Here is a 288,358-nt window from a genome sequence, read left to right on the forward strand (position 1 = left end):
GCCTTTTTGTTTGGCTTTGGCCTTTTGATGGCTCTGATGGACTCACTTTAACATTTCTTGTAGGGCAGGTTACTAGCAATAAATCCCGTAAATTTTTGTTTATCTGAGGATGTCTTCTTAATTTTGAAGGATAGTTTTTCTGGATATAGAATTCTTGGTTGACAGTTTTCCCCCCTTCTTATCAGTACTTTATTTTAGCTATTTATTTTTTAGTAAGTGTAACTTTAAAAATATGGAATGCTTCATGAGTTTGCATGTCATCCTTGTGCAGGGCCATGCTAATCTTCTCTGTATCATTCCAATTTCCATATATCTGTTGCTGAAGCAAGCTCCCTATCAGTACTTTATTTTTTTAAAGATTTTATTTATTTATTCATGAGAGACACACACACACACACAGAGGCAGAGACACAAGCAGAGGGAGAAGCAGGCTCCATGTAGGGAGCCCGAGCTCGATCCTGGGTCTCCAGGATCACACCCTGGACTGAAGGCAGCGCTAAGCCACTGAGCTACCAGGGCTGCCCCCTATCAGTACTTTATATCATCTACTTGTTTCTGACCTTCATGGTGTCTGATGAAAAATTAGCTACTAATATTAGGGTATTATTTGTCATCCTTATGGTAACCACTAAGAAAACAAGTAGGAAATATACAGAAAAGGAAATCAAAATGGTACACTAGAAAAAAAATTAAACACAAGAGTAGTCAGTATTGGGAGGATTGAGGAACAAAAAAGATGACATCTAGAACACTATTGCAGGGCAGCCCCGGTGGCTCAGCGGTTTAGTGCTGCAGCGGTTTAGCGCTGCCTTCAGTCCAGGGCGTGATCCCGGGGACCTGGGATCGAGTGCCACATTGGGCTCTCTGTGTGGAGCCTGTTTCTCCCTCTGCCTATGTCTCTGCCTCTCTCTCTCTCTGTGTCTCTATGAATAAATAAATAAAATCTTTTAAAAATTAAAAGAAATAGAACACTATTGCAAAAGTAAATCCTTTAATATCAGTAATCACTTTGTTATGATTATGATTTTTTTAAAGATTTTATTTATTTATTCATGAGAGACACAGAGAGAGGCAGAGACACAGGCAGAGGGAGAAGCAGGCTCCATACAGGAAGCCCAACGTGGGACTTGATCCTGGGACTCTGGGATCATGCCCTGAGCCAAAGGCAGACGCCCAACTGCCTGCTGAGCCACCCAGGCGTCCCTGGAATATTATTATTCATCCTTAAAAAAGAGTGAAATTTTGACACATCTACAACATGTCTGAACCTCGAAGACATTATGCAAAGTAAAAAAAAAAACAGTTATAAAGGACAGCTTATGATTTCACTTATGAAATATGTAGTACTTTACATACACTAGTAATAAAGTCATAGAGACAGAAAGTAGAATGGTGGTTGCCAGGCCCTGGTGGGGTAGGGGTAAGTGGAGAATTATTATTTAATGGGTATGGAGTTTCAGTTTGGAGAGATGAAAAGGTTCTGGAGATGGATGGTGGTGATAGTTGCACAATAATGTACTTATTGCCATTGAACTGTACACTTTAAAATGGTCAAAAATATTCTTTAAAAATCCAAGTATATACTGCTTATAAGAGACTTGTTTTAGACCCGAAGACACAAATAAGCTGACAGCTTTGAAAGGATGGAAAAACATATTCCATGCAAAGAGTAAGCAAAAACAGCCAAGGTGGCTCTACTAATACTAGACAGAATAGATTTTATATTATTTTGTTTTGTTTATTTTTAAAGATTTTTTTTTAATTTTTTTTTAATTTATTTATTTATGATAGTCACGCAGAGAGAGAGAGAGAGAGAGAGGCAGAGACACAGGCAGAGGGAGAAGCAGGCTCCATGCACCGGGAGCCCGATATGGGATTCGATCCCAGGTCTCCAGGATCGCGCCCTGAGCCAAAGGCAGGCGCCAAACGGCTGCGCCACCCAGGGATCCCTAAAGATTTTTTTTTAAAGATTTTATTTAATTATTCATGATAGTCACACAGAGAGAGACAGAGAGGCAGGGTCACAGGCAGAGGGAGAAGCAGGCTCCATGCACCGGTAGCCTGACGTGGGATTCGATCCTGGGACTCCAGGATCGCGCCCTGGGCCAAAGGCAGGCACCAAACCGCTGCGCCATCCCTATTTTTAAAGATTTTTAAAAAAGATTTTATTTATTTATTCATGACACACACACACACACACAGAGGCAGAGACACAGGCAGAGGGAGAAGCAGGCTCCATGCAGGGAGAAGCAGGCTCCATGCAGGGAGCCCGACATGGGACTCGATCCTGGGTCTCCAGGATCACACCCCGGGCCAAAGGCAGCGCTAAACCACTGGGCCACCGGGGCTGCCCTATTTTTTTTTTTTTTTTATAATTTTTTTTTAATTTTTTTAATTTTTTTTATTTTTACGATAGTCATACAGAGAGAGAGAGAGGCAGAGACACAGGCAGAGGGAGAAGCAGGCTCCATGCACAGGGAGCCTGACGTGGGATTCGATCCCGGGTCTCCAGGATCGCGCCCTGGGCCAAAGGCAGGCGCCAAACCGCTGCGCCACCCAGGGATCCCGGCTGCCCTATTTTTAAAGATTTTATTTATGAGAGAGAGAGAGAGAGAGAGACAGAGAGAGAGAGAGACAGAGAGCACGAGCATGAGCGGGGGGAGAGGCAGAGGGAGAGGGAGAATCAGGGAGTCTGACTCAGGGCTCCATCCCAGGACCCCAGGACCTGAGCCAAAGGCAGTCGCTCAAAGACTGAGCCACGCTGGCACCCCTATTTGTGTAATCTCTACCCCAAATATGGGGCTTGAATTCACAACCCCCAGATCAAGTCTCATGCTCTACTGACTGGGCAAGCCAGGCACCCCTAGACAAAATAGATGTTGAATCAAAAACTGTTGCAGAGGGCAGCCCCAGTGGCTCAGCGGTTTAGCGCCACCTTCAGGCCTGGGTGTGATCCTGGAGACCCTGGATAGAGTCTCACGTCGGGCTCCCTGCATGGGGCCTGCTTCTCCCTCTGCCTGTGTCTCTGCCTCTCTCTCTCTGTGTGTCTCTCATGAATAAATAAAATCTTAAAAAAAAAAAAAACTGTTACAAGAGACAAAGGAGGACATTATATACTGATAAAAGGGTCAGTCATGAAGGAGCTGTATGACGCAAACAACAGAAATGAAAGGAAAAATAGACAAATCTACAAGAAGAGCTGGAGATATCAGTACCCTACCTTCAATAATGGACTAAATATCCTATACAGAAGGTCAATAAGGAAATAGAGTATGTAAAAAACACTAGAAACCAACTAGACCTAAAAGACATACAGAACACTCCCAACGACAGAAATATGCTCTTCTCAAGTATTCATAAAACATTCTCCAGGACAGACCGTGTTAGGCCACAAAAAAAATCTTTTTTTTTCTTTTTTAAGATTTTTTTATTTATTCATGAGAGACAGAGAGACAGAGACACAGGCAGAGGGAGAAGCAGGCTCCATGTAGGGCGCCCGACATGGGACTCGATCCTGGGTCTCCAGGATCACGCCCTGGGCTGAAGGCAGCACTAAACCGCTGAGCCACCTGGGCTGCCTTTTTTTTTTTTTTTTTTTTAGATTTTATTTATTTATTCATGAAAGACACACAGAGAGAGGCAAAGGCACAGGAAGAGGGAAGGAGAAGCAGGCTCCATGCAGAGAGCCCGATGCGGAACTCGATCCTGGTACTCTATCCCGGGACTTTGGAATCACGCCCTGAGCCAAAGGCAGATGCTCAACCCTCAACCACTAAACCACCCAGGTGTCCCCACAAAACAATAAATTAAAACATCTCCTAACAAAGAAAAGTCCAGGACCAGATGGCTTTACTGGTAAAGTCTACCAAACATCGAAAGGAGATTTAACACCAATCTTTCTCAAACTCTTCCCCAAAACAGAAGAGGAGCAGAACACTTTCTAACACATTCTATGAGGCCACCATTCTTTACCAAAGCCAGAGAAAGCTCTGTAAGAAAACTCTAGACCAATATTCCTTATGAAAAAAATGAATATAGATATATTCATTCTCATATATTCTTATGAATATAGATATAAAATTCTCAGCAAAATACTAGTAAGTCACATCCAATGGCCCACTAAAAATGATTATACATCGTAACCACGTGGGATATTTCTTGGTTATGCAAGATATTTATCTTGGGAATGCAAGGGTGAATTCCTAGGAAAATAAACGTTGGCACATTTATAGGGCAAAGGAAAACAACCACGTGATCATTCCAATAGACGCAGAAAAGCATCTGATAAAAACTCAACGTCCTTTCATGATAAAAATACTAAACAAACTAAGAATAGGACAGCCTTCTCAGCAAATGATGCTGGAACAATTGGATATCTGTGCAAAAATTATCAACTTGAATCTATACTTTGCAACACATACACAGTTTGTGGTGTGTGATTATACTTCTATAAAACTAGCAAATGCAAACTAATCTGTAATGACAGAAAGCGATTTATGTTTGATTGGGTATTAGAGGACTGATGGTCAGGAGAGTGGGATCAGAAAGGCACAAAGAAACTTTTGGGGGTGATTGACAGGTCCATTGACTCCGTTGTGATTGTTTTATATGAACACATATGTCGAGACTTATCCAAGTATACACCTTAAATATGTGTGATTTATTGTATGTTAATTATACTTCAATAAAACTAAAAAATATGTGAGTAAATAATGCCTCAAAAATAATGGCATGCCCAGTGGGTTATCAGTGCACATTTATTTTATAAATGAGTTAATGGAGTTAATGATGTCACTCAATGGACCAATGGCCAAGGATTGGGAAGGGGGAGACACAAAAAGAAAGAGGAACCGAGACTGTAGCAGAAGCTTATCAGCCACAGTCGTGTTGCTCAGGCTCAGGGCCAGGCTGGGTCAAATTTCCCTGATCCCACCACTGCTCACTACTGTTTTGTGCCTTCAAGTCAGTCATTCACCGCCATGGAATTTCATGGAGTCCCTACCTCCAAAATGTAACTAATAATAATCACTTCACAAATAAGATTATTGTTGATTGAAAGAAATAACATAGAAGGACTAAATATTAGGTAAATAATAAGATGCTGCATAAATGTAAGGGACTATTTCCTTTTTTTTTTAATAAATTAATTTTTATTGGTGTTCAATTTACCAACATACAGAATAACACCCAGTGCTCATCCCGTCAAGTGTCCCCCTCCGTGCGCGTCACCCATTCACCCCCACCCCCCGCCCTCCTCCCCTTCCACCACCCCTAGTTCGTTTCCCAGAGTTAGAAGTCTTTATGTTCTGTCTCCCTTTCTGATATCTCCCACACATTTCTTCTCCCTTCCCTTATATTCCCTTTCACTATTATTTATATTCCCCAAATGAATGAGAACATACACTGTTTGTCCTTCTCCGATTGACTTACTTCACTCAGCATAATACCCTCCAGTTCCATCCACGTTGAAGCAAATGGTGGGTATTTGTCGTTTCTAATGGCTGAGGAATATTCCATTGTATACATAGACCACAGCTTCTTTATCCATTCATCTTTCGATGGGCACTGAGGCTCCTTCCACAGTTTGGCTATTGTGGACATGGCTGCTATAAACATCGGGGTGCAGGTGTTCTGGCGTTTCACTGCATCTGTATCTTTGGGGTATATCCCTAACAGTGCAATTGCTGGGTCGTAGAGCAGGTCTATTTTTAATTCTTTGAGGAACCTCCACACAGTTTTCCAGAGTGGCTGCACCAGTTCACATTCCCACCAACAGTGTAAGAGGGTTCCCTTTTCTCCGCATCCTCTCCAACATTTGTGGTTTCCTGCCTTGTTAATTTTCCCCATTCTCACTGGTGTGAGGTGGGATCTCATTGTGGTTTTGATTTGTATTTCCCTGATGGCAAGTGATGCGGAGCATTTTCTCATGTGCATGTTGGCCATGTCTATGTCTTCCTCTGTGAGATTTCTCTTCATGTCTCTGCCCATTTCATGATTGGATTGTTTGTTTCTTTGGTGTTGAGTTTAATAAGTTCTTTATAGATTTTGGAAACTAGCCCTTTATCTGATACGTCATTTGCAAATATCTTCTCCCATTCTGTAGGTTGTCTTTGAGTTTTGTTGACTGTATCCTTTGCTGTGCAAAAGCTTCTTATCTTGATGAAGAAGGGACTATTTCCTTTCCTTTTTTTTTATAATGACACCGTTTTGTTTTGTTTTAAAGATTTTATTTATTCATGAGACACACACACAGAGAGAAGCAGAGACACAGGCAGAGGGAGAAGCAGGCTCTCCGTAGGGAGCCTGATGCAGGACTCGATCCCAGGACCCCGGGATCACGCCTGCGCCAAAGGCAGGCGCTCAACCACTGAGCCACCCAGGCGTCCTGACCCCGTATTTTTTTTAAAGACTTAATTATTTATTTGAGACAGCGTGTGCATGTGAACATGGGAAGGGGCAGAGAGAGAGGACGGGGAATCCCAGACTCCCTGCTGAGTGTGGGACCCAACTCGGGGCTCATCCTGATCCCACGACCCCTAGATCATGACCTGAGCTGAAACCTAGAGTCAGACTCTCAACCCGCGGAGCCACCGAGGCACCCCATTTCCTTCCTGATTTTTTTTCCTGATTGCAAAAAAAAAAGTTACTCTCAAGAGTTGGAGAATATACGACAACAAAAAAGGAAGTAAAATTACCCCTAATCCCAGCTTCAGAGGGTGCTTCCTTCTAGGCTTTTACTCACATGGGCTCACTTGGTGTTCCGCCTGCAGCTCCTGTGCGTTCCCAGCTCCACGCCTTTTTTAAGTAGTTCTTTTATCTTTTCTTTTTTTAAAGATTCATCTATTTATTCGACACCGGGCGAAAGAGGGCGTGGGGGCGCCAGTGGGCAGGGCGGCGGGCAGGGGGAGAGGGAGAAGCGGGCTCCACGCTGAGCCGGGCCCGGTGCGGGGCGCGACCCCGGGCCCTGAGCCGAAGGCAGGTCTGAGCCACCCAGGCGCCCCCCACTTTTTTTTTTTTTTTTTTTAAGATTTTATTCATTTGAGAGCGCGAGCGAGCGAGTGAGCATGAGGAGGGGAGGGGCCGCCGGGCGGCCCGACGCGGGCGGGGTCCCAGGACGCGAGCTCCGCGCGAGCTGAACCCCGAGCCGCCCCCCCACGCTGTGCTGCGCGGCCCGGCGCTCGGCCCGGGGGGCGGGGGAGCCGGGGCGGGGCGGGGGAGCCGGGGCGGCCCTCGGCCGGTAGAGCGGCCCGGGCCGCCCGCTCTGGGTAGAGGCCAGTGGGCCTGGGGGCTCGTGCCGCGCGGTAAGGCGCGGGGCCTCAGAGCAGGGCGGGCTCCTGCCCCGCTGGGGCTCCCCCGCCTCGCAGGTGCCGCCGGAAGCTCCGGCCGCAGAGCGCGCCAAAGGCAGCCGCACCCGAGCGCCGGCACCGACCGAGGCCCGCGCCGGGCCGGCCCCCCGAGGCGCACGCGCGCGGCCGGGGGCGGGGCGCGGCCGGGGGCGGGGCGCGGCCGGGGCCCGTCCGTCCGCCCGCAGCGCGCAGGCGCGGCTGGCCAGGTCCCTGCTCCCTCCGGCTGGCCCCTCCCCCGGGCTCCTGGCCCGGGCCCCCCAGGGCCCCAGGCACCGGCTCCCTCAGCGACGACGTGGAGCCCGAAGAGCCCACGCCTCGGGCTCGGCGGGGAGGCGGCCCAGGGGTGGTTGGAACTGGTGGGGGAGCGCTTCGGAAGCGGCTCGGACGGTACCTGTCTCAGGTCGAGCTCCCCACCGGGTAAAATTACCCTTGACGCCACCCCTCGATCTGCAAATCCCCACCATGCCCTGCCCTTCTCGGGCCTTAATTCCAGCGTGGCTCCCCTTGCTGGTCTCAGACACAGGCCCCAGCGGAGGCACCAGCCTTCTGGTAGGTCCTGCCCCGGGGCCGGAAGGTTCCCAGGGTCCTGAGCTCAGACATAAGGGGAATAGCAGGAATGGGGGGAAGTTCCCTCTCTGTGAGGAGGCACCTTCCCCTTTCCCCTCCTCTAACCCACAAACTCAAGGGTGCGGAAGAGGCCTCGGTGGGTGCTGTGCCGCTAGAACATCACCCTTATCCCAAGGGAAGAGACTGCTATGGCGCTCCTCCTCTCCCGGCCCCAAACTCCCCCTCCCGAGATCCCGGAGGGCAGGCGGCCGGACTCCTTCCCCGTCGGGGTGTGTGTGGCTGCTATAGCTGTCCCGAGTACAGGGTGACATTAGGGATGCATTTCCTTGTGTTGTGGACATTCCCAAAACATCATTTGGCTCTTTGCTTCCTCCAACCTACATTTCTTAGGTACCTGCTCCGAACCACTCAGCTGGATACCAAGAACAGAGAGATAGTCGCCCTGCCCTAGAGGGTGCCTTCAGGGTCAGGGCGTGTACAGGATTTCCACAACTCCGCCTAGGGGAGAGGATCTCAGAGATCTTTCCCAAAGGAGGGCACCTGTGAGCTGTGAAGCAGTGCAATGGTGTATGATGCATTTGGAGAACCGCAGCAGTTCAATGAGATCTGAGGAGAAGCAGCGCAAGATTGGTGGCAGAAAAAGGGTCTGTGAAGGTGGGCAGGGGCCAAATCACAAAAGATATTGGGTGCTCATCTAAGGAGTTGGAACTCTACTCTGAAAGCTATGGGTAGGAGAATCAGAAGTGTTGCTGGGCACACCAGTGGGAGAAGGGAGGGGCCGGTGACGTCAGATGAGAAGAAAAGTGGCCTTTGGACTTGTCAGTGTGACAGTCACTGACCATTGATGGGTGGTACTGGAGGCTCAGTGGAGGGGAGACATGAGCCCATGGTACATGGTTTTCCCTGGGCAGGCATAGCTCTTGCATGGTGGTGGGTAGGAATGAATGGATTAATTCAGGGATGCAGTTCTACAGGGAGGCTGTAGAACAGGAGGACAAGGAGGATGGGAGTAGATGATGGTGGATGAGTAAGTAACGAAGTGATGAGCAGGGGTTAGACTGCCACTGGCTGGACAGTGATTTGTGGCCAGAGCAGGATAACCATTTTTTAAAAAAGATATTTTCAGGGGCCCCTGGCTGACTCAGTAAAGCATGTGACTTTTGACCTCGGGGTTATGAGTTCAAACCCTGTGTTGCGTGTAGAGATCACTTAAAAATAAAATGGGCCACCTAGGTGGAGCAGTCAGTTAAGAGGCCAATGCTTGACTTGACTTGGGTCATGGTCTCAGGGCTCTGGGCTGGAGCCCCAGGTAGGGCTCAGCACTCGCCATGGAGTCTGTTTCAGGATTCTCTCTCTCCTTCGGCCTCTGCCCCTCCCCCTGCTCGCTTGCATTTGCTCTCTCTCAAATAAATACATAAATCTTTAAATAAAATCTTTTTTAAAAAAGATATCATCATGTCAACAAAGACAAGAGGAACAGGACATGGCCAGGGAGGTATATTCTCTGCTCAGAGTTCCAGACTAGAACACTGGTGAAAAAAGAGGAAAGGCCTTTCTCACTGTGCCTATTTCCCAATCTGTAAAACGAGAGGCCTGGACAGATGATCTCAAAAATCCTCCCTAGCCCTACATGGGATGATTCATTGCTGTTGCCTTAGTTTTATCCTCTTCACACCTGCCCAGTGTCATGACCACCTCTACACCCTCAATGGATGTTGAGTTCCTTTTTTTTTTTTTAAGAGCTTATTTATTCATGAGAGACAGAGAGAGAGGCAGAGATAGAGGCAGAGGGAGAAGCAGGCTCCCTGCAGGGAGCCCAATGTGGGACTTGATCCTGGGACCCCGGGATCTTGACCTGAGCCAAAGGCTCAACCGCTGAGCCACCTAGGTGCCCAACGTTAAGTTCCTGATGGCATCTCTCACATGGACACCTGGCAGGGTCTTGGCACACCATCAGTGCCCAACCTATTGACTGAGTGACGCTGGTATCATGAGACACTCTCCCTCTGCCTCCCCAGTGATCCTTCACGGGGTACCTGTGGACCAGACACAAATCCAGCCTTCATTCACCTACCTTCAGTGTCTGCTTGCACTGGGCCACCTTACACTCTGAAGTGACCAGGACAGAGTACTACTGAGTGGGTGAGAGGACAGGCTCTGGCACCAGGCTCCTTAGGTTCCACTACAGGCAGTTTCTCCATTTATTACCTGCGTAACCTCAGATATATTACTTCTATATTCTATTCTAAAAGTTTTAGGACTTGGGGCACCTGGGGGGCTCAGTGGGGTAAGCATCTGCCTTTGGCTCAGTTCATGATCCTGGGGTCCTGGGATGGAGCCCTTTGTCAGGCTTTCTGCTCAGCGGGGAGTCTGCTTCTCCCCCTCCCTCTGCCTCCCCCATTCATGCAAGTGGGTTCCCTTGCTCTCTCTCAAAAATCAATCAATCAATTTTTTAAAAGTTCTAGGACTCATTTTCCACATTTGTGAACTTATTTTTACATATGTTGTAAGAAGCTAATTTTATTTTTTTCCATTTGGCTAGGCAGTTGTTCTTTTTTTTTTTAAATTTTTTAAAAATTTATTTATGATAGTCACACACACACACACACACACACAGAGAGAGAGAGAGAGAGAGAGAGAGAGAGAGAGAGGCAGAGACACAGGCAGAGGGAGAAGCAGGCTCCATGCACCGGGAGCCTGACGTGGGACTCGATCCCGGGTCTCCAGGATCACGCCCTGGGCCAAAGGCAGGCGCCAAACCGCTGCGCCACCCAGGGATCCCTAGGCAGTTGTTCTAACACCATGTACCGAAGAACCCGGTCTTTCCCCACTCCGCTGCATAGCTCCTTTGGCTTTTATTGTATTCCCTCATGTGCATGGCTTCTTGTTCCCCTGTTCTGTTTTCTCTTTTATTTCTCTATCAAATCATTTTAGTTGCTATGACTCTATATGAAGTCTTTTTTTTTTATGGCACCTGATTTCTTTCTTTCTTTCTTTCTTTTTTTTTTTAGGTTTATTTAACTTAAGTAATCTCTGCACCCAACATGGAGCTCGAACTCACAACCCTGAGATCAAGAGTCGCATGCTCTTCAGACGGAGCCAGTCAGGCTCCCCCAATCTTGTCTCAGTGTTGATAGAACATAGGCCTTCCCTTGTAGTCCTCCTGTATTTTCCCTTGTAGTTTTTTTTCTTTTCTTTTCTTTTTTTTTAAAGATTTTATTTATTCATGAGAGACACACACACAGAGAGAGAGGCAGAGACACAGGCAGAGGGAGAAGCAGGCTCCATGCAGGGAGCCTGACATGGGACTCGATCCCGGGACTCCAGGATCATGCCCTGGGCCGAAGGCGGCGCTAAACCACTGAGCCACCAGGGCTGCCCTCTTGTAGTTTTTCAACATTATCTTTAGACATCCTTGGTACTTTACCCTATGATTTTTTTTTTTAAGATTTTATTCATTTGAAAGAGAGTGAGAGAGAGCATGAGTAGGAGGTGAGGGGCAGAGGGAGAGGGTGAAGCAGGTCTCCGCTGAGCAAGGAGCCCGACATGGGACCTGATCCCAGGACCCTGGGTTCATGACCTGAGCCGAAGGCAGATGCTCAATCTACGGTGCCCTACCCTATGATTTTTTCAAATTAGTTTGTTCAATTCCCTCCAAAAGTAGTCTACTTCCCTAAGGCTCTGTTCTGGTTATCAGACAATGGTAATGATCACAGGTCCTATGCACCGTGGGGATGCAGAGACTAAACGTAAAGCCGTGGACATGCTGCTTGGTGCTAAGGTCTGGAGCACGAAGGCCACTCGGTACACAGTAGCATCATCTTCCTCAACTGTCCAACCCAATGCAGTCACTGCTCTGTTTTAAAACCTTTGTTGGCTTCCCAGTCATGCGGAGTAAAGTTCAAACAGCCTGCAAAGCCACCTGACCCCGGCTGACCTTTCCTGTGGCATCTCCTGCCTTTCTCATCCCCGCCCACTCTTGGTGTCATGTTCTAGGCCCACTTGCTGTCCCCTTCATCCCTCTGCATCCCTTATGATGATGGCTCCTCTGGGAAGGAGACAGTCCCTCCCTCAGCCTCCTTTTGATCATACTTGTCATCTGCATGGTGATTATTTGTTATCTGCTGTGACTTCGTGAACTCAGCACAGCCCTTGGCCTTCTCCAAGCAGGTGTCTGCTCACAGCTACCACTGAGTGATCGATCCCACGGCAACTTTGACGTCACACACATTCCTCCACTTATTTGACGCTCACAACAAGCATGAAAAGTAGACTTCTCCCCACTGAGTAGGAGGGAACAGGGATGGTGACTTGTCCAGGATCCCAGAGCTGGCAAGAAGCTGAGCCAAGGTCTAACTGTGATGCTCACACCTGCTATTCCAGCAGGCGGCCTTTCGACCTTTCACCTTTCGACGTAGGACAGTCCTTCCTCCCTTACTCTTTCCCACACTCCTATGGTCCCCCTCTTGAGCTCTCCCCAGCATCCCCTCTCAAACCCGCCCCTAGTGTTTTTACCTCCCTAGGCTGTCGTTTCTATTTCATGCCATCTGTCACCTAAGCAGGTGCCTCTGTGAGGACTGCATGTCCTGGGTTTAGTACATTGCTGGTATTCAGGACATAGAACATGGAGCCACATGACAGCATCCTCAGATGCGGAGATGTTAGCTGGGTGTCACAAGACGTAGGAGATAAGATACACCCCTTTCACACTCCAAATGTTGTCTGAGATCAGAAAGCGAACAAGGCCATGGTTTATAATGCCAGGCTTTCTTGGGCACAACTACCAGGTCTCTAGAGAGGATGGTGGAACCAGCCTGACTGAGGGATGAGCAAGAATTGTGTCAGCTTAGTCTGGCTTGGATGCGCAGAGCTGCCACTCTGCCTAACAAAGGGCAGAGGAATTGCAATGCATGTTGTGGCACACTGTTCGTGGTGCTGGTTCCAGCAGTGTCAGAGCTGCACTGGTGTCCTTTGAGCTAATTTCCTCTGCTCACCCATACTCAAACTTTTGGGGACCTCTCAGTAGCCACAAGTCCTATAGGCTATTGGAAGACTGGGCTGCAGCAAGATAATACTAAAGTTTGCATTTACCCTCTGATTTCAATGCAGAGCGATCAACATGTAGTAAATGTGATGGTGATGGGACACCTGCACAATGGCCCATCATAATTGGACATGGGCGAGTGGAGAGTTCCGGGAACCCCAGATCCCAATTAGAGATTGCCATCTGGTAGTTTCCTAAGTATAGCACATCACTTGTGTCAGCGTTTATAAGCTCATGGCCTCATTATGCACACTAAATCTGGCAAAAGAAAGAATCCTTTGATAAAGGAGGGGTAATCATCACAGGATGGACAAAGGAGGCCTACAGAATCAGAATTTAGGGAGAAAGGGCACCCTGACCAGCTGGTAGGGCATCTGCCCTGTGGTGGAATGAAATCATCGGGTTACTATTGTTCAGCAACCAACTTCCTATTTTTGGCTACTCATATATATAGCCAGTGTGCACTAGCCAGGTTAACTTGGTTTGACATTCATCATCATACAAAAGAGCCAACTGCCGTCCAGGAACATCCATCTCAGTCTTTTTATGAGCTCGGTTCATGAGAGTCTCATTCTGGTAGTGACCCTTTGGGTACACGGACCATACCAGGCTCGCTGGCTTACCAAAACTTGGCCGGTGCTGATGCCGCCCGATTCCCAGGGAGGCCAGCCTGCCTCAGTGGATGGACAGGCTTACGTGATTGTGGTACGCTGTTTACTCCTGCTTCTCTATCCCTCTCTTCGTTCCCGGGTTCATTCACCCCCAGCCCAAATCACCTCATGTATGGGATATCATGCTTCCAAACCACTTCTCTCCAACCTTTCCTGCTGCCTCCTCCTCAAACATGGTTGTTATTACAGGACTATTTTTATCTTGTTCAAGAATGCTTCACGTGTATGAAGCCAAATTCCCTGGCCTGGCTTTTGCTGTCTTCCATAATTTAGCCTCATCATGCTTTCTTTTTCATGACAGCTCAAAATGCTCCTCGTCTGTCTCCAGGTCACTCAGTGTCGCTCTCTCACCGATGGTACCATGCCTGTTCTCTGCCTGCAAGTCCTATCACTACACATCTTCAAAACACGGTCCCCGCCCATCAGCATTCCCCACCAGTCATTGGAAAGGATGGGAGACAAGGTTCTTGAAATAAAGGTTTCCTGACCCTACCACCTCTTGCTCCCTCCCACCTCTTGCTCCCACACAGGAAAGCGACACCCTGCTGTGCTCTTGTATTGTCTTGTATGTGGCTCACATACATATGTCCCTTTCATGTCCCTTTGGGCTCTTAGGAAAGCCTCGCTGGCTTAGGGGGAGAGGCCCTCTCAGCGCTGGGCACTGGCAGTCCACCCAAGAAATCTCCCCGGGCACCTTCAGCAGTGCTGGCAAGCGGAGACAAAACGTGGAGTTTCACTGCCTGCCATGGGCTTCTCCAATTCACTTCTCACTTGAAGTCCCCAAACAGCACATCTTCCACAGGCACCTCTGACTTCCAGGGCAACTCTCAAGACCTCGGCAGAAAGTGTGTGTGTGTGTGTGTGGGCGGGTGGGGGTGGGGGTGGGTGGGGTGTAAAATCAAAACCAGACTGATGTGAAAGGCTCAAGGAAAACCTCAGGAAAGAAGAGACACTAAGCAAGGTTGTGTGTGAAATACTGGTTTTTATTGGTTGGCACAAGATTACAACCTACAATTCCAATGCCCTTCCCTCCCACACAGTTCAAATGGAAGGAAACTGATGAACACATAGAAAGGAACAGCACGCTCACAGGATGAAGCATTTGTTTTTACAAAAAGGAGTGGGATATGGGAATGGTGGAACCTTAGGGAAAATACCAAAGCTCTATCCAGACTACAGAGGGGTCTGTCTGTCCTCTGTTGCTGGCACCACAGAAGCAGACACCTTAGTACAGGAGAATTGCTACATACGACTGGCCTGCTATGGAGGGGAAAGTGGACTCCCATCAGCTGTGCTCCTGGCTGGACTGTTTCCTTTTCTTTTCAGCCCTTCCTCCACAGCCCTGATTGTCCCCACAGGAAAGCGAGGCATGAAGGAAGCCTAAAAACACCCGCCTTGAGAAGAGGAAACAAGAAAATTCAGTTTTGGCTGCCTTCTCTGGACCAAATTCCACTGCCCTTAACTCAAAATGGCACTATGCGGGTCTTCCTACGAGAAGATACTGGGGAAGAGGCCAGGCCTGGGCAGGTGGCCCCAAGTGGGCGGGAAGGAAAACTGGAACTTTCCATGCAATACCAAGCAAGGCTGTTTTGGAAACAAAAAAATGGAAAATAAGTCCCTACAGCCATGGGTTGGAGGCTTCAAAGTCCTGGAGTGCATTTGGATTGGGCTAAGGGTGATATTATTCCAAACCCCAGTTTCAAGCTGCAGCATCAGGTCCCAAGAGGTAAAAGGACCATAACCAACTCCTTCCATACAAGTGCTGTCCCTCAGTTTCCTCAGTTTTGTTGAGCTCACGGGGGTTATTTCTGCCAACCTTGCCAAGGATATGAATACTCAGCCCATTGGGTGTTACACTTTCTACCCTTTCTAACAAACAGGAGGCACACCGCCTACGCAGGTGATACCCATACACTCACTCCGTAGAATGGTCACCAAAGGACTCCGGTGACCTAATGACGGGAAGGGTAAGTCGTCTGCTTTTCTAGGCAGCCCTGATGGAAGGGGACAACAGCAGACTACTGGTAGGATCAAAACAGTCTGGTTAGAGCATGTGGGTTCCCCCAGGGGACTGGTCCCTTGGGGGCATGGGCCCCCAGCTCTTATCTCACTTCTGGAGATATTATCAGACTTGATGTTTTAAGACTCAGCTAAAATGTATGAGCACTAGGGGGAAGGGACAAAGACTATGTTTAACTTTTTGAAAAAAGTCAAAACATTTTAGCTACATGCCTCAATTTAGGGGGTTCTCTGGAAATACCAGTTGAACTCGGCCAAAGGGAGACTGCATCTGGACAATACACTTGCAAAAGGAGAGGAAGCACATCTAGTTCATCGGTTTCAGAACTGGAATGGTCCCAGGGATTTTCACCTTTCGGATGCTGATGGTAGATGAGTGACATGGAGGGAATCACAGTGAGGAAATCCCTTAAAAAAAAAAAAAAAAAAACCCTCAGACCGTTTAGAGGCCATGTCCTACAGCCCAGCAAATGGAGCTGGGGCCTCAGTGCCTCCTCAGAGATCATCTACCAATGTCATTGTAGAGGAGGGGAGGTAAGATCCTTGAAATGAAGGTGGGGTTGGCCAGAGCAAATTTAAACATGCTATGAACCGGCTTCCATACTCTCTCTGATACACTTGGGTAGGCTAGAGCCACTTGCTTTATTTTTACAACAGCTCCCAACATCCTCAAATGCTCCTGACTTCCTTAAGCACATGGCAAACTGGCAGCTATCTTTCCTTCTTAGGAACTAAATTTTACTTATTCTAACCATCTGCCTTTTCTTGGATAAACTAGTTTGAAAGTTTTCAGACCACAAAATAATAAAAACAGACCTGATGTGAAAAAACTGCACCACATACTGTTATAGAGTGGACCAAGTGTTTTACTAACCACTAAACACAACAGTGTGCTGCTGGGCCCTGGACTCACTCGTGCATGTGTCCCAAGCAACACATCTATGTCCATTTGTAGGTGGGAGTGACAGGGGGAGGTTCTCAGGGGCTAAACAAAACACCTGAAGCAAATGAGATTTTGGAGAGGACGGTCCCCTTGGATTCTGAGCAAAAAATGCATAAGCTATGTGAGAAGCAGCAAAAGGGAAGGTCTGTCTGCATGCTGCGGCTTCAATGGCTGCCATTCCCTTTGGAGCTTCACGTTCTTGGGAGGGATACAAGCCGCCCACTTGCCTGAGCAAAGGCCCTTGAAGTCCTCCCTTCATTTCAATGCCTTGGAAGTTCTCCAAAACCTAACTTCAGATCTGTTCCCTGTGGAGGCTGTATGTGGGACAGACCCTTCTGGTTTGTGGGTGTCTTGATTATCAGCCTCTACCTTCCTAGGCACAAGTCATTATCTGTTACGCCGCTGGATCTTTAGATAATTTGTTAGTGATACATTTTCCCCAACAAAGAGGTTAGAGGCCAAGGTTTAACCCTGAAAAGCTTTTTTTCTCTCCCCCCCACAACGGGACAATAAAGAGCATGACAGAGGCTACCATTTTCAAGTTGGGATTTATAGGCAATCTCACTGGAAAAGTGGTTTCCTGAAGGTGCCACTTCACCCCATACTGGGGATGGGGGCGGGGACATACAGTCTCAAGGCTGAGCACTGGGATTTAGCCATCATGCTATTTCCCTAAAGAGGCCCAAAGACTTCCAATTTTGATCTAAATGCCTGATTGGGCCCTCAAGCCCACAACAATTTTACTAATTGTTGAAATGTTCTCTGAAAGGTATACCCCAAAGATAACTTCCACAGGCAGTAGGCAATTTAGCAGGTAATTGTTCCAGAAACAGAATTTATGTTCCTTAAATCCATGAATACAGTCTTCACATCTGGCCTGGGTGCAAAGTGTGTGGAAGGATGGGCAGCACATCAAAATGGTGAACTTGGAAAGTTACAATGCTACCGATTTTGTATCTTTTAAAGCCAACCTCCAGGGTTTTAGACACTTTTGGTGTTCTAGGGACCTCTTTGTGGGATTAAGAACTGAGACTGTAAACCAAAGGAAACCTAGAATTAATTATTAAACAACTGATTGGTGGAGGAACAGAAGCAATGCCTGTCTACCTTTTAGATATTAATCTTGCTTTTTTGTCGAAAGGCACTTTCTTCTCCAGCAGAATCCCTCCTGGTGTGAATTCTGAGTTAATGTAGCATCCCTCTGAGCTCCCCTTCAAGTGGACCGTCTCATTTTTTCAGACAACTAAAGCTCCATAAATCTTCACTATAAACAAAGCTTCAGGGGAGAGACATGCCTTTTCCACTTAGAAAGCTTCATATTGCAGACTCATAATCATGTGACTGTAGCCTCAGCTCAAGGAGCATGTCCAAATCCAACCAAATGGCATTCTTTCTTTCTTTGTTAATTTTTTAAGGGGACTAAGAGGACAAACTATTTGATGAATCTGAAGGTGAGAGGTATCATTTTCTCAAATGTTCTGATTAGGCTTCTCACATCCCCGAAAGGTCATCAGCTATGGCCAAAATGTGCAGCTGCCTTTGTAGGGACAGAAGTAGAAGGCTTCTGGCCTTTAAAGGAGAGCCTAAAATCTTCAGGTTGCCAGGGACTGTGGTGATCTCAAGCCACCTAATCAACAGACAACAGTAGCTTTTATGGACTGCAGCCAATGCTTCCCAATTTACCACCTGAACATCTCAAGTGTCTCACTGCTTTAGGTGACATCTAAAGTGATATGGAAAAAACAGCTCTTCCAGGATGGCGAGGTCTCTGTTGCAAGGCTCACCCCCAAGAGGACAGAGGCTGGCCCTGGGCTGCTTTCCGGCCTATTCCAAGTGAAATGGGTGCCCGGATGGACCAGGGATGAGGTCACTAACATGGATAACTGCACAGCCTGGAAGCCCCCCTACCCCCAGCCCCCACCCCCCGGCCTTGAGGAAATGGGTTCCTCTCCAGCAGGGCTGAGAAGGAAAGACTGTCGCCTCAACTGGGCAGTATGACCCATGTAGCTTCAGGTCTGACCTCTTAGAGTTTCAAGAATAAGAACCACAGGGGCTGTTGCATTATTTCATCACCATTAGATAATCTCACCCCAGAGCCTCTTGAGCAAACATGCCTCCTATTTGTTATAAACCTGTGTGGTATTTTCTGAAATGCAGATGGAACCAGGACGAGGCTTGATCATCAGTTAACAGCTAATCTCCATTTCCCTTAAAGCAAAAATTCGGCCCTTTGTGACTTTTCCAGGTAGTTCTTCTTATTCTAAATTTTCTCTCAACTAGTCTGGACTTCGAGAATAATTCAGGAATACTCAGATTCACACAATTGTGGCAAAGATCCCGTTGTGATTATTAAATCCTTTTTGGGAACCAAAAGAAATGTAGCTCGGGCTATGCTGTTTTAGAAAAAGATCAGGTGGGGAGACCAGCAGAGGCATTACTCCAGCACTAGGTGGAAATGACAAGCACATCCAGCACGACGTGTGAGCTGCACATCCAGATCTAGCAGAAGACACATTACTCCTTGGAAGAGAGGTTTGGAGTTGGGGGGCTGCTCCAATGAGCACTGCATGTGGGCAAGAGAAAGGGGAAGGAAGAGGAAGAATGGTTCTGTGTGGACATTTTTTTCTTCTTTTCAAAACAAAAGGTGATTTTTTTTTTTCTAAGCTAGTCAAGGGACCTTATGTGGACTGACTCCTAACATCAAAACAGAAAATATGTGTCACGAAGGAACTTGACTGTATAGCAACGTGTTTACAAAACTGTTGCAGGACTCCCAGAGGGCAGTAGCCTGCTCTCCTCCCCAGAGCCTGCGAGAGGCAAGGCCTAGAGCTAGAGTGCACTGCATCCGGCCACGCAGAGGGTGGAAATCCTGCAGTGAAGCCACCTTCCAGGCCTTCTGTGGCCTCACAGGGGGTGTTACTCCTATACTGTTTGATCCCTCCAGATGGCCTCAGCTCAGACTCAGCAGTGCGGGAGCCTTTTCTATGCAGGGCAGATGGGGCAGCAGACACTTGTAAAAACAAAACAAAACTGTCAATTCGTTAACTTTTCCATCCTGCTAGTTTAGTTACAAGAAAGATCAAGATTCTTATTTCATGGGCTACACCATTCTGGAAGGCTACAAAAAGTCGAATGGAGCTGACTCCTGGTAGTCCTTTCTCTTTCTTCTCTCTCTCTCTCTCTCTCTCTCTCTCTCTCTCTCTCTCACACACACACACACACACACACACACACACACACACACACACAGTCCTGGTCCCAAAAGATGGCATGACCTCACTGATGCATTCCCAGTGGCTGCAAATTGATAAACTAAAAACAAGGTTTCATTTAAAAATATCCAATGCTATCTTTCTCTATTCTGAGCATGTTGGACTGTGATGGACACCCTAGAAATAAACAGAATCCAGGACAGGCAAATTCACTGTGAGAAAGAAACTTTATAGGCAGCCCCGGTGGCGCAGTGGTTTGGCGCCGCCTGCAGCCTGGGGTGTGATCCTGGGGACACGGGATTGAGTCCCACGTCGGGCTCCCTGCGTGGAGCCTGCTTCTCCCTCTGCCTGTGTCTCTGTCTCTCTCTGTGTTGCACATGGATAAATAAAAAAAAAAAAAAAAAAAAAAAGAAACTTTATATCTGCCCTGTACCCCAGAAGCTGTTTGTGTCCAGCCTGAATAAGGTGAGTACTTGCAGAATTCATGGTAAATCGGTGTCAAAGAAATACTCCGCAAGTGGGATCATTTTTGTGCTTTCTTCCGTTTCTCCTTGCTTTCTTTGGGGAAGCATATAATGGCTACCGCAACCGTGGTCTAAGTAATCCATCACAAAAGGGCGATGACTACACATCAGTGAAGATAGCCATGGTGTTATGGTGCCAGGGAGGGAAAAACACCAATCCCCACTCATCAGGATCCCAGTGCAACAGAAAATAGCACCAGTTTCAACAATTCTGGCATTGGACAAAGCCTCTTTTTGTCAGTTAAGAAAGCATCCGCACAATCTCCCCAGTTAACTGCATTAATAGGATCCATTCATGTCACTGAAAAATACTTCTTGGCACAGTTCACTTTCCTGACCCAAGACGCCAACATCAATCCAAACTGGACTCGTTGGGGAATGTGTTGTGACACCAGCCCAGTAAAAACATCTTTAGATCATGAAAAAAATGCACGAATTACTATTAACGCTGCACTTCTCTTTTTAGGAGCACTGCCTGTTTTCCTGCAAAGTACTTTTGAAACAGATCGTAAAGGTAGAATTGAGCTGGAAGGATGTGTTTTTTGGATACTTAGTGCTTGGTTGAATTTATTACATTTTCTCCTTTACTCATATGGACAGAAACTCCAAATGCTCTCAACTGGGCAACAAGCAGCAGGATGTTTGTTTCTGAGCAGGACATGCGAACAGTGGGCTGGTATTTAGACTCCAGTCCCATGGTGCTGTTCCTGTCCACTGAGACCCTACTTGGGACAGAATTCCTTTCCCAGAGGTAGGACAGTAACCTAAGGAAGCTGTGGGCACTACTTGTTGGTTCTGTGTCTCAAGACTGGGAGAGAAGATGAAACACAGCAGATAGCAAGATTTAAAGTTCACCGCAAGACTTCCCCAAAATGTTAAACACTAAATGACACAGGCCTATGTCATATCTACATATGTATATATACACATACATCTTCTAGTGGGAGGGAAGAGCAAAAGCTTTTCAAAATTTGAGTATTTATTAGAATTTTTAAATAAAGAGAACCACAATCTTAATTTCACATCTTGGCTATGTTTTGACAAAGGAGATGCCACTCAGGGTACAGCAACAAACTCCTGCCCTAGCCAGGGACTGATCAGTGTCAAATCAACTGGCCCCAGCCCTCCATCTCAAGACCCTTTCCTGTTTACTTCCCAACTAAACAACAGGACTGGCACATGAAGCCAGCATGAAGCCTGTATCAAAAACCAACACGACAGTTGCTAGTGACCAATGCTTATGTCGCTACTCTAGTAAACGACTGAGCATTTTCCCATACCACTTCTCAGCAGACATCGAAACCTTCTGCATCCCAGCAGGAGACAAACTAAGTATTTCTGAGCATGCTCCATGGTGCAATTCCAAGTGCTGTAGCATTACAAAGATAAGCAAACACCTGAATTTTCCTCCTGTGTACTTTTCAGGAACTTAACATGGTTACCCAGGATGGGGAAAGGACCGTACACACACACTTGCCAAGTACAAGCTGGATGCTTCAGCACAAGGACAATATCCAGTTCAGCACGGTGTAAGGCATGTATGCACAAGGAGAGGCCATTGTCGGTGACAAGGAGTATTATGGAAAAAATTCCCACCAGCAGGACAGAAACAGTGCTTGATGCTCCAGTTTTTTAGATAGTAATCCCAAGAATCCAGTTCAAATCCCTACTGTCAACACGTAGGGAAGGAATTCAATTTCTACCACTGTTTCTCCAGGTCTGAGCTGAGGCCATTTGCTCCTGGCTTGGTAATAAAAAGGGAAATAGGTTTCTTCCTGTTTCTTTCTTGGCATGGAAACACAGCTTTCAGAAGAGAGGGCCATGAGTCCTGGGACTGCTACGAAGGTAGCTACACTCTTTCCGTACCCTATGTAACTACAGTCAGTGACTGGGAAAAGGGAGGACAGGAAAGCTTACCTAAACACTAGCATCAAAAACAAAAAGGGAAGTTAACTGTGAGGCTCTCCATTTTAGAAACACCCGAATTTAAAAAACAAAACCTTGAAAAATTAAACAGTTAAATTCCTCTTCTAAAAGTCATTTATTTACATATTATATGCCCAGTATATAATGTGTAGATAAATGTATCCTATGGTGGAAGTGACCAACCTACAGGACTCAATAGAGCATTACAGGACAAATTCTTGAAAGGTTTCATCTCATATTGGTATCTTTTAATAAAAAAAATTAAAAATCAAAGAAAAAATGTCTGGCCAGGGCTGGGGTGAGACAAACAGGAACGCTTCAGAATCCAAGGCAGAGGGAAGGCTGTTTGTCTCTTTAGACAATTGTAGGGGTGTGAAAAGGAAGGGAGCAATCATGCACAAAAGTACTTACAAATTACATACCCACCCCCCACCCCCTCCATAAAAAGAGAAGAAAAAGCCCACTTAACACCAAACAGCAACACCATCAAGAACCCCTTTCTCTGCTGCCCATCATGCCTTATTTGGAGAGGAGGCCTGTGAGGAGAGGTGAAAAGAGCAAGGGAGGGAAGATCTGCACTCCAGTCTAGTTTCCAATTTCCATTCCTCTTACGCGAAGTCTTCAGTCATCTGATGCCTGGCATGGAGCTCTGGGAAGAAACCGAGTACGTGGTGGCCACGACCGGGGTGCCATTGTTGGCTGAGTAGCCTTGCCTCAATGTTTCAAAATACGACGCCTGCACTGGTTTGTGATACTGCAGCACTTTTATGGCATCTTCTATTTTAAACCATTCCCTCTTCCTTCCTGTGGGGGCAGAGAGAAAAAGAAATGAGGGCAAAAGGGAAGCAGTGGCATGTTTCTGATCTTACAACTTGGGAGAAAGTGTCGAGTGTCGATGAAAACAAGAAGGCAACATCATCAAGACTTTAAAACCGTGCATTATAAAGGTATTTTTCCTCACAAGAGTATATGTTTCAAATACCATACAGCTGCCAATGCCCAAGAAAGGAAGACATCTGAGAAGTGAACCGTGTGAAACCTGCCCTCCAGGGAGAACCACTGCTCCTGGTTTCCTCTTGAGTTCCTGCGCCTCTGAGCCTTGCCCGGCTTGTATGGCAACACCTGAAGCCCAGCCAGCAACCCCCATCTTCTGCATAAATCAACACAAGTGTCAGCTTCTAGAATTACTAGGATGGCTGCTTTATAATCAGTTACCTATTTTATTTTATTTTAATTTTTAAAGATTTTATTTATTTATTCATGAGAGACATAGAGAGACTCAGAGACACAGGCAGAGGGAGAAGCAAGCTCCATGTGGGGAGTCAGACTCGGGACTCGATCCCTGGACCTGGTGATCATGCCCTGAGCCGAAGGCAGATGCTCAAACACTGAGCCACCCAAGTGCCCTTTCAGTCTGTTTTCTTTCCTTTTCGTGTTTAAGATCCTTTATTTTTTTCTCTTATAATAAAAGATCATTGCTTAATACTGGGAAAATGGAAGTGTAAAGAATATGATTAACACAACATTAGAAACCAAAAATGACTACTCTCAATAGCTTTGTGCCTTTGTTTTTCTTTCATCACATTTGAAAAAAACACTGCACTGAACAGCTATAACTGGGATCATGCTCAGATGCTTTAAATCCCGAGAAGCTCTAATAAGAGTGTTGTGGTTAGAATCCTGGACGCTGGAGCTAATATCCTGGGCTCCAATCATATTACTGGCTCTTATGAATGGTCAGTTTGGGGCAAGTTACTGAACTAGGTACTGAGCTGTGCCCCACCTTCCTCATCTATACAGATAATAAATAGTATCTATCTCACAAGTCTGTTGTGAGGATTAATTAATATGTAAGACATTTGAACCATATGTGGCCCATAGTACATGCTATGAGTCTGCTTATTATTATTATTCCTTCTTTCTTTTTATTTCACACTGTTTCTTAAGTGCTCTTCTAAGTTATAAAAAATATGAGGGGCGCCTGGATGGATCAGTCAGTTGAGCATCTGAATCTTGATTTTGGCTCAGGTCCTGATCTCAGGATTGTGAGATGGGGCTCTGCACTGGGCAGATGGGGCCTGCTTAGGATTCTCTCTCCCCCTCTCCCTCCCCCACCCCCCCACTCCCCCAGCATACACACTCTCTCTTAAAAAAAATAAAATAAAAAAGCTTTATGGTTTTTTCTTTCTTTTCTTTTTTTCTAAAGATTTTATTTATTTATTCATGAGACACTAGAAAGAGGCAGAGACATAGGCAGAGGGAAGAGAAGCAGGCTCCATGCAGGAGCCCAATGCAGGACTTGAACCTAGAACTCCAGGATCATGTCCTGAGTCGAAGGCAGACTCTCAACTGCTGAGCCATCAAGGCGTCCCTGTTTTTTCTTTCTTTTAACCTCCCAGAAGATGCCTAGAACTGAGGTATTAGGAATAAAACACTGAACTCGGAAGGCCTCGTTTTATATAATGCCAAACTGCTTTCCAGAGAGGCCATCCCAATGCACAGTCCTGCTTGTGTGTGCTGGAATGTCATTTTTACCACACCTGTCAGCACTGCTACCTTTTCTTTTGTCATTGCCAATTCTTTAGGTGAAACCGAGTACTTTTTAAAATTTCATTTCAAATTTCTTATTTTCATATAGCTTTAATTAGTGTGTATATATACGTGTGTGTGTGTGTGTGTGTGTGTACATATATATATATCTGTACCCTTTCTTCATTCACCAACACTGACTCATAAGCACTTTGCCATGGTAGATCAGTTTTCGTAAGTACGTGTTTAACAGTTGTGTAACAGTCCATCAGATGAATGTACTCCAGAACACTTATCCTTCACTGAGGCATCAAATGTTTGAGACCCAATTTCTACCTGAAAAAGGCTCATCTGCAGGAAGGCTCATAGGCTTATTCTCCATATTTTAGATTATTTCAATATTTCAATTCCTGGAAGTAGTATAAGGTGAAAGGCTTGCTGGATATTAATAGAGCAATGGTACCTTGAAAATTCATATCACAAGTGTGTGACTCCCGCCTGACAGAGTGCTCTGAGGACAGGGCCATGCCACATTCATCTCTGTCTCCTTTTTAAGTTTTAGCACTAGCTGTCAAGGAGTCTATTTTTAATAAACCCCTACTGAATTTATTTACTTAAGCATATTGCATTCTTACCAGATACAAAGCTGTTAAAAGCTGAAGGGCCACAAAATGCCCAGATCAGCAGTGTGAGGGGCATGATGGCAAAGCACATACACACAATAAAGGAAAAGGTTTTAGCAAATGGATTTTATTCCATTTGCCAATTCATAACCAGTTTTTAAATTATTAAACTTTTCTAGAATATACTTTCCTACAGAGGTAAAAGATTAAACATTAAATCATTGAGATTTTTAGTTCTAAAGACACACACTCCATAGTAATCTGAGAGAGCAAAGAGAGTGGCTCCTTAGGAGAAAGGGAGGGGCACCCGAAGGGGAACACGGCTGAACTGGAAACTGCTCCTACTACTCTGTATCTACGAAAGGGCTCTGGAGGGAACAGCTCACCCCACCAGGTCAGCAGCTTTCTCCAACAGTATGAATAAACACCACAAGGAACAACAAAGATTCTGCTCTCAGCTGGGGTTTCGTGGCCAGCAGCAGCCCTAGCATGGTGGAAGACAGACAGTATCTGCTGAGGAGGGTCCAATTTGACTTGGGAAACAACTGTTTTTATTTTTACACGACACGTTTCTATTTGTTGACCATGTACCCACCTTCAGCTTCCTTTAGGACACTGCAAAACACTAATTTTCATTAAGTTCAAAATGGACATGCTTCTTTCATTAAACATGTCCTTCTATGACTTCTTTTATCTGGCTCATTTCTGGTTCTGGGTCATGACCTATTGTGTGGCAACGGCCCTGTGGTGAGGAGCATTGTGGAGGCTATCTGGGGACAACTTACCAATGTTAACTGAATCTTCCCAGTCTTCCAGCACTTCTGTGACAATGAGCACATAGACATACGTTCTGTGCTTCCTCTCCTGGTTCTGAAGGGCAAAGAGAGGACAGAGGAAGAGCTTTCCCTTAGAGAGCTGAGATTACTTAAGTGAAACACACTTTTAGCCATATGTCCAGAGAGCTCAGACACAGGCATTCCATTTACTCTGAGTCGTCCTATAGACACACAGGGAAGAGCACCAGATGACCTATCAAACATGCTGCACTTGCATTTCAGGTTGCGCTCTTTGGCTGGCCTTCTAAAGCCCAAGCTTTAATCTCTTTTTTCTTTCCCCTCACAGGAAGGCCGTGAGAAGGAAGTTTGCGACCACTCAAGAAAAAGGCACCCAGTAAATGTAACTCGCTAAAACACAAGAAAGAGAGGAGGCTGTGGGTGGGTGGGGGTTCCAGTAATGCAAGCAAGCTCATTATCTCATGCATCTCCCCTTCTACTAACCTTGCTCATCTTTATTTCCCCATTTCTCACTACCTTCCACTTTCCTCCAAACTTCTATCCCAGCCTACTTCACTTCGTTGTTTCTTCCGCCTTTCAAGATAGTTACTTGATCTCTTTTTTTTCCTTCAATCTTCTCTACACTTCATCTCCCCTCCTCAAATCTTGGGAGAAGAGGAAGAGAGGTGGGGATGGGATAAACCATCCAGGGTTATCTTGTTTGTGCTTCATAGCCACCGCCCTTGCTGTAAATTAAAGGTCAGTGGCAGTGCTGTGTCAAGCAAATCTACTGGTGCAATCTTCTCAACAGCATTTGTTTACTTCGTGTCTGTCATTTTGATAATTCTCACAGTATTTCAAACTTTGTCATTATTATATTTGTTACGGTGATCTGTGATCAATCATTTTTGATGTTACTAATATAACTGCTTCCCAGTGCCACAAAGGACACCTATATAAGACAGTGAAATTAATAAATAAATTCCACTGACCCATCTCTCCCTGTCATTCTCCCTATTCACTGAGAGACAACAAAATTAAGATTAGGTCAATTAGGGGTGCCTGAGTGGCCCAGTCAGCTAAGCATCTGCCTTTGGCTCAGGGCATGGTCTCAGGGTCCTAGGATGGAGCCCTGCCCTGAGCATGGGGCTCCCTGCTAAGTGGGAAGTGTGCTTCTCCAGCTCTCTCTACCTCTCCCCTGCTTGTGCACTCTCAAATAAATAAATTTTTTTTTAAAGATTTTATTTATTTATTCATGAGAGGCACGGGGGGCGGGGCAGAAACATAGGCAGAGGGAGAAGCAGGCTCCCTTAGGGAGCCTGATGTAGGACTCGATCCTAGGACCCCAGGATCACGACCTGAGCCAAAGGTAGGTGCTCAACTACTGAGCCACCCAGGTGTCCTAAATAAATAAAATCTTTAAAAAATTATTAAAAAAGGATTAGACCAATTAATAACCCTACAGTGGCCTCTAAATGTTCAAGTCTCCTACTCTTACTTTAAATCAAAAGCTAGCAATGATTAAGCTTAGCGAGGAAAGCATGCTGAAAGCCAAGATAGGCTGAAAGCTAGGCTGCTTGTGCCAGTTAGCCAAGATGAAAATGCAAAGGAAGAGTTCTTGAAGGAAATTAAAAGTTCTACTCCAGTGAACACATGCATGACAAGAAAGCGAAACAGGCTCACTGCTGATATAGAGATAGTTTGAGTGGTCTGGATAGAAGATCAAACCAGCCACAACATTCCCCTAAGGCAAAGCCTGGTCCAGAGCAAGGCCCTCACTCTCATCAATTCTGTGAAGGCTGCAAGAGGTGAGGACGCTGCAAGAGAAAAGTCTGAAGCTAACAAGAGGTTGGCTCATGAGGTTTAAGGAAAGAAGCCACCTCTGTAACACAAAAAAGTTCAAGGGGAAGTGGCAAGTGCTGGTGGAGAAGCTGTAGCTTCCAGAAGATTCAGCTCAAATAATCCATGAAGTGGCTACATTAAACACAGATTTTCAGTGTAGACAAAAGAACCTTATATTGGAAAAAAGTGCCACCTAAGACTTTCACAGAATGGTCAGTGCCTGGCTTCAAAGCTTCAAAGGACAGTGACTCTCTGGTTAGAGGCAGCTGGTGATTTAAAGTTGAAGCCAATGCTCAATGAAAGTCCTAGCGTCCTCAAGAATTATGCTAAATTGCTCTCTGCTTGTGCTTTATAAATGGAACAAAGTCTGGATAATAGCACATCTGTTTCCAACATGGTTTACTGAATATTTAAAGCCTACTTTTGAGACCTCCTGCTCAGAAAAAGATTTCTTTCAAAATATTACTGCTCATTGACAGTCTACCTGGTCACCTAGGAGCTCTGATGAAGAGGGACAATGAAATTCATATTTTCATGCTTGCTAACACAACATCCATTTCACAGACTATGGATCATGGAGTCATTTCAACTTGCAAGTCTGATTATTTAAGAAATACATTTCATAAGACTACAGCTACCATAGATTGTGATTCCTCTGATGGATCTGGGCAAAGCAAACTGGAAACCTTCTGGAAAGGATTCACCACTCTAAATGCCATTAAAAACAGTGGTGATTCATGGAAAAAAGTAAAAAATATCAATACAAACAGGAGTTTGGAAGAAGTTGACCCAACTCTCATGAGGGACTTTGAGGGATTCAAGACTTGATTCATGTCACTATCTCAGTGTCATGAGGTTGAGCCCCCATCCAGCTCTGTGCTTAGCACTGAGTCTGCTTAAAATTCTCTCCATCTGCCCCCCTGCTCACTATCTTGCTCTCAAAAAAAAAAAAAAAAAAAAGAAATTAAGAAAGAAAAGAAAGAAAAGAAAGAAAGAGAAGTCTAGCCTGAAGATGGGACTGAACTGCTGCTGCAATCTCATGATCAAACCTGAAGAGATGAGGATCTGCTTCTTATGGATGAACGTAGAAAGTAGTTTCTTGAGATGGAATCTACCCCGGTGAAGATGCTATGATGATTGTTGAAGTGACAACAGAAGATTTAGAATATTCCACAAATGTAATTGATAAAGCAGCAGCTGGGTTTGAGAACGGAGTCCCAATTTTTTTTGTTGTTGTTGTTTTTAAAAGATTTCATTTATTTATTCATGAGAGACACACAGAGAGAAGCAGAGACACAGGCAGAGCAAGAAGCAGGCTCCATGCAGGGAGCCCGACGCAGGACCTGATCCTGGGACTGGGATCTTGTCTTGAGCCAAAGGCAGATGCTCAACTACTGAGCCACCCAGGTGGTCCCAGAGTCCCAATTTTAAAAGACGTTTGACTGTGCGTAAAATGCTACCCAACAGCTTCATCTACTACAGAAGAATTGTTCATGAAACGGAGTCAATTGATGCAGCAAACTTCTTATTTTAAGAAATTGCCACAGCCACCCTAATTCTCAGTAGCCATGACCCTGATCAGTCAAGTAGCCATTAACATGGAGGCAATATCCTCCACCAGCAAAAAAATAACATGCTGAAAGCTCATGACAGTTAAACATTTTTTAGCAATAAAGTACTTTTAAATTATGGCATATAATTAATACAGACACTTAAGTGTATGTATACACTTCACAGACTACAATATAATATAAATATGCTTCACAAGCACTGACAAAAATCAAAGAAACATTTGATTTGCTTTTTTTATTCTTTTTTTTTTTTAAGATTTTATTTATTTGTGAGAGAAACAGAGAGAGACAGAAAGAGAGAGAGGGGCAGAGAGACAGGCAGAGGGAGAAGCAGGCTCCACACAGGGAGTCTGACGTGGGACTCAATCTTGGGTCTCTACCTGGGCTGAAGGCGGTGCTAAACCCCTGAGCCACCCGGCTGCCCGGGACTATGGGATTTTAAAAAAGAAAGTAAGCTATCCTCTGCTGGTGCTGCTTTGTTTGGAAACCTTAGTGAAACAAAGATGGTGTCTATCCTAGATTAGGACTGCAGTAGACTGAATGTTTATGCTCCCCACAATGCAGATGTTGAAATCCTAATTCCTAATGGGACAGTATTAAGAGACGGGGCCTCTGGCAGGTGATTAGGTGATAAGGGCTGATTCTCATGAACAGGACAGGACTGGTGACCTGATAAAAGAGACCCCAGTGAGCAACCATCCCCCTTTTGCCCTGTGAGAACACAGAAAGAAACAGCTACAGGTATCCCCTGCTTTTCCAAAGTTCTAGGTAAGCCACTTCACTTTAACGAAAGATCTACATTAGTACCTGTTTTTGGTAACTGAAAGAAATCCTAAAAGGATTTTGCTTTTATAAAAAAAAGGTGGGGGCAGCCCTGGTGGCTCAGCGGTTTAGCACCGCCTGCAGCCTGAGGCGTGATCCTGGAGACCCGGGAACAAGTCCCACGTCGGGCTCCCTGCATGGAGCCTGCCTCTCTCTCTCTCTCTCTCTCTGAATGAATAAATAAATTAAAAAAAAAATCTCAAAAAAAAAAAAAAAAGGTGGAAGACTAAACCAGCATTCAGCATTTATGCTGCAGTAAGCCATTAAAGAGGCAGTGCACACCTGGAGCAGCAAGAGTGGCAGGACTGAACTCCTTCCCTGGGAACTACACTCAGCACTTCCTCATCAAGCAGCCAAAGCTCTGAACTGTGGCTGTGAACATCTGTGCTTTACCTTGATTTATTTTATGATTTATTTTATGCATCTGTTAACAAGATGTATCCTGAGGTACCAGAAAAACCTGAGAGAGGTTATTTTTTGGTTTATGGAAATGCTAAAAAACATTTTCCATATAAGTTAATTGCTTTTTCACTTTCTCCCATTTCAACTTAAAAAGGTTTCATACGAACACTCTACTTTTGGACAGCAGGAGAAACCTTTAACTATGAACCAGGAAGTGGGTCCTCATCAGACACTGAAACTGCTGGTGCCTTGATCTTGGACTTCTTAGCCTCTAGAACTAGAAATCCATTTCTATTGTTTCTAAGCCACTCAGTTTTGTTATAGCAGCCAAATGGACTGAGACAAAGATATACATGTATACATAACATGGTGACTTATATGATACCAAAGGCACCAAAGATTTTAAGACTTACCTCAAAAATTCCAACTAATCTTCCCAATGTCCCTTTTACTCCAGCCTGAAAAGTAAAGAAGAAAAATCAACACATTAATATTGTTTACATTGCTGGTCTCATTCTGAATCAAAGTCCAAGAGGAACACCTTGGGTGGAATCCAGGTCTCTGGAGGTCACACCAGTATTTCTCGAGTATCACAGACCAGTGACAGCAGGTGTGCTCTGAGGAGGAAGGATTCCTCTCATCTCCTCTCCGTCTCTCTCCCCACTGCAAAGCTGCCCAAACATAACAGATAATCAAGGCCATGAAGCCACAAAGAAGATATTCTGAGGTGTTAACTACATTCTTTCATTCATTCATTCAATAAATATACCGACTGCCTGATAAATGTCAGAGGTATAGTGATGAATAGGCTAGAATACAAGATCCACAAGAGCAAGATCATCTGACTTGTTCTTGGCTGTCTGTATACAGTATGCCCACAACAGAGCTCAGCATCTTGTAGAAGCAGCTCAGGAAGGCTTAAGTCAGCAAGTAAATAAACCAGGTGATTCTGCTAGTGACAGAGGTGCACAAATGATGCGATGGACAGAGAGAGGGGGGTGGGATCATACAATGCTTAGGCCTTTGTGCATATACTCTGTATCTCCCATCGGCCCTTTGGGGCCCTTTTTTTGGATCTTTCTGATGCATCATGCGAATTTCTCAGTTTATTCCAATTGATTTTCTTTTCAGCTGTATGAAAACTAAGGTTATTCCACCTCTAGTCATTTGATATTTGATTATTTTTCATTTCTACCTGTTCTTTAGATATCCCATTTCCATTATGTAGGCATTTGTTTCCATGATTTTTACAATCTTTTATTTACTTTAAAAAGATTTGATTTCTTTATTTGAGAGAAAGAACAAGTATGAGTGAACAGGCAGAGGGAGAAGCGGCTCCTGCTTAACAGGGAGCCCAATGCAGGGCTCAATTTCAGGACCCCGGGATCATGACCTGAGCCGAAGGCAGATGCTTAACCAACTGAGCCACCCAGTTGCCTTTGTTTTTTAAATTAAAAAGTTATTCCTTGGGATCCCTGGGTGGCGCAGCGGTTTGGCGCCTGCCTTTGGCCCAGGGCGCGATCCTGGAGACCCGGGATCGAATCCCACATCGGGCTCCTGGTGCATGGAGCCTGCTTCTCTCTCTGCCTGTGTCTCTGCCTCTCTCTCTCTCTCTCTCTCTCTCTCTCTCTGTGTGTGTGACTATCATAAATAAATGAAAAATTAAAAAAAATAAAAAAATAAATAAAAAAGGAAAATTAAAAAAAAAAAAAGTTATTCCTTAATTTACTTTTGAATATCCTAAACATATTTAAGTTCTTTGTCAGACCATGCTATAAAATTCGCTTCATCTGAAAAGTAAACTCATGTTCCAATTGGTAAAGGGCTTACTTGTGAGGCTTCTTCACCAAGCTCTCCAAAGCCTGCTCTTAAAGTGACTATTTAGGACTCCTGCTCCAAGGTGATGCAGCGAATATTGCAGGCAGAGCCATGGTATGGTTTGGCTCCATCTTTTACTGCACACCGCATCTGTGTCCTCTCCCTACCTAGGCCCATATCTTTCTAAAAGTCTCAGCTCCTGGTGTCCTTTCCACCGGGAACCTGGTCTCCCCCTACTCCAAGGGGTCTGAACACTAGCCACTCAAGGCTGGGCAGGTTGCAGGTTTCCAATGACATTCAGCAGTTCTAACCTGTTTCTGATCTATGGAGATGGTACCCACCTTGCTTTTGAACTAAGCTATGTCTTTTTAGCTTTTTATATTTTGTATCTGTCTCTGCTAAAAGTGGGGAGAGGTAAGGGAAGGATGAATCCCTGGAAATGCCTGGGAAATGCTGTAACTTGTTTTCTATTACCACTGCCATGTTATTTGTATAATAAACTAAAAATTAAGGCAAAAATACTTTCTAAAGACAGTAGGTACTCATTAAGTTTGTACAGAATGGGGGCACCTGGGTGGCTTAGTAGTCGGTTAAGTGTCTGCCTTCAGTTCAGCTCATGATCCCAAGGTCCTGGGATCCAGACCTGCATCAGGGTCCCTGCTCAGTAGAGAGTCTGTCTCTCCCCCAGCTCATGCTCTCTCACTTCCTCTCTAATAAATAAAATCTTAAAAAAAAAAAAAAAAAGTTTGTACAGAATGAGCAAAATAAAAAAAAAAAAGTACTCTAAAAGCTCTTTAGAGATATTTAGATTTTTTAAAAATTTATTCATGATAGACATAGGGAGAGAGAGAGAGAGAGAGAGAGAGAGAGGCAGAGACACAGGCAGAGGGAGAAGCAGGCTCCATGCCGGGAGCCCGACGCAGAACTCGATCCCGGGACTCCAGGATCGCGCCCTGGGCCAAAGGCAGACGCCAAACCGCTGAGCCACCCAGGGATCCCCTCTTTAGAGATACTTAAAATAAGAGCAAATTTATAGGCCTAGACTCCTAGGTGAGCTATATTTTGAAAAAAATTTTTTTTAATAATCATCTATCAAAGAATTCTTTTCCTTTCTCTTGCCAACATGCCTGTTCATTTCCCATCCATTCTTTCCCCATGTGGCTTTTGGGTCTACTCAAATGGAAATGTTGACCTTTCCTTAAAACAATTCTCTACATTAAATAATTTTTTTGAATTTTTTAAAAGTTATCTCTTTACACCCAATGTGGGGCAAAAACTCTTGACCCCAAGAACAAGAACCACTTGCTCCACTGACTGAGCCAGCCAGGTGCCCTAAACTGATTCTCTACATTTTTAGAGATAATTGCACTCCATGGCTAGCTAAGACTAGTTAGATTGTACTTCGTGAATTAACCAATGTAGCTGCCTGAACAAGTGGGAGCTGGCAGGCCAGCTTGGACTAGAAAACCAATTTTTTTTTATTTTTTTTTTAAATTTTATTTTTATTTTATGATAGTCACAGAGAGAGAGAGAGAGAGAGAGAGAGAGAGAGAGAGAGAGAGAGAGGCAGAGACACAGGCAGAGGGAGAAGCAGGCTCCATGCACCGGGAGCCCGATGTGGGATTCGATCCTAGGTCTCCAGGATCGCGCCCTGGGCCAAAGGCAGGCGCCAAACTGCTGCGCCACCCAGGGATCCCTAGAAAACCAATTTTGTACCCCAATCATAGGCAGCCTGAACACTCAGATCAACTCCTTTGAGATGTGGTATCTGTGCTCCTGCCTGTGGTCCCCACTGACAGGGCCTATGAGCAGGGCTGTCAGATTGGTTGTGGGGGGAGGGAAGTAAGGAGATTCATAGAGGCCATCATTCATATTTTACTTCTGCAAAGTAAAGAAAGAGTTCTCTTTTGCAGTTCTAACTGTTCAATTTTTTTCTTAAAGAACCCAAAAGTTTAGAAAAGAAAATGATCTCCAGCTTTTTTTAAAAAATATTTTATTTGAGAGAGAGTGTGCACACACAGGGCAGTAGAGGGGTGAGTGGAGGAGCAGAGAGAGAGGGACAAAGGACAAGCAGACTACAAGCTGAATTCAGAGCCTGATGCGGGGCTCGATCTCATGACCCTGAGGATCATGACTGGAGCCCAAGTCGAGTTGGACACTTAACGACCTGAGCCACCCAGGCACCTCAATCTCCAATTTTTAAGGGTGCAATTAACATAATATCATGACAGCTCAATATAATTTTATTTTATTATTATTTTTAAGATTTTATTTATTTATTCACGACACACACACACACACACAGAGAGAGAGAGAGAGAGAGAGAGAGAGAGAGAGAGAGAGAGGCAGAGACACAGGCAGAGGGAGAAGCAGGCTCCATGCAGGAAGCCTGACGTGGGACTTGATCCCGGGACTCCAGGATCACGCCCTGGACCGAAGGCAGGCACCAAACCGCTGAGCCACCCAGGGATCCCCCTCAATATAATTTTATTAAACTTTTGTTTAATAATGGTGTTTTCTGCATTCAACACCAACATATATCTATGATTTACTGTAACAAAGGCAGTTGGAAGAAAGCATAAAATCATTTTCTTTATACAACAGATACATTCTTATAAAGTCTAGTGTAAATTACATAACATTGCCATCTGTACAAAGAATTTCAGTAGCATACATTTTCACTTCTAATTAATCTTCAATAGAAAAAAAAGTTGTAGAAATTAATAGCTTTGTCTCAAAGTTTCAATTTTTTTTAAAAGATTTTATTTATTTATTCATGAGAGATACAGGGAGAGAGAGGCAGAAACACAGGCAGAGGGAGAAGCAGGCTCCCTGCAGGGAGCCTGATGCAGAATTTGATCCCAGGACCCCGGGATCACAACCTAAGGCACTGGCAGACGCTTAACCACTGAACCACCCAGGCATCCTTCAACATTTCAAGTTTTATATCAATATTTATGGGATCTACTTTGCAGAATTCTATCTAAGGTGATCCTGCCAATGATTCTATTGTGAAAAGCAAAGAAATATTCTTATATTTACCAGTTGCTAAATTGAGATTTAGCAGTTTTCTTAGGAGGAGGTGCCTCTTTAGGAAGCAAGAGGATTTCAGTTCTTTAAAGGCATAGTGGTGATCAAGAGGAAGAATCCTCAGAGGTAAAGGTCCTCTAAGACAGAGTTCACTGCAACCATTTTACACTTTCATGCTTCCCCACAGTCCAATTAGCTTTGAGCTAGCTCCCTCTCAACTGCTGCCACAAGCAACAGGAGAGAGTTATTTTTATCTCTCACATGATTCTTGCATGTGGGTCGAGGTAGGTGTCAGGGTCACATCAGACAGCTGGCTCAGTTTGGGGATAAGATTTGATTCAGGGTATATGTAAGTTTGGTCTAGTCAGGGTGCTGGTATGATCTGTTCTCCAAATCACATAAAAGCAGTTACAATTTCAATCTATATGTTCAAAACCCCTAATCTGGTGGAGTCTTAATTTAAAAGCTCATCTTAGGTAGTGGTAAGAATTCTAAATAGAGGATCTAATGCACTTCATTATTCAACAATATGCAGGTGAGTGCTTCCTTGAACTTCAAGGTGTAATATACACCAATTCTAGCATGTGTGGACTAGTTAACAAACATAATTTGAGCAACTGTCTACTTTTCAAAGAAAAATCTCTCCACAAAGAGAGATTTTTTTTTTCCTTTGGGGTGTTTTGCTGAGATTGGAAGTAGCAGTCACTGAGACTCCAGTGATCCCATCCTTCCCTCTTGTAAAAAGCTCTCACACTATGTACACGAGACTTGGGCAAAGGCACTAATATGGATGGGTCTTTGAGAATGCCCCTAAAATGATCTGCTGTCACAAAGAACCCTGGCTTTGTTTTAGTTTGGATGGGTACAAAATGGGTCATCACCTTCTAAAACTTATTTTTTACTCTAAGGTAGACATTTTGGTAGACACGATGGATGCCTAGCCCACAGGTATTCCTCCTTCCACTTTGCTACCAGGAAGATCTGGATTCTGTTCAGGTAAGAGCTATGGCACACCAGGAATGGCACTGGGAATTCTGTTCCCCTCTGCAGTGACAGATTCGGGTGTGCTGTGACCCAGTTCTGGATCAATGGCTTCTGAGATGGTGTCTCTTGTGGGCTTATGGGAAAGATTTCCCACCATGATAAAAAGAAATCCTACACCTTGCTTGTCAAGTGGGGACCTGAAACTTGGAGCTGCTACAGTCACCTTGTGATCATAAGGGGAAGGGCAAGAGAATCACTGAGAAGCTGAATGGAAGTCCTGGTGGCTGAGCTGTTGAAGCAATGTGGTAATGTCCAACCTCTAGACTTTTTTTTTTTAAGATTTTATTTATTTATTCATGATAGAGAGAGAAAGAGAGAGAGAGAGAGAGAGAGAGAGGCGCAGAGACACAGGCAGAGGGAGAAGCAGGCTCCATGCAGGGATCCCGACATGGGACTCGATCCCGGGTCCCCAGGATCATGCTCCAAAGGCAGGGGCTAAACCGCTGAGCCACTCAGGGATCCCCAAACCTCTGGAATTCTTACGTGAAAAAAATAACTGGTACGGTTGAAGCCCCTTTTAGTCAGGTATTCTGGTACTGTATCAGAATACTTCCTGCTACTTCCTTTGATTTAAATGGTAGCTCTCAAAAAATAAAAAATAAAAAAAAATAAATGGTAGCTCTCATAGGAAGACAAATATCCCAAAACAAAAATTCTGAACATCCAAGGGAACTGTAGTATTAAAGCTTGCTCTATTAAAGCAATAAGCCCAGACCCCAAAGGAGCTCAGGGGAGCAACTCTCATGCAAGTATCTTATGAGGAAAGCCAGGAATAAAAATATATGGTCTTCAATTCACATACCTTTCTGGTACTGGACAAACTTAAGTAACAGCAGGAAAGAGTCACAGTGAAGACAGATGAAAGGAGATTTGGGAAGTAATTGTAGTTAAGTCCAGTGAAATCCCATCGCAGAGTTTTTTTTTTTTTTTTTTTTTAAAGATTTTATTTATTTATTAGAGACACAGAAAGAGAGAGAGAGAGGGATCCCTGGGTGGCGCAGCGGTTTGGCGCCTGCCTTTGACCCGGCGCGATCCTGGAGACCCGGGATCGAGTCCCATGTCGGGCTCCCGGTGCATGGAGCCTGCTTCTCCCTCTGCCTGTGTCTCTGCCTCTCTCTCTCTCTCTCTCTGTGACTATCATAAATAAATAAAAATTAAAAAAAAAAAAAAAAGAAAGAGAGAGAGAGAAGAGAGGCAGAGACACACGCAGGAGCAGCAGGCTCCATGCCAGGAGCCCCACATGGGACTCGATCCCAGGTCTCCAGGATCATGCCTGGGCTGAAGGCAGCGCTAAACTGCTAAGCCACCGGGGCTGCCCAGTTTTTTGTTTTTTAAATGAAATCTTTCAAATATCAAAAAAGTAAAGAAAATAAACATTCAAGTAGTAACCAGCCAGCTCTGTCAAATAGTAATGTACCATTTTGTATATTTTTTTATTATTTATTTTTTAAAAATATTTTATTTATTTACTTAAGAAAGAAAGAGAGCAAGTGAGCACAAGGGGAGAGGACAGGGCAGAGGGAGAAGCGGGCTCCTCACTGAGCAGGGAGCCCGAAATGGGGCTCAATCCCAGGACTCAAGTCATGACCCGAGCAGAAGAGATGCTTAACCAACTGAGTCATCCAGGCAACCCCTGTGTATTTTTTTTAAAAATATGTTTAATTTTTATTTTAATTAATTAGCTAATCAATTAATTAAAGACCATGCATTTTTAAAAAAAGAAATAAAACTACTCATACTACTGAAGACCTTGTGTATTCCCCAGCTCTGCCAGAACTAACTACTCAACCAAATTTGGTGTTTATCATTCTCTTGCATGGCTTTATACCTGTACTACTTAGTTATCTACCCACTATTCATGGTAAATAGTATTTTCTAAATGTTTCTCTATTTGATTAAAAAAAAGGATTATACCTTCTGAAACCCTGTCCTCTCAATATCATGATTCTAAATTTTAGATATATTGCAACATGTAGTTCAAATTAATTCATTTTATTTGTTGAACAGAATTCTACTTTAGGAATTTATTTATTATTATTTTTTTAAATTTTATTTATTTATTCATGAGAGACAGAGAGAGAAAGACAGGCAGAGATACAGGCAGACGGAGAAGCAGGCTCCATGCAGGGAGTCCGATGCAGGACTCAGTGCCGGGTTCCCAGGATCAGAACCTGAGCTGAAGGCAGGCGCTAAACCGCTGAGCCACCCGGGCCGTCCTACTTTAGGAATTTATTTACCACAATTAATCCATTTACTTGTTGGTAGACATATAGTTCTGCTATTATTAAAAAACACTGCCAAAAACAAAAACAAAACCCAAAACTTCTCTTGCAGATATCCTTCTTACAACCTACAGTGTGTACAAGTTTAAGATTAAATTTCTGAATCACAGGATAAAAGCTTCAATTTTCCCACATATTATCAAGTTCTTCTATGCATACATCAAAGGCAGAAATGACTACAGTTCTCTACCTCTTCCTGTATCCATGTCTTTTGAAATGTGATTTTATAGCTCTTCCTATCAAGACATCTATTTACCCACTTCTTTACGAGGCTGGCCTAGTGACTTACTTTGGCCAACAGAATGCAGAAGGATGGTATACCTTTCCAAGACTAGGTAGGCCTCAAGAGGCCTTGTACTTTCTCTTATTCATGAGAGACACAAGAGAAGCAGAGACACAGGCAGAGGGAGAAGCAGGCTCCATGCAGGGAGCCTGATGTGGGACTTGGGACTTGATCCTGGCACCCCAGGATCATGCCCTGAGCTGAAGGCAGACGCTCAACCACTGAGCCACCCAGGCATCCCTGAATGGTCTAGATCTTAAAAGGTTATGTATTTTCTAATCCATTACTGCTTTTAAAGAAACTGCTGGTTTCTGCATCTTTTTTAAAAACCATTTTATTTATTTGAGAGCACAAGTGGGGACAGAGGCAGAGGGAGAGGGAGAAGCAGACTTCCCATTGATTAGGGAGTCCAACATGGGGCTCAATCCTGGAACCCCAAGATCATGATCTAAGCTGAAGTCAGACGCTTAACCGACTGAGCCACCCAGGCGCCCCATGGTTTCTGCATATTAATCTTATGTTTGCAACCTTTCTAAGTGCTTTTACTAGTTCTACCAGTTTCTGTTGTGTTCCTTTTTTTAAAAAATTCTTATTTATTTATGATAGTCACACACACACACACACACACACACAGAGAGAGAGAGAGAGAGAGAGAGAGAGAGAGAGAGAGAGAGAGAGAGAGAGAGGCAGAGACACAGGCAGAGGGAGAAGCAGGCTCCATGCACCGGGAGCCCGACGTGGGATTCGATCCCGGGTCTTCAGGATTGCGCCCGGGGCCAAAGGCAGGCGCTAAACCGCTGCACCACCCAGGGATCCCCTCCTTTGGTTTTTTTAAGTTAGTAATTGAATCATCTGCAAATAATGACGATTTTGTTTCTTCCTTTTGAATATTTATAATTTGTAGTTATTTTTGTCTTATTGCAGTGGCTAGGACCCCAGTTTATTTGTTTGTCTGTTTAGGACCCCCAGTTTATTTATTTTTTTAGGACCCCCCAGCTTAATATTAAATGGTAGCATGATAGCAAACATAACTGCCTTTTTCCTGTTAGGAATACCTATAAGATTTAAAAAATATGATGCTCACTGTAAGTTTTACCAGATACACTATCAGGTTAAGGAATTTTTATTTTTAGCTTCCTAATAACTTTCAAGATGAACAGATACTGAATTTTATTTTCTTTTTAAAGATATTTATCTATCTATCATCTTTTTTTAAGATTTAATTTTTTTTTTTAAGATTTAAAAATTTTAAGTACAATATACCTCCAACATGGGGGCTCAAACTCACAACCCATGAATCACATCATGATCAAGAGATTCATGCTCTACCCTGGATACTGAACTTTAATAAATAATTTTTCCTTATTTACTGAAATGATAATTTTAATCTCTTAATGAAGTAAATTATGTAAACATTTTCTAAGACTTGTATTCTTGGGATAATTTAGTGTATTTGCTCTTATTTTACTTGGGATTTTTATATCTGTGTTCATAAGAGAATTTATTGTTCCTTTCTACTTTTAATTATCAGGGTCAAAAAACCCAAGGGCCAAATCTGTCTTGCCATCAATTTTTATAAATAAACTTGCACTGGACCATAGCCATGCTCATTCAATGAAGTACTCTGTATGGGTTTATTAATGTTATGACAGCAGAACTGAGTATCTGTGACAGATACCATATGGCTTCTAAAGTCTAAGTATTTATTATCTGGCCCTTTACAGGAAAGTTTGCTGATCACCGATCTGAGATTACACCAGCCTTACCAGGTGTAGTTATTCTTTTCTGAAATAGTTCTTTTTTTAAGATTTTATTTATTTATTCATGAGAGACACACAGAGAGAGGCAGAGACACAGGCAGAGGGAGAGGCAGGCTCCATGCAGCGAGCCCAATGTGGGACTCAATCCTGGGACTCCAGGATCACACCCTGAGCCAAAGGCAGGAGCTCAACTGCTCAGCCACCCAGGTGTCCCTGAAATAGTTCTTTAAGGTAAAAAATATATTTTTGGAAATTTTGGCAAAGTTCAATTAGTCTGAGTAAATTTGTCAGCAAGTGATTAACAATTTTGACAAGGGTTAATAATCTGTACATAGGTTTTCTAATTTTTTAAAATTTCATTCATTCATTTATTCAGAGAGTGAGCATGTGTGAGTAGGGGGAGGGGCAGAGGGAGAGAAAGAATCTCAAGTAGACTCCATGCTGATCGTGGAGCTGGATGAGAGGCTGAATCTCAACTCTGAGATCATAACCAGAGCCGAAATCAGGAGTTGGATGCTTAACTGACTGAGCCACCCAGGTGCCCCAGGGTTTTTCAATTTGTATGTAAATTTGTGTAGCTTTATCTAGAAAGTTTTTTTTTTTATTTTTTATTTGTTTATGATAGTTACAGAGAGAGAGAGAGAGAGAGAGAGAGAGGCAGAGACATAGGCAGAGGGAGAAGCAGGCTCCATACACCGGGAGCCCGACGTGGGATTCGATCCCGGGTCTCCAGGATCGCACCCCGGGCCAAAGGCAGGCGCCGAACCGCTGCGCCACCCAGGGATCCCTAGAAAGTTTTTTTAATCAAAGTTTTCTAATTTTTGTGTTTATAGCTCTACATAGCAGCATTCTTGTAATTTAAAAGATTGTATTATATTCTGTGGTTATCTCTTATTTTATTTATTTGTTGCCTTTTCTCATTTTCTTTATCAGTACTGCAAGAGGCTTATTTTATTAGAAAAATAAAAGTAACCCACTTTGGGTTTTATTGATCACTTCTATTTTCCTCTATTAATTTCTGCCCCTCAGCCCCGGTGGCGCAGCGGTTTGGCGCCGCCTGCAGCCCGGGGTGTGATCCTGGAGACCTGGGATCGAGTCCCACATCGGGCTCCATGTGTGGAGCCTGCTTCTCCCTCTGCCTGTGTCTCTGCCTCTCTCTCTGTGTCTATGGATAAATAAATAAAATCTTTAAAAAAAAAATTTCTGCCCCTTTCCTTGTTATTTCCATCTTTTTTTTTAAAGATTTTATTTATTTATTCAGAGAGAGAGAGAGAGAGAGAGAGAGAGAGAGAGGCAGAGGGAGAAGCAGGTTCCATGCAGGGAGCCCGACGTGGGACTCGATCCTGGGTCTCTGGGATCATTCCCTGGGCTGCAGGCGGCGCTAAACCGCTGCGCCACCGGGGCTGCCCTGTTATTTCCATCCTTTTATGTTCAGTGTGTCTTGTTTTTACTAGTCTCTTGGATGGATCACTTAGTTTCTTTAATGTCTATTTTGCTTTCTAATAAAAGCCTCTAAGTCTCAAAAACCTGAAGGAGCTGTACCCATGAATCATGATATGAAGTGCTTTCAATTACTCAGTTCTATATGTTTACTAATTTTTATTGTGATTTGTACTTTAACTCAAGAATTATTTAGTACATTTTTTTAAAAAAGATTTTACTTATTTATTCATGAGAGACACACAGAGAGAGGCAGAGACATAGGCAGAGGAGAAGCAGGCTTCTTGCAGGGAGCCTAGTGCAGGACTCAATCCCGGGACCCCGGGATCATAACCTGAGCCAAAGGTAGAAGCTCAACCACTGAGCCACCCAGGTGCCCCTAGTACACTTTTTTTTTTTTTTTTTAAGATTTTATTTCTTACTCATGAGAAAGAGAGAGAGAGAGGCAGAGACACAGGCAGAGGGAGAAGCAGGCTCTATGCAGGGATCCCGACGTGGGACTCGATCCAGGGTCTCCAGGATCAGGCTCTGAGCCAAGGCGGCGGTAAACCCGAGCCACCCCCTAGTACACTTTTTTGTTTCTAAATATATATTTCTCTGTCAAGCTGGCTTTTTTTTTTTTTAAAGATTTTATTTATTTATTCATGAGAGACACAGAGACACAGGCACACAGGCAGGCACACAGGCAGAGAGAGACGCAGGCTCCAAGCAAGGAGCCCGAGGCAGGACTCAAACCTGGGAATCCGGTATCACGCCCTGAGCCAAAGGTAGACACTGGACTGCTCGCTGAGCCACCCAGGCGTCCCTCAAACTGGCTTTATTGTTGATTTCTAATTTTACTGCATATGTCAAAAGTATATACACAGATGATCCCTGACTTATGATTTTTTTTGACTTTATGATGGTACAAAAGCAATATGCATTCTGTAGAACCTGTACTTTAAATTTTCATCTTTTCTGGTCTAGTGAAATGTGATAGGATACTCTTTTGTGATGCTGGACAGTGGTCATGACTATAGTTGGCTATTTGGTAACAAGGGCAAATGACAATCACACTATTCTGTACCTGTTCAACAATTCTGTTTTTCACTTTCAATATCGTATTCAGTAAATTACGAGATATTCAACATTTTAAGTGCATTTTCGATTTATGAGAGTTTATCAGGATATAACCCCATGGTAGGCTGAGGAAGATCTGTAGTTTGTGTTACTGATGCTCTGGAATTTCTAATACTTTATGGCTTAATATATGGTTAATTTTTATAATACTCCCATGTATGCTTGAAAAAATTACATCTTCTTGGTTGAATACAACCAATATATGATCAATATAGCTATCTGATCAACCTTGCTATGGTATCATTCAATCTATTTTTTTCCTCCCGTCTGCCACTTTTTCTATCAGTTTCTTAATGAGCTGTTTTAAAGTCTCCAATGTGGCCACAGATTGGTCAACTTTCCCCCCAACTCTATCAATTTTGCTTTATATAGAAGTTTGCTAGGTATATATAAGTTCATGACCGCTGTATGTCTTGGTAGACTGTCCCTTTTAAATGTCCCTCATTTACTTTCTACTTTGTTTAATATTGTAATTATTATCCAAGTATCTTTTGGTTAGTATTTGCTTGATATACCTTTTCCCATCCTTTCATTTTTAGTCATTCAGTACTACTTACTGTGTTTGAAAACATATGCCAAGTTTTACTTTCTTTTTAATACAAGTTTGTATCTATTAGTAAGTTTAAAGTGTAACCAAGTTACATTTACTGTGACATTTAACCTGGAAACATAGCTTTTTCTGAGCCACATGGTGTCCCTTCAAGGTGAATTAGAATCAGAGTCCTTAAATTTACTTCCTGTGTAACAAGCTCTATGATAGGCAGTTAGCACTTTTAAGTTCACTGAATTAAGAGGAAGCTGGTTAAGTGCCACCTTAGCCAGGTCAGTTAGATCTACCTGGGTCCAGTGGTTGTTGGGTGGTTTAAGGATTATAGAGTCTCCAGAAGCAAAAGTTGCATTTAATATTTGCTGAAGCCAGGGTGAATTGTATCGGAGTCAATGGAAAGTACACTGTAGATGTACTTCCCAATGACCAAAAATTCTTTCCTGGAATGTGGAGCTGGATAGGAAAGCAAGTACAACTGGTTTGGAAGAGTCATCTGGACTCAATTCATTTAGCAGAAGGCTATTGGCTCCTATCCCAGCAATTCAGCTTCTATTCAGGGTTCCAACACAAACCAGCTCAAATACAGTACTATACTCTGTAACAGGGCAGATTCTAATCTCTACACTAAACCACTGAATTAGCTATTCATCAATGGGTAGCATTCAATTATATCTCATAATATAAACAGATAAATTAAAGAGATTTCTCTTATTCTAGTTTTTAAAAGTGGTTGAAAATAATTCAGTAATTATTTGCAGGTAAAAGAGCTAACTTTACTTTTAGGTTCTCCTAGTGAGTTTAAAATAAATAATAAATAAAATTTCAGTTGTGACTAAAGAATGGGGTCTTTTAAAAAGCTGCTAGTGTTTAAGGTAAATTATACATAAAGATGGCTCAATTTACAAAATCATGACCTACTTGGAATTTTTTTATCCACTGAAAGTAAGAAATCCATCTTTAGTATCTTAGAGAAACAAAAATATTTAGGGGCGCCTGGCTAGTCAGAAGAACGTGACTCTTGATCTTAGGGTTGTGAGTTTGAGCCCACTCCTGGCAGAGAGATTACTTAAGAAAAAAATATAACATTACTTAAGAGTGAAAGAAAAAAAGACCTAATTCTAAAAAGTAAAAAAAAAAAAAAAATTTAACTAAAAAAACTTAGTAGTAGACTAAGCATTATCTCCTCTTCCTGAGACCCCCATCAAAATGAAAGTAAAAATAGAAAGGGGCTATCAGAAGAAAAGGAGACCTCAAAAAAAAAATTCCAGGAAGATGCAAAGTGATAAATGAGGGTTGAAAGACAAAGAAAAGCAAAAAAAGTCAGCTCAACTTCCAGACTCTGGAGAGGTTCCAGGATAGCATATGGCAGGAACATGGAGTAGAAGTGAGAAGGGGTCCAGAAAGTTGAATGTCTACATACCAAATAGCTATCCTCATACATGGAGAATGGCCTGGAGCCAAGCATATATCTAGACAACTCTGAGGGCTCTAATCCCAAACAGAAAAATAGAAACACTGGGAAGAACTACTGTAGTGTATATAAGTACTCCCCCCCCCGCCCCCCGCCCCAGTAAAGTCCACCTATTGTGGCATTCTTTTAGCTGGTTCCTGGAAAAACAGCCCCACTTCCCTCCACATCACTCTTTACCCCACCCACTTAACATAGGGCTCCCATTCAGTGCTTCTACTGCCTCAGTCTAACTGGGACAGAATGACAGTGGGATCACCTGACATCCAAAGGGCATCACCAAAAGGACGGAAAGATCAAAACAAACAAATGAAAACTAGCTCTGATTAAAAAAAATAATAATAAGGAACAGAAGAAAACTTAAGGAAGATTAGTTATTACCCTTAAGGAAATTTGAGAGGCTATGGCACCCTAAAAAAAGAACAAAATGTATGTAAACGCAACCAAGAATGAAAATAGAATTGTAGAACTTAGAAATGTGACTGCTGATATAACACATTCATTAGACACTTCCTGTGTGACAAGCTCTATGATAGGCAGTTGGCACTTTTAAGTTCACTGAATTACGAGGAAACTGGTTAAGTGCCACCTTAGCCGGGTCAGTTAGATCTACCTGGGTCCAGTGGTTGTTGGGTGGTTTAAGGATTATAGAATCTCCAGAAGCAAAAATTGCATTTAATATTTGCTGAAGGCTATTGGCTCCTATCCCAGCAATTCAGCTTCTATTCAGGGTTCCAACACAAACCAGCTCAAATACAGTACTATACTCTGTAACAGGGCAGATTCTGGAGAATGAGATAATGAAAGTGTAAGGCAAGAAATAAGACATTACTTATTGTGTGGTTTTTCTTAGGGAATTACTTAAGGAATGTTTCTTTTCTAAGTCTTCTAGTCCTTTTTATTTTTAAACCATGGACCACACAAAAATATTATCTTGATACAGTTTTAGAACTCAGGGGAAAAGGTTATCTTAAAAAAGAAACATTCTTAGATGGACAGGTCTATGCCCATATATTTGACTCACTGTCTTAAATTCCTTCCATAACAACCAACACACATAGAACTTCAAATCTTGGCAGATGACTGGGCCAATAAGAATGGAATGAAGAGAAAAGCATCAAGAACACGGGAAACCTATGAAGAAAGTAAAGGAATCTTTTACCTTAGGCTCTGATACTCCCTGCAATTGCCCCTGACTCACACACACAAAAGAGTTCTACTAAACTGCATGCACGGAGCAGGGACTGAATAGTTAGGAGAACTCTAATTCTGTGGTGTATGGGAATGAAGGCCCTGCAAGACTGATCAGTTTATAAGGAGTAAGGTTGGCAAGCTAGTGGAGTAGGGATGAGCGCTGAGGCAGATGAGCTGTGGAAAAACAGAGAGGTGTAAAGAAAAGACTGACGGGGCAGCCTGGGTGGCTCAGCGGTTTAGCGCCACCCTCAGCATAATCCTGGAGACCTGGGATAGAGTCCCACATAGGGCTCCCTGCAAGGAGCCTACTTCTCCCTCTGCCTGTGTGTCTCTGCCTCTCTCTCTGTGTCTCTCATGAATAAATAAATAAAATCTTAAAAAAAAAAAAGACTGTCCCTGAAGAAAAGATTAATCACTAGAAGTGTTTATTTTAGTTGCAATTACTAAGCAAACTCAGACTTCAGTCTAAGAATGAGCACTCAGAGGAAGTCAAATACATGAAAAGATACACTTCAAAACAAGGGAACCAATCTGATAATTCAAGCAACAGTCATTACAAGAAAAACTGAATTGTTATTTAGTAAGACCAAAGAAGACGTTACAGTTCTAAAATAGCGGCAGGCTGTCACAAATACGGAGCAATGTGAAAACAGAAAAGAATTCCTAAATAGCATTACCATTTATTATTATTATTATTATTATTATTATTATTATTATTATTACTACTACTACTACTACTACTACTACTACAAACCAGTAACTCCAGAGAAGGCAAATGAACAGCTAATTGAATATGGCAGAAGAGTAGAGATTTTATTTTTTTATATATTTTTTATTTTTATTTTTTTTTAAAAGTATAGATTTTAGAGGCCAAAACTTGAAGAATTCTCCGAGCACACAAAGTAAAAATGTGGAGATCAAAATTATAAGGATTAAGAAATACAATATAACGTCAAAGTTTCAGCAGAAGAAAATAAAACTGACGAAGGTGGGAAAATTGAAGAAAGAAAGAAGGAAAGTTTCTGAAGCTAAACTATGGGCCTTCCTATCAGAAGAGCTCACCAAGCATGAGGCAGACTCCAGTGATTCCTGAGTTTTAACACAGATAAAAATTTTCATGCATTTACACAAGGGAAAAATAATTTGATACCAGACTTTTCCTCAATAACACAAAATGCTTGAAGTCAACAGTTCTAAGGACAAAGATTACTATTCAAGAAGTCTATAATCAGCCAAACCAGTTGTGTGTGAAACATTTTTTCAAAACATGTAATAACACATACTTTACTTAAAAGTAATTACCCAGTATAGTCAACCAGTAATAAATGACGAAAAACAGAAGAAAGGGAATACATGAAAGGGGAAAAATTCACTGTCTTAAAATTTAAATAATTATTTTTTAAAGCAGTATTTTTTCTTTTTTTTCTGCTTTTCTTTTAAAAAGATTTTACTTATTTATTTGAGAGAGGTTGAGAGAGAGAGAGAGAAAGCAGGCACACACATACATAAGCAGGGGAAAGGGCAGAGGGAGAGGGAGCAGCAGATTCCCTGTTGAATCCCTGTTACAGGGAGCCTGATGTGGGTGGGATTTGATTCCAGGATCCCAGACAATGACCTGAGCTGAAGGTAGATGCTTAACTACTGAGCCACCCAGGCGCCCTGATACTGTTTTCAGTATCATACATGGTAACTTTTTGTATTTTGAAGAATGGTATCTTAATAATAATGACAATCTATACCTACATAGTTACAAATTTAAACACAGTGAGAGTTGTGCAATAGGGGATACTGTTTTTATTTTTTACACTGTGTGCATGTAGACTATTTTGTTTGCTTGGACAAATAAATACCTGTTCAAATATGCTATTTATTTTTTTAAAAATATTTTATTTATTTATTCATGAGAGACACACACAGAAAGAGAGGCCAAGACACAGGCAGAGGGAGAAGCAGGCCCCATGCAGGGAGCCTGACGTGGGACTCGATCCTGGGTCTCCAGATCAGGCCCTGGGCCAAAGGTGGCGCTAAACCGCTGAGCCACCAGGGCTGCCCCAAATATGCTATTTAAAAGGGACTTCTAGTTTCTGGTCTAGTATATAGGGAGCTTAGAAGTTGCTACTCTGTCTTAACAGCAACAAAGAATCTGAACCGAAAAATTAACAACTCTTCTCAGATTTTCTTAAAAAAAAAAAGAATTTATTTATTTATTTATTTATAGGGAGACAAATATTTATTTTATTTTTTAAAAGATTTTGTTTATTTATTCATAGAGACACAGAGAGAGAGGCAGAGACACAGGCAGAGGGAGAAGCAGGCTCCCTACAGGAAGCCTGAGTGGGACTCGATCCTGGGTCTCCAGGATCACACCCCAGACTGAAGGCGGTGCCAAATTGCTGAGCCACCAGGGCTGCCCTGAATTAATTAATTAATTAATTAATTAATCAATCTATCTATCTATTTATGAGACAGAGTGCACATGCAATGAGCAGGGGGAGGGGAAGAAGGAGCGGGAGAGAAAGAGTGAGAGTCCCAAGCAGAGTGTGTGGAGTGTGGAGCCTGACACAGGGCTCGATCTCATCATGATCTGAGCTGAAATCAAGAGTTGGATGCTTAAATGACTGGGTGAGCCCTCCAGATGCTCCTCTTCTTAGATTTTGGGCAAAAGTGAATAGGGCAAACCACTGCCTCCAAAATTGGAGAGACAGGCAAATACAGAAAGTCACAACTTAATGGAGCAGAAATCATCAAGGGAACCAGTGGAGGTGGGAGGGAATGGGGTAAGAAAACCTAAACAGTCTTGCTAGAGGCTTAGTGGACAAGTCTAAGAATCAAAACTTTGGTGGGGTGGTGGACACACCACATTTCTCTGTTTTTACCTCCAGGTACCTCCCCTGTCCTGCTTCTGGGGAAAGGATAAAAAGAGCCATTATCAAATACTCTAGAGCATTCTGCTCTAACAAAGCTTGCCTTCAAGAGAAAGTTTTTTGTTTTTTGTTTTTTTAAGATTTTATTTATTTATGAGAGGCACACAGAGAGAGACAGAGACACAGGCAGAGGGAGAAGTTGGCTCCATGCAGGGAGCCTGACCTGGGACTCCATCCCGGGTCTCCAGGATCACGCCCTGAGCTGAAGGTGGTGCTAAACCGCTGGGCCACCAGGCCTGCCCCAAGAGAAAGTATTTTACGAGAGCCTAACCTACTGGGGTTTTGTCAGAGCCTAGCCAATGGGGAGGAAGGGTAATAACCAATTCTAGCACTTTCCAGCCATCCTCTTCCACCTAAGGTAAGGGTGGAGAGGAGATGTGAAGAAGAGCTGGAATGACAGAAAAGCCACTTGTGAAGTTTACAGCCCAGAGGCACAGATGACTAAAAGACACAGACCAAATCATAGGACTATACGCTGCTTCCCTTCTTTGCACACCTAATCACTGTATTACTAAAGTCCTGTGTATCAGACTTCCTTTCATCTAGTACATCAATGTTCAGTTTTCAACAAAAAATTTCAAGGCATAACTAAAAGGAAAAGACAAAACAAGCATTAGAACCAGTCTGAAATATGGCAGGAATGCTGGAATTAATAAGCCATGAATATAAAACAACTATGATTAGTATGTTAAGGGTTCTAATGGAAAAGGAACCAATGGATACTGTGAAGAGAAACATGGAAATTCTAAGAATGAATCAAAAAGTAATGCTAGAGCCTGGGTGGCTCAGTGGTTAAGTGTCTGCCTTTGGCTCAGGGCAAGATTCTGGAGTCTCGGGACCAAGTCCCACATTGGGCTCCCTGCATGGAGCCTGCTTCTAACCTCTGCCTCCCTAGCTCTCTGAGTCTCTCATGAATAAATACATAAAAATCTAAAAAAAAAAAAAAAGCTACAGTTAACAGAAATGAAGAATGCCTTTGGTAGGCTCATTCCTCAACTGAGGAGAGTCCTTGAACTTGAGGATACATCAACAGAATCTTCCAAAACTGAAAAGAAATTAAAAAATAACCTGAAAAAAACAAAAACAAAATATCCAACAACTGTGACAACTATAAAAGGTGTAACATTGCATAATGGCAATACTGGAAAGAAAGACAAAGAAATAGAAGCAATATCTAAAGCAGTAACAACTAAGATTTTCCTCCAAATTAATGTCAGATACAAAGCTTAGATCCAGGAAGCTTAAACAACACCAAGCAGGATAAATACACAAAAAAACTACATGCAGACATGTCATATTCAAAGTGTAGAAAATTAAAGATAAGGAAACAATGTGTTGAGAAGAAAAACAATCAACCTAGATTTCTGCAGCCTGCAAAATTATCCTTTTTTTTTTTTAAGATTTTATTTATTTATTCATATGAGAGAGAGAGAGAGAGAGAGAGAGAGAGAGAGGGGCAGAGGGACAGGCAGAGGGAGAAGCGGGCTCCATGTAGGGAGCCTGACGCGGGACTTGATCCGGGTCTCCAGGATCAGGCCCTGGGCTGAAGGTAGCACTAAACTGCTGAGCCCCTGGGCTGCCCCAAGTTTATCTTTTAAAAGTGAAGAAGAGGGGATCCCTGGGTGGCGCAGCGGTTTGGCGCCTGCCTTTGGCCCAGGGCGCGATCCTGGAGACCCGGGATCGAGTCCCACATCGGGCTCCCGGTGCATGGAGCCTGCTTCTCCCTCTGCCTGTGTCTCTGCCTCTCTCTCTCTCTCTCTCTCTCTGTGACTATCATAAATAAATAAATAAAAATTAAAAAAAAAATAAAAGTGAAGAAGACTTTCTTTAAAAAAAAAAAATTGATGGAATTTGTTGCCAGTAGACTTGGCTTGAAAAAAAATGTTAAAATAAGTTCTTTAGGGAAAAGGAAAATGATAATAGGTCAGAAAGACAGGTTTATGTAAAAAAGAGTGCTAGAGAAAGAATAAGGAAAAATAAAAATATTCTTCTTAATTGATCTAACAGATAATAGTTTAAAAAATAATAGCAATTCTATATTCAACTTATATGTACATAAACTTACACATAAATGAAATGAATGATAGAAATGATAGAAGGGATGGAGGAATAAGGACTATTTTGTTATTAAAAGGTACTTATATTAGTTGTACATATATATATTGCAATCTTACAAAAAAATCACTTCCAAAAACAAAAAAAAAGCAAAAACTGATGTGTTAGGAAAGGAGAGAAATGGAATCATATAAAGTACTCAACTAAAAGCACAAAAGGGAGAAAAAAGAGTGGAAGACAAAAATACGAACAAAGAACAAGAGCACACCAAAATAGAAAATGGTATCAAACATGGAAGTGATTTTTTAAAAAAAGATTTTATCTATTTATTATTCACAAGAGACAGAGAGAGAGAGGAAGACACAGGCAGAGGGAGAAGCTGGCTCCATGCAGGGAGCCCAATGTGTGTAGGACTTGATCCCGGAACTCCAGAATCTTGCCCTGAGCTGAAGGCAGACGCTCAACCGCTGAGCCACCCAGGCATCCCACCATGGTAGCTATTAATTCAAGTATATCAATAATCACTTTGAGGGACGCCTGGGTGGCTCAGTGATTGAGCGTCTGCCCTCGGCTCAGGGCGTGATCCTGGAGTCCCGGGATGGAGTCCCACATCGGGCTCCCTGCGAGGAGCCTGCTTCTCCCTCTGTCTCTGCCTCTCTGTGTCTCTCATGAATGAATAAATAAAATCTTAAAAAAAATCACTTTGAACATCAATGATCTACATATACCAAATAAAAGACTGTCAGAGTGGATCAGAAAATGAGAGGCAACTAATACGTTGTCTCCAAGGAAACTCACTACTTTAAATATAAAAACACATACAGACGGAAAAGAAAGGGATGGATAAAGACATTCCATGCCAACACAAACCAAAAGAAAGCATAAATAGCTATATTAACTTCAGAATAAACAGATTTCAGAGCAAATAAAATTATCCGAGAGAAAGGATATTACATAGTGCTACATCAGAGCATTAAATAATGATAAAATGATCAGTTCTCCAAGAAGACATAATAATCTTTGTATGCACCAAACAAAAATGTATCCAAATTGTATCCAAATATGTGAGGCAAAATCTGATAGGACTACAAGAAGCAAATAAATCCATTACTGTTGAAGACTTCAACAACTTTTATTGGAAATGGACAGTTCCAGCAGGCAGAAAAGAAATCAGATCTAAATGATATCTATAGGTTACTTTATCCAACAACAGAATACACATTCTTCTCAAACTCACATAGTACATTCAGACTACATTCTGCACCATAAAACACACCTATTTAAAAATATAGAAAAAATATAGAAATCATATAACATATGTTCTCAGATCACAATGAAACAAAACTAGAAATCAATCAGGAAAAGATAGAAAATCCAACATACTTGGGAGATTAAACAACATACTTGTAAATAACACATAGGTCAAAAAAGAAATCTCAAGAGAAATTTAAAAATACCCTGAACTAAATAAACATAAAAACACTACTTACCAAAATTTGTGAAATGCAGTGAGAATAGTGCTTCAACAGAAATTTATAACACTGAATACAAATAATAGGTAAGAAGAAAGATCTAAAATCAATCGTCTAAGCTTCCAACCTAGGAAACTAGAAAAAGAGAGCAAATTAAATCCAAAGAAATTAGAAGAAAAGAAATAATAAAACTAGGACAGAAATCAGGGGTGCCTGGATGGCTCAGTCAGTTAAGTATCTGCCTTCAGCTCAGGTCATGATCTCAGGGTCAGTGGGATGGAGCCTGCATTGGGCTCTCTGCTCAGTAGGCAGGCAGTCTGCTTCCCCTTCTCCCTCCCCTCACCCCTGCTCATGTTTGCTTTCTCTCTCTCAAATAAATAAATAAAATCTTTTAAAAACTCCACAAAAATCAATGAATTTCAATTTTTTTTTTTTTTATTTATGATAGTCACACACAGGGGGAGAGAGAGAGAGGCAGAGACACAGGCAGAGGGAGAAGCAGGCTCCATGCACCGGAAGCCTGATGTGGGATTCGATCCCGGGTCTCCAGGATCGCGCCCTGGGCCAAAGGCAGGCGCCAAACCGCTGCGCCACCCAGGGATCCCTCAATGAATTTCAAAACAGAAAAATCAACAAAACTAAAAGATGGTTCTTTGAAAAGATAAATAAAATGTTTCTTCCAGGTTAAGGAAAAAATGCAGACACAAATTACTAATATCAGAAATGAAAGAGAGGCCATCACTACAGATCCCACGAACATCAAAAGGATAATAAAAGAACACTATGAATCAATGATTACTATGTTTACCAATTCAATAACCTAGATGAAATGGACCAATTCCTTGAAAAACACAATCTGCTAAAACTCAAAAATACACAATCTAAAGAGGACTATGTCTATTACAGAAATTGAATCAATAATTAATAATCTTCCAAAACAGAAAGCACCAGGTCCAAATGTGTTAACTGGTGAATTCTACCAAACATTTAAGAAGAAATCATACCAATTCTCTACAGTTCCTTCCAGAAGACAGAAGCAGAGGCAACTATTCTTATTCTATGAGGTCAGCATTACCCCAATACCAAAACCAGACAGACTTACAAGAAAGCTACAGATAACATCTCTCATGAACACAGATGCAAAAACCTCAACAGAATATTAGCAAACCAAATCCAACAATATGTAAAAAAAGAATTGTAAATCAGGACAAAATGTGATTTTCTCAGATATGCAAAACTAGTTCATCATATGAAAATCCATTAATGTAATCTACCACATCAACAGGCTAAAAACAAAAAAATCAAGATTCTATCAATAGATGCATAAAAAGCATTTGACCAGATCTGAGACACTTATTGATGAAACAATGCTCAGTAAAATCATAATAGAGGGGAACTTCCTCAAACTTGATAAAGAATATCTATAAAAATCCTACAGCCAACTTCATACTTAATGATGAGAAACTTTCAAGTTTTCCCACTAAGGTCAAGTACAAGGCAAGTGCCTCTTACCACTTCTTTTAAACATCATACTGGAAGTTCTAGCAAATGCAGTAAGACAAGAAAAGGAAATAAAAGGTATACAGATTGAAGGAAGAAATAAAACCCTTTGTTTGCAGATGACATCAGTGTAGAAATTTTGAAAGAAATGGCAAAAAAAAAAAGTACTTGTGGAATTAGTAAGTGATTATAGATAGCAACAATACAGGATACAAGGTACAAAAGCCAACTGTTTCCCTAGGTATCAGCAATGAAAATTTGAAATAAAAAACACTATTTATATTAGCACTCCCAAAAATGAAATACTTATGCATAAATCTAACAAAATATAATATCTAAAAGAAAACTATAAAGCTCTATGAAAGAACTCAAAGAACTAAATAAATGGGGAAACAGATACTCAATATTCATGAGTAGGAAAACTCAATGTTGTCAAGATGTCAGTTCTTCCCAATTTGATCTGTAGATTCAATGCAATCCCAATCAAAATCCCACAAGCTTTTGTGGATATCAACAAATGGATTCCAAAGTTCATACTGAGAGGCAAAAGATTCAGAATAGCCAAACTGTATACTGAAGTCAAATAACAAAAGGCTGTCACTACCTAACCTTAAAACTTATGATAAAACTACAGTGAACAAGATGGTGTGGTTTTGACAAAAGAAGAGACAAATATATTAAAGGAACAGAATACAGAGCCCAGAAATAGACCTCCATAAATATGGTCATCTATTTTTGACAATGACCAAGGCAATACAATGGTAAGAAGAGTATTTTCAACAAATTGCAAAGGCATAATCCATAAAATAAAGAACTGATAAGCTGGACTGGGAAAGACAGTGTTAAGAGAATCAGAACACAAGCCATAGACTGAGAAACACATATCTGATAAAAGACCATTATCCAAACAACAAAGAACTCTCAAGACTCAACAATGAGAATATGAATACCCTGATTTAAAAAATGGGTAAAAGATCTGAACCAACACCTCACCGATGAAGATATACAGAAGGCCAATTAGCATATAAAAAGATGATCAACCTCATGTGTTATTATGGAATTTCAAATTAAAACAAGGAAATATTATTATACCCCTATTAAATAGTGAAAATGCAGAACACTGACAACATCAAATGCTGAGGAGGAGGTGGAACAAGAGGACTTCTCATTCACTGTTGATAGACACTTTGGAAGATATTTTGGGAGTTTCTTACAAAGCTAAACATACTCTACCATACAATCCATCAATCACACTCCTTTGTATTTACCCAAAGGAGTTTAAAACTAATGTCCACACAAAACCTGCATACAACATTTATAGCAGCTTTACTCATAATTACCCAAACTAGAAGCAAGTAAGGTGTCCTTCAATAGGTGAATGGATAAATTATGGTACATCTAGACAATAGATCATTCAGTGCTAAAAAGAAATGAGTTATCAAGCCTTGAAAAGACATGAGGGAATCTGAAACACATACTACTAAGTGAAAGAAGCCAATCTGAAAAAGCCACATACTGTATGGTTCCAACTATGTGACATTCTGGAAAAGGCAAAACGATGGAGACAGGAAAAAGATCAGTGGTTGCCAGAGGATTAGGGGAGAAGAAAGGATGAACAGGCACCACACAAAGGATTTTTAGTAGAGTGAAACCATTTTGTATGATATTGTAATAGTAGACACGTCATTATACATTTGTTGAAATCCACAGAATATACAAGAGTGAATCCTGATATGATCTATGGATTTGGGGTGATAATGATGTGTCAGTATATGACCAGCAATTTAACACATGAACCATTCAGGTGTAGGGTGCTGATGGTTGGGGATATCGCACGTGTTGTGCAGAGATATGGGTTATATGGGAACTCTGTACTTTCTACTCAATTTTGCTGTGAACCTAAAACTGCTCTACAAAAATTAAATCTCGGGATCCCTAGGTGGCTGGTGGTTTGGCACCTGCCTTCGGCCCAGGGCGTGGTCCTGGGGTCCTGGGATTGAGTCCCACATCGGGGTCCCTGCATGGAGCCTGCTTTTCCTTCTGCCTGTGTCTCTGCCCCTCATGAATAAATAAATAAAATCTGAAAAAAAATTAAATCTTAGGGGCACCTGGATGGCACAGCCAGTTAAGCATCTGACTCTTGGTTTTGGCTCAGGTCGTGATCTGAAGCTCATGAGATCGAGCCCTGCGTTGGCCTCCTGAATGGAGTATGCTTGACATTCTCTCTCTCCTCCCTCTTGACCACCTGTCTCCTCGGTTCTCTCTCAAACAAAGAGATGAATAAATAAAGGGGAAAAATTAAATCTATTTTAAAAAGAAAGTAACCACTGCATTAAAGAGACAGTATATGTAATTTCCATGTCGCTAGAGAAAATAAAGGAAGAACAATCAATACAGTAAAATGTAGACTAGTCATAAGAAAAGCAGATAAGAATAACACAGCATAAAAGAGGACAGGAATACACTTTTTAAAAATTATCATAATTAGGGATGCCTGGCTGGTTCAGTCGGTATAGCATGCCACTCCTGACCTCGGCCCTATGTTGGGTGTACAGATTACTTAAAAATAGAATCTTAAGTAATACCAGCAAAATGGTTACCCACATCACCACTTAAAAAGCAGAAAAGGCTAAAATTCAGAGTAAAAAGAATAAACGGGACAAAGAAGGTAATTTTATGATGATATGGTATGATCCATTATGGAAATAAAACTATCATCATTCTTTTTTTAAAAGATTTTATTTGAGAGATAGAGCAAGTGAGAGAGAGAGAGAGAGTATGAGCATAGGCAGAGGGAGAGGGAGAAGCAGACTCCCTGCTGAGCAGGAAGCCCGACTTGGGGCTCGATTCCAGGACCCTGAGATTACGACCCAAGTTGAAGGCAGAAGCTTAACTGTTCAGGCGACCGAACAATCATTCTTTATATGCTGAATTACATAAACAGATAAAGAAAAATACAAAGCAAAATATAAGGAGAAACAAACAAAAATCACAATTACAATATAACATCTCAGAATTTCAAAACTTAAACCTATAGAACAAAGAGTCTGTATGTATGAACAAAGACTATATATAATCTTTGTGTATAAAATGAAACATTTATACAAACTTAAATACACTTGGCAAAAAAGATTTTCTTAATGAATTTCCTGAGAGAATCTTACAGGCCACTTCTTCCATCACTTTCATCATAATTAATCATCTGAGACTGCAGTTTTGATTTCTTTTGGATTCAGGAGTTATTTCAAGGCGTTTATTTTTTATTTTTTAAAGATTTTATTTATTTATTCATAGAGACACAGAGAGAGAATGAGAGGCAGAGACACAGGCAGAGGGAGAAGCAGGCTCCATGCAGAGAGCCCGACGTGGGACTCAATCCAGGGTCTCCAGGATCACGCCCTGGGCTGCATGTAGCACTAAACCGCTGCGCCTCTGGGGCTGCCCTATTTCAAGGTGTTTAATGTTTCCCAAATTAAATTTGGAAATCAGCAGAATAAGATACAATTTTCATCTCTCAAAGTGGTTATGATAAAAAACAAAAATACCTTGCAAATATGTAGAAGAAATTTGCATTTTCATGGTGCTGGGCTGTAGACAGGTACTCTTCCTAGAGAGCAACTGGTAATTAAAAACAAAACTTAAACATATTACCAACAATTCTGCAAGAAATTGATCCTTAAGGAATAACTGGGCACTGCTCACTTCGGAAGCACATATACTAAGAAATAACTGGGCAAATACCAAAAAATAAAAAACAACAGAGATATCCTTCTCAATGTTGCCTGGAATAATGAAAAATTAGCATCGAACTAAATCTTCAACAAAAAATAGTCACAATGGCATCCCAGGTGGCTCAGCGGTTTAGCACCACCTTCAGCCCAGGGTGCGATCCTAAAGACCTGGGATGGAGTCCCACGTCGGGCTCCCTGCACGGAGCCTGCTTCTCCCTCTGCCTGTGTCTCTGCCTCTCTCTCTCTCTGTGACTCTCTCATGAATAAATAAAATCTTAAAAAAAAAGTCACAAGTATGGCGTATTTATACCTGGACTCGAGGTCTTTCAAAATAATCACTCACATACATGCCTATAAAAGACATCACAAAAGGATGTCTTTCCGCAATATAATAAGCCAATGAAATGGCTAAATTCCTATATTTTATTTTATTTTATTTTAATTTAATTTACGATAGTCATACAGAGAGAGAAAGAGAGGCAGAGACACAGGCAGAGGGAGAAGCAGGCTCCATGCACCGGGAGCCCGATGTGGGATTCGATCCCGGGTCACCAGGATCGCGCCCTGGGCCAAAGGCAGGCGCCAAACCGCTGCACCACCCAGGGATCCCTCCTATATTATTTTAAATATATATATACACACACACACATATAAGGATGTGTAAACAGGCATGAAATTACCAAAATGTTAACAAAGGTTATCTTTAGGTGATGGCAATATAAATGAATTTTGTTGCTGAGTATTGGTTATTTCTTAAGGTTTCAGTACCAGATACAGATCCTGTGATAACACAAATATAGAAAAGTGCTAATGGCAGAATGTAGGTGGCAGGCGTATGTGGGGTATTTACAATATAATTCTGTTAATAAGTTAGAGTTTGAAAATTTTTATAATGTGGGAAAAAATTTCAATCCTGAAAATTTGCAGAAAAAAAATTATTTTAGAATCTAAAAATGAGGGACTCCTGAGTGGCTCAGTAGTTGAGCATCTGCCTTTGGCTCAGGTTGTGATCCAGGGGTCTTGGATGGAGTCCCACATCAGGCTCACTGCAGGGAACCTCTTCTCTCTTTGCCTGTGCTTCTCTCTATGTGTTTCTCATGAATAAATAAAATCTTTAAAAAAAAAAATCTAAAAATAAGGTACTCTCATTTCCATATCAATTTTTCTGAGCTTCACAAAATTTGCTACAGAATACACTGCAAGATGGGAGGAGTAGCATTTTTTAATTATGTGAGCATTTTTTTAAAAAAGCAACAAAAAATTAAATGGACCCAGTGCCAAAAATATAAATCTAGTTTCTTTCCTGTGTAAATAAATAAATAAATACAGTGAGACTGTCCATTGACAGATGAACAAAATGTGGTATATCCAAAAAAAAAAAAAAAAAGGTAACCTAAAAGGCTCATACAGTTCATTAACCTGACTAGCATCCTCTGGATGAAGATAATAGGATGGAGTAGGAGTGGAGAGATATAAGAGCCGAGGGCTTTTGGAAACAGTGTTGTGTGGTCAGGTCATGATCTACTGTGTGATTTCAGGGAAAATTACTCCTCTTTTCTAATAACAACAACAACAACAACAACAACAATAATGGCTAGTATTTGAGCTCTTACTAAAATGTCTACCTACAAAGCAAGTATTATCATGGTTCTTATGTTCCAGATATCTTATCTGGAACATCTGGAACCAATGCTTAGAGATGATAAATAATTTGCCAATACCATGCTGTTCTGTTAAGCAACAGCACTAGGATCTGAATGTAGGTGACTAATTCTAAAGCCAGCACACGTACCAAATGTATTAATGCCCTCCTCATCTCTGCTGCTGAGAAAATAAATTAAGACACCTTCTGGAGGGCAGGCAAGCTTATATAAACGGAACCTTCAATTGTTTTTTGAATTTATAATTACTGAAGGGGTATTACATAAATCTGCATTCTAGACTAAAAATTCTGGAAAATAAGCGTGAAGGACCAGCTTTAAAAAGGTTTTCTTAACAATAATCTAACCTTCATTTTATTTTTTTTATTTTTATTTTTTTTAAGATTTATTTATTTATTCAGAGAGAGAGAGAGGCAGAGACACAGGCAGAGGGAGAAGCAGGCTCCATGCAGGGAGCCCGACGTGGGACTCGATCCTGGGTCTCCAGGATCACACCCCAGGCTGCAGGCGGCGCCAAACCACTGCGCCACCAGGGCTGCCCTCTAACCTTCATTTTAAAGGCAGAATTGGCAATTTCATTTTGAGATGACAAAAAAATTCAATATTGTTAAATATCACCATAAAGGCAATCTTGCTCTGAGTATTTACTATTTCATGTTCTCAAGTGGCCTAGCAGATATAAACAGTTTATTTGAAAGCACCGAGCAACTACAATTACATTTCTGACCCTCAATCTGCTGCTAACTGGTACCATGCAGTTTTTTTTTAAAGCTTTGTTCTTTCTCTCTTTTTTTAATTTTTATTTATTTATGATAGTCACACAGAGAGAGATAGAGAGAGGCAGAGACAACATAGGCAGAGGGAGAAGCAGGCTCCATGCACCGGGAGCCCGACGTGGGATTCGATCCCGGGTCTCCAGGATCGCGCCCTGGGCCAAAGGCAGGAACTAAACTGCTGCACCACCCAGGGATCCCTACCATGCAGTTTTTATTTTAGCTATACTGATAGGTATATGCAGTGGTTATCTCATTGTTGGATGGCATTAAAAGTAAGTTTCATTTTTTTTATTTTTTTTTAATTTATTTATGATAGTCAGAGAGAGAGAGAGAGAGAGAGAGAGAGAGAGGGAGGCAGAGACACAGGCAGAGGGAGAAGCAGGCTCCATGCACCGGGAGCCCGACGTGGGATTCGATCCCGGGTCTCCAGGATCGTGCCCTGGGCCAAAGGCAGGTGCCAAACCGCTGCGCCACCCAGGGATCCCTAAAAGTAAGTTTTAAAAACTAGACATTAAGAAATTACTCACTTAAATAATATAAAAGTTAGTAGCTTTTATAAATATATATTCAAAAGAAAGAGAAAAACCCAATGGCTTGAATGGTATAGATGTTTAGCTCTGCTTGACCAAAAGTGCAGGTTTATTTATTTATTTTTAAATTTTCCCTTTTTTTTTTTTTTAAATTTTACTTATTTATTCACGAGAGACACACAGAGAGAGGCAGAGACAGACACAAGGAGAAGCAGGTTCTCCGCAGGGAGGCCGATGTGGGACTTGATCCCTGACCTGGAATCACGCCATGAACTGAAGGCAGACACTCAACCGCTGAGCCACCCAGGTGTCCCAAAAGTGCAGGATTAAACCAGATAACTTCCTGATGTCCTTTTCAACAACGTGATTGTCTGGGCCTATAAAAATAATTTCTACCTCACATCATAGTCCCCATATAGACAGGCACACTCCCTCGGGTTTCTCAAGCCTGTGCATCTTCTTGGAGATGTCATTCAGTTTTGCACCCAGACCTCTGCAGCTCACACAGCCATAAATAGCTGATTGTCTTTCCTTTGGCTCTCATAAATCTCAGTGAAAGCATGTCACAGAGGAACTCTTGGTTGAAAACGATACTCTTCCCTACTTTAAGTGCCTCACTCTCCATACTAAAAAGCCCTTTTGTGTGTTTTTATGGCATACTGTGAAACCAAAACCGTATCTGTTCTGAGGCCTGACATGGAGCCCCATCAGCTCTCTCAATGGACTGGACAGGCTGTTCAGATGGCATTCTAGACTGCCCATGGAGGCCCTTAAGTCACTCCTCAACCCACCGGCAGGATAGGACTGTTCAGTGTGGCAAGATCTAGATGAGCAAGAACAGCAGGTAGATGGATGAAAAACAGCATTTCGTTCGGCATAGATGTAAATGCATGGGCCTTCTACTTACAGTATAGATTACATCTGTTTTTTTGAAACTGTTAATTTCCCATCCTCAATACCATTTCCCTCTTCCCTCCCCAAAGGTAATCACTCTAATCAGTTTAGTGGTTTTCTTTCCAGCCTCCATTCTAAGTATTTGTATATATATGCACATACATAAATATGTTTTAGGACATTTTATTTTACACAAATCAATCATACTTGCTATTTCATTTCACTAAATGCTTCTGACAGCTCTATGTGTTAGGATATATACATTTCCCTTATTATTTTTAAACTGCTGGATAATATGTAATATGAATATTTCACAACTGAAGTAATCATTCTCCTACTGAGGGGCACTCGGATTATTTCCAGTTTTTGCTACTACACATTGAAGCTGGCACGAACCTCTTGTACATGGTTCTTTCTGCCTGTGAATAAGCATTTCTCTACAGATACTCAGAAGTGAAAATGCTGGCCTCAAACATGAACCAAAAAGCACAAAAAGTCACAAGATTTGGTCAAGGTCTCCAAGCCTACGGTAAGAGAGAGGGGAGGAGAGGTAGGAAAACAGAAAATGAGAGCAAAGATTAAAGTCAGAAAACCCCTGCTTCCTTTTTATTTTATATTTGTTATGAGTTCCCAGTGCTCTTTTATGTCCCATGTATGAGGTTACCATTGAGAAACTTACAGTCAAGTTGGATGATGGCTGATGGGCAAAAACACACGGAAATTGAAATACAAAAAAATGTTCCTAGTGGGGAGTATGAGAAATTTAAATTTGTCCCTTTTGGGACTCCTGGGTGGCTCAGTGGTTGAGCATCTACCTTCAGCTCAGAGCGTGATCCCAAGATCTCAGGGATCGTGTCCCATGTCGGGTTCCCACAGGGAGCCTGCTTCTCCCTCTGTCTGTCTCTCTCTCATGAATAAATAACAATTACAATGGGATGGTGGGGGGAGAACCTATGTATCAGCCTTGAAAGTCATGAAAGCTTCCATAAAACGAAATGACTGCACTGAAAACTCAAAGAAGTGTGCTAGGTGGCAAGGGAACAGGGCAAGCTTTCTAGTTGGAGGGAATCACATGATGTCACGTGTGTGGTATGTCCTGAAATGGAGAGCACTTGCAATGACTGGTGTACAGTGTCCAAAAGCAGTTTAGACATTTAAGTGATCATGGTGAGACAGCAGTAAATAACTCGTCCGTCCGTCCTTCCTTCCTTCCTTCCTTTTTCTTTCTTTCCTTTCTATATAACAGTTTCTAAAGTCATAATTGTCTGCATAACCAACAAAAAGAGTTCACATAAATATATCCAACAGCAATATTCTTAGTTCTCAGGCTGATGAACAAAACTGATGTTTTTTTCATGGATCACTTCTACTCATACTCCATTAAAGATTAATCTAGTCATCTGGAAACAGCAAACTCCATGTGAATCATCCCTTTCTCAACTATCTTATCTTCAGTAATCATTTAATTCAAATCTAGAAGAAAAAAAAAAGCAAAGAATAGCATAGCAAGATCAGGTTGCAAAGCTAAAAATAAGCTTGCATCAAAGACTAAAACAAAAACCTAACTGAAGCTTTGCTGACTACCACCAGAGAGGGCACTTTCTTGCAGAAGACAATACAGTACAGAATTTCAGCAAGTCTAGTTTTAACCTTTCTGAGCTTAAATATATTGCCTTTAGAATTCCGTGGAGGATTCTGGCTATACTGTTAAACATTTTAAGTACTGACTTTTACAACTGCTTGATGGCTTCACATTTCTACCCAGATTCTGGAAAAAGTGATGGAGTTATAACCCACCCACCCCCATTTAGATAAAGCAAGATTTCCCATGTTGTCATGATGACTGGAGGGCACAACTAGTACTTAGTAAGATAGGACCAGAAATGCTGGACAAACTGCCATAAGAAAGATGGTCTCACTCAAGAACTATCCTGTGTGAATTTTCAAACTCCTACCATACATTTATGTCGGGTGGGAATCCCGCTTTTAACTCTCTGAGCCTAGAATCCAAATGACAACGTTGAGAACTACTCCAATCTAAACAATCATTTGCAAATGTAGGAGGTCAGGTAGAGAATGGTACAAGTGTAGGCCCTACACCATGCCTATAACCTCATCAATACACACAATGAAGGACATCTACAGACCAAAAATCTACTACACAAAAGCAATACAAACCCTCCTACTCAGTTCTTAGGTTATATTTCGTAACCTATCTTACTATTTCTATGCCTGAAAGTGGCCCCCGATAGGGTAAAGAAGGATTATATTAGGTATACTGTTCCTAAGTAAAGGAAACTATAACCCAGGTTTACAAAGAAAAGTGATTACCTCCTTGCTGATGCCAATTACTTCCTCTTTAAATAAATATCGTCTTGTCGTTTACTACCAATTCAAAACAACCCAGATCCAATCCCTAAATAATCCAAATTAGCACCAAGGGCTAATTCTACCCCTTAGAGTACTCCTCCCTAAAATCAACAGGTTCACACTAACCAGCTTGGAACACATTGTCAGGCTCCTCAAAGCATTAACAATGAAAGTACCATTGATGTGAAAGTATCAATGATGCAAATTCATTCATACTATCTTATAATATGAAAAAGCAAATAACATTATTAGAAACTAATAACAGTATCAGAATATTATTAAAAACCAGTATCTTAAGAGTAAAAGAGATACAAATAAAAGGAAAAAAAAACCTTGTAATGTTAAATTTGAAGTGGAAATATTAACATGAAATCATTTTTCTTTTTTAAAAAGATTTTATTTATTTATTCATGAGAGACACAGAAGGAGACAGAGACAAGAGAGAGAGGCGCAGAGACTTAGGCAGAGGGAGAAGCAGTCTCTATGCATAACTTTACCGCATTACAGGGCAAGGAAGGACTCAAAAGTATACAGAAGGCTGCTTGAAAGGGTACACGCTGACCAAATCTGAGATAATTAAAGAGAATAACGACTGTAACTGACTATAACACAATGAAAAAAAATTAAGATCTATGAACCCAGGAGGTTATTTAAAATAAGAAGAAAAGAGGCACCTGGGTGGCTCAGTGGGTTAAGTGTCCAACTCTTGATCTCAGCTCAGGTCTTGATCTCAGGGTGGTGAGTTTAAGCCCCATGCTGGGCTCTGCACTGGGCATGGAGCTTACTTTAAAAACAAAATAAGAAAAACATGGGAAGGCAAGGAGCATGAAAGAGGAACAAGGAACAGAGCTTTCTCTTACAGAAGAATTTCAGCTAATTAAAAAAAAATCAGAAAATCATTGTATTTCAGTCTCTACTGTAAGGATCTATTTGGTAAGGATCATCAGAAGATGCTAATACTGGTTGAAAGATTTCTGGGAGACAGGATATTCATACAGTGTAGAAGCATTACTCAATAGATTATTTAGGTATTCTGCTGCATAGGCAGACATGCACTGCTACAATGGAGAGATCAGTCAGTAACAACATGATCAAACATTTTATCAATAATGGCTAGGCAACCTGACATTATGCATCTCCTAATGTTAAATATTAGGAAGCATGCAGCATCACTGATGCAGCAATCTATCAAATATGTCTATCCTAAATCTAATCAAGCCTCTAGCCCTGTGCTATTTATTTAATATGATGGCCATTATCCACAAGCAGCTAAAGAGCACTTAAAATGCAGCTATCATAACTGAGGAAATGAATTTAAAATTTTGATCTTAATTAACTTAAAGAGCCACAGATAGCTAGTGGCTACTACACTGGACAGTGCATATATATAACTTCCGAAAAGTTCTATTGGACAGCACTGCTCTAAAAGAAGTTGTTTAGAAATACAGGATAAGGAAACAAGTTAAAGGACACAAAGAAGAAATAATCAAAGAAAACCAGAATGTGAGATATTCTATTAGAAAATGATCCTGGACTTTTTAGGTGGGGATAAGAGATTATAGAATTATGAATTTTCTTAGGTGTGACAATGGCATGTGGTAATGTAGGGAACTGGCTTTATTCTAAAAAGATGCATGCTAAAGGACAGAATTTTTTTTTAAGATTTTATTTATTTATTCATGAGAGGCACAGAAGAGAGAGAGAGAGAGACAGAGACAGGCAGAGGGAGAAGCAGCTCCATGCAGGGAGCCTGACGTCGGACTCAATCCCGGGTCTCCAGGATCACACCCGAGCTGAAGGTGGCGCTAAACCGCTGAGCCACCGGGGCTGCCATAAAGGACAGAATTTAGAGGTGATATGTCATAATATGTATGACTTCTTTTCAAATGGCTTGGCAAAAAAAAAAAAAAAAGTATGTATAGAGATAGAGCAAAAAGCCAACAGATATGTCTAGAAGAATATAGTGTTTGTTTCACTATTAAAAATTTTTTTCTGGGATCCCTGGGTGGCGCAGCGGTTTAGCACCTGCCTTTGGCCCAGGGCGCGATCCTGGAGACCCGGGATCGAATCCCACATCGGGCTCCCGGTGCATGGAGCCTGCTTCTCCCTCTGCCTGTGTCTCTGCCTCTCTCTCTCTCTGTGACTATCATAAATAAATAAAAATTAAAAAAAAATTTTTTCTTATATGTTTGAAATGATTAAAACACTGAGGAAAATAGAGCCAGCCATGGAATTATGGTAATATACTGTCTTCTTTGTGCTTTCTGGATTTTCATTCTGCTAGGAACATAAATTTTTTTAAATAATTTTTTTAAAAAAAGATTTTATTTTGATAAAATAATAAAAAAAGATTTTATTTCTCTATGATAGAGAGAGAGAGAGAGAGAGAGAGAGAGAGAGAGAGAGAGAGAGAGAGAGAAAGAGAAAGGCAGAGACATAGCAGAGGTAGAAGCAGGCTCCATGCAGGAAGTCTGATGTAGGACTTGATCCCAGGACTCTGGGACCACACCCCGAGCCAAAGGTAGATGCTCAACCGCTGAACCACCCAGGCATCCCATAAATTATTTTTATAATCAGGAAAAATGGTGAGCTATAGTAGTCACCGGTTTAATCAAGTAATCAAACTGCTCTGCTAACAACATCAGTAAGTGCTGCAAGGAGCACACAAAAGCCCTCAGATTAAGAGTACTGTTCAGTAATACTTACACTCAACATGGGGCTCTAACTCACAGCCTCAAGATCAAGGGCCACATGTTCCACAGACTAGGCTAGCCAGGTGCCCCCTGGGCACTGCTCAGATTATACTGTTTCCATTTTTAAATTTAAAAATCTTACAAACCACTCATGGAGATTTATAGTCTAAAGTACCTATATATTTAAACTAAAATGCTAACACAAATACGCAGTAACATAACATTTTGAATATGTCAAATTCACAAAGCTGAGAGTATTTACTCAGTAATTTTGCAAAAGTCAAAATGATAGTCCTACAAATTGCCAATCATTTTAAGGTGGACTCCAGAAGTAACCATGGAAGTAATCCAGGAGTAGCCATCTCCCATTTCGTAACAGAGGAGAGGTGCCTTCCTCTGAAAGGAAAGAGAGGCCTCCTTGCTCTAGGGCCAGAGTTGAATTACACTCTTGGCCACGTGAGTGTAGAGCAAAAGCTGAGCACGAGGATTAGCACATACGCCTCAGCCAGGCCCTTCACTGGAGGTGGTGTCTATGCCAAGGTCTCCTTTCATCCCTGAACTGTAACTGGGAGGAAAGGCCCTTTGCAAGTTCTCAGCTGCCAGAAACAGGAGATTCAAAACGGATTTACTTACGGGCCTCTGCCCGCGATCTGCAGGACTCATTCCGCCCACTAACAGAAAACAGCCTCACACACGTTTCCACACTAAAACGTGGTATGCTTTCTCTGTTCATCTTACAGATTTGAAGTTATTTGTTTCTAAGGAAAAAGCTCTTCTCTTGCTATGTCTTCTTTTCTCTTGATATTTTTGCACGTAAGCTTTCTTAGGAGGTCAGAATAAAGACGTTTCCACACGCAAAAATATGTCCATATTAGGTAAAAAAAAATTCCTGATATTTTTTCATCACTGAACCACATTTCCTACTAAGTTCTTTAAAGGGAGATGGGGTGGCATCTGGGTGGCTTAGTTGATTAAGCATCCAACTCTTGATTCCAGCTCAGGCCATCATCTCAGGGTCATGAGATAGCAGCCTGCATCAGGCTCCTGTGCTGAGTGTGGAGCCTGCTTAGGATTCTCTGTCTCCCTCTCCCTCGCCTCTGACTCTAAAACAAATTCTTTAAAAGGAATTAACTATCAGAATAAGATATTTTAAGAGACATGATGCTTCTTGCATTCTATAATGCTGTGACCAAATGAGCTAAAAATACCTCCTTCCCCAAGTAAAAATAAGGACTCGGTAGTACTTAACAAAACACAATCTGTCTTAAGGAAAGTAGAATCCAGCATATCATTTTACTTCATAGTTTCCTCCTCAAGATCTGAATATAGCTGGTGCATAATAAGCATTTACGGTTATTTTCTGACCAACTTTTTATTTTGAAAAGGTTCAAATATACAGAAAAATTCTTTGCCTATTTTTGTCCCTATTTTTAAGATAAATCTGTAGGTGCACATAGCCATGCATATACCTTATTATTAATAACTCAAATTCATGTAATTTAGTTTCTTAAAAATTAAATCCTGGAAATTCAGAGAATAGTCTTTAAATGAAAACTGCTTTTCAACATCTTAGGTTGATTTATGGTCTCTCTTGATTTACAATAATTTACATATGGATATATTTTCTCATATTAACATTTCCATTAAACAGTGAAATGCTGCCAATATTAAAAACCTTTATTTGCTTTCACTTATTTAGGAGACTGAAAAATAAAAAATTGTCTTCTTCAAAGAGGCTGGAGCTCATCACTTTACAGCTAAAAATAAAGTAAAAATCTGAAACACAGCTCATCGACCTCACTAAGAACACATTTTGGTTGTTTTTGTTTTGTTTTGTTTTTTACTTTTAAAAAAAGATTTATTTATTTTAGAGAGAGGGAGAGGGAGACAATCTCCAGCAGACTCCCTGCTGAGCACAGAGCCCAATGTGGGGCTCAATTCCACGACCCTTAGATCATGACCTGAGCCAAAACCAAGAGTCAGACTCAATCAACTGAGCCACCCAGGCACCCCTGGTTGTTTTTCATATGGACCTTTTAGTATTACTATTGTTGTTTAAACCCATATGCATGTATTATTTTAACATTTTTGAAAAAATTTTTTGAAAAAAAAAACATTTTAAAAATTAGTTACCTAGAGGTACCTAGGTGGCTCAGGTCATGATCTCAGGGTTGTGAGACTGAGCCCCACTTCAGGCTCCACACTGGATCTGGAGCCTGCTTAAGATTCTCTTGCTCTCCCTCCACCCCTCCCCCACCTCCCAACCTTGTGTGCCTCTTTTTCTCTAAAAAATATTAGCTGCCTATATTAAAAGACCAGATCTCACATGAGACTCTAGCTTTCAAGATTCTCTTGAAACATCAGAACCATATCGGGTCTTCATTGCCACATGACAACTAACGGCTAGGCCTGAGTAGGAATTGCCTTGTGACCAGGGCAGGCTCTCCCCATATGGTTAGAACTACATCCACTATCAACTGCTTGTCCACTTCCCTACATACAAGCTTATAAGCTGGAGGACCCCTGGCCATGACATTACTTCCCACCTTTTCCCAATCATATTAATCTGATTAAAAATATTTGTAATATATTCTGATACATATTCTGTGACTAAACTTTGGGATTTTAAAAGAATCATGTTATTTCTCTAACAAATTCTGTGATTCCCTATCCCCACCTTTTGGACACAACTGTTCAGGCTGAGGCCAAAAAATAAAGATGAAAATACAATGTAGTCACACAGAGCCCTTACGTTTTTCTCCACTTCAAATAGAGTCAAATACTTATGACCTAAAAAGAAAGGGTGACAAAGTAGTATCTTAAATTATTCCCAAATAGTTACAGGCTTTTTAAATGTTCTACTTGTGTATAACAAGAGCTGTGCAAGACTGCTTCTTTGTTATAGACAGTTCTGAGATTCCATATGGAGCTTTCTAGTCGCTAGGACATATATATTAGAGTACAACTATTTTTTTTCTTTTTTTGGCAGAGACAGGGAACACAGAGTACAAGAATTCGATAAGAAGATATAGATTTTTTTAAAAAGGTTTTATTTATTTATTTGATAGAGAGAGGGAGAGAAAGAGCAAGGAGGGAGACAGAGGGAGCGGGAGAAACAGACTCCCTGACCAGGGAGCCCAATTTGGAGCTCAATCTCAGGACCCCGAGATCATGACCTGAGCTGAAGTCAGAGGTTTAACTAACTGAACCACCCGGGGGCCCCAGATAAAAATGGGGCCTCTGGGTGGCTCAGTCAGTTAAGAGTCAGACTCTCAATTTCAGCTCAGGTCAGGATCTCAGGGTTGTGAGACTGAGCCCTGCACTGGGCTCCCTGCTGCGTGTGGAGCCTGCTTATGATTCTCTTCTTCCGCCCTCCCCACACCCCTGCCCCCTGGCTCATGCATATGCTTTCTCAAAAAAAAGACGATGATGATGATGATGATACAGATTTTGAAAATAAAGTCCAGTATAGTATCTTGCACGCTATTATCTGAAAATGAGATCAAGAAGGGTTATAATAGATTCCTGATGGGATGATGTAAGATTAGGAAAGCTAGAGATAACAACAAAGCACCTCTCCACTCCTAAGGCAACTGTGACCCTTGATATTATACTAAGGCACCTAGACGCTCAAAAAACTCCTAAATGAAGGTGAATTAAATCAAACATTCTGTGACACTTTTACGTTTTGTATAGTGTATTAAAAACTTGAGATTTTTCCCTGTACAAGAAGTACAGGGAAGTATAAGAAGACCTCATTAAAGAAATTTCTAAGATCGTGAGTTTATATGGCAAAGCAACAGGTGGTTAAGAGTCAGAGGAGTAGCAGAAAAATGTGGTATCATGAGACAAGTGAGGAAGTCAGAGAACAAGCTACACCTTTTTTTTATAAGCTGTACCTATGTCATAGATTAATGATCAAGCTGCCTACAAATACTTCATAGTTGGGTATGCTGGAAATGGCTCCATGGACATAGGCCTTGTCCAGACATGAGGCAGCAGACAAAAGGAACTGGCATTTGGCCACATATTTTCAATTGTCACCACAGACTACACTTCTAAAAAAGCAGAAGGCACCCATCTTTAACATCCTTTTTTTAAAAATTTATTTATTTTTATTTTTATTTATTTATGAGAGTCACACACAGAAAGAGAGAGGCAGAGACATAGGCAGAGGGAGAAGCAGGCTCCATGCACCGGGAGCCAGACGTGGGACTCGATCCCGGGTCTCCAGGATCGCGCCCTGGGCCAAAGGCAGGCGCCAAACCACTGCGCCACCCAGGGATCCCCATCTTTAACATCCTTGAAGAGGTCACAGTTGAAGGTATGCACGTATCTTTCTCCCAATTCTGTTTTCAGATGTTTTTTATTTTTGTGATAACGCTCTTGGTTCGCTCAAGGGGAGAAGAGAGATGAAACATCAACAGAAGACACAACAGTTTCAGATCCAGTTTCTCTTTTTTTCTCTGTTAGCCAACAGTTTTACCTTTCCTATTGAATTAGCAAGAAAGAATAGCTCTGAAAACTACACAAAGAGGTGCTTTTCTTTTTGATTACAGAGAGTGTCTCATGGTTGGCTCACACGAGCCTTTGCTGCCCTGAGCTGGAGATGCACTGTTACCAAAGCCCCTGGGGGGCCTGGGGAGAGAGCCCCAGCCCTCTCACTCAATGGGGGTCACTTTGATAGGATTCTGACCATAAGCAGCTAAAAAACGGAGGCCAGTTTCCAAAAGGGAGTATTTTAGCCCTTGAAATGTGACTGCTAATGTTTCAAGTGCTACAGATTTATTGGTTTCTGAAATTCAGCCAACATGCTGAAATTTTTAAGCTGGGTTAAACAAAGCTTCTGAATAGATTCAGTTGTCCTTTTCTTTTTTAAAAAAGATCTTATGTATGTATGTATGTATGCATGTATTTATGAGAGAGAGAGAGAGAGAGAGAGAGAGAGAGAGAGAGAGAGAGAGAGAGAGAAAGAGAGAGCATGCATGAGCGCGACCGCACACAAGCACGCACAAACAGGAGGAGCAGCAGGCAGGGGGAGAGGGAGAAACAGACTCCCAGCTGAGCAGGGAGCTCAATTCCAAGTTCAATCCCAGGACTCTAAGATTATAACCTGAGCTGAAGGTAGACACTTACCTAACTGAGCCACCCAGGCACCCCAAACAGACTGAGTTTAATGGTATCTTGGCCCAACAACAGGCCATAACAGCTACTTAGTAATTCTATTCCATTCATGTTTATACAGAATATTTTTCTAGTAATAAATATATGTTCAATGCAGAAGATGATAATCTCTGAGCTAATCCAAAGATAACCTGCATGAACATCTTGGCAGACATTCTTTCAATGAGCACAGCATAGAAGCATGTGGGTGCTGAGACTAGATGTTCTGGATTGAAATCTTACCTTGAGCACACTTGGTTGGGCACAATTTGTTTGGACAAATTACTTAATCTTGTGTGTCTGGCTGGCTCAAACCTGTTTTTTTCTCACCCGCAGAATGTAGACTGTGACAGTTCCACTATCTCATAGGGTCTGGAGAGGATTTAATGAGGCAATTATTTGCAAAATGCTTAGAACAGAGCTTGACACATAGTAGATGTGCAAGCAATGTTATTTTTTCCGCACAAATAGACACACACATTTCTTTTCCACTAAATGGTTTTACATCATAAATACTGTTTCATAGTCTGCTTTGACCACTTAGGAATGTGCTGCAAACATGTTCCTGTGTTAGTAAATATTTTTTTTCCCCACATACACAGGATCCTCCCAGTAAAGCTGCTGCAGATGTTCTGAAGCATGAGCGGCCATACTTTTATAGTACATGATATCTTGACACTCTGAACACAGCAAGAGAAATAAGAAATCAGCAATCAAGGCAAAGTTAAGGCAAATATCTTCAAAATGTCGAGGAGTTGATAATGTCACCTGGCAGCTGCACCCACGGGTCAGGTCATCTCTGCTGGGAAAGCTGAATGTGAGATGCAGGTGAGCAGAAACCAGGAGGCTGAGAAGAGATTAGAGAAGCAGCTCATCTACAGAAGACAGAAGCTGAATCACCAGCACAGCGACTAGGTTCCAGGAGCCATACTGCATTCCCACTGCAGTTCCAGCCACTGTGAGCGAGGCCTGTCTGCACTCTGTGACCCAAGTTTCCAGTCCTGCGTGCCTGGCTGGACAGCTACTGTGACATTGAACTATTCTTCTTTGTTTAACTGAGAGACCTGCCAGTATGTTTACTCCTGACAACCCAAAAGGGCCTACCTTGTATTTATGGGGCTGCTCTAAGTAGTCCTGTCAATAACTGAAACACTTGTTTTGTTAAGTACTTGCTGTGAGTTAAGTACCTGCTGTGTGTTAAGCACTGGGGACTATATAGTGAGCAAAAAGGAATGGTGCCCAAATACACAGAGACAGACAATTAAACAAAGATGACAGATACCATGATGCTAGAAGTATAGACTGCAAGGGAAACACACAGAAAGAGCAGTGAGTCTACAGGGAGGCATCACAAAGACTTAATGGAGGAAGGAACCTTCAGGTTGAAGGACAAAGTTAGCCAGGCATGCCAGATACTGCAGTGTTCACTCAGTACACATTCCTGCCCAGTGTAGAATCTACAACCATTAGCCTTCTGAAGTTAGATTCTTGATAGAGCAAAAGTAGACTAGATCAGCATTTCCAACCAGGCCACCTAAGAGTCTTGGCCTCACTTAACAGGGAGGGCTTGGTTTCTTTGGTGGGTGGGTGTCTTTCAATCCTGGAAATATTGAGAATGAAATACAGAAATATTTAAGAGAATCAAAATTGTAATATATTTCTATGTTAAGAAGGAGACCAGAGATATTTTATAATTTTGTAATGTGTAAAAGAATTTGGCCTAGGGCGCCTGGCTGGCTCAGTCGGCAGAGTATGTGACTCTTGATCTCAAGGTCATGAGTTTGCGCTCCATGTTGGGCACAGAGATTACTTAAAAAAAAAAAAAAAAAAAAAAAAAAACTTGGCCTATTAGAGTATAACCTTGGTTTTCAAAATGCAACTGAATAATTTCTGATTTGTCTTTTTAAGTTGAAAATCTCAGTTTACATATGTTATGGGAATATTTTAAGAAACTAAGATTCTAAGACTCACCTCATTTGTAAAAAAATTTTTTTAAGATTTATTTACTTAAGTAATCTCTACACCCAATGTAGTGCTCAAAACTCAAGACCCTGAGATCAAGAGTCGCATGTTCCACTGGCTGAGCCAGTCAGGCGCACGATGTTTAATACATGAGATTCACAGGACTTTTTTGTTGAAGAACTTCATAAGGTTTTTATTTTTTAAGTCAGACTGAAGTTCTTTAGAAAGTACTTCTATTTAGCTCTATAAATCCAATTTGAAACCTCTGAATTAACTGGTCTAAGTACTATCCAAAAGTGACCAGTAAAATCTCCTACGTTTATATAGAGAACAATCAGAGCTGTAAGCATTATGAAAAAAATTAAGTTTTGAATGTGTACTTTACAAAAGTCGTACCATTTTGTTTTTTGTTTTTTTTTTAAGATTTTATTTATTCATGAGAGACACAGGAAGAGACAGAGAGAGAGAGAGAGAGAGAGAGAGAGAGAGGCAGAGACACAGGCAGAGGGAGAAGCAGGCTCCACGCGGGAAGCCCAACGTGGGACTCGATCCTGGGTCTCCAGGATCACACCCTGGGCCGAGGGCAGATACTCAACCGCTGAGCCACCCGGGTTGCCCAAGTTGTATCATTTTGAAACCTAAACAAACCCCTGAATAGTGATTTCTGCTCACAAAAGCTACCCTTCAAAAAAAAAAATCTTTCTATATCCTCTCTGATTCCAAGTCTTATGCTCTGTTGATGGATGTGGAATTGGAAGAACCATCCCCTCTATTTTATTTTGACAGAAGTACTGGAATGTTTGTTTTCACAATGACATTTCACCAATTTTTATTGTTTGTGCAAACATTTGATTTATTCTGTATTGTATTATAGAGTTCACAGACATTTATCCTCTCAATAATGCTAGAACAAAGTACAGGGTGTGGTATGACTCTCCTCTGACTTGCTCAGAGTCAGGCAGGGTTTAATTTCAAGCTCAGGACCCTGTGCAGACAGGAGGGAGTGCAGATCCTGAATATCTGTGGACAGGATCCAAGCACTCTGCCCCATCCCCACTCATTCTCACTACCTGTGGAATGGCATTTCCAGGAAACAAAAGAGTGAGCAGGGCACCCTACACCCCTACTTGCCCCTCACTACATTTCTACTCATCACCTAGTTCTCTCCATCTTCACTGCATGTGTATAACCCACAGATGACTCAACTATAACACTCAGAATCCAACAACAGTAATGGCAACTGATATATGCTCTCCTGAGACAGATGCCAAATCTAAACATGCTCCACAAAGGTATAGTGGTCAGATGTGCCCCCACAACTCCTAAAACCAAGTTGCAAGTTTTGCACAAAGTCTCTGAACTTTTTCCCTTTCTCTGTATTCTAAAACCATCACTCCATTTCAGGTTTACCAACCACATTTCTGAATCTACAACTGCCACAGAAGCTCTGTCAAACATCACTTTTGCTTTAGGTACTGTGGAACCTACAGCAGTCAAAAGGCAAAAAGATTCTGGTGCCCTCAGGCCTAGAAAGGCAGAGTAGAGAATCACATCTGCCCGTCCAGGCCACCCTACCCCTATGCATTCCCCATTATCCCAGGTCTGATAAGAACGGGGGACACCAATTCTTACTACTGTGAGAAGGCCTTCTCACATCCTCTCGGACAGTATCTATCACTCCCCTACACTCTGATCATTTCCATTTGGGGTAACCCTTCAGGACTTTTACTGTTGCATCCCTTGCTCCACCTGTCACAGAAGCATGTATTCATTTATTTCTGTTCACCAGGCAGCCCAGGTGGCTCAGTGGTTTAGCGCCTGCCTTCGGCCCAGGGCATGATCCTGGAGACCTGGGATCAAGTCCCACATCAGGCTCCCTGCATGGAGTCTGCTTTTCCCTCTGCCTGTGTCCCTGCCCCCCTGCCCCCCGTCTCTGTCTCATGAGTAAATAAATAAAATCTTAAAAAAAAAAATTTCTGTTCACCTAGTTGTGTACTGGGCACATGCAAGGAGGATTTAAACCACAAAATATACTTTATGCTCTCAGAGATTATAGTCTAGTTATGGACTCCAGATAAATGATAAAATGACAGTTGCAAGTCAACACAAGCCTGTAGGAGTTCAGAGCAAGGAAAGAATTCCTAACATATTCCATGGGTAAGATTAGTCTCAGGGCACTTCAGCAAGGGCTGAACCCAAAAGAAATACAGGAGACTTGTTCTTAGTGCTATTTTAGATGTCCTTAGCATCAGTTTTCAGTTCCCTCTGGAACAAAGAAATGGATCTAAAAAGCACTAGCCATATGGCCAGGGCAAGTTAATGGGTGTGATAAAACTTACATCACCAAGTTAGGAGTCTTAAGTGAAATAACATAAGCAAAGCAAGGAACAGCATGGCATCACCACTGCAGGCTATGGAGGAATGTTAGTTCCTTCCTCCTGGCTTCGAACTGCAATCTGTATCTCAGTTTGCCCAAACTGTAAGCTCTAGAAGTAAGGGAACTAAGGTACTTCTTTTGACTACTTACTCTAGATTATCTAGTAAAATATACTGGGTGTGGTCCAGGAATTCAGGACATATATGCTGAATAACTTGTGACTAAATAACAAAGAACAAACTATTATCTTTTTTTTTTTCTATTATCTCTTTAATGGCATTATTAGTAACACTTTCTGGCTAACAGAATTGCTGCTTTAGCCACTGTTGTATAGCCAGGATCCAGGAAGCAGAGAACAACAGTCTCTTCCTCCATCTCATTAATGAGAACAAGCCATATATCAATACTGCCTGTCCCTCTTATTTCTTAGAGCTGATGAACTACTTGTTCTTGATCTTCTGCCACAGGTAAGAGAGGCAATGCTCAAAGAGCTCCATGGGGAAATCACAAAAGACTATCTGGTATGGTTAGATATGATCATTACCAGAGCCCTCGCCCTACACAGGGTGCCCAACAAACATGATCAGGTCACAACCTGACCATCCCTTTAATCAAGGAAGCACAAGGTAACTGGTAAACTCCTTCCTTCTGTGATCACGAGTATGCTTACTCAGTGAGTGGTGATAAGGAACTACACAGACATGACAGACTCACGATTACGAGGTACAGCCATGCCTTTCCTCCTCAGTGCGTACCTCCTCACAGACTTCACGGACTGCTGCCACGCTTGGCTCCTCCTCAGGCTCCATGCCTCCCCCAGGAACAATCCATCGGTCTGGATGGCGACTACTGCTCACAAGCAGCACCTGAAAGTCACAGGGGTCACGTGGGTAGTTAAAAATAAAAGACACTATTTGTACAAACTCAGACTCGTTAAACAAGGACCTGAGACCCATTTTTTGTTTATACCTCTCCAGGTCACTTCTTGTAGAGTAGCTTTTGCTTCTATTGGAAAAAGTAAGACAGTCTACCTGATAAAAGCAGAAGGGCATCTGACCTAGTGTCCAGTACCTCTCCCTTCCCTCAGGCTCTCAGTCACTTGTCCCATCTATCCTCTCCTTTGTTCCTTTCTCTAAAGCCCTTTGAACACAGAGTTGACAAGGACTGGGGGGAAAAAAAGCCCATGAGTGCTGTGAGGGCTGGCCAGAAGGAAAGAAGTCCTTAGCCCTAATTGGTACCATCGTCCCAATACCTTCTCTCCCAGATCCTCACTCCTGGTCCATCAGATGGCCACAGGCCAAAACCACACACTACCCCTAAGTTCTAAGTGTGCACTGAGAACCCAACTCCCTCATCTACATGAAGTCAAAATCTTCATCATGCTTTCAGCTGAGATAAAACTAGAATTCTTCTTACTAGGGAATTTTATTAAGAAAGGAGAGAAGACCAACCAAACACACATATAAAATCTTGATAGACTATGGTTTACTAATGCAAAATTAACCAGCATCCTAGTTATGGATGAAATAAAATCCTGGTAGGTCTCAGTTCCTTTTCCTTACCCCTCTCTAGGACAGATGCTAAACAGTTAGCTAGACTTCTCCTTTGGAGGTAGAATTGGGTGGGCATTACTTCCAAAACAAAAGGAATCCTCTATAGTTCCCTACACCATCCCTTTCTGACAAAGTCTTTTGACCCTCCATCCCTATTCCACCTGTGCACTTCACTTCTACTCCGCAGTCATCCTTGTTGCCTGAAAGAAAATGCTATGTATTCTGTAGTGCTTGTAGATTCCATTACTGACTTCTGGTGACCTTCCTTCTGGTCATCTTCCATCTATCCCTTGAGGCTTCTGCAACTACATGAGCCCTTAGAAATTCTACCTTTTTCTCATCCTTAATCCCTTTTCTTCATGTCATGATAGATTCTCTTGATGTTCCTCTATAAAGCCTGTGATCTGCTGACTCAGGGGACCATGGAGGAAGGAAATCTGTGAATCCACATACAGTCACCAATATATAGTCTATACCTGGCTGGCTCAGTCGGTAGAGCATGTGACTCTTGATCTTGGGGTCATGAGTTTGAGCTCACTCTGGGGGTAGAGTTTACTTTAAAAAATAATTTAAAAAACAAAAATAAATAAAACAGCAATAAATCCTTATTACCCTGAATTTGGTAAGACATGCTGAATTCTTAGACATGACACCAAAACCATGAACAACAAAAATTAGATAAGTTGGACTTCATTAAAATTAGAATCTTCTGAGCATTAAGAATATGAAAAAATGACTTACAGAATGGTAGGAAATATTTGCAAATCATCTGACAAGGGCCTGCTGTCCAAAATATGAATACATAAAAATACGTACAATGACAACAAAAAGACAAGCAACATTTCTCCAAAGAAGATCTACAAATAGCCAAGGAGCACATGAAAAGATGCTCAACCTCATTAGTCACTAGGAAAGTACAAAGTAAAACCAGCATGAGATGTGACTTTACACCCACAAGAATGGCTATATTTTTAAAAATAACAAGAACTGGCAAGGATGTAGAAAAATTGGAACCCTTAAACACAAGACAAGAATGTCAAATAGTTCAGGCATTATGGAAAGTTTGTGGTTCCTTAAGAACTAAATAAAAACTACCATAAGGGGTGCCTGGGTGTCAGTCAGCTAAGCATTCAACCCTTGATGTTGGCTCAGGTCATAATCTCGGGGTTGTGAGAATGAGTCCTGTGTTAGGCTCTATGCTCAGTGGGGAGTCTGCTTGAGATTCTCTCCCTCTCACTCTGCACCCCCATCCCTGCTCTCAAAAAAACAAACAAACAAACAAACAAACAAAAACCATATGACTTAGCAATCCCACTCCTAGGTATATGCCCAAAAAAACTGAAAAGAGGTGCTTAAATACTTACACACAAATGTACATTATTCACTGTAGCCAAAGTGTAGAAACAAATGTCTATCAGTGAATGAAAGGATAACAAAAAGTGGCATACACATGCACAGGAAGAGTATTTAGTCATAAAAACAATGAAGCCCTGATACACACCACACAGCTGATGAACTTTGAAAACATTATGTTAAGTGAAAGCCAGACTCAAAAAATCACATATTGTAAGATCCCAATTATATTCAATAGGCAGAATGGGTCAATGCACAGAGAGAGAAAGCAAACTGGTTGCCAGGGGTTGGGGTGAAGGGAAGAACAGAGAGTAACTGCTTAATGAGTATAGGATTTTGTTTGGGAGTGATCCAAGTGTTCTAAAACTACCTAAAGGTTGCTAAATGCCACTGAATTAGTGGAACTAAATGCCACTGACTTGTTCACTTTTAAATGGTTAATGTCATGTTATGTGTACATCCTTCCAATAAAATAAAACTGGTTTTAAAATTATACTAAATTTTTAAAAGCTAAATTTAGGAGTCAGTGCTATTACTTTCTATCTCAGAGCTTACACTACAAGGGAGTGGCCTTCCCAAAAGTTATCCTTAGTTTCATATAATATTAAATCATAAAGCTGAAATAATATACTATTTCCATAAAAGAAGAGGGAGATCATTGCCATACTCCTCCCATCTTATAATTGTGGCTAATCTTACATTTTAAAAAATTCCTTATCAAGTACACTTATTGTGATGAACACTGGGTGTTATATGTGTGATGAATCACTAAGTTCTATTCCTGAAACCAATGTTATACTATATGCTAACTAGAATTTATTAAGGACTTTTTAAAAGTTTTTTTTTTTAGATTTTATTTATTTATTCATGAGAGACACAGAAGAGAGAGAGACTGAGACACAGGCAGAGGGAGAAGCAGAAAAACTTTCTTATCAAAATAAAAACAGGGGCACCTGCCCCTCCCCCTGTTTATGCTCTCTCGCTCACTCCCCCAAATAAATAAAATCTTAATAAATATACAAATAAAATCCAAACATAATCATGTTTGTTAATTTACGTTAAACAGCTTTATTTATTTTTAAATATTTTATTTATTTATTCATGAGAGACACAGAGAGAGGCAGAGACACAGGAGAGGGAGGAGAAGCAAGCTCCATGCAAGAAGCCCGATGCAGGACTCGATCCTGGGAATCCAGGATCACGCCTTGAGCCAAAGGCAGACGTTCGACCACTGAGCTACCCAGGTGTCTCAGTTAAACAGCTTTAAAAAAAAAAAAAAAGACTTATTTATTTGACAGAGAGAGAGAAAGAGAGCACACACAAATAGGCAGAGCGGCAGGCAGTGGGAGAGGGGAGAGAGAGAAGCAGGCTCCCCGATGAGCAGAGGGCTGGATGCAGAACTCCAGGATTCCGGGATGATGACCTGAGAGAAAGGCAGACACTTAATGAATGAGCCACCGAAGTGCCCCTAAGCAGCTTTTTAAAAAAAGTCCTCCAAAGACTTTCTAGATAATGGCATTTAAGTCCTATCAATCCAATCTGCAAAGAAAACTCAAGAAGAAAGAGTAGAAAAATGGGTTAATCTTTCGTTGATTTGTTATATAAACAACACATAGTCTTTCTTCCTAGAGTTTTCCCACTTGGCAGAGTGTTACACAGCCATTCTAAACCTAAGGGTTTGCTTGAAAGGCTGACTAGGGCCATCCAATTAGGTTATAGTCCAAATGAAAGGGACAATTCCAAGCCAAAGCAAAGAAAACCTCTAACATAAAGTATAATTTAATTTCTAAATTTCAATCAGTGTGAAATATTAATTAGTAAATCTAGAAAGTGTTATTACCTTGCACATTCAAAGCATGGCTATGTGAGGTAATACTACATATAATAGTGACACTGGGAAAAACAAGCCTCATTACTTTGTAGTCACTCTTCAAAGCAAACACCATTACCAGTAAAAAGTTCTCCTGGCTTAGTTTCCTTGACAACCCACTGAAAATTTACTGCAAAAAAAACAAACATTCTTTACTTTAGCTACAGGTTTTACTCCTTCCTATCTTAGAAAACACTAAATGGTGTTTCTGGTCAGTAAATTCTGATTCTGAAGCTTGATTTTTAAGTACAGAATTATCTGAAAAGAAATTAAATGAAAAAATTAAATGACAAAAATTAAACCTAAAAATGACATACTAAGGAAAAAAAAAACAATTTGTTATTTATTCAACAAACATTCATTAAGCATCATTATAAACCAGGAATGGCAGTTGCAGCTTAAAACCTCTGCAATTTTAAGGCAGTTCAAAGTAAGGGACTGGACAACCAGGTATCAGACCTTTCATGAAACTATTATCACCAAGACAGGTGATTATCAGTGCACAGATGGATAAATGTACCTAGAGAACACACCATATCCAACTCCTGGATTTATGGTACAGGTGGTCCTATAAAGCAGGGAGAGATCAACAGGTAGGGCTGGGGGATAGGTTGTTATCCACATGGACACAAAGGAAAATCCTTATATTGATTAGGGACACAAATATGCAATGAAAGACTAAAGAAATCTATGGGAATGATAAACCTAATGGGGGAAGAGTTACATAAAGGGCTTACTTAAGCTTGGAATAGTAATGTTTTATTTCTTAAGGTTTTTAAAATTGCTTTAAAAATGCTTAATACAAATTTTCCTTTTTCTTTTTTTAAAGATTTTATTTATTTATTCATAAGAGACACACAGAGAGAGAGAGGGCAGAGGGAGAGACAGAGGCAGAGGGAGAAGCAGGCTCTATGCAAGGAGCCCGATGTGGGACTGGATCCTGGATCCTGGGATCACACCCTGGGCCGAAGGCAGATGCTGAGCTGCTGAGCCACCCAGCCGTCCCCAAATTTTCAAAAGAATATAAAAGAGGGTGCCTGGGTGGCTCAGTTAAGCCTCTGGCTCTTGGTTTTGGTTCAGGTCATGATCTCAGGGTCCTGGGATTGAGCCCCACATCAGGCTCCAGGGTCTGCACAGAGTCAGCTTGTCCCTCTCCCTCTGCTCCTCCTCATGCATGCTCTCTCTCTATCTCTCCCAAATTAATAAATAAAATCTTAAAATATATATACATAAAAGAAAGCCATAGCCCCTGCCCCAAAGGAAATGAGTATCTAGTGGAGAGAGGAAGGAAAAAAAAGTAATAATACAGGGTGAGGAATGCTTTGGTTGAGGTAGGCACGGGATACTACAGAGACTGAAAAGAGACACCTAACCCAGGCTTCGGGCAAGGAGAGGGGAAGGCAGTAGAGGGATAAGACGTTTCTTAAAGGGAGTGACTTGAGGTAAATCCAAGCTCAAGAACGACATTTATTCAACAAAAATCAGAAGCTTACTGTGTGCCCATGTGCTTATTAGGACACAAAAGCAAGGTAGATACAATCTCAGTTCTCAAGAAATTTAAAGTCCAGTGGATAAGACAGACAAGAAGTCAGGAACTGTTTCTATTTCAGTAACTGTGGCAGAGATCATAATGTTCATCAGATATTTTATGTGCTTGTTTATGGTATTTGAAGCCCCTCTGCTATTAGGTGGGGCCACCTGACTGTTTCTGACTAAGGAAATGTGAACAGAAGGGACACACACTTCACTTCTGGGCTAAGGCAGGTGAGAAACCCACCCAGCCTCTTTTCTCTTCCTCTGTCACAGTGCCCAAGGACATAGTGAGTTCCAGTTGGTGTAGCTGTAAGATGGGGCCTCTGATTGGAAGAGACCCTGTGTACAGCACAGCCTCTGAAAAGTGACTTGTAACAAGCAATACAACTGTGTTGTGTTAAAACAATGAGATTTGGGGGTTAATCTGTCATTACAGCATAACCTAGTTTATCCTGATTAACAGTGTGAGAGGTCAGTGAAATGTCTAAGGATCTCTTCTGTTGACTGCCTCATACCCAAACCTTAAGCACAGAGCTTGACCCATTACTAGTGGCCAATAAAAGTTTAATGAGCAAATCAAAGAATGGTCCAATGACTGAATGAACAAACAAGTGCTTTAAAAAAGGAGTGCAGAAAGCATATAGAAGGGGTTACTCAGGGAGGCTGAACAAAAGGCAGGGGTCTAATTTTATCAAGAGTTTGGATTGAAACCTGAAGGCAATGGGTAAATCAAGCAAGTTGTTTAAGCAAAGAAATAACATAACCCAATTTGTTTTTGTTTTTAATTTTAAGAGTTTATTTAAACAAAAACTAAAGCCTTCTGGGCAGCACCAAACTAGAAGTGGCTAGGAGCACTCTTCCCAATTTGGGTTTTAGAAAGGTCACTTTGACTTGAGCTGGACGTGGGCAAGCTTGGTAAGCAGAATAGGTTCACACATTTAATTTGGCTTGAGAACGGAGGAGGACAGAAGTGGGAGTGGGAGGGAAATTACAAGTTCTCAGATAAACAGAAAGAAGCTTCCATAGGACCAAATGATTGACAGATTATGGGCTAGGTCAATGGTGGAGCTGCCCTCCAAGGAAAATGTGAAAGGTCAGTGGAGGAGCAAACCACAAGGAGGATATCCTCTGAACATATGAATTGAAAATATAATGAGATGTCTAGTGAATATTTCTTTTAAAGATTTATTTATTTATTCATTCATGAGAGAGAGAGAGAGAGAGAGAGAGAGAGAGAGAGGCAGAGACACAGGCAGGGGGAGAAGCAGGCTCCATGCAGGGAGCCCGATGTGGGACTTGATCCCAGGACCTGGGATCATGACCTGAGCCAAAGGCAGACGCTCAACCACTGAGCCACCCAGGCGTCCCTCTAGTGAATATTTTCTAGTGGACAAACATATAAATGTGGGACTGGAGGTAAGAGAGAAGAGATTTGGGGAAAAAAATGGTCTTAGATTCTTTGAGCCAGGATGAGACTTGCACAAGAGAGAATTTACATATTTGCAAAGCTCTACCTATTGTTCACCCTTCTTGGTGTCAGAAAAGTTTCTATTCCCATCACCAAGACCATAGTGGGGGTAAATATATTCCACATATCCTAGGTTAAAGTTCTGGAAATGTTTTTTTTTTCTTTTTTTAAAGGGATGCCTTGGTTGCTCAGCGGTTGGGCATCTGCCTTCAGTTAGGGGTGTAATCCTGGAGACAAGGGATTGAGTCCCGCATCGGGCTCCCTGCATGGAGTCTGCTTCTCTCTCTGCCTGTGTCTCTGCCTCTCTGTCTCTCATAAATAAATGAATCTTTAAAAAAAAAAAAAGATTATCTATGCTGATAATCTACATCACAGGAAATCCTGATTAACAAGCTATAGATCTTAGATATATTACTAATTTCCAGAAAACTACATTCAGTAATTCACCCAACATGATCTCATTTCCAACAATGCAATGCCCCTGACATTTGACAGCCCCTCAGCACAGCCATTACTGCCAGAGAACTTTGCTGGTATCCTAGATGACACAAGGGCTGCACCCTACCAAATCTGTGATATGCTCTGCAAACTACTTTACAGAGTAGTTTCTAATCATTTCTTTCTAATCATTTCTGTGCTCCTTCTTGTAATAAGACCAAAATAATAGTGAATAATTATCTGCACTTGCTTGGATTCCAGATAAACAGAAATGTTACTATTTTTTACAGAATGTATTATGTATGTGTGTAAATATTTGAGATTTTTAAAAAGTAGGCTCCACACCCAGTGTGGAGTTCGACATAGGGCTTGAACTCACCACCCTGAGACCAAGATCTGAGCTGAGATGAAAAGTTGGGACACTTAACCGATTGAGCCACCCAGGTGCCCTATAACACAATATTTTAGAGAACAGCTGCTACAAGTTTTTGTGTAGAAGGACCCTATAAAAATATCAAAAAGATGAGTTAAGCTCTCAGCAAGAAGTCAAATAACTTGTTCAAGTTAAATTAATAATCACAGGGCCAAGTATTAGTAGTATCAGTTCCTAGAGTTTTGAAACCATTTTACCCTCTATTTTTTTCCAACACAGGAGCTCAAAATAGTGCTCAAGGGGACATAAACAGTCAGTTTACAAAATGCCTTATAAACATCTCTTCTCTTTATCTAGCTAATCAGACTGCTTATTTAATGAAAGGAAATTCTCTGTCTAGTACAAAGAAACATCATACTATGCTGTGAACAGATATTTTGACAGTTTTACCTTGGAAACAAAGAGGTATTTTAAGAATATGAAAAGGTAGTCAGAGACACAAACTCTCCTGCATGGCATTCTTAAGTATTGAGTCCCAGGGTACAGAGCGTACTCTGGTCTTCTAAGTGAGAGAGTGGTCTGCACGATCTTCCTCAGTTACTGTTGATGTTCAAATACCAAAGCTTTATATTGCCTGGTAGTCAACGACTTTATTTTAAAAAAGAAGACTAAAGAAACCAATAAGCTTGGCTGTATTGGCAGGTTATATGAAAAAACAGAGACTAAACATTGTTGGATTACAATGTTTCAAAATAATCGGGGTATTTCTGTAAATCTCACCCACTCCCACAGGCCTTGTCTATGCTGAACGAAAACAGACTAATCCTGGGGGGAAATAAATAATAACAACAGCAGGTAGTATTTATTCAGTGCCAATTTTGTGCCAGGTGCTGGCATTTTACATATTCTATTTTTAATATACTCTTCCTAAATTTCAAACAACCATATAAACTGGGTATTCTTCAGTACCTGCCATTATAGCAATGAGGAAGCCAAGACTTAGATGATTTGGTGATGTGGCAAAGGGCACAGAAAAAAAAGGTCAGTGCTGAGCCAGGATTCAAAACACAGTCTACATGTCTGACTCTGACCACCAGGCCACTTAGAGCCTGTTATCCCCACGATAGAGCTAGCTAGCCCTGTAAGAAAAACCCTCTGAAAACTGCCATCAGATAAAAGGAAAGGATGAAGAAGGCATCCTGATCTAATCTTGAATTCAAAACAAGGATTTGGGGCAGCCCAGGTGGTGCAGCAGTTTAGTGCCTGTCTTCAGCCCAGGGCGTGATCCTGGAGACCCGGGATCGAGTCCCATGTCAGGCTCCCTGCATGGAACCTGCTTCTCCCTCTGCCTGTGGCTCTGCCTCTCTCTTTCTCTCTCTATCTCTCATGAATAAATAAATAAAATCTAAAAAAACAACAACCTACAAAACAAAACAAGGATTTGGACCAGTTTTATGAGCAGAGACTATTTGCTTGTTTATTATATCTTTTCTGGAAACCAGAGCTGTCTTCTACATAGAGGAGACCTGTGAATTCCTCTAATTAAGCAACTTCTGTACACTTCCTTTTCTGAAAATGTTTATTAATAAATAAAAAAAATGGCTACTAATTCACAATATGATGCTCTATAATTTTTCACATGTTTAGATACCACCATAATCCAAGTAATTCCTCACTGAAGCATTTATTTTATAAACAACTGTTGTGCAGCACATATACTATATAAACAACTTTGTCCAGTGGCGCCTGGGTGGCTCAGTCGGTTAAGCGTCTGCCTTCGGCTCAGGTCATGATCTCAGGGTCCTGCAATCAAGCTCTGCATCCCCTCAGGCTCCCTGCTCAGCATGGAGTCTGCTTCTCCCTATCTTTCTGCCCTCCCTCTGCCCCGCTCATGCTCTATCAAATAAATAAAACCTTAAAACAAAAACAAAAACAAACTATTGTCCAGTTATCACTTGCTTATAAAGGAAGTGAGGCACAGAGAAAGGGGGGGGTGAGTGGGAGGCAGAGATGTATAAAAATATAGAAAGCCTACCCCTGAACAGCCCACTCTCATGCAAGGATTGGCAAACTGTGGCCCATGGACCAAATCCAGCCTACTGATGGTTTTTGTATGGCCCATGACCTATGAATGGTCTTTACCTAAAAATGGTTTTCAAATGTTTGAAAAAGTCTAAAGAAGAATATTTGGGAACATGTGCATTTATACGAAATTCAAACCACAGTGTCCTTAAATAAAGTTTATTGGAGCATAGCCATGCTCATTCATTTACCTACAGTCTATGGCTGCTTTCAGGCTACAAGGGAAAAGTTGAGTAGTCCCGGTAAAAATCAGGTGTGCACAAAGCACAGATATTTTCTATCTGGTCCTTTACAGAAAAAGCCTTGATCTAATGAAGGGCCCAAGAGCTACAACATCATGTTGATAAGGCTTATGAGAGAGGAGAGAAGACTCTGAGAGGGTCCCAGAACACTTCTCCAAAAGGAACCTGTGAACTGGGCCAAGAGGGCTTTCCTGAGCCCAGGAAGGAGAGGTGCTCCAGAAAGGGGACTGCAACTGCCAAGGCACAGTTGTGGAAACAGTGTGTTATATCCCAGGAATGCTGAGAAATCCGAGTAGTTTGATAATGGTATAGGGTGCATGATGGGAAAGAAAAAGAGAGGAATGGAGGAGACTGATAAATTAGACTGGAACCATATAAAAAACTCCATTTTTGCATTACCAAAGAGTTACAGCAACTGAAGGCAACTGGGAATCCTCCTTGGTTTTTGAAGAGGAAAATGGCAATTTCATTTGTTTGAGAAGCCTAATGAATCTGAAAGGTAATGAGTGATGGGCTATTTGAAACAGAGAGGTCTGGTAATCAGCATCCTTGAAGACGGGGAGCAAGTGGCTAAGTCATATTTAGGGGTGAGCGACGGCAGAGGCTGTTAACTAATCAGAAATATGGGTGCTGTGAAAGGGATGTGGAGGCTAAGGCTTTTTACTGGAGTCAACAGGCAGACAGAGATACCCATTTTCAAGAGACAAACACAGGAGGGGAGCAGATGGGAAAAGAAAAAAATTTTGAGGCACTAGGAGAAGTTTCCTGTACTCCATGTGATGAGAACTTCACAACCTCAATTTAAATTTCCATTTGAGGGATGCCTGGGTGGCTCAGTGATTAAGTGTCTGTCTTCGGCTCAGGGCATGATCCCGGAGTCCCGGGATCAAGTCCCACATTGGGCTCCCTGCATGGAGCCTGCTTCTCTCTCTGCCTATGTTTCTGCCTCTCTCATGAATAAATGAATAAAATCTTTAAAAAAATTAAAAAATTTTTCCATTTGAAAGCATTCACCCCAGAAACAATGAATGCCTCTGTATAGTACAATTGGTGGCACTAAGGAGGAGAAGGCATTTTCTTTAAAGGCATTTCTTTAAAATCTCATGTACAGCTTGAATATTTTAGAACAAGCATTTAAGATTTTTATAATTGGCCAAGAAGAATGCCAAGCATTATTCCCTAGGAAATTTCTGAAAACCAAATAAGAGTGAATGAAATATTTAGAACGTTCAAGTTTCCTGAGGTCATTAAAACAAACAAAGCCACAGCAACAACATTCCTGACATCCATAAGCTGCATTATTTTCCCACACACGATCTTAGAACTGTAGGAATACACTGTAAAATCACTGTTTATCAATACACTGATTTTGCTGAGCCATACACAAATGAAGTCTTCCAAAATGCAGGTTCATGAAAAACGATGCTCCTGCAGATTCAAAGGCAGGTATGTATCTTGTCCCCAGAGTAGCAGGAAATGTATCAATCACATTTCAATCTAACTTGAGATGGCAAAGTTTAAAACCATACTTGTATGCTGTCTACTTTATAGAGGAGGGCAGTCAGAGACTTGGCTTATAAATCGGCCTCACACCAATTCGCCACACGACTGAAAAAAAAAAAAAAACCCATAGACTTCAACTTTCTCAGTTTTAAAATGAGGTTGTTCAAATAATCTCAAAATCCTCACCAGCACTGACATTCCATTGTTCTAAATTTACACAGGTGTGTGTGCCTGGAAGAGTGGTTCCTAATTCTTTTTATTTTTTATAATCTATTTTTTTTAGTGGTACACACTACACTTGTTAAAAAAGTACAAAAGGACATTCCGTGAAAAGTAAGCCTTCTTTCCTACATCTGACCCCAGAGGCATTTCTTATGAAGACTTCTTGAGATATCTTAGCATATATGAGTATAAATAGATACATATTATTTTTTTCTTTGTTATCTCAAATAGTAAGCCATCACATACACTGTCCTTAGTTTTTCACTTTAATCGCAGAAATCATCTTATCATTACATACCAAAGAAACTCCTTTTTTTTTTTTTAATTTAGTTATGAGAGACACACAGAAAGAGGCAGAGACATAGGCAGAGGGAGAAGCAGACTCCCCACAGGGAGTCCCAAGACCCCAGGATCATGACCTGAGCCAAAGGCAGCCGCTCAACCACTAAGCCACCTAGGTACCCCTCCTGTTTTTTTTCTCTTAATGACCATGCAGTAATTTTAAAAACTGATTTTAGAAAATTCCAAATATACACAAAAGTAGAGGAAAAATATAATGAATCTCCACATATTCATTACCCAGCTTTAATAATTATTAACATTTTGCCTATCATGTTTTATCTGCCTAAACCCCATTCCCAGAGTAGCTTAAAGCAAATCCCAGACATCAATATATTTCACTAAATACTTCAGTTACATTATCACTAACGGATAAAGACTTTTAAAAAATATGATCATGGGGCGCCTGGATGGCTCAGTTGGTTAAGCATCCAACTCATGATATCATGGTGGGGAGATCAAGCCCCGCATCACGCACCCTATCTCCTGAGGTCAGCAAAGAGTCTGCTTGAGATTTTCTCCTCTTCCCTGTCCCTTCCCGACTCTTGCATGTGTGCATTCTGTTCTCTTTCTCTCTCTCAAATAAATCTTTAAAAAAATATATAACCACAATGTCATTATTATACCTAGCAAATAATTGTTTATAATCATCTAATAAACAGGCCATATTCAAATTTTTCCAATCGTTTAAAAAATGTTATTTTACAACTGATTTTTTTTAAAGATTAGTTTACTCATAGAGACACACACACACACACAGAGAGTGAGGGAGAGAGAGAGAGAGAGAGAGGCAGAGAGAGAGAAGCAGGCACCATGCAGAGAGCCTAACATGGGACTCGATCCAGGGTCTCCAGGATCACACCCTAGGCTGCAGACAGCGCTAAACCGCTGCGCACTGGAGCTGCCCTCAACTGATTTATTTAGATAAAGATCCCAATGAAGTCCAATCATTGCATTTGGCTGATATGACTCATTAGCCTTAGTCTAAAGCAGTTCGCCCTCCTGGCCCATGGTTTTCAAACCATTTATTTGTTGTAGAAAACATTTATCTTGTAGGATTTCCCACCTTCCTGCTTTTTCTACTGCCTTCCCTCTATGGTAATATTCAACTTGGTGATCTCTCTCCCACAGTTCCTGTACTCAGGTGGGAAGATCTTGAAGCCTAATCAAGTTTGGATTTATTTTGGCAAGAAAACTTCACTGCCAGTGCCACATACTTGCCATAGCACTGCACTGTCAGACAATAAGATCTGACATCAGTTTTAATGATGAGATGAAACTGGTGTCAAAAGCTCCCATGTGATCTATCCATGACAGAGCTCACCGTCAGCCTTTCTGTGACTAGTTGTAGCATCTATTAATGATACCCATTCTATATCCATAACTGCATTAGGGAATACAAATGATAATTTTCTAATTCTATCATCCCTTTTATATTAACTGAAATTTCCACAAAGAAGAAACTTCTTCACTGACTGATTATCCTAACACAGGAAAGGTAAGATAAATGCTTTTTTCCTCCTCCTAATTTACTAATTTTTAGAAAAATGAGTGTCCAAGCTACCTCCAAATATTTTGTTGTTACTCTTGTTACTGTGTTAATACTTCCTATGTTTCAATCGATTGTAGTCATTAGTTTTTTTTTTAAAGATTTTATTTATTTATTCATGACAGACACAGAGAGAGAGAGAGAGAGAGAGAGAGGCAGACACAGGGAGAGGGAGAAGCAGGCTCCACGCAGGAAGCCCAGATGCGGACTCAAATCTTGGGTCTCCAGGATCCAGCGCTGGGCTGAAGGAGGCGCTAAACTGCTGAGCCACCGGGGCTGCCCTGCAGTCATTAGTTTTTTGGTTCTCCCACCTTTTAACCAGCAAGAGCTAGTTCTAGCTAGTCTAGCAAGAGCTGCTTCAGGTTGGATTCCGTCTTTTTCAACTAGCACTTAATTATAACAATTTTCAAATATACAGTTAAGTTGAAAGAACCATATGGGGGGCAGCCCCGGTGGCGCAGCGGTTTAGCGCCGCCTGCAGCCCAGGGTATGATCCTGGAGACCCAGGATTGAGTCCCACATCAGGCTCCCTGCATGGTGGTGCCTGCTTCTCCCTCCGCCTGTGTCTCTGCCTCTCTCTCTCTAGCTGTGTCTTATGAATAAATAAAATCTTTAAAAAAAAAAAAAAAAAAGAACCATATGGTAACCACCCACAGGCTTACCACATATATCCTAACAGTAATGTTTTACAAATCTTGTTTATCTCACATATTTTTGACATAAGTCTTTAATCTTGTATAGCTGTCTTGCTTTTTTGTCACTGTCACATCTCAGGGTCATTGTAAGCACTGCCTGCCCCAAATCTGAATTTAGCTGGTTCTTAGTGGGAAATGATATTTAGAGGCCTCAATTTAGGTACTGGCACTGTTGTGTTGTCATTGTTTCTAAAGCCTTTCATTTTCAATGGCAGATAGGAAATATGTATTATTAGAACGAAAACAACAGGGGCACCTGGGTGGCTCAGTCGGTTAAGTGTCTGCCTTTAGCTCAGGTCATAATCCCAGGGTCTTGGGGTCGAGCCCCATGTTGGGCTCCCCACTCAGCCAGGAGTCTACTTCTCTCTCTCTCCCTCTGCCTCTCCCCCTTGGCTCAGGTGCCTTCACTCTTTTTCTTCTCAAATAATACTTTTTACAAAAAAAATGAAAATAGGATAATTGAAGAGAAAAATGAATTATGGGTTATGCTGATATTTCCATTTCAGATTTAGAGTTACTGAGCTTTTGGGGCATCTAGCTGGCTCAGATGATGGAGCATGCAACTCTTGATCAGAGGGTTGAGTTTGAGCCCGTGGTGGGTGTAGAGATTACTTAAAATCTTTTAAAAAGTTTACTGAGCTTTTAACTAATTGGATTTTATGCTTACATATATTTTTTATCCTAAAAGATAACATTAATATAATATAATTATCTGAGTTGTCCTGTAATATAATAGTTTCAAATTAATAGCACTATTAGCTATAAAACCACTAATTACAGTTCAAGGTTCTTTGTAGTTCTTCTTAGCCTAAGGATAGATCCCACTAGAGATGTTCAATCAAAACACTGTTTTAAAGTCACATGAAAGATTTACCTTCTGTACAATTATGCCAGTAACTTGATACACAAATTCGTTTTTTCATTTATAGGAAATACATTTTGTTGTAACTGAATTATTATTCACACTCACTGTAATTTATAGACTGTCAGGGCACAGTTCAATGAGTCTGACTAATGCATGCACCTGATCCCATATACATTCCTATAAGGATACATGTTTCCATCTTCCCAGAAAGTTCCCTGTGACTCTTTCCTGTCAATGCCCCCAACCCAGAAACAATCGCCATTGTGATTTATACCATCATAGATTAGTTTTGCCTGTTCTGGGTCTTCATATAAATGAAATCATACATATCTCCACTGGGGACTTTATGATATGGTTGTACCACAATTTATTTAATCACACGTCTTGATGGACATTTTGGGTATTTCCAATTTCTGCTATTAAAACAATGCTACAATAAACAGCCCTATACACAAATCACTTTCCAAATGTGAATATACTGGTAGAATTCATAAATTCATTCCCTCATTAAACTAACAGCCATTGAATATCTACTCAGGGCCAATCACTGTCTAAGCACTGTGGAGACAGCAATAAGCATAACAAAAGCCCTGTTCTTTTGGAATGTACAATCTAATGGAAGACGACAGACAAAAAACTAAAATAAAGTCAGGTGATCAGAAGTACTAATAAGAAAAAAAAGACCAGGGACACCTGGGTGGCTCAGCAGTTTAGTGCCTGCCTTTGGCCCAGGGGGTGATCCTGGAGTCCCAGGATCAAGTCCCATATCAGCCTCCCTCCATGGAGCCTGCTTCTTCCTCTGCCTGTGTCTCTGCATCTCTCCCTGTGTCCCTCATGAATAAATAAATAAAATCTAAAAAAAAAAAAAAAAACAAAAAAGGAAGCAGAAATTAACAGAGTACTCTTTTAGACAGAGAGGTCAGGGAAAGTCTCTCCTAAAAGGGGATGTTTGAGCACAGATCTGACTGAAGTGAAGAAAACAAGCCTTTGGCTCTCTAGGGAAAGGTACCCTCAGAAACAAAGTTCCTGCCCTGAGGCCACAAGGTCCAGGTAAGAAAGCCAGCATGGCTAGAGCAGAATAAGCAAGGGAAAAAGTAGGAGGAGGGGAACAGGTCATAGAGGGAATCACAGAACAAGTTAAGGAGGTAAGGACTTGGGATCTTATCCCAAGTGAAGAAGAATGCCCCTGAGGGGTTCTAAGCAAACATCTGGAACAGTTACTGGAGAATAGACTGCAAGGTTGAACAAGGGTGGGATAAAACAGGAGGATGGATCTATGCTAGTCCAAGGAGAGAAGTGAAGATGGTTTCAGACTAAAGGGATAACAGGGAGAAAGAAGTGGTAACATTTTGACTCTTCTTCTAAAGGTAGAGCCAAGAGAAGTCTTGATAATGGGCTATGAGAAAAAGAAGGAAGTCAAAGATGACGTCAGTTCCTGGACCTGAGCCAATGGACAAAATGGGAAAACAATGGGAGGAGCAGGTCTGGCAGGTAATACCGGGAGTTCAGCTTTGTGCATGTTGAGTCTGAGCTGCCTATCAAACACACAGATGGAGCTGCTGAGAAGGCAGTTGGAGAGATGAGTCTGCTGTTCAACAAAGAGGTCAGAGACAGAGATTAACATCTAGCAGTGTGCAGAATTTGGGGCTGGACGAGATTATTTAGAGAGAAAATCTGGGGCTCTCCTAGCCTCTGCCGTGGGGCTCTTCAATGTTTTGGAGGATTCAACAAAGGAGTCCAAGAAGGAACAAATAGTGAGTGCGAAAGAAAATCAAGCAAAGAGGGATGCAAGAAACCAAGAAAAGGGGATCCCTGGGTGGCGCAGCGGTTTGGCGCCTGCCTTTAGCCCAGGGCGTGATCCTGGAGACCCAGGATCGAATCCCACATCGGGCTCCCGGTGCATGGAGCCTGCTTCTCCCTCTGCCTATGTCTCTGCCTCTCTCTCTCTCTCTCTCTCTGTGACTATCATAAATAAATAAAAATTAAAAAAAAATTAAAAAAAAAAAAGAAACCAAGAAAAGTGTTTGAAAGAGGAAGGAACGACCAACTGGGTTAAATGCCACTAAGAGGTCAAGAAAGATGAAGACTAATAAGAATGGAGCATTTGATTTGATAACATAGAGGTCATTTGGATCAAGATAAAGGTATTTTCTTTATACAATCTAAGAACTGCTATAAAGATAAGACACATTTGTAATTTTAATAAATGCTGACACTTTGCCTCCCACAGAAGTTTTACCGGTTTATATATGTCTGCCAGTAGTGTATGAGGCTCACTATTCCCTCACGTTCTTATCACATATGGTATTATCCTATTTTTTTGACACTGGCCGATCTCACAGGTAAAACATGGCCATCTCCTTTTAGTTTCAATTTGCATTTCTCTTATTACAAGAGAGGTGCTGCATCTTTCACATATTTGAGAGTCACTTGTATTTCCTTTTCATACCCTCTGCCAATTTTTCTATTGGGTTATTGGTCTTTTCCTCACTGATTTGGAGAAGCTCTTCATATAATATTAAGTAAATTAGCCGGGTGATTGTCAATTTGACTTTATGGTGACTTTGCCATGGAGAAGCTTTCTATTTTTCTGTAATTGTATAATTTTTTTTTTTTTTGCCAGTCAGATGTGTTCCCCCTCCCAGCTTTAATGAGGTATTGTTTGTTTACTATTTATTAAAAAATAAAACTATAAATTTACAGGTGTGACATAATGACTTGATACTCATGCTGTAAAAGGATTACTGCAATAAAGTTAGTTAATACATCCATTACTTCATATAGTTACCATTTTGTGTGCTTGGTGAGAATATCCAACAATTTTTTTTTATTTTTTTTAGAATATCCAATTTCAAGTATGCAACACTGTATTTACTAACTACAGTCACCACTGTATACATTTGCTCTCCAGAACTACATTTTATAACTTCAAGTTTGGGTACCTGGCTGGCTCAGTCAGTAGGGCATGGGACTCTTGCTCTCTGGGTTTGTGAATTTTGAACCCCAAGTTGGCTCAAAAAAAAAAAAAATTGAAGTTTATACCCTTAGATCAACATCTCCTCATTTTCCCCATCCCCCAGACTCTGGTAACCACCATTCTACCCTGTTTCTGAGTTCAACTCTTAGATTCTACGTATAAGTGAGATCATTAGAGCATCTGTCTTCCTATGTTGGACTTACTTCACTTAGCGTTATGCCCTCAAGATTTACCCATAGTTGTTACAAATGGTAGGATTTTGGGCAGCCCGGGTGGCTCTGCAGTTTAGCACCACCTTCAGCCCTAGGGCCTGGCCTGATCCTGGAGACCCGGGATCAAGTCCCACGTCAGACTCCTTGCATGGAGCCTGGTTCTCCCTCTGCCTGTGTCTCTCTCTCTGTTTGTGTCTCTCATTAATAAATAAATAAAATCTTAAAAAGGTAGGATTTCCTTCTTTTTATAGCTGAATAATATCTATGTGTGAGTGCAGATGCACCACATTTTCCTTATGCATCATCCATCAACAGACACTAAGGTTGTTTCCATGTCTTGACTACTGTGAATTAATGCCACAAGGAACAAAGGGGTGCAGTTATCTGAGATACTCACTTCATTTCCTTCAGAGGCACTCAGAAATAGGACTGCTGGATCATAGGGTGGTTCAATCTTTGGAGGAACCTCCAAACTGGTCTCCATAATGGCTGTACCAATTTACTTACATTCTCTTTGGTAAGAGCATTTAATAGTAGTTTAGTTAGTATGTTGGTTAATAGTTCAACAGTATGTCATTGTGGGGGGTTTTGCATTTCTTTGATTACTAATGAGGCTGAGTACTTTAAAAAATATTCTCAGGCCATCTGGGTTTCCACTTTTATCACGGGCTTGATCAAGTTTAGGGTCCATTTTTCTACTGTGTTCTTTTCTGGTTGGTAGGAGTTCTTTACAGATTTTGTTATACATTCAAATATTTTCTCCCATTCTTGAGGACTCTCTTCATTCTTTCGTATCTTTTGATGAACACAAGTTATTAACTTTGATGAATACATTTTTTTCCCCCTTTATGGTTAGTATTTTCTGTTTCTTGGCTAAGAAATCCGCCCCTTCTTTGAGATCATAAAGCTCTTCTACATCAGGGGTTGGCAAACTTTTTCAATAAAAGGCCAGGTAGTAAATATTTTCAGCTCTGTGGGCTGTATATTCTTTCTTTTCTTTTCTTTTTTTTTTTTTTTTTTTTTGTGGGCTGTATATTCTGTTGCAACTATCAGCTCTACCACTGCAGCACAGACGCTGTGAGAGACAATACATAAATGAATGTGGCTATGATTCTTGAAAACTTTATTTACAGTGGTGCCTGGGTGGCTCAAACATCCAACTCTCGATTTTGGCTCAGATCATGATCTCAGAGTCATGGAACTGAGTTCCATGCTGGGCTCACGAATGGGACAGGGAGCCTGCTTAAGATCCTCTCCCTCCCAGACAAAATCAGAGAGGGAGACAAACCGTAAGAGACCCTTAACTCTAGGAAACAAATGGAGGGCTGTTGGCTAAAACAGGGCTAAACCGCTGAGCCACCTGGGCTGCCCTTGATGCTCTTTTAAATGATATTCTTAAAATTTCAATTTCTGTTAATTGCTAGTATACACAAAATACTGATTTCTGCATACTGATCTTATCCTTTTTCCACACTAAAATCACTTAATAGTTCTGGTAACTGGGACGCCTGGGTGGCTCAGCGATTGAGCATCTGCCTTCAGCTCAGGGCGTGATCCCAGAGTCCCAGGATCAAGTCCCACATCGGGATCCCTGCAAAGAGCCTGCTTCTCCCTCTGCCTATGTCTCCGCCTCTCTCTCTCTCTCTCTCTCTCTCTCTCTCTAGGTCTCTCATGAATAAATAAAATCTTTAAAAAAAATAGTTCTGGTAACTTTTTGATAGATTCCTTAGGATTTTCTACATGGATGATCAAGTAAGCTGCAAAAAAAAAAAAAAAAAGACAGTTTTACTTCTTCTTCTCATATCATTCATTTATTTTTGCCTTACTGTACTAGACAGGACTTTCAGAACAATGATTAACAGAAGTGGTAAGAACAGACATCCTTGTCTGGTTCACCATCTTACGGAGAATGTATGTATTTTTTTCAATACTAAAGTATACAGCGCCTGGGCAGCTCAGTTGGTTGTGTCTGACTCTTGATTTTGGCTTAAGTTGTGATCTCAGGGTCATGAGACTGAGCCCCAAGTTAGGCTCCGTGCTCAGGGCAGTCTGCTTGGGATTCTCTCCCTCCCTCTCTAACTCTCTCCACCTCTGCTCCTCCCCTGGCTCATACTCTTAAAAATAAATAAAATATTAAATATATAGATATAGTAAAGCATAATGGTAGTTGTTTTGAGTAGTTATTATCATGCTGAGGAAGTTCCTACCTTTTCCTAGTTTGCTGAGGCTTTTTATCATAAATGGATATTGAATTTTGTCTAAGACTTTTTCTAAATCTGCTGATATTGATATGGTTTTTCTTTTTTTTAGTCTGTTAATATAGTGGATTTCACTGATTGATTTTTCTTTTCTTTTTTTTAGATTTTATTTATTTATTAATGAGAGACAGAGACAGAGAGAGAGAGAGGCAGAGGCAGAGGGAGAAGCAGGCTCCACGCAGGGAACCCGACGTGGGACTTGATCCCGGGACTCCAGGATCACGCCCCAGGCTGAAGGCAGATGCTCAACCGCTGAGCCACCCAGGCATTCCCACTGATTGATTTTTCAAATGTTAAATCAGCCTTGCATTTCTGGAATTCATGTGGTTAGATTGTCATCTATTACTCTTTTTGTATATTGGTGGACTCAAGTTGCTAAGATGTAGTTAAATAAATACAAATGGGACTCAGGAGTTAACTTGAAGAGACTCCTACTAGTCAAAAATCAATATGATGAACTCACGGATTGAACCATAGGTGATGTACTCATTAATTTGGGGAATAATGCTACACTAAGGGGAAAACCTATCTTTCCTGTATGAACTTTTTACTGTATGATTATGATATTGTGGAGGGGTTCTAAAAGAGTTCTATTTCAGAAGTATTTACTAGGGGCACCTGGGTGGCTCAGTGGTTGAGTGTCTGCCTTTGGCTCAGGTCATGATCCCGGGGTCCTCCAGGGAGCCTGCTTTTCCTCTGCCTATGTCTCTGCCTCTCTCTGTGTGTCTCTCATGAATAAATAAAATCTTAAAAATACACATGAAGCAAAACCGGCCATGAGTTGCTAACAGCTGAAACTGACAGAGAGATACATATGGGTTCATTATACTATCTAGTGTACTTTTGTACAGATTTGAAATTTTCTTTTTTTTTTAGAAGATTTATTTTTGAGAGAGAGTGAACACACATACATGAGCACACATGGGTGGGCACATGAGAGGCAGAGAAAAAGAGAGAGAAGGAGAGAAGCAGATACCCCACTGAATTCAGAGCCCTACTCAGGGCTGGATCTCACTACCCTGAAATTAGGGGAAATTAAGAGTCAAGATTTGAAATTTTCAGTAACATTCTTTTAATGTCTTGGTTATTCTTAGCCATGTACTTCCATATATATTTGGGAATTAAATGGCATAATTAGAAGGTCCTGCCCCAGTCCAAGACTGTAACAAAACGACCTTATGTCTTCTTACAGAAATTTATGGTTTTAGTTTCTTAAATATTTATATTTCCTATTTACAATGGAAGCTATTCCGCTATAAACATAAAAATCCAACTTTATATTTTTTAGATGACTCGCCAATTTACTTCTGGACTACCTATTCTGTTGCACTGATTCATTTGCCTACTCCTGATCCAATTTCCAAGCATTCTATATTACGTAACATAGCTTTGCAACATGGTTTAATTGGACTAGGTATCACCACTACCACCCTTCATTCTTCTGTTTCCAAATTTTACTGGCTATTCTTCCATGTTTATTTATCGATTTGACTCTCAGAAATTGCTTGAGCTGTTTAAATAAGACATTTCTAATTTCTACAAGAAACAAGTTTAATTTGTAGATTAACTTAGCAAGAACTGACATCTTGTGATGCTGAACCCTCCTACCTAGGAAAACGGTACAGTTTTCCATCCTCTCAGTGACATTTTAGAAGTTTTCTTTGCACACATCTTACCTCTTTCTTCAGTTTATTATTTTTCGTCACTGTTATAATGGGCTCCTAACTATTCTGCTGCTTATTATTTCAAAGAAATCACACCAAAATTTTCCAGATTACTATTAAAATAATATTAAATCCACACATAAGCACATCAAATGATTAAAAGGAAATTATTTTTAGTAAAAAAAAAGCAATTTTTAACTTTACACCTATGTATTATAAACCTAATGGTTTACACCATGGCTACAGCCTGCCCAGTTATAGCCACGAGCAGATGTACCGGAAAGCCACACTTTATGGTGGTGTCAGATGAGCAGTAAGTAGGGGGCAGGCAGGTCACAAATAACTATTCTTCTGCAACTCTGACCGCGTATGTGTGAACTCCAGCTTATCATTCTTATGAAAATGAAAACACAAAAGGGGTCAAACATATATGGTGCTCCAGGAATAAACCAAATATTTAACTATATATGAGAAAATTAAGATGAAAAGATTTTATGTCATTTCAAATACTATATTTCACAAATTTCTGTTTCTAACATAATCAAGCTGTTGAACTATTTTATTCTACCACAAATTATAGTTCATTTACTCTATTTAGGAAGATGGAGAGTGTCATTAGAAATCAGAAAAAATTGGGTAGCAACTGCTTTAAAATTGTGCTCTCTCTGTCAAATAAAGAAAACCTTTAAAAAATTAATATAAATGAATCTTATATAATCAAACATCTAGTATAGGAATCATAAGAAACTGCTAAGACTGATTGACTGCAAGGAAGGAAACTGGGTAACTGGGAGGACAAGTATGGGAAGGGGAATTTTCACTGTATCCCAATCGTGCCTTTTGAATTTTATTTTTTTTAAAGATTTTGTTTATTTGAGGGGAGAGAGAGAGAGAAAGAATGCATGTGCGTGTACAAGCAGGGGAAGGGGCAGAGGGAGAAGCAGATTCCCAGGCTGAGCAGGGACCTGGATGTAAGGCTCCACCCCAGGACCCTGGGATCATGACCTGAGGTGAAGGCAGACACTTAACCAACTGAGCCACCCAGGCACCCTGCACCTTTTGAATTTTAAACCATATAAAAAGAGATGCCTGGGTGGTTCAGTGGTTGAGCGTCTGCCTTTTGCTTGGGGTATGATCCTGGAGTCCCCAGATCGAGTCCCACATCAGGCTCCCCTCAGGGAGCCTGCTTCTCCCTCTGCCTATGTCTCTGCCTCTCTCTCTCTCTCTCTCATGAATAAATAAATAAATAAATCTTTAAAAAATTAAATAAACCATAGAAATGTATTGCCTATTCAAAGATAAATTTAATTTTGGGGCACCTGGTTGGCTTAGTCAGAAAAGCATGTGACTCTAGATCTCAGGGTCATGAGTTTTAGCCCCACGTTGGGTATAGAGATTACTTAAATAAAAACTTTTTTAAAAATTTAATTTTGGGGTACCTGGGTGGCTCGGCTGGTTGGGCATCCAACTTTTGGTTTCAGCTCAAGGTCATTTCAGGGTTGTGGGATTAAGCCCTGCGTTGGACTAGCATTCTCTCTCTTCCTCTGCCCCTCCCCCTGTTCACTCTCTCTCTCTCTCTAATAAATCTTTAGAAAATTTAAAAAATTTTAAGAGCCCATTAAATGCCATAAAATGACCAAATGAAGAACAATTCTGAATCTTCTATAAACCACACTCAGGGGCGCCTGGGTGGCTCAGTGGTTTGGTGCCTGCCTTTGGCCCAGAGCATGATCCTGGAGTCCCAGGATCGAGTCCCACATAGGGCTCCCTGCATGGAGCCTGCTTCTCCCTCTGCCTATGTCTCTGCCTCTCTCTGTGTCTCTCATGAATGAATGAATGAATGAATGAATGAATGAATGAAATCTTAAAAAAAATAAACCAAACACATTCAAAGATACTGCCACTATAACATTCAAATTCCCTATACATGAGAATTACTCTATAAATACACCTTAAAATGTAATGTCAGGAAAAGTCTATTTCTAGACTAACTTATATTTGTTCTTTGTCAGTCTCTAAAAAGCCATTAGTCCTATCACATTTTCCTTTCTTTTTAGCTAACCCATAAGGGATCTAGATTTAGTGGATGACTGCCCATTCTGGGAATATCTCTTCTATTGATCTTTTTAAATTTTTTACCTGTTCTGTTTCATATATTTTTTAAAAGAGTTGTTTGTTTGTTTGTTTGTTTGTTTGAGAGACAGAGCGAGAACACATGTGCGAGCAAGGGGAGGGGCAAAAGAAAGGGGAGAAAGAAAATCTCAAGTGGACTCCACAAAGAGCACGGAGCCCAATGCAGGGCTTGATCCCATAACCCCAAGGTCATGACCTAAGCCAAAATCAAGAGCTGGATGCTTAACTGACTGAGGCACTCAGGAGCCCCTGTTTCATATATTTTTAATGCAAACTCTCATAAATTATTTTCTTAAAATAAAGAAAACCGAAATTATATTCTTGACATTCCTTTATTCAGCCATTAGGAGACCAAACTAAAAATTACTCTGTCCTACCCTGAGAAAAAAGCATTATTCCTGAACAATTAATTTGGCCACATTTTTGTAATTCCTCTAAAACTTTTAACAATTTGATCCTAAATTTGTCTCTCAATTGTACTTCAAAGCATCTGGAGAATGAAATGTCCTCACAACACCCACGTGATGAAGTATGTAGAAAACAAAGCCTTTTTATCCATGAAATCATAATGAATTATAAGTTGCCATTTAATAACAGAACATTCTATAAGAAAAACATTTAAGAGAATACTTTTTAAAACTAGTTTTTCTGGGGCACCTGGGTGGCTCTGTCTGTTGGGCATCTGCCTTCGGCTTGGGTCATCTCAGGATCCTGGGATAAAGCCCTACATCGGGCTCCCTGTTCAGTGAGGAGTCTGCTTCTCCCTCTCCCTCTGCCACTCCCCCTGCTTGTGCTTTCTGTCAAATAAATAAAATCTTAAAAAAAAAAAAAAAAGGATGAATAGTTGCTAAAGGTTGGGGGAAGGGAAGGATGAAACAAAGAGAACAGAGGATTTTTAGGGCAGTAAAACTATTCTGTATGACACTCTAATGGTGATATATGTTATTATACATATGTCAAAATCCACAGAATATACAACACCAAGAGCGAACACTCATGTAAAGTATGGATTTGGTGTGATAATGATGTGGCAAGGTAGGATCAGTGCCTTGTACCACTCACTGTACCACTGAGTGGTACCAACGTACCACTCTGGTGGGGGATGCTGACAACGGGGTAGGTTTTAAATGTGTGGGTGCAGAGGGCATACAGGCACTTTCTGTACTTATCACTCAATTTTGTTGTGAACCTAAAACTGCTCTGGTAAATAAAGTCTATTTAAAAAAAGCTTTCAAATATTTTTTAAAGGTACTGGTATATTTTAAAACACAATTGCTGGATTACTTTAAAGGAACGGTAAAGGTTCAATCTAAGCTTACAGAATTATTAGTATAGCAATTTAAAATGTCTTAAATAGGGGGATCCCTGGGTGGCGCAGCGGTTTGGCGCCTGCCTTTGGCCCAGGGCACGATCCTGGAGACCCCGGATCGAATCCCATGTGGGGCTCCTGGTGCGTGGGGCCTGCTTCTCCCTCTGCCTGTGTCTCTGCCTCTTTCTCTCTCTCTCTGTGACTATCATAAATAAATAAATTAATTAATTAAATAAAAAAATAAAAAATAAAAAAAAAATCTCAGATCGAATTCGTAGGTTTAAAAAAAATAAAATAAAATGTCTTAAATATATTCATATTTATTTATATATTTATTTATATGCTGTGCTTTTAATATAATCTAACTTAATTCTCATAATAATCCTAGGAATTAGATGTTGTCAGTGGATGTACTTCTATTTTACACTTGAAGAAACTGTGGTTTAAGAAGAGTAATAACTCAGACATGAACTACAGACCTGACTCTAACACCATGTTCTTTCCACCACATGGACTCTGGCTGAATGCTACAGCACTACCCACCATGAGCTAACACTCATAATGAGAATCCTGGGTGTCTGTGTCTGTAGAAAGAGCAAATTACACTTGGAACTTTGGTTCCATAGCACATGGTCTCAATTTGCAAAACATGCTCAGTATATCATAATGATTAATCACAATACTCAAAAAATACCAGTACGAGTGTCCTCTTGCTCTCCACTTTTCTGAGTAACCAAAAGCTGACATGTTCATAGCTGGTTTATGAGCTATGCGGCTGCATTACATGTTAACAGCCAGACCAAGACTCATTCTGTTCTAAGCCAGTGGAGCCTGGGAGTCCTCCAGATCCACAGACTCACCTCAACAAGGATAAAGGGTTATTTGGATTCCTTTGCAAGCTAACAAGTACTGACATTTCATCACTTTCACTAGAGGAAGGGAGCTACCGAAGACAGATCAGCCAAAGTTGCAAATAACCAGAAAAAGGAAAACACAAAGAGCAGACTGAACTCCTTATCCACCCTCAGCCCCGAAAAATAACTCAGTTTTTATCCTTGTCCATTAAGAGGAGTGAGGGAAGCAGGCTTGTCATTTAAGGGTAAGAAGCAAACTCAGCAGTCGTGGGAGATTAGGGAGTCTTGGCAGAGGGAAAAGATGGCCCAAAATAGATGTATTAAACATGGCAAGGTGAGAGTTCTGATCAGCACATATTTTTAGTAATTGCACATTTACAACATTCACATGTCCAGTTCAAAATTAGTTTAGCTAGCAGTCTTCTAAAATGCCAGAAAAATTATTCCTACCCCCACAATCATCTTCACAATGGAAATAACTACAAGACCAAAGCCCAGCACTGGGGCACCTGGGTGGCTCAATTTGGTTAAGTGACTTGCCTTTGGCTTTGATCATGATCCCAGGATCCTGGGACGGAGCTCTGCATTGGGCTCCCTACTCATGGGGAGTCTGCTTCTCCCTCTCCCTCTGCCATTCCCCCAGCTTGTGCTCTCTCTCAAAAAAATAAGTAAAATCTTAAAAGCAAAACAAAACAAAACAGAAACACAACACTGATTCTGCCATTGCCCTGTGACCTTGTAAAGCCACCCTGACAGGTACAGCGTTCACTCCCACCATTCCTCTTCACTTACCCTACACCCCTGCCTCCAGTCCAACGGAACTTACTCTATGCTCCACATCTGATTTGTGGGTGGGCATGATGGGGGACAGCCAAAGGAAAGCAGGAAGGAAAAGAAAAGAAATGTGGCAGAGACTTCGAGGTGTCAGCCACCTAGAACAGGCATCTGTTCCGGGCTTCATCCTCGGGAGGCTGAACAAGGAAGCTATTTGCTAACTAACCAGATTGAGTCAAGCTCTCAACTAAGACCCAACTTGACCATACATTGTCTTAGGTCACACATTTCTCAGCTGGTATTTTCTGTCGCTGTCAAATTATTATATCACAATGGCTGTTTTTATCTACCTCTGCTGGACATCAAGAAACAACAGATATATTTTAGAAGATTTTAAAAAGTCAGAAAACAAGACTGACATAGGAAACAGAAATAGTTCTTAAGTTGCCCTTACTGTCATTGCAAATACAACTCTATTTAAATGCTCTCATTTAAAAAGCTCAGTCTCTGTTCTTTAGCACTGAAAAAGCTCCTGTGTTATTTCCAATAGCAGCTCAACCTGTGCCATCTCTTCTATAGAAGCTTAAAAAACAAACAAGTATTTGTTTGAATAGGGAAGGAAATCAACAAAAAGGCAATCTACTGAGAAGATATTTACAAATGATATGTCCAATAAGGGGTTAATATTCAAAATATATAAAGAATTTATAGAATTCAACACCAAATAATCCAAAGAAAAAATGGGCAGAGGGCTTGAAGAGACATTTTTCCAAAGTATATCCAGATGGCCAACAGACACATGAAAAGATACTCAACATCACCCAACATCAGGAAAATGCAAATCAAAACCACAAAGAGATTAGCACCTCACACCTGTCAGAAAGGCTAAAATAGGGATCCCTGGGTGGCGCAGCGGTTTCGCGCCTGCCTTTGGCCCAGGGCGCGATCCTGGAGATCCGGGATCGAATCCCACGTCGGGCTCCCGGTGCATGGAGCCTGCTTCTCCCTCTGCCTCTGTCTCTGCCTCTCTCTCTCTCTCTGTGACTATCATAAATAAATAAATTTAAAAAAAATTCTTTAAAAAAAAAAAAAAGAAAGGCTAAAATAAATAACACAGGAAACAAGTGTTAGCAAGGATGTGGAGAAAAAGGAACCCGTGTGCACTGTTGGTGGGAATGTAAGCTGGTACAGCCACTATGGAAAAAGAGTATGGAGGCTCCTAAAAAATTAAAAATAGAATTATCATATGATCCAGAATTTCCACTACCAGGTATTTACCGAAAGAAAATGAAAACATTAATTTGAAAAGGTATCTGCACCCCTATGTTTAGTGTGGCATTATGAATGGATAAAGAAGACCTGGTGTGTGTGTTATGTATACACACGATGGATGTTACTCAGCCATAAAAATGAATGAAATCTTGCCATTTACAACATGGATGGATCTAGAGGGTATAATACCAAGAGGAGTAAGTCAGAGAAAGACAAATACTATATGATTTCATTCGCATATGGAATTTAACAATCAATACAAATGAACAAAGGAAAAAAGACAAAAGAACAGACTCTGAAATACAGAGAACTGATGGTTACCAGAGGGGGGGCGGTGGGTGGATAAAATACACAAAGGAAATTAACAGTACACCTATTATGATGAGCACTGAGTAATGTAGAGAATTGTTGAATCAATATACTGTACACCTGAAACTAATATAACACTATATAAATTACACTTGAATATAAAAATTGTTAAATAATAAAAAATCAGTACATTGTATTTTAAAATACTTGTGTTTTTACTAATAATTTTTTTTAAGATTTTATTTATTAATAAGAGACAGAGAAAGAGAGAGAGAGGCAGAGACACAGGCAGAGGGAGAAGGGCTCTATGCCAGGAGCCTGACACAGACTCGATCCCGGGACTCCAGGATCATGCCCTGGGCCAAAGGCAGGAGCTGAACCACTGGGCAACCCAGGGACCCCCAATTTATTATTTTTTTTAAAAGATTTTATTTATTTATTCATGAGAGACACAGAGAGAGAGGCAGAGACACAGGCAGAAGGAGAAGCAGGCTCCCTGCAGGGAGCCCAACGTGGGACTCGATCCTGGGACTCCAGGATCACGCCCTGGGCCTAAGGCAGACACTCAACTGCTGAGCCACTCAGGCGTCCCTGTTTTTACTAATAATTTCTAAATGAACTGCTAAGGACAGTTTCTAAATAACAGAAATCATTATATAAATTCTATCCATCCTTTAAGATTCAACACAAGTGTCACAACCAATAATAGTGTCACAAGTGTCACAACCAATATTCATTTGAATACAGAAGACAGAAGGAGCACTAGCATAAAAATGTAAGTTTCTAAGGCAGATAAGTCTGTAACATTCTTTCACAACAATTTCTTATCAGATGTGCAAGTTGCACTCAATTGATCAAAATCATTATATATAACTGGACTAGGTTCTCACACTTCAAAAGCTAACAGCAAAAGAAGAAACAGAATGATAAATAGTCCATCTGGACTTTTTCTTAGTGGGAATTAAGGGTTATTCATACTTTCATGTTACTGAAAGATACTTGCAAAAAGCATCCTGAAATCTCTTCTCTCATCATTTAGAAATAAAATTATTGGGCAGCCCAGGTGGCTCAGCGATTTAGCACCGCGTTCGGCCCAGAGCATGATCCTGGAGTCCCGGGATCAAGTCCCACGTCGGGTTCCCTGCATGGAGCCTGCTTCTCCCTCTGCCTGTGTCTCTGCCTCTCTCCCTGTCTTTCATTTATAAATAAAATCTTAAAAAAAAAAAAAGAAATAAAATTATTCTAAAAATATAAAATAAACCAGTAGCTTTTGAAAAATCAAAGGTAAAAACTCCAGACATCACATCATATAAGCAACTTTTGTCTACTTTGTAAACCATAATGTACAATTACATCTCAATGTACATTTCAATATGCATTAGGTACCAAATAATTTACTTGTTGAGAAATCACACTATTCATAATGATTAAACTAAACAATGTGAATTATCTAGCAAATGAAGAAAAGACAGAAATATATTTGTATATTTTCATTTATTCATTCAAAAACTATCTCTTGAGAATGTGCACACATTGGGCTCTTGTCTAGGCACAAGAGCTACACTGATGAACCCAATAGGAGACTGCAGCTCTGGAGTCACTGTTTAGGCAGGGAGTCACAAAACACGTAAACAAGGTGACTTCAGTGATAAGCGTCATGAAGAAAAAGAGCATGATGTGACAGTGTGTGACTTGGAGAGCTACATGAAAGAGACCCAGGCAAGACCTCTCAGAAAAACCAAGAGACTGATATAAAGAGATTCATCTTTTACTTAAAATTATTTATTCATCACATCCCACCTCAGCATGGTGAAAAGATTTTTAAGAATTCCTACAAAAAAAAAAAAAAAAAAAAGAATTCCTACAGAAGTTTACAGCTAGCCATGACTTGAACAGGTGCCCAGATGGTCTTCTCAGGAACCTCACAGAGTTACTGAGCAGCTAGCTGGTGCAACTCCAAAGCGGGGAGACTAACCCCATCCTCTTCCTGGAAGGACTAACACAGGCACCTGTGTTAAAATACATACTATTCAGAATCTTGGAGACCAAAAAAAAAAAAAAGAATCTTGGGAGACAAATCTGAGATTTCCTAGAGGCAGTTTATCATAAATTAATTACCTGCATAAGGGCCTGAAACATATTATTTAGAAAGTGTTACATTTTTTGGTCTGGTTTATTTTTAAGAATTGGCAATTCCTGAAAAAAATAGTGCAAATATTACTCAAAATCCAAGTAGAAAAAAAAAATCCAAGTGAATTATTTATGGACTATTTCTAATAGTTTGTATCTGCCCTGGTAGATAAAGTTGGTTTTGCTGCCTTCTTAGCACCAATCCACAAAGCATTTCCAGGATGTCCTTTGAACCCAAACATGACCATATCCTTTATTCCAGAGAACTATTAAAAGAGCACCTGGGTGGCTCAGATGGTTAAGCATCTGCCTTCGGCTCAGATCTCCTGGGGTCCTGGGATGAAGCTCCACATGGGCTCCCTGCTCAGGAGTGAGCTTGCCTCTCCCTCTCCTTCTGCCTCTCCCCCTGCTTGTGCTTGCTCTATAAATGAATGAATGAATGAATGAATTACACCTTTTTAAAAAGATTTTATTTATCCAATTGAGAGAGAGAGAGAAAGAGCGAGCACACATGCTCTCGAGTATGAGCAGGGGGAGGGGCAGAAGCAGAGGTAGAAGCAGGTTCACCACCAAGCTGGGAGCCTGACATGGGCCAGATTCCAGGACCCAGGGATCATGACATGGGCCAAAGGCAGGCGCTTAACCATCTGAGCCACTCAGGTGCCCAATAAATAAAATCTTACAAAAAAAAAAAAAGTGCACAGCTCAAATTCATCTTAGCTCTTTGGCCTCAGTATGAAAGGTCAAACTGCCATGTAATCTGGAGAAAGAGCACTGGAGGTTTGAGGAGGGGATAAGATGGCAAAACTAGGTGCCTGCTTTCTTCCTGTACTTGGTCTTCACACTGCAGTGCCACCAACCATCCTTTAAGTTCAGGATCTTTCATCCATCCCAAGTTCAGGGAATAAATCAGAATGATTTCTCTGTTGCCACTTGAGGGAAACTGAGACCAAAATAGCAAATAATTTTTAAAAACTTTAGAATGTGTTTTGTTATGGGAAGTTTGGAAGCAGTTCCTTTGATAGTCTTAGGTGGTAAAATAGATCATTCACCAACTACCGTTAAAGCATTGGCTGTTCTGTCTGCCAAGTCCTGTACTAGATGCTTGGTATTCAACGATAAGCAAAAATATGGACTCTGCTCTTTGAACTTTAGAGTTAATCACACTCAGAAACGTTTGATCACAAACTGAAGTGGCATTGTCTAGGAAAAGAACATCATTAGTCAAGTGAACCCATTTGACAGAAAACCTTGATATGGACATGGTGGGCAGGGGTGTATTAGGGAGGGCTGCCCTGATCTCTAAAGAATGAGTAAGAGTTAACTAGGCATTGGGCAGGGCATTTCAGATTGAGAGAACAACGTGTGCAAACACTCTGTATCAAGAGGGAGTGGAGTGTTTAAAGAATTGAAAGTAGGCCAGTGGTACAGAGGTGCAGAGTACAAGCATGAAGTAAAGTCAGTGGGGCCAGACCGTAGAGGTCCTTGTTAGCCTTGGTCTTTGGCATTGGGTCTTTGTTTATTTGCTTCTTGGTGGATATTTACTTTTTAACTTTTTTACTGTGGAAAATTCCCTCACTCTGATTAGGCAAAGTCCTTAAGAGTTCTAGGAATGGACGACTTGAAAAAATGTGATTTGTTTTTTTGGATTTGTTTTCTTCCTTCACTAGAAAGCAACTGGCCATTGGTTTCATAGATCTGTATCGTGTATCAAAGTTCAAAACACATTTTATTTACATAACCAATGGATGTTATTTCATTAGTGTTATTAGCATATAAAATAGATTTGATGTAATCAACTGTTTTTGTCCTTTTGCTTTCCCAATATTAAGTTTTTCTAACACCTTGTATATTATTTACAAGAACTGTGAAGTATAATATAACCAATAAAACAAGGATAATTCTAAGGCAACCTGACTGCAAAAGCTAATCCTTTGAGTACAAATAAAGTATCATACACTAATCAGGCAGTACTTTAAAAATATTCCTTGATAAGAAAGGTAACACATTAGAAACTTAAAGAAATGTAAATATATCTCATTTAGTGAGACTATGGAACCAAAATGGAAGCTCTGTAACAATTAATCCTAGAATTCACTTGAGATAATCAGATGTGAAATTCACACTTAGCCTATTTCTTGTTATACCCCAGACGGTCCTTTTATGGCTTCTTTGCCATTTCACAGCTATACTTGATGTGGCACATTACCCTTAACTACCCCACCCTCACTCTCTTGGTTTTTGTTTTGCTGAGAATAGACACAATCTAAAAAGAATATCCATGTTTCCATCCTACAACTTAGCTACACAACCATGCATCCATGTCCATAAACCCTGCCTTTCCTCCCAGTCCTACAAAGACACTATCTGTGCTCCAAGTGAAAACCAACCCCTCCATTTGTGCACAAGATCTTCTCTCTGTCCTACTTAAAGACACTGCTCCAGCAATTCTCTTCTGAATCTTAACATTTCACCTCTTTACCAAATCAGATCATTTCCATTAGCATAAAACATGCTGTATTTCTCCCTTAAGAAAAACAAAACCCTCTCGTGACTCCATATCCTCCTTCTATGTATTCTTTATAGCTAAATTATTCAGTAAAATTGTATATACTAATATATATTCTTTTCCCACTCAGTCCTGAACCCACTGCAAACGGAATTTTGCCCCCTATCAAAGTCACCAATTACCTTCTTGTTGCCCCATCTAATAGTCAACTCAGTCTTCATCCACTTGACCCACTAGCCCTTGTCATAGTAACATTCACTCTGCATTGAATAAACCTTTTCTTGGCTTCCAGAATACATACTCTTCTGATTTTCTTGCTCCCTTGCTTGCTACTCTTTGCTATCTCCTCAGCCTCTAAATCATGCAGTGTTGGAGGCCTTAGTCCTTAAGATGTCTTCTCTTCTATAGCTACTTATTCTCTTTGTGACTCTGTCTGAGACTGTGGCTTAAAATACTACTGATAGGCTGACAACTTCCAAATTTATACCTCCAGCCGATTCCTCTCCCCTAAACACTATTTTCTGTATATAGTGGGTCTCTTCCCCATCCCAAATCTGCTCCTTCAGTACTTTTCTTCATGCCAAGGAAATGGCAGTTCTACCCTTCCAGTTACTCTGGTCAAAACCCTTAAGGCCACCCCTGACCTGACTTGCATCTTACACTCAACAAAATCCCATCTTCATAAATAACCCAACTGTGACCTCATATCACTTCCACTGCCACCATTACAAAGACCTTGACTAAATGAGATTGTATCTTGTGAAGATCCTAACACAGTGCCTGGCACAAAAAGCACTTGACTAATGCCTTTCCTTCCACCAGTTTCACATCAGGCTGTAGTCAGAATCACTTAGAAACAGCAGTTCTCAAAGATTCCTGGGGGATCACAGGCCCCAGAGGGGCCAACACTATTGTCATCTTAATACTAAGATGTTAAAAAAAAAATACTAAGATGCCCTTTCCACTCCTATTCTCTCATATGCATACAGTGGATTTTTCCAGAGGCTACGTGACTGGTAACAAAGCCATCACTCCAACCACTAATGGAATGTGTGCTTGTATAGTCTTGCGTTATCCAGATTTTCTAAGATAATGATGCTTTAGGGTACAAATATGTCTTTCAGAGATTAACTCAGATTGATCTCCATTCTGTGCTTTTACCAGTCATTACCATTTACACCTGCTTTAAATTTCTGTAACCTGAATATTGCCCTATATACCATTACTTACAAATTCTGAAGCTTTGCTTATGCCTACACAAAAACACAAGCAGTACCTTTTGTGGTCTTGTTTTATAATACAACTTTTCAAATTTTCAGATTTTTCTAAATTTTTAAATTGTATCTAAAACTTAAACAGCCTTTAATAATAAACATGACTTTAACAATATTTTATTCTCAAATAAAAGAAAATGTATAATTTTTTTATATTTAAGAATGGATCATTTCTTTAAAAAGGAATGCCTAGGAGATTTGATTTCTCAACCCACAGTTGCACCATCCGTGTCTAAAGATGCTGAAAATGATGAAACTGACCACATCAGTGAGTTATCGAATTCATGAAAGGGAGGAGTCTACTCCAAGGAAACTGGATGAAACTGTAAATAAGAAACAAAAATATGATGGAAGCCATCCTACCTTTAGCTTTATAGATGTTAGTAATTTACCTTATTATATCTTATGCAACAAGGTATTCTTCTAAAGATTTTTTATTTTTAAGTAATCTCTGCACCCAATGTGGGACTCAAACTCACAACCCCAAGATCAAGAGCAGCATTCTCTGAGTGAGCCAGACAGGTGCCCCAACAAGGTATTTTTTTTCTTGAGCTTCATTTTTTAAAAAAAATTTCCTTAAGTAACCTCTACACCCAACTGGTGCTTGAACACAAGACCCTGAGATTGAGTAGCACGCTCTACTGAATGAGCCAGCCAGATGGCTCCGCACAAAGAAGATATTTTCTAATATTATTACTAAGATACCATTCTCAGACTAATCAAAGTTTTAAAAAAAAGAATTGAATATTTTATATGTCACAATCAAGTGGGATTTATTTCAGGGATGCAAAGATAGTTCCACATATCAATGTAATACACTACATTAACAAAATAAGAGTTATATGATCATCTCAATAGACACAGAAAAAGCACTTGACAAAATTAAACATTTCATTATAAAACTCTAAACAGAGTGGGTAAAAAAAGTACATACCTCAACATAATGAAGGCCATATATGACAAGCCCACAACTAACATTATACTCAAAGGTAAAAAATGAAAGCTCTTCCTCCAAAATTAGGAACAGAACAAAGACGCTCACACCACTTTTATTCAACATAGTACTGGAAGTCCTAGCCAAAGCACTTAGACAAGAAAAAGAAATAAAAGGGATCCAATTTGGAAAGGAAAAAGTAAAACCTGCACTATTTGCCAATAACATGATCTTATATATAAGAAAACCCTGGGCAGCCCCAGTTTAGCGCCACCTGCAGCCCAGGGCGTGATCCTGGAGACCCTGGATCGAGTCCCATGTCAGGCTCTCTGCATGGAGCCTGCTTCTCCCTCTGCCTGTGTCTCTGCCTCTCTCTCTCTCTCTGCATCTCTATGAATAAATAAATAAAATCTTAAAAGAAAACCCTAAAGACTCCACAACAAAGTTAGAACTAATAAATCTGGTGAAACTACAGGATACAAACATCATATACAAAAAAAAAATCAGCTGCATTTCTATACGCTAACAATGAACTATCAGAAAAAGAAATTGTGAAAGAAAAATCCCATTTCCAACTGCATCAAAAAGAATAAAATACCTAGGAATAAATTAAACCAAGGAGGTGAAAGATATGTACACTAAAAATTGTAAGACATTCATGAAAGAAAGTGAAGACACAATAAATGGACAGTTATTCCATGCTTATGGATGGAAGAATATTGTTAAAATGTTCCATACTACCAAAAACAATCTACAGATTCAATGCAATTCCTACCAATATTCCAAATGACACTTTTCACAGAATAAGACAATACTTCTAAAATTCACATGAGCCTGAATAGCCAAAGCAATCTTAGGAAGAACAAATCATGTTCCAATTCCAAACTATATTACCAAGCTATACTAATCAAAACAGTATGATATTACCATCAACTGTTGGCAGATACAAAGATCAATAGGACAGAATACAATCTGTTGGCAGATACAAAAATCAATAGGACATTGTAGGGAGCCCAGAAATGAACCCTTGTGTTTATGATCAATTAATTTATGACAAAGGAGCCAAAAATCTGTAACAGGAAACGACAGTCTCTTCAATAAATGGTGCTGGAAAAACTTGTACAGCCACATGCAAAAGAATGAAACTGCCCCACTACGAAAATACACAAAAATCAACTCAAAATGAATTAAAGACTTTAACGTGAGACCTGAAATCAGAAAACTCCTAGAAGAAAGCACAGGGGGTCAGTCCGGCAATGATTTTTTAATTTGACACTACAGCAAAGGCAACAGGGGCACCTGGCGGGCTCAGCTGGCAGAGCATGAGACTCTTGATCTTGGAGTCAATGCCTTCAAGCTCTGTATTGGGTGTACAGCTTACTTAGAAAAAAAAAAAAAAGCAAAAATAAATAAATGTGACTACATCAAACTAAAAAAAGCTCCTGCAGAGCAATGGAAACTATCAACAAAATGAGAAGGGAACCTACCAAATGGGAGAAAATATTTGCAAATTGTATATCTGATAAGGGTAATACCCTAGATATACAAGGAACTCATACAATTCAATAACACAAAAACCAAAAAAAAAAGGGGGGGGGAGATAGGATTTAAAAATGGGTAGAAGAGGGTGCCTGGGTGGCTCAGTCAGTTGGGCATCTGCTTTCAGCTTGGATCATGATAATGGGGTCCTGGGATCCAGCCCTGCATCAGGCTCCCTTCTCAACGGGAGTCTGCTTCTCCCTCTCCTCTGCCCAGCTCCCCCACCTTGGCTTGTGCTTGCTCCTTCTCTCTCAGATAAATAAATAATCTAAAAAGAAAAATGGGCAGAAAAATCAAAATGAGATATCACCTCACAACTGTTGGAATGGCTGTTAAATGACAAGACATTAAAAGTGTTGGATGTGGAGAAAAGGGAAACTTTGTGTGCTGCTGTTAAGAATGTAAGTTGAAAAAAAAAAAGAATGTAAGTTGATTCAGCCACTATGAAAAGCAGTACAGAAGTTCCTCAAATAATGAAAAATAGAACTACCATAAGATCTAGCAATCGCACTTCTAGGTATATATCCCACGGAAACAAAATCACTACCTCACTCAAAGAGATATCTGCATGCCCACATTCACTACAGCATTATTTACAACAGCCAAGACATGGGAACAACCTAAGTGTTCACCAGATGGATGAATGAATAAAGAAAACGTGACACACACACAAAGAGGAATATTATTCAGCCAAAGAAAAGGGAAAGCCTGCCGCTTGCAACGTGGACAGACCTTAAAGGCACGGTGCTTAGTGAAATAAGTCAAAAACAAATACTGTATGATCTCACATGTGGAACCTAAAAAAGAAAAACAGAGAACAGACTGCCAACAGTTGTTGGCAGAGGTGGTTGTGGGAAGGTGAACAAGGTCAAAAGCTACAAACTTTATAATTATATTATAATTATATTATAATATAAATAAGTTCTGGGGATGTAATGTACAGTGTGGTGACCACAGTTAACAGTATTTTATTGTATACAGTTATTTTAAAGTTGCTAAGAAAGTAAATTTTAAAAGTTCTCAATATCAGAAAAAAGATTTGTAATTATGTTACAGCAGAGAAACAAGACAGACCTCACCTTAACCAATCAAGGTTAACATCGCCAGTAATAAGATAGACTGATATTAGGTACCTTTTGGTATGATGCTATGATGCATTGACAAGGACATAGCACTTCTGTGATATTACCGCCAAAAATGCATGACCTCAATCTAATCATGAGAAACCATGAGACCCAAATTAAGGAACATTCTACGAAATACTTCACTACATATTCTCTATGGGACTCAATTTTCTTCAGATACCTCAAAACAACTTATCAAAAGACACAGAATCTGTACTGAATAGCATATATGAAAACTAAGCTATCAATTATCTAAGGGTATTTGGAGATTTGTAAATTTAGGAGATTTATAAAAAGGTAAAATACCACCACTCTTTCACTCTTTTCACTAAATACTTCATTAATGAGCACTGGGGGAAGAGGGTAGCAAATGGAGGGCAGTAATTCTTTAAGATGGTTGGCGGTCATATTTTTTTAAATGTGTACTTTTTGAAACCAGAGAAAGATAAAACAGTAATTACTGTGTTTACCAATATTACCTTTTTCTGTGATTTAACAATATCATTTACAACAGAGAACATTAAGTAAATGCTTTCATCCATTCAATGGGCACATAGTCATTAAAATGTTTACGCTAAGTTCAGATTAAGAAAAAAATTTGTTTATAATAATGTGAAAAACAGGATGCCTCGGTGGCTCAGCGGTTGAGCATCTGCCTTTGGCTCAGGGAGTGATTCTGGAGTTCTGGGATCGAGTCCCACATCAGACTCCTTGTGAGGGGCCTGCTTCTCCCTCTGCCTATGTCTCTGCTTTCTCTCTGTGTCTCGAATGAATGAATGAATGAAATCTTTAAAAATACGTGAAAAAACAGTTTATAAAACTATACTTAAGTCAATCACCATTTTTGTTAAGAACCGAAAACCATAACGATTAAAGAATTTCCTCCCTATGTTTTAGAAATTATTTAGAGGTATTTAACCTCCCAACAATCATGAACCTGCTATGCATAAAGCACCATCTAGGCACCAGGGAAGATGAACTATGAGCAGGACAGACACATTAGAACTCTGATAACTTACAACCTACTGGGAGCAAAAGAGGGAATGTTTTCCAAATTCACTACTGTGAGCATGAACTATCTTTATAATGGAAAGAAGACTAATAAAACTGCCTTCAAAAAAATGTCTCTGGCATTCAAAATTTGCCAAAAATATCCATGTTTCTGATAAATTCAGTTTTCTTCCCACAACACATATGTGCCGGCTCTGTGATGCGTGATCAGCTGCAGCCAACGGTGACCATAAGCAATGGATGCTGCTAAAGTCAGTATAGATTATGTTTCTATAATTGTATCGCTGCCTCTCAATCCACCTTTGTTTTACTTTGTTTTGAATGCTGGTGCTGGGAGTCAGCTTTAGAAATGTATTTTTATTCAAATTTCTTCCTTTACACTTATTTAACTCCTTCTTGTAGATCTGTCAGGGAAAAAAAACCCAAAACAACAACAACAACAAAAAAAAACCTGTGTTCTTTTCTACCTTTGTACGCATTTCACCAGAAATAGCACAGTAGTCAGATTTGGATGCCCTTTTGGTTTCAGTTCCCTTATCTCACTGAAGTGGTTGGATAGGTTCTGCCTAAGGTTACTTCCAGGTTTACAAATTTCAAGATTCTATAACCTTAGGTCTTACCTCCCTCCATAACGCCCTTTCAAAGTACACTCACACAGGTCCATTTACTGCATTTAAATCCTTTTTAAAGTTTATTCCATCAAATTCTTTCTTTCCCACTTCCTAGGTTTTTGGATCACATGCCACACTGAAGTCTATCTTTGTGCAGCTGTATTAGGCCCTTATGAGCAGGATTTGATTTTTTTTTTTTAAGGTTTGCACAATCTGTATTAATGCAGTGACAGTAAACTTCTACTCACCCATCAACACCCAGATTTACTCCTTTCCCACTATTTCCAACTTTCCGATTCAGCATTAGTCACCTCGTTCATTAAGCATTCTGTACCAGGTTCTTTTATAACACTTCTCTCACTGCATCGTAATTATCTGTTGACCACTGGGATTCCTTCAGTGGTTCCCGTCTTAGTAACAATGGCTAACAATTCTTGAGTACTCAATATGTACCTGGGAAAGGCTATCTTTCCTCATACAAGTTTCACAGAATTTCATAAATTAGGTACCATTTATTCCCACTTTACAGCTGAAAAAACGGACTCTTGGTCAATTTCCTACTCCCCTGACCTTATAATTATATAAGCATTATAGCTCCTGAATCAGTCCCCAACCTTGAAACATTCCTGTTTCGTTTCCTTTCCAGCTCCTACATGCAAAGCAATAGGGAAATACAGAAAATGTAAACACTATAAATTCTATCCTCTCTCGTGAAGATGGAATTTAAGTTTCCAGAATTCTAAAACACTTTCCTGGCAGCCTGGGTGGCTCAGCGGTTCAGCGCCGCCTTCAGCCCAGGGCCTGATCCTGGAGACCCGGGATCGAGTCCCACGTCGGGCTCCCTGGAGTCTGCTTCTCCCTCTGCCTGTGTCTCTGCTTCTCTCTCTCTCTCTCTCTCTCTCTCTCTCTCTGTATCTCATGAATAAATAAATAATCTTTAAAAAAAAAAAAAGAAACTTAGATTGATTTATGAATTGCTTTGAGTTTATCTTGCTAATAAAATATAAATTAAAGGATCCCTGGGTGGCGCAGTGGTTTGGCGCCTGCCTTTGGCCCAGGGCACGATCCTGGAGACCCAGGATCGAATCCCACATCGGGTTCCCGGTGCATGAAGCCTGCTTCTCCCTCTGCCTGTGTCTCTGCCTCTCTCTCTCTCTCTCTCTCTCTCTCTGTGACTATCATAAATAAATAAAAATTAAAAAAATTTTTTTAAAAAATATAAATTAAAATATTAAAAAAAATTAAAACACTTTCCTGCTTACAGTTTGTCCTCTATAGGGCTCTACACACAAGCAGGCCCACAACTGCCTGTGAGGATACACACCATTCGACCTCCAACATTATAAAACTATCCTTTTGATCCCAACCCCACCAGTCTGCCAGACTTTTTCTTGCCTCTGAAACTCCTATGACCAGACCACTTTCAGTATATACATTTTACTTCTCAGAAAGATGGTGCCACCTAGAAGTTTTCTCAAATTCATATCAATATAACTCAAGCTCTAGGTTTTTTTCTTTTATCCACACTCTAATCTCAGATGAAAATGTACTTCTTTCCTAAAAACCTATCCTAATCAACCCAAATCCATGCTGGATCCCCTTCTACACATACCCATCCATTCCCCTCCTTCCCACCTACCTAAATCCTATCCTTTCCTAAAACCCAAGACTGACTACTTCAGTGTTTTGTCTCTAACACGAAGTCCCTCCAAAGTACAGTCTCTCTACACTTTCTCTAATTGCTCCATGTACTTCAAGTCCTGTTTCTTCCATTTTTCTATCTGCCCCCACATAAGATACATAAGAGTTGCTTGTTCAACTGCACTGAAATGGCTAAAGGAAATTAAATTAACCAATTTAGAAAAGCATTCTTCCTGGAGACCAGGGAACACATCCCATTTTAAAAATCACCACTGCACCTAGAATAGTACTTTATATAGGTAAGGGCTCAATAAATTCTTATAGGAGACTATAATGTGTATATCAAGAAGCATCCTGCGGTTTTCATAAACTTGCATCATTAAAAAACATTTTTGGGGATAATGGCTGGCTCAGTTGGTGTAGCATGCAACTCTTGATCTAGGGGTCAGGAGTTTAAGCCCCATGTTGGGCGCAGAGATTACTTAAAAATTTTTTAAAAACAGGGATCCCTGGGTGGCGCAGCGGTTTGGCGCCTGCCTTTGGCCCAGGGCGCGATCCTGGAGACCCGGGATCAAATCCCATGTCGGGCTCCCGGTGCATGGAGCCGGCTTCTCCCTCTGCCTGTGTCTCTGCCTCTCTCTCTCTCTCTCTCTCTCTCTCTGAGTGACTATCATAAATAAATAAAAATTAAAAAAAAAAAAAAAAACTACCCAGGGGGTGCAGTAGACAGGGTTCTTGGACTACAAGCAACAGAAACCAAGACTGGCCATGTGTAGCCAAAGGGGATGTACTGAAAGAAACATCAAAGGCTCAGAGAATTGGAGTGGCAGGGACAGGAAGGCCAGGGTTGGAAGATGGGCCCACATCATGGCATGCCAGGGCTGGCAACAAAAGCCACAGCCTTAAACTAAAACACAAACATCTGGTTAGCATACAGCCGCTGTCTTTCCCCAGCTCTCCCTTCGGCGTCCTCAGGACCCAGACTCGAAGCACCGAGCCACCAACTAATGGAGCCTGAGTCCTGCATCCACACTGGCACACCAGAGAAGGAAGCTAGCACATTGGCCCATTCAGTTCTTGGGATGCTAGGGTGGGCCCTTCCTCCTCTCCAAAGGAGGATTTCTCCAAAAATAAAAGAAGAATGCTCTGAGGAGAGGTGCTGACCAGAGACCCTAGAAATAAAAAGCAGTTATCCCTCGCACAGATATGCACCCACTTGCAAAGTCACTCACAGAATGACTCCACAAACATTCTAAGCCCTGATTTTCTGCCATAAAAATCAATCATTTGGTAGACTCTACATCCCTACACCATAGCCCACAAACTGTTCTCCAGAGACTCTAATGTGTATGCCACTGCCTCAGCTGCCCATCTTCTATCCCATCTGACCACAGCAGATCCTCCCCCAGGTCCCTTGACCGGTCCTATGCCAAGTCCTTCCCAGACATGCACCTTACTAAGCCAAAGAATTCATCTCCCCACTTCTTTCTCCCACAGCACTATATTTCTAGTTTAAAAAAATTTTAAGTTTTATTATAAAATCAAGCTACAGGGATTATTTTAAGTAAAATTCAAGGTGTTAAAATAAATCACTTTGCTTTTATGCATTTAAAATATTTTCTTAGGGACGCCTGGGTGGCTCAGCAGTTGAGCGTCTGCCTTTGGCTCAGGTCATGATCCTGGAATCCCCAGATCGAGTCCCACATCTGGCTCTCTGCATGGAGCCTGCTTCTCCCTCTGCGTGTGTCTCGGCCTCTCTGTGTCTCTCATGAAGAAATAAAATCTTAAAAAAAAAAATTCTTAGACATGCTATAAAGTACGATTTTTTAATGGTACAAAGTATTAATAACATGAAATAAAAAGTAAGTTCAATTCTGAAGGATTTTCCTGGTTCCAGTGGCAGCTCCAAGGTTTCAAACTGGTAGGGTTCTCTGTTGAGCCTCTTGTTTTCAAGTCTTTGAGGATGAGAAGTGTCTTTATTCCTCTCCCAGACACTGGGTGGGTTGGACCCTCTTAATTTCTCTTTCTCCAAGTACAGATCTGGGACAGTGTGAGGGGGAGGCAAGCTGAGGATAAGAGCTTTCTTTATCCAGAGAAAAGCTTCTCTTTCTGTTTTCTCTGTCAGGCTTGGACATTTGCCCAAATCATGGTAGATGCTCCATAACTGATGATCTGAGGAAAGGGGAAGGAAAGATGGTGGACCACTTAACAGTGCCATGCTCTTACAAACAGGGCCCACCAACACCAAGTACTCTGCCCTGTCTGGCACCTCTCCTAACACTATAATTGTCATAAAAGATGAAAACAGAGAATGACTGAAGTCCTCTAAGGCCTTCTACTTCAAATATCACACTGTACTGCAACTGCTGGCTTAGTTATCTATCTCCACCACAGATTGTAAGCAACGTGAAAGCAGGGGCTGTGTTCACCTCATTCACTGTAATGCAGCACAGAACCCACTGCTCAAGAGATACAAACTGATTTAATTAACAAACAAATTCCCATAACTTTCTTCCTACCACAATTCGCTATAAGCCCAGGCTGCAATGAAGTTAGAAATTGCCTTTTCCGGGATCCCTGGGTGGCTCAGCGGTTTGGTGCCTGCCTTTGGCCCAGGGCATGATCCTGGAGTCCCGGGATTGAGTCCCACATCAGGCTCCCTGCATGGAGCCAGCTTCTCCCTCTGCCTGTGTCTCTGCCTCTCTCTCTTTCTGTGTCTCTCATGAATAAATAAATAAAATATCAAAAAAAAAAAAAAAGAAATTGCCTTTTCCTTAGCTTTATATTTACATAGCTGACACCGAATGTTAACTTATGCCAGGCACTGGACTAAATGTTCTATATATTAAGTGATTTCACTTGTCCTCCAACAACAATAAAATAGAGAGGTACTATTATTGTTAAAAGTGAGAAAATGAGGCAAAGAGATGTAAAGTAATTTGCTCAAGATCACCAGACTAGTGAGTGTGACAGCCAGGGATCCAATCCAGGTATGTCTGACTCTAGGGCCTAAGCTCTTCAACACTACAGACATGGAGACTCAAACACCACTTTATGGGACCTGGGCTGGGTGCACAAGAGTGTGAAATCAGTCGGAATCTCTGACACTGACTCGTCTAAAGAGGTAGGAATATTTCCATCTCCACAAAGAAATATGCACTCTCCCCATTTTTCTTGAAATTTACATGGGTACAAGAAATCTTTGACCTTACTCTTAACTCTACCTTGAGAAGGCGGTAACACCTCAGCCACCCCAATAAATGTTAGCGGTCACTGGGCCTCTCTATCTAGGGGACCACAGGGAATGGTAAGGACTGTGGCCCACTGAAGGGGGGTGGGCAGTCCATAAGGGTGGCCACCAATCAGCTCTGGCCACAGTCCTCACATAGGGAAGTTGGTGTGATGAGGCCAGATCCTCTGGTTTTTCAAGAAAAAAACTAAAGACCAGATTCCTTGTTCAAAAATTTTCAAATTAAAATTCTGGCAACTAACTTTTTTTAAATTGCTTTTTATCATCTTTCATCCCAAACACAGCCATGAGCCATCAGTATGTGGTCCTCACACAAAACTTCAAGGCAAACAGGGTTCCAAAGGCCTCTGACTTTCCATGAGGTCACCTACCTGGCCCAAAGTCCTCCATCTAGAATACAGTTTTGTCAGCTACCCAAATCTAACCAAGACATCTAGGTGTGGCCCTACAAACTCCCTAAAACGATTCTGACACTCCAGTTCATTTTCACAGACTCCTCCAAATACTCATAAACACTCCTCTCCATCACCTCTTTAATTAGCTCGCATTTTACATTCTACACTGTATCCTGCCAACAGCTCACAGCTCCTCAGGAGCTCACATCCTATTCCATACATCTTAACCTCCTCAGTTTGGAGTATTCTTTAGAGACACACTACTTCTGTAATTTTTTTTAAAAAATTCCTTTTTGAAAAAAAAAATCACTCTAGTATCTGGCAGAAGGATGACCCCAAGCTATGTCCTTATTAAATAGTTGTTGAACCTTTGAAAACACCATAGAAGTATAATTAATAATTAATCCAGAAACTCTCTGGATTATTTTTTCTGACTCATTTTACCAATAAAATCTAAAAGTTTCATCTCATTATTATTAAAAGCAGTCTACCTAAACTGCAAAACCTCCCGGGAAAAAAATCAGCACTGCAGTGAGAGGTGCAAAAGCCCTGAGTCAGGGCGCAGCACATTTAGTAAGCACTAACTTACTAAATTGTTTTAAGTCTAACAACCAAGTCATTCCAAAGAGGAAGAAAATGAAACATTAAGTAATTAAAATTCCAATTATTCAAAACATATTAATTCAAGCTACTCACATTTACAAAGTGTCTTATAAAAGCAGGTATTTTGCTTAAAGAAGTTCACTAGAATTCCTGAATATTCGAAGAAAAATCATTATCCTTTCATTACTCTTTCTTTTTTTTTTTTTAAAGTTATCTCTACACCTAATACTTAATGGGGGCTTAAGCTCACGACCCCAAGATCAGGAGTAGAATGTTCTACTGCTGAGCCAGCCCGGTGCCCCTTCAGGCAGTTCTTTAAAAGGATTTTACTGTGGGGTGCCTGGGTAGCTCAGTGATTGAGCCTCTGCCTTCAGCTCAGGGCATGGTCCCAGAGTCCTAGGATCGAGTCCCACATCAAGCTCCTTGTGGGGAGTCTGCATCTCCCTCTGCCTGTGTCTCTGCCTGTATGTCTCTCACGAATAAAAAAATAAAATCTTTTAAAAATAAATTAAAAAAAAATGACTTTACTGTTCTATGAACAAAGAGAACTAAGTGTACACAAAGAAAGTCTATTTAAAGGACCATTTCTTTTTAATGTATATAATAGTCTTGTCTTCTGTACAGATTTGTTTCCGCTTGCTTTAGATTTAAGTTTTTGTTTTTGTAATAATTTTCTTTTTTAAAAAAAATATTTTCTTTTCTCATAAGAGACAGAAAGAAAGAGGGAGAGAGAAAGACATAGGTGGAGGAGAAGGAGGCTTCCCGCGGGGAGCTCGATGGGGCACTCAATCTCAGCACCCCAGGATCAAGACCTGAGCTGAAGGCAGACGCTCAACCACTGAGCCACCCAGGCGTCCCTTATAATAATTTTCTTTACGTGGAGTTGAAATTCACCTGCTTTATCTCCTTTTGGAAATGCTCACAAAACACACAGACGTAAGATAATGTTTTATGTTACTCAAGTTATTAATTTCCCGTTTTGAAAAAGAATTAAAAACTGTCCTAAACTGCCTAGGAATTTTTAAAAGTATATTTGGATAAAGCACACAAAAGATATGATCTTACCTGCCTCAGATATGTAACCAGATTTGCACACAGCCCACTTCTGGTTAACTGCACTAAGAAAGCAGCAGGCAGCAGCACACACAAAATGCATGATAAAATGTCGAGAAGCAGAAAAAAACAACCCACTCATGTTTGCTTTGCAAATACTTTTCGTGCTCACATTTGAATATGGTTGTATCATTCTAGTAATTCTTTTCTATTTCATAAATAAGGAGGTTGCACTGTGATGATCTTCTTCAATCAAGTTTCCCATACCCAGCTCTGGGATGGCATTTTGGGGGACTGATGCAAGGAGATAGAAAAGAAGGTTAAGGCACAGGCTGGGAGAAGGAAAAATCTTCGTTTTCTTCCTTCTTGAGAGCCTCCATCACTACTCACAAAGCACACATCACTTTTGATACTTCTGGTCATGGAATGTGTGGGGTTCCCCCTACACCAAACAGGTCTCTGCAAAACCAGCTGGGTGTCCTACAATTTTACTCCATCCTGACGCTATCTCTGGGTGCCGTCTCTCTACTCAGAGAGAGTCAGATCACACAGGTTAAGAGCTCAGTCCCACAAGTCCACCACCACCCTTCCCAATGCCAGTCCCAAGCCCCCATTACTACCAATGCTTCTGACCAATTGGCTACAAATGAGAGGTTCCAACCGCCCCCTCTGTGGGCTCGATGAATTTGCCAGTGGCTTACAAAACTGAAAGAAACACTTCATGTTTGCCAATTTATTAAATAATATGATAAAGGATACAGATGAACAGCCAGATCAAGAGCTACATAGGGCAAGGAACTTCTGGCTCCACAGAGGTGAAGTGTGTCATCCTCCCAGTGTGAATGTGTTCACCAACTTGGAAATTCTCCAAACCCTGTACTATTGGGATTTTTATGGAGGATTCATCACGTGGGCATGATGGGTCATTAACTCCATTTTCAGCCCTTCTCCCTTCTCAAGGCAAAGGGGGGCAGGGCTCAAAATTCCAAGCTGCTAATCATGGCTTGGTCTTTCTAGTGACTGGCCTTCATCAGGGAGCCATCCAGGAACCCACCCAGAGTTGCCTCACTGGAACAAAAGACACTCCTATCATCCAGGAAATTACATCAGGAGCCCTGTGTCAGGAATAGAGGTCAAAGACCAATATTAGAACAAGAGATGCTCTCGTGTTCTTATCACTTCCGACATAGTGAGAATATTAGGAGCTCTGTGCCAGGAACCAGGGGCAGAGACCAATACATGCCTTCTATTACCTCACATCTCTCAGGAAGAGCTGAAAAGTCACCATTCCACTCAGAATTCTACCTCCTTCTCATTCCACAGCTGGGACAAAAGCATATGGCTAAAAGTGAACTGTTTCCTACTACTACTAGGAAGGTACTTTGGCTTGAAAGGTCGACTCTGCGTAGTGTAAACAGCAAGAGTTTAGAAATCGGCAAGCCCAGTTTGACCCAGACAACTGCTAAGCTGCTTTTCAGGGACTTGAAGGCCAGTTAGACAAGCAGCTTCCACATCATAGCACTTTCCTGATACACACAGGCCACTGCCAACACTGATTCTAATGCACACATGCAGACCACTCCATTCCTAGCAGTTCCGCATTCCAGAAGGATCCCCAGCACTTAAGGTAACCAAACTTCAATAAAATTAGGTAAGTGCTCAAAAACTATAGTGCTTAAATGGCCTGGGTTCAAACACATTTCTAGGGATGCCTGGATGTCTCAGCAGTTGAGCATGTGCCTTCAGCTCAGGGCGGGATCCGGGATCAAGTCCTGCCATCAAGCTCCTTGTGGGGAGCCTGCTTCTCCCTCTGCCTATGTCTCTGCCTCTCTCTCTCTATCATAAATAAATAAAAATTTAAAAAAAAAATAAAAAAAAAACACCCAATCTTTCACTTGTAATGCCCTGCAGTGTATCTTTTATAAGCTAACAACTACCTGAATCTTTTGTTCCATATCCTTTGTACCTTTTGAATTTTGTACTGTGTGCATATACTACCTATTCAAAGTAGCCTTTCTGACTACCCTAATAAAGTGTAAAGAAAGTTTAGGGATTTTTCTTTGGGTCCTTTCAGATTTATTTCTTTAAAATATTACAGAACAATACTTTTATCTCCACTTGTACATTTCTTAAGCACAAGTTTTTTTCTAATCAACTCTTACTATTCTATTACCATCCTGTCACCATCACTTCTATTCCTCACATACAAGGGAAAGAAGGTGGTTTCATGGATATTACTGGTTTGTTTGCTGGGTTGCTGTAGGTGGCAGAGTAAAGGAGAACCAGGAAAACTAGAAGAGTAACAAACCTCCACAGGAAATGGTAGCCTCCCACCTCTGCAACATCTCCCACCACTCTCCTCCACTTGGCCTTCAGCCACTCTGGCCAGCTTCCTGCTTTTCCTCCTTGTCAAATTCATTCCCACTAGGGGCCTCTTCCCTCTGCCTTGCTTTTCAGAGACTACTGGACCCCAATTTGCCAACACCCCCACCCCCAGTCTCAGTCCCATCACATATTTGTTTCCTGCCCAGTATCACCACTGCCTAAAATCAAGTTCACTAATATTTTTGCTCATTTACCATCTCCCTGCATCTGATATCAGAAGCTTCACAAGAGCAAGAGCTTCCATCCTGTCTTGTTCACCACTGCATTCCAAAAACAGCATCTGGCCTAGAAGCAGGTACTCGATAAAAGTTTGTACAACCAATGAATAAATGAATGAATGACTATAAGAATGAACATTTTTCAGAGCACCTGGGTATCTCAATCAGTTAAGCATCCAACTCTTGATTTTGGCTCAGGTCATGATCTCAGGGTCATGGGGTCTAGCCCCACATGGAGCCTGCTTAAGATTCTCTCTCCCTCTGCCTCTGCCCCTCCCATTGTTTGTACATGTGCACACATGCTCGCTCTCACAATAAATAAAACCTTTAAAAAAATGAAGAGTTTTCCTCACTCAAAGGCTTAGTTAGCTAGGAAGCAAGGATTTCAAGAAGACTGAGAAAAACTGTTGACATCCTTGAGCTTCCATGTTATTTTAGGACAGAAATTCTCAAACTAGATTCAAGAAGTTTTCTTGGATATTCGGAAGGTGTTACTCAGCAAGTTGACTTTGGATGCATATGTTTTATTACTAAACTTTAAGTTTGGGGACTTTTTTTCTAAATTCAATTCCTTATTCTTCTTTTATTTATATATTATCTTCTTCGCCTATGATGGATCCTTTGTTCCATTTCATACATTAACCACCATAAATCAAATGCTTCAAGACTCCATACTCACAAACTTGACATCGTGTCTCTTTCACTTTGACCTAGATAAAGAATAAAATGATGACAAAAGAAAACATTTTTATGACCATCCTTATCAACCTTCATTTGCAAACTGATTACTACTAACTAAACTTTGGAATCCAGATTTGATATACATTGTTGGTTGGCTACAACCACTACTGACAAGTCATTAAAATAGTATCTACTACTTGATGGTAGTTTGTTGATGTATTTACTTACCTACTAGTAAAAGGCTATCAGCAAAATGAAAATCCTTTGCCCTCAGGTATTACATCACTAAAGGTTAAGGATCAGTACATTTTATCAACTACCCAACACAAATCCTGCAAGATGGCACAGACTCACAAGTTCAACATGTAAAAGAAATCCTAAGTGTCCTATTATGAAAAAGGATCCATTGAGACTCAAAAGATTTACAACCGAATACACATACACTCCCACTGGGCTGATACTCAATATTATTATCAAACACCCTGTCACTAAGACACTGGAAATAAGGACTAGAAGACTTCCCTGAAACACATTACTGGAAGGCACTAGCGTTCAGTGTATTGGGGGTATTTTCAATTCCTCTACTAGCTGTAAAGATCCCACAACCCTGAGATCATGCCCTGAGCTCAAGGTAGACACTCAACCAATGAGCCATCCTGGTATCCCTAGACTATAAACTTCTTCAGGGACAATGTGTTCATTCATTCATTCACATAGTCAAGAAATAATATTAAGCATATTCTATGTTCTCATCACCAAGGATACAGGAGTGCATAAGAGACAAAAATCTCTATCCTCATAAACTAACTTGTATTCTAGTGAGAGAAAACAAGACAACAAACAAATGGGAATATAACATGTCTTCATGATATGTGCTGCACAGAAAGAAAGAAGCCTAGGAGATACAGTGACAATGGACTGGTATTATTTTCTATAACATGATCATTAAAGACTTGTCTGATGAGGTGAAAACCAAGCAAATAAAGGGGACCAATAATATGACAGAGAAACAGCACAGTGGCCAATGTGGTTACAAGAAAGGGATGAGTAAGAGGGAGAGTAATAAGAGATGAGGTCAGAGACATGGCAGGGGACCCAAACATCCAGAACCTTAGAGGTCATGATTAAGACACTGGATTCACTGAGCAGAATACCACTGGGGCAGAGAAGTGACATGATCTGACATCTATGTTGGAAGAATCACTACAGCAGCTATGGTAGACGAGACTAGAAGAGTGAGAGCAGAAGCAGGAAAACCAGTTAAGAAGATTCAGCTGTAGTCCAGGCAAGAGGCAATAATGGGTTAGACTAGAATAGCACAGTGGAGGTGGAAGAGAGAAGGTTAGGCAGGATCTGCTGTAAGATTAGATGTAGTTTGGGAGAAAGGGAGAAGTCAATGATGGCTCCAAGGTTTCTAACCTGGAGCATGGATACTTCCTTTACTGAAAGAGGCACAACTAATTAGGAGAAGCAGGTTTCTGTTGCTGTTTGGTTTTTGGTGGATGGAATCAAGAATTCAGTTTGGGTATTCTAAGTTTGAGATGCCGAGAAGATATCCAAATGGAAACACCAAATAGCTTGCAGGATAGTCAAAAGTCTTGATTTCAGGAGAGAAATTAGGGCTAAAAATACAGTTGACAGTTATCAGTATAAATACAGTAGTTAAAGATGGGACTGGATGAGATCACCTACTGTATAAGCATGTGTAGGAAGTATGGGCAGTGAAACCGATTCAAAGATTGTGTCCTGGGATCCCTGGGTGGCGCAGCGGTTTAGCGCCTGCCTTTGGCCCAGGGCGCGATCCTGGAGACCCAGGATCGAATCCCACGTCAGGCTCCCGGTGCATGGAGCCTGCTTCTCCCTCTGCCTATGTCTCTGCCTCTCTCTCTCTCTCATTCTGTGTGACTCTCTCTCTCTCATTCTGTCTGTATAAATAAATAAAAATTAAAAAAAAACAAAGATTGTGTCCTTGTGCACTACAATAAAAGAATTCAGGAAATGAGAAGGAATACACTAAGAAGGAACAACCAATAAGAAGGGGAAGAACTAGAAAGATGCCCTAGAAGCAAGGTAAAGAAAGTATTTCAAGAAGAAAGGAATTTTGAGGTAGCAAGGATTCAGAACTGGCCAAACTGGCCACTGGTTTTGTTAACTTGTTATCTTGAAGACTAATTCCAGCAGAATCATAAAAAAGAAAATCATTCCTGACTGGAATGAGTTCAAGAGAAATGGGAAGTCGGAAAGTGGAGACAGGGAATACAGAAAAGTTTTGCTGGGAACTGGAAGAAAGAAATGGGATGGTAGCTGGAGGGAACATGGGGTAAGGGAGCATTTCTTTTAAGATGGAAAATACTTTACCCTGCTCAGCTGGGAATGATAAAGTAGAGAAGGATTTGGTAATGAAGCAGGAAAGATAAGGACACCCATAGGAGTGAGGCTGCTGGGCTGGCAGGAGGGGATGGGCACAAATACATAGCAGACAGAAAAGCTGACTTTATGAGGGACCATAGACTTCTTTACCAGTGTAAAGATACACTGCAGGATCTTGCACAGAGACTAGTCCACAATAGGGCCCTCAAAAAATGAGTAAACTAATGTATTCTTGAACAAGGGCCCTTCCTTTTTGGACTAGGCTATGAAGAAAATGAGAGATTGCTTCATACAAAGTAGATATGCAACCCGATATTTACTGAGAAATGAGAATCACTCAGGAGCAAAAAAGGTTAAGGCAAAGAATAGAAAAGAAGAATGGAGATTGCAGTATGATTTCAGACCAGACTTCACATCTCAGGAAGCGAAGTAGAAAAGGAGATAATGGGAAAAATGTTTAAGTGACTAACCAGTATTACTACGTAAGCACGAGAGAGCACACACACAAGAAGCCTCCAGGAAAAGAATGAGAGAAATGAGCATCAGTAATGTCCAATCAGATGACTGGATCAATGCACTCATCATGATCTTAGAACAATGTAATACTGGACAATGACCAGAGATATGTTACAAAAAGACTCTCCAACCAGCCTGGGATCTACTGAAAGCTCTTTGTCATGGTTATTGCCTCTGGGATTGCTGCCTGTGCTTTACTCCCCTCTCTAGAGCACAGGAGAAGGTGTGGTCTGCCATGACGTCCACCTGCTCCTCTGGGACATTCTTACTAACAAACACTCGCCACCAGAGTCCCTGCCCACTGAGGATCTGCAATGTCAGTCATCTCCCCACCCACCCTCGTGAGCTCAGAGAAAGTGCGAAGCAGCAGGCCCTTGCCAAGAGATGGAAAAGCTCAACAAGCAAACCTAAGACCCTTAAGGACAGTTTTGACCTATTATTTTTTATTTTTTAAAGATGTATTTATTTATTTATTCATGAGACACATACAGAAAGAGGCAGAGACACAGAAAGACAGAGAAGCAGGCTCCTCATAGAGAGCCCAGTGTCCCAGACCCGGAATCACGCCCTGAGCCTAAGGCAGATGCTCAACAGCTGAGCTACCCTGGCATATCTGTCCTTTCCTTTTAAAAGCAGTTTTAATACACAGAGAAATCTAAGATGATCCTATCAGTACTCGTGTTTTACCTTGAGTAAAAATAGACCCTTAGGCGCAGCTTTAACTTTCCCAAGCACTGTGACATCATCTGGTGTCCAGACTGTGTCACTGGCCTTTCTAGGAGGGTATTTCACACTGCTAGATATTTCAACTGTCTAAAATGCCTGTTCCACTCCCCCACTCCACTCTGGGGAGGGTACAAGAACACAAGCAAGCCCACCTCTAGTGTCCCTCACTTCCTGTCATCACAGAGCCTCAAAAAAAGACGGATAAGGGAAAAATCTCAACCGGAAGTGCTTTCAGAGAACCAAAGACAAACAATATGACAAAGTTGATTGTTATTGTCACCCAGTCCAGAACAATAAAATCTTACTCAAGAAGCCAGTTGCAGTCTTGTATACTGCTTATGATAAAACATTAACTGGGAAGATACGGCAGATTAAAAATACAAATGTATACTTTCTTGCTAATTTTTGTAGGTCTAAGATCTTGTCTTGAATCTATCATTGGACGGCTGAGTTGTCTTTCATATACCACACCCATCATGCATGACCTGTTTTCCAGTTCAGGTTTTCAGGTTTTTGTTTTTGTTTTTTTTAAGATGTATTCATTTATTTGAGAGAGAGAGAGCAAGAGTGTGCACATGCACACATGCAGGGGATGGGGGGAACACGGGGGGAGGGGGGCAAATCTCCAGCAGACACCCTGCTGAGCCAGACATGGGGCTTGATCCCACAACCCTGAGATGACCTGAGCCAAAAACAAGAATCAAACGCTTAACTGAATGAACCACCCAGGTGCCCCTCTGGTCCAGGTTTCTATAAAGAAAAACGAAAACCTGAAAACATTCATGAAGTGATCTATGTGCAGAGTCCTTTTAGACTTTTAAGACTCTTCTCCATCCTTCACAGTTTGCTTATCCATATAATTGAGCAGTAATTTCTTTTAATGATTTGAAATTATTGAGTCATTCCATTTAGAATACTCACAAAACCATTATTTTTAAACTCAAATCTCACATGCTTATATCATATTTAATTACACTACATAATTACAATAACAAGTAAGATGAACATACACAAATACAGGAATAAATACAACTGATTCTATGTAAGCACAGGACCGATTGGGTTGGGGGTGTATATGAGACCCAGTGGCTCACAGAATAACAAGAGTATTCAGTATACCGAGCTGGTTTAAATGGAGGTTGGGTAAGAGACTGTCTACTGTGTATCAGTAGGTTCAAAGTACAGTAATAAATATGTTATCATGAATGCCCTAAACCTAAAGGTTTTAATTTATCAAAATGTTGATAACAATTAGTAAAACTTTGAAGTGGGGGGAGTTTCCTGCTATGGATTCTTGTTTACTCACAGGAAAAGCAGTCCAAGGTCTGACGGAAAGGAAACACACTCTGTTCATGCAGTTGGGCCTGTTCTTCTGTTGCTCCCTCTAGACTCTAAACTCCCTATATGTAACAGTATCTCAATAAACTTGCTCTGTAAACTTGCCAACTTGCCAAATATGTTCACACATCCTAAACTGGATCAGTGTTTCAACTGTCACTGCTGGCATATAAAATCTTCTGGGGCTGAAAAAACAGAATGTTCGAAGGTTTGATTCTAATATTTTCTATCTCTTTCTCTTTACACTGTATGTATGTTTCCTGACACTGGTTAATTAAGTTTATTAACCAGGGTCTCTTTATTCTTACATTACTATTGTATTCATGCTAACAGTATTCTGTAAGCTATTCTATCTTGATTAAAGCCATTGCTTCCCATTAAAAAATAAAATTGGGTTGAATGTCCTATTGAATTTGAATTTCACCTTCCCACAATGTGTGGCAGCTAATACTTCCAGTTTCTGGCACTTCTATTGAGAACATAAAAGTTCTCCCGGAACTAACAAATTACTTCCCTTCTAACACAATTATGTAATCTGAGAGCTGAACGGCACCCTAGAGATTATTTTGTGGTCCAAAATCCCTCCCAATTAAGGGATCCCAGCAAAAAGTACTCAACTTTTTTGGGCAGGAAGGGATATTTATCTTTAAATCTCACATTATAGAGTGCTGCACCCATAGTAGGCTGTTAACACATACTTGTTTAATTGAACTGAACAAGTCTAAAATGGGTGCATTTCATTAATTTTCTTGTCCTTTCTGGGCTTTAGCTGTAACATCCACCGAATCTGTAATTAAAAATTTGCATGAGGGATCCCTGGGTGGCGCAGCGGTTTGGCGCCTGCCTTTGGCCCAGGGCGTGATCCTGGAGACCCAGGATCGAATCCCATGTCGGGCTCCCGGTGCATGGAGCCTGCTTCTCCCTCTGCCTATGTCTCTGCTTCTCTCTCTCTCTCTCTCTCTCTCTCTGTGACTATCATAAAAAATAAAAAAATAAAATTCAGATTATTTAAAAAAATTTGCATGAAAAAAATAATAAAAATAAATAAAAAAATTTGCATGAATCTTCTGCTCATTAACCAATGTTCAAAAAGAAATTCAACAGAGAAAACTCCACAATCAGCCAAATGTCTTAACATTAAGTCTGTTAATGTTAGTAAATAACAAAACTAAGAAAAAATAGAAAATCAAGTCTTAGTTTGCTTATGATCTATGAAGTTTCCAATTTATCCAAAATACTCACATGTTCTCAATTTCAGTATGATTTTTTTAAACAAATAGTCTTGCATCATTCATACAACTAAATTATACACCCTTCTACTTATAATTGGGGTGCTCACAGACTTAACCACAGTACTGTAGTAAGACATGTTATTATGCTAATTAATTTTCCCTCCAGTTAAAACAGACTGTGATCCCATCTGATTTCCTGTAATATGATATGATAATGAAAAGAACAAAGCCTCTGGAGCAGTAAACACCACCAAAAATTTTACTTTACTCAAGTATATATTCCAAAACTGCATCATTCACAGCAGGCCCTGCCCAGTACCCCATTACAATGCATCTGTTTTGGGGACTTTTACAATATATGATAGAACACAAAGTATACATTTCCAAATTCCCTTTCCTTCTGTTTTGCTGAAAGGGAACACACACACACACACACATAGTCCCTCAACAGCACAATTACTGCTTTACTAATTTTTTTCAGGCAATAATTTAAAGTCCCACTTCCTCCTAAACATCTCTGGACAGCAACTCTTGGCAATCCATCTGTCTCTTTCATCACAGCTTCTTTTCATAACTAACGGGTCAAGTTCCTTTCCCCCCATTTCAACACGACGCACTGTACTTGCAGCCCTGCCACTATAGCCCGTTGCTGAATGCCAGAATATAGCATATTGAATTTCACTGTCCTTCATTGTTTCCAGTTTAACTGCCATTTTACCACCATGCACAGGAGAGAAACGCTTTCCCACAGGCATCTTATGAATTTCCAAAGCAGCTACTCTTTGTGGATTCACAAAAACGTTTGCCTTCTCTAAATTCCCTTTATCACCACCAAAACGGCTCTGGCAAGCTGAGATTTTCTTTTCTTTCTTTCTTTCTTTCTTTTTTTTTTTTTAGGTACTCCATGCAAAAAAGAAACTGATTCTAAGCATGTCCATTTTGCTAGCAAATTCAATCCTTCCATGCAAAAAAGAAACTGATTCTAAGCATGTCCATTTTGCTAGCAAATTCAATCCTTAAGAGTTTCCGATAGGGCAATGTCGGGGGGCACAGATCTTAAACATGGCTTTTGGGCTTCCCAATTAAAATGAAGTGGTTTCAGGTCATAAAGACTCTCTTATCGAACGTCCTTTCTTCTCATCTCAGCTACACCAGAAAGGCTACCCAGCGCCTTGTAAAATAAACAACTGGCTCTGGCGTCTGTACAACGCCCTAAATCTCCCCAACCACCCCCCATGGGCTCACAGACACACGTAATCCCTCGGCAACCCCCAAGCCTGCTCCCGTAGCGGGCTATTTCTCCGGCACAAAGGGCCGGCCTGCGCCTCGTGCACGGCGGCCTCTGCACACATGTGCGGGCTGACAAGTGCGGGGCCGCCCTTCCCGGGCCGACGCTGGAGGCCTGGCCCCGAGGCCACGCGCGGGCCCGCACCCACCGCCTTCCCTCGGCGGCCCCCGGCCCCGTGACGGGCGGTCGGCTCTCACGCTCCCCCGGCCTGACCCGAGCCGCGCGGGGCCACGCTCGGGCCCGCTGCCCCTCCGCCCACCGTCCGTCCTCTTTCCTCCCTCCTCCGCTCTGGCTCAAGGAATTCCGGCGGCACTTCCTTCGGGCCGGGACCGGCAGTCCTGCCCGGGGCCCGGCACACCCCCGGCCCGCGGCCGCGCCCCCGCTCCTCGGCCGACTCCGGCGACCCCCGGCCCTCCCGGCCGGAGCCTCACCTCCTCCTCGCTCTCGCTACGGAAGCACAGGCACGCGGCCCGCTTCTTGTAGCCGTCGCCGTCATAGGTGCGGGTCTGGTTCGACTTGAGCTTCATCATCCTCCGGGCCCGGGTGGGGGTGCGCTGCGGGTCGCGGGAGTCGAGGGTGGGGAGCCCGCTCCGGACGGCGGCGCGCGCGCGTCCCCGGCTCGGCCGAGGAAGCAGGGAGGGGGAGCCGCTTCTCCGCTACACGGCTCGGCCGCTGGCCCGCCACGGCTGCCTCATGCCCCCCGGCCCAGGCCCCGCGCCGCCGCCGCCGTCACGGCTGCCGTCGCCGCTGCCGCCACGGCCGCCGCCCCCTCTGCCGCCGCCACCCCCGACGACGACCGCGCCGCCATCTTGGGCGCGCTGCGTCAGCAGCGTAAGGCCGCGCGGGCCTGCGGGACGGCCGCGCGCTCGCAGCGCAGGCGGCGTCCGGGAATCGCACCCTCCCAGTCCGCGCGGCGTAAACGAGCGTCTGGAATGAAAGGGCCGGGCCGTGCGAATGGAGGCGGCCGCCACGCCGGGAGCGGAGGGGTGGGGCGGGCGCGGCGCGCGCGGAGGAAGTCGGGGGAGGGCGGGGTGCGGGCGCGGGGTCGCCCGGGGTCGCCCGGGGCCGCCGAGAGGTGCGGGTCTAGCCGCGGGGTCGCGGAGGGGGAAGCGGGGACTCGCCCAAGGTCAGGCCGCCCGCCTTGGCCTTGCCGGTTCTCTGGGAGCGGGGAAGGGGGAGGTTTGGAGGAAAAGGCGGATGCAGTCCACCGCTGTGGAGCGTGCCGCCTGATTCACCCAGGATCAGGCACTGCGCGGCCCCGGGCGGGCGAGAGGAGGCTGGGGGGAGGGGCGCTGCGCTGCGTGCACGGGCCTCCAGGGCTCTGGGAGTCTTGAGGACCGGGGCACCAACATGTTTATCCTGCAGCCCTTGACGGGTGCAAGACGAATGCTTCCTGTTAAGGTAAGCAGGAGGGCCAGACAGGGAAGATACGTATGTCTGTGCCCTGCACACACAATGCAAATTGTAAAACATCCTTGTTTCCGGCAATAAACGAGGACTTTATAGTGTGGACGTCAGATTCTCCAGAGAAAATACATAGCAAGACACAGGAGCAAGGAAGAATGAAATATAACCTGTGAATATTCCCAGCAGCCCAGACCAAACATAATACCATGCCCATTCCTTGAACGTGGTGTAAGACCTGTGCGGGATTTGTCTGTGAGTTGCTTATTGCCCTTCTTTAATTTGCTTGTATTTAGCACATAAAAATCAGGTTTTGAAACCAAACCTTTGTTGGAATCTCAGTTACATGTTTTATTTGGTTCTATTTTTTGTCTGGCAATTAGTCACTTAATACATTCCAAATAATATCAATGGCATTTCACCTAATTCTAGCCACATAAAATGTGGAATTTCAGTTAATTTGGGTCAATCTTCATGCAATAGAATTCCCAAAATCTTGGTCATTTTGGTTGCTTTTCTAACTTTCTCTTCTGCCATTAGGTCTCTGAAAGGAAAGAAAAAAAAAGTTCTGGCTGTAGAAATCCTGTAACATGATCATTGTCAAAAATTTGAAAAATGGGATCCCTGGGTGGCGCAGCGGTTTAGCGCCTGCCTTTGGCCCAGGGCGTGATCCTGGAGACCCGGGATCGAATCCCACGTCGGGCTCCCGGTGCATGGAGCCTGCTTCTCCCTCTGCCTGTGTCTCTGCCTCTCTCTCTCTCTCTCTGTGACTATCATAAATAAATAAAAATTAAAAAAAAAACTTTAAAAAAAATTTGAAAAATGCAGAGGACATAATAAACTAAATCATGTATCTTTCAGCACATTCTGTAGAGATCTGTAGCCTGCCGCCCCCCCCCCCGTCTTTCCCCCTATGCTATCTTTTTAAAAAAAAAAAAAACCTTTCTAATTACTACCTGATAGCCCATCATAGGGATGACCATCAATTATTTTATATTTTCCTCATTGTTAGAAATTTAGATGGTGTCCTCTGTTTCATTAGAACAGTAATGAATGTCCCTGTATATAAATCCTTGTCCCTATTTCAGATATTCCTTTAGGATGAATTCCTAGAGGCAGATCAAGGGGGTAGGAACATATTTATGGCTCTTGCTACCTCTTGCCAAAGCCTTCCCAGAAAAGTTGTCTGAGTACAATCATTCCAGCAGCTAGACAGCTACATGGTACTATCTGCCACTTTCTTAGGGTTGAGAGCAGAATTGCAAATGGTATTCCAGGTCTCAGTATACCAGAGTAAACCTTTGAACATGCTTCCTGGGTGTCCAGAAGGCTCTAGGCTCTTCTTCCAATACCCTCACCTATTCCATTATCCCTTCCCACGTACCCAGAGAAGAAACCAAATTATATTTATCCTTTAAAACTCAAAAGTTGGGGATCCCCGGGTGGCTTTAGCGCCTGCCTTTGGCCCAGGGCACGATCCTGGAGTCTCAGGATCGAGTCCTGCGTCAGGCTCCCAGCATGGAGCCTGCTTCTCCCTCCTCCTGTGTCTCTGCCTCTCTCTCTCTCTCTCTCTCTCTCTCTCTCTCTATGTCTATCATAAATAAAAAAATAAATCTTTTAAAAAAAAAATAAATAAAACTCAAAAGTACCCTCCTCCTGACTGCATAACTGCCTCTATGCTTCCTACTGGCCTGAGTTTGTCACATTGTCACATGGCATTGTCACTGTTTCTTTTTTGCCAATCTCATATTTCAAATGTATTGAAGTCGGAGTCTGTGTCTCACTCATCTTTGCTTATTTCACTCAGCAGTTTTCCCAGGACCTAACAGAATCGACCTTGAAAACATTTTATTAGTGAAAGAACAACTACTGCCCTTCCAGAACCTGATCTTGAGTATAAAGCTTAATCACTTGTCCACAGGAACACCCCACACGACACACCTAAAATCTGGTCCTCTGAATGAAGATCACATAACATTATCCTGGCCCAAGATGTCAGAAATCATCTGTAATAACTTTTAGTGTGATCTTGGGTAAAATGTTAAACAAAATACAGAAAATTGTTTTTCACAGGTGCCTTACTCTGTCTTGTTCCTTTAACATGCCTTTCTCTCCTCCCTCCCAGGACTACCTTGTCCATCCCATCAAGTCCCCCAGGAGCACCCACTGGGTCTGATCTTTGCTCTTGTACAAGTTACCTATTAATGCATAACACATCTCCTCAAAGCTTAGTGGCTTAGAACATGAATCAGTTATTATTTCTCATGATTTCTGTGGGTTAAGAATCCTGGAGTGGCTTGACTGAGCAGTCCTTCTCTGTGTCCCTTATAAGGTGAGCCAGCTGGTGTTGGCTGGTCCCACTGTCATCTGAAGACTTGACGAGCTGCAGGACCCGCGTCCAGGGGGGCTCTCTCACATGGCTGGCAGGTAGAAGAGTTTCTGTGCCTTTTAATGTGAACTTCTTCGTAGGGCTACCTGAGCATCCTCACAACATGGTGGTCAGATTCCTCTAAAAGCAAACAATACAAGACTCCAAAACTGAATGAATTGCAATGCTTTTTATGACCTGGCCTTGAAAGTCACACTTTGTTAGTTCCACAGCTTTCTATTGACCACATTAGTCAGCCTGACTTAGTGTGGGAGAAGATTATACCTTATACCAGAAGGCAAGGATCACTGGGGTCGGGACACCTGGATGGCTCAGTGGTTGAGTGTCTGCTTTCAGCTCAGGTCCTCATTCCAGGATCTGGGATCGAGTCCCGCATTGGGCTCCTTGCAGGGAGCCTGCTTCTCCCTCTGCCTATATCTCTGCCTCTCTCTCTCTCATGAATAAATAAAATCTTCAAAAAAAAAAAAAAAAGAAATAAAAAAAGATCACTGGGGTCCATAGTTAAAGCTGCCTGTCACACCTCACATAAAATTTACCTGGTCTCTAGTACATTCATTCATTGCCCATATATCCCAGGCAGTGTACCTAACAGAGGGGAAGGAGATAAGAGATAATTCTTGAGAATAGGCTACCCTTCCAAGGATGATGGTGGTAATAGATTTAAATAATCTTTTTTTAGAAAGTATTTTATTTTTAAGCAATCTCTACACCCAATGTAGGGCCTAAATCCACAACCCTGAGACCAAGAGTCACATGCTCCACCAACTGAGCCAGCCAGGCACCCCTCAAATAAATTAACAAATACATAATTCTAAAAATGTTCAATTTTCCAAAAGTCTTGTAGGTAAAGATCTAGTAAATAACATCTCAAGTCCCAGGGCAAGTCTAGGGAAAATTTTTAATAGGATTACAAAATTGACCATATTTACTCATCCTTTCCATAGGGACAAATTTTGGCCCATGCTTTCCATCTATTTTGATGCCACTGTATTTATCACTATATGATTGTAGCTCATCTCACCTGACCAAGCTTTTTTCCCTGTCTGCTTCAAAAGTAGAATACCATCAGAGATAAAGAGAAACATTTAAGGAAGATCAAACAGTTATAAATATGAAACAGCTTCAAAATACATGAACTGGGGTGCCTGGGTGGCTCAGTTGATGGAGTGCAACTCTTGATCTCAGGGTTGTGAGTTCAAGCCCCACATCGAGTATAGATTACTTAAAAAACAAACAGCAGGGCAGCCTGGGTGGCTCGGGCAGCCTGGGTGGCTCAACGGTTTAGCGCCGCCTTCTGCCCAGGGTGTGATCCTGGAGACCCGGGATCGAGTCCCACGTTGGGCTCCCTGCATGGGGCCTGCTTCTCCCTCTGCCTGCATCTCTGCCTCTCTCTCTCTCTCTCTCTGTGCCTCATGAGTAAATAAATAAAATCTTAAAAATAAATAAAAAATAAATAAATTTAAAAGAATAAAATAAATAAAATAAAATAAAATAAAATAAAAAACTGAAGTATACATAGAACATGCACCAAGATGGACCACATGCTTGGTGTAAAACAATACTCAATAAATTTTGAAAGATCAAAATCTGAGGTGCCTGGGTGCCTCAGTTGGTTAAGTGTCTGCCTTTAGCTGAGGTCATGATTCTACAGTCCTGGGATGGAGCCCTCCATCGGGCTCCCTGCTCAGGCTCAGCCAGGAGCCTGCTTCTCTCTCTCTCTCTGTGCTATCTCTGTCTCTGTGTCAAATAGATAAATAAAATCTTTGGGAAAAACATCAAAATCTTACAGAATATGTTTTTTTGGAAAAAAAGACTTAAAGAATAACTAAGATATCTTTAAAACTCTAAATATTTGTAAATTAAACATTCTATGCCTAAATAGCCCATAAAACAAAGAGGAGGGGATCCCTGGGTGGCGCAGCGGTTTGGCGCTTGCCTTTGGCCCAGGGTGCGATCCTGGGGACCCGGGATTGAATCCCACGTCAGGCTCCCGGTGCATGGAGCCTGCTTCTCCCTCTGCCTGTGTCTCTGCCTCTCTCTATCTCTCTGTGACTATCATAAATAAATAAAAATTAAAAAAAAATTTAAAAAAATAAAATAAAACAAAGAGGAAATCACAGGAAAACATTATAAGGTATCTCTAAATGAATGATACTGGGGCACCTACCTGGCTCAGTTGGTAGAGTGTGCCAGTCTTGATCTCATGAGTTTGACTTCCACATTGGGGGTAGAGATTACTGAATGATATCAAAATTTGTAGAGTTCAACTAGAGCAATGCTTAAAAGTAAATATATAGCTTTAAACACATATATTAGAAAAGAAGACAAAAATCAATTATCTAAGTTCCCACTTTAAGAAGCTAGAAAAAAACCAAGTAAATTAAACCCAATTTAATTAGAAGATATACAGATGCAATCAATGAAATAGAAAAGAAACAAAAGAGAAAATTAACAACACCAAGTTAGTTCTTTGAAAATACTGATAAAGTTCGTATCATAAGGAAGACTGATATAAAGGAAAAGAGGAAAAACAAATTACCAATATTAGCAATGAAAAAAGAGATACCATTACAGATCTTATAGACATCAAAAGAGTAATAAGAGAATATCACGAAAAACTTTAACAAATTCAACAATTTCAGGGGAATTAGACAAATTCCTAGAAAAACAGTTTACCAAAAATAACAAAATTCATTGAAGGACAACTGGATTGTTGTCAGCTTTTGGCTATTACATATGAAGCTGCTATAAACATTTATGTACATGGGGCGCCTGGGTGGCTCAGCGGTTGAGCATCTGCCTTCCACTTAGGGTGTGATCCCGGGGCCCTGGGATTGAGTCCCACATCAGTCTCCTTGCATGAAGCCTGCTTCTCCCTCTGCCTATGTCTCTGCCTCTATTTATTCATAAATAAATAAATAAATAAATAAATAAATAAATAAATAAATAAATAAATAAATCTTTAAAAAATTTTATGTACAGGTTTTCAAGAAAACATAAATCTTCATTTCTCTAGGATAAGTCCCAGGAGTATAATTGCTGGGTTGTATGATTGTTGCATGTTTAGTTTTTTTAAGAAACTGTCAGGCTGTTTTCCAGAGAATTTGGTAAAATGTATAAAATTACATTTCCAGGAGATCCCTGAGTGGCGCAGCGGTTTGGCGCCTGCCTTTGGCCCAGGGCGCGATCCTGGAGACCCGGGATCGACTCCCACGTCCGGTGCATGGAACCTGCTTCTCCCTCTGCCTGTGTCTCTGCCTCTCTCTCTCTCTCTCTCTCTCTCTGTGACTATCATAAATAAATAAAAATTAAAAAAATTTAAAAAACAAATTACATTTCCATCAGCAGCATACGAGTGTTTCAGTTTTGAATGAATGGTTAAGCAAATTGTGGTGCATCCATTACTATTACTAAGCAATAAAACTGTAAGTGTTCAATAAAGAACTTAACAGTACATGGCTAGATTTTCATAAAATGCTGGTTAAAAATAAACCTTGACTTCAATCTCACTCCATACACAAAAATTTATTTGAGGTGATAATAGACCTAAACATAAAACTTCTAGAAGAAAGTAGAGGAGAATATTTTTGTGACCTCAAAGTCAGTAAAAATGCCTGAGAGGCCACGAAAAGCACAAACCATAAAAGAAAAAAACTTGATTAATTAGAGTTTTAAAAGTTTTATTTACTTAAGTAATCTCTATACCCAACATGGAGCCTGAACTCACAACCCCAAGATAAAGAGTCACACACTCCTTGAACTGAGCCATCCAAGCACCCTGATTAATTGGATTTGACCAAAGTTATAGCCTGCTCATCAAAAGACACCATTAAGAAAACAAATAGACAAGCCTGGAAAACACATTTGTAATACATATATAAATGTAACAAATGTTTGGTATCCAAAAATAATTTTAAAAGTTACACAAATCAACAATACAACAAACACCCCAATTCTTAAAAAATGGAAAATATAATTAAACGGACATAAAAATGTCCAACTAGGGGCACCTGGGTGGCTCAGTTGTTTAAGCTCGCAGCTCTTGGTTTTGGCTCAGGTCATGATATTTGGGTTGTGAGATCAAGCCCTGCATTGGGCTCTGCTTAGCGTGGAGTCAGCCTGAGATTCTCTCTCCCTCTGCCCTTCCCCGGCTTTCTGCTCTCTCGCTCTCTCTCTGAATAGATACATAAATAAAATCTTTTTAAAAATGTCCAAAAGCGGGCCTTCCACTCAGGTCATGATCCTGGAGTCCTGGGATCCAGCCCCATGTTGGGTTCCCCACTCAATGAGGAGTCTGCTTCTCCCTCTCCCTCTGGTGTTACTCCTGCTGTCTCTCAAATAAATAAATAAATAAATAAATAAATAAATAAATAAATAAATAAATATCTTAGAAGCAAAAAAAAAAAAAGTCCAACAAGCACATTAAAAAGTCCTTAATGGGCAGCCCGGGTGGCTCAGCAGTTTAGCGCCACCTTCAGCCGGGGGGATAATCCTGGAGACCCAGTATCGAGTCCCACGTCGGGCTCCCTGCATGGAGCCTGCTTCTCCCTCTGCCTGTGTCTGCCTCTCTTTCTCTCTCTCCCTGTCTCTCACGAATAAATAAAATCTTAAAAAAAAAAAAAAAGTCCTTAATGGGTTGCCTGGGTGGCTCAGCAGTTGAGAATCTGCCTTTGGCTCAGGTTGTGATCCTGGGGTCCTGGGATCGAGTCCTGGATTGGGCTTACTCCAGGGAGCCTTCTCCTTCTGCCTGTGTTTCTGCCTCTCTCTGTATGTGTCTCATGAATAAATAAATAAAAATCTTTTTTAAAAAAAGATTTTATCCATTTATTCATGAGAGACTCAGAGAGAAGCAGAGACATAGGCAGAGGGAGGAGAGGCAGGCTCCATGCAGGGAGCCTGATGTGGGACTCAGTCCCATAACTCCAGGACCACATCCTGAGCCAAAGGCAGATGCTCAACCGCTGAGCCACCCAGGCGCCCTAATAAAAATCTTTTTTAAAAAAGTGCTTAAGATCATTAGTTATTGGGTAACTGTAAACTAAAACTACAATAAAACACAAGTTCACACTAGAACGAGTAAAATAAAAAAGACAACAGCAAATACTGACTAGCTAGGATATGGAGCAAATGAGACAATCACACTATTGCTGCATAGTGGTTGTACAATGAAGCAACCACACTGAAGAACTATTTTTTTTTAAAGACCTTATTTATTCATGAGACATACACACAGAGACGCAGAGACACAGGCAGAGGGAGAAGTGGGCTCCATGCAGAGAGCCCGATGTGGGACTCGATCCCGGGTCTCCAGGATCAGGACTTGAGCCGAAGGCAGACGCTCAACTACTGAGCCACCCAGGTGTCCTGTGGAGAACTATTTAGAACATTCTTAGCAAGTTAAAAACATGCTTAGTCCTAGGTATTTACCCAACAGAACGAAGACAAATGCTTATTAAAAAACTTGAGTAGGGATGCTTGTAGCAGCCCTGTTTGTAACAGCCTCAAACTGGAAATAGCCCAACTGTGCATCAGTAGGAGAATGGAAAAATTGAGGTGTATTTATTCAATGGAATTCTACTCAACAATAAAATAAAATGAACTAGAGAGGAGAAGGAGCAGGATGATGGAGTACTGAGCTCACATCCTCCCACAGACAGGATAAAGGCTACAGCTACATGTAGAGCAACTCTTTCTGAGAATGACCCAAAGACTAGCAGAACAACTCTTCCACAGCTAAAGATACAAAGAAAAAGACACATGGAAAGGGAGGAGGGGCAGAGATGTGGTCTGGTCGGGACCCACAGCCTCAGCGCAGTGACCCACAAACAGGAGTGATACCATCACAAATGCAGAGGGCCTCCCTGAAGAGTAAAGAGTTCATGTCCCACATCAGGCACCTCTGCCCTGAAGATCTCCACCAGAAAGATGAGCCCACAAAATACCTGACTCAGAAATAACAGCAGGGCTTGACTCTGGGAAAGCAGAGGGCCATAAGAAGCCAAGACTCTGCTCTTAAAGGGCACTTGCACAAACTTACTTGCTCTGAATCCAGCACAGAGACAGCCATTTAAAAAGCATCTGGGCCATATAAGAAGGAAATTTATTGACTAATTTTAGGGTATGTGCCAGAGGGGCAAGGATCTGTAGGAACTTTCTGTGGGAATAAAAGCATTAGCAGGCACTGTTAATCTCACCCTCTTTCTACCTAGCAGGCTTGGCACTGGTGGGCATAATTTTTGACACTCTCCATCTACCTTGCTAGCACCCTGCCAGGTATTCCACTGCAGACCTGTCCTACCCAACCTGCCCACCCCAGCAGATGCCCCTTCAAAATGGCTTCCACTCTGCTGCAGCCAGTGGACAGCCTCAGCCTGGACTGGCTCCCACGGAGGGATGGGGGGCCAGTCTCCCACCAGTGCACTCTAACACCTGCATCCAAGCATCACAGCCAGCCAGCTGGGGCCAGTCTCACCAACCAGAGCACCCACAGCAGTTGCAGCCCAGCCACAACAAGGGACTGACTATTTATTAGGGGCACCTGGTTCTGGTAACCAGGAAGGACTGAACTTCTGAGCCCCACAGGAAATCTTCTATATAAGGCCACTTCTTCAAGATCAAGAGACATAGCTGATTTACCTAATATATAGAAACAAACACAAGGGCGCCTGGGTGGCTCAGTGGTTGAGCGTCTGCCTTCAGCTCAGGTTGTGATCCCGGGGTCCTGGGATTGAGTCCCACATCAGGCTCCCCAGAGGGAGCCTGCTTCTCCCTCTGCCTGTGTCTCTGCCTCTCTGTGTCTCTCATGAATAAATAAATAAAATCTTAAAAAAAAAAAACCACTCCAAATAGAAGAACAAGGCAAAAATCTCAGAAAAAGAACTAAATGAAATGAAGATAAGCAATCCACCTGATAGAGTGGGAGATCAACAGAGGATTATAGGGTGGAGAAGAATGGATCAGGGATCTGGAAGACAGGGTAGAAGTCACTCAAGTTGAAGAGCAAAAAGAAAAAAAGAATTTTAAAACATGAGGATAGGGATCCCTGGGTGGCGCAGCGGTTTGGCGCCTGCCTTTGGCTCAGGGCGCGATCCTGGAGACCCGGGATCGAATCCCATATCGGGCTCCCGGTGCATGGAGCCTGCTTCTCCCTCTGCCTGTGTCTCTGCCTCTCATTCTCTCTCTCTCTCTCTCTGTGACTATCATAAAAAAATTTAAAAAAAAAACATGAGGATATTAGAAGGGACCTCGGGGACAATAAACATCAAGAGTACCAATATTTGAATTATAGGGATCCCAGAAGGAGAGAGAGAGGGAAAAGAAATAGGTGAAGGGGATGGGATTAAGAGGTACGGACTTCCAATTTTATTTTTTTTAATTTAAATTCAATTAGCCAAGATACAGGACATCATTAGGTTCAGAAGTAGAGTTCAGTAACTTATCAGTTGTATATAACACCCAGTGCTCATCACATCATGTGTCCTTAATCCCATCATTCAGTTACCCCATCCTGCCACCCCAGACTTCCAATTTTAAAATGAGTCATGAGGGGGTCCCTGGGTGGCGCAGCGGTTTGGCGCCTGCCTTTGGCCCAGGGCACGATCCTGGAGACCCGGGATCAAGTCCCATATCGGGCTCCCGGTGCATGGAGCCTGCTTCTCCCTCTGCCTGTGTCTCTGCCTCTCTCTCTCTGTGACTATCATAAATAAATAAATTTAAAAAAAATTAAAATGAGTCATGAGGATGTAAGATACAGCATAGAGAATATAGCCGATAATATTGTAATAATTTTGTCTGGTGACAGTAACTAGATTTACTGTGGTGATCATTTGACAATGTATATAAATGTCAAATCACTATGTTGTACCCCTGAAACTAATATAATATTGTATGTCAACTATACTTCAATATAAACAAATAAATAAATATGAATACGTGCAACAATACAGATAAATTCCCCAAATACTACATTAACTGAAAGAAGCCAACCATTTAAAAATATATATATACTACATAATTCCATTTGTATAAAATCTAAATCCAGATCAAACTAATAAGTGGTAAAAGAAATCTGAGGGCAGCCCGGGTGGCTCAGCGGTTTAGCGTCGCCTTCCGCCCAGGGCATGATCCTGGAGACCTGGGATGGAGTCCCACGTCAGGCTCCCTGCATGGAGCCTGCTTCTCCCTCTGCCTGTGTCTCTGCCTCTCTCTCTTTGTGTGTCTCTCATGAATAAATAAATAAAATCTTAAAAAAAAAAAAAAAGAAATCTGATAGGAGGTGTAGGGTGGTTGGAGAAGGAATTGGCTGGAAAAAGACAAAAGAAAACATTCCAGGGGGTTGAAAATGTATCTCTCATTTTATGAAGTATTTCAACAGGTGTGCGCAATTGTCAGACTCATTGTACTGAATATCTAAGATCTGTACATTTTATTGTATGTTTATTACATCTTAATTAAAAGATCTAAAAGTCAATCACTTTTAATATCCTAGCAAAAAACAACTGGAAAATAAAATAAAACAATTCCATTTAAGATATCACAAAGAGACTCAGGAATAAATTTAGCAAAAGACTTTGCCCTAAAAATTACAAAGTTGGCGGGGGGCGCCTGTGTGGCTCAGTCAGTTAAGCATCCGACTCTTGGTTTTGGTTCAGGTCATGTTCCCAGGGTTGTGAAATCAAGCCCCACACTGGGGCTCTGCACTCAGTGTGTAGTCTAAGATTCTTTCTTCCTCTGCTTCTTCCCCTGTTCATGCTCACTCTCTCTCTCAAATAATTAAATCTTTTTTAAAAATTATAAAATTTTGTTGAGATTGAAGATCTAAATAAATGCGGAGATATGCCATGTGAATGGATTAAGAGGCTTGACAATGTTAAGAAGTCACTTCTCAGGGAGCCTGGATGGCTCAATCGGTTGAGCATCTGCTTTCTGCTGGAGTCATGATCTCTGGGTCCTGGAATCAAGCCCCAAGCCAGGCTGCCCACTCAGCCTGCCCAAGAAGCAGGCTCCTTTGGCTCAGGGCGTGATCCTGGGAGTCCCAGGATTGAATCCCTCTGCTTCTCCCTCTGCCTATGTCTCTGCCTCTCTCTCTGTGTGTCTCTCATGAATAAATAAATAAAATCTTTAAAAAATAAAATAAAATGTCAGTACAATCTTGAAAAAGAAAAATGATGGGGGACTTATCTAACACCCTGAAGCCATAGTAATCAAGACTGTGATTTTGATGAAGATAGACATGAAATTTTATAGAATAGAGTCCAGAAATCGACTCACACTTATACAATCAACTGATTTCAATGAAATGGGAAATATTTCAACTAATAGTCCTAGAATAACTGGATATTTGCAATGAAAAATAATGAGCCTTGATAACCTACCTGACACTATCCACAACAATTAATTCAAGATGGATCATAAAGGGGGCACCTGAGTGGCTCAGTTGGTTAAGCATCTGCCTTCAGCTCAGGTCATGATCTCAGGGTCCTGGGATCAAGCCTCGTGTTGGGCTCCCTGCTCCATGAGGAGTCTGCTTCTCCCTCTTCCTCCCCCTCTGTCCCTCTCTAATAAATAAATAAAATCTTTAAAAAATTTAAAAAAAGGTGGATCAAAAAAAGGGGTAGATCATAAAGCTAAATGTAAAAGTTAAAACCCTAAAACTTTCAGAAGACATCATAGGGAATATTTTCAGGGCCTGAGGTTAAATGAAGATTTCTGAGTAGGACCCAAAAAGCAATAACAATAAAAAAAATATGATAAATTAGACTTCATCAAAATTTTAATGTTCTGCTAATCAGAAAATGGTTGCCTGGCTGGCTCAATCGGTAGAGAATACAACTCTTGATTTCAGGGTTATGAGTGCAAGCCCCATGTTGAGGGTACAGTTTATGAAAGAAAAAGAAAGAAGAAAGAAAGAAAAAGAAAGAAAGAAAGAAAGAAAGAAAGAAAGAAAGAAAGAAAGAAAATAGCCAAGCCACAGATATGAGAAAATATTCACATTTTATTATCGATAGTAACAATATTAACAAAAATATTACTGACAAAGAGCTTGTATCTAGCATATGTGAAGAATTCCTGACATTTTATTTGTTTGCTTGACAGAGACAGAATGAGAACAAGAATGCACAAGCAAGGGGAGAGGCAGGCAGAGGGAGAGAGGGAGAGGGAGAAGTGGGTTCCCCGCTGAGCAAGGAATCCAACGCTGGGCTCAATCCCAGAACCACAGGATCATGACCTGAGAGGAAGGCAGATGTTCAACTGACTGAGCCATCCAGGCACTCCTTAGTATGTCTATTTTGAATTTGTAAAATTTTGTCTTGATTCTGAGTAATTTCTCATCTTATACATGTCTATTAGAATGGCCATGGGGATCCCTGGGTGGCTCAGCGGTTTAGTGCCTGCCTTTGGCCCAGGGCGTGATCCTGGAGTCCTGGGATCCAGTCCCACATCGGGCTCCCTGCATGGAGCCTGCTTCTCCCTCTGCCTGTGTCTCTGCCTCTCTCTCTCTCCCTCTCTCATGAGTAAATAAAATCTTTAAAATAAATTTATTAGAATGGCTAAAATTAAAAAGATTGGCAGTATCAAATGATAAGGATCTTGAGTTAACTGGAATTCTCATACACTGCTGTCAAGAACACAAAATAGTGCAAATACTTTGGAGGAAAGTATCTTATAAAGCTAAATATATTATCTACTTAGTAACAAGGCAATTCCCCTCCTGGGAGTATCTACCGGTGTGATAGAATAATCCCCAGAACCTGTGGATACACTGCCTTATATGGGAAAAGGGATTTTGCAGAAGTAGAGAGAGATGTCAAGTTGGGAATATAATCATGTATTTTCTGGGCCCAATCAGGTCCTTATGAGGGGTCCCTAAAGAGGGAGACAGGAGATTCAGAGACAGAGATGTGGTGGCCAAAGTAGGGAGCAGAGAGAGAGAGAGAGAGAGAGAGAGAGAGAGATTTAAAGATGCTACCTACCCTGCTGGCTTCAAGATGGAGGAAGGGCCATTGTTTGCAGGTGGCTTCTAGAGGCTGGACAAGGCAAGAAAATAGATTCTCTTCAAAGCTGCCAGAGAAATGCAGCCCTGCTGACCCATTTTGGACCTCTGACCACCAGAACTGTAAGGTAATTTTGTGTTGTTTCAGGGCACTGAGTTTGTGATAATTCATTTAGCATCAATGGGAAACTAATATACCTAGCAAGAATGAAAACATATGTTCATGAAAAGACTTTACAAAATGTTCCACAGCAGCTTTATTCATAATAACCAAACAACACAGGTGTCCACAAGAAAGTGAAATGTTAATGCCCTCCAGGCAAAGACCAAGAACACACTTGTAGTTGAACAAAGTTTGTTTTTGTTTTTTTTGTTTTCCTCCCACGGAGAAGCATAGGGTGTCTGGGGAAGAAGATGTTAAGAACGACTTATTACAGGATTTGGGCCTGTGTTGGGTGATTTGGGGGAGGTTTTCAGGAAACAGGGCTTTGCTCTGGATTGGATGCTAATACAAAGCATGATGATTCTGTGATTCTGTAATTGGGTATCTTCAAAAATCTTACCTAGGGGCAGCCCAGGTGGCTCAGCGGTTTAGCACCGCCTTCAGCCCAGGGCCTGATCCTACAGTCCTGGGATCAAGTCCCACATGTCGGGCTCCCTGCATGGAGCCTGCTTCTCCCTCTGCCTGTGTCTCTGCCTCTCTCTCTCTGCCTCTCTCTCTCTCTCTCTCTGTATCTCATGAATAAATAAATAAAATCTTAAAAAAAAATCTTACCTAGAAGGAGTCTGGAATGAACATGGCTTAACTTATAACTGGTAGAGAAGTAGCAGTCTATTCCTATGAGCTGGGAGAGGGGTATTTTGGTGGTTTTCACAATGAACTTGTTTTTATGTTCTTAGATAAGATTATAAAATAGTCTTGGGGCGCCTGGGTGGCTCAGTCAGTTAAGTGACCAACTCTTGATTTTGGCTCAGGTCATGATCTCAGGGTCCTGGGATCGAGCCCTGTGTTGGGCTCTGTGCTCAGCATGGAGACTGCTTGAGGGTTCTCTCTTTCCCTCTGACCCCTCCGTATGTGTGCTCTCTCTCTCTCAAATCTTAAAAAAAATAAGTCTTGATTTTTTTGTATACATCATTAGAGTCATAAAGTGACCTTGTCTGTTGTTATTGCTTGATGGCATTGTTTATGTCCAAGAGGAAAATGGCGAGGCCTCACTATGAGTGCCAGGCCAATTTCTTTCTTCTTCTTCTTCTTCTTTTTTTTTTAAGATTTTATTTATTTATACATGAAAGACACACAGAGAGAGAAGCAGAGACACTAGCAGAGAGAGAAGCAGGCTCCATGCAGGTAGCCCGATGCAGGACTCAATCCCAGGACCACCGGATCACTCCCTGGGCCAAAGGCAGGCACTTAACCGCTGAGCCACCCAGGTATCTCCCAGGCCAATTTCAAACACACTAAGACCTACCTGTAAGGGTGAGGTCAGTTCCTGGATGTCAGGGGCTGTTTTTCTCTTTCTTAGGGGTGTGAGTTATATGGTTATACCCATTTATCAAAAGAATGGGGAGGTGTGGGATGCCTGGGTGGCTCAGCAGTTGAGTGTCTGCCTTTGACTCAGGGTATAATCCTGGGGTCCTGGGACCAAGTCCCACATTGGGCTCCCTGCAGGGAGCCTGCTTCTCCCTCTGCTTGTGTCTCCGTTTCTCTCTCTGTGTCTCATGAATAAATAAATAAAATCTTAAAAAAAAAAAAAAAAAAGAGGGCAGCTCGGGTGGCTCAGCAGTTTAGTGCTGCCTGCAACCGGGGCATGATCCTGGAGACCCGGGATCAAGTCCCCGTTGGGCTCCCTGCATGGAGACTGCTTCTCCCTCTGCCTGTGTCTCTGCCTCTCTCTCTCTCTCTGTGTCTCTCATGAATAAAAAAAAAAAAAAAAAAAAAAAGAATGGGAAGGTGCCTGAGTGGCTCATTAAATTGGGAATCTGGCTCTTGATTTTAGTTCCGGTCATGATCTCAGGTTGTGGGATTGAGCCCCTATCAGGCTCTGCACACAGTGGAGTATATGCTTGAAATTCTCTCTCCCGGACAGCCCAGGTGGCTCAGCGGTTTAGCGCCGCCTTTGGCCGGGGGTGTGATCCTGGAGTCCCGGGATGGAGTCCCACATCGGGCTCCCTGAATGGAGCCTGTTTCTCCCTCTGCCTGTGTCTCTGCCTCTCTCTCTCTCTGTCTCTCCGTCTCTCATGAATAAATAAATAAAATCTTAAAAAAAAATTCTCGGGCAGCCCCGGTGGCGCAGCGGTTTAGCGCCGCCTGCAGCTCAGGGCATGATCCTGGAGACCCGGGATCGAGTCCCACGTCAGGTTCCCTGCATGGAGCCTGCTCCTCCCTCTGCCTGTGTCTCTGCCTCTCTCTCTAGCTGTCTCTATGAATAAATAAAATCTTTAAAAAAAAAAAAAATTCTCCCTCTGCCCCTACCCCCACTTGCGCTCTCTCTCTTAAAAAAAAAAAAAAAGGAAAAGGAAAAGAAAAGAAAAAAAGGATGGAGTTAAAATTTGTATGTTTCAACTTTACCCAAACATGCCTGCATAAAAAAGAAAATTAAGATGACTGGGGCAGCTGGCCGGCTCAGTCAGCAGAGCATGTGACTTCTGATCTCAGGGTCATGAGTTCAAGCCCCACATGAGTTCAAGCCCCACATTGGGCATAGAGTTTACTTTTAAAAAAACAAAAGCAAACAACCACAATGACTAAACCAACTGCAATATATCCACTCAATGGAATACTCAAAAATAAAACAAACTACTGATACATGCAACATTATGGATGAATCTCAAAACATGATGCTGAGCAAAGGAAGCCAGACAGAAAACTATAAATAGTTCCATTTATTTATCTAGTATTCTGGAAAAGGCAAAATAATAGAGATCAAAACAGTGGTTGCCAAGGTGTGGACCACAGTGAGGCAGCACAGGGGATCTCTTTAAGGTGATGGCAAGTCTTCCACACTGTGGCAGTGTGGTCACCGTGCAGATCTAAATTCAGTCTATTATTTCCTGCAGGGGTTCATGTGTTTACCACGTCACCAGCACTCCTGGCCACTTCTCTCTCTCTGCTCTCCGCTTCTGCCATCACATCTCTAACTCTCCTGTCTCCCTCCTTCCTTATAAGGACCCTTGCGATTGCACTGCCCCCCCCCAATACAGAATAACACAACTGTGTAGGATATACAACTATGCCTGTTTATCAAAACTCAAAACTGTATCCATATAAAGGATGAATTTTATTGCATGTAAATTATACCTCAATAGGTCTGACTTTATTTTTCATTTTTTAAAAAAATTTTACTTATTTGGTGGGGTGGGGGCAGGCAGAGGGAGAGAGAATCTCAAGCAGACTCTGTGGTGAGCACGGAGCCTGACACAGCGCTCCATCTCATGACCCTGAGATCACTGACTTGAGCTGAAATCAAGAGTCAGATGCTTAACCGACTGCGCCACCCAGGCACCTCTCAATAAGCCTGACTTTAAAAACATAACTGAGGGATGCCTGGGTGGCTCAGCAGTTTAGCGCCTGCCTTCAGCCCAGGGTGGGATCCTGGGGTCCTGGGATCGAGTCCTGCATCTGGCTCCCTGCATGGAGCCTGCTTCTCCCTCTGCCTGTGTCTGTGCCTCTCTCTCTGTGTCTCTCATGAATGAATAAATAAAATCTTTAAAAAAAAAAAAACATAACTGAGTCAGGGATGAGTGGGGAGTGGGTGTATGGTTGGATATGACAAGAGAGGCAGAATGCTGGGGACTGCTGAAACTTGGGGGTTGGTATATGGTGGTCTGTTCTCTTACGTTTATATGTGTTTGAAATTTTCCATAATAAAAAGTTGTTGTTAATTTGGACAGAAAGGGAAATTGTGTGATGGAGGCAGAGATGTCACAGAGTCAGTTGACTGCTCATTCCCCCAGGATGCTTTTTGCACATTAATGAACCAATGCCCCTGGAGTCTCAAATTGACTTCCTCCTTTTCATGCACTTAAATAAGCTAGAGCTATTTGCTTTGACATTTTTTGCTGGTATGCCTCAAAAATTTTTAATGCCATTTGATTCTTAGGTTCTACAATTATTTTTTTCCCCTCTAAGTTCTCCTTATTCCCTGCGCTTGGGTATCCTCTCCCACTTAATATTTATTTATTTTTAAAGATGCCCTTTCCCTCACAATGGCCTCTTTGATAGGTCAGTAAACCATGCAGGGCTTATTTTTCAAGTGGCTGTTCTTTTGGATTTGTGCCATGCATTTATCACGGGCTACCAATAAAGCACTTTTAAAAAGAAATAGGCTCCAGGCTTTCTATGGGCTGTAACTTTTTAAACAATTCCTTTCATTTCTCCCCCTTAATGCCCTCATTCTGTCCTAGTTTCCCTTTCTAAAACTGAGCAATTAAATGATGGATTTGCCCCCTCCTTTTCCCGTTAGCAGGCTGAATGTGTATTGTGGTCACTATTGACTGAGTGGTTTACCCATGACCACTCAGTGCCCCAGTGTGGTCACTGTGCAGACCCAGATTCAGCCTACTATTTCCTGCTGCGGGGGTTCAAGTATTTCCCAAGCAGCCAGCACTCCTGGTCGCATCAATCCTCACCTTTATATTGTTAATCAGCACTCCTGGGATAAAATCCAAACTCTTCGCATCTACTACTAGAATGGCTACAATAAAAAGACTGAGCAGACCCAATACTGGTAAAAATGAGAAGCAACTGAAAAGTAGTCCACTGCTGATGGGAAAGGTGAGATGATGGTGCGGCCACCCTGGAAAAACGGTTTGGCGACTCCTCAAAATGGTAATCGCAGAATTACCACATGACCCAGCACCTCCATTCCTTAAAAATGTGTGGTATATCCACACAGCAGAATACACACAGCAATAAAGAACTCCTGAGGCAAGGAATAACACCAAGGAATCTCAAAAACAGTGATGTTAAGTAAGAGAACCCAGACTACAAAAGAATGGATTTCTTATGCCATTTCTAGAAAACTCTAGAAAACGCAAACTTTTCTGTATCACAAAAAAGCAGATCGCTGTTTGCCTGGAGATGAGTGTGGAGGAGGGTGAGGGATTACAAACTAACAGGAGGAGACTTTTGGGGTGATGGATATGTTTAGTGTCTTGATTTCATGAGCACATACATATGTAAAAATTGATCAGACTGTATGTCTAAATAGATGCACTTTAGTCTATGACACCTCAATAAAGCTGAAAAAGAAAAGAATGGAAAGTAAGACAATTCCTAGACTTGGCCAAGGAAGCCCCAGCCTTCTGAGATACTCTCTGATACTCTGATACGGGGACTGCCTGGGCCAGGCACATTATTGCCTCATGCTGTTTTGAGTTTGGACTAAAACAAGTCCAGACTTGAAGGTTTAGTGCAGATGGTCATGGTGAGCCACTGGTGGTCACAAAGATCCACTAGCCTTCCCTTGGAGAGCTGACTGCTCCCTCCTCCCTGAAGAAAGCCACCAAGACAACTACCCATAACCACTAGGCCACTTACCATCTAGTATGTATTTCCAGGTCTGCCTTCCCTTACGCTGGCAGAGCTTAGCTTCGGTAGTAAGGATGTGTTTCAGTTACTTTCATAGGCCCAATGTAGGTTTGAGGGATTTTTTTTTCTTTTAATTTTACAAGTGTTCTTTTCCACAGAAGGGGACAGCATCTCGGAGACGACTCCTTAAGGACATCATTCACGCAGCTAACAATTAAAAAGGAGCCACTGCATACAAGGCACTAAACGAGGCCCCTAGAGCAAGGCTCAGCATCAGAGAGGAAATGAGCAATTGTTCAAGCATTCCAGCACAGCCTGCGCAAGCCAGAGATGCTGCAGGCTCTAACAAGGAGAGCCTAACTTGAAGTAGGAGTGAACTGTCAGGAACAGCTTCCCAGAGGTGACATTTAATCTGAAGAATGAAGAATGAAGAGCCCTGAGTGGGTTGGGGTGGGAGAGCTTCCAGGTATAAATGGACCACAGCATGCAAAGAGCCAAGAGAGTGAGCTGCGTTAGCTGGATTCTGGAATTTGGAGCCTTGTTCTGGTAGGCAGATGAGAAGTTGTGAGGGACCTGTCTGGCCACACAAGGAGTTCGGCATTCGTTTAGATTCTAGAAGACTCTAGAAGGCAACATAGAACTTTTGAAAGATTTTAAGCTGGGGAATATCTTGGTCATATTTGTGTTTCTAAAAAATGACGGGGCAAAGCTGGGGACAGGAAACCTCTTAGGAAAGGATTGCAGTGGTTCTGGGGAAGTTATCAGCTGCCTGAGGCATGGGCAGGGAGGGAAGTTCTTGAAACTGGAGCATCCGTTACACTTCTGCTCTCACCTTGGGCCCAGCCACCTACTGGCCAGTAGACCATCAGCTTCCTTCCACAGCATCCTAAGACCAAGTCCTTGTCCTGAAAGCTTAACCAAAAAAGGCTCTCACCAGTCATTGATACTTCCTCTGAGAGCCAAGAGTGCTTCACACTCATTGGAAATAGATAAACCTTGTCCCCAAGACAGTGATCAAATCAGGATCTCCCTCACCCGTGGGCTTTGAAACGAATGTCCTAATTAGTGCTATCAATAAGACTCCTTTTCCCCATCTTTCTCCAAGGTCCAGGAAGGAAAAGGATAAATCTATTCTAAGGGTTCAGCAATACAGCAGCAGTAGGAGCTCATGACCCCAATAATGCTATGGGGCTGCTACTGGCTGTATTCCCAAACCTTGGAGAACAGTTTGAGCATAGTGGGCATTTTAGTTCTCAACTGGCCTGGCTTCTGGAAACAAGAGATGGGGGATTCTAGCCAGATGAGCCCATGCTGCCCTGCTGGAGGCCCATGCCAGGCACCGTGTAAGCAGTGTTCCAAGGGGCCCTTGTGTTCAGGGCTAGAGGATGCATCCTTCTCAACATTGTCTCCCAGCACCTAACATAGGCATATGGTAGCAGCTTCTTAAAGATCTACAGTTGGGACTTTTAGGGAATCAGAGATGAACTGTCCCAAAGTTTTCACCCATTAATGGCTGTGCTCATGCAGGCCTCTCACTGCCCCTTGTAACCAGTCACTCCGGGTAACATTCCTGGGTGCTTATAATAGTCAACATCCACCTTTATCCCCCAAACCCTTAATTTTTCTCATTTTGCCCCTTCCCCCACTCATGCTCTAAAATAATTAATTTTGGGCAGCCTGGCTGACTCAGCAGTTTAGCACCACCTTCAGCCCAGGGCCTGATCCTGGAGACCAGGGATCGAGTCCCACATCAGGCTCCCTGCATGGAGCCTGCTTCTCCCTCTGCCTGTCTCTGCCTCTCTCGCTGTCTCTCATGAATAAAATCTTTTAAAAATAATAGTTTTATTTGAGAGCGAGGGAGCACAGGCAGGGGGAGCAACAGCAGATGGAGAGAGAAGCAGGCTCGCCGCTGAGCAGGGAGCACAATCTGGGGCTCAAACCCGGACTCTAGGATCATGATCCAAGCTGAAGGCAGATGCTTAACTGAGCCACCCAGGCGCCCCTCTCAAGTAACTATCTTTTTTTTTTTTTTCAAGTAACTATCTTAAAAAAAATTCACTTTGGACATATTTATCACTTATATAGTATTTGGCATATGAATTTTAAAAAGCTCTACACCCAACATGGGGCTTTAACTCATGACCCAAGATAGTCACATGCTCTAGACTGAACAAGCCTGTGCTCCTGGCAAGCAGAACTTTACTGTGTAGCATTATTTTTTTTTTCCCTTAGACTGTGAAGTCTTTTAAGGCAGATCTTGAGGCTTCAGTTTCCCGGAGCACATATTAGCACTGATCCCTGTACAACTCATCCATGGTTATTGATTGGCAGTGGCCTTTCAATCTGCCCAGGTAGGACAGGGGACTGGTGGGCAGAAGAGCAGCCTCCATTGGCTTGCATCCACAGGCGATGACTCTACCTTGTATATTCCTTGGGTTTTCCCAGAGTCCATGGGATCTTGGAGAATACCTCCTGGAACTAACTTAAATCACGAAGGAAAGGGGTGGCAAGGAAGCCTTAGCCAGAAAAGTGACATTTACGGGCCAGAAAAATCAACAAAGCTACAGAGGAAACCCATCTGCTTGCTTGCTGGCTTCGGTGGGAAACAGAAAGGCCAGGAGCTACTAACATTTCACAGTGGAATCCAGGTTAAACAATCACAAGGCGTGCGAACACGGGCAAACCACTTGACATCACTTGAGCCAGCAGAAAAATTGGATAAAAAGAAATCTTTGACAAGGCAGCCAAGGCCGCACTGAAACAGCTTCCCCAAACACCACCTTTCTGCCAAAGCAAGCTTCTACTTACTGGTGGCTCAGAATACAAAGCTCATCTCCCAAAACGAAGTATGAAGTGCACACTTGGGAGTTGCTGCCGGCTGCCACCTTGTGGTCCAAATTACAACTATCAAACCCAGGACTCTAGGATCATGGTGGCGACCAGCACAAAACCACCTGTTGCGATTCTAATGTTATGAACCTCACTTGGCTACTTATCTGCACAATGCTTGGACTGAAGTAACCCATAAATAGGACTCCCAAGCCCTGCATCCCCTTAATATCCAGTTACCAGTTTTGCTGACCAAAAAAAAAACCTTACTTGGCAGAAATGTCCCATTACTAGTTGGCCCAGAGCCACTGCCTCATATGCTGACCCTGTCCTGTGTATTTACTGTAACCATCACCAACTGTGATGTTTGATCTGCAAGCCAAAGCCAGCAACTGACCCAGGAAACCTGTGGGATGGTGTCCCTAAACTTCTCAAGGGCTACACCCATAGGGCCACTTCCAGACACCATGTCAGGCTTATTGTGGTGCAGGGCCAGCACGGTCCCAGCAAAGCCCTTGGGAGCACTTGGCCCCACTGGGGAATGTCACTGCTCATCCATTTAATGTCACATGCAGGGCTCCCACTTAAAAAGCCTCCAGGAACACTGGACAAGTGCAGTCTGCCTAGTGGAGGATGCCCTGCTCTCCCCAATCACCCCCCAGATGGTAACCACACTGGATCAGACTCAACAGGGCAGCATGTGCTGGAACAGAGGGCCTGCGTCTGAGCCAAGTCCTGCAGTTCTCACAGTGGCCAAGTGATGCCACCCTGGATGAAGGCAACTCCTTAAATGGATCCAATCTTGCCCATTTACATTCTGATCCTTACTCCTGTTCAGGCCACAAAATGCAAACCAAACAGGACACACAAGATTAATGTTTTTCTGGCTATAGATTTATTCAACACAAAACAATCTCCAATTTTACTGAGGTGGCTGACCACGTCCACGACCAAATCCGCCTCTCTGCAAGAGAAAACATACATCAGCATTAGCAGCATGCCAGGCAGCAAGCCTCACTCTCACAGGACATGGCCCTGAATATAGGGGCTCAGAGTTCAGGCCATAAATTCCAGTCCTGCCTCTTACTGGCTACGAGGCTACGTTCACTTTCTAGGCCGGTTTCCACATTTGTAAAATGGGAATATAGATACCCACTCAAGAGCGTTTATATACACACACACGCACCCCCAGCACAGGACGAGACCCCGTCTGCCACACACATCTTTTCACAAATGAGGCCTCAGACAACACTGGTGCGCTCTGAAACCTGCCACAGGACAGCTGTTGCTGCAACAGTGATATGCCTCACCCTATATAATTAATCTCACAAGTTCTCAAGAGAGCTACCACGATCAGGATGAGGAAACTGCAGCATGGAGGGGCTGAGCCCTGAAGAAGATGAAGGACCTGGCCCCACACCATCCTGGACCTAGAGCTCATTCAATTTCCAGCTTGTCATGCATAACCCTAATTTTTAGTTCATGAAATTAAGAGTTATAATTATGATGCTCATTAATGAAGCAGCTACCACTATGCCACGTGTAGTATTGATGTGGGGAACTCATTTTAGTAACTTATGTATTTATAAAAGTTTGCATACTGTATCTTAATGTAAAAGCTCTTGAAACATGGGTTTTTTTGGGGGAGGGGTGGGATCCAGCACACCATACCATACCCCTAGAACTTGCAGACCCCAGGGCTGAGACCAGAACAGTGACCACCTATGGAGAGCAAATAGGGATACTCACAAACTGGAATTCAGTTGCTGACCCAGCCCCAGCCTCAGCTTTCTTGTCGGCACCAGCTGGAAGGAGAAATACCAATTCAGTCATCATATGATATCATCTATTACAGACCAAGCGAAGATAAGCCTCTGGCCTAATTCTGCAGAAAAAGCCATGTCAGCAAATACACTGCATGAAGTACAAGTAACTTACACCCAAGGGTGGGAAACACCCCATGAACCACTTCTGCCCCCCCACCCCCCAGCAGCTTCCCTTAAGTCATCCTTCAAAACTCACCCGTAAACCTTCACCTCCAGGAAGGCTGCCCAGACCACAAAGCCTAGATTATATGCTCTTCTATGTGGCCAAAGAAGACCCTCACTTCCATCGAGTTACATGCTTCAGATAAGCATCTAACTGACAGGGGAAGAGATAAAGGACAAAAAGGCCCACAGAAGCCAAAAGCAAACCTGTGGTGACCACAGCAGGGAACAAGTAAGATGAAAAGACCCAGTGCTGCCCTGACCTATATGGCAAGAAAGAGTCCAAACTGAGGTGTGTGAAAATACATCTAACATTTCAAGACTTCAGAGGATGGGAAGTATCTTAGTATTTACAGATTACATACTGAAATAACATTTTAGAACTTTGAGGCTCAGGTCCAATCTTACATTCTCTGGAGAACCACTCTCTAACTCCCATGTGGGACTTCTAGTAAGAACCACCGTTAACCTTCTCTCAAGTTAGTCTGATCGTTGGAGAAATTTGTTCTCACTACCCAGTAACATAGTCAAGTGCTCACTTTTATTTTACACCTTGCTTTCTTTTTTTTTTTTTTTTTATTTATTTATGATAGTCACAGAGAGAGAGAGAGGCAGAGACACAGGCAGAGGGAGAAGCAGGCTCCATGCACCGGGAGCCCGATGTGGGATTCGATCCAGGGTCTCCAGGATCGCGCTCCGGGCCAAAGGCAGGCGCCAAACCGCTGCGCCACCCAGGGATCCCCACCTTGCTTTCTTAACACAGTTAACTGCTTCTCAACAAAGACACAGACTCTAAAATCCCAAGTCTGCCCACAGAGCTAGGGACCTGTATCTCCATCTGCTCTCCTGCTGTCTTCTGGTTTAACAAGCCAGGTGCCTTAATGCTCTTTCCCCAGACAGCCACTGGCTGACTCCTTCCTTCAGGTGTTTAAATCACATTTCTGTGGCTTTCCCTGAAAACCCCACTGAAAATTGCACCATCTGCACTTGAATTTTTCCCTGGAGCACCCACACCATGGACATAGTATATACTCATTTTTGCTTACCAGTTTCCTACCACTAAATTACAATTTCAACTAGAAAGGTCTTTTGTCTGTTATGCACACTACTGCCTTTCCAACCCCTAGAACACAACCTGGCAAGTCAGACACTCAGTATGTGTTGACTGAAGAACAAACATCTGTTATTCCAAGTCAATACAAACACGTGCTACTTAAGAACAAGATTTCTAACTATTTTTGCATTAAGAAAACAAAGATAGGGATGCCTGGGTGGCTCAGCGGTTTGGCACCTGCCTTCAGCCCAGGGTGTGATCTTGGAGTTCCGGGATCGAGTCTCACATCGGGTTTCCTGCGAGGTGCCTGCTTCTCCCTCTGTCTGCCTCTCTCTGTGTCTCTTGTGAATAATAAATAAAATCAACAAAAGAAGAAAAATAAGAAAGAAAGAAAGAAAGAAAGAAAGAAAGAAAGAAAGAAAGAAAGAAAGAAAGAAAGAAAGAAAGAAAGAAAGAAAAGAAAGAAGAAAAGAAAGGAAAAGAAAAAAGAAAAGAAAAAAAGAAAAGAAAGAAAACAACAAAGATAACATAAACGGGCCCTGCCCTCAATGAGCTTGGGACACAGGAATACAACCAGAAAACAAAGAAAAGCATGTTGTTCTCCTGAGTTTTCAGTGCTGCTCTAGTTAAAGGTCTTTAACTTAGGCCTTTGGTATCCCCAGTGAGGGGGCTTGTCTCTTAATCCCATCCATCAAATACCTGCACCAGGTAAGAGACATAGAGGACTCCAGCTGAAGATGGCCTGGAGACTACGAATCCTTCCTGGTCACCTTGGCATTTCCAAGGGCTGAACCCCAGTCAGGGTGACCGAGAACCCAGAGATTCTCCCCCAAAGCCCCTGAGAGAGATGCTTTACTCACGGGGCACAGCGCTTCGTCTGTAGGTGTCTCTGTCAGCTTCCCCTCGTGTCAGTCTTGCAGGTCGCTCTCCCTCCAGACCTATAAATTAAACCACATTGTGGATGTAAGGCGATGTGGGAACTCTGTTGCCTTCAGGCCAAGAAAAGTGGAATTGCTCTCCTTATGCTCACTGGCAGCAACTTAGTTATGATGGGTTAAAGGGACACAACTCTTAGATCCTGAGCTGTCTGCTAGAAATGTCAATCACTGACCCTAGCTCCTCAAAGGTCGAGGACATTCATAATGAAAATGCCATCCATCTGCAAAAGGACTGCCTTTTTTCTACTGTGTCTCAACATACACACCCTTTCCAATTACTTGGCAAATCAAGCAATCCAACCACTTCCACAAACATCTAAAGAGCCCAAATTTTGAACCTGACTCAACTCTGAAGTGGAAAATCTCTTGTGCAAACAGCAAAGCCCCAACTCCAGTAGTCAGTGTATAAATACAGAGGCCACCAAGAATTCTCCAGTTGCCCTGGGCTTCTCCACACACCTCACTAGGGTGTGGAAATATATATAGGCAGACCTATAAAATACTTTTAAAACATTATCGTAAACACTAGAAATTTAATCTGGTATTTTTCCTAGTTACCCTGCAAACTTGCCAACTTTACTTTCGAGTCCACATGATTAGAACATAAACTGTAGTCGATCTTGAACAAGACAGGTTTGAAATGCATGGGTTCATGACCTTTTTGATCAAGGAGATTATAGTAGTACAATGAACCTATTTTCCTTATGATCTTCTTAATAATGTTATCTTCTCTATTATAAAGATAGGGTATATAGCAGATGTACAAAAAAAAAACAGATGTACAAACTGTACGCCAATCCACTATTTGTTATCAGACAGACTTCTGGTCAATAGCAAGTTGTTAGTAGTTTTCAGAGACTCAAGTTATACATGGATTTTGGACTATGAGGGTAGGGTTGGGGGAGACGGACGACGACACAGGTGTCCCAGGCCCTGAGCTGTTTCAAAGGTCAATTATGTTATTATTTTTCAGCCCAAGAAGTTAAGATTGAACCTAAAATAAATGCCAGGTTCCATCTATGCCAACAAAATCAGAATCTGTAGGGGCACAGACAATGGCATCCCACTGCCCCAGAGACTCCAAGATGCAGCAGAGAACCTCTGCTCTACAGATACATAACCCCACCACCTAACCACCTGAATCCCCTAAGGAGAATTCATAAAAAATACAGATTCCTGAGCTACCAAGCTTCTCCCTACGGGACCCAGACAGTCTTGGTGATCATCTGTTTTTAGGAATCTCTGCACCTCATCACCCAAGCCCACAGACTACTCCTCCTATCAAGCTCCTGTAACAAGTTCTTTCAGAACCTAGGGAAAGAGAACCATAACCTTGATAAAACACAATTGTGAGCCAGCAATGGTCTTGAGCCAGAAAGTAATCCACCATCCCCCCACAAGCACATCCTTTCACACTATCATACACACATCCGTTTTTCCCTATTTGACTTCTGATTATTTTTGCTCCCATCGCCAATAAATTCTAGAAAAATCTCCATTCCATTTCTTTCACATGTGGCAAACAGCTTTGCTCTGTCCTGCCAGTTACTCAATACTCTACCACATGTGCCTGGACACAGACTATATTCTGTGCTTAATGGGATCTCCTGGGATGGTTTGAGGACCTGACCTGACTGCAGTTCCATTTCAAGTCTAAGTCCCATGTCAGGGGACAGAGGCTCCAGGACGAGGCCTAGGTCCTGCATGCAGGGCTCCTCTAACGCCGACCCCAATGGTGTATCCTAAGGCCTCCTTTGCCCTCCGCAGTTTCACATACACCCTTCCTGAGAAAGAGCAGTTGCAGAGCAGGTCTTTATTCGGGCGACATACCTTTGGGCCGTGGCCTGCCGGTCTCAGGTCTGCTGCGGCGCAGAGTGGCAGGCACAATCTCGGGGGGTAGGTGGAGGTAATCACGGAGATACTGGATACCCTCGTTAGTAAGGTACCAGTAGAAATGTCTCCAGGCAAACTGTTCCTTTACGTAGCCTCGGGATTTGAGAGACTGTAAGACAGAAAGAAAACCACGGTCAAGACACAAGCAGAGACTTCAATCTAGCAACTCAGTGCAAAAGGAAGCTACGTTGCACAGACAAGTTTTCACGGTGTATCTACCTCAGCGCCCTTGGAGGCAGAAAGCTGCTTGGCTGTCCTGACCTCTCCTTGGAATCTGCCTCTAGTTTAGTGGAAAATCCCTCCATCTGCACCCCACTCCAGCAGCCCCCAGGCTACCTGCATGGCCTTCATGACGTGAAGGTTGGGCACATTCTTGTCGGCCAGTTCAGGGTGTTTGGGCATGTGGACGTCCTTCTTTGCCACCATCACCCCCTCCTTGAAAAGGAGCTCATAAATGGCGATTCGGTTCTTCTTGGGCATCAACATCTGGAATGAAGCAAATCATCCGGAGCGTTTCTAAGCAGTGCAGCTAGGGGCCAGCGGGGTGAACTAAGTGCAAGACTCCAGCACGATCACCCCGAACCCCGTCCAACGAGCTGAAACCTCAAACCACAGCACAGAAAACATGCAGGGAGATCTTGAAACCCTGCAAAACGGAACGCCGCCAGTGACCCTCCTCCACTCCCCAGAGACGCATGAGAAGACAGTTGCCGTGACACTGGAGCAGAAACAGGGGCAGGGCTGCCGTCCGCTCCAGACCTCGGAGCGGTAACTCCAGACCCACGGAGGAGTAACGGGCCGGGGGGGCGCGGGCGCAAACCCCGCACCCCGGGGCACTTGGGGAGGATCAGCAACTGTACGCAGCGCGGAAGGGCGCGCGCGGCACACTTTCGGGGACGCAGGGAGGGTCTGGAGGGGCCTCCGTTCGTGGCAGGCCGCGGACCCAAATGCAAAGGGCCGAGGCCTCCGCACCTTCACCCCCTTCCATTCTTCCCTCAAACTAGAGCTCCGGGGCCGGGCAAGGAGGCGGCCCGCGGCGAGCGGGCAAACGAGGCGCAGTTTCCCTCACCTCGCCTGAGGCTGGCCGCCACACAAGGGCTTCACACCTCCCCTCCTCGGCCTCCGCCGACCGGACGCCAATCCTCTCCTACTAGAGCCCCACTACCCCCTCGACGGGCGCCCCCGGCCCCCTCACTACTCAAAAACGGGCGTGCTAGGAGCGGGAGAGCGGCCCCCGGCCCGGTCCGCGGGGAGGAGCAGCGACTGCGACAGCCGGAGAGCCAGGATGGACGCCGATGGGAGCCGGACCACGGAGAAACTCACCTCGGCGCCTGCTACGTCCCGGACCGGGGTTGGAAAGGAAGGGGCATGCGCGGCGCGGCGCGGCGTCTCTTCCGGGCTGGCGTGCCCCGCCCCCCCGCGAGGACCCGCGGGCTGCCTGGGGTGGCCTCGGCGGTGCCTGACAGGCCGCCGCGGACCCTGAGCGCCCCCGCGGCACGCGTTCGTGGAGCGGACGCTGGCACCTGTGAGCCTGGCGCCGGGCGGAAGGCGGTTGCCTCCGTGCTGGGACTGGCGCTTCGGAAACGCGCTGCTCCTTTACCTCCCACCGATAACCTATTATTACGGAAGTGATGGGTGTCCTTTGAACGGAGACAGGACAGACAAAACAACAATAATAAAAGATGAAAACAGAATCCTATAGGCCAAATGTAATGGCTCTTAACATTTTGGTATCTGCTCTTCCAAGCTCAGATGCACCCGCGCAAGGACCTGTACGTATTTAACAAAGCCGGGCTGTTTCGCGCGCCCATTACGTAAGGTGTGGTTGGTGACCGTTGCTTTTCCGCTTCCCGATACCCCAGGAATCTCTTTTCGTGTTAATACCTACGGTGGTGGGGATCCCCGGATCCCCGGGTGGCGCAGCGGTTTGGCGCCTGCCTTTGGCCCAGGGCGCGATCCTGGAGACCCGGGATCGAATCCCACGTTGGGCTCCCGGTGCATGGAGCCTGCTTCTCCCTCTGCCTGTGTCTCTGTGCCTCTCTCTCTCTCTGTGACTATCATAAATAAATAAAAATTAAAAAAAAAAATACCTACGGTGGTAATGACAGGAGTCCACTGGTGGATAGTTTGATCGACACTATGACTGGATACATATTTTAAAACCCTTCACTATTATAGGTGACGATACTACACACATATTTGCACAACTGTCCCAATATATTTTCCTTAGGATGCATTCCTGCGAGTCGTAATTGTTGAGTAACAAAGCACACATTTTTACATTTTTTACACACTCCGCATTGACTTCCAAGAAGGCATCACCCATTTCATTCTAGTCAGCAGTTATTAACAAGGCTCACTTCCCTTTTAACCCTGCTGGGATTCGATAATGTTCTTATTCATATTTGCCAGTCTGATAAATAAGAAATATTAATTTCATTGCTCTTTTAATTTACTTGTTTTGATTACATCTGTGGCTCAACATTTTTCTTTTTAGGCATTTGTATTCCTTCTTTAATAAATCGTTCATTTCCACGTTCAGTTTTCCTATTGAAAGTTTTTTCCTGTTGATTTGAAATCACTCTTTACATATGAAAGCTATTAATCCTTTGTCACATACTTTTCCAAAAATTTCCCCCATTTTTTCATTTGTCTTGATTTTCATGGTATTTTGAAGTAGAAGTTTCACATTCCTTCATATCCAAATCATTATGGCTTCAGACTTTGGTACAATGCTTAAAAAGTCACTTAACCCATCTCAAGATTATGTAAATATTAACCTAGTTTCTTCAAATATTTTTGTGGTCTTACTATATAGAAATAAATATTTGGGGGTTCCTGGGTGCCTCAGATGGTTGGGCGTCTGCCTTCAGGGCAGGTCAGATTCCCAGGGTGATGGGATCCAGTTCATGTGAGGCTCCCTGCTCAGCTGAGAGCCTGCTTCTCCCTCTGCCTGCTGCTCCTCCTGCTTATGGGCTCTCTCTCTGTCAAGTAAATAAATAATATCTTAAAAAAGAAAAGAGATGGAATATCTGAAAGAAAGGGTAAGAGATACGAATGATAGAGAAAGTCTCCTGTATGTCTAAGTGAAGTCTCATAGTGAAATAATAGAGAATGTAAGTAATATAGAATGTAAGAGAGACCCTCAGAATATTTTCCAGAATTATTGGAAAACAGCACATTTCAGATTCACTGAGCTCACCAAATCCAAGTTGGATTACATAAAAACATACCCATCCCCACAAAGAAAAAACCTCCAAATAACATAAAAATAATATATATATAACTTTATGCCTAAACATCATAATGAAATTGCAGCATATCAAAAAACAAAAGAGAGGGATCCCTGGGTGGCGCAGCGATTTGGCGCCTGCCTTTGGCCCAGGGCACGATTCTGGAGACCCGGGATCAAATCCCACGTCGGGCTCCCGGTGCATGGAGCCTGCTTCTCCCTCTGCCTGTGTCTCTGCCTCTCTCTCTCTCTCTGTGTGTGACTATCATAAAAAAATTAAAAATTAAAAAAAAACAAAAGAGAAAAACAGCAATAAAATAAAGAGAAGATCTAAAAAGCAAAAGACAGGTAGGATTTCTTTCTTCCTAGCAGCAATAATGGAATGCCCTCGACTGAAATTGAATCTCTCAAGTCTCTTCCCTTATAATAGCTAGAGTGATCCCACTACAATATCAGACCATGTCATTCCCCTGCTTAAAACCTCCAATGACTCCCTTGTTCACTTTCAAAAATATTGTCTTTTTTGTGACTTAATTATGTTTAGATCTTTTTTTTTTAATTTTTTAAATTTATTTATGATAGTCACACAGAGAGAGAGAGGCAGAGACACAGGCAGAGGGAGAAGCAGGCTCTATGCACCGGGAGCCGACGTGGGATTTGATCCTGGCTCTCCAGGATCACACCCTGGGCCAAAGGCAGGCACCAAACCACTGCGCCACCCAGGGATACCCATGTTTAGATCTTTTATCTTCCCAGAGTGTTTTCTGATGTAAAATTTTTCCCTCTGAATGTTAACTGCTATCTCAACATCATTTCCTCAATAAGCTAAGCTTCTATTTCTTTTTTTTTTTTTAAGATTTTTTATTTATTCATGAGAGACACATAGAGAGGCAGAGACACAGGCAGAGGGAGAAACAGGCTCCATGCAGGGAGCCCAATGCGGGACTTGATCGGGGATCCCCAGGATCACACCCTGGGATGAAGGCCGTGCTAAACCCCTGAGCCACCCGGGCTGCCCTAAGCTTCTATTTCTATAAAATACCAGTAAATTGTTTATGAGAGATGAATTCAGTTTTAGAATTTGTTGCATTAGTGCCTATGAGACACACTGGTGAAAATACGAGTATTATTTTTTTATTTTTAAAGTTAAAATTTTATTTCCAGTTAGTTAACCTATAGTATTTTTTTAAAAAGATTTTATTTATTTATTCATGAGAGACACACACAGAGAGAGAGGTAGAGGCACAGGCAAAGGGAGAAGCAAGCTCCATGCCCGGAGCCCGATGCGGGACTCGATCCTGGGAGTCCAGAATCACTCCCTGGGCCGAAGGCAGGCACTAAACTGCTGAGCCACCCAGAGATCCCCAACCTACAGTATTATATTAGTTTCAGATGTGCAGTATAGTGATCCAACCCCAGTATAATTTTAGATAAAAAGTTCAGAATTTGTCCTGTGGGACAGAGCTGGGTTAGATTAGGTGAGGGAATCAACTGAACGTGTAAGGATATGAGAACATCTAGAGAGGGTGTGGAATGAGAAGAGGGTGAGGAGGGACCTTACAGAACTTCCCAGCTCACCCTTTGATGAGCTGGGAATACCGGTAGATGGTATTCCTGTGGGTGTCTCCTTCCCTGGATAGGGCCTGCTGATGGGCAGGGACCATGCTTTTCTCTCTCTGTCCTCTACAGCAGTGAGCGCAATGTCTCACACGTTAGGTATACTTAATAAATGTTTCCAGAATAAACAGCAACCTCATGGGGAGCAGAAGAGATTAGAGGTTATTGAGTAGGGAAGGAGGACGAACAGTAATACTCTCTGACTTCACAGAAGACTTCTCTGACGACAGTACATCTTTGGGTTCACTTGAATTCCATTCAGCAGTTAGGCACGGAGCACCTGGTGCTGGGCCAGATGGTAGGGAAGCATTGGGGGCAGGAGCACACACGAGTCCCACACCAAGCAACACAACCTCTATTATGTGCTGGGAGCTATGAAGAAAATGACCAGGGTGTGGTGACAGAAAGAAGGTAATGGGGAGTGAGGAGGTTGAAACCTGTGGAGGAGTTGAGCTTGAGTTGAGAACAGGCTGGGGACAGGCTCCTCCTATGAAAGGCTGTATTGCAGAGAAGTGCTTGAATTGAAAGGCAGCCAGCGTGGCTCGGACATGGTGAACAAGGCACACCCCGACAGGCTAAAGTGGCCTCAGAAAGGAGTTTGCAGTTTATTTAAAGTGTAATGAAAAAGCCACAGGTTTCAAGAAGTTGTGACAGGGGGCGCCTGGCTGGCTCAGTCAGTAGAGCATGTGACTCTCAATCTCAAGGTTTTAAGTTCAAGCTCCACATTGAGGGTAGAAATGACTTAAAAATAAAAATAAAATCTTAAAAAGTAGTGACAGGATCAGATGTATGTTTTAAGGAGATTAAGATTAACTTTATAAAGATCTATACTGTTTTGACTACTCCCATGCAATATTGTGCATAAGGTATAAGCTTATCTCTTGCCACATGTTAAAGATGCAGAAACCCTAAAGAACCAAAAACCTGAATCTGAGGCTTAGAGAAATAGATATTTCTTGCTAGGTTACAGAAGTAAGAGGTGATAGAACTGGAGTCTGACTGCTGCCTTAGGCTGCCTCTCTGCAATGGGGACTTTTTGCTGGGGCCAAGGGCAGAGGCAGGGAGTGGAGAACTCAGCGCAGCGAGAGGAAGGACTCTGGCCTTCCTGGGATTGGGGCTCACCCCTGTGGCCTGTTAGAATCCCTTGGCAGGTTTAAAGAAATCCATTCACCCAGGCTTCACCCTAGACCAATTTAGTCAGTTGCCCCGGGGTGGAACCCAGGGGTCAGTATTTTATTTTTCCATTTTTCTTGATGTGTAATAGATGTAAAATGCACAACTCTCAAGCTTCCAGCTCAATGTATTTCAATGTGTGTGTGAAGATAAATGTAGATAAATGTAGATAAATCCACATGAACTACCATCCAGATCAAGAGATGGAATGTGACCAGACCCCAGAAGTCTCCAGTCAACTCACCATGTCCACTCCCAGGGCCACCTATTCTGACCTGATAGCACAATGTATCTGCTTGTGTCTGACTACCCCTCCTCTCGTGACTCATTAGGTCTGTGAGAAGCCGTATCACAGGCATCAGCAGTTTGTTCCTTTTTGTTACTGAGTGATGTTCCATTGTATAGTTATATGACAATTTGCCTACTCACTTACCAGTTGATGGACATCTAAGTTGTTTCCAGTGTTTGGCCTCTGTAAGTAAAACTGCCAAGAATGTTCTGGTGGACATGGGTGTGGGGCAGCAGCAGTTTCTGAAGCAGCCAGCCTTGAGAACCGCCAACTTTGAGGAATCTCTAAACTCCTGAGTACTCTTGCAGAAGTCAGGGTTGGGGCCCTGGGGCCCCCTGGGAGCTGCACGTTGGAAATAAGTAAACTATGGCTTGTAAAGATTTTCTAGTTGCAGTTCCTTTCCTTTTGAGGTGCTGGAGTTTTTAGCAGAATCTGTGTCGCTGCAAGGATGGAGGGAGATTGGGGAGCAGTGCCCTCTATGGCCAGCATGGTGGCCTCTATTTCTGAGTATCGGGGAACAGGGCAGACATGCCCTTTCATGGCCCAGGTAGGCTGAGGCACTGGCTATAACAGCAGAGAATCACACCTCCCCAGCAGACACCGTGGGCCTCACCATTTCCCCACATCTCCCTTCACCACGTCTAGAATAGCTTTCTAATCCTGTAGCCTGTTACTTCCTCCCACTCCTGAAGAAACCTCCTCAAAAGAGCCATCTGTGCTGTGATTTTTCATTTATAGCTCCCACAACATATGTGAGTTTGTGATATGTAGGTAAATGGCTGCTGATACATTCCTGGCCACACACACACACACATGCATGCACAAGCACATTCGTGCACACACACACACGCATGCATACATGCATGCATGCATGCATGCACGAGTCACCCACATTTGGTGCCATGGGGCTGACGGTGGAATTTCTCCTCTAAGTGGAACCTGACCATCTCCTCCACATGGGCGAACTGTATTATGGAAACCTCTCCCTCAGTGACTATCACCTTATTGCCTGTCATTGTTTGGAGCAGCTCCTCGGACCTCACCTGCCTGGAGCGGCCATGATTATTTCTCCAAATTATTTGTTTCATTTAAAAAAATTCTTTTTTAGTTTTAGGTTTTTTTTTTTTTAAGATTTTATTTATTTATTCATGAGAGACACACACAGAGAAAGAGAGAGAGACAGAGGCACAGGCAGCGGGAGAAGCAGGCTCCATGCAGGGAGCCCAATGCAGGACTTGATCCTGGGACTCCAGCATCATGCCCTGGGCCGAAGGCACCCAACTATTGAGCCACCCAGGCAACCCTAAAATTTTTTTAAAAAAGATTTTACTTATTTGACAAAGAGAGAGAAAGGGGCACAGGGAGAGGGAGAAGCAGGCTCCCCACTGAGCAGGGAGCCCGATGTGGGACTTGATCTCAGGAGCTGAAGGCAGAAGCTTAACTGACTGAGCCACCTAGGCGCCCCTCCCCAATTTATTTGATAATGATCAGTGTTGAGGTGAAAACAGTAGGCAGAGGTCAAGGATTGCCACTTTTCAGCCTGTTGGATCTGTTGCCTTGCATCCCTGCTCTTGTTGCTGCTGCAGAGATGATCTTACCTTGCTGTCAAGGTCTGATTCATCCCCTGTCACCCATAAACCTCTGAGCACTTTTCATACTTCCTTTTCTTTTTAGCTGACTAATTACATCTTTGGGTACCTGTTTACAGGTGGACAACCTGACGCTTGCGAGGGCAGGGATTTCTGCCAGCAGTAAGTGAAGCTGGTGAGCGGGTATCCCAGCAGCCGGGGACAGTGCCTGGCACACATGAGGGGCTCGGTAAAGATTTCTTAATAAATGAAGCTGGTGATGCATCTTGGTTTTGAAACTCCCAGCTCGATATCCTCTCCCTAATGAGCTTCCTTCCTCAGCACAGGCCACCAGGACAAGCAAGATAGCCATGCCCCTATCTGGAGAGTTCCTCTCTGGCTCCCACTGGAGCCTCTCTCTACCTCTGCAATTGAGAGCACAGACTCCTACTCAGCCTGTTGCAAATCCCAGTGCTCCCATTATCACTGTGGCGCCTTGGGCCTATCTCTTAGCTTCTCTATGCCTCAGTTTCCTTATCTGTCGTCTGGAAATAATAATAGTACCAACCTTGTGGAATTGTGGGAAGGATTCTAAGAGTTCATACAAGTGATGCATTTGGAGCAGTGCCTTGCACATGAGAAGGACTCAAGAAATGTTAGTGTCATTTTAAATTTTTTCAATTTATATTTTACTATTTCATTGTAAAATAAAATCAAACAGGGGCATCTGGGTGGCTCAGTTGGTTAAGCATCTGCCTTCAGCTTGGGTTGTGACCTCAGGGTCCTGGGATGGAGCTCTGAGTAGGGCTCTCTGCTCAGCAGGGGTCTGCTTCTCTCTCTCCCTCTACCCCTCCCCCTGCTTGTGCAAATTCTCTCTCAAAGAAATAAAATCTTTTTTAAAAAATCGTATTTTGGGATGCCTGGATGGCTCAGCAGTTGAGTGTTGGCCTTCAGCCCAGGGTGTGATCCCAGAGTCCCAGGATCGAGTCCCACATCAGGCTCCCTGCATGGAACCTGCTTCTCCCTCTGCCTGTGTCTCTGTGTCTCTCTCTCTCGTAAATAAATAAACAAAATCTTTTTAAAAACTTAAATTAAAAAATCATATTTTATTTTTTAAAAATCTTTTTAAAAACAAATTAAAAAATCATAAATCATAATAAATATGTACTTATTCATTATTTAATATTTATCATTATTTTAATTATTTATTATTACAGAAAATAAAAGTATAGCTTCGTGAATTTTTATAAGGCAAATGCACTTGTAACCACCATCCATGTCAAGAACCAGAACTTTGTTGTAACCAGCAGCCCCTCCTCACCACCCCATTCCAGGTATAGCTCCTGGCTTTCTCCCACAGTGACCACCAGCCTGGCTCATAGTATTCACTTCCATGGAGTTTTGTCACCTACGTGTGCATCTCTAGACACTGTAGTTCAGTCTCGCCTAGGTTAAAAGTTAACTTTATGGGGGTATAATTTATATGCAAGAATGTTCACCAATTTTAAGTGTGCAGTTTGATGAGTTTTGATGAATATATACAGTCATGTAACCACCAATCATGATATAAGAACATTTGTATCACCTAAAAAAATTCCCTTGTGCTCCTTTACACTCCACCCTCCTCCCTTACTCCTGAGTCCAGGCAACTACTGCTCTGCTTTGTTTTTTTTTTTTTTTAAAGATTTTATTTATTTATTCATAGACACAGAGAGGCAGAGACACAGACAGAGGGAGAAGCAGGCTCCATGCAGGGCAGGGAGCCCGATGTGGGACTCGATCCCGGGTCTCCAGGATCACAGCCCAGGCTGCAGGCTGCGCCAAACCGCTGCGCCACCAGGGCTGCCCCTCTGCTTTGTTTTTGTTTTAAGATTTTATTTATTTATTCATTCATGAGAAACAAACAGAGAGAGGCAGAGACATAGGCAGAGGGAGAAGCAGACTCCATGCAGGGAGCCCGATGTGGGAGTCGATCCCAGGATTCCAAGATTCAGGCCCTTGGGCCAAAGGCAGGTGCTCAAGCGCTGAGCCACCCAGGAGTCCCTACTGCTCTGGTTTGTCACTACAGATTAAATTTCCCTGTTCTAAACTTCTGTATAAATGAAATCATATGAAATCATTCTTTTTTAATGAATAGCTTCTTTCACTCAGCATAATGGTTTTAAATTTTATTCACACTCTAGCCTGTTTCAGTATTTTATTTCTATTGCTGCTATGTAGTATTCCATTGAACAAATATATTGGATGTTTATACACTCCGCTTTTGTGTGTGTGTTTTTTTAAACATTTTATTTATTTATTCATGACAGACACAGAGATAGAGGCAGAGACACAGGAAGAGGGAGAAGCAGGCTCCACACAGGGACCCTGAGGTGGGACTCGATCCACTGTCTCCAGGATCACACCCCAGGGCTGAAGGCCACGCTAAACCATTGGGCCACCGGGGCTGCCCCTACACTCCGCTTTTGATGGACATCTGGGTTGTTAGCAGTTTTTGGCTATCATGAATAAAGCTGCTGTGAACATTAGTATACAGGTTTTTGTATGGATATATGCCTTTGTTCTCTTGGGTAAACACCCAGGAGTGGGATTGGTAGGTTACATAAATAAAAGAGCTGTGTTAAAATTTATATGAAGGGCGCCTGGGTGGCTCAGTTGCTCAAGCAGCTGCCTTCAGCTCAGGTCATGATCCCAGGGTCCCGGGAGCCCAGTGTTGTGGGCTCTCTGCTCAGTGGGGAGCCTGCTTCTCCCTCTCCCTCTGCCTCTCTCTCCCCTGCCCCCCACCCTCACCGCTGGTACACTCACTCTGTTTCTCTTTTCAAATCAATCAATCAATCAATCAATCAATTAATTAATTAAATCTTTAAAAATATAAAATCATTTGGTTTTCTTAACCCCTTCTTTTTGCATTAAAGTATGTATACCATAAAACTTACTGTTTTAAGGGCAGCCCCGGTGGCTCAGCTGTTTAGCGCCGCCTTCAGCCCAGGGCATGATCCTGGAGACACAGGATCCAGTCCCATGTCGGGCTCCCTGCCTGGAGCCTGTTTCTCCTTCTGCCTGTGTGTCTGCCCTTCTCTCTGTGGTCTCTCTCGAATAAATAAATAAAATTTATACAAAAAAAAAAAAAACCAACTTACTATTTTAACTACTTTTTAAGTATATGGGCAGTCTTTTACCTATTTCTAAACCTGGATCACTTTTCCTCTTATTAGTGAATTGTAGGAGTTATTTATATAATCTGGATGGCAGTACTTTTTTCAGATATATGTATTATGAATATTTTCTGCTACTCTGTGGCATGTCTTTTCATTTTCTTAACAATGTCTTTTGAAGAGCGGCCCCGGCGGCGCAGTGGTTTAGCGCCGCCTGCAGCCCGGGGTGTGATCCTGGAGACCAGGGATCGAGTCCCGCGTTGGGCTCCCCTGCATGGAGCCTGCTTCTTTCTCTCTGTGTCTCTGCCTCTTTCGCTCTCTCTGAACAAATAAATAAATCTTTAAACAAACAAACAAAAAAAAAACAATGTCTTTTGAAGACCAGAAGTTTTAAATTAATTAATCAATTATTAATAGTCTGATTTATTAATTTTTTAAAAAGATATTATTTATTTAGACACAGAGTGAGAGGCAGAGATGTAGGCAGAGGGAGAAACAGGCTCCTCGCAGGGAGCCTGTTGTGGGACTTGATCCCCAGACCTGGGGTCACATCCTGAGCCAAAGGCAGACTCTTAACCACTGAGCCACCCAGGCGTCCCTAATTTATTAATTTTTTAACAACTATGCTTTTTGTTTCCCATCTAAGAAATCTTTGTCCACCTGAAGGGCACAAGGATAGCCTTCTATGTTTTCCTTTAGAAGTTTTGTGGGGGCACCTGGGTGACTCAGTTAGTTAGCATCTGCTTTCAGCTCAGGTCATGATCTCAGGGTCCTGGGATGGAGCCTGAGTCAGGCTTCCTGCTCATCTGAGAGTCTGTTTCTCCCTCTCCATCTGGTCTTTGCTCTTGCTTTCTCTCTTTCAAAAAAAGAAAGAAAGAAAGAAAGAAAGAAAGAAAGAAAGAAAGAAAGAAAGAAAGAAAGAAAGAAAGAAGAAAGAAAGAAAGAAAAGAAAGAAAGAAAGAAAGAAAGAAAAAGGGGCAGCCCAGGTGGCTCAGCGCCACCTTCAGCCCAGGGCGTGATCCTGGAGACCCGGGATCGAGTCCCACGTCCGGCTCCCTGCATGGAGCCTGCTTCTCCCTCTCCCTGTGTCTCTGCCTCTCTGTGTGTGTGTCTCTCATGAATAAATAAAATCTTAATTTTATACATCGTTTTAACTTTTATGCTTATAACTATGATCCATTTCAAATTGAATTTTGTGTGTGGTATAAGGATTGAGATTCTTTTTGTTTCCAATGGACATCTAGTTCTTCCAGTGTATTTGTTAAAAAGACTATTCTTTCTATATTGAACAATTTTGGCACCTTTGTCGAAAATCAATAGACCATAAATTTGTGGATCTGCTTCTGGACTCTTTTCTTTTCCACTGTTCTGTGGTTCTTCCTGACACCAGCACCATACTTCCTCGATGCTGTTGCTTTACAGAAAGTCTTGAAATCAGATACTGCAAGATTTCTAACTTTGTTCTTTTTTTTTTTTTAATTTGTTTTGGTTTGCTCATTAAAAAAGTTTTTTTGATAAGCATCATAAAGAAAAGGAAAAATGTAAAGATTGAAGGAGAATAAGGAGAAATAACAACTAAATGCAGTGTGGGATCCTGGATCAGACCCTGGAAACAAAAAGGGATATTAGTACAAAATTCATGAAAGTAAAGTCGGATCTGTGGTTTAATTTGTGTTGTACCTGTGTTACCTTCCTATCCTTGGTGATAAAGTATTAACACCAAGAGAAAAAAGTGGAGGCTATAGGACAACTCTTGGTACTATTCTTACAACTTTTCTCCAGGTCTCAAATTAGCTCAGAATAAAGGATTTTTAGGGACCCCTGGGTGGCTCAGTGGTTGAGCATCTGCCTTTGGCTTAGGGCCTGATACTGGGGTCCCTGGGAGTCCCACATTGGGCTTCCTGCAAGGAGCCTGCTTCTCCTCCTGCCTATGTCTCTGCCTCTCTCTGTGTCTCATGAATAAATAGATAAAATCTTTTTTTTTAATGATAGTCACAGAGAGAGAGAGAGAGATTATTTAAAAATAACATCTTAAAAAAAAACTGCTCTAAAAAATAAGGTCTATTAAAAAAGAAAAAAAGAGGAGTGCCCGGGTGGCTCAGATGGTTAAGCATCTGCCTTTAGTTCATGAGGGTCATGATCCTGGAGTCCCACATTGGGTTCCCAGCTCAGTGGGGAGCCTGCTTCTTCCTCTGCCTCTGTCTCTCTCCCTGCTCATGCTCTCTCTGTATCTCTTTGTCTCAAATGAATAAATACAATCTTTGAAAAAAGAGAAAAAGGTGCAAATAAAAAAGGATGAGATAGAAAAAAAAAACGGATATGACTTTTGGGGGTAGATGTTTTTCTCCCAACTTTTTTGTTGTGGTATAATACATATAAAATTTACTATCCTCACCATTTTGAAGTCTACAGTTCAATGGCATTAAGTACATTCACATTGTTGTGCAACCATCTCCACCATCTGTCTCCAGAACTCTTCTCATCTTGCAAAACTGAAACTCTATACCCGTTAAACAATAATTTCCCATTGCCCCCTCCATCAAGCCTCTGGCAACAACCATTCATTTTCTGTCTCTATGTTTTGACTACTCTAAGTATCTAAAATAAGTGGAATCACCGTATTTGTCTTCCTGTGACTGGTTTATTTCACTTAGCATAATGTCCTCAATATTTATCTGTGTTGTAGCACACACACACAACAGACACAAATAAAAAGAATGAGAAAGAAAAAAATTGATGTCTTTTAACTCTCTTTTATTTTATTTTATCTTTAGAGCTTTATTTATTTCTTTGAAATAGAGCACTCGAGAGAGAGCATGGCGGGGAGAGGACAGAGGGAGAAAGAGAAGCAGGCTTCCTGCTGAGCAGGGACCCCCCCAACTCAGGCCCCAATCCCAGGACCCTGGGATCATGACCTGAGCCAAAGGCAGTTGCTTAAGCGACTGAGCCACCCAGGAGCCCCTAAACTGTCTTTTAATCTATAGGTTTTCCCAGTGTATTCATTTTTCTATGCTGTATAATGAATTATCACAAATTTAGTGGGTTAAAACAGCACACATTTAAAAAAAATTATTATTTTTTTAGACTGTGTTTTGGGGGCACCTACGTGGCTCAGTTGGTTAAGTGCCTGACTCTCAGTTTCAACTCAGGTCATGATCTCAGGATTGTGGGATTGAGTCCCATATCAGGTTCCACAGTCTGCAGGGAGACTGCTTGAGATCTTCTCTCCGTTTGCCCCTTTTCTTTTTTTTTAAGATTTTATTTATTTATTCATGAGAGACACAGAGAGAGAGGCAGAGACACAGGCAAAGGGAGAAGTAGGCTTCATGCAGGGAGCCCGATGTGGGACTCAATCCTGGGTCCCCAGAATCACACCCTGGGCTGAAGGCAGGCATTCAACCTGAGCCACCCAAGGATCCTTCCCTTTGCCCCTCCTACTCACTCATGCACGCCCTCTCTCAAATAAATAAGTAAATCATAAAAAAGATGTTTTTAATTGACGTATAATTAATATACAGTGTTGAATTACTTTCAGGTGTACAATACAACGATTCAACAATTTTGCACATTTTCCGGTGCTCATCAGGACAAGCGTACTGTTTTTTATCACAAGTGTGCTCCGTAGGCCCCATCCCCTATTTCCCTCATTCCCCCACTGACTCTAGTAACATCAGTTTGCGTCTTGGTTTGTCTCTCTGTTTTTTCTTCCTTTGCTCAATTGTTTTATTTCTTAAATTCCATGTAGAAGCGATATCATATGGTATCTGGCTTTCTCTGATGGACTTATTTCACTTAGCATTATACTCTTTAGGTCCATCCATGTTGTTGCTAATGGCAAGATTTCATTATTTTGGTGGCTGCATAATATTCCATCATATATAGATACCAAGTCTTTATCTATTCATTATGGGAGGATACTTGGGTTGCCTCCATATCTTGGCTATTGTAAATAATCCTGCAATAAACATAGGGGTGGATAAATCTTTTCAAATTACTGTTTTTGTTTTCTTTGGGTAAATACCAGTAGTCTGATTACTGCATCATATGATATTTCTATTTCTCATTTTTTAAAAGATTTTCTTTATTTATTCATGAGAGATTCACAGAGAGGCACAGACACAGGCAGAGGGAGAAGCAGGCTCCATGCAGGGAGCCCAATGTGGGACTCGATCCTGGGTCTCCAGGATCACACCCTGGGCCGAAGGTAGGCGCCAAACCACTGAGCCTCCTGGGCTGCCCCTATTTCTCATTTTTTGAGGAACCTCCATATTGTCTTCCAGAATGGCTGCACCAATTTGCATTCCCACCAACCGTGCAAGAGGGTTTCTTTTTCTCCACATGCTTGCCAACACTTGTTATTTCTTGTGTTTTTGATTTTAGCCATTCTGACAGGTGTGAAATCTCATTGTGTTTTTCTTTCTTTCTTTTTAAAATTTTATTTATTTATTTGAGAAAGAGAGTGAGAGCGAGTGAGAGAGAGAAAAAGAGCGGTAGAGAGCACACGCGCACAAGTGGGGGGAGGGGCAGAGGGAGAATCAGGCTCCCCGCTGAGCAGGGAGCCCAGTGTGGGTCTCGATCTCAGGACCCCAATATCATGCTCTGAGCCACCCAGGCGGCCTCCCATTGTGATTTTAATTTGAACACACATTTATTATCTTCGTGGGTCAAAGGTCTGGGCATGACTGCATTGGGTCGTCTGCTCAGGGTCTCATAGGCTGCAGTTAATGTGTTGGCCAGGCTGCATTCTTGTCTGGTTGTCCAATTAGGGAAGAATCCATGTTTAAGCTCATTCAGGTTGTTGACAGAACTCATTTCCTTCCGGTTGCATAACTGAGAGCCCCAGCTGTTTGCTGCCTGTTGAGTGAGGCTGCCTTTAGGTTCTAAGAGCTGCCCCAAATTTCTTGGCATGTGACCCTCTTGATAGGCTGTTCATAGCATGGCTGTTTTCTTATTCCAAATGAATAAGAGAATTTCTACTTCTGGTGTAGATGGAGTCTTAAATAACAAAACAGCCATGGTAGTGACAGCCCATCATCTTTGCCATATTCTCTTGGCTTGGGGCAAGTCACAGGTCACACCTGCACTCACAAGGAAGGGATTGTTCAAGGACATGACTTGTAGGGGAGTCACTTAGGATATGTGCATCACGCTCTCCACCCACTTTTTTCTTTTCTTTTTTTAAAGATTTTATTTATTTATTCATTAGAGACACAGAGAGAGAGGCAGAGACATAGACAGAGGAAGAACCAGGCTCCTCACAGGGAGCCCAAAGTGGGACTCGATCCCTGGACCTGGGATCACACCCTGAGCTGAAGGCAGACACTCAACCCCTGAGCCACCCAGGCATCCCTGCACCCAGTTTTTTCTTGAGTTAATTTGTTAAGGTACTGGGCTGTTACTGTAGAGTTTCCTAGTCTAGATTTTCCTTCTTTTCATGAAATTATTTATTTATTTATTTATTTATTTATTTATTTATTTATTTATTTATTTGAAACAGAGTGTGCATGAGTAGGGGGAGGAGCAGAGGGAGAGAATTTCAAACAGACTCTGCTGAGCATGAAGCCTGATGGCAGGGCTCGATCTGAGATCATGATCTGAGCCAAAACCAAGAGTTAGACCTTCAACCGACTGAGCCACCCAGGCTCACTTCGGTCTAGATATTCTGATTTCACACACAGTGCAGTTCAACATATTCTTCTGTCTCCTGCATTTCTGGCAAACTGGTACCTGGACTCAGAGGATTGACCAGACTCAGGGCAGATCCCTTTGGCAACATTTAGGTGGCAATGTGATATTCCCTCAGGAGGCACATGATGTCTGGCTGTCTCTCTTTGTGATGTTAGCAGTCATTGACAATGCCTACATCAGTTAATTCACAGGGTGTGGTGAAAAGATGATGTTCTATTTTTACTATTGAACTTATTGGTTGCAACACTTTTTATAAAGAGATTCTTTCCTTCATCTATTACTTGGTTATCCAGTGGCATAGTTCATATAGGGAAGGCAGTATAAATGGTTGAGTCATTTCTTTTATTTACCAATTTCCAAGACAATAAATTGATTCCCTATCCAGGTGGCCAATTATTTTTTTTTTGGGGGGGGGGCACTCCATTTTTATTCCCAGAGCTGTTGCCACTCAGTTATTTTGTGTCCCAACCCTGTAAATGGCAAAAACCCAACCCCTCTTTGGCGTAAACTTTCAAGAGAAATGGAACAGCATAGTTTTGGAGTTTCCCAAACTGGCTGGAGATCTGCAAGGTCAGGTTGTTCCAAGATTTGGGGCATGGCCAATTATTTGTGAGCCCGTAGATTTAAGCATATTTGATTGATTTGAATCCATTGCATTTCTTATCCTTATTGAAGCTCTCAGGATCCAGTGGGAGCCTCTTCAAACTGGCTCCTGAGTCTTTTTGGCATGATCCTGTTAGTCTTCGAGAGCTTCCTGCTAGCTGCTGCATCAAGGCTTGTTGTGTACCTTGCATCTAGTACCTTCCTGCTCCAGACTCGAAACCAGGCATTTCTCCAAGAAGCTTGATTTATGTTCTTGGGAAATGATATTTCAGGACCACAATCTGGGCTTTCAGGAAGTTCATTGCTGTTTAGTTGGTCACTGCTTCTAGTCTTTTTGGTGGATGGACTAGAAAAATCTACATAATCCCTTGGGATCTCATCTGATATGGAGAAGAAGCATGGTATTGTTGCTGGGAGGCAAATAAATTAATAATAGGCACACTCATTCTTTTTCCTGGCCCTTCTCTTTCCTTCATTTCTATGTCCCTGTCCCGTGGCTCAATTTAATTTCATGACCAGCAGTGTCTCGCTTGTGTGGGGGTCCCATCCCGTGGGCAGGGAGCCTTGGCTAATCTCTCCAAGAGTTTATGAGAGTTGCACCTCCCAGCCCCTTCAAGCACCTCGCATCTGGTCACACTCTAATGTCAGCTGCTCTTCTCAAATTGAATGCTGTGCTTTCCATGAATATCTGTTGCTTATTTTGGGGTTCTCCTGTTTTCAGGTCACCAGATGCTACCCCGATTGCTTCACTCTGCTTCTTCCCCCACAGATGTGAGTCTTGCAGCCGTCTGCAATTTGTCCTCATCCACTTGCATTTTAGGCTCCGTGGAGACAGCTTGTCACCACTTGTGTTGTAAACCTTGTCTGTGGCTTTTGGTGACAGCTTAGGGTCACTCACTCAGCTGGTGGCTGGATTAGGTTGGAAGATCCAAAAAACCCTCAATCGGCATAAGCAAAAAGCTGCTAGGTCTCCTCAAGGTCACCCCCACTGCATTCTGTGGGTCACAAGTCCCGCTCAGATGCAAGGAGAGGGAAACAGATGCCACCTTCTGAAAGGAGGAGCAGCAGGTTCACCCTGAAGGGGATGGGCTGGGCCATCTTTGGAGATCCCAATTCTAGCTTGTCTGACCCTGAGCCCAAGCAAGAACCATCCCCAACCCTGGGGCCCACAGAAGCCTGTGCCAGTCACTGTCACTAAGGGGTAAGGCAAGAAGGGAAGGGTTGGGGGAAGGGGGCTCCTGGCCTCCAGTTCCAGAAGGGAATCTTGGTGTCCCACCCAACTCCACCATACTCCACCTAGTTTGGAGTTTCCACCCAGGGCTCTGGGGAGGCACCAGGATGGGTGAGCCCTCTGTCTCCAGGGACCAGCACTGTGAGAAGCGAAGAAATTAGGTCTCATCTCTCCTCCCCGCCCCTGGCACTCATAGGCCCTCTGAGGGCTGGCAGGACATATGGCCCTGCCGGTAGTAAGTTAAGCTGGGAGCCCTGCCAGGAAGGGCCAGATGGAACGGGAGGAAGGCACCAACCAGCCAGCATGGCCAGCACCATAAATAACAGTCCTGGGCGTCGTGGCTGCTCTGCAGGCCCATTGCGCGGTTCTGCAGTATCCTGGAAGCACCTCTGGCCTCAGACTGCATGTGGAGCAGCCTGGCACAATAGCTCCTTGCAGCCTGCAGGGCGAGAACAGCTGAAGGGGAGGGCGGATAATGTGACAGGTCAGGGCCACCCCCAAAGTCATCATTTTGTTCCTGCCTTGCTGCTCCTCTGTGCGTGGGACTGAGCCTCCTGGCTGAACGTGAAGACAAGTCACCGCCGGGAGCCCTGGCATTCTGAGGGAGGAGAGGGCAGGGCATTTTACTCTCTGATGCTTCAACTTTTGTTCTGGGGCTGGCTGGGAGTGCCAGCAAGGCTGATGCCATATGGCAGTTCCACTTCCTCAGCAATACGAGTAGGTTTTTGCAAATTGGAGAGCAGGCCCCGAGCCATGTTCCAGCTGCTTCCTGTGCCTGGCTCTTCCCTTTCAGGGGAAGATTTGACTTTCTGCCTCACATCAGATTCTACAGACTGACCCTTTCCTCCTTAAGAATCAGAGACAGGGAGTCCTACCCACCAGAACGCCCCACTTATCTTTGCTGTGGGGCTAACGGTGAGCTCTGGTGTCAGGAGGACCAGAGGGGGCCAAAATGAGCCAGGCTGAGTGTGGAGCCCCCTGCTACTGTCATGTCCTGGTGTAGGTTGCACCCCCCGCCCCCCGCCCCGTATTTGGTGTCATCAGGAAACATCTCAGTGCTCTGATTCTCAAAGTGTAGCCCTGGTTCCACGTGGGAGTCTCTTGAGGAGCTTTAGAAAATGTCAGGATCCAAATCAAAGGGGAATGAAATAACGCTTTACAGACATTAGAATGGCTACTATCAAAAGCCCCAGAGAACAACATATCTTGGCAAGGACATGGGTAAATTGGAACCCTGTGCACTGTTGGCAGAAATGGAAAATGGTGCTATGGAGTTTCCTCAAAAAATTCAAAGAATGGGATCCCTGGGTGGCGCAGCGGTTTGGCGCCTGCCTTTGGCCCAGGGCGCGGTCCTAGAGACCCGGGATCGAATCCCACGTCGGGCTCCCGGTGCATGGAGCCTGCTTCTCCCTCTGCCTGTGTCTCTGCCTTTCTCTCTCTCTCTGACTATCATAAATAAATAAAAATTAAAAAAAATTATAAATTAAAAAAAAAAGATTCCCTCTTTAAAAAAAAAAATTCAAAGAAGAATTGCTAAACTAAGCAGGTTCAGCAATCCCGCTTCCGGGTATATAACCAAAAGAACTGAAAGCCAAGTCTCCAAGAGACATTTGCGCACACTGTGTTCATTGTAGGCATTGTTCACAGTGGCCAAGGGGCAGAAGTGACTCAAATGTCCATGGCTCGATGAAGAGGTGGAGAAGATGTGGCATATGCACACACAAGGGATAGTACATGGCCTGAAAGAAGAAGGCAATCCTGTCCCACACTACAACATGGATGAAACTCAAGGACATTATGCCAAGCTAAATAAAACAGTCAAAAGAGGCAAATATTTTATGATTGCACTGGTATGAAGTACCTGAAGTAGTCAAAATTATAGAAACAAGGACGCCTGGGTGGCTCAGCGGTTGAGCGTCTGCCCTTGACTAGGGTCCTGATTCTGGGGTCCTGGGATTGAATCTCACATAGGGTTCCCTGAGGGGAGCCTGTTTCTCCCTCTGCCTGTGTCTCTGCCTCTCCCTGTGTGTCTCTCATGAATAAATAAACAAAATCTTTAAAAAATATTATACAGGAAATAGATGGTTGCCAAGGGTTGTGGGAAGGGAAAGGGAAAATTAGTGTTTAATAGATATAGAGTTTTACAAGGTGACAAAGTTCTAGACATCTATGGTACAATAATTTAAATATACTTGGGGCACCTGAGTGGCTTAGTTGGTTAAGCATCTAACTCTTGATTTTGGCTCAGGTCATGATCTCTGGGTTATGAGATCGAGACCCAGGTCAGACTCCATGCTGGGTGGAGAGTCTGCTTGAGATTCTTTCTCTCCCTCTTCCTCTGCACTGTAACCCCCCATACTCTCTCTCTGCCTCTCTCTAAAGATCAATCAATAAAACTTAAAAATATATACATATATACTTAACACTAGTGAACTGTGCACTTAAAAGTAGTTAAGATGGAATTTTCTTCTAAGATTTTGTTTTTAAGCAATCTCTACACCCAATGTGGGCTTGAACTTACCACCCTGAGATCAGTAGTTGCATATTTCACTAATTGAGCCAGCCAGGTGCCCCAATTAAGGTAGAAAATGTAACGTTTTGTGTTTTTTTTTTTAAAGTTTTATTCATTTATTTGAGAGAGAGAAAAAACTCTTGGGAACCAAGGTTGTGGGGGTGAGTAGAGGGAGAAGGAGAGAAAGTATCCCAAGTAGACTTCCATGAAGCATGGAACCCATGTCAGGTCTTGTTCCCATGACCCTGAGATCATGACCTGAGCCAAAATCAAGAGTTGGACACTCAACCAACTGATCCAGTCAGGTACTCCTACATGTTTTCTTTTTAAACAACAATTTTTAAAAAATGGACTCATTTTCATTTGCAAATGCAAACAATTTTTTAAAATGTAGGTTCCTGGGCTTTGCCAGACCTCTGGAATCAGAATCCTTACAGAAGAGGCTCAGAAAGCTGCCTTTCAGGGATCCCTGGGTGGCTCAGTGGTTGAGCGCCTGCCTTCGGCCCAGGGCGTGATTCTGGAATCCTGGGATCGGGTCCCACATTAGGCTCCCTGCATGGAGCCTGCTTCTCCCTCTCCCTCTGCCTGTGTCTGTGTCTCTCATGAATAAATAAATTAAAAAAAAAGAAAGTTGCCTTTCTTTTTGCCCCCTTTTTTGTGGGAAGCTGCTTTTTAAGCAGCCCTCAGGTAATTCTTTTTTTTTTTAAAGATATTATTTTTTTTTTTATCTAGAGAGAGAGAGAGAGTGTGCAAGTGCCCCCCCCCCACATATGCACACATGCAAAAGCAGAGGAGAGGTAGAGGGCGAGAGAATTTCAAGCAGATTTTGCTTTGAGAGTAGAGCCAAATGTGGGGCTCGACCTCACAGCCCTGAGATCATGACCTGAGCCCAAACCAAGAGTCAGATGCTTAACTGACTGAGCCAACCAGGCGCCCCAGTCCTCAGGTAATTTTTAAACCCAGTACCTTTTCTTGTCTTAGATAACATGATTAGGAAAACAGGTGCTGAAACTAAACTGCCTGGCAACTAAAGTGACCCTAGAAAAAAAACTTGTGTTCTCAGTGCCTTAGTTTTCTCATCTGTATGATGGGAATGATAATGACACCTACTCACAGATAGGAGTGCTGTAAGAATTAAATTAGTTAACCGTCACAAAGCATTTGACATGGACATATGACTGCCAAGCACCTCCTTTTGTCCAAGTGGATGTGAGACCTAGAGAAGGAAGAGGCCTTGTCTGAGCTTAGTCCTCAATGTAGGCCAGCTCTCAGGTCACCGAACACGTTCACCTGCCAGATGTGCTGTCCTGTATCTCAGTCCCTGAGGGCTTGGCCAGGAGACTGGATTGATCACTACACTCAGACTAGAGAGGAACTCAGCCCTTTCTCGAACACCACTGTGTTTCCCCAGAATGCCTCCAAGGTGAGCCCACATTGTTCCATTTCCCTGGCAGATAGAGTGAGAGCTTGTTTTAGACAAGCATGGACACATGGTTGGGGTGCTGTGGGTGGGCTGGCATGAAGCAGTGGGCCCCTATTATCAATGCCTGGGCTTTCTGTGTCTGACTCCCTGGCTTCAGGGGATGGGACAGCACAGCATCTTGGGAGGGTTCCTGGTCTTATGTGACCACACCAGCAAATGCAACCTAATGGCCGCTTGGTAGAACACTAAGAACAACAACAACAAAAAAAAACAGAAAACAAAAAACAAAAAACAAAAAACAAAAAAAAACACACACAAAAAAAAAAACAAACAAACAAAAAAAAGGGATACCTGGGTGGCGCAGTGGTTTGGCGCCTGCCTTTGGCCCAGGGTGCGATCCTGGGGACCCGGGATCGAATCCCACATCGGGCTCCCGGTGCATGGAGCCTGCTTCTCCCTCTGCCTGTGTCTCTGCCTCTCTCTCTCTCTCTCTGTGACTATCATAAATAAATAAATAAATAAATAAATAAATAAATAAATAAATAAATAAATAAAAATAAATAAAAAAAAAACCACTAAGAACAGTGAGGGTCCCTAAGGGGCTCAGTTGGTTAAATGTCTGCCTTTGGCTCAGGTATTGATATACGGATCCTGGGGTCAAGTCCCACGCGTTGGGCTCCCTGCTCAGCGGGGAGTCTGCTTCTCCCTCTCCACCCTGCTCATGCTCTCACTCTATCTCTCAAATAAATAAATAAAACCTTTTTTAAAAAGAACACTAAAAACGATGACAGAGAAAATGGGTTGCCTGTTTACTGTGTGCCTAGCTCTGTTATGATTATGATCCCAGTTTATAGATGGTGAAACAGACATACAAGCATTTACCTAACTCATCCCGAGACACACAGTTAAAGTAGAAGTAGCCTGGGTGGTTACAGAGCCCTGGGTCTGGGTCCCACTTCGCTCCATGAAGAGGGCCAGTGGGGTCTGTAGAAGTAGACCATGTCCAAGTCCCAGCTATGTTTCTCATTGGCTGCATGGCCTTAGGAATGTCCTAGTTTCTCTGAGACTCAGTTTCTCCATCTGTCAGATGGCAATAACGATCTTTATCCTGTAAGGCTGATATAAGAGTGAGGGCCAAGTGGAGCGTGTTCATTTCTTATGGCTGCCATTAACACAAATTTAGTGGCTTAGAAATCCAAAATGAATCTTATAGAGCTAAAGACATGACTGCACTGCTGATTTCTTCTGGAGGCTCCAGGAGATAATCTATTCTTTTTTTTTTTTTTTAAGATTTTATTTATTTGAGAGAGAGTGCATGCATGCGTGGGGGGGGGTAGTGGGAGAGGGAGAAGCAGACTAGACTCCCCACTGAGCAGGGAGCCCAATGAGGGGCTCCATCCCAGGATCCCAGGGTCATGACCTGAGCAGAAGGCAGATACCTAACTGACTGATCCACCCAGGTGCCCCAGAAAGAATCTATTTTTTATCTCTTGTAGCTTCTAGAGGCTGCCTGCATTCCTTGGCCACAGGCCACCTCACCCCAGCCTCTACTTCTGTCATCCCACTGCCTTCCTCTCTTCTGTAGTCAGAAGTCTCTCCCTCTTAGAAAGACCCTTGTGATTACATTGTGTCCACCCAAATAATCTAGAATAATCTCTCCATCTCAACAGCCTTAATTTAGTAACTTCTGGAAAGTCCCTTTTGCCACAAAAGGTAACATATTCACAGGTTCTGAGGATTTAGATGTAGACTTCTTTGGGAGAAGTGGCCACCTTTCTGCCTACTGCACAGAGATCAGCAGAAAGGAGGGGTGAGGTGGGTGATCATTATTATCTTCTGATCTCAGGTCGTTACCAACTAGCTGTGTGATCCTGGACAAGGTGTTCTACTGTCTCAGTCCCAGTGTCCTCATGTGTGAAATGGGCATAATGACAGAGACTATAAAACAAGGGGGCTGCATTCAGTGAAGATGCCAGGCAGTGTCTGTTGCATGAGTTTGCTGAAGGATGTGCATACACTGAGGTCCCTCCAGGGAGCCTGGTGCAGGGTGAGGAATGAGGAGGCCCAACTCCAGAATGAAGGAAGTGGAAAGGCGCAGAGGCATGCTTGGTCTCTGGGGTCTGGTGGGTGTGGGGCTCAGTCCATGGCCCTGTGTTGTCTCTGGGGCCAGGTGCCAGCTAGGCTCTGGGCAGGGCTTGGGAGGCTTGGGGTGTTGGGCTGTATTGTAATTTGAGTAAAGGTTGCAGCTTTGGGGGATGGGACAGAGATTCTGCTCATGGATGAGCATCTCGCAGTCACCATGCCTGTCTTCTTCCTTCTTCCTTCATGGAGTTCATGGCGTGTGGGCAGGGGCAGGGTGTGCTCACAGGCAGACCTGGGCCTCAGCTCCTGCTTTGGCCTGCTCTAGTGCCAGCAGAGCGAAGGGGACAGAGTGGGGTGGTGGGGATAGAGGGGGCTCAGAGCTGATGTGGCCTGCCCAGCTTTCTCCTGTCAGGGCAAATGCAGATTCAGTTCTCTGGGACGGGGACCCAGAGCCAAAGAGGAGCAGGAGAAGAATGAAGGGTCTCCTTTCTGGAAAAAGTGCCAAACTCTTTTTCTCAGTCAAGATCCAGATTTTCCAGGAGAAAAAATCCTTCCCTTCCAGAAGTGGACACGCTATGCCATTAGTGCAGTAGTCTCCCCAATCCCTTCATGGAGCACCACCACGTCCTCACATTATTGGTAGTCTCTCTGACAACAATTCCAAAGTGACCACTGTTTGCTCCATGTTGTAGATGGGAAAGGTGAGCCCAAGGGTTCAGCCTGGGCCCAGCCTCACTCTTACATAGCCAGCAAGTGGCAGAGCCTGGGTCAGGCCTCAAGAATGCCTGGGCCCAAGGCTCTGCAGGCTTTCCTTGGGCAGGCCAGGTGGCCTCAGAAGTAAGAAAAGGGGTTTTGTAATGGACAGATTCAGGGCAATTCCTATGAGGAGCCCAATAGCCTTTTTTTACAGAAATAGAAAAACTCATCATCAAATTCAAATGACCCTAAATAGATAGGGTCACTTGTTAGATAAAGCACTCTTTAAAAAAGAACAAAGTTGGGAGTGCTGGGCTGGCTCAGTTAGTACAGCATGTGATTCTTGGTCTTGGGGTTATAAGTTCAAGACCCATGTTGGGTGTAGAGATTAATTAAAAATAAAATCTTAAAAAAATTTAAAAAGAACACAGTTGGAGATCTCACATTTTCTGATTTTAAAACATACTGCAGGGACGCCTGGGTGGCTCAGTCGTAGAGCATCTGCCTTTGGCCCAGGGCGTGATCCTGGGGTCTTGGGATCAAGTCCCACATCGGGCTCCCTGCATGGAGCCTGCTTCTCTCTCTGCCTGTGTCTCTACCTCTCTCTCCCTGTGTCTCTCATGAATAAATAAATAAAATCTTAAAAAAAAAAAAACTTACTGCAAAGCGAGACACCTAGATGGCTCAGTCTGCCTTTGGCTTGGGTTATGATCCCAGGGTCCTGGGATTGAGCCCCACATCAGGCTCCCTGCTCAGCGGGGAGCCTGCTTCTCTCTCTCCCTCTGATGCTCCCCCTCCTTTCTTTCTCTCTCTCTCTCTAATAAATAAATAAAATCTTAAAAAAATAGAGCATACTGCAAAGAAACAGTAATCAAGATGGTGTGGTAATGGCAAAAAGACAGATCAATACAATAGAATAGAGAGCCTAGAAATAAATCCTTATGTGTATGGCCAAATGAGTTTTGACAAGGGTACTAAGACTACTCAATGGAGAAAGGACACTCTCTTCAATAAATGGTGTTGGGAAAACTGGACAGCCACATGCAAACATATGAAGCTGGATCCCTACCTCACACCATGTACACAAATTAGCTCAAAATGGATCAAAGATCTAAACATAAGAACTAAAACTAGAAAACTCTTAGAAGAAAATATTGGGGAAACTTCACAACATTGGATTTGGCAAGATCTCTTGGACATAACACCAAGAACACAGACAACAAAAGAAAAAATGGACAAATTGGACTTCATAAAAATTAAAGATTATGTGCATCAAAGGACTTTATCAAGAGACCAGTGAAAAGTCTGATTCTGTTTTTTAAATTTTGTTACTGATATGTAATTCACATGATATAATGAATGATATGAAATAATTTACAGAACATAAAATTTACTATTTTAAAGCACACAATTCAGTAGCATTTTGTATATTCAGAATGTTGTGCATCACACTATCTAGTTCCAGAACATCTCCAACACCCCAAAAAGAAGTCCAGCACTCATTAGCTGTCACTCTGCATTCATCCCTCTCCTCATCCTATGGCAACCACTAATCTAATTTTTGTCTGCATGAATTCACTTATGGACTCCATTGTTTAATATAACACTTAAATCATATTTTTCCCATTATCAGTTTTCACTGAGAAAATGTTTTCTGGAGTGAATGATATGAAGATAATTCCTTGGCCAATTTTCTAAAATATATGGTAAAATTTTGCCCATTTAAATTTTTACCTTATTGAGATTTTTGTCACTGGGATCAATTCTTCACTAATAATTTTAAAAAATCCCATGTGATTTATTGACTTTTGTGGAGGGAAAGTACATATCAAGTTTTACTGTCTAGAGCTCCTAAGATTGTGAGTTTTCTTTGTGCTCATATTCCTATCAAGTATTATTTCCCTGATCAGATTTTACAGATATGAGTTTTGTCAAGAAGTTCTGCTTCTTTCTTTGAGTCATTTTTATGTTATTTTGATGACTTCTTGGGAGTGTTCATTGACCTCCCTCGTAAAGACTATCCCTATCCCCTGTTACTCTCTTGAGTCTCGTTATTCTTCGTAGCATTATCACCACCTGACATGATTATATACTTATATATCTGCTTATTATCTCTCTCCCCACAGGGCTGCAAGCCTCATGAGGGCAAGGATTTTGCACTACTTGTTCACGGCTATATTCCCAGCACACAGAACAGTGCCTGGGACACAGAGGGCCCTCAATACTTGGAATGAATGAAGTAATGAAGTATGGCTTGGATAGAACACTGCTGGTCTGTATTTGTCTCATAACCCATGAGTAAAACCATGGGGAACCTTTGGAGACAAAGAGGCAGAGAGTAAGAGAGAAACAATGCAGGACTGAGAAGTGCGGCCAAGCCATCCTACTCTACTGAGGATGAACTAAGTTCCAAGGAGCTTCCAATTTTGCGGCCAAGCCATCCTACTCTACTGAGGATGAGCTAAGTTCCAAGGAGCTTCCAATTTTGCTAGGGAGACAGATAACCAACAAAGCAGTCTCTGCTACACTGTTTGATTTACTGTTACTACAAGTGGTGACTTATGGCTTAGGGGCAGCAAGGCATGTGTCAGCACGACTGGAAATGGTGCTTTCCCCCTCTTTTGCCCTGATGCTAGCCAGACCATCAGGGCAAAAGGAGAGACAAGGAGGTGGAGCTTTGACAGCAGCTTTGACAGCAGCTGAGCCTACATCTTGTGATGGCTATTGTCACTGGAGGTTGTCACCGAGGAGCCTGGCCAGGGTCTTTGTCTCTCTCCCTCCATTCTGCCAACTGAACACTATGGGGCAACCGAACCACAGTCAAGAACTGGGATCCACAACGAGTAGGCTCCCCTTAGGGCCTCCATTCTGGTTATTCATTGCTGTGTAATGAACCACCTCTTCCCAAGCCTTAGTGGCTTCAAACGACAGTGTGTTATTCTCTCTCCCAACTCTGTGTGTGGGTTGACTCAGCTCAGCTGGGTGGTTTACTCACTTGAGATCTCTTGGGTGTTTGCAGTCAGATTGCTCTAGGGTTGGAGTCATCTGAAGGCCTGACTGATCTGGAAGTCCAGGATGGCTTTCTCTCTCACAGCTGCTGGGTGGTGCTGGCTGTCAGCCAACGCTGTTGGCTGGAACACCTTCATTTAGCAGGGATCAGAAGATGCAGGTCGGTGAAGGACTATGCTGGGAACTAGCACAGCATCACTCCTGCCACATTATATTGGTCCAAGTAGTCACTGGGCACCTGGATTGAAGGCTGGTGGAGAAACAGACCCCATCTCTTCCTGGAGAGACATGCGGAAGGGCACGTGGGTGGGAAGTGCCATTGGGGCCATCTTTGGGAAATACACTCTGTCACAGCCTCAGAAAGCATTGAGGTAGGGCTCTGCCAAGATAAACAGAAGTTTCCCACTTTAGCAGAGCACTCTCTACTCTTCAAAGAGCTTGCATGCCCACGCCCATCACGATTTCTGTGGGGGATGTGGACCACAGCGCATAGGAGGCAGTACAGCATCGAAGGCCAGAGCACTGCTCTTCCAAGATGACTTAGGAAAACTCTTTTGCCTCTCTAAGCCTTGGTTTCCTCATCTGCAAAATGGGTAATAAGGATGCCTCGCTTCATAGCTTCATTGTGAGAAATAAGAGAGGTATTAGCTGTGGGCACTTGGAATAGTGCCAAAGAGAAAGCAAGCCCATGTGAGTGGTGATGATGATTATTACTCCCCCACTGTATTTATTTCTATCTTTAAGATATGTAATTTAATTATTTATTTTTTAAGGATTTTTTTAAAGATTTTTATTTACTTATTCATGAGAGACACAGAGAGAGGTGGAGACGTAGGAAGAGGCAGGAGAAGCAGGGTCCATGCAGAGAGCCTGATGTGGGACTTGATCCAGGCATCCTGGGATCACGCCCTGAGCCGAAGGCAGATGCCCAACCGCAGGTGTCCCTGCAATTTAATTTTTTAAATAGGTGATATGCTGAAATAGTTCATACATCAAAAAGGAATATGTGAGTCCACAGAGCGGAGTCTCCCTGCCTGGTATCCAGCCACCTGCTTTTCTTCTCAAGGAGGCAGCCACTCTTTCCAGGTCCTGTGTCCTACCAAAATACCCTCTGCATTTTATAAGCAAACATGGGTATATAGTCTTCCACCACCATTTTCTTTCTTTTTAAAAATTCTTTTAGAGAGAGAGCGAGAGAGAGAGCAGGGGTAGGAGCAAAGGGGGATGGAGAGGGAGGGGGAAAGAATTGCAAGCTGACTCCATGCTGAGCGTGGAGCTGACCTGAGGCCCATCGCAGTCCCCAATCTCACGACCCTGAGATCTTGACCTGAGCCAAACCCAAGAGTTGGAAGCTCACTGACTGAGCCACCCAGGTTCCCCAAGCACGCAAGTCTTGATCTCGGGGTCGTGAGTTCAAGCCCCACGTTGGGCATGAAGCCTACTTAAAAAAAAGAAAAAATCCATTTCATTGTGTGGTTGTGCCATGGTGCTTCAAATGCACTCCTTGCGGAAGGGCACTTTGCTGGTTTGCAGTAGTTAGCTCTAACGCACTGTGCTGTGATCCATATTCATTGTGTTGGTGAGGAGACCAAGGTTTGAGAGGCAAAATGCACGCCCCCCGCCCAGGTCCCAAGGCCAGGTGGTGGCAGAACCAGATCAGCTTCCAGTCCCCTGGCTCTGCACTCTCATCTCATCTTGGCTTGGGCCTCCTGGCTCTGGGATTGGGGTGGGAGGAAAAGGCGGTGGGCAGCATAGAAGGGGACAGGTGGGTGGAGCATGGGGGTGGTACACAGGCAAATCCATCAGTGTGGTCTTTTTCTCTTCCTTGGCCTAACACTGGCTGCATGCTGAAAGAGAACCGGTTGGATGGAAAACCCCAGACCTCAGAGTGGAAAGCAGCCAAGCAGAGATCATGGGCCGCAGGGGGTGTGTTGCAGCAGCGAGCCTCATGGCAGAGCCCTTACATGCTCCTTGTTGTTCCTTCAGGTAGGGTTTGCTTTGGAGGAAGTAGAAGCTGGAACACAGTCCCCAGGTGGAGAGGAACCCAGTCCTATAATTCAGGAGACCTGGGATCAAGACCCAGGCCTGTCACTGACTCATGGGATCCTTGGGCCATTCACCTAGCCTCCCTGGGCCTGGAAGTTGGGAGCTTGACCTATTGGGGCCTCTCCAGTAACAAGATCCAGGTTCTGGAGCCACTGGGAATAGGTTCCAACACCAACTCAGTGTTGGAGGCTCAGTCAAGGCACCCTTGACTGGTCTCATTCCCTCATTAAAATTATCAGATGTGGTAAGAGTCGAATGAGATAATCTATATGACAGCTCTTAGAAAATTAAAAAATCAACACAGTTTAAATTCCTCTCCCCTGGGTATTCATTTTGAGGCTGGTATTACAAATGGTGAACTCGGGCAGCCCGGGGAGTGGGGGGTGGGGGTTGGGGGGGTGGGGGGTGGCTCTGCGATTTAGCGCCACCTTCAGCCCAGGGTGTGGTCCTGGAGACTCGGGATCGAGTCTCACGTCAGGCTCCCTGCATGGAGCCAGCTTCTCTCTCTGCCTGTGTCTCTGCCTCTCTCTCTCTCTGTCTCTCATGAATTAAAAAAAAAAAAAAAAAAAAAAAAAAAGGTGAACTCTGTCCATTACCACATCTTCAATGTAAAAGATTATTAGTGAACCACATCTCTCTGTTGTTCAGGACACAGAAATTAAAAATCATAGCCAAGGGGCACCTGGGTGGCTCAGTTGGTTAAGTGCCTTCGGCTAGGGCCATGATCCCAGGGTTCTGAGATCAAGCCCCATGTCGGGCTCCCTGTTCTACGGGGAGCCTGCTTCTTCCTCTCCCTCTGCCTGCTGCTCCTCCTGTTTGTGTTCGCTTTCTCTCTCTCAAATAAATAAACAAAATATTTAAAAATAAATAAATAAAAACCACAACACAAAATCTTTGTGGGGTGTTGAACTTGATACCCAGCATCGGCTTAGACAGTCTACCTGCATTGAAGGTACATTGCCACTAGGTGGCGATGGTGTCCAGACCACTGCAGTGTGCTCTGAGCACAAACCCCAAGGACCATCTGGGAAGTTCTTTTTAATAACTAGAGAGGTCTCACTGAAGGACCGGGCTCCGGCTGTTTCCTCATCTGTATAATGGGGGTACTAGCACTAGATGAGTCCACGTAAAATCCTCCTGTGCACAGAAAGACCTTCAGTAAGTGTTTGCTTCTTTCCTAGCTAAGTGACATGAACCTGGCTTTTAGAACCAGACTGCCTGGGTTTGAATCCCAGCTCTGTTACTTACCAGTTGTGTGGCCTTGGGCAAGTTACCTAACCTCTCTGGGCCTTCATTTTCCCTGTCTGTAAATGGGGCTAGTAGTCATACCTATCCCCATAGTTCATATGCTTAAAATGCTTAGAAAGTGCCTGGTCCAAGAAGAGTGCTCTGAGTTTGCCACTGTCCACATATGTCCTAGGGCGAACCCTTTCTCATGCATAGTCTAGGTCTTAAATTTGGGCACCTCCCAAGATTGAGTACCTTGTCAAGACAATAGGTCTTCAAGGCATGAGTCATGGACAGAGAAAGCTACAATTCCAAAACTCCCGACACCCTGGTCTCTGGATTCAGGGCGCAGCTGGCAACAAACAGCCTCTGTCCACCAGGCAGGTGACGAAAACCAATTTGCAAGTGTGAAGCCCTCTGGTGAGAAGATAAGGAGAGGGCAGAAGGGGGCTGTGAGGCTGTTTTTAAAGTACTTTTGTCCCTCTGGGCTTTCTTGCTCACCTCCATGCATGCTGTTGGGAGGCAGCTCAGAAAATGAAACACCATGGGCTACCCGGCCAATGGCTTTCCCCGTCAGGTCCTGCCCCACCTCCATGCCACCTTGGGGAGGTAGAGGCATCTGGTGACGACAGCACCTGACCAGAAGTCAAGAGATCTGTTTTTAGCCCAGCTCTGTCACCAATGTGCTGTGTGACCTTGACGAGTCACTTTTCCTCTCTGGGCTTCAGAGTCCTGCTCTGCCAAAATTAGGACACACTCCCTGTTCTTCCTTTCCAACTAGAGATGTGGTGAGTGTAGAGAAACTCCTCAAAACCTCACCTCCCCCTTGAAGGCTTCCATACTAAATGGAGCAAAAGGGACTCTGAGTCATTCCCATCCCCCCCCACCTCTCCCAGGAGAAAGGTGATATTGATCACTAATCAATTTTGCTCACGGGTTGATGCCACAGGCTTCTCAGTGCTGGTCTGTTCTCCTGTCTACGTGTCCTTTTTGTCTTGTCTGCATTGAAAACTCATCTGGGGAGGGTCTCCTTGCTCTGACTGGCATGTAGATTCTAGCAGAGGAGTTGTAGTATGAGCAAGGCATGGCTTGGGGCTCTCAGTGGGAGGGAGGACAGTCCCATTGAATCCCAGATAGGTTGGAACTTAATGGGACTGAGAAAAGTGAATTGTTGGGGAAAGAAGAGATGTTAAAAGTGCCTTGAGGAGTGAAACAGATAAACGTCTTACTCTCTGGATGGGGCACAGAATAAGAGAGAGAGAGGGAGAGATGGGGAGGTCAGCTTTGGTGAGCGTGAGTTTTGCAATCAGAAAATTGAGAAGGAAACTAGTTTGACTTTAAGAAGTTCTGTGTCAATTTCAAAAATAACATTTTATTTGGGTTTACACATGGACAGGTGTGTGTGCATGTGCATGTGTTTTCTACTCTTATTTTATTTTATTTTTTTCCAGAGCTGGGGCTTGCCAGGGTCTTAATTTTAGCCTGTGCACACCTCTACTCCAAAGGGAGTAAGCCCAGCCTGTCCACTTCCTCACTTCCCTCCATCACCTGCCTAATCAGGTCTGTTTCTCTATTCTTCTCCCCACAACTGCCCTAACTGGGTCCAGTTTCTGTCAACCTCCAGCCCCCCAGCCTTTCTTATCCTCTGTATTATGACCCCCACCCCCTGGGGGTGCCTGTACTCTTGCCATCCTCCACCAAGGCTGCCAAGGGAAACTGAGCATCTTTGATCAGCCAGTGTCCTGTGCTCTGGACTTCACTACGTTTTCTTTTTTTTTTTTTTAAGATTATTTATTTATTTATTTATTTATTTATTTATTTATTCATTCATGAGAGACACAGAGAGAGCAAGAGAGAGTCAGAGACACAGGCAGAGGGAGAAGCAGGCTCCATGCAGGGAGCCTGACGTGGGACTTGATCCTGGGTCTCCAGGATCAGGCCCTGGGCTGAAAGCGGCGCTAAACCGCTGAGCCACCGGGGCTACCCTTCGCTACGTTTTCAAAACATGCCAGTCCTGGGCATCTACACCAAGGCTCTGATGATGCACTGGGTAGGCGGATGTTGGGGAGGGGCAGGCATTGTAGTCTAGCCATCCTAGAGTGTGCTTAAACAGCTCATGGGGAATTAGCCTCTTCACATTGAGAAAATTCTTTTCTTTTTTTTTTAAAGATTTTATTTATTCATGAGACACACACAGAGAGAGAGAGAGAGAGAGAGAGAGAGGCAGAGACACAGGCAGAGGGAGAAGCAGGCTCCACGAGAGAGCCTGACATGGGACTCGATCCCAGGTCTCCAGGATCAGGCCCTGGGCTGAAGTTAGTGCTAAACCGCTGAGCCACCCGGGCTGCCCACACATTGAGAAAATTCTAACGGGAATTTTGCAGCGCCATGGAGACCCGAAGGGGAGAGATGTGGGGGTATGTATAGTTAATGATAATAATATATATGATTTATTACATACCTATTATGTTCCAGGCACTAGGCTAGGTGCCTTAAACCCTTTGTCTAATTCCAAAAACTCTGTGAAGCAAGTGTCATTATCATGATGATAAAAACAACAAAATTCTCTGAGTGCTAAGCAATTCATCTTTATTGTCTTGTGTAACATTCACATGACCTGTGGGACAGGTGCTGTGGTTGTCTCTTTTTCCAAATGCGGGAATTGAGGCATAGATCACTGTAGTAAGTTGTCACACAGCTATTAAGGAGGCTGAACCTCAGAGGGATTCAACAATAAGTCCTTTTTTACCCAGCAAACAAACAACTGAGTGAAGTCTGTTTTCTCCTCCACAAGCTCAACACATTTCCTCCTGGCAATGGGAAATTCCAGGTTGACAGAAGGTGACTGGGGTGGCGAAGATGGTGAGATTTCATCAGCTCCAGACATGAGCACATCCCTTACATGGAGGGGGTCCAGCCTGCTCCGGGACCCCAGCCCAGCCACCTGCCAAATGTCTCCTGGCTTTGCTGACCTGTCTCAGTAATCCTTCGTTGCCTCTCGCCCCATCTGGCTCATCAGAATCCCAGCACACCCATTAGAAGGCTGCCTCCTCCAGGAAGCCTTTCTGGATGGCCCTAAACCAGAGCCCTTTGACCTTCTCTGGGACATTGTCCGCTGGCTTTGGCTGTCCCCCTCATCCTTGGTGTAGGTACTGTCATCTGGCCTCCCTAACTAGGTGTTGAGTTCCTCTAGGCTCTAACAACTACCATGCACTCAGTGCTCAGAGAATTCCAACGGAATGAATAAACTCTGCTCTTCAGCCTTCCCCTGGATCACTGGGGTCATGAATTTTGGTGCTATGGTGAGGAAGGGTGGGAGGGGGATAACAGGACATATGTGTGACCAGCCCAGGTGTACAACAGAGAGTGGTGAGGTCTGTGGCAAAGGAGAGTTTGGATGCCTAGTGAGGGGCTTACCGTCAAATTCAGCCACCCCTACTCCCCACAAACGTCCCAGATCCAATCGCCCTGTGAACACTCTATCTTTCCCTTTCACTGGCTTTATTTTCCTACTTTGTGCCTACCATCTTAAAATATCTCTATCCTATTTATTATGTTCAACATTTGTTTTCCCTGACAAATGCGAACTACCTAAGGGCAGAGATTTGCTGTTGTTTCTTTTTTTGGGGGGAGGGGGAGGGTGCTGTTTTGTGTTGAATAAATCATCAGCCCCTTGCAGGTATCTGCAGCGGAGAGAGCTGCCCGAGTCCCCCCTGCAGTGTCCAGGCTCCCGGACACACTTGGGGTTCAAGTCAAGAAGAGCGATGGGCCTTAGGGGTCACAGCAAGCCTCCCAGGGAACCCCAAGGAGACGGCCTAGAGTCTGTCTCCATGACAGCAGGTGCGGCAGAAACTAAGGCACGAGGGTCAGTGGCTGCCCCTGGAGGGTCAATGGGGCACTTCTGGGAGAGCGGATATTGGTGGGGGGAGGGCGGGGGTGGGAGAGGAGGGGCCGTCACTCCCGGCCGCGCGCCCCCACACACGCACCGTCTCGTTCCAGAAGACGCAGGGTAGGAGAGGCCAGCAACCGGCAGACGGACGGTCAGACAGGGCCGGAGGAATGTCCCAGAAGGTGTGGGAAGGGCAACGAGGGGAGGGGAGGTCCCCCCGCGAGCGCGCTTGCCGGAGGGCTGCGGGGAGGAGGAACCGGGGTGCTCCCGCCACCCGCCCGGCCGCCGCAGAGCCCGGGTGCCCCGCCGGAGCACCCCAGGGGGCGGCCCGGGACCCGGGGAGCCGCCCCCCCGCCCCCCCGCCCCCCCGCCGCGGGTGCCGCTAAGCCGGGCGCTGCCTCCCCGGCAGCCGCGGCGCTTCCCCCGCGCGGGCACCGCGCCGCCCTGCGCCGAGCTGCCATTGGCTCGCTGAAAATGCCTCTAATCCGCGCGCAGCTGTGCACGCCCCCCCCCCCCCCCCCCCGCCTCTGACCTTCCTCCTCCGCGCAGCCCCGCGCGCTCCGGGGAGACGCGGCGGCGGCGGCGGCGGCGGCGGCGGCGGCGGCGCAGCTTCCTCTTCCCCCGGGAAGTCGTCCGGGCTTGAGGCCGCCCCGGACGCGCAGCTCCGCCCTGCGGCGCCGCGGAGGGTGCCAGGCGCTGCAGCCCGCAGGTAGGGGTCGGGCCCCGGGGGCGGCCGGCGCGCGGGGGCATCACCCGGGCGCTGCCAGGAGGCCCCTGCGCCGGGCCCCGCGGGCAGGCAGCTGGCGGCGGGGGCCTTACCCGGGGAAGCGCAGGGATCGGGCCTTGGGAGCTGGGACCCAGGCCCGGGGATCCCGAGGCCCTGGCCTGGGGCGGGCTGGTCCCCGCGGTGGGTGGCTCGTGCCCGCTGGGTGCCTCGGCTGTTTACGGACCAGAGTGGGCTGAGGGAAGCACAGCCGCGGAGGCGCCGCGTGCTCCGTGCCCCCGCCCCGTCCCCCGTAGCCGGCGGGGGAGGGGATGCTACACCGCCTGCAAAGGCGCCGAAGCCGGGGTCTTCCCGACGCTCTCTTCCCCATCCCCCAGGCCACTTGCTGCCCGTCGGAACTACCTCTCCGTCTTCTTTTTGCCTTAGGAGGGCGTGAAAATATTAAAAGGTCATCAGGGTGTGAGGGCCGCAGTGGCAGACCCCAGAGCTTGGCCAGACCCGGCCTCAAGCCCCACCCACCCCCGCCCCCACAGCCCAGCTCTGCAGCCCACGTGCAGGGACACATGTGGCCGCTTTTCTCTGGGCATAACCATAAATAACCCACATTGCCCTGGCTGAGGCACAGCGGAGGTGCAAACAGAGTTGTCTGTCCATGATTTTGGAGGTTCTGGCCCTTACCCACCTGACCTTCCCATCACATGCAAATCACCGCTCACAACCTCCCCCCCTCCCCGCCAGGATGCTTCCTGATGCTCCGGTGAAATCCCTGCCTGCCTCCTGCCCTGCATTCTCCCACCTAGTCGCCTTGTGGTTTAGTTATTTATGGCGCGTCTGTCACCCTCTAGACCAGAAGTGCCTTCGGGGTAGGAATCTGTTTGATTCATTTCTGTCATTGACTGTGCGCCTGGCCAGGGTCTGGCACCAAGTAAATGTTTGTGGAATGAGTGAATGAATGGGTTTGAAGTATGGGAGAGGGTTGGCAACCTGCAGATTGCAAGTCTCCTCTTGAGCTTTCTTTCCATCCCCGGGAAGGAGAGCCACCAAAGTCAGACAGTCCCCTTTTGGCCCTTCCTGGTCTTGCAGCTGATGGCTACTATGGCATTTGGAGATAAATGTCACAGTCCCAGTGGCTCTAAGAGGGTCTTTTTGGGCTCCTGGTTTGAGTGCCCTGGTCTAAGCCAAACTTGGGGAAGGTCCCAGTGAAGGTCTGGCTCAACTTCATGCCCTTGAGTGGGCACTTTCCTTTTGGGGTGCTCAGCTCAGATCATGGGAAAGTCCTGGTCAGCATCAGGGAGTCTGGGAAGGCCCCAGCCAGGCCATCCTCAGCTTCCAGGGTCCTCATAGAGAGCTCAGAGCAAATCTCATGACTCCATGTGTGGAGGAGGAACCCAGGCCAGAAGAAGAAGAAGCCAAAGGTCCAGGGGTCTGCGACAGATGTGGACCTTCAGCACCTTGTTGCTCCTTTGACAGCCATGCTGATAAGACATCTGCAATTTGTTCTTGTCCTGGCCTTACAGAGGGGGAGACTGAGGCCCAAGGAAGCTTAGCAGCAGAGCCAGGGATGGCACTCAATTCCTGCCTCCAAGTCCAGTGCTTTCTCCACGGGGCCCCAGGGAGCTAGGGTGAGGCCCCGGCACCAGGTCAGAGTGTGATCGTTGTAGAACCAGAGGTTCCTGGTCTTTGGGTCTGTCTTGACCTCTAGTAATGGAAAGAGTAACAGAATATGGAAGGGGTGCTTCAGGGGTAAGAGAATACGGGAGGGGTGCTTCAGGGATAGGAGGAGACAAGTGGAGGATGAGTTAGTGCCTGCAGGGGGTTGGCCCTGGGGGGGTCCCCAGAAGAGGGTGCAGTAACAGCAGTAAAAACTAACAGCACAAGGCATTTGTCATGTGCCAGGTCCTGTCCCAACTGTAAGTCATTCAGTCCTCACCGTAGCTTGAAGTAGATACCGTTATTATTCCTATTTTGAGAAATGAGACTGAGGCACAGAGAGGTTATCTGTCCAAGATCACACAGTTTGAAAGCGGAGGAGCTGGGATTTGAACCTCAGCTCCTGAGTCCAGGCTCTTAGCCTGTATTCCCTATTGCCAGAGCAAGAGGGCTATGGAGCTGACCGATGGGGGCTTGCCGTCTCCTTGGAGACACAGGTTTCAGGCACTCCGTGGCTGAAGTTCACGCAGGGTGGGTGGGATGTGCATGACTGACTGTGTGTTGGGGCTGCTGAGAATAAGAATCCAGTAAGCAGCAAGTGTGACCTTCATAGGATGCACACCTGACCCTGTGTCAGTCCCCTGCTCTACATCCTTCAATGGCTCTCCACTGCCCTGAGGACTAAAGGCAGTCTCCTTAATGTGGCACTTTTGTCCTCCCCAAGTCTGGGTTTCCTCCTTCTCTTCACCCTCTCTCTGCCTTCCAGCTGCTCTGAAATGCTCTCAGTTCCTCAAGAAAGTCATGCTTCTTTTACCTGCAGGCCTGCACACAGGCTCTTCCCCCACGAGAACACTCTTGTCCTCTTCCCTCCACATTCCTTCTCACCCTGGAGTTGGGGTGGCTGAGACTTCTGTTCCTCCCAGAAGCTTCCCGACTTGGGCATCCTGCTCACCACCCCTCACGCGGTGCCCTCTGGGGCGTTGGGTTTGTTGCCCCATCTTCCCACTGCAAGGCTGTGAAGTCCAAGGGGCAAGGTCTGTGCTCCGTCCCTGGTGTCTCCAGTGCCTGGCACCATGTAGCCCTAGGTCACTTGTAGAATGAGTGAGTGCGTATGGGTCCCTCACATCACCAACCTCAGGACACAGAAAGCATTTTTCTTCTCCCCATGGGAATTGGGGAAACCACTCATAAATTTGCATAACCCCCCCTACTGCCCCCCAGCAAGGATAGGCTGGTGGTAGAAAGCCCTCACTGGAGAAGTGAAACCGCCTGTGGACCTGGTGGACAGGTGGGGAGAGGTCAGTGATCTGCGGAAGAGTCCTCCCCAGGGGGCGCAGGTGGAGGGATGGGGTAGGAGTGAGTGTGCCAGGTGGAGGAGGGATGCTTGGTTTGGTCTTACACTTTTCTGAAGTTTAAAAACAAAAAAAACCTCTTATTTTCTTATGACCAAAGGAATATGTGCTTGCGGTGGAGAATTGAGAAAGTACTAGAAAGCTAAACAAATCCATTAGCCTGTATGTGCCGCACCCACCTGATGTAGGCACTTGGTGGCTGGTTTCCAGCCAGGGGCAGCAGACTAGGGCAGGGAACCGGCAGTGTCGGGCGGGGTGGGGGGGAAGGGGGGAATCGGGGGACTGGACACAGGTGAGGTAGAAAGTGGAAGGGGGGCATTAGCGGGCAGGTGGAACAGGGAAGGGAGCAGGCAGGACAGGATGAAGGAAGAAGTGGGCAACCCCAGGGATCCAGGTGTGCTCTGGAGCTAGAGTCACCATTTTTTTTTTTAAAGATTTTATTTTACTGGGATCCCTGGGTGGCGCAGCGGTTTGGCGCCTGCCTTTGGCCCAGGGCGCGATCCTGGAGACCCGGGATCGAATCCCACATCGGGCTCCCGGTGCATGGAGCCTGCTTCTCCCTCTGCCTGTGTCTCTGCCTGTCTGTCTCTCTCTCTCTCTCTATCATAAATAAATAAAAATTAAAAAAAAAGATTTTATTTTATTTATTCATGAGAGACAGAGAGAGGCAGAGACACAGGCAGAGGGAGAAGCAGGCTCCCCGCGGGGAACCCGATTGCGGGACTCGATCCCAGGACCCCGGGATCAGGAGCTGGCCCGAAGGCAGACACTCGGCCTCTGAGCCACCCAGGCATCCCTGGCGTCACCCTTTAGAGCTGAACTTGGATCTGTCAGGCGTCTAGACCTAAGCAGCCAGCAGGCGCTGGGTAGGGGGCAGGGTTGCCCTTAGGCAGGTGGCTCTATAGTGGCAGCAGTGCCTGGAGGCTGCCACCTGACAGTCCCGTGCCCCACATCACCCCCAGCAGCCGGGGTGAGAGGTGGTGTTTACCCCTGGAAAGGACAGATGGGTTCCTGCATGATGGGCTAGGGGAGAAGAGGAGCAGGAACCTGGCCCCCGCTGGCTCTGAGGGGATGGGAACACCAGTGTCAGGGAAGTTAGTGGGGCCATCTCCGGGTAGGGGTGTAGTGTGGGGGTGGGGGTAGTTCCTCTGGAGACTTCTCCGTTGTGAGGGGCAGCAGGCTGCCTGATGGCTGGGCAGGCAGAGGAAGCCTCAGCTGCTATTTAAAAAACACTTGATATTAAAATGCTGGGTGGGGGCTGCATTAGGCTTAGAGGATAAAATCCAGGATGCCCAGTAAAGTTGAACCTCCAGATAAACAACAAATTTGTTTAGCGGGAGCCTGTCCTCAATATTGCATGCAACATCCTTGCACTAAGAATTTTATTTGTTGCTTATCTGAAAGTCACATTTAAGTAGGTGTCCTTGGGATCCCTGGGTGGCGCAGCGGTTTGGCGCCTGCCTTTGGCCCAGGGCGCGATCCTGGAGACCCGGGATCGAGTCCCACGTTGGGCTCCTGGTGCGTGGAGCCTGCTTCTCCCTCTGCCTGTGTCTCTGCCTCTCTCTCTCTCTCTCTCTCTCTCTCTCTCTGTGTGTGTGTGACTCTCATAAATAAATAAAAAATTAAAAAAAAATAAGTAGGTGTCCTTTATTTTAAGTTGCTAAATCTGGAGGGGGAGGGGGACAGTGTAGAGGTTCTAATTCTCTCTTCTTTTGTATTGTGGGAGGGGTCAGTGGATACTTGCTTAGAGTTGACAGTTAAAAAAAATTAACATGTCCATCTTTTTTTTTTAAGATTTTATTTATTTATTCATAGATACAGAGAGAGAGGCAGAGACACAGGCAGAGGGAGAGGGAGAAGCAGGCTCCATGCAGGAGCCCGATGTGGGACTCGATCCCAGGTCTCCAGAATCACACCCCAGGCTGCAGGCGGTGCCAAACCGCTGCGCCACGAGGGCTGCCCAACATGTCCATCTTTGAAGTCAATAAAATATTTCAAATTTTGCGTATGTAACCTGTTTGTTGTCTAGAGAATGATGCCTTACTTGTGGATTTGGGTTCCCTAGGGCCATTCAGAAATGATAAAGGATACATCCTCTCATTTATTCAAGAGGGACAGGAAATTTGAGGATCCAGGGTGGAGTTCCTAAAGAATGTTAATTCATTCAAGAAATAGATATCTGTATCATAAGAAAGCTCTTATGTGGCAGAGGGTGTGACAAACTGGAACTCCCTGTCAGCCGGGAGAGTAGGTTGGCACTGCCTTTCTGGCAATAGTGATCAAAGCTTTGACCTGGCAGTTTCTTTCACAGGTTCCAGGGTGCAGAGACAGCTGGGTGGAAATGGTCAGTGCAGCAGAGCTACATGCCCAACGGGAGGGACGGAGTTAGGACCTCTCCAGCCAGTGGGATTTTGAGCAGCTGTTCAATTATTTCATTTGGTCAGTGAATCTCCACTGCATGTCTTGTGTGTGCCAGGCACTGTTTTAGATGCTTTAGGGATGCTGAGAGAGAAGAACAGATGGTCAGAATGTATGGGCAAGTGAAGGCAAGTGACTGTGGGATGATGTATTTCGTATGATCCCATTTTAAAAATGTACACATGTATCTGTGTGTTCCTATTGCATAAACATGTTCAGAAGACTAGACTGCATACTCAGGTGTTTTTTGAACTGACCTCTGGGGACAGGTAACAGGAGGCTCCGTGCCAGGCAGGACGGGAATGTTTCCTTTTTCTTTCGGCCAGCCTGTGCTGTTTAATTTTATTTATTTTATATATTTTTTAAGATTTTATTTATTTGTTTGAAAGATGGGGAGAGAGGGACAGAGTGGGAGAGAGAATGAGGGGGGTTTGGGGTAGGCAGAGGGAGAGGGAGAAGCAGACTCCCTGCTGATGTGGGGCTCTATCCCAGGACTTTGGGATCATGACCTGAGCCAAAGGCAGACACCTAACCGCTTAACCATCTGAGCCACCCAGCATCCCGCTGTTTGCATTTTATAGAACGAATATCATTCCTCATAAAAACATAATTAATATTATGCTTGATAATATCTGGGATTCTTCTTAGGAATCTTTTATTTTTTATTTTTTTATTTTTTTTTTAATTTTTATTTATTTATGATAGAGAGAGAGAGAGAGAGGCAGAGACACAGGCAGAGGGAGAAGCAGGCTCCATGCACCGGGAGCCCGATGTGGGATTCGATCCCGGGTCTCCAGGATCGCGCCCCGGGCCAAAGGCAGGCGCTAAACCACTGCGCCACCCAGGGATCCCAGGAATCTTTTAAAAAGTGAGCATTTAGGGCAGCCCCAGTGGCTCAGCTGTTTAGCGCCACCTTCAGCCCAGGGTGTGATCCTGGAGACCCAGGATCGAGTCCCACATCGGGCTCCCTGCATGGCACCTGCTTCTCCCTCTGCCTGTGTCTCTGCCTCTCTCTCCTTCTGTGTCTCTCATGAATAAATAAATAAATAATATATTTTTTTTAAAAAGTGAGCATTTAAATTGCATTCCCCTTAGTTTGATGGCATCTGAGTCAGATGGGCTTACATTTTTATTTGTGGCTAGTTTTGAACTGGTCCCTGCATGGGTGTCTTTCTCTTCTCTTTCTTCGCGTCCTCATCGTGGGTGGATGAGACCCGAGACCCGGTTGGGTGGGCATGTGGGTAAGGTAAGTCTGGGTACCAGGAAGGCAGAAGGAGCATCGTAGAAGCCAAGTCTCCATGAAAGTGGTGATTGGGCATCCGCAGCGTGTAAGCTGTCTTGGCAGGGGGCAGGGGACACGAAGGTGGGAGGTGGGCCCTGGACAGCAATGCCAGGGGGCCCAAGGGGTGGGGGCCTGAGGTCCACTGACGTGTGGCAGGCACTGTTTTGTTTATCCATACTGATGAACTCATTTAGTTTTCCTCAGTCACCTTACAAGGCCATCCCCATTTTACAGATGTGGAGAATGAGGTTAAGTGACTTGCCTGAGCTCACAGTGCAAGTGGCTGAGGCAGGATTCACACCCACGTGATCTGGATCCAGAGAGACTTTGCTCTTTTTTAATTCTTTTTAAAAGATTTTATTTATTTATTTGAATGGGGGGAGGAGGGGCAGAGGGAGAGGGGGAGAGAATCCTAAGCAGACACCTCTCTGAGCACAGAGCCTGAGTCGGGACTGGATCCCAGGACAATGAGATCATGATCTGAGCTGAAACCAAGAATTGGATGCTTCACCGACTGAGCCACCCAGGCACCCCCAGAGGCTCTGCTCTTAACTTCTATGCCATGGCTCGTCTTGTTAGGGAGGGAAGATAAGCATGCTCCTAAAGACTGAGGGTGCTTGGCCATGGAAGGTCTTCTGCAGGAGGTGGATCTGGAAAGGAAGGATGGTAGATTCAGAGAGGTGGAAGGTGCCTTCCAGGCAAAGTGACAGCAGGGACAGAGATGTAGAGGAGCGCCGGAACTGGTTGTATGTAGGGGCTGGGGAGGAAATGAGCACAGGAATCTGAGAGAGGAAGTGAGAGTAGAGGCTAGTGGAGCATGTGGCAAATATTTTAAACCATTGGCCTCATTGGACTCTCTGGAACAGATGGCCCAACCCCTCAGCCCTCTTCTGCTCTGCTTGGTCCTCCCTAGGGGTGAGGTAACCTATTCCTCACCTGCCTGGGTCTAGCCTTGACCGACCACTGGAGGACAAGAGAGACAGCTGAGGCAGGGGAGGAGCATGGGCTTGGGGGCAGGGGGACGAGGGGGTGGTGCAGACGAGGTGCTGGCCCTCACACCCACTCGTGGAGGGACCTTGGGCCATTCAGCATCTTTCCTGGGACTCAGTTTCCTCTTCTGTTCTTTATTTTTAAGCTTTCTATTATGGCAAAATATAAGCATTTCCAGAAGTAGAGAGAATAGGATAGTGCACCACTATGTATCCATTGCTCAGCTTCAACTCATGGCCAGTTTCATGTCATTTCTGCCCCCTTCCCCAATTCAGACCAAATCCCAGACGTCATTTCATCACGAATACATCAAGATGTGTCTCAAAACAATAAGGACTTCTGACATAATCGCAATGCCATTATTCCACCTGAGAAGAAACTATTCCTTTATATTGTCACATACCCACGGAGTGTTCATGTCCCCAGTTGTTACAAACATGTCTTTGTTTTGTTTTTATACTTAGTTTGACTCAGGATCCAAATAAGGGCCACATACGTTGATTGGTTGATATGTATTTAAGTCTCTCTTGATCTCTGGATTCCCTCTTCATCTTTTCTTCTGTCCTCGACAGTTGATCTACTGGAGAAACCAGCTTGTTTGTCCTGCAGAATTTCCTGTAGTCTGGATTTTGTTGATTGCATCCCTGATCCCTGTGGTGTAGTTTAACATGTCCCTCTGTCCCCTGGCAGGGGACTAAATTGGGTAGTTGGGTGCATCTGTCTTCTGACTCCTCATCATTCAGTCATCAGTAAACCCTCCTGACTTTCCCTTCATGACGCCCAGAATCTGACCACCTCTCACCACGTCCATTACTACCCCCGACCCCCGCTTCTGAGTCTCCACTCTAGCTTCCCTGCATTATTGCAGTAGCCTCAACCTGGTCTTCCAGCCTCCCTCCTTGTCCTAGCAGCCAAAGAGACCCTTTTAAAACCTAAATCAGGGGCACCTAGGTGGCTCAGCAGTTGAGTGGTCCTGGGATCAAGTCACACAGGGGACGCCCACTTCTCCCTCTGCTATGTCTCTCATAATAAAATCTTAAAAAAAAAAATCCGATCCCATCCCTCCTCTGCCCAAAATTTCAATGACTCCTTCTTCTTTGGAATAAAACTCAAAGTTCTATAAAAAGTCCTGTAACAGCCTACAAGCCCCTGTGTGATCTGGCTGCGTAGTACCTCTAACCGCATCTCGCACCATTCCTTCCTCCCTGGGATGAGGATGTATTGGATATCCTCTTGCCTCAGGGCCTTTGCACTGTTACTCTCTGTGCCTGGCTGGTCAGCATGGCTCGTGATGTTCACATTCCTACCCATGTCACCTCCTTGGAGAGGCCTTCCCAGAGCATCTCATCTAAAATAGCGGCCCTTGCACCCCCGCCCAGGCTTTAGCTTCCTTCCTGGCATTTGCCCATCCTTGGTGTTAAAATATTGTTGCTTTCCCCTCTTTTTCCCCTACCTGTCTGTGAGCTCCCAAGAGGGCAGGGCAGCATGACTGCCCATAGACCAGGCTTCCTCTCCCACTTGCGTGGCTCCAGTCAGCTCCTCTCTTTTCAGCATTTCCTGGAAAATAAAACAATGCTTCAGAGTTTATAAAATACTTCCTGTCCTAGGTCAGATACCAGGAAGTCTGACCTAAGACAAGGATTCCTGGGCAAGTGATTCACTGCAGGCATGCTCACAGAGTGGAGGGAGGGTATCTGCCCGGCAGGGCAGGGAAGGTGTGCTGCGGGGTGCTTGAGAGGGGGCCGGGGATGGGGCTGTCCTGTCTGGGGGCAAGGGGCCAGGCCTCTCTACCCCTTTACCAGGCAATCATTGGGGGGAAGGCATCACCTCCCAGGCGTCTTGAGTGAGGCTGCTCACCTAGAAACCTGGGGAGACTCTCAGGAGAAGGGGCCACAGTACAGGGTATCTGGCACCCCTCCTCCACTTTCTTTGTATCCGTTTGCTGCCCTGAGACCAGCCATCAACTGCCAGGAGGTATTTATTTATTTATTTATTCTTTTTTTTTTTAAGATTTTATTTACTTATTTGAGAGAGAGAGAGCGCACGTGCTAGCATAAGTGGGGGAAGACAGGGAGAAGCAGGCTCCCCATGGAGCAGGGAGCCGGACGTGGGACTTGGTCCCAGGACCCCGTTCATGACCTGAGCCGAAGGCAGATGCTTCACCGACTGAGCCTCCCAGGTGCCAGAGGGAGGTATTTATTAATGACCACTTTTCCTGTGTGATAGGTGAAGAAGCCCAGGTTTGGGGGCAGGATGGTGGAATGACTGGCCTGGGGTGGCATAGCCAGGTAGGCTATGGGATGTGCATGCAGATTCTTCCTTGGGACCCTCTAGTGGCTGCTGGTTCTTGATATTCCTCTTGATGAGGTTTGGAATATAGGTGAGGTTTGGTGGGGTGAGGTCTGGAGCCGACGACCAAGAAAGAATTCTTGAGATGTCTTTGGTGCAAAATGGTGGTTTTATTAAAGCAGGGGGACAGAACCCGTGGGCAGGAAGAGCTGCTGCCCCGAGCCTGTGAGGGGTGGCTGATTATATTCCTGGGAGTTGGGAGGTAGTTAGGGATAGGGTAGGTGTCTAAGGGATTTTGGAAGCAAGGTTTCCAGGACCTTGAGGGGGCCAGCTGTTGTTGGGAAAAGGTCACTTATTACCATCTAATAAAACCTGAGGGGCAGCCCGGATGGCTCAGCAGTTTAGCACCACCTTCAGCCCAGGACATGATCCTGGAGATCAGGGATCAAGTCCCACGTCGGGCTCCCTGCATGAGGCCTGCTTCTCCTTCTACCTGTGTCTCTGTCTCTCTCTGTGTGTCTCTTATGAATAAATAAATAAAATCTTAAAAAAAATGAGTCATGAGACCTTCAGATATATTTGGGTGGGCCAGGTGCTTGGGGGATGATTGCCAACATGTATCTTGGGGGTTTATTTTTATTTATTTATTTTTAAAGATTTTATTTATTCATGAGACAGAGAGAGAGAGAGAGAGAGGCAGAGACACAGGCAGAGGGAGAAGCAGGCCCCATGCAGGGAACCCAATGTGGGACTTGATCCCAGGTCTCCAGGATCAGGTCCTAGGCTGAAGGCGGTGCTAAACCGTTGAGCTACCCGGGCTGCCCCTGGGGGTTTAGAGATAAAGGAATTTTTATATGTTTAACATATAAAAATATATCCTGTAGGCTTACAGGATCCTGGGGGTCGGGCTGAGATTGCCTTTAGTCCTTAGCAAAGGATGAACATCGAGCGAGGCAGCTGAGTCCGTAGAGGAAGGTCCCTTTGCCTGTTTCAAGGACTTGTCAATGTGCTGCCCCGGGCTTGTGCTTTGTCCTTAGCTAGCTGTCTGTTCCTTATCACTCTCATTCATTCAGCAAATAGGTATCCAGTACTGGGTCCCATATTGACCTGGGTGCTGGCCATTTGTGGCGAGTGAGCCCCCTTCCTGTCTGGGGATGGGTCCATCTACACCCTTTTTACCCCAGAGGAGCCCTAAGTTCCAATTTCCAGAATGAAAACATGTGACAACTGTTGAGCCCTTGTTGTGTGCTGGGCACTGTGCTAGACTCCTCTTGTGGAATAACATGCCTCAGCTTCACAGCACCCCATGCAGAGGGTCATGAGGCTGAGGCTGCAGAGGGGCTTAAGGCTTTGGGCCAGGGTCTCCAGCAAATGTGTGATAGAACTGGGATTCACACTAGGTCTGAACATGGCTTTCCCCGCATCCACCTCCCGTCCCCGGCCCCACCCACAGCAGGCTATCTGGTGTCACCTCTATCAGCAGCTCCATCGGAGACCAGGCTGCTACCCTCTCCTGCTCCCCAAGTGTTGGGTGACCAGTTGCCATCTCACCTGCCCCACTTGGACAGGCCCCAGATAGGGCACCTCTGATGGGTGCTCTCCCCCACCCTACTGGGCCCTGGATTCTTGCCCCCGCCTACTCCCCCAGTCCCTTTGTCATGGCCCTGACTGGCTGGGTGGGCCCTTGGGCCAGCCCCAGGTGGCCTGAGCATTGGGGCCCCCTCCCACTTGCACCAACTGGCCTGGTAAGCTGCAAAGCTGGCTTGGCCTGGGTGTCCCTGGACAGGGCTGGGGTTGGGGTGGCAAATCACAACGGGCTTCCTTCGTGTCTCATTACTTCCCAAACAGGGTCAAGACAAGCCCAACTGGGAGAAAATAAGTTGCAACACTGATGCATTAGGTATATAAGGTGGGGGAGGGTCTCCTGTCCTGGCTGCCTTGGTGATGGGGGTCTGTGAGTCAGGAGAATGGGGATGGGGCCCCCAACCTGCATCAGCTCCAGATTCCTGAGACCCCCACTCCCCCTAGGGCTCTTTTCTATCCTATCTCCAAGCTGCTGTGGACTATTGCTCAGTTGAGCTGGGTGCTGGAGGCCGGGCTCTTTCCTCAGGCCTCAAGACTCCCTCCAGGGACCGCACCAGGAGGGGTCTATGCCCCCTGGCAAAAACTCCAGGAATATTTGTGCATATTCTGGACATGAAGTAGCAGGCAAAGCACATGCAAAAAAGCCCACCACCCTGTTGGTGTGGCTAATGGGGCAGTTACTATGCTTACAGCCTGGCCTGGATGGCTGGAGTGCTCTGGTCTGCAGGGAAGTGAGGTGCTCACAGCAGCCACAGGGATGCAGGGGAGGTGGGAGCCCCGAGAGCTGTAGCCACCCCACCCTTACTGCAAGTTAACGTCTGATTTCCATCATAGTTTCCTCCTCACCAGATGGTGATTTTCTAATTTGATCATTTTGTTTGCATTAGCTAGACTTCTGTAAAGAACTTTCCCTCTTCGTTCTGAAATATGGTATGTATAGTAGAATAAAGGCTTGCTTCTTTCCCTTTATCAGTTTCAAAGTAAATGAGTTGGTGCTCTAGCAACCTCCAATGGTGACCAGTGAGTATTTTTCCCATTTTAAAATACAAAAGTGTATAAAATAGGTTATGCATTGTAACAAATCAATACAAAGCCAAGTCACTAACCCTGGAGGTCAAACCAGAGAATTGCTATAGTTGCAAAAGGCCCCCTTTGCATCCTTCTCCCTCATTGGGCCTCCCAGAGGGACCCATTGTTCTAAATAGTGTTATTAGCTGCTTTGTTTTTGGTTTTACCACCTAAGTATGCATCCAGAATCAAATAGTTCTGTCTTTGAATTTTGATTAATAAAATTACTACCCTTTCATGGCTAGTTTTTTTTTTCAATTAGTATTTGCATTTTCTTTTTACCATGCATCTGGAGTGTTCTTTGTAGCAGTGATTCTTTCATCGTTTCGCCATTGTATAGCGTTTCAGTATGTGAATAGACCGTGATTTAGTTACCCAGGCTAGCATTCACATGCGTCAGGGTGGTTTCTGATTTGTGGCTATTGTGAAAAATGCCACCCTGAACATTCTCTAAATAAACACACTCTGTGTTTCTGTGGGTTACATGCCTGGGAGTGGAATTGCTGGGTCACAGGGTATGTGTGTCTTCACACTTACTGGATAATGCTAAACTGTTATCCCAAGTGGTCGTACCAGTCCACACGAGTACAGGCCGTGTGCACTGCATCCAGTGCTCTACATTCTCGCAGACCTTGGGGTATTATTAAAAAACTTTTAACGTTTTTTTAGATTTTAATTTTTATTATCACTATGGATTTTTATCAGTTTGATGAGTTTCAGTCCTGTATTCACTACATTGTCCTACCCTTGGCCAGCGGGAGCCTCTTCAACTTGTCTCTGGCATCCTTTTCACACATGTGCACTGGTATTTGGAAATATCCTTACTTTCTGGAATGCAGATGTTCTAGGCTTCTCAGAGCTGCCATCAGCCATTTCTTCAAGAAGCTCTGGGTCATTTTATTTATGTTTTTTTAAAAATTGGGATATAATTTTATACCATAATTTCCCTTTTATTTTTTTATTTTTTTAATTTTATAAATTAATTTTATTGGTGTTCAATTTACCAACATACAGAATAACACCCAGTGCTCATCCCGTCAAGTGTACCCCTCAGTGCCCGTCACCCATTCACCCCCACCCCCCGCCCTCCTCCCCAATTTCCCTTTTAAAATGTACAATTCGGTGGCTTTTTGCACATTCATGAAATTGTGCACTTTTATAAGTTGCCTCTGTCTAGTTCCAGAACATTTCCATCACTCCAGAAAGAAACCCCATGCACTTGAGCACCTACTCCTCCAGGTCTCCTTCCCGAAGCTCCTGGCAAACACCAGGCTACTCTGTGTCTATAAATTTGCCTCTTCTGGATAATTCTTTTACGGCCAGTGGACTCATATGAGACTTTTCTTATTTTTTAAAGATCTCTCTTATTTATTTATTTATTTATTTATTATTTTTAAAAAAAGATTTTATTTATTTATTCATGAGAGACACAGGGAGGCAGAGACACAGGCAGAGGGAGAAGCAGGCTCTGGGAGCAGAGCCTGATGTGGGAGCCTGATGTGGGACTCGATCCTGGGACTCCAGGATCACACCCTGGACTGAAGACAGGCGCTAAACTGCTGAGCCACCCAGGTGTCCCTCATTTATTTATTTGACAGAGAGACAGAGCACATGAGCAGGGGGAGGGGCAGAGGGAGAGAAAGAGAATCCTCAAGCAGGTTCTCAGCTGAGTGCAGAGCCAGATTTGGGGCTCAATCCTGATCAATTATGATTAGGGCTCCAAGATCATGACCTGAGCCACAGGCAGATGTTTAACCAACTGAGCCACCCAGGTGCCCCTCATATAAGACTTCTCTGACTGGCTTCTTTCATTTAGAGTACTGTTTTTAAGAGTCATCTTGTGGTGGCATGGGGCAGGACTTCATTAGCTTTTTGGGTTTGTTTTTTTTTTTTACTTCATTAGTTTTTATGACTGAATAATAATCCATTGTATGGATATACACATTTTGTTTATCCATTTATCCCTTAATGGACATTTGAGTTGTTTCTACTTTTTGGTTATGAGTGATGCCTCTATGAGCATTTATGTACAAGAGGACATATGCTTTCATTTCTCTTGGATATATACCCAGGTAACATGGTAAATGTACCTTTAACTTTCTGAAGACCAACCAGGTTGTTTCCCAGATGGTGCTAGTTCACATTTCTGTCAGCAGGGTATGAAAGTTCATTTCTCCTCATCCTCCCCAGCGCTTTGGATTATCCATCTTTTTGATTGTAACCTTCCTGGAGGGTGTAAAGTGACATCTTATTGTGGTTATGATAGGCATTTTCCAATGACTAATGATGTTGAACATCTTCTCGTGCTTTTTATGTATCTTTTTTGGAGAAATATCTTTTATGTATCTTCTTTGGAGAAATATCTTTTTACTTCCTGTCCCAACTTTTAATCGGGTACTTTATTCATTCATTCATTCATTCATTCACTCACTCATTCATTTTTAAGGATTTTATTTATTTATTCATGAGAGACACAGAGAGAGACAGAGAAGCAGAGACCCAGGCAGAGGGAAAAGCAGGCTTCATGCAGGGAGCCGACATGGGATTCAATCCTGGGTCTCCAGGATTAACACCCTGGGCTGAAGGCAGCACTAAACTGCTGAGTCACCCGGGCTGCCCCTCTCTCTTTTTATTGTTGAGGTTTTTTTAGAGTTCTTTATATATTCTAGATATGAGACACTTATTAAATATATGACTTGCAAATTTTTTCCTCATTTCTGTGAGTTGTTTTTTCTTTGTGGATTCACTTACTTTTATTTTTAAAAAAGATTTTTAAAATTATTGGAGCACAGAGGAAGAGGGAGAAGCAGACTCCCCAGTGAGCAGGGAGCCTGGTGCAGGGCTCAATCCCAGAACCCTGAGATCATGACCCGAGTTGAAGGTGGATGCTTAACCAACTGAGCCACCCATGCACCCCTCTCTGGATCCATTTAATGAGGAATGGTAGTTAGAGACTTAGTCTGGGTGTTGGAGGCATTATGCTTTTTGAATTCTAGAAATCAACCTAAGAACCTACCCAGAAAAAAAAAAAAAAAAAAGAACCTACCCAGAGCCTCAGAAGCTCTGGGCAGTAGGGCCTTGGGCTGTAGGGAGTAGCCTTGCCTGATCCCCTTGCTTTACAGGGATATTGGGAAGTAGAGGGGGGAGGTGGCTTGCAGGGGCATCAGACTTAGGTCCCCACTTTAGTTCCCATTACTTCTCTTAGGATCCTCATCCTAGCCCAACCTACATCTTCCAAACCCCTAGACTCAGCCATTCTCTTTACTTTGGTGCCTCCAGCTCTGTTTTGTGGCTCTTGGCTTCTCTTCTTTCAAGGAGAAGCTTCTTTGGTTGCCCCAGCCCAGAGGGCTTGTCTGCGATGAACTCCTGTGGCCCCAGGAGGTGGAAGGTTGCATTCTCCAATGCATTGGATGCATTATCAGTGGTCAAATTTGGGAGAAACGAGGTACACCCAAGGTAAAGAGTTTCCTTTATGCAGGACTTATCAGTGCCTTTAACCTATTGTTTATTGTGAATGTCAAAGTATGTAATTGCTGAAATTTAGGAGTAAACTAAGACGTCCTGTAATAGGTGAATGGATAAACAAACTCGTATGTCTAGACAATAGTATATTAATCAGGACTCAAAAGAAGTGAGCCATCAAGCCACGAAAGACATGGAGAATCCTTGAAGAAATTAGTGAGAGAAGCCAGTCTGAAAAGGCTATATACTTTTTTATTCCAACTATATGACATTCTGGAAAAGACAAAACTTACAGAGACAATAAAAAGATCATGGTTGCCAAGGGTTTGGGGAGAGGGAGAAAGGGTTAGAGGGAAGGATAGGTGAATGGGTAGGTGGAACACAGGAGATTTTCAGGGCAATGAAATGATCATGTAGGATACCGTAGCAGTGGGTGCATGTCACTATATGTATGTCAAAATCTACAGAATGTACAACAGCAAGAGTGAATCCTAACGTCATCTATGGACTTTGGTTGGTGATGATGTCACTGTTGGTTCATTGACTATAACAAATGTGCCATACTGATGTGATAGTGGTGGTAGGAGAAACGGGGGAGTGGGATATGTGGGAATTCTCTGTATTTTCTGCTCAGTTTTGCTATGAATCTAAAACTGCTCTAAAAATAAAGCTATGAATTTAAAAAAAAGCAACATCAAGGAGTAATGAGTATTGCAAAGGAAAAGTAAAACAGAAGTAGGGGGCTAGGGGGATCCCTGGGTGGTGCAGCGGTTTGGCGCCTGCCTTTGGCCCAGGGCGCGATCCTGGAGACCCGGGATCGAATCCCACGTCAGGCTCCCGGTGCATGGAGCCTGCTTCTCCCTCTGCCTGTGTCTCTCCCTCTCTCTCTCTGTATGACTATTGTAAATAAATAAATTAAAAAAAAAAAAAGAAGTGGCACAGGTCACTTCTGCTCACATTTCAAAAAAAAAAAAAAAGAAGAAGTAGGGGGCTAGGGAGTGACAGGCTGGCTTTTAGATGGGTTAGGGGACAGAGACATTAGAGACCTAACAGGGCAAGGAAATGAGCCTTGTGGACATCGGGAAGAGTATCCCAGCACAGGGAGGGCACATGCAAAGGCCCTGGGGCAGGAAAGAGCCTGATGTATGTGAGGGACACAGAAAGGACAAAGTGCCTAGAAGGGAGAAGGGGATGGGGGAGTGGCTAGAGGTGAGGGTAAGCAAACAGACTGGGGCCCTCCATGTTCCACCTACAGGCTGGGCAAGCCCTTGGATCTTGTTCTCAGTGAGATGGTGAGCGACAGGAGGGCTTTGCAGGATTATGGGAGTATGTGACATGTCAAAATCATATTTATGATTTAAAGAGAGGAGTATCTGGCAAATAGATGGTAAGGCTCAAGGGTGGAAGGGAGACCTGCTAGGAGGCCACACAGTCCTCCAAGTGAGGACTCCATCATATGGTGCTAACCTACTATCTGTGGCAGAGGAGGTGTTGGAGTAGCTGGGGATTCTGGGGATAGTTGGAGAGGAGAGTCAGTGGATGTGGGGGCGAGGGAAGGAGAGGAATCCACATCGTTGATTTGAGCACTTGGGTGAACAGCGATGTCATTTTGGGGGATGGAGGTGACCGGGGCTGGAGCTGACTCCAGAGCAATCAAGAGTGTTTTGGGGACAGGTCAATTTGTTGGGCATCCAGATGGGATGCTGAGGAGATGGTTGGACTTATCAGGCTGGAGTTCAATGCCCAAAGTTGGGGCTGGAAATATACAAGGGGGGCATTTAAAGCCATAGGCCTAGGGGAGATGACTTGGAGAATAGATGTGCCCAAGGGAGAAAAGGGGTCCCAGGGCTGAGCCCTGGGTGCATACGTCAGTAGAGAGCCAAGGAAAGATGGCAGTGAGAGTGTGGTGTCAGAAGCAGAAAGGCCACCATGTCAGGGCTGATGGGGCTGGGGCTTTGGTGGTGCCGGCCAGTGGTGACCAGGGAGGGCCAGAGCCTGACTGGGGGGCTTTGGGAAGGAGGGCTTGTGGATGGCCTTCCCAGAGCGTCCCCTGTGAACCATGGGAGCAGGCCCATGGGGCAGGAACTGAGGGCAGTGTGCAGTTCGGGGGGGGGGGGCTTTATTTTTTTAATTTTCCCTTGGTGGGAAAAGAGTCGGTATGGGGGGAACCCTGATCACATGGGAGGGGGATCATCGTGGCTGGAAAGCCAGGAGGGCAAGGGCTAGCGCCTGGTGCGAGGGAGGCAAAGCTTGGGGTGGGTGGGGGCAGAGTGAGTGCAGGGGTGTTTTCGGCAGACTGCTCCCATTTTCTCCCAAAAACAGCACCGGCGTCAGCTGGAGCGAAGAAGGAGGAGGTGTTGTGAAACATTGGTCTCCGTGGCGGTTCTCACAGCCACCGTGTTAAGTAGGTGCTGTCATCCCGCTTTGCAGAAAATGAGAAATGAGAAAATGGGCCTGAGGGTGACTTGTCAGGAAGGGACAGGGTCGAGATTTGATCAGAGTCTAGTGGATCCCTAAGGCATTCCTTGGGATGTTTGTACAGGAGTGTGGACATCAGGTTGAGTCTACATCCTGCTATTGCAGGGGGAGCCGGGGGCCCAGACAGGGGAGATGACTGCTCCAAGGTCATGCAGAGTGGCTCAGGGCAGACGCAGTGGACTCTGTGAGCCCACCCTGGGCCACGAAGCCAGTGTCATCTGGCCTCATATGCTGCCACCACACAGCGATCATGATGGCTGTTTGGGCCTCTGGGACTGATATCTATTTGGACCTTGTGTCTAATAGCCCTTGAAATGCCTGGGTTTTCCTCCCTCCCCAGTGATGCTTATCCCAATAAATGGCTGTGTAAGTCCCTAGGGGAGATTGGTCAAATCATTATCTGGGGTCATCGGTCTCTTCCTCTGGGGGACCTGGTCTCTACTGCAGTCACTTGGGTCTGAAACCTTGCTCAGGTCTGGAAATGGGGCAGAGGATCATGACTTTTATTGATCATCAGGCCTTGCTTTCTTTTGATTATCTAGAGTGGGCGGGGTTCTTGCTGGCTGCCCATGGGCTTGCCCTTGGGGCCGCCGGATTCTGTTAACCATTTCCATAGCTTGGTGGCTCAGGACATCCCAGCTGTGGCTCCGACCTCGCCAGGAATTATGATGTTGCACCCACCTTGCTTCTGACGAGTAAGTGCTGCCACCTGGCCTCTTATTTTGGGGCACTGTCATCTCATTGCTATCTGGGCACCCAGTTCTATAACGACAGCTCCTAGTCTCGGTCTTCAAGGACACTCACCCCTAAGCTCGTCGGGCTGCTGGGACTGCTCAGGCCACTACCTCCCTTATGGCTTTGGCAAAGGGAGGGTCCGTCAGTCCTACAGGAGGTAGACAGACCCCTGTGGGCTTTCTGGCCTGACTGACCTATCCACCGACTGCGCCCACTTGTCCGAGGCTCTGCCCCCATCTTCCAGGGTGACACGGCAGGCCTGGCATCTCTGCCTCTCACACTGTGATCGGTGCTGTCTCTCTCTAACTCTTATATGTAGGATTAACTCTTCATTATCCAGCCTCTTGGCCCCCACACTCCTTGATCCAGCCCTCGGATGGCACCCGAATGCTCCCCTGGCTTCTGCCAGGGCACGGTGGCCCCATCTGCAGCCGGGCTGAGGTGTGTCTTACCCTGGTCATTGGGCTGGGCCCAGGGTGGGGTGGGGGTGGGGTGCCGATCCCAGGGAGGATCCTCAGCACCATCTTCAATGTGAAAGCATGCTTGGCTCTGAGGGGTCACTTCCAAGACCCACCCCTCCCAAGCAAGGCCTGACCTTGGTGCCACAGACTCATTGTGGGCTGAGAATCCAGCCTGCTCTGACATTCTGCTCCCCTTATCATTAAGCCCTGCCTCTATTCCTCAGCGATTCCCTCACCTTCAGCAGCGGGGGAGAATTTATATGCCGCTAAGGAGGCGTTGGCTTTCACACTTGGCCTTGAATTAGTGATTCATCACTCTAGCCTTTCACTGTCTTTCTCTGGGGCACAAGAGCCTCCAGCAATAGCCGGCCCATTTCACTTTCCCAGGCTTTGTAATTACTACTCCCCCAACCTCTCCAACTCTAGAGGCATTGCCCCTTCAGTTTGCTCCCTTCCACCTGCAGCCCAGGAAGGTGTTAACAAGCTTCACTGCTGCAGGCTGCTGGTGCTTCTCCTGCCCAGCCAAGGTGCTCACTGCCAGCCACCAGAGGGGGACCCAGGACTGGGCAGAGAGGGAGAAGCTGAACACAGGCCTCACTTGACCCCAGAGGGGGCTCTGAGTCTGTGGGGGTACTTCACATCTGTCGTCCTTTGTTAGGGAGATGGATCCAGGCCTGGTGGCAACCAGTTATTGGATGTGAGCTGCCTGCCTGGAGCGTTTTTTGGTAAGGTGGAGGGAAGATCTTGGGGAGGCACCAAGAGTTGTCAGCAGTGGGCAGCACGGGTGGCTCAGCGGTTTAGCGCCGCCTTCAGTCCAGGATGTGGTCCTGGAGACCCGGGATCGAGTCTCATGTCAGGCTCCCTGCATGGAGCCTGCTTCTCCCTCTGCCTGTGTCTCTGCCTCTCTCTCTCTGTGTGTCTCTCATGAATAAAAAAAAAAAAAAAAAAAAAAAAAAGAATTGTCAGCAGTGAACCCTCCCTGAAGCTGGGGTAGGGGAACCTTTGGCCTGAAGCCACTGCACATAGTTTAGTTCATCTTTCTGCTGTCAATGGAAATTTGGGTGGTGTGGGGCTAATACAAATACCACCCAGTGAGCATTCATGCTTGGCGCTCTGGCGGCCGTTTGCACTCATCACTGTTGGGCATACACCCAAGAGTGGAAGCGTTGGCCTACAGTATGCATGTAGCGAACTTTGCTAGATTTTGCCCAGTGGTTTTCCAAGCTGGCCATTTTTCTTTTTCTTTTTTTTTTTAAGATTTTAAAAAATTATACATTTGAGAGAGCGAGAGCGAGAGCACATGAGTGAGGGGGAAGTGGCAGAGGCAGAGAGAGAGGGAGAAGCAGACTCCCTGCTGAGCAGGGAGCCCAATATGGGGCTTGATCCCAGGACCCTGAGATCATGACCTGAGCCAAAGGCAGATGTTTAACCATCTGAGCCACCCAGGTGCCCCAAGGTGGCCATTTTCAACTACTGGGGGAGGTGTTGTTCTGCATCCTAGCTAGCACTTGAAACCGTCTGTCCTTTTATTTTAGCCATTGTGGTGGTCCAGACAGCACTGATTCTTACGTGCAGTCATGGTGGGGAGCTGCTGCTCCCTGGTGGGTGGATGGCTGTGAGATTTGGAGAACCTGGACCACCCCCACCTGACTGTACCTGGTACCCACTTCTAAGGGCCTTCTTCAGATACTGACAGATGCATTAAAACATTATCAGGAAATAACACCATCACATGACTTGGTTTGTCCAACTCCTTTCAGCCTGAGATTCCAGTTCTGAAGGGTCATGGGAAGGAAACAGGTAAGCTTGCTGCCAGGTTTATGCGGGGTCTCCTGAGGACACCAGGAGGCAGTGGCGGTGACTCACTCTGTCTAGTGGTTCACAGTTTCCAAAATGCTTTCTCATTGTAGCTCCCCTGAGCCTCACAGGAGCCCTCACATTCGTGGCAAAGTGAGCCATGCACCTAGCGATGGACTCCAAGTCATGGGTCCTAACTTTACATCTTATTGGCCTGTGACCCCCTCCCTTCCTTGAGAAAGCAGCTCAGGTGGGCTTTCACTCCTCTCCCCAATTTCCTCGTCCTCCACTTGTTTTATGAGGGACCCCTGCCTATTGCCCGTTAATGTTCTCTCGGAAGCAAGTAATTCCCGGGGCTCTCTGGGGCTAACTGCTAATTGGGCTGGAGCTTCTGATGGGTTCAGAAGTGTCCTGGGGACTTTGCTCCAAGATTCAGAGTCAGAGGATCTGGTGGGCCCAAGATTCTGCATTTCTCACAAACATCCAGGTGATGCCAGTGCTGCTGCAGGTCCACAGACCACACTTTGAGTTGTGAGAGTTAGACCATTCCCCAGTTGTGGGCTGTGCAGGCAGGTCTCTGTTCTGGGCTTGACATCCCCCATGGAACTCAGGCAGACGCTGGTTAGTAACCGTCTGGATTCTGGCAGGAGTGCTAGTTACGGCAAGTTCAACCTCCCTCTGGTTTCTCCACCATGAGACATACCAGTCAAGTCATCTGGCTCAGTTCAAAGCCCCTTACTCTTACTACCTGTCTCAGGAGCATCTCTGTTCCCTCCCTCTTCCTACTTTCTTCTCTTTCTTCAACACTCCTTTTTCTTTTTTGGGGGGTGGGGCTTAAATCTTAACACATTAATCTTAAATACATAAATCTTACGTATTTGTGAAAGAGAGAGAGAGAGAGTGCGTGCAATCGGGAAAGGGCAAAGAGAGAGAGAGGGAAAGAATCCCAAGCAGACTCTTCATTGAGTGGGGAGCCTGACATGGGTCTCAATCCCACAATCCATGAGATCATGACCTGAACTGAAACCAAGATTCAGACGCTCTACTGACTGAGCCACTGAGGCTCAACACTCCTAATTCCCACCCTCCTCTTCCCCTAAATGGGCAGAATGTCAGTTAGACATTAAGCAGAAAGGTGGCTAAGTAAACTTCTTTATACTAAAGTGTGAATGACCCACATCTCTTCCCTTACCTCTTCCAGGGGTTATTTAGATGTGAAAAAGAAGGTGCTTTGGGTTGTTGGAAAAGTCAACAGTGAGGAAAAGATCAGAGACTATTCAGGGATTATTTCCTCTGCCCTCTAATGTTTCCTAAGCTTGGGCTTGTTATTGAAATCATATGAGGGAACTTTTAAAAAATAAAACAAAACAAGACAGGGACACTTGGGTTTTACCGCAGATCCGCAGACTCAAGACTCTCCAGAGTGGGTACTAGGAATGTGCATTTTCTTTGAAAGAGATTTTTGTCCCACATCCAAGTTTAGAAACTGCTTCCCTAAATTATACCATGGGTGCTACTCGTGTATCCATTTCCCCTCTGTTTCTAGAGGAGAATGACTCAGAGGGTCCTTCTATCTCACCCAGGAAACTGCTGAGTGGGAATAAAGGGGACCCAGATGAGATGTGAGAGGCTAAGCTCCCACCAGAACTCAGTGAGGAGGGGCCTCTGTTTGCTCACCTCTGCAATGGGGCTGAAGCCAGCCACCTGCAGCCCACCCTGTGGTTGTCGCTGGAGTGTGGAGAGGCCTCAGGTTGTGCAGTTGCAGCAGATTATGCGGAGGGACAAAAGGCAGCCCTGGGGTGGGGGGAGGGGGGAGGCAAGAACCAAAGTCCATTGGGGGCTCAGCACCTGCACTGAAGCCTGGTCACAGTGGCTCGCTTAGGATCGTTGCTGTGGTAATCATGAAGATTGCACAGGGAAAGGGATTCCACTTTACATTCTGCTCCCTTGCAGAGGTCATCTGTAGTTGCCTGAATTCCTCCCTGTAGTGGGTAGGAGACTGTGGTGGGGGCCCCTCAGGGAGGGGTGTCTCAGGGTTGCAGGCCCAAGCTGAGGGGGAGGGGGACCAGAGCCCCTGGGGGCGGCCTCAGGCAGCCTGAGGTGGGTGGCAGGCCACTGAGCTCGCTTGCCACTGTGCAGAAGCCTCCTCCTCCAGGATGCACCCGGGCTCCCTACCGCACTCTTAGTTGAGGTGGCTGCAGCTCAGGGCACCTCGTGCTTACCGAGTCATGTGGAGCCTGAGGCCAGCGTGGTGATCTGATCTGCCCATCAGTCCATCTGGAAGACTCAGCCCCGGTTCCCCCTCAGCCTGACATCCTGTGGGGTTGGCTTTGTGCCATCACCACCTTCTCTGGTTGTCTTTCTCGACAAGAGAAAGGAGATGCAGGGGCTCTGGGAGGCACCTTCCAGCTCTGGGGCCCAGGAATCCAGCATCTGTTTCAAAGTTTTGCAGAAGATTTGTGCGTAGCTTTGGAGTGGGACAGAATAGAGTTTCAATCCTGGCTCATTCCTGCTGTGTGATACTGAGCCACTGATTTTACCTCTCTGATCCCCAGTTTCCTCTTTGGAAAAATAGAGATAATGGTATAATGGTATCCATCTCTTAGGGTTGCTGCCGAGATTAAAGGAGATAATAATGAAGAAATATCTAGTTGGCACTATTGACTGCTTCTTCTGTGTCAGGCATGGTTCCAGGGGCCTTTCCTGGCCCAGATCACGAAATCCTCTCAGCCGCCCTGTGTGCCAAGTGCTGCTGTTATCCCAGTTTAAAGATGAGGAAACACGACCCTGGAAAGCATGAGCAGATAGACTCCTGGCAGACGGTACAATTATTTCTTTTTCTTTCTTCCTTGCGAAGTTTCTCCAGCAGGTCTTCCCCATTTGCCCCAGGTATACTCACCCATGTGCCTCTGCTGGAGCTCCTCCTCCTGTGAAACTCTCCTTCCTGTCTGGCCCTTCAAGGCTGTACCCCAGCCTGTCTCCAGGCAGCCCTCCCTGCAGCCGGACCTCTCTGATTCCGTGGTTTGGACAGCCTGTCTCATGCTATTTGGCACCCTATTACCATCTGACTCTGTGGCTTCTCCAGAGTCTACACCTGTTCCCCTGGAGCTGACCTTGTGACCAGATCTTATTTATCTCCTTAGATGCACCTGACATAGTGCTGGAGAACCATGTGTTTAAAAAGTTCTAGGGCCAGAATCTCCCACAGTCACCCCAGGCCCAGCATAAACCCCATTGAAGGGATCCCTGGGTGGCGCAGCGGTTTAGCGCCTGTCTTTGGCCCAGGGCGTGATCCTGGAGACCCGGGATCGAATCCCACATCGGGCTCCCGGTGCATGGAGCCTGCTTCTCCCTCTGCCTGTGTCTCTGCCTCTCTCTCTCTCTGTGTGACTATCATAAATAAATAAAAATTAAAAAAAAAAAAGCATTGAATACCTCCATGGGCCTCACCTTTGCTAGAAACTCAGCCGAGACCAATGCAGGCTGACCTGGGACTAAAATTTCAGGGCAGTAGGACATTGGTTCATAGCCCAGGATGTGTTTGGCAACCATCTGAGGAGCTTTTCTTTTCACTGATGCTTGGGCCCCACCATAGAGATCCTGGGGTACAGAAGGAGTTTTATTTTTTTTTATTTTTATTTTTTTTCAGAAGGAGTTTTAAAAGTGTCCTAGGCAGGGACACCTGGGTGGCTCAGCGGTTGGGCATCTGCCTTCTGGCTCAGGGCGTGATCCTGGAGTTCCGGGATTGAGTCCCACATGGGGCTCCCTGAGGGGAGTCTGCTTCCCCCTCTGCCTATGTCTCTGCCTTCTCTCTGTGTCTCTCATGAATAAATAAATAAAATCTTTTTTTAAAATTTTTTTTAAAATTTTTATTTATTTTATGATAGTCACACACACACACACAGAGAGAGAGAGAGAGAGGCGGAGACACAGGCAGAGGGAGAAGCAGGCTCCATGCTTCCGGGAGCCCGACGTGGGATTTGATCCCGGGTCTCCAGAATCGCGCCCTGGGCCAAAGGCAGGCGCCAAACCGCTGCGCCACCCAGGGATCCCTAAATAAATAAAATCTTAAAAAAAAAAGTGTCCTAAGCAAGAAAATTGGATAGCCGCATGCAAAAGAATGGAGTTCGACCCTTACTTTACCACCATATACAAAAATTCACTCAAATGGATCAATGGCCTAAATTGAATCAATAGAACTAAAAATATAAAATTCTTAGAAGCAAACACAGAAGGGAGTCTTCATGATGTCGAATTTGGCAATGATTTCTTGGATATGATACCAAAAGCATGGGCAGCAAAAGAAAAAATAAATTGAACTTTATAAAAATTTAAGACTTTTGGGGCACCTGGGTGGGTCAGTCATTTAAGCATCCAACTCTTGATTTTGGCTCAGGTCATGATCTCAGGGTTATGAGATCAAGCCCTGTGTCAGGCTCCTTGCTGGGCGGGGAGCCTGCTTAAGATTCTCTTTCTCCCTCTGCCCCTAACCCCTATAAAAAAAATTAAGACTTTTGCGCGTCAAAGGACATCAAGAGAGTAAAAGGACAACATACAGAGTGAGAGAAAATATTTGCAAATAGTATGTCTGGTAAGGGATTAATATTCAGAATATATAAAGAACTCCTACAACTCAACACAAAGAACCAGGAACCTGGTTTAAAAATAAGCAAGGGATTTGAATAGATATTCCTTTAAAAAAAGGAGATGCAGGTGGCTAATAAGCACTTGAAAATGTGTTCAACCGCATTAATTATTAGGGAAATGCAAATCAAAACTACAATGAGATACCACATCACACCCATTAGGATGGCTATTATAAAAAAAAAAAACAACAAAACAAAACCAGAAAGTAATAACTGCTGGTGAGGATGTGGATAAATTGGAACCCCTTCTGCATGGCTGATGGGAATGTAAAATGGTACAGCTGCTGTGGAAAAACAGTTTGGCAGTTCTTCAAAAAGTTAAACACAGGATATGACCAAAATTCCACTTCTGGGTATCTACCCAAAAGAAGTGAAAGCAGGAACTCAAAACAGATACTGAAATGCAGAGTTGATAGCAGCATTATTCACAGTAGCCAAAAGGTGTAAACAACCCAGCGTCCCTTGGTGGGTGAATGGATAAAGAAAATGGGGCATATACATCCAAAGGAATATGATTCAGCCTTCAAAAGGAATGAAGTACTGACCCATGCTGCAATAGGGATGAACCTTGAAAACATTAAGCTAGGTGAAAGCAGCGAGACATAAAAGATACATTGTGTGATTCCACTTACTATGAGGTGGTCCCTGGATGAGGCAAATTCATAGGCATGGAAGGTAGGACGGTGATTACCAGGAGCTGATTGAAGAGGGAGGACAGGGAGTTTATTAATGAGGACAGAGTTTCAGTTTGTGATGATGAAAAAGTTCTAGAGATGGATTGTAGTGATGTTTGCATAACAATGCGAATGTACTTAATTGTATACTTAAAAATGTTTAAAATGGTAAATTTTATGTTATGCATATTTTACCACAATCTTTTAAAAAAAGTGTTCCAGGTAATTCTGATGTGCATCTGGATTTGAAAAGCACTTTAAGAGGAGCTAGCAGATTGTCATGAAAGTGATAGTTGCAGTTAAATATTACGTGTGCAGTGATAGACATGAGTATGTATGTGGAAAAAATGGGTATGTCTGTGTAGAAAGGTCAGGAGGTCAGGGGAGATTTTCCCCCCCCCACAGGTAGGCTGCTATAATGATTAGAAGGTCTGTTCTAGGACCAGACTATTTGGTTTAAAATCCCACCTAGTTCCGTGGGTTTTGTGCAGTAACTTGGGCAGGTTACTGCTATGTGCCTCAGTTTCCTCATCTGTAAAATAGGGCTTCTAATAATGCGTACCTAATAGGGAAGCCATGAGGCTAAACAAGGTAACTCATGTAGAACATTTATAAAAGAGAGTATCCGTTTAGTGAATGTTAACTAATGTTGGGCGCCTGGGTAGCTCAATTGGTTAAATGTCTGACTCCTGATTTCAGCTCAGGTCATGATCGCAGGGTGGTGGGATCAAACACTGGGCCAAACCCTGCATCAGACTCCCCACTCAGTTGAGGGGGTCTGCTTGAGGATTCTCTCTCTTCCTCTGCCCCTCCCCCCACTTGCGTGCAAGCACACACTCTTTTTTTTTTTTTTTTTTTTTATTTATGATAGTCACACAGAATGAGAGAGAGAGGCAGAGACACAGGCAGAGGGAGAAGCAGGCTCCATGCACCGGGAGCCCGACGTGGGATTCGATCCCGGGTCTCCAGGATCGCGCCCTGGGCCAAAGGCAGGCGCCAAACCGCTGCGCCACCCAGGGATCCCAAGCACACACTCTCTAAAATAAATTAGTTAATTTAAAAAATGTTAACTAATGTCACGGTAATATGAATATACGGTAATTTATTTATTAATTTCCCCAACTAGGGACCTTTAGGTCATTTCTCCCTTTTCTGACTTAGCAAAACTGCTAAGGACATTTTTATGTTTGTTTTCTTGAACATATGTAAGTTTTTCTCAAGAGGGTATGCCATTAAGTGGAATTCCTAAGTTATAGGTATGGGCATGGTGAGCTTTATGAGACATGGCCACAGTGTTCTCTAGTGCTGGGAAGACTGTTGGGGTCCTCTTGAAAGAATTACTTCAATGTGATTTAAATGTGTAAATCCTGTGTTCAGGTGTGTTAGCTGCATAGATGGTAACAGTTGGGATGCCAGTAACGAAAAAAACAACTCAAAATGGCTTAAGCCATTGTTTCTCAAATTTTATTGTATATACAGTTCACATATTACCTGTGAAAATATAGGCTCTGAGTCAGTAGGTCCCAGAGTGTGGGGTGGGGCCTGAGATTCCCCATTTCTCACAAGCTCTCAGATAATGCTAATGTTGATGGTCCATCAACCACACTTGCAGTAGCAAGAGTTCTCAAACTGGGGACACTTGAGTGGCTTGGTGATTGAGTGTCTGCCTTTGGCTCAGGGCATGATCCTGGGGTCCTGGGATCAAGTCCTCGCATTGGGGACCCTGCTTCTCCCTCTGCCTGGGTCTTTGTGTCTCTCTGTGTGTCTCTCATGAATAAATAAATAAAATCTTAAAAAGTTCTCAAGCTTGATTAAATGTTGAAACACCTGGTGAAACTTTAAAAAATACTGGTTTGTGGATTGTACACTCAGAGATTCTGACTTAATTGATGTGAGAGGAGTGTTAAAGCTTCCCATGTATTCCAATGGGCAGTAAAATTTGGGAACTACTTGCTTAAACTAAAAGGAAATCTTGCTATCTTGCTCATCAAGATTTCATGAGGTTAACCCTAGTATGAGTTCTATGACTCAACCACCATCAGGAACAAGCTTTCTATCTTCAGTGGGTAGGTTTGGCCCTCAAGCTCCTGGGAGCACAAAATGGCTGCTATAGCTCCAGGCATCACATGCAGACTCCACAATGTCTGAGAAGACAAATGACTATTTCTTCCTAAGTGCCTCTTACAATCAACAAGGAAACCTTTCCTGGAAGCTCTTTCCCTCTGGTCTGAATGGCCAGGGGAACAGGAGTGCCACAAATGGCTTAGAACCGTGGTTCTCTCTCTTTTTTTTTAAAGATCTTATTTATTCATGAGAGACAGAGAGACGCAGAGGGAGAAACAGACTCCATGGAGGGAGCCAGACGTGGGACTTGATCCCGGGTCTCCAGGATCATGCCCTGGGCTGAAGGCAGCACTATAAACCGCTGAGCCATCCGGGCTGCCCAGACCAATGGTTCTCAAAATGGGTCCCTGGACTAGGAGCTTCAGCATCACCTGGATGCCCAGTAGAAATGCAAATTCTCCAACCCACCACAGACCTATTGAGTCAGAAACTTTGGAGGTAAGGCCCAGGAATCTGTGTTTTATCAAGTCCACAGGCAGAGTTCATACCTTAGGCCAGAGGTTCTCCACTTGAGTTAATTTTGCGCCCCAGGAGACATTTGGCAATGTTTGCAGAGTTTTTGGTTATAATAACTCAAGAGTGGGGCTGCTACTGGCATCCAGTGAGTAGAAGCCAGGGATGCTGCCGAACCTCCTGCAATGCACAGGACAGCCCCCAACAAAGAATCACCAGCTCCAAATCTCGGTAGTGCTGAGGTCGAGAAAGCCTGCCCTAGGCCATTCAGGCTTTCATCTGAGTCTCGTAAAGCAGCTGGGGCTCCAATCAGCAAGTGCAAAGGAGGACCGGCTGTGGTTTAGACAACCAGCAGTGTCGGCTGCTAAAAATTACTTTCACAATAAATCAGACAGCCCCCCACCCTTCCCACACTGCCCCCTTGCAGAGCAGCCCTTTAGAAATAGCCGCACAGGGCTTGCAGGGTCAAAGAGATTTCTGTTTGTCAGGATGAGCCAAGGTCCCTGGCTCTCCTTCTTTGAGGGTGTGGGCGGGGAGCCCTACGGGGCCGTTCTGAGTAGGGGCCATACTTGGTGGCTTACCCTAGATACTATTGGTCATGCAATTCTATCAAGACCTTAGTCATCTTTTTTAAAAATTTTATTTATTTATTTGAGAGAATGAGAGAGAGAACATGAGAGGTGAAGGTGGGGGCAGAGGGAGGGGGGAAGTAGGCTCCCTGCTGAACAGGGAGCCCAACACGGGGCTCGATTCCAGGACCCCAGGATCATGACCTGGGCCAAAGACAGATGCTCAACCAATTGAACCCCAGGCACCCCAGTCATCTTTCTTTAAACATAGTACATGACTGTCTTTTTCTTTTTTTTTTTTTTTTAGTACCTGACTTGCAAGGTTGGCTGTATCCTGGGGAGCCTAGCTGGCTCAGTTGTAGAGCACGTGGTTCTTTATCTCAAAGTTGTAAGCTCAAGCCCCATGTTGGGTATAGAGATTACTTAAAAATAAAATCTTTAAAAAATATGGTTGGCTGTATCCCTAAGTGTGATTTTTTGCACTGTTCTGGAGCCAATTTTTTTTTTTTTTTTTTGGAAAAAAAAAAGAAGAAATGCAGTTCCATCACATTCTATGAGCAGTAGAGCACCTAGAATTTGATGTGTAGGAGCTCTCTTTTTGGGTCCCGTCAAATGTGTCGTGTTGGACATGTCTGCATTTGTATCTTTTTTAAAGGTTTTATTTATTTATTTTAGAGAGAGAGGGAGAGAGATTGGGGGGAAGGGTAGAGTGGAGCTCAGTTATTTTGAATATTACCAAATGTCCCCAAACTGAGCATTTCTCAGACTGAGGCAGCACAGTCCAGCCAGTGCCTCAGAATGCTTCGCTTTGGGTGGGAGTTTTATCCGTTCAGCATAGAAATGTTGGTAATGCCTTGCTGATCAGAAACTCTACCTGGTGATTAATTGAGTCAGGAGTAATTTGTGGTTTAGTTTAAAAAAAATTTCTCAGCTCGTGCAGTTTGTTAGACAAAAGTCTTTCCAAACATGAAGCTTCTTGGGTGAAGAAATATGTAAAGGGTCCCTTGGTGGTGCAGAGATTGTTCATCTGGTCCCACTGGCTCACTTTGAGGACAGCAGACCGGCACCCCTAGAGGGAGTGCCCTGTGTAGTCACCTGGCTGGACTGGGGCTGAGTCAGGACTCAGAGCCACAGTCCCACCCTTACTGGAGAAGCCACTATCTGAACAGTGTTCCTGTGACCCAGTGTGTGGATCTGCTCTGGGCTGTCCACCTCCACCTCCTCCGAGACAGTGATTGCGTCTGTGACATTCCCTTTGATCAATGACTAGAACCAGCGGGGAGACTGAGAAGCCTCTTTGATGTTGGTGTTACAGAATAGGTGTAGGAATAGGGTAGGAGGTTCTTGCAGTGTGGTCACTGGAACGCCTGTATCCCCCTCACAGTGGGGATTTACCTGGAAAGAGGTAAAAAAAAAAAATGCAAATCCAGGGGATGCCTGGGTGGTTCGGTGCTTGAGCATCTGTCTTTGGCTCACGGTGTGATCCCTGGGGTCCTGGGATCCAGTCCCGCATCGGGCTCCCTGTGAGGAGCCTGCTTCTCCCTCTGCCTGTGTCTGTCTCTCTCTGTGTCTCTCATGAATAAATTCTTAAAAATGCAAATCTGAGGACACCTGGGTGGCTCAGTGGCGTTTAAATGTCTGCCTTTGGCTCAGGTCATGATCCCAGAGTGCGGGGATCCCTCTTCCTCTGCCTCCTTGTGCACGTACTCTCGCTCTCGCTCTCTCAAATAAACATATAAAATCTTAAGAAAATGCAAATTCGTGGGCCCCATCACTGACTTAACTGTGGTCTGATACATTGGTGCTCCCTGCTGTCACCTGTGAACCCCACCTCCCACTATGTACACCCTGGTGTAGCACCTTCCCTCCCTCCACCCTTCTCCCCTCCCCCATTGACTCTGGGTTTGCTGTGTGACCTGCTATGGGCAATTTGACGTTGGCCAGCTTGAGAGAAGCAGAGGGTTGATAGATAAGATAACTTGAAAGACAAGTTGCACACTGGAACTTGTACTTTTGGAATGTCTGCTCTTAGAGCCCTGAGCTACTATGTAAGTAGGTCTTAAGGTTTCCTGCTGGAGAGACCACAGCCTGGGGGAAAAGACATCTCTCCCCTGGGGGGATGGGGACTGCCCGGATTAGCTGAGGCCACTCACGGGAATGAAGAAGCTGTTTCGGACACTGCAGCCCCAGCTGAGGCCACTGTAGAAGAGACAATCACCCAGGTGAACCCAGCCAAGCCACAGAGTTGCAAAATACAATAAATCATTGTTTTAGGTCGCTAAATTCTGGGGAGCTTTATCATGCAGTGACATAACTGAAACCCCTGCTAGATCAGAATCTCTGTGGCTGGGGCCAGAATCTCCATTTTATCCAAACCTCCAGATGGTTCTGGTGCTTCCCTAAGCCAGACAACTCCTGGGAGGGGAAAGAGCCTGATTCAGGTCACCATGAGCTACGTGGTTTCAGACAAATTCCTTAGTTTCTCTCATTCTCCTTTTCCTTGTGGGGGTAAGTACAGACTCCAGAGATTCATGGAGAGGAGCGATTTTTGCAGTCACTACTTTGAAGACTTTCAGCCCCTCACCCTTACTCCTGCCCACCCACCCCCCTAACAACAGGAATGTTGGCTCTTGTTATGAGCCTAAGGGCCCAGAGGCTCTGTTCATTCCTCCACCCTGTCCATCCTCACTCTGTTGTGCAGATTGGGTCATTTCTATTGTTTTATCTTCAAGTTCACAGATTCTTTCCTCTCTTATCTCCAACCTGCTGTTGAGCCCCTCCAATGACCTTTCAGTTCTAAAGTTTCAGTTTGATTCTCCTTCGTATCTTCTGTTTCTTTGCTAAGGCTTTCTATTTTGTTATTTGTTCTAGGGTGTTCATGCTTGTGGAAGCCTTTTTAAGGTTGCAGCTTTAACTTCCTTGTCCAATGATTCCAATATTTGTGTCATCTTGCTTTTGGCATATGTTGGTTGCCTTTTCTCATTCAGATTGAGATTTTTTCTGGCTCTTGGTATGACAGATGATTTTTCTATTGTATCCTGGACATTGGGGTATTATGAGACACTGGCTCTTATTCAAGCCTCCTGTTTTAGTGGGTCTCCTCTAAGACTACCTGTTGATGCCAGATGGGGGTGGAAGTCCAGTTTCCCCCACTTGACCTCAGCTGACAACCTGGTGGGGGAGAAGGCTTCCTCCTTACTGCTGGGTGGGAATGGAAGTTCTCATTATCCACCAGACCTCCACTGATACCTCCCTGCCTGGGAAGAGAGGGGTAGCTCATGATTGCTCCCTGTGTGGTCTTCACTAGTGGGGATGGTGAAGGTCCTAACTGGGTTTCCTAGGCCCCTACCCAGTGTGGCGGGTACTGTTGGGTGGGGATGGAAGTCCCAGCTCCCTACCTGTTCTCTGTAACCACCTGGTGGTAGGGGAATGGGGTCCTGGTTACAACCAGGCACAGCTCTCCACTCAGCGTCTGGTCATGTAGAGGGGATGGGGCCACAGTTTTTTTCTATAGTGTTTGGCTAGAGTAGGGCATTTATTGTTTTCAAGATTTTGTCTTGCTAGACTGTGCCTTTCCCAGTCCTTGAGATAGGGAGAAGATGCTTTTCTTAAGGCTGTTTTTGTCCATGATCATTGGTATTTCTGGGTTGCTGACTTCTCCAGCTCCAAATCTGAGATATTTGGGGCAATAAAGAAAACCCAGAGAACTCACTGCTGTGTTGCTCCTTGGGTCTTCCTTAGTCTACTTTCTTCTCTCCCTTTTGAGAGTCTTTGTAAGTTTGTTTTATATATAACATCCAGGGCATTAGCTGTACTTCACAGGAGAAGTAGGAAAAAGTGTATCTGCTTCATCTGGCCCAGGAACCAGAAGCCAAGATTTACCTGTTTTTGAACTTCATGTAGATAGAATCACTACAGATGTTCTTTAAGCTTGGCTTCCCTTGCTCAGCATGATGTCTTGAGATTGACCATGTGGTTGTATGTAGTCTGATGTTTTTTATTGCTGTATAAGGTTTGATAACCTTATACAAACCACACTGTGGAATTTACCCAGTGGAATCCTATACAGCTATGAAAAAGCAAGCTACCTACTTTTACTGTGCAGTAAACCACACAATTTGCTGATCAGCCCTTCTGTAGATGGCATCTGGGTTGCTTCCAGTTTGGAGCTATTATAAACAGAGCTGCTTTGAAGAGAATTTGCTGTTATGAACAAATATTTTTGGGCGTGTGTTTTAGTGCCCACAGCACTCCTTTCTGTTGGAAATAAATATTTCAAAAACCTCTTAACTGGTTTGCTTCTTTAGCCCTTGCCTCCTCCTACTCACTTTTCCACATAAAAGCCACAGCGATCTTTTAAAAACATAAATGGGATCCTGTTTTCCCCTTGTTCAAAAATACCGAAGGCTTTGGGGCATCTGGCTGGCTCAGCTGGTGGTGTGTGTGACTCTTAACATTGAGGTTGTGAGTTTGAGTCCCATGTTGGGTATAGAGATTACTTAAAAATAAAATCTTAAAAAATATATCAATGGCTTCTCTTCATACTTAGATAAGATGGTAGGGGCGCCTGAGTGGCTCAGTTGGTTGGGCGTCTGCCTTCGGCTCAAGTCATGATCCCAAAGTCTTCCCACATCAGGCTCCCTGCGTGGTGGGGAGTCTGCTTCTCCCTCTCCCTCTGCAGGGAGGATCTTAAAAAATCTTTAAAAAAAGAAAGAAAGGAGAATTCTCCCCATAACCTACAAGGCCCTGCAGGATATAGCTGCTGCCTGCCTCTTCTTTATCCCTACCTTATTTACTATCTCTTTCTACCTGCCATCCCTTTGTCTACCTGCCTGTCCATCCATCCACACATCCATTTAGTTTTGGGGTGTCTTCAGTGTGCCTGGCTTACTCCTGCTTCAGGACATTTGCCCTTGTTCTCTGTGCTGGAAAACACTGTTCCCACAAATCACCACATACCTCTTCCCCCTTTATTTAAGTCTCTGTTCAGATGTCATCTCCTCAAAGAGGGATCCTAACATGTCACCTCATTCATCCTTTCTCTACCCCACATTATTTTTCTCAGTAGCACCCATCACCCCATCACCACTTGACCTGCAATTATGTATTTGTTGTATTTGTGTCTCCCGCTTTGGGAGAATGTCTATGAAATGTCTGCAAGGTTATGGATATTGTCTTTTGGGTTATCTCCTGTGTCCCTCTCCTTAGTGTAGTGCTGCACATAGTAGGTGCTCAGGAAAGATTTGTTAATTTGGGATTAACTGATTCAGGCACCAGTTTCATCTCCTGACTGTGTATCAGAGGGCAGCTCCCTTAACAAGTACTTCTCCTACCCTAGTCTCCTGGGATCTTGTGGCAATGCAGAATCCAGTTCAGGGTCTAGGGTGGGACTTGAATTTTTGCATTTCCTCCCAGCTCCCAGGTGACACCCCAGCTGCTGGTCCTGAGATTTAGACATTTAGTAGCAAGGTCTTAACAGCTTGGAGCCTCAGTTTCCACATCTGTAAAATGGTTCATTGTGAAAAACAAATAGGTAAAGTGCATAAAGCACTGTGCATGGTGCCTGGACTTAGCAGGTGCCTGGTAAGTATCTACTGCTCTTCCTTTGGCTGCCTATCTGGGTCTGGAACTTGAAGTTGCCTTGGTTTTCTCCTTCTGCTCTTCCCTATCCCTCCATGTTTAGCACCTTAGTGGAATTTTGTCCATCTTATTTCTCCAGAGCTGACCAGCCCTGCCTGTCATGGGCAGGGGTTTGGGGAGGATTCTGGCATTTTGACAGTCGTGGGAACATTATGCAAATGAGATGCAAAGCAGCAGCTAATAAGCCCTGATTGCATTTGCCCTGGCACTGGGGAACTGTGGGATAGCTGTGTTGGGCTGGGAAGGAGGGGGCAATTAATGTTTTCTGGGTTGGACGAGAAGGGGTCAGCTTCTCCTGGGTGGCATGAGGCCCCCTCCTCATGTTGACTGCTCGCGCCTGTGGGACTGCACTATTGTTAAGGTACGGGAGTAGAGCTGAGGTCGGGCGTGTGTGTGTGTGTGTGTGTGTGTGTGTGTGTGTGGTGTAGGGATGTCCCTGAGCCTGTCTGAGACCTGCAGGTGGGAGAGTACACGGCTGCACACTGGTGGCTTGGGGTCCTTCCCAGGAGCAGATGAGACTGGATCAGGCTGATGGTGGGGCAGCGTGGAGGTGGATGCTCTGCAGGCTGGGCAGAGAGGGGGCAACAGAAGGGTCACCTTCTCCCACAGAGCTTGTCTAAGCCTGGGAAGGAAGAACTGGACAGTCTGCCCAGCAGCAGGTGGGGCTGGGGCTGGTTGATGCAGGGGTGGAGGCGGAGAGCAGCTATCTTTCAAAATGCAGAATGGAGCTGGCTCTTTAGTAGAAAGATGATCTGGGGCTGGGGGCCTGACAGGTGGGTCGGGGGCTCTGCTTACAGTGCCTGGAAACCCAATCCCTCCTCACCCCCAACTAAGGTGTCCCCTCTCCAGGGAGCCCTGGCTCTCAGGTGCCAGCCCCACTGTCTGGTTTGGGTCTTGACTTGACCCTCCACTGAGGGTCAGGCCTGGGGATGGCTGTCAGGCTTCTGGCTCCAGATGGTCAGGTTATAAGTGACTTCTGAGGTCATTTGGCGGGGGGTCTTCACTCATGCCCACTTCTTGACTGGCACTTCAAATGCATATGACCCTGTTCTGCCTCTATTCCTTTTTTTTTTTTTTTTTTGCCTTTAATCTAAGGATGAGAAGCACACTTGGCTGTGAAACTTCTAGAAAATGGGTGGCTGTTGCCATGTGTACCAATCAGATCTTAATGGAGCCAATGTAGAGCATTGGAAAAAGCTTGGCAAAGCAGCAGGTTTGAATCCCAGCCCAGGCATTTACCGGCTGTATTACCTGGGGCAAATTGCTCAGTCTCTGGAGCCTCTGTTTCCTTGTCAGTTCTGTGACCTCACCTGTAGGGCTGCAGTGACAGCCAGAGGTGCTGCAGGAAGGCAGGAGGTCAGCACCCTCAAGGTCAGGGACTTTGTTTTGCCCATGGCTGTGTCCCAGTTCCTAGAACAGTCCCTGGTAAGCATGGTGGGTGCCCAGTAAGCATCTGCTGGATGACTGAGATGCCTTGTTTCACCTATCCCAACATGGTTTTCCCCCTCCCAGCTGACATCTCTCATTTGCATGCGCCATACAGCTGATAGCCCTGGTTTAATTGGTGGCAATTTCATGGTTGAGGGGGGTCTTAGATGGGATGAAATATGGAAGAGGCTATTATTATTAACAGCTTTGGAGTGGGCTTCTGGGTCTTTCCATTGTATCTGCCTTCTCTGGGCTGTATGAAGCCCCTGAGAAGTGCCCTGGGACACGGGGTCGGCAATGATCCTTGCCAGGGTCCTTCCAAGGTGGTGCTGGGGTGGGGGCAGTGCATCCTGTAGGGCACACTATGTGTCCTGGGCCCCCATCCCCACTTGACATCCCAGCCGCCTCCACCAGATACTGCCCCTCCTGGGGGATGGCAGGGTCATCTGAGCCTGGGGTTCCTTCTAAGGAGGAGGGGCCCCCTTTACTGTATTTGTCATAATTCTAAGTCTCAGGACCTGACATCAACTGTGGGGGGGGGTTGGGAGGGAGGGGGGAAGGGTGGAGATACCTGTGAGCCCCCTTGGCCGAGGCAGGGGCTTTAGGTAGGATTTAGTCTGGATCAGGCAGGGGACTTATCAGAATGAGGGAAGGAGTTAGGGGAGGGCGAGCCCAGGCCTCCTGCAGCAGAGCTGAGGAACGGGGGCAGATTAGAGTCTGATCTCTGGAGGGCGGGTGCAGAGCAGACAGGTCTTTCCCAGAAGTGGATTCTGGTTCTGACACTGGATTCTTGCTTGTGTCACTGATCCCCTCCCGTGGGCTAGGGCTGGGGCTTGTGTGGACAGCTGTTGATTTTGTGTAGAAAGGGTTTATGTAGGGATCCCTGGGTGGCGCAGCGGTTTAGCGCCTGCCTTTGGCCCAGGGCACGATCCTGGAGACCCGGGATCGACTCCCACGTCGGGCTCCGGGTGCATGGAGCCTGCTTCTCCCTCTGCCTGTGTCTCTGCCTCTCTCTCTCTCTCTCACTGTGTGCCTATCATAAATAAAAAAAAAAAAAAAAAAAAAAACTTTAAAGAAAGGGTTTATGTATTACGTGTTCTGGATCCATGTAGATGTGTGCACACGTGTCTTAAAGGTGCATAAATGCTGATGTTACAGTTCTAGTTATGCATATGCATCTGTCACCTGTGCATGTAGACTTGTGGAACTGCATGGGTGCAAATACATGTGGGTGTTTGTATCTTTAAGTGTGTTGTTGGGGTGTACATTTGTGTGGCACGTGGCTGCCACATGTAGATCACACGTGTACAGTGCGAGCCTAGCTGTCTTCTTTGAGGGGTATGTGATAGCGGTGGCCCTGTGGGAGCAGCACCAGAACTGGAATCACAAGGCCTCCCTGCCAGTAACCAGCCCAGGAGCCTCAGATGCTCAGACAAGTTGTTTTACAACTGGAGGCCTCAGCTTTTCCAGTCTGTAAAAAGGGTCTGGATTCTCAAAGGGATGAGACTGTCAGATGAGCATCCCATACTCAGCCTACCCCAGAATGGGCTCAACATAAAATCGTGAAGAATGACCAAGTGAGTGTAAATGATGAAGCAAACAAATGCTTACGGAGCAGCAGGCAGTGAAGTTTAAGGACCCAAGGCAAGTGCTTGGGAAGGTGCTGCTCGCAGTGTCTCCGAGGGATGTTGGGAGGGAGGGTCTTGGGGAGAGAGAAAGCAGAGGGCCTGGAGCAGGGTCCCCCAGTCAAGAGTGGCCTTGTGAGCCCGTCTGTTCACCCCACCCGAGGTGACGTTCTCCCCACATAGCAGGGCAGCGTCCCCTGGTGTACGGGAGGGAGGCTGGCTGTGCAGCATTGCCCGGTTGCCATAGAAACGAGCAGAAGGAGGTGGGTGGCTGGGGAAGGAGGCGGGTCGGGAGGAGGGAGGGGAGGAGGCAGCAGTGGGGGGCGGGGAGCTGGCTTCTGCAGTTCTGGCGCTGCTGCCTTCCTGAGCCGGTGGTGGAGGGAACCCGAGAGGACCGAGCCCCCCACCCGGGCACCAGGCCCCCTCCCTGCCCACCACCACGGAGACGGTGGAGGACAGCCAGCCCCTCCGGCCCTGGCCTGGCCCAGCGGGGGTGGTGAGCACCTACCTGCCCCTGGCTTGGTGCCCAGACAGGCCCAGGTAGGCATCCCGATGGGGACAGCTGGAAGAGGCTGCAGGGAGAGTGGGGTCCCCCTGCCTCCAAGCACCTGGTAGGAAGCATACTGGCTGGAGGGGCCAGGGTCAGTGGACCTGGGGGGGAGCAGCCTGCATCCTGGGAGGCCCTCTTCAGAACAGGAGGACAATCCCCACCTCTGCCTTCCCCCTCTGCACTCCTGTCCCTCTCGCCACAGGTCCTGACTGTAGAAACGCTCTCCCTGCTGGAGGCGTGGGCTGCGGGGAGGCTGGCACTTCCAGCGATCCACAGGGCTACCCCTCCCCAGGCTGAGGCTGGAGGGGTGGGCAGGGAAAGGTGAGGATATCCCCTGCTCCCACTCAGGGCCCTGCTAGGCCCTGGCCGTTGGAGAGCAGCAGATTCACGTCCCACCCTCCACAGCAGCTGCCTCTGCTGGCCCCAGGTGATCTCGGGCATTGGGCTTCGAGCCCCCTGGTCAGGCAAGAGGCATCCTTCTCCTCCCCCAAGCTCAGGCCCTTTGCTCCCCATTCTCCCTGCAGTCCTGAGCCCCAGACCTCCTGGGGGACCCCAGCAAGCCCAGGATCTCCATGTTGGATTGGGTGGGGGTGCCTGTGGTCCTCCCTCCCCCGTGTCTGTCCCTCTGCTGCATTGCTCCTGGGGACAGACTCGGAGGCTGCTGGGGAGCTCCGGCACTGCCACACTGCCACTGCGGAGGAGCCTCTGCCCGCTGTTCAGGAGGGGGTGGGGCTGGGGCTCGGGGAGGACCTGGGCCAAAGGACAGGAGAGGGCGTGCAGTTCATCGGCGTGCAGTTCATCGCGTGAGTTGCACCTGGTCTGGTCCTGCCCTGGGACAGAGCTGAAGGGCCTTGGCTGGCATTGGGGGGGCAAATCCTAGCCCAATAAGGGCAGGGGATTGGTGTGTGCAGCCCTGGTTTGCTCCATGTGCCTGGGCAGAGAAGGATCTTCTCATCTAGTGTACCCCGAGAGCTGGGCTGGGTCCTCTGCTGGGCCTTGGCATCACATTATGGGGCTTCCCATTTCCCTGGGCACGTGGGGGTCAGAGTACCAGGTGCAGGGACTAGGGAGGGATCCTGGGGCCTGTAATGGGGTGGGGTAATACTCGCCAGGAAGCTCCTTCATTTCTGCAAACATTAGTTGCCCCTGCTGAACGTTAGGTGCAGGGGGCTTCTGCCGTGGGGCTGACAGCCTGGGAGTGAGAAGGCCAGACAAGGTGGCGGTGTCGATCTGCCCAGAAACTGGTGGCCAGGTAACCCATATACACTGTCACAGTCGGCCCCCTGCTCCTCTGAACCCCACCACCCTCTTTGCTCATCTCTCTCCTTCACAAGGAGGTGGGGACCCCCCTCCCCACCAAGGCCTGACACGGTCATCTGTCCTGCCTCATCTTCTACAGCTGAGCCTGCCTCCATCCCAGCCAGAACAGGGGGCAGGTTGCTTTGGCAAGAGCTGGAAGGAGCCATCCCTTCCCCCAGACCCTCTAGGCCTGGCCCTGCCCTTCTCTGCTCCTCACCGCCTTCTCTAGGCCACATTCTTCTTCTTCATTGTTTTCTGCCCTACATGTCCCTAGGGGCTGTGCTTGCTCTGGGTCTCTGTCTTGTCCCCACACTTGGGGTAGGGAGCCCACCAGGATGGCCTCCTGGAGCACATTTCCCAAGTCTACCCCTTTGCACCCAGTGGGCCCGCAGTGGAAGCCAGTGTGAGACCCAGCCTCTCTGAATTAGTCTTTTCGGTGTCAGAAAGGGGTTGAAAGGACACTCAGAGGCCTGGGGCTTAGCCACGGGCTGGGGTCCTGGGACAGGCTGGAAGGACACTTTAGCCCTAGGCTGGCCCCTCCTGTGTAGGAGCTCGGGGGGAAAGGAGGCTCCTTATGGGCATCTTAAGTCTTCAAAGCCAAGGTCCTAGGCTCCCCCAAACAGTCTCTCTTACTTGGCTGCCTTCTCAGGAAATAGTCCTCCACCTGCTGGCCACTCAGGCCCAAACCCCAGAGTGTCTCTGACTCCTTCCATGCCTCACGCTCTCTTTCAAGCCATTAGCAAATCCCATTGGCTCCTGAGTCAGAGTATTTCCGGCCTGCAGCCACTTGTGCCTGCCCCGGTTGCCTTTGGAGCTGGTCTGCTCTCACCTCAAGGACTGCAGGCACCTGCCTGCCGCTTCCTGCCCTCTGCTCCCCCCGTCCTGCCCTCATCACTATCTCCCCGGCAGCCAAGGATCCTTCAAAACCTAAGCCCAGTCACATCCTACCTCTTCTCAAACCCCGCAGCTCACTCTGAGGGAGGAAGTCAGAGGTCTCACTCTGCCCTACAGGGCCCTGTGGGGTCAGCCTCCTGCCTCAGCCTCCCCACCTCAACCTCCCTGACCTGACTCCTTCCTTCTCCCTGTCACTCACTCCCCTCCAGCCACATGGCCCCCTTATTCCTCAACCATGGCAGCCATGCTTCCACCTCAGGGCTTCTGCACGTCAGCTCTGTGAGGGCATGGGGGTTTCTGTCTTGCTCACTGTAGCTCAGAGCTGCCCCGCAAGGACCTGGACTGCAGAATAAAACTGGGGCTGGCCTTCTGCGTCTGTGCTGTGATGAAGGGCCTGCAATTGGGCCATCACAAGGGAAGGGGCGCAGGGCCCCCTGGCTGGACAGTTGCCTCAGGGGCATCAAGCTGGACAGGATGTTGTGCAGAAGCTGCTCCAGCCATCGCCAGGATGTCTCTACCTGGCCAGGAAGGGGAAGAAAGTGAGCTGTATGCATTCCACCCCCAGTCCCACTGAAGACAGAGGGTAGCTTCCTTTGGGTGGGAATTCATCCCAAAGTTCTCTGCCGGGGGTTGGGGAGAAGCATGCAGTGCACCCATCGGGAGCTGCCCCTACAGAACAGCAGCCCGATCTGACCCCCATCCTCCAGGAGGCCATGGACGCAGAGGGCTCAGGACAGGACCCACCCTCTCGGGGAGCCAGGTATGTGGGATGACTGCTCCCAAGGAGAGAGATGCACCCAGAACACAGAGGATGGGGGCCTGTGTATCGCCAGCTCCCACTCCTGCCTCGTCATCTGTGGTGTTATGGTTTGGGCTTCCCAAGAAGCTGACCCTGAGACAAGGATTTGATTTGGGCGATGGCCCGTGGAAACAATGAGCATGTGTAGGTGAGACAGGGAGCCTGTTGCAAGCAGTCCTGCTGGGGACCTCTGGGAGGCACTGGAGGACCCACCCCGGGCTCAGCCCACTGAGAGGGGCTGCTGGAGTGTGTATGCACCATATGCCCCCGTTGCTTGAAGGCCGCTCCTGACCCCCTCAACCTGCCTGGTGTCCCCCTAACTCTTGTCACTACCGCCTAGCGAGCAAGATGATATGTATTCACTTCTGGGCCTTCCGCCTGGCGTGGGTAGAAGCTCCATGGGAGGCCAGCCTCATTCCCTGTGAAGCCTGCTACACGGCACGGACACCAGCACTGTCCTAGGGCTCCCTGGAGATGGACAGGCCGCTGGATGAGATGTTTCCTCATCCACTTGGCCTGGGACCCCGGCAGGGTGCAGGATGGGGCCACCTTTAGTGATGATTTTCTGGAGGAGAGAGAGAGAGTGTCTGGGGCTGGTGGAAGAGGGGGAGAATAGGGAGGGTAAAGGCCAAAGGTCAGAGTCTAGGGAGGAGGGGAGGAGAGGACAGGGTGACTGAGGTGGAGTGGCTTTGATCACTGGCTTTACCCATATTCTGCTGAGGATGATCCTACCTGGTCCCCCGGACCCTGGGCCTCTCTGGGGCTCTCCAGCCTCAATGCAGATCCAGGCTCTGCCTCTCAGTTTCCCCATTTGTGTTTCCATCCCCTTTCTTCCACCCTACCTTGGGACTCATTTCTGAAGGGAGGGCCCCTTGGGGACTGCCCCATGGGCCTTACCTTAGAGGAGATGGAGGATGTGAGGCCTGGATTTTATATCCAGAGAGAAGGCAAGAGGAAGCCAGGCCTGGACTCTTCTCACAGGGCACCTGGAGACCTGGGGGTCCCAGATGAGGCCCAACAGTCATGGAAGGGACTCTCAACTCAGGTGGCCAGCACAGAACACCAGAGACGGGGTGGCATGAACCACGGGCATTTATTTCCCACAGTCTCAGAGTCTGGAAGCCCAAGATCAAGGTATCAGCCTACTGGGTTCCGGGGAAGGCCTTTCCTCCTGGCTTGCAGACAGTTGCCGTCTTGCCCTGTCCTCACACCGACTTCTCTCAATGCCGGCACAGAGGGAGACAGTGAGCATCTCTCTTCCTCCACCAGTCCTATTAGATGGGGACTCCACCCTTCTGACTTCATGAACCTTTAATCACCTCCTAAAAGCCCTGTTTCCAAACCACAGTCACATTGGGGAGGGGATAAATATTAGCACATGAGTATAGTGGGGATGCAAGTCAGTCTTTAGCAAAGGTCTCTGGGGGCCATTAGCTCAAATTGAGGGGGGCGGTGTGAAGCCCTCCAGGGAGATGAGCATCTCCTGCTTTGAAAGCTCTGCAGCTGTAGAAGCACAGGTAATAACATCTCTGATAATAATACCAAGAGTTAACATGGGGCCTCCTGCACCAGGGCATTCATTGCACAAGAACCCCATGGGGTAGCCAGTGTCCTCACCTCCATTTTGCTGATGGGGAAACTGAGGCACGGAGAGTTTAAGCAGCTTACCAAGGTCACACAGCTGGCAAATGGCAGAGCTGGGGTTTGAACTCAGTTGATCTGTCTGGCCCCACAGGCAGTGCTCTCAACTACTGTGCTAACATAGCAGGATTTTCTCTGCTTGTCGAGAGGGAACCAGCAAAATGTGGTGGTTTGTGACAGGTGTGATTAAGAACTGCACCAGGGCGTAGGGGTGAAGTAGGTGAGGGCTGGGGTATTCAGAGAAGGCTTCTTGGAGGAAGTGGGACTGAGTGGGCCCTTGGAAAGGAAACAGGGTTATTTTATTTTGGGAGAGACAGTGATGGGAGGCAGTGATGGCACACACCCCGGGCAGGGGGAAGGTGTGAACGAAGGAGCAGAGGCTGGAATGAACACAGGGTGGGGAGGAGGGGCGGAGGCCGGCACCTCACAGCTGACCCCGATCCTTCCTGCTGCATCTTGCTCTTCTGGCAGCAGAGGCTGCTAAGAGTCCCCGTGTGGCCCCACGTCAGGCACGGTGAGCGGGTCCACCTCAGGGTATCGGGTCCACCTCGGTACCGGGAGGAGCAGGGCTGCCGCTGGGAATGTGTGCGGGACCTGAGACCCACCCCGGGTGAGGGGGAGGCGGCTCAAGCATCCCATGGCCCCGGCCAGGTTTGAGCTGAGCCGCTCCTTTGGGAGAGTGTCTTAGGCCAGGAGGGCCAGGTGACACCCACGGGGGAGGGGGGCTGGCTCTGCACTGGGCACCTGGTGGGGGGCAGGAGAAGGATGCAGCCCCGGGCCTGGATCTGACTCCGTGTCCTCCCTGCTGTGTGATCTTGGACAAGTCATTTAACCTCTCTGCGTCTCAGAGAAGATGGGAGTCACTGCCCATCTCAGTGGGCTGCCGTGAGGATTGGAGGTGAAGGGTAGGAAGAGGCTGGCATATCGCAGGTACTCAACTGTCATAGCTGATATAGCGGGAGAGTGAAAAGAGGGTACTAGAACAGCCTCTTTTGTATGATGCGGATCCCCGAGGAGGGAGGGCACCACCTTAGGGCAGAATCGTCACTGGGATCCGGGAGGAAGAGACCCTGGAACTGGACCCTGAGGGTTGGCCAAGAGGAGAGGAAGGGGGGATGCCAAGAGAAGTGGGCAGCCTGAGAACAGAGGGCAGGGGGGATCTGGAAGCCTTCTTGTGAGATTCTGGCTTTTGGTTGTATCACCATCATTATCAACATTTCTTGAGTACCTACTGTGTGCCGTATTTGCCTCTGAGGTATAGAATTCAGTATTTCTGCTATTTAATGAATGAATGTTCCAGAAGGTGCTTGGCATTTATTCATTCATTCAACAGAAACATATCACACACTTAACTATGTGCCAGGCACTGCTCTGGATGCTGGAAATACAGCAGAGAACCAGACAGACAAAATTTACTGACCTTAGCAAGCTGACATTTCAGTGAGAGAGGAAGACACAAACAGGATGAGCACTCTAATGTTGGGAGCCTGGCATATGGTAGCACGTGCTGTGGAGATTACTAAAGCGAGGACAGGGAGACAGGAGAGTGCTGGGGGGGGGGGAAGGGTGTCAAGTGAGATGGTGGGAGGTCAGGACATTTGAGCAAACATGGAAATCTGGGGCTGGGGGCATTCCAGCAAGTGCAAAGGCCCTGGGGTTAGAGCAGCAAGGAGGTCGGTGGAGCTGGAGGAGATGCAGGGCCTCCTGGGAAAGAATTAGACTTTTACTTGGAGGAAATGGGGAGTCATGGGAGGATTCCGAGTAGGGCAGTGGTGGGGTCTGACTTAGGAATTACCAAAGTCCCCTGGCTGTTGCAGTGGGGAACAGACTGGAGTGGGCGCAGGGGTGAGGGACACAAGGTCAGAGGCAGGCAAGCCAGTAAAGAGGCCACTGAGGAGAGTGATGGGGCTGGGACCAGTGTGATTGAGAGCAGGGCCTGGGATCTGCTGATGGTTGGGTGGTGGCGGGAAGAGAAATGGGCCGTGGTGACTTTGAGGCCTGTGGTTGTTAGTGACCTCTGATGCACGAGTCCACATGGTGCCTTTGTCCACAGCAGGCCTACTCTCTCTGGGCTCATGTCCCTTCTTCATGCCAGGGTGAACAGGCCCCAGCCCTCCAGGGGCTTTCAGAGGCAGCTGACTAGAAGCCTGGGGCCCTAAGGGGGACACCTTTCACCCTGGGGCTCCTTTCTCCCTATAGAGGAAAGGTCAAGGCCAACATGCAAACTTCACACTTCCATAAATGGTCTGTATTTTTCAATAAGAGTTTCCTACCCTTTTACCATTTGAGTGTCACATGAGACTGAAATATTGTTTCCCATCAGAGGAGTTAGAAAACCAGGACACTGTGACAGGACTTGATTGGGATTCCACCGGGAAGTGGTAGGGCTGGAGCAGAGCCCATGCCCCCTGGTCAGCACACTGAGGGCTGTACTACCTTTGTGGGCGAGAGAGACCTGGCTCCTTCCCTGGCTGTACAAAAATAGCACCCCACCCCGCCCCACGTGGCCCCGCCATGGGCCTGCCACCCCCACTACAGCAATGGTGACAAATCAATAATGAGAGGTGACAAGCTCTTTCGGTCATGTCCCAGCCTCTGGATGCTCTCTGCGATAATGTGGGGGTGATAGTAGCACCTGCCGTAGTGGCTTGCTTGCAGGATTTGATGAATTAAGACACATGAACGGTCCTTGGCACCAAGTATGTGCTCCATAAATGCCAGTTGTTATTATCAATGATAAAGGGCTTGGAGGGCCGCAATTGCTTTACAACCACCAGGAAAAAAAGTCTGATGGGCATCGTGCCCATTCAATGGGTTCTGCTAAGAGTGCATCAGGCTTGCCCATGGGCATGATAGATGCTGGCCACACCAGCTTCCTGACTCTGAGATGCAGTGTTTTCAGTGACGGCGGCTCCTGACCACCATTCAGGAAGACCATGGCATTTGCCAGAGTTAAGCCTCCCACTTGCGCCCAGGGTGGGGTGTGAGGCTGATTTGCAGGAGGTGGGCGCAGGGTGTCTCGCCAGGCAGTGCTGGGGGCCCGCCCCCTCCTGCATCCTCTCCCCAGTGCTGCCTGCCTGTCTCCCCGAGCCTCCCTCTGTGCGGGTCCAACCTGGCCCCTCACCGCTTCATCCAGGCCTCACGTTGGGTCGTACCATCCTCATTTCACAGCGAGGCCTGACAGTCATGTGAATTGCCTGAGGTCACACCGCAGTTTGGTGACACAGCAGGGACCCCCAAGGCTAGAACTACACATGCTAACTCAGCTGGGAGCCCTGAGACCCATGACTTACCTGCACTGAGGGAGGGGCCCCAGCAAATCCTCTCTCCTGGCCCTGGGCCTGGACAGAGTGGAGATTGGTCTCTGCCCTCGTGCATTCCCATCCCATCTGACATGCCAGGTCTTTGCAGAGCTGTCCCCTTCCTCTGTGTGTCTGGTATACCCTGGGTCCTGGCTGAGCTCCCTCAGCTCCCTTCCAATGCAGGCCAGAAGGTTTTCTTTTTTTTTAAGATTTTATTTATTTATCCATGAGAGACATACAGAGAGAGGCAGAGACACAGGCAGAGGGAGAAGCAGGCTCCATGCCAGGAGCCCGATGTGGGACTCGATCCCGGGACTCCTGGGACCCTAGCCAAAAGCAGACACTCAACCACTAAGTCACCCAAGTGCCCTGGGCCAGAGGGTTTTTAAAAATATGCAATTTATGCATACAAGGCACAATTTAAAAGGCATAAAGGACCGACAGATGCCAGATGCCTACTCTCCTTCCCATCACATTCCCCAGCCAACTAGTTCCCTGAAGGCAACCACCACTACCAGCTTTCCAGAAGTGTTCCCTGTCTGTATTTTTTCCCCCATACAAATGGAAGCATCCACAGCCTCGCTCTTCTGCACCCTGCTCCTTTTGTCTTAGTGGCATGACTTGGGGAGGGTTCAGTTCAGGACCAGAGCATTCTGTTATGTGTCTGCACCATAATCTCCTTAGGCAGTCCCCTGGCTGGGAAGCAGGGATGTTTCCAGCCTTAGGCTTTTGCAAGCAGTGCTGCAGCAAATGGAATTAGGCAGCATGGCCCTGCTGGCTGGAAGGTGAATTCCTAGGAGTGGCATTGCTGGGTGAGGGGAGGCATGCCTCTGTCATGGGGAGAGAAGATGCACCCCGCCCCCTCTGATCCAGGCTGGTCAAGTCACTTCCCCACTACCTGGGTAGGTTCGACCTTTGCTCTCATGAGGGCATGTCCCTACCCTCCTCCCCTTCCTGCCCCCACTGCTAGCCTGATGACAACTGAGCATTATTTGAATCCCCAAAGAGCATGGTTCTGTATGATTTCAAGGATTCTAGAGAGGGCTCTGGTCCCAGAGATACTTAATCTAACCTGGCTGAAAGTCCTTCATTAAATATCCCTGCCTTTCACTTTCCCATATCTACGTGCGTTGCTCTTTATGAAGTGAACGCTGCTTTGTAGGTGAAGTGCCAAATTCAGAAAAATCAAAATCCAGACTTGTTTCTTTGTCCCTTGATGCCGCCCTTCCTCCCACCCACCCCCACTGTGCATGAGTTTGTGGGAAGGTTGGTCTGAGGCTTTGTGAAGGGGAGTGGAACAAAATATATTTAGAGCCTGGGAGGAGCAAAGAGGAGGCAGTACTGGGTTATTACTGGGAGTTGGGCACTAGCCCCTGGACAGACAGGGAGACTGAAGCCAGGGAAGGCAGGGATGTCCTTGACCAAGGATCCTCACGTGGCGATGCCACCTGCCCTGAGCCTGAAGGTGAGCTGCCATAGGGGCTGGGCATCCCAGGGACCCCCAGGTGGGTGTGAACTTCGCAGAGGCCAACCCTCCCCCAGTATTCTCACAGGAGAAGGTTCTTTTTTAATTTTTATTTTTATTTTAAAGATTTCATTTATTTATTCATGAGAGACACAGAGAGAGAGAGAGAGAGAGGCAGAGACACAGGCAGAGGGAAAAGCAGGCTCTATGCAGGGAGCCCTACATGGAACTCGATCCTGTGTCTCCAGGACCATGCCCTGGGCTGAAGGTGGCGCTAAACCACGGAGCCACTCGGGCTGCCCCTCGGGAGAGGGCTCATAGTCCCTGAGCAGTGCAGAGGCAGGGAGGCATCCCTTGGGCATCCCCTACCCTGAGGCTGGCAGCTCCTCATGGGGTCATTCCTGCCCTGGCCTCCCTGCCCCTTTGAAGACCAGGTCCCTGGCCCTGTGGGTCCTGTCTCCTGAGCCATTCTTGCATGGGTTGGCAGCAAGGCCTGGGTGGGGGCACGGGGAAGGGCAGCATCGCAGCCCTGGGGCAGCACATGGCCCAGATTGGACAGCCTTAATGCCTGCCGACAGATCCAGGCCACACACAGCCACTCCAGTGCTCACACAGATCACAGTGGTCTGACCTGTAGGCCAGGAAGCTGCATGTTTGGGACTCTTAAAGAGACACGTAAGTGGCTAATGGAGGCTTTTGAGGCCTGGCACCGGGGCAGGCAAAAGGGCATTTACAGGGGCCCAGCCTGGGCCAGAGATGGGAGGTGGGCCCTGCTGCCAGCTTTCCAGGGAGCTCAGGTCCAGGTTCCAGGTGGGGGACTTGAGGCTCTAGGGGCTGAGACCAGGGACTCTGTTGGGTGGGAGAGCTAAGGAGGGTATATTTGGTGCAAGGGTTCAGGTGGATCAGGGTGGGGGCAGTGCTAAGGGGGGCAGATTGAGAACCAGCTGGGGTCACGGAGCCTTAGTGGGCCCTACAGGATGCCAGGTCCTGGGGAGGGGAGGCAGGACGTGCATAAAGATTCACCTGATTGCTGCCTTCGAGGAGCTGTGTGTGTTTCTGAGGCCAACTGCAGGTTTATATAAAGAAATATGTAAGTGTATGGTTCTGACTTTTAACTTTTTTTTTTTTAAGAATTTACTGTAGAAAAAAAAAGAATTTACTGTAGAGTTGCTGGTTGGTTTTTTTTTATTTATGATAGTCACACAGAGAGAGAGAGAGAGAGAGGCAGAGACATAGGCAGAGGGAGAAGCAGGCTCCATGCACCGGGAGCCCGATGTGGGATTCGATCCCGGGTCTCCAGGATCGCCCCCTGGGCCAAAGGCAGGCGCTAAACCGCTGCACCACCCAGGGATCCCTGACTTTTAACTTTGAGTCCAGGAGCACAAAAACAGTTGTGGGTGCCATGGTTCTGGCAGTTGGGGCTGGCTTCTGAAAAGAGCTGCCACACTGGAGCTGAAGAATGGATCTGGGGGAGAGGATATGGAGTGAAGGGAGGCAAGATGGGGGGGTCTACACAAGGGGTGCTACGAGGTTACTCTTGGGGTTACCGTAAGGATGGGGAGCCTGTCCCCCAGCAGGAAGTCCCCATCCCCATGCAAGGCTCAAGCCTGTGGAGCCCTCATCCCCACAGCAGGTTTGGGCCTCAGGCCTGGAATGGGCCACATGGGGCACTTCCCCTCTCCAGGGATCTCTCTTTACCCTCCCAGCGCATGAGCAGCCCAGCCTGCTGACCACCACTGCACACCCACCTGTCCCCCCACGGCTACACCATGTCTGGCTCCTACGACGAGGCCTCGCTAGCTCCGGAGGAGACCACTGACAGCTTCTGGGAGGTGAGGCTTTGACGCTCCCCAGTCCTGGAGGCCAGATGGCCTGGCCCTGTGGCAGCCAGGCTCCCACCCACCCACAACCTTGCTCCCCAGCCCCTCGGGTCCCTCCAAATTCCTTGGCATTCAACAGGCAGCCGTAGCCATGAAGTGGGGTAAAACCACTGCCCACCAAGCCCAGAGCCCCTCTGCCCCACAGCTGCCCCTGGAGAGATCCTGCCGCATTTTGTGATGTGGAACAGGCTCCTCCTGACTGGCTGCTCTAGGGAATCTCACTCAGACCCTGACCTTCAGGAAGGCAGGTGCAGGGCTTCACAGCTTACACAGCCTTTCACTGAGGCTCCCCACCCCCTTCCCTGTAGCGTGAATTCCAGAAGCCCCACAGCAACAAAGAGGTGGAGACCAGAGGAGAAGCCAGCATTTCAGGCGGCTCCCAAACTATCTGAGACCAAGGAATAACATGTTTTCGATCGGCTTCCTAAACCCAAAGCAAAAACTGCCAAGCCTATATTAATAAGTGTTTAATGAGATGTCTACAAAACATAATATTATGTCAAGAAGCTGCGGCTCAGCTCAACACTTACATGGCTCTATAAATATAATACGTTTAGCTGCAAGAACAAGATGAATAATTCATTCAAGTCTGGGTCCAAATTATAAAAATCTTGCACTTTGTGGCAGCGAGAAAATTATGTGGCAAGCCAGGTGAGGGAGTGTATAGGCCGTGAGGTTTGGCGCAGGGTGCTGAGCAACCCCCCCCCCCCGCCCCGCCCAAAGTGAGGGGAGGAGGGGCCCCCAGCGCGTTCCGGGGCGGCGAGGCGGTGAGGAGGGGGAAGGAGGTCGCGGCGGCGTCCGGGGCGGGGGCGGGGGCGGGGGCGCGGGGAGCCCGCGGGAGTCGTGCTGGTCCTTGGCCGCCAGGTGGGGAACTACAAGCGGACGGTGAAGCGCATCGACGACGGCCACCGCCTGTGTAACGACCTGATGAACTGCGTGCAGGAGCGCGCCAAGATCGAGAAGGCCTACGCACAGCAGCTCACCGACTGGGCCAAGCGCTGGCGCCAGCTCCTCGAGAAAGGTGCTCCCATGCCCGCCCCGGGCGCGCTGCCCACGGTCTGGGGCCCCAGGGCGCCCCGCCACGCGGATGCACCTGCAGCCCCCGGCCCCGGCCCGGCCCCGGCCCGGGCCCCGGCCCCGGCCCCACACTGCGCCCTGACCCTCCCAGACCAAGCCGGGTCTCCCTGTCCCTGTTCTACTCGACTTTGTACGATTTTAGGTTGGATTAAAAAGACAAAACAAAACCAGGCCTTTTTATTTCCAAATACTTTTAACTTCTTAGAGAAAAGATGCAAGAATCAGAGAGAGAACTATGTAGTCTTCACCCAGGTGCACCAGTTAACGTTTTACCACATTGTATCCTCAGTCCCTCTTTCTCTGATGCATTTTTTTTTAACTGTTTACGTGGGAGACATGCCACTCTACCCTAAATCCTTCATATATCTCCCAAGAATAAGACGTTTGCTTACATAACCATAGTTCAACGATCAAATTCAGGACATTTAATATGACTCATATGCAAATTTTATTATAGCAATTGTTTGTGCTGGTCCAGAAGCCAATCCAGAATCACATCCTGCATTTAGTTATCCTGTGTATAGATTCCTTTAATCTGGAACACTTTCAGGCTAGGGTTTACATGTATTTGTTAATTTTTTTTTCTTCCATGAGACCCTAAATCCCATGAGGGCAGGGGCTAAACCTGTACTCCCCAGCATTGTGCCTGGCACAGAGTTGATCCCCAATATACAGATGAACAAACAAGCGACTGTGGAATGTCTGGTTCCAGTGGCCTCCCGGCATCAGTCACCAGCTGCTTCTTCAGTTTTATACTCAGTCAACATTCCTGAAGCACCGGCTGTGTGCCAGGTGCTGTGCTGGGCTTGTGAGAGCTTGCCGGGTCCAGGCTGCCCCCCACCATGGGGCTCACCAGCTGGCTGGGGAGATAGGGAGTAGAGAGAGGCAGATGCTGTATGAAGGATTCAGTGAGGGCTGCAGGCTGCAGGGTGTGAGAACAGAGCAGTCAGAGAAAGCTTCCTGGAGGAGGTACATGGGCCCTGAAAGATGGATAAAACTATAAAGAGAGCAGGGGAGGGCATTTCTGTGCATGTGGCATGGACGGGGAAAGCCTCAGAGAAAGGAGGCATGAGAGAGGCCTCTGAGCAGGGGGTGATGAGGGCATCGTGATCCTGTGACATTTCCTCAGGGCCACAGTATGGCAGCCTGGAGCGGGCCTGGGGTGCCATCATGACGGAGGCGGACAAGGTGAGCGAACTGCACCAGGAAGTAAAGAACAATCTGCTGAATGAGGACCTGGAGAAGGTCAAGAACTGGCAAAAGGATGCCTATCACAAGCAGATCATGGGCGGCTTCAAGGAGACCAAGGAGGCTGAAGACGGCTTCCGCAAGGCCCAGAAGCCCTGGGCCAAGAAGATGAAGGAGGTGCCCAGGGGTGGCTGCTGCGGTTGGGGCGAGGGTGGGCAGCTGAGCTCAGAGGGGCAGTCTGATTGGAGAGGGTGGGCGGTACCTCACCCGCCGGGATTGTGCCTGCCGGGGAGCAGCATTGCCTAGATGGCAGAAATAGCCACAGATGGGGCAGGCATCACGGTGCCCAATGGGAGGGTGTCCCTAGAGGCAGCAGGCAGTGCCGTGCAGGGAAACATCCACAGATGGATGGGCACTGCTCCCAAATACCTGGAGCAAGGGCCCACATCCCTTCTGCCTCTTTAGGACGTGTGCTCCCCAGCCCCCGGCAGGTGGGAGGGCTTGATGAGTGACCGCATCTGTTCCTGATTATAAGTAGGAGCTCTACCTCCTGTTCCCTCCGGCCCACAGCTAGAGGCAGCGAAGAAGGCCTACCATCTGGCCTGCAAAGAGGAGAAGCTGGCCATGACACGGGAGATGAACAGCAAGACGGAGCAGTCAGTGACGCCCGAGCAGCAGAAGAAGCTGCAGGACAAAGTGGACAAGTGCAAGCAGGATGTCCAGAAGGTGCCCCAGGGCTGGGGTCTGAGAGCTGCCGGGAGTGGGTGGGGACTGAGAGCCGCGTGCCTGGGCCTCACCCTTCCTTCGCCCTGGTGCCTGTAGACGCAGGAGAAGTATGAGAAGGTGCTGGATGACGTGGGCAAGACCACCCCCCAGTACATGGAGGGCATGGAGCAGGTGTTCGAACAGTGCCAGCAGTTTGAGGAAAAGCGGCTGGTCTTCCTCAAGGAGGTGCTGCTGGACATCAAACGTCACCTAAACCTAGCTGAGAATAGCAGGTAGCTGGGCGTGGCAGCATGGGGGGCACGGGCACAGAGGGCAGGGGGTGGAAGTGGTGTGTAAGGCCCCCTGGGCCCAATGTCACTGGGACAGGAGGGGTGGGCAGAGCTGCAAGGGCCAAGAAGGAAGAGGCTCCAAATACAGCGCTGGCTGCCAGGGAAACATGCCCGGATGGATGGGTGAGTGGCTGAGGTGGGGATAAGAAAGAGTGCCCCCTGGTGTGTCTGGGGCTGCCCACTCAGGCATCGCTCCTTGGCCAGCCCACCTTCTACCTAGCTGGCCCTGAATGGGCTCCCTCTGGCCCTCAGCGAGGATGAGAAGGGACCATGGTGCATCTTGCCCCCCAACTCCCCGTCTCCCCCATGCACAGCTATGTCCATGTGTACCGGGAGCTGGAGCAGGCTATCCGGGGGGCCGATGCCCAGGATGACCTCAGGTGGTTCCGCAGCACCAGCGGTCCTGGTATGCCCATGAACTGGCCCCAGTTTGAGGTGAGGAAGTGTGGGGATGGAGAAGGGAAGTCGGAAAAGGCTGGAAGGGACCTCAGGGGTCTCCCTGCCTCACTGCTCCCCTGGTACCCACCAGGAGTGGAACCCAGACCTTCCTCACACTGCCACCAAGAAAGAGAAACAGCCCAAGAAGGCAGAGGGGGTGACGCTGACCAATGCCACTGGAGTGGTGGAGACCACATCCCAGGCTGGGGACCGTGGCAGGTGAGTGCCTCCTGCAGAACTTCCTGAGGGGGCTGGAGGGGCCCACATACTGGGGCAGATGAGTTTTACCTCAGGAGACAAGAAATGGTCTGAATCACAGGAATCACATGCTCCTCTCAAAGATAGTGGTAGGTCCATCCTTTGAGAGCTCCTACTACGTGCCAGGCACTGCTGTAAGCCCTTTCCATATATTAACTCCTGGAAGCCTCCCAACACTGAGAAGTGCGTAGAGAGTCCCATTCTGCAGATGGAGAAACTGAAACCCGGAGAGATGTGACTTACCCAAGGCCACACAGCTAGTTAGTAAGCCTCAGAGCTGGGATATGATGTCCAAAAGGTCAAGCTCCTGGGACACCTAGGTGGCTCAGTGGTTGAGCGCCTCCCTTGGGCCCAAGCTGTGATCCTGGAGTCCCAGGGTCGAGTCCCACATTGGGCTCCCTGCATGGAGGGAGCTTGCTTCTTCCTCTGCCGTGTCTCTGCCTCCGTCTGTGTCTCTCATGGATAAATAAAAATAAAATCTTAAAAAACAAAACAAGACAAAAAAAGGTCAAGCTCCTTATCCACTTGCTGCCCGTCTCAGATGAAGGGTCACATGTTCTCAGGGGTCCCATGCAGTGCCCCCTCACTCAAAGGCTGGGTAATAATGCTAATAGTCCTGCCTCATATTTATCGAAAGAGCTGTCAATGAGCGTCACTGGCTCGGGACCCCCTCTTACGAGGCCCATCCCTACACCAGCCTTGGTGGAACTTGGGGCCAGAGCCCTGATGGGCAGGACGGGGCAGCCCTAGAGACGAGGGGAGGGGCAGTTTATGCGGGGTCCTCTCATTGCGTCCCAGCGTTAGCAGCTACGACCGCGGCCAGCCTTATGCCACCGAGTGGTCAGATGACGAGAGTGGGAACCCATTTGGGGGCAATGAGGCCAACGGGGGCTCCAACCCCTTCGAGGACGACGCCAAGGGAGTGCGTGTGCGTGCGCTCTACGACTACGACGGCCAGGAGCAGGATGAGCTGAGCTTCAAGGCTGGTACGGGGCGCGGCCGGAGGGCAGGGAGTGCGGCTGGGGCCGGGCCAAGCCTGGCTGGATCCCAAGACGCGGGGCCTGGGCTTTGGGGGGCAGGGCCGAGACCCAGTTCAGGGGTTTGGCTGGGGGCCACACGTGGGTGTCGGGATGTGGCTGGGGCTGGGCTCCAGAGCGGGCTTTGGAACAGTGATGGGAGGGCAGTGGGATGGCCCAGAATAACCAGTTTTAGAGAGCTCACCTAGCATTGTGGGGGTGGGGGTAGCTCTCTCTGAGCCCCTGTCGATGAACTCCTCTGTGTTCCCTTCCTAGGAGATGAGCTCACCAAGCTGGGCGAGGAGGACGAGCAGGGATGGTGCCGCGGGCGGCTGGACAGTGGGCAGCTGGGCCTCTACCCCGCAAACTACGTGGAGGCCATCTAGCTCCCCTGCTCCTCTCCACACCCCCCTCACCCCTCGTCCACTGCCTCCCCTCCCTTCTCTCTCGTCCCTCTTCCCTCGCCATAGAGTTCCAGACATATTTTCCGATCAAGCTTTTATTTTTTTAAAAGTCAAAACAGAACAAAACAAAAAATACAGAGACAGAAGCATTTGCAGGGCCGCCTGGAGGCCAGGGTGGTGGGACTCAGGGTGATGGCCCCAGGGTAGGTGAGGGTCTTAGTACTTAGCCCAACAGAGACATTACTTCTGCTCTTCAGATCCCACCAAAGAGTCTCCTGAGCCCTGAGGGATGTCTCCTGGACCCGCACTCCCCACAGACTAAGCTTCCCAACCCCAGGCTGCCAGCACCTGTTCCCCATCCTCTCCTGGGGGCCTGCTTTCCCGACCTCTTCCTTCTGTCCCGCCATGCTCCTCTCCCTCCACCACCCTACTGTCAAAGGCCTCCCCTTCAGACCCCAGAGAAGGGGGTCCTCCCAGTCTTCAGTCTTCCACTTTGCCCTGGGGAGTACCCTTCTTCCCCTGGCCTCACCCCTAAGGACTGGTGGGCCTGGAGGAGGAACAGTCGCTGTCTTCTCCCATAGCGATGTCCTGGGGTCCCTAGACGCCCCCAGACGTGACGGGGTGAGCTGGAGTTGGTGACAGTGTCACTGGGGTATAGAAGGATGAGTGTAGGGGGGCCAGGCCCTCAGCAACCCCAGCACCAGGCTCAGCTGTGGCACCAAGACCCGCTTGGGGCGCTTCTTTCCAGCTGTTGGCGATTTGGGCACAGGCTCTTGCTTGGAGTCACCCTTCAGTGACTTGCAGAAACCCTGCCCCTCTCTCCTAAGTCCTCAGGCAGGGGGAGAGGCCTCACAGCCCAGGGCAAAGCCAGCAACTGTAGCAGCCTCCTCCCGTTCCCTGGGGAGAAGGGCACCTTGCCCAACCACACCTCTGACCCTCCCTGTGCACCCCCTCCTTGTGAATCTTCCTAGATTCACTAAGTTCAGCCAGCACCCACCCCCCCAACCGCCAACTCGCCCTTTTGCCAGACAGCCTTGTGGCCTCCCATCCCTCTCTCCCCTTCTCTGGCCTTCCCAAGAAGATGCTGCAGGGTCCAAGGGATTTTCCAGCCTGGGACCACTAGGAACACAGTAGCACCAATGGGAAAGATGTGGCTTTGGCAAGAAGGAGGCTCCCAGGCTCTCCGGAGCAGGACAGTCACAGTGTCTTTCTTCCTTGTCCCGTCCTCAACTGGTCCTTGCCCCTAGAGCAGCATTCCCCCTGCTGGCAGCCCCTCCGTATCTCTAGGCCTGGGTCTCAAAGGACTTTTTGGGAGGTGGGGGGTGGGGGTAGAGGAGGCAAAGGACCTGCCCAGAGTCAGAGTGTTTCCTGTGGTTGGTGAAGGAAAGCAGGGTTGGGTTACCAAGTATTAGTACCAGGTACCAGCTTCTCCCACACATGTGGGCACAGGGGCTTGAAGCAGACCAGACCAGGGCAGGACAAAAACCTCAAGGCAGCCGGGGTGGGGGGTGGGGGGGTGGCTGGAAGAGGAGTCTCTCGGAAACCTCTGGGACTTCTTGTAGCACCAGGAGAGCTTCTGAGCCTCAGGGCTGCAGAGACCCCACCCCCTTCTACAGCACCTGCTGCCCAGGTGATACCCCAGCCTTCTGGCACCCCTCAGTCCTTCTGCTCCGGCTGCTTCTGCCATCAGTCCACTTTCAGGTGGTGGACCCCAGTCTCCAGGCCCTGACCCTGTTGGCGTGTGCACGGAGGATCCCGGCAGACTCTGCAGAGCTCCCTAAGGGTCAGGAGAGTTGGAGGGTGGGGGTGATGGCACCCCCAGGGACAGGTGGACTCCCATTTCTTGCTACTGTCTGCTCTCTGGGCGTCTGCTGCAGCCTGAGATGTGCCCTAGGCCCCTCAGAGCCCAAAGCAGGATTTCGGAAGCCCTCTGCCCATCTGACTCCAGACCAAAAGCCTCTCCTCCGGGTGGGAGTTGGGGTTGGGAGTCTTTGCCCTTCACCATGGACCCTTGGAAGGCAGGAAGCTGGCACATCTGCGCCTTGGGGCCTGGGCTCTCCTTGTCTGTGCCAGTGGCTTTCAAGCACCTGGGGAGGGCCTGGGGTCCCTGCTGGATCCCAGGCCTGTCCCCCTCAGCACTCCAGCTGCCCTTTCTGGGGCAGGGACTTGAGATCCCATTCTTTCTGAGCAACCACCTCCATGGCCCAATTTGGGACCACTCTCTCTTAGTCCCCTGGCTCCTCAGGACCCCGGAGTGGGAGGCTTTCCCACCTGGCCGTCCGCCCCACCCCGAGCTCTAGGGGCCTAGCCCCACCCGTCAGTGCTGGTGTCAGGGCACTCACCACCAAGCGTGGGGGCCGCACCCCTCACCGTGCCCACCATCTCTTGTAGCCCCTACCTGCACCCTCAATGCTGCACGGGCCCGCCCCATGGGGCTCGGCAACTAATGTGTTTTGTCCCCAGTTAATCACCATTCTACAGCCTGGCTCTGCAAGGGGCTGGGGCTGCCCTGCTGCCCGCCATCTGCTGCCCTAGGCTTCCTGACTCCATTCGTCCAACACTTGTGACACTCCGAGAAGTGCTGTGGTCTCAGCAATGCACCTGTTTTGTACATGATTGTGTAATTTAAAGGTATATAAATACAAATATATATATATATATCAGTTGTGATCGTATGACTGTGGATAAAATCCAGAACTGTGTCAACCTAGTGGGACGTGGTGTTCTTGAGTCTTGTGTGTCTCTCGAACTCTCTGAGACTTGTTTGTGCTTGGGGGGCCTGTCAAGGAGGGGGTGCCCAGCATACTGCGTGCTGTCCTGGCTGACCACTGATGGGCAGGAGGACTGAGGGCTGATCCCCCAACCTTCCAGGGCCCTGGGCTCTGTCTGCACAGGGTGGTAGGTGACAGATGAGGCTTCTGATGCTGTGGCCCTAGGGTCCTGGGTGCCCAGAGATGAGCACTGATCAAGATTGCTGGGGCTTTAAACTCACAGTTCAAGGGTCACCCCTACATAGGTTTGTATTTATTTATTTATGGGGGGGGGGGCACTGAACCAGGAAGCTTTATTTTAATTTGTTTTTAAAAAATATTTTATTAATTTATTTATTTGAGAGAAAGCCGGGGGTGGGGGCAGGGTGAGGGCAGGTGGAGCAGAGGGAGAGGGACAAGCAGACTTCCCACTGAGTGCAGAGCCTGACATGGGGCTCGATCCCACGACCCTGAGATCATGACCAGAGCTGAAATCAAGAGTAGGATGCTTAACCCGACTGAGCCACACAGGCACCCCAGGTTTTAGTTTTTAAAGCAAAATTGTAAAAGTGACTGCTGAGGCCTGTGGCTCCAGTTGTTCACTGTCCCAGGGCTCCCTGTGGTGTGGCATCAGGTCATGGCCCGTTTTCCTGTGTCCTGCCTGTCCTCTGACAGCATTTCTATGTGGGAACCCTGGGAGGGCTCCCCTAGGAGGATTGCTCAAGGGGGTGGGCAGGACCGAGGTCCTGGGCTCTCAGCTCCATTACCCACCCTCCACTTGCAGGTAGGTCTCCTCTGGGTTAGGCAGGAGTCCCAGGTCTGGGCCAGTTCTGCCGCCAGTTCGCTGCATCCCCACCTGGACCCCAGCCTCAGCTTCCCCCAGTCAGGTCAGATATCTTTCTGAGGCCCCTCTGGCCCTGGCAGCCTGGTGGGGCCCAACACAAAGCCATTATTGGAGGCACATGTACCGCAGCCCCCAAGCCCTGGCAGCTTGGGGCCTCAGGCCAGGGAGGAAAGGTCAAGGTGGGGGTTGATCTGTTTACCACCTTGTGTCCTTTATCCCCCACATCCACCTCCAGTGACAAGCCCCTGGTTTTAGCCACACAGAAGACCCTTCAAATAAAGACAAAGGGTGGCCTGGTCTTATTTGTGCAGGCTTTTCTGTGCGGTTGTGGGGAGCCCTGCAGGCACTGTCCTGGGAGGAGGGCCAGGAAACACCTGGGCAGGATGGAGTTCCGATGGGCAGGTGTGTGGAGGAGGAAGAGGACTCTGGAGTTGATGTCAGTGCACGAGGTGTCACTGGAGGGGTGTGTGCCTGCCAAGGGGATGTGTGCCTCGTGGCAGATCCACGCAGCAAGGAGCTGCCTCACCCCTCTCCAGAGCACCCTTTCTGGGAGTAGCTCCAGCTCCCCACTCCTAGCCACTAATCCTCCGTCCTCTGCTCCCTCCTCGGCCCAGCCTGAGACCCCAAGCTGCTCCAGGCCCAGGTCCAGCTGGGGACATGAAAGCAGGTGGCTCCAGGGACTCAACTGGGGGCAGGCCAGGAAGGCGGGAGACAAAACCAGTTCAGCAGAGTAGAGCTGAGTTCTGGCCAGGGTCCCAATCGGGCCCCCTCCCTAGAAGGAGGCAGGCAGCCAGCCCCCCCACCCCCTCCACCACCCCCCCGGCAGAGGCACAGGCCTGGGGCAGGGCCCCCTCCTCCTGCCAGTCCAGTCCCAACTGACAGATGCCAAGGTGGTGTTTGCTCACTGCCAGGAGTAAACTTTCTTTTGGAGACAATAAAATTGCTGAGGGCAGAAGGCAGCAGTATAGGGTAGCATTTAACCCTCCATGGTCTGGGCCGCTCTGGCTGCCTCCCAATCCTGTCTCCTGGAGCCTGGCATCAGAAGTGGAGGGTTATGGAGGCTAGAGCTGCTCACCAGCCACAAAACAAGGGGAGTGGAGGGGCAGAGAGAGCACTGTCCCTGCGGGTTCAGCTCCTGGTTCTGCCACTGATTGGCTGTGTGATTTCGAGTAAGTCATTTAACTGCTCTGAGCCTTAGTTTCATTGTCTGCAGAATAGGGGAGTAACCCCTACCTCACAGTTTTGCTGGAAAGGTTCATGACAAAAAAAGCGGTGGAGGCACCTAGCACATAGTCGGTCCTCAGGACGCGGAAGCTGGCTGAACAAATGTGAAGAAGCTGAGATGGTTGCTGGTGGGCCCAGCTCCCCCCCACACACTCCCCCCTCACACACACACATTCTGACCCCACCTTTCCCCAACGGCATGGGGTGCTTTGCAGGGCGCATTTGCAGAGGTCCATGACTCTCCAAGAAAGGGATACTGCAGGGGATCCCTGGGTGGCTCAGCGGTTTGGCGCCTGCCTTTGGCCCAGGGCGCGACCCTGGAGCCCTGGAGTTGATGTCCCACGTCAGGCTCCCAGCATGGAGCCTGCTTCTCCCTTCTCCTGTGTCTCTGCCTCTCTCTCTCTCTCTCTCTCTTTCTCTCTCTCTATGTCTATCATAAATAAATAAATCTTAAAAAAAGGAAAAAGAAAGGGACACTGCAGACAAGCCAACCCTTCCTCCACCCCTTTTGCTGCAGAGCCAGGGTCCCAGGCAGGAGGCTGAAGTGCTCACCCACTCCTGCACCCCTGCTGCCCCATCCAGAGCCCCCAGGGTTCAGGGTCCCCTCGAAAGAGGGTTAGCACCCTGGCCACTTCAGGCAGAGAGCCCTGGCCTGCACCTGGAGGGGAGGACATGTGGGCCATTCCAGCCCCTCCTTGGCCTTGAGGGCTCACTGCCTCTCCCACAGCTTCTACCGATCAATTATCCCTTTCCTGGTAGGCTCAGCTCAATGTGGCTTCCCCCAGGAAGCCTCCTTTGACCACTCCCAGGCCACTGTGACCATAACCACTTTGAGCATTGGTGGCCTCAGGGCTGTGCCACTCACTTGCTGCAGACACCGGAGGCCACATTGGTTTTCTAGTATCTTTATTACCCGTTCCCAGAAGCACCCTTGGCTCCCCAACCCAGGGGTGCAGAGGTGTCCTAGCACCATGGCAAGCATGGTGCAGAATGGGTGGCAGGGAGCACCGGACTGTGAGTGGCCTTGGCTAAGTCACTGCTGTTCCGTTGGCTCTGCTCTGGACGTTCTGGGGTCAGAGGTTGGGGTGGAGGGACGGCCTTCCCTGGTTCCTTCCATCCTCCAGTGGACTGGGCACACGAGCAGTCAGGCCTGAGGGGGATGCACCCCCACCCTGGGGTCCCTTGGGCCCCTGAGAGCTCACTTAAACCCCTGGGAGCAGTGGGCTGTCCCCTCCCTGACCTTGGGCTCCGATGCCAGCAGACTGCCCTCAGCTCAGGGTCTGGCAGAGGCAGGGGCAGGCAGGAGGGGGCACTGGCAAGGGCGAGTTTCAGGCCCAGGGCCTGGCCCGCAGCCCTCAGATGGGGTGCACGAACTGGTAGACGAGGCGTTGGGAGATGTCTGGCTTCCGGATGATGCCCTTCTTGTAATACTGGCGGATGGAGCGGCTCAGCTTGTCGTAGTTCATGGCGGGCCTGTTCTTGCGGATGCCCCATAGCCGGGCCACCTGGGCAGAGTCCTCAATCTTGAAGATGCCTGAGGGAGCAGGGATCCCAGAGACAGAGCCAGGGGCGGGCAAAAGACCAAAACCAACAGGTCAGACTCAGAAAGTCAAGGGGGCCGGTGTCAGTTGGAAGCAAGGGCCAGGCTGTGGGGGCCGCAGTACCTATACCCAAGGTTATGGTGAGGGTTGGAGGCTCTCTGTGCAGAGTGCATCACAGGCCCCAATAAGTGGCAAGTGATACCATGGAGTCACAGACCTCCTGGGTGCAGGGTGAGCCTGTGTACGGTAGTGGGTTATTTGGGGTCCTCGAGGCGTGGCCCGTGCCAGCCTCTGCTCCTCCTGTGGGGTTCGCACAACCATTCAGAAGCCCTGGGGGGCTCTGAGCTGTGGCCACAGCTCCTTTTTCAAGGTCATCCCCACCTCCACCCCCACCCCGGCCACTTTCACCAGCAGTTTCTAAGCCCAAAAGAGCTCTTGGCCATCCTCAGCCACTTAAGCCAGCACAGCCCTATCTGGTAAGATTGATTCCGAGGAGGCAGAGGAAGCCGTGGATTTGAGCCAGGCTGAACTGGGTTCGAAGACTGGTTCTGCCCTCTTCTACCTTTGGAAGCTATTCTGAGGCCCCTTTATCCAGTCATTGGAGGGGGTCTTAGCAACTACCATTCGTGGAATGGTGACAGAAAGAGCTTACAGGGGAGGCTGAAGGAAGTGCCCCCAGAGAGGAACCATTACACTGTTAACACCCCAGTTCTCCTGCCAACCCAGGCCAGGACACCCCCTCCAGGAAGCCTTCCCAGACCACCCTGCCCTCCCTGATCTTTCCCTAGAAGTCTACCATGGAACTGTCTCCCAGAGGACCGGCTCACATTAAGTCTCAACTATACATGAGGGCTACCGCCCCTTGTGCAGGAACTTCTTTCCACCTCCTCTAGCCCTGTGCGTCCTTCACACTCAGCCTGTCACCTCCCCCGTGAAATCCTCCTGGACCAAGGCACAGCTGGCCCCACCGCCGACATGCTCTGCAGGCCAGCTCATTTCACTGCTAGCTCTCCTACCACGCTGCAAGTCCCTCCAGGATAGGGTGCAGCGGAATCTTCCCTCTACCGTCAGGACACTGATTGTCCATAAATGTTGCCTGGGCAAGTGTGGACGGAGGAGGTACTCAAGGAGAGGTTGTTGGATGAGTGAACCCAGTCCATTTTAAGATAAGAAGACTGAGGTCCCGGTACCCACAGCTACAGATGACAGGATGGGGTCTAAAACCCAGGTTCCTTGTCTTGGAGTTTTTTCCAACACACGCACACACACACATACACACACACCCCACCTGGTCCTGTCCAATGAGACAACCACTAGCCATATGTGGCCTTGAGCACTTGAAGTGTAGCAAGTCCAAACTGAGATGTGGTCTAAGTGTAAAATACACACCAGATTTTGAAGACTTAATAAAAATACCTCATTGATAATTTTCGATTAATTATATGTTGACATTTTAATAACGGTTAATATCAGATTAAATAAAAGTGTTCTCAAAATTAAAGCCGCCTTTTAAAAAAGTCTGATAACGTGACGTGGTTACTTGGAAGCCTGAGGCTGCGTTTGCGGCTCCTATCGGGCTTCTCATTGGACCCCATCCGGCTCCCCGGTGAAGCTACAGTGTTGAAGGCGGGGACCGTGTCCAGTTCTCAGCCAAGTTCAAACCCCTGAGTGTGGCCCGGGCACCGTGTGGAGTGGGTGTCCAGACCCCTCGGCCTGCCCCCAGCCCCCCCGGGCCTGGCACCTGGTAGGAGGCCAGCAGGTCCCCGCCAGCCCCCTGAGGCCTGTTCCCCGTGGCTCACCCTTCTCTTTGTTGAGCCACCGGATGAAGCGGCCGTAGCTGTGCGGCTTGAGCAGCAGCTCCTTGAGAAACTGCCACAGGTGGATGGGCTGCCCGGAGCACGAGGAGTCCACCTCGCTGTCGGTCCAGCTGTCCTCGCTGGTCGAGGCTGGGCAGCCGGCGGGGGAGGCGATGAATGGGGGGCCCCCTGCTTCGGGCGCAGCCAGCCCTCCAGCCCGGCCCCGGCCCCGGCCCCTCCCTGGCAGCCCTGGCTCACCGCAGTAGTGAACGGTCCCAGGAGAAGTCCGCTCTTTCATCCAGGCCGCTGCAGGGCAGGGAGAGAAGGCTAGAGACCCGGGGCTGACCCCAAGGGTGTTGGAGGGGGCTTGGGTGGGACTGTGGGGCCTGCAGAAACGCCCCTCTGTGGCCAAGCAAGGGGGCACGGAGGCAGCCAGCTTCTGTCCCCATCCCCACCAGGCTCTTAGCCGGGCACTGACTGCTGCTACCCTGCTGGCCACTGGGCTGGGCAGGACAGTGGTCTCTACCGGTCTCTACGAGTGGGTGGGTAGGCCTTTATTCATCCCAGGTCCCTAAGGGCAGGGGCCTTGACTCACTTCCTCCCAGCACTGGCTCTGTGTAGGGCACACAGTGGGATGCCAGACAATTCAAGGGTTAAGGAGTTGGCACGCAGTCATTAAAAATAGGGCGGCTGTAGAGATGCTGATGGGGGAACAAGATCCGAGATGCACCGAGAGCAGACCCGCAGACTGGTGTGATACTCTGGTGCTATTCGTGTTAAAACGGGTGAAAAACACACATGTATATCTCTTTGTGCATGTGTGGACTCTCCCCAGCAAGGTGCGCAAGAAACTGCGGACTGTGCTTGCCTCTAGGAAGGGGGTCTGGGGGTCACGAGTGACCAAGATTATTTTTCATGGTACTATTTTCACTGTGGTCTTCTTGGAAATCATGCACGTGTACTACCTCATTATTTCTTTAATGAGAAACAACGCAAAGCAAAACTTTTTTTTAAAAGGACAAAGAAGGACCTCATAGTATCCACGGTCTCCATCAGCTATGCATCCATGTCCCCCCCATTTAACTCCTACCTTTTTTTTTTTTTAAACTCCTACCTTTTAACTTCCCATGTACTCTGCCCTAAGTTCTGTGGGCTTGACCAGGGCTGGGAGAGGGTCAGGGCTGGTGAGTTAGCCCAGGATCCAGGCAGGCAGGTGCAAGTGGGGCTGAGCCCAGACTGGGACCAAGGGTTGTGGCCCCAGCAGAGAGCAAGCCCGGCTGGCATCCTGGCCTAAGCATCCCCCTCGGTGTCCCTGGCTTGGGGCTTGGAAGGAGCTTGTCTCCCCCAGGCCATGTCCCACCTGACTTCCAGATGTCCAGGTGGGCGTGCAGCACGTCCCCACCCAGAGGTGAGCGCTGGCGGAACTGCTCCTCTGACATGGCACACAGCTCCTTGCCCCCCAGCTCCTGGAAGGCCTTGCCCACAGGCGGCAGCCGGTACTGGTGCTCCGTCCACAGGAGCCACTTCTGCACGTTGCCAGGGCTCCAGTCCACAGGGTCTGGGCAAGAGATACTCCCTCAGTTCCACGAGCTACTTGAGGGCACCACCCCACCTCTGGTGGGGTGCCTGTGGGAACTGGAAGCAGCCTGTGGCCAGGACCACTTGCTTCTGGGATGAGAAGGGGCCAGGCCAGACAGGACCTTGAGGAACCCCGTGGAGGAGGGTGAAAGGACAGAGGCCCTAAAGGCAAACTTGGCTCATGGCAGGGCAGCCTGGGGCCTCTGCATGACCCCACCTCACTGGGACCTCAGGTTCTTCCCACCCTTGCAGTCCCTCCAAAGGATCTTTCAGGAAGCCCCAGCCCTGGAGGGGAGAGTTAAACCAGAGACACCTAAGCTTATCTTCCAGCTGCCTCTTGCTTTCCCCAAACCCTTCAAGGAGCCAGAAAACCTGACTAGGAAGTAGTCCTATAACCCCAACCCCTAACCCCTGCTGTATTTTACAGATGAGGAAACTGAGGCACAGAGAGCTCTAGCCCCTAGTCCTATGGTGTGCATAGTAGCTTCTCAGTGTATCTACACTGCATGAATGAATGGCAGGACATCAAGTGATCATGGGGCAGCTATAGGCCTCAGAGGCCAGGAAGAGAGTCACTGGCTAGGTCCTGGGTGTCTTCCTGGGGAGCTACTCTGGGCTGAGCCTGGCAGGGCACACGGGGAGGAGGCCAGGCTGATGGGCATGGTCACAATGGGCCTCCAAGTGGACACCGTGGTCTTAGCTGGTGCCCCAGCTCAGTGACCTGCAGGCTGGGCTGCCCTCACTTAATAAACCCATTTTCCTTCCCAGGGTCAAAGCAATTTGTTTCTGTCCTCATTGTTCGAGGGCAGGCCCTTCCCTCTCCCTGTGTGGGAAAATCTCCAGGGTTGGGAGCTGGCATGGGCATTGGGTAACTGGTAGAGGAGGGCAGTAGCCGCTTCAGAGGGGGAACACCAGCTGGGATGGATGGCAGGAGGGCCCGGGGCCCGATGACTCCGATGGGGAGGGGCTGAACCTGGGGGACCCCTGAGGACTTTTCTGTATGAAAGCAGCACGAGATGGCGATGCCCAGACACCAGGACCCAGCATCCCCGGAGATGGGTCAGGCCTGCCCAAAGCTGGAGAGATGATGCGTGAACAGGGGTCTGGAGACCCAGCAGCCCCTCGATCCACAGAGTCAGCACCATATCCACATCTTCCGGGTCCCTCAGACACACATGTGCCTGGACCCCTGAAGTCCCCCCCCTCATCAGAGCTCTCCTCACTACCAGACCAGGGACACATTCATCTACGTATCTATGATCCATTTCCCTCACTGGCATGTCACGAAGGAAGGGAGCTTTTGTGTTGCGTTCACCGCTCAACTCCCCCATGCTACAGCAGGGCCTGGCATATTAAGAAGTTACTATTTATTGAGCATCTGTGATGTGCCAGGTGCCTTCCTAGGAACTGGGTATATGGAACTGGGCAGTGAACAAAACAAATGAAAATCCCTGCCCTTGGGGTGTGTACATTCCAGTGGGGGAGACAGACAGCAAATACAATAAATCAATAAAATATGCAGGGTATTAGTTCATGTGATGAGGGGAAAAAGGCAGGTAGGAAGAATAAGATCTGGGGTTATGGACATAATTTCAAGAGAGGTGTCAGGGAAAGCCTCGTCAAAACAGGCAAGGCACGAGCCCAGTAAATATTTGGAGGAAGAGCATTTTAGATTGAGAGACAGGGAGATGCAAAGGTCCTGAGGTATGAATGTCATGGGAACAGCAAAGAGCAGGTGTGGCTGGAGCAGAGGAAATGAGGAGAGCATGGAGAGGTGTCCACGGGGACGTGGTGGGCCAGATGGTGTAGAGCTCGGATTCCCTGCCTCCCGTAGTCGGGGCTCAGAGAGGGTCCAACCTTCCTAGGCTCACAACTGTTAGGTGCTATGGGCTGACTGTATGTGCAGAATCAACAGCATCCCTGGGGCTGTGGATGCAGGCCCAGGGGTGACCAGAGTGCTGCAGGCAGTACCTTCGCCCCCCCCTTGTGACATCAGCCCTGCTTGTGCCCCCCCTAGGAGGCGGGCCCGCGGGAGGGCTCACCTGCAGTGATGTTGAGCAGCTTACAGGCTGTCTCGATGTCCTTAAGCACCTCGCCCACCACCATGGACTGCACCTGCTCCAGGGAGTGCTCCTCCAGGGTCAGCCCCCCCGGTGCCAAGTCCAGGCTGCCCCCAGGAGCTTGGCTGTCGATGACCGGGCACTGCTCAGGGTCCTCAGATGGCTCCTCCCGAGCGCTGGCCCCGGGGCCCTTGGCGGCCCAGCTACTGTCCTCAGGGTACAGCATGTCAAAGTAGGAGAGGTAGAAGGTGGACAGGCCCTGCTCAGGTGTGGCAGGTGGGCTGGGGCTCCAGTCCCGTCTCTCAGGGGCCACTGCCCCCACGGCCGCCTTTTCCAGGCCTGTCCGCAGCAAGGTGTCAGGGGGCAGCAGGAGGCGGCTGGGGGACACGCTGCTCAGGCCGGGGCTGGCGCTGCCCATGCCGCTGTCGCTTGGGCCAGTAGCTGTGTCTACAGAAGTAAGAGAGAACAGAGAATCAGGCTCTGGCTGCTTCCCCATCCCCCTGGGGGCCACTAAGCTGGTTACGGGGATGAGGGGCCCAGTGGGCAGTGGCCAGGCCTGGGAGAGAGAGCTGGGGCTTCCGGGTCATTGGGCAGTTAGGACAGGGCTGGGCGGATCGGCTTCTGGCTGGGAAAGACAGTGAGGTCTAAGCAGACAGCTCCCTCAGTCCCCAAGGAAGCCAGCTTGGTTGGAAGCAGCGAATCTTTATGCATGTGGTGTGCCTTAGACACCTTCTGAGGTTCTTGGCCTGACTGAATCCTCACCGTGGAAGGCATGATTAGCCCCATTCAGTAGATGAGCAAACTGAGGCCTGGACAAGGAGTCTTTAATGTCCAGCCCCGGCCCAGATCCCAGTCCACCACTCTGTGGAGGAAGTTCCTACTGAGAGCTAACCTAAATCTGTCTCGCTGTAGCAGAGTTTGTGTTCTTTTATTCTTCCTTAAAGAGGATAGAGAAGGGAGAAGGTCACCATCACCTTCCTGTCAGGTGAAGGAAGAAAGGAGCAAGAGAGGGGTGTGACAGGTTAGCATCTTCTCACCAGTCGGGGAAGCCGGCCCCTTCCCCTCCCACAGGGCCATCTGGGGGGCGGATACATTTCCAGCTAAACACCTCTGAGGTAGTCCCTGAATAACACCACACCAACCCAAGAGGACTTTCTGGCCCCCATCCCACCTCATCCTCCCCAAAGATGCTGCCCCCGGCCCTCCTGGCTCCCAGGGCCCTCTCCTTTCCCCTTGTGCTGGAGGAATGAGGGCTGAGGACCTACAGGTGGGCTGGAGGAGGGGGTGCTGGTAGGGGTGCAGAGTGAGAGTGGGAGAGGAGGAGGTCAGGTGTGGTTAGAGGGCCATGGTCTGGGGAGCCACAGAGGCCCCCAGCGATTCAGACACCCACTCTTGGGGCACCTGGATAGCTCAATTGGTTAAGCGGCTGCCTTCGACTCAGGTCATGATCCAGGAGTCCTGGGATTGGGACCCACATCCCTCAGCTCCCTGCTCAGGGAGCAGTCTGCTTCTCCCTCTGCCTCCCTTCCTTCCTGCTCCTTCACTCACTCACTCTCTCTCTCTCTCTCCCTCCCTCTCAGACACCCACTCCTCCTGCTGTCCCAAGGCCCCCAGGGGGGCACCACAACACAGGAGCTAAAGGCCTCTTTCCCCATCGGTCATGCAGGCTCTGCTTTGCCTCTGAGCCCTCTTTCTTTGAACCCCATATTAGGGTAGGTGGCTCAGGAGAGGCAAGGGACCCAGGGGATGTACATACACCATCACACCAGGGTTTCTGGGACTATTTCGGGGACCTGTGGGCCTGGGACTCCAGAATAAATCCCAGTGGAAGGTTATCAATAGGCTCCCAATAAAACCAGTAGGGACAAAAGGAGCAGATAAACCTGTTAAGGGCAAGTCAACGTGTGTTCTTAAAGCCGTGTTTCTTTCTCTTTTCCTCCATTTTTCTGTTTTTAATTTAAATTCAATGAGCCAATATATAGTACATCATTAGTTCAGATTTAGAGTTCAGTAATCCATCGGGTGTGTGTAACACCCAGTGCTCATCACAGCACGTGCCCTCCTTAATGCCCATCACCCAGTTACCCCCTCCCCCCTCCCCTCCAGCACCCCCCAGTGACAGCGCAGAGGGTCATAGAGGAAGGGAGGGAAAACTGGATGGGAAGTCATCAGAGAGGGAGACAAACCATGAGTGACTCTTAACTAGAGGAAACAAACTAAAGCCGTGTTTCTCATGACGTGGTGCCTTGGACCAGGAACAACAATACCACCTGGAAACTTGGTAAAAATGCAAATTCTTAGGCCTGTCTGGGAGCTACAGGATCAGAAGCTCAGGGAAGCCCAGCAATGCATTTCAGTGGGGCTTGTGGGTGATCCTAACACACGTTCCCATTTGAGAATTGCTGCTTCAGAGGCATCTGGCCAGTAAAAGGGAGAGGCTTTAACCAAAGGACTGGTAGGCTCTACTGGGAGCATTTATGGTGCCACACTGGGACAGAGAGGGGGCTCCCTGGCCCATTGCAAGGCACCCCATGGTACTGACCCACTTAGTTTCGGTGTGTGTTTGCCCTAAAGAATCCAGCTGGGAAGATACTTCTGGCTTCTCTAGGGCTGCAGCTAGCCCCTTCCACACCTTCAAATATCTCAGCAAACAGCGATCTTTCTCTCTGGATAGCAGTTTGGTGAATGGAGCTCAAGGGGCATTTCAACTCCCCCTTGTCCCCTCCCTGTGCAGTAGCCAACTTTCCTAACTTTACATGGCAGCCCTGTAGTTTCCTGTGGCAGAGAGAATGCCAGCAAGAGAGAAGGGTGTTCCCTTTGATTTCGATTCTCCCTTTCAAGGGCTCCTTCAAGTGACAAGGAAGGAAAGGTCAGGGTGGGGTAGGGTGAGCAGGGAAGGAGGGGGGCTGGGATTGCGGGGGACAGAGGGCAGGCCTGGAATCATTTCAAGGCCTTCTGTGCAAACACACATGTGTTCTGTGAGCCCAACATTATTTACCCAGGCAGTGCCAACGGCCCGCTCTGCTCCTGGGTCCCCACCCTGGCCTGTGCCCACGCCCTACCCCCAGGAGGCCCCACCCCAGGAGAGCCCCCTCTCTGTCTCCCACCCCTTCCTCATCACCCCTACCTGCCTCCTGCCCCATCCACGTCCCCAGAACTCCCAGGCCTGCCACGTTAGGACAGTCTCTGCCAGCACTCTGGGCCATATGCCAGGGAGACGGAAGCTTATCCAAGAAGCAGGAGAACTTGCTTCCCTCATGGCACTCCTGTTTGCTTGGCCACAGCCACAGGTAGGATGGGAGGCGGCTGCTGTGTTTCGGGGCACAGCGGCATGAGGGGGTCAGTGAGGATGAATGGGCAGGGCAGGTGGCAGCATTTGCTAGGCAGGGATGTGATGACACATCCCTGACACGCAGTGAGCGTGCCTCCCTGAGAGAAGCAGCCCGGGCCTTCTTCACATTCCTGTTCCGTGGAGAGGGGAGTGAAGGTGCAGAGGACTAAGGGATTTGTATCCGGGCCTTTGGACTCCTGGCCCAGGGCTTCTTCACCTGCACAGAATTCCCTCCTCCTCCCCACTCCACAGTCCGGCTTCCCCTCACCTTGCTCCTAAATGCCAAGGCACCTGCTTCCAACCAAGGCTTGATCCCGGCTCCCGATACCTCCCTGCTGAAAAATAGGTCAACAATTAACCATGCGGTGGGAGGAAAGATTTGACTGTCTATAAGTGGGGAGGTGGTGGGGAATGCTCTGACCCCAGCAGCCCACATCTGGGGGGATTTTGGTTTACTGGACAGGGAGCCAGGGGTTTATGTGCCTAGCCTGCTAGTCTGGAGTCCCCTGCAGGCTCCAGGGTTGGACTCGGGAGGGAAGAGCGAACTACTCAGTGTGTACATCCTATGTCCCAAGCATTCATGCCCACATCCCCCTAACTACCCACAACCCTGGGGGGACGTGGGCCTGTTTCATAGGTGGGAACAGTGAGGCTTAGAGATCTTACACAGCTTGCCTGAAGTCCTCAGCTGGCCACATGCAGGCTCTGCTCATTGTACCACATTCCCTCTTAGGCTTCTGCTCCAGCCAGTCCATTTTCCCAGGGTCAAGTTGCCCACTTCTTGACTGGGCAACTTGACCCTCTAAAGTCCATTCCCACCTCCTGGCTGCTCAATCTACCCCACCGTCAAGCTCTTTCCCCTTTAACACTCCTTCACTGGGCACCCCTGTGCTCAAGAACCTCCCATAGCTCCCCATTGCCAGCCTTGCACAATTCCGATGACTGGTACCCACCTCTAAGCCCACCTCCTCTCCAGCCCAGATAATCAGAGTTGGAAGGACCATACGTTAACGTGATCATTTTATAGATCACATATGGGGAAGGGATTTGTTGGCTGGTCAGTGACAGGGTCTAGACCAGAACCAGGGATGGACTGACATCGTAACAATATCCAGGCTCTAAGGACAATGGCATTTTCCCCCTGGCCTCAGTGCTGTGAGTACAAAGTGGCTATTTTCTCTTGTGCTGCCATCCCCCTGCCCAGTGCATGCCCCTTCCCTCTCATGGAAATTCAGCCCAGAGCCCTCCTCTCCCAGGAAGCCCTCCGTGGCAGGTTCCTTCTCTGACTTCCCAGCTCTCCCCATCTGTGCCACGTAATTAGCCATGATTATGTTCACAGGTGACCATTCACCCGAGAAGACACATGTACACTGGGAAAAATGAGGATCTGAGAGTGGAAAGGACATGCCCACAGTCACAGCAGACTAGGACCAAACTGGGACCCTGCTGACCCTCAGGCCCCTGCTCCATAGGCCTGGGGCCCTGGGACAAGCCTCTGTGTTTGCCAGGTCCAGGGCCTTCAGAAGGCAGGCCTGGCCCTCCCACCGGCCTCTGCTGGGCCCGAGGTGCGGCCCGTCTCCCGAGCAATGCCTTCAGCTCCGAAACCTCGAGTTGATCTCTTCTGGATTAAACCACATGTCTGGATTAAGGCTCAGCATGTCCTGGCTCCCTCCTGCCCCAGAGGCTCTGGCTCAGACTTCAGACAAAGAAAGTTTGGTAACAGCTGGTGGAGGCCAAGGCCCAAATACAGGGCCAGATCGACAGGGCAGCGGCCAGAGGGATTAGCCACCTTGGGGCCCCTTCTCTCAGCACCTCCCACTCGCTCGGGAAGGCAGATCAAGGAGAGAGGGCAGAGGGACCCCAAGTTAAGAGACTTATAGCAGCTGTTCCTTGCCGCTGCCGGGTCTGTGGCCCTATAACTCCCCTCCCTCCCGAGTTCTCACTCCCACCCTGACCTGGCATCAGCAAAAGATCCCCCGATATCTCTTGAAGGCACAGCCTCAGGGAGATGCAGTTACCAAGGAGGTCTTTACTGAGGCCCTGGGCTGTCACAGGATTGGAGCCCGTCTCCCATACCCTGTTCAGTCCAGGCTCCCAGATCTTACCCAGCGAGGGATTGTGGGTGGCACAAATGTCCTCAAGCCCCTCTCAATCCTGGGACCAACCTCAGTCTGCCCTGAGCTGAGGACCCTGGCTGCAGACCCCAGTGAGAAGAGCACCAAGGGAGGGTCGGTGGGGCAGGGGGTGACATTGCCTACCACGGAGCTGGCCTTTCTCCACCAACCAGGGCAGCCCTCCTCAGGCTTCCTCACTGCTCGGCCATGGTCCTGGCTGGCAGCCCCTCCCTCTCCATGCAAGGGCCTCCTTATGAGGGAGTTGGGGACGGTGGGAGGGCAGAGTGGGTAGGGGCCACAGGGGCCGGCCCCCCAGGCCCCCAGTCAGCACCTGCGAGAGAAGCCGGGACTGCCCGGAGTCGGGGGCCAGTGCTCACGACCTGCCTGAGCAACTGTGTTCGGCTTCTCTGAACCCTCCCTGCCTCTCCCCTCTACCTTCTCACCTTCCACTCCTCCTACTGTCCCCTCACTTCTCCTCCCATGCTCCTGCTGCCCTCCAGGGGCCCCCAGCCCCCTTGCCCTGTGAAATTGCTCTTCAAACAAGCTGGACCCAAGAAAATTACCCAGCCTCCTCCTTACTGACCAGGCTTCGCTGTCCAGAGCACCGCCTCTCTGCACTGGACAGGCGACCTTCTTGCCCGGGAAGATGTCCAGGCTCAACACCTCGGGCAGCTCCAGCCTTCCTCCAGCACCCCACTGTGGCCATCCCCACACACCTGCTGCCCCTTGGGGTCTTCAAGGCAAGAAGAAGGGAGGTGGGTCCGGCGGGGGTGGGCGGTGGCTGGGGGAGAACTCACCTATCTTGGGTTCAGTGTAGGAGCAGGGGAGGCAGGTTTCTTCTAGGCCTCCTGACTTTCTCTCACCTCCTCAGATCCCAGACACGTGCAGGCCACTGGCCTGACGGTCCAGGAGCCCTGCTCCCTTGGGGGTGCACTTTGTGGAGCCAGTCAGTGGGCCCAGGAGGTGGGTGTAAAGAATGGGGTGTGGGGGTGAGGCTAGATAGGAATCAGAGGCTGGGTAGGGAGTCGGGACACAGGGCCAGGTGGCAGGAGCAGAAAGGTCGAGGGAACTTCAAGGAAATCTGGTCTAGTCTACTTTTCCCATAGTTCCCACAGGCAGCCAGGAGCCCAAAGGCACATTTGTATGAGCTATGGCTGCCGTTTGCTCCAGCTGCACGAGCACCGCTGGTGTCCATCCATGCCGCCTCACTGACATCGCTTGCAACCCCTTCTGAGACCAGGTGAAGGCCAACTGAGTAAACTCCTTCGTTGGGCTGTCACAGCCATCCTGTGGGGCAGCCACTATTACTCCCACCTGACAGATGCGGGCGTGAGTCCGTGGGGACTGAGCACTTCTCTCTTTATACATGGTACTGTGACTTGGCACCTCCCAGCCCCTCAGGTCTCCCCTGCTGCCCACACCTGTCACCACTGCCGAGGCCACCCACTGACCCAGCCCCTTGGAGATGCCAGCCCCACGAGGGCCCTGGGTGGCACGGATGCCTGCAGCCTGGAGGTGCAGGAACCCGCCTCAGCACCATGCTTTCCCCTGTATTTGAGTTTGCTCCACTGGAAATGTGGGTCTCCGTCCTGCTCTGTTCGCACTGTACGTGAGGCCCTGGGCAGCGCTTGGTGCCCTCTGGGCCCCGGTCTCCTCTTCTGTGCTCCGAAGGGGTGAGTCATCTCTCAGGGCTTTTCTAGCCCCACGGTGTCTGGATTCTACGATCCCCTGTCCCCATCTCACCCCTCAGCCTGGCTTGGAAGGTGGATGGTGGAGAAACAGAGGTGGATCCCAGGGGCTACCTTGACGAGTAGAAACATAGTTCATGGGGAACATTTGGGCAGAATGAAGGATGTGGCCGTGTCTCCTCCCTGCCTCCTCTGGAGTTGGTGTCCAGGGCCTCTGAGAGACTTGGTCCGGCCTCCTCACCCGCAGGGCCCCCGCCAGGCTGCCTCTTGCGTCACATATGACCCTCAGTGTGGGGTACACCCCCAGCAGCACTGAAGTGCTGACACTTCAGGCCCAGAGCTCTGGCAGGGGCTGTGGGAGTCAGAGGCAGGAAGAACCTGCTGCCCCAGAGCAGAGAGACCTAGGCCCCCACCAGTGTCACTGGTCCCAGGTGCTGAGACCCTAGCTGGGCAGTCACCCCCAGACCCTTCTCCTGAACTCCAGAGCTAGAGCGAGAAGGAAGGGCTCCTCAGTTCTGGTGGTGGCCAGAGAGACCTCACTGTCCGTCTGGAAGATCCTGGGTGGGCTCTGGTCGGACTGGTCCCCAGCGGAGTCACACTCAGGTGCCTGGCTAGGGAGGAGAGGTCAGGAGGGATGAGGAGGCTCACCCTCCCCCAGTCTGGGGCCCCACTCAGCTGCTGAAAGGTGGGAGAGGAGAATCTGGCAGGGGGCGCCTCCTGAGCAGGGATCATGCAAACGAGGCAGGGGAAAGGAGCCCAGCATTAAATGTCAGGAAGAGCCCAGGGCAAATCGGCTTGTGCAAAGTTTGCTTTGGGAAGAGTGGTTCTACCTGACAGGCTGCTGGCTAGGCTGGGGTGCAGGGTTGGGTGAAGAAAGGGAGGGGGTGGGGCGGGGGCAGGGTCCCAAACCAGGTTTGAGCCCCAGCCCCTGGCCCTCTAGCTCTGGGACTGGTGTAAGTCACTTGGCTTCCTCAGAGACTCAGTGATCCTGTCTGTTAAATGGGCTGTCAAGAGCATGCTTTAAGGAGCTATAAAGATTGAGGGCATGAAGGTGGATGAAAGTTCCGTGTGAACTGAGATGGGCTTATCATTCAGGAAGGTGGCACCTGGGAGCAGATGAGGGGATGGGGTAGGAAGAGGAGAGGGAATGGTAATGGGGTGAGGAATGAGGGTAACAAAGGAAGAAGTAGGGGGTGATGGTTGGTGGAGCCTGGGGAGGAGTTGAGGTTGGCAATAAGGGAGGCCTGGGCCTTACCTGAGGTCATCCTGCCCTCTAGGTCAGTCTTGGGCAGCTACTGGCCTCACTCACCCCTCTCTGGCCTCTAGGAGGAGCCAGAGCCAAAGCCAGAGCCGCCCGCCTCTCCAGACCTGAGCCTAGGGGTCAAGGCTGGGAAAGCACACATCTTCGAGCTCTGGCAAATCCAGCCAGCTAGCCAGCCTCCACCAACTCCTATACAGCCTGCAAAACCCAGCTCCAGATGATCCCTTCCAAGAAAGCCTCCTTTAACGGAGGAGACCACCTTGTCTAACCTTCTCATTACACAGGCAAGGGCTACAGGGAGGGAGAGTGACTTGGCCAAGGTCACACACCGTGGGCCTTAAGCCCATCCCTTCTTGCCCTCCACCCAGAGCATCTTTGTCTGCAGGTTAATCTGAAACGACTTTGCAGGTTACACTCAAGCCTCACCAAGTCGCTTGAGGAAAAAATGGGGCTCTGATTGTTTCAGGGCTATTAGCTTTACACCTGCACTGACCTCAGTAGTAAAAAGTGGGTTCTCCTGGTTTTCCTGCTTATTGCCAACATCGCAATTTTAGATCACCAACTGAGCGACCACCCTGCTCCCTCAAGCTTGGTGGACAGAGAGGCCCTGTCTCATTCAGGGGGTCCTTGTGAAAATCGAATGGCATCTCATTTATATCTCATTTTATAAGTGGCATTTTATCACAGGTTAACTCACAGCAAGCAGGTCTAAGAGGGACTGAGTTTTGGTCTCTGGGGCCCCCCATAGTGCCTGGGGCAGAGGAAATTATTGTCATTTCTCAAGGGAGAGGGTGGCTCCCCATCCTGAGAGAGCATCTCTGCTACACCTCAACCTTTCCAGGGCCCCGAGTCTGTAAGTTTGGGGGTAATGAGCCCCCACGCTGGGAGTCCTCGGCTCCAGCCCCACCCCCAGTTGGGCTAGGGCTTGGCACAGGTCCACACATATGCTGGGGAGTCTCCTGCCCATCCCATCTGCCACCTCAGGCCCCAGGGCAGCCTGATGCCTGTTTGTTTTGTTAGTCAGTGGAGCAGCTGGTCCTGGGGAGATGCAGCTTTACTGGGGATTCCTGTGAAGCTGTTTATTGGGGTGGTGGGGGCAGGAAATGAGGCCTCGTCCCAGCCTTGGCCAAGGAAAGGGAGAAAGGCCATACTGTCATACAGGCAGTGGGCCTGCCCACTCCCCAACACACACACACAGATGCCCATGCACCTGCAAGCACATACCCATACACACACACACACACACACACAGGAATGCACATACATACACACCCCTTGTCCAGCTTCAGGGGGACCCCCCAACATCCAGATCCTTCAGCTCTCTATCCCATCATTACCACTGTCACTTCCCTCTCTCCACAGAAGGCATCTGGCAAATCTTAGAAAGGGGGGTCTTCAGGGACATCCCATTTCCCTGCTAGTGCGCTCAGACTGGGGCCCACAGGCCATTTGCTTCCCTGGGTCCCTGAACCCCCAGCGGTTAGCTCTGCAGCTCCCCAGACCACCTGGGTCCTGCACCCACCACTGCCACAGCCCAAGCCCTGGCCCTGGACCTGTCCCCGCTGCTCCCAGCCTGAGCTTGGCCCCTAGCCTCCAGGCCTCAGCAAGCCCCTGGACACAGTGGCCTGGCCCCAGGCAGACCCTTCCCTTGGCAGAGCAGCTGCAGCTGGCAGAGCAGAAAGGTCGCCTGTGTTTTACTAGCCAAGCAGAACTGGCCGTGTCTTAGGGGCCGAGGCTCTGCACCTGCAGAGCCGCCTCCCTCAGGCTGCACAGGCCGGGCTCAAGGTGTGGCCTTGGGGGCTCACGCAGGCTCTGGGGTCCACCCAGGGAGGCAGATGGGTGGCAGGGGCAGGGGCTTCTGAGGGTGAAGGACCCAGAGCAGAGGGCCAGCAATGCCTGGGAGGCCAGTTCTGAGCTCACAGACCATGCCTCCAAGTCCTGCTCTCCCGTCACCCACCTCCCCACAGCTGCGAGGAGGACACCCCCCGCAAGGCAGTCAGTGTTCCCACCAGACTCACCCGTTAGCTGCCTCGTGCCAGGGAGTCGTCCACTGCAGCGCCAACCTCGGGGGAGGCCAGGAAAAGGTGGAGGCAGCGTGGGCCACTGCTGGGGTTCAGCCAGGCATCTGGGGGACCAGTGGGACAGGAGGCCAGCAGGGCTGGGGGCAGAGCTGGTGCTCGGGTGGGCCGCTGGGGACCTGGCCACCCTCAAGGGGTGGCCCTCTGAGATCCCAGGGCCTTGTGCCCTGCAGGGAGCCCTCTGCCCCCAGCCCCAGGGCCACCTGTTGGCACAGTGGCAGGACCTAGCTGAAGGGGCTTACATGGAGGCTGTGGTGGGCTCAGGGCAGTGTGGACACGGGCAGAGTGCAGGAATGTGCTGGGAGGAAGTCAAGCAGCCGTGAGATGAAGAGTTGGCCAGGCCTGATTTCCCATTATAAGTAATCCTTCCTTATTTACCTGAACAAATACGCTCCCTGCTTACCTCAAACCACAGGCGGGCTCCTAGTTAACCCTTGCAGGCCTCCTTCTCCTCAATAGGGGAGCCACATTCTCACTGCTAGACAGCCCACTCACTCATTCATTCATTCATTCACTTACACACTCATGTTCATTAGTTGATGCATAGTTACTGAGCTTATCTAGTATGTGCAAGGCACAGGGGGTACATCTAGAGGGACGTGGGGTAGGGCCCTGAGAGGGAACAGCCAAGATTGGGGAACAGACAAGCAAGCTCTGTGGAAAGTCAGAGCCACCCATGCCTCCTCTCCAACGGAGGTCTGCGGAAGCACCCAGCAAGGCAAGTCAGAGAGGGCTTCCTGGAGGAGGTGCTATCTGGCTCTCCAGGCCTGGGATGGAGGGAACTTCAGAGAACCCTGTGGAAAAGGACCAGAAGCTCGTGAGCCCACTCACTGCGTGTGGGGCCGGTGTTGTCCGTGTCCCCCGGGGCCTGGTGCAGGTCTAGCGTGCAGTGGTGCCCAGGAAGGATTGGAAGCTCACTGCCCCAGGCCCAGAGCTGGGGGTGGGGGTGACAGGCAGCAGCAGCTTGCTCTCCAACAGCCTCTGAGGGATGCAGGTGAGGAGGTACCCATGCTTGGCCCCTCCACCTCCATGAGTCCCAGGAGGACCGCAGAGCGGAGCTCTCCACTTCCTCCCCATCCTGCCAGGTGGGTTGCGGGATGTCCCAGGAGGGCAGGGGCTGGCTCTTCCTTTCTTTGGATCACCCTGGGAAGGCACCAAGCCCCTACTACCCCCGTTCTATCAGATGAGGGCATCTTAGATGATGCTCACTGTTGTTTTCTGATTTCAAAAGGAACCATGTGGCTGCTCGCAGTGAGAGTATTCTGGGGCTGCAGAAAGATTCCAAGGCCTTCGGCACTGGCCCTCTCACCATAACGGAGGCCCCAATTCTCCAGCATCTGCTTGGACTCCTCATCCTGGAGAGCCCTGTGCTTGGCTGTTACGGTCACTGGCATCTTGGTAAGGATGTTTCCATAGTCAGTCCCCAGAAAAAAGTGGAAGCAGGCTGGGCTGGAGATAAAGATAGGTCTTTAGGCAAAAACCTAAAATGGCTACGGGCCACCAGCCCAGCCCACCAGAGCCAATAAAAAGAAAGACCTGTCTCTGCCTGGGTGGCTCAGCAGTTGAGCACCTGCCTGCCTTGGGCTCAGGGCGCGATCCCAGAATCTGGGATCGAGTCCCACGTCGGGCTCCCTGCATGGAACCTGCTTCTCCCTCTGTCTGTGTCTCTGCCTCTCTCCCTGTGTCTCTCATGAATGAATAAATGAAATCTTTAAAAAAGAAAAGAAAAAAGAAAGAACGAAAGAAACAAAGAAACAAAGAAAGACAGACCTCTTTCGTCCCAGGCAGGACCTCCTCCAGAATACCTTTCATACCCCAGTCCCCTGCCTGGCAGGCAGCCTTCCTCTCCAGTCTCGCAGAATCTTGTGCCCTTCTCTGCACTGTGACACAGTAGTAATAATGACCACTGCTCATTATTAAGCAGCTACTAGGTGCTGCTTGACACTCAGGAAATATGATATTGACCATATTATATATATATAATATTATATACATATATATAAAATATGTACTATAACATGGGTAAGTACAAGGACTACCCCCAAAAATGCTCGTTCTTTTTCTTTCTTTCTTTCTTTCTTTCTTTCTTTCTTTCTTTCTTTCTTTCTTTCTTCCTTCCTTCCTTCCTTCCTTCCTTCCTTCCTTCCTTCCTTCCTTCTTTCAAGATTTTACTTATTTATTCATGGGAGACACAGAGAGAGAAAGGCAGAGACACAGGCAGAGGGAGAAGCAGGCTCCATGCCGGGAGCCCGACGTGGGACTCGATCTCGGGACTCCAGGATCATGCCCTGGGCTGAAGGCAGGTGCTAAACCGCTGAGCTACCCAGGGATCCCCAAAATGCTTTTTCAGTGGATGGGGTGTCAGAAATAGTCACCCCTATTGTCCATTTTCCCTATTTCCTCAGAAACAAGCCCCTAATTTTTGCCTGGGAACTTGGTTACCTGGAATAAAGACGATCCAGACTCCTTCGCAACCAGACTGTGTGTCCAGGTCCAAGTTTCATGTGCCAGTTTCTAACAATATCTCTTAAAGGTAAACTGGCATGTACCATTTGCCCCCTTCTTCTGGACCCTTCCTCCATCTTGCTGCCTGGAATGCAGCTGTGATGGAGGGAATTCTGGTTGCCATTTTGGACCGTGAGGACCAGGTGGTGGATCAGTGAGCTGGATGGAGCCCAGGTCTCTGAGGACTGCATAAAACCTCCATACTGGCTCTGCACTGCGTGTCTTGGTAAATTTATTAGAGAAATAGACCTTATGCTTTTTGTTAAGTGTGGTCTTTAATATTAAAAGCCAACTTTGATCCTAGCTGAGACAAGAAAATAGGCAGATGAAGATAGAACACACCTGGGGCACTTAGGTGGCTCAGTGGTTGAGCATCTGCCTCTGGTTCAGGTCGTGATCCCAGGATCCAGGATCGAGTCCCATGTCGGGTTCCCTGCATGGAGCCTGCTTCTCCCTCTGTCTCTGTGTCTGCCTCTCTCTCTCTGTGTGTCTCTCATGAATAAATAAGTAAAATCTTTAAAAAAAATTAAAAGAGACAGAACCCTCTTCCAGCCAGAAGTGATATCCCATGGCTGGGTGGCATTGAGAAGGCACCTGGTTGTGTCACAGACAATCTTGGCCTTGGGAAGGCTGGCCTTTGAATGCCAGATAGCCTTACTCTGGATGCAAGGGAGCACCTTGTAGGTGTCTCCAGGGATGGGTGGACTTGAATGGATGGACCAGGCTAAGCTGTGCTGAGGGTGGGCAGTGATTCTATCTGCCCAAGCCTAGAGTATGTGCCTCTGGAAGCTGGGAAGTTCCAAGAGGGAACCAAGGAGAAGACTTTCCATCTGCTCAGCTGGGGCTCACATGGGTTAAGGTGCTAAGAGGTGACTCTGAGTGACTTCAGAGGTGGGCTCAAGGCAGATTTGGTGGTCACTGAAGACATTCTGCTGGGTTCCAGGGGAAGGGAGGCCCAATTATAAACTATCTGTAACCCGTGAAGGGACTCTGGGGGACACACACCTCTCAACACTTTGATCCATCCAACATCATGCTGTGGCACCAACTCCGAAATTGACCCAACTATACAATCAGGTTCTTTCACTTTCCAGCTTCAGGACTTTGACTAAGTGTCTGAAGCCTGCTGAAACCCCCTCTCCCCAACCCCAGAGAAGTCTCAGAGCCACTGTGGGAAGAGATATAATATTGGTGAACGTGTTCTGTGAATCGAGACACCTGTCCCGATGTCTTGCTGCACCAACCACAGCCCCCCTATTTGATGTGTGTCATCTAACTCCTCATAGCAACCTCTCCATAGATATTGCTATGTCCATTTTCCAGGTGAAGAAAATGAGGCTGGAATGTGAGAAATGTCTTGCCCAAGGTCATGCTGAGAAGCAGACTCAAACTCAAATCTGGAGTTTCCTTGATTGTACTGTGCCTGGTAGGACCCTGTTACTATCCCTTGTCCCCTCAGGGTCAAGTCTCAGGTCCCGGGCATGAGTCACTGGGTCCACTGGGCCATGCCCCTCCCTCCTCTGGCTGGTGTCCTCCTCAACTCTCCTCTGGCCAGTTCCCATCAGGTGAAACGTACCTCCTTCATTCACATACCACCCACCTGTTGTGGGCACCCTCCAGACCTGGGCGCTGGCACACCACTCACCTTGGCCTGATGCCACTTCTTGGGGTTCTTCTCCAACTCACTGAGATAGTGTTTTCTCTCTTGCCACTGGGAGCTCTGAGCCCCAGCCCCAGGGACAGTATGCTGTGACCGCCCAGGACAAGACCCCAGTAGGAGCCTCTGCCTAGTCAACAGCCGGATGAACCAGTAACATCCTTTGTCTGTTGCTCAAATGGATTTATGTTGAGTTTCTTCTACTTGGGATTACTCCTCATCCTTCAAGCCCCATCTCAAGAGCTGGCACCTCCAGAAGGTTTTCTCGTGTTCCCTCCAGCCCTTGCAGACTCCCCATTTCCCATTTCCCTGTACTCTAATGTCTCCCAGTGGTTCTTTTCTCCCTAAGATTCTCACCTGTCCAGGGCAGGGGCCCCGGAGCTGCAGCAGCACAGGAGCCTGCACACAGATTATGGGTCCTGGTGCCAATGGCCTGAGCCCTCTCCCGGGGTGCTCCTGCCACCGCTCACCCATCTCCCATCTGAGAGTGAGAGCACCTAGTGGGGGCAGGGCCCATTTCGTAGCAGGGTGACGGCAAGCCGGCTCAGGCCCCTCTGGGCCTCGCTTACCTCCTCTGTTGTGTGGAGATCATACTTGCCCTGCTGCCCTCGGATAGAGCACTGAGATGTGTGAGTGGCAGCTGACATTGGCGGTTGGAAGTACCGTGGAAAGGGCTGTCAGTGTTGGTGGGTCGGTTGGTGGGAACGTCCCCTTCCTAGCTTTCTTCCCCCATCCTCCAACCTGGGTCATCCTAGGAACTGCAGCCTTGGGGTGACGGCAGGGTCAAGGCTGGGCCTCATGCCAGCCAGAGAGATGGGGCTGTCCCTCCCAGTTGACACAAGGCCCTGAGAAGGAGGGAAGACTGCCCTGATGAGGTGTAAAGAGCCTGGGGCTGGTCCCTCAGATGGGACCGCAGGGGCTGATGGGCAGGAAGCCTGGCCTGCCACCCCCCAGAGACCATGCAGTTTTCGTGGCACAGTGGGAGACTCTGAGACCAGCGAGGCTGGGGAGCAGACCCAAGGACACACAAAAGGGCTGGGATAGGAGTCCAGCCTCCAACTGTACTCCTGTGTGGCGTGTGCCAGCTCATCTAATCTTTTTTTTTTTTAAGATTTTATTTATTTATTTGAGATAGAGACAGAGAGCACGAGCAGGGATGTGGGGCAGAGAGGGAAAAGCAGACTCTCCACTGAGCAGGGAGCCCAATGTGGGGTTTGATCTCAGGACCCCAGGATCATGACCTGAGCCCAAGGCAGATGCTTAACCCACTGAGTCACCCAGGTGTCCCTAGCTCATCTAATCTTAATAAGTCCAGCACCTGAGTGCTCTGTTGGCCTTCTTGTCACAGATGAGGAACAGGGGCTCCTTAGGCATCGCCAAAGTCAAGGCTAGAAAGTGGCAGAGGCAGGACTCGGGCTGGGTCTGTTGGAGTCTTTCCAGGATACCATGCTTTAGCCAAATGGTGGACAAGGAGACCAGGAATGGCGTGGGGTGGCAGCTATGTCCTAAGCGACCACACAACTAGGCATTTCCACTAACTAGAGCATGTAGGATGCCACCTCGGTCCAGGGGAGGACTGTTGGGCACCCCTGAGCCGTGTCGTTTCTCTGTTCAACTGGCACACATTTCTTGAGCACCTACTCTATGCCAGGCTCCATGTGGCCAGAAATAGCCTGTCGTCAAGGAGCTCATGGACTGGGGGCCACAGTGTCTCTCTGTCTCAGAGGGCCCCGATGCCCCTAGCAGCCTTCCGAAGGCTAGCCATCTGTGGGGCTACTGGATTCACAAACACCTATTACATGCAGTGAGCTATAATGCGCGGCCCTCTCCATTCTCCCCAGCTTGGGGCCTGGTTCCCCAGACTCTGGGCTTCCTCACCAATTCTCCTGCTTCTCTTCAGATGGATGCCTCAGAAAGAGACCCCAGACCCCTAAGGGGGAAGTTGAGTGGATAGGTTGTATGTCACCTCCTTCCCTGTGGTTTCACTCACCCACCCCCATCATCCATTCACAGCTAGGATCCCATGTGAGGAGGCTTCACCCCTGCCCAGGGCCCCCTCAGGGTCCCCAGAGTTTCCTGTGAACTGAGCCAGAATGGGCTCTTGCCAGAGGTGATCTCCAAGCCTGAGGAACCCTGCAGGCTTGCTAGGGGCAGAGAGGGTGTGCACTACACACACACACACACACACACACACACACACACACACACACACACCGTCCTCCCTACTGGTTCCAGTCTCTGTGATGATAGAGCAGGTTGGGTGTCCCCTTGGCCTGGTGCCTGCCACATCAATCCATTCGCTCCACAAATATGTGGCCTCCTGGTCTGCAGTGGGCCAGGCATGGTGGGTTTCACTGGGTTCACATTCTAAAGGGAAAAGACAGAGTCAACAGTAAAAGTAATAAATGAGCACATTATAATAGAACTCCAGAAGGTGATGAATGCCATGAAAAATAGGGCCAAGGATGTCAGGAGTGCCGGGTGGGGCGTGGGGAGCAGTATTCAATTCAGTGGTCAGTGCAGATCCCTTTGAGAAGGTGAGATTTGAGCACAAACACGGAGGCGAGAGCGCCGCCGTTATCTGTAAACATTCCGGGCCCCAGAGCTTGAGCAAAGGCCCTGAGGTGGGCTTGTGCCCTGGGTGCTTGTGGAGCAGGCAGGAGGCCGGTGTGGCTGGGGCAGAAAGAGAAGGCACTGGAAGGACATGAGGCCAGGGAAGTGGTGTGGCTGGGGCCAGCCTTCAGGGCCTTGAAGGCCCAGCCTCTTCATTTCCCGGGACCTCACTTACCTGGGCTCAGGTGACCCGGGTGCCACCCCTTACAGCCATTATTTATTTGATCATCTTAAGGGCCCTTCAAGGTGGCACCCCTAGCACTAGGGAGCCTATTTTAACCTGGGGGGGGGGAGGGGGGAACTGAGGCACAGAGAGGGCAGCTGTGGGCAGGGCCGGGCGTGGGGCCGGGCCCTGGAGAAAAGCCCCGCTCCCAGCCACCGCAGGGCCCCCTCCCTGCTCGGGGGTGGCGCGGCAGGTGTCCCTGGGCCACTCTGGAGTGCCAGGTGCCCCCCCCAGCCCGCGTCGTGGGGGGTGGAGACGGAGGGGCCGCGGCCGGCCCGCACCCAGCACCCAGCGCTGCCTTTCCCCCCGTTAGCGCAGGGCCGGTAGAGCCTCACCAAACCGCAGCCCCAGATAAGAGCACAATCGGGACCTGTTCTGCTCGCAGGCCGGCTGTGGGGCTGGGCGGCGGGCCCGGGGGGGCGGGGGGGCCGCAGCAGCGGGGCGCTATCAGCAGCCCTGCCCACCCCTGCCCCAGGAGCCCCTTTGAAATTTACCCACCTTATCGGCGGGCTCCCCCAGGGCCGTCCGCACTGCCTTTGTGCCCAGCTGCGGAGGGTGCCTCTGAGGGTGCCTCTGAAGGTGCCTCCCCCTGGCCCAGCCTGTGCCCCAGACCATGCGGGGGGCCGGCAGGAAGGAGGACCTGGCCGTGGGAGTGCACAGGGCCACCTGCAGGGTGGGCGCCACCCCCCGCCCCCGCCACGCACCCCTGCACCAAGCCTGCAGGACTCAGCGCCCTCACCTCTGTCTCCAGACCTCTCAGCCAGCGCCTCCTACTCAGCACGGCCCCCGCCTACCCCCCCAACCCATGCCTGCCCCCCCAGGCATGCCCTCAGCACATGTTTATTGAGCAGTTACTAGGGCCAGGCCCTGGGCCCCAGCCCTGCACAGACCAATCTCATTCCTATGGAGCTGTCATTCGCGGGCTGGGAGAGAGGAGAAAGACACACAAATAAGTAGGACGTGGAGTGTGTCAGAGGTGACAAGTGCCGCTATGGGGCATAAAGAAAGCAGAAACAAAAAAAAGAAGAAGAAAGCAGAAACACGGAAGTGCTGGGCGCGATTGGTGTGTGCATGAGGGGGTGATGCTTGAATCAAGATCCGAAGGATCCTTCCTTGCTCCCCATCAATGCAGTTGTTAGAACCACAGACACGGGGCAGCCCCGGTGGCTCAGCGGCTTGGCGCCGCCTTCAACCCAGGGCATGATCCTGGAGACCTGGATCGAGTCCCACGTCGGGCTCCCTGCATGGAGCCTGCTTCTTCCTCTGCCTGTGTCTCTGTGTCTCTCATAAATAAAATCTTTAAAAAAAAAAAAAAAAAAAAAAAAGAACCACAGCCACAGAAGGGCAGCACCAGGAGGGCAGAGATCAACCGGTCCTACAGACTCCTTTATTTACTGAGGCTCAGAGAGGGCAGCGAGGGGCCCAAGGTCACCCAGCACAACAGCAGTGGAGCCCAACAGGCTTAGAGCCCAGTGAGGACACTTCCCGCTGTTCCAGGCATCCCTTGCCTGGGCCACCAGCAGGCCCTGGGCAGGATGCTGTGGCCATTGCCGGGCAGCTCAGGGGAGCGGGCTAAGCCTGGGCCAGCAGATGCTCAGGGCCATATGACACTGCCTTTTGCAGCCCGGGGCCTGCAGGGTCTTCTTGGAGGATGAGTGTCATGCCCTGGGCCCAGTGTCGCGGTCCTCCCGCTCCCTCACCGCCCCCATGTAGGCCCCATCTTCGCTGGACGTTGGAGTGCACCAGCTGCCCGACCTCAAGGCGTGCTCTTCTAGAAGCTGCCTTCTCTGGGGCGGGTCCAGCGCAGCCTCCCACTTTCTCTGTGGGCAGGTAGCACGTGGGCCAGGGGGCCGGGGGGGCAGACTTGTGCCGGTTGGGCTCTGTGGGGACAGGTGACCGGATGGAAGCTGAAGGTGGCTCGAGCTGCCCGGCTGCTGGGCAGGCCATCTCCTTGGGGCCCGGCTTGTGGGCATCAGAGGCCCTCAGGCCACCGTTCCCATGGGAATGAAGAACCCGAGGTGGTTGGGAAAGAGTCTGGAGACCGAGTTCAAATTCCAGCTCTGCTGCACTCTCGTTACATGACCTTATTGGGCAAATCAGGCAAATCGCTTCCCCTCTCAGCCTATTTCTCTCAGTAAGAGGGGAATAGGCCTCCTTCTTCAGAGCGATGTCGTGAGGAGCAAACGAGGAGCGAGGAAGTGGGAGTGCCTGGCATGCAGGCGGGCCTGTCCACAGCGGGCTCTCTTCCCTGTGGCCCTCCACTAGACAATGGCCAGAGTTTTAGGGAGCACTCCGCATGTGCCAAGCACTTCAGCTGCTTCTTTTTTAGGACCCACATTA

General features: G+C 46.0%; 4 protein-coding genes and 1 non-coding gene across 13 annotated transcripts; 1 reads left to right on the forward strand and 4 right to left on the reverse strand.

The window, feature by feature from the left end:
- Positions 1 to 226: 226 nt before the first annotated feature.
- Positions 227 to 328, reverse strand: LOC129513244 (U6 spliceosomal RNA). Its single transcript, XR_008665206.1, has one exon. It is a non-coding gene; the product is annotated as a U6 spliceosomal RNA (small nuclear RNA).
- Positions 329 to 22,467: 22,139 nt separating this feature from the next.
- Positions 22,468 to 136,313, reverse strand: NUDT3 (nudix hydrolase 3). Its single transcript, XM_055329983.1, has 5 exons — positions 136,014 to 136,313; positions 77,663 to 77,773; positions 31,228 to 31,272; positions 26,190 to 26,274; positions 22,468 to 23,056 (listed from the first exon to the last, which is right to left on the reverse strand). The coding sequence occupies exons 1-5, from the start codon at positions 136,110 to 136,112 to the stop codon at positions 22,878 to 22,880; spliced, it is 519 nt and encodes a 172-aa protein (XP_055185958.1). The 5' UTR covers positions 136,113 to 136,313; the 3' UTR covers positions 22,468 to 22,877.
- A 23,286-nt stretch (positions 136,314 to 159,599) lies between these two features.
- RPS10 (ribosomal protein S10) lies at positions 159,600 to 166,015 on the reverse strand. 2 transcript variants are annotated; one of them, XM_055329984.1, is made up of 6 exons: positions 165,924 to 166,015; positions 164,937 to 165,086; positions 164,538 to 164,709; positions 162,630 to 162,707; positions 160,477 to 160,532; positions 159,600 to 159,691 (listed from the first exon to the last, which is right to left on the reverse strand). In XM_055329984.1, exons 2-6 carry the CDS (start codon positions 165,084 to 165,086, stop codon positions 159,650 to 159,652), a joined length of 498 nt encoding a protein of 165 aa, XP_055185959.1. In that variant the 5' UTR covers positions 165,924 to 166,015; the 3' UTR covers positions 159,600 to 159,649. The 2 variants fall into 2 exon arrangements, with proteins under 2 accessions (XP_055185959.1, XP_055185960.1); XM_055329985.1 differs by lacking the exon at positions 165,924 to 166,015 and adding an exon at positions 165,670 to 165,692.
- Positions 166,016 to 200,607: 34,592 nt separating this feature from the next.
- Positions 200,608 to 259,465, forward strand: PACSIN1 (protein kinase C and casein kinase substrate in neurons 1). 5 transcript variants are annotated; one of them, XM_055330876.1, is made up of 10 exons: positions 200,608 to 200,749; positions 251,146 to 251,271; positions 252,184 to 252,340; positions 253,526 to 253,761; positions 254,155 to 254,310; positions 254,407 to 254,582; positions 254,954 to 255,074; positions 255,169 to 255,296; positions 256,134 to 256,321; positions 256,628 to 259,465. In XM_055330876.1, the coding sequence occupies exons 2-10, from the start codon at positions 251,209 to 251,211 to the stop codon at positions 256,735 to 256,737; spliced, it is 1,335 nt and encodes a 444-aa protein (XP_055186851.1). In that variant the 5' UTR covers positions 200,608 to 200,749; positions 251,146 to 251,208; the 3' UTR covers positions 256,738 to 259,465. The 5 variants fall into 5 exon arrangements, with proteins under 5 accessions (XP_055186851.1, XP_055186853.1, XP_055186852.1 ...); XM_055330878.1 differs by lacking the exon at positions 200,608 to 200,749 and adding an exon at positions 239,882 to 240,029 and having other exon boundaries at positions 251,124 to 251,271; XM_055330877.1 differs by lacking the exon at positions 200,608 to 200,749 and adding an exon at positions 239,882 to 240,029.
- A 3,018-nt stretch (positions 259,466 to 262,483) lies between these two features.
- On the reverse strand, positions 262,484 to 279,340 carry SPDEF (SAM pointed domain containing ETS transcription factor). 4 transcript variants are annotated; one of them, XM_055330310.1, is made up of 7 exons: positions 279,263 to 279,340; positions 278,961 to 279,067; positions 272,148 to 272,211; positions 268,531 to 268,995; positions 266,271 to 266,468; positions 264,914 to 265,216; positions 262,484 to 263,107 (listed from the first exon to the last, which is right to left on the reverse strand). In XM_055330310.1, exons 4-7 carry the CDS (start codon positions 268,964 to 268,966, stop codon positions 262,929 to 262,931), a joined length of 1,116 nt encoding a protein of 371 aa, XP_055186285.1. In that variant the 5' UTR covers positions 268,967 to 268,995; positions 272,148 to 272,211; positions 278,961 to 279,067; positions 279,263 to 279,340; the 3' UTR covers positions 262,484 to 262,928. The 4 variants fall into 4 exon arrangements, with proteins under 4 accessions (XP_055186285.1, XP_055186286.1, XP_055186283.1 ...); XM_055330311.1 differs by having other exon boundaries at positions 264,914 to 265,060; positions 265,169 to 265,216; positions 278,961 to 279,329; XM_055330308.1 differs by having other exon boundaries at positions 278,961 to 279,329.
- Positions 279,341 to 288,358: the final 9,018 nt, after the last annotated feature.

The sequence above is a fragment of the Nyctereutes procyonoides genome, unplaced genomic scaffold (assembly GCF_905146905.1).
Source record: "Nyctereutes procyonoides isolate TBG_1078 unplaced genomic scaffold, NYPRO_anot_genome, whole genome shotgun sequence".
Classification (NCBI taxonomy): domain Eukaryota; kingdom Metazoa; phylum Chordata; class Mammalia; order Carnivora; family Canidae; genus Nyctereutes; species Nyctereutes procyonoides.

Coding starts and splice junctions, on each gene's coding strand:
- NUDT3 (XM_055329983.1), bottom strand. CDS start 136,112: ATGATGAAGCTCAAGTCGAACCAGACCCGCACCTATGACGGCGACGGC. Junction 31,273..77,662: donor TCCGTGAAGTCTGTGAGGAG/GTACGCACTGAG, acceptor TTTACTTTTCAG/GCTGGAGTAAAAGGGACATT. Junction 26,275..31,227: donor GATTAGTTGGAATTTTTGAG/GTAAGTCTTAAA, acceptor TTTGCCCTTCAG/AACCAGGAGAGGAAGCACAG.
- RPS10 (XM_055329984.1), bottom strand. CDS start 165,086: ATGTTGATGCCCAAGAAGAACCGAATCGCCATTTATGAGCTCCTTTTC. Junction 162,708..164,537: donor CGGCAGGCCACGGCCCAAAG/GTATGTCGCCCG, acceptor TTTAATTTATAG/GTCTGGAGGGAGAGCGACCT. Junction 160,533..162,629: donor CAGACGAAGCGCTGTGCCCC/GTGAGTAAAGCA, acceptor TTCTCCTTCCAG/CTGGTGCCGACAAGAAAGCT.
- PACSIN1 (XM_055330876.1), top strand. CDS start 251,209: ATGTCTGGCTCCTACGACGAGGCCTCGCTAGCTCCGGAGGAGACCACT. Junction 252,341..253,525: donor GCGCCAGCTCCTCGAGAAAG/GTGCTCCCATGC, acceptor ACATTTCCTCAG/GGCCACAGTATGGCAGCCTG. Junction 255,297..256,133: donor CAGGCTGGGGACCGTGGCAG/GTGAGTGCCTCC, acceptor ATTGCGTCCCAG/CGTTAGCAGCTACGACCGCG.
- SPDEF (XM_055330310.1), bottom strand. CDS start 268,966: ATGGGCAGCGCCAGCCCCGGCCTGAGCAGCGTGTCCCCCAGCCGCCTC. Junction 266,469..268,530: donor GCTGCTCAACATCACTGCAG/GTGAGCCCTCCC, acceptor TCTCTTGCCCAG/ACCCTGTGGACTGGAGCCCT. Junction 265,217..266,270: donor CCTGGACATCTGGAAGTCAG/GTGGGACATGGC, acceptor CCTGCCCTGCAG/CGGCCTGGATGAAAGAGCGG.